Source organism: Tachyglossus aculeatus, chromosome 12, assembly GCF_015852505.1.
Source record: "Tachyglossus aculeatus isolate mTacAcu1 chromosome 12, mTacAcu1.pri, whole genome shotgun sequence".
Classification (NCBI taxonomy): domain Eukaryota; kingdom Metazoa; phylum Chordata; class Mammalia; order Monotremata; family Tachyglossidae; genus Tachyglossus; species Tachyglossus aculeatus.
The window spans coordinates 38,387,260-38,675,617 of record NC_052077.1 but is presented as its reverse complement, the minus strand read 5'-3'; the positions used below and the strand labels follow the sequence as shown (position 1 = coordinate 38,675,617).

Sequence of the window (288,358 nt, the reverse complement as noted above, 5' to 3'; positions counted from 1 at the left end):
TCCAGAACACTGTACTAAGGAATAGATTGAAAAGGCTACATAATAGTTCCATGTGTAGTTGAAATAGAAAATATGGGGTGGGGGCCCGAAGAAAGGAAGATGCGATTTATTTACTTAAAAACAAGTAGTTATCTCTATCAGGGTTTTACATTTTGGTGTCTTTCTTCTGAGGCTCTCTTTATAAAATATTTCAGGACTGTTACTACTCTAAGGTCAAAGAGACATGGAGAATAAAATTTGCCCTTGGAGAAGTGTGGCCATTTGATTGATGGGAAAGAGGCTAATCTTCGGATTAGAAAAATAACTCTTCCAACAGAGGGAACTCCTTGCTGACTAAATTAGAGGCCAGATGCTAATGACCAACTAATCTGATTTTAGGCAGTAGACACAAATCTTGCACTCTATTTAAAAAAAAAAAATGTTCTCGTTTATGACTCCACTCGCTACAACTACATTTTTATAGTTGGCAACCTCCTGCTCCAAGAAGACAGTAACATTGTGCAGATTTCTTCTGTGATTCATTCATTCATTCAATCGTATTTATTGAGCACTTACTGTGTGCAGAGCACTGTACTAAGCGCTTGGGAAGTACAAGTTGGCAACATATAGGTCCCTACCCAACAGTGGGCTCACAGTCTAGAAATCTGTGATGCGCATTTGAGAGAGAGAAAAGTGGTGGGTGAAAGAGAGAGGAGAAGGGCAAGAAAGGAAAGAGGAGGAAGAGGGAAAAGAAAGCAGAATGAGTTCCTGTAGTTAATTTTGACATGACACTACAAAGCCATAGACATTTCTTAGGATTCCTGTCCCCGTGTACCTACAGAAGCAGCGTGGCTCAGTGGAAAGAGCCCGGGCTTGGGAGTCAGAAGTCATGGGTTCTAATCCTGGCTCCGCCACTTGTCTGCTGTGTGACTTTGGGCAAGTCACTTGACTTCTCTGTGCCTCAGTTCCCTCATCTGTAAAACGGGGATGAAGACTCTGTGAGCCCCAAATGGGACAACTGGATTACCACGTATCTACCCCAGCGCTTAGAACAGTGTTTGGCACATAGTAAGTGCTTAACAACTATCATCATTATTATTATTACTGGATAAAAGTCATGACAAGGGGAAATGGTTATTATGCTCCAAGCTTCATATCGAAGCACACGGAGAATGGGATTGGGGTTTCATCATTCCCTCTTTTTCAGGGAGACCCCCCGGCGGACAGATCTGGGCTCCATCTGAGGAGAGTTGGAACAATGCAGGACATTTCTTGAGCCAACGAATACAAGAACAAAGCGCAAATTGCTCTCGGTGAAATAGGATTCGATCGAGTCTTTCGTCCTAGTAAACCGGCAGCTTGGAATTTGCACAAGTAGAGCTGTTCTCTGGGTACCGCTTGATGGAAAAAAATCTGGTTCACCCAAATACCTGGTGACTGTCAAATAAAACACCTCATTTAGCTTCCAGATTGAGGCAATTTAAAACCCTGGAGGGATTTAATTAATAAATCACTCTATGGCAGTCTAAATGTGAGGGAAAGAGTCTTAGTTTATGGCAGCAGCATAGTTTTTGTAAAAAAAAGCAGTACTGAGGGCATTATTTATCTATCTTTGAATCCCTTGGATGAAAGGGAGTTAGTAAAAGACATTAGACTGTAAACTCTTCCAGGACTCTCTTACTGCTGTTTTATTCTCCCATGTGCAAAACACTTTTGCACTGTGATCTGGTTTCAAAATAATAACAATTCTAATGATTGTGGCACTTATTACTATGTGTCAAGCACTGCTCTAAGCCCTGGGCTAGATACAAGTTAATCAAATCAAAGTCCCTATCATCATCATCTTCATCATCAATTGTATTTATTGAGCGCTTACTATGTGCAGAACACTGTACTAAGCGCTTGGGAAGTACAAATTGGCAACATATAGAGACAATCCCTACCCAACAGTGGGCTCACAGTCTAAAACAGGGCTCAAAATCTAAGTACCTGTTAATTACTTACTATGTGCCACACACTGTATTAAGCCCCGGGGTAGATAGAGCACAAACAAATTATACAGACCCATTCAGTCCCACAGAGAAGCAGCGTGGCTCAGTGGAAGGAGCCGGGCTTGGGAGTCAGAGGTCGTGGGTTCTAATCCCACCTCTGGCACTTGTCAGCTGTGTGACTTTGGGCAAATCACTTCACTTCTCTGGGCCTCAGTTCCCTCATCTGTAAAATGGGGATTAAGACTGTGAGCCCACACATGGGACAACCTGATTACCTTGTATCTCCCCCAGTGCTTAGAACAGTGCTTGGCACATAGTAAGTGCTTAACAAATGCCATCATCATTATTATTATTCATTCATTCAATCTTATTTATTATTAATAATAATAATAATAATGGTGGTATTTTTAAGCACTTACTATGTGCCAAGCACTGTTCTAAGCACTGGGGTAGATACAAGGTAATCAGGTTGTCCCACATGGGGCTCACAGTCTTAATCCCCATTTTACAGATGAGGGAACTGAGGCTCACAGAAGTTAAGTGACTTACCCAAGGTCACAAAACAGACAAGTGGCAGAGCCAGGATTAGAACCCACAACCTCTGATTATTCATTCATTCAATCTTATTTATTAATAATAATAACAATAATGGTGGTATTTTTTAGCACTTACTATGTGCCAAGCACTGTTCTAAGAACTGGGGTAGATACAAGATAATCAGGTTGTCCCACATGGGGCTCACAGTCTTAATCCCCATTTTACAGATGAGGGAACTGAGGCCCACAGAAGTGAAGTGACTTGCCCAAGGTCACAAAGCAGACAAGTGGCAGAGTTAGGATTAGAACTCACTACTTCTGACTCCCAAGCCCGGACTCTTTCCACTGAGCCACACTGCTTTGAGCGCTCACTGTGTGCAAAGCACTGTACTAAGCCTTTGGGAGAGTACAAACAGATACATTCCTGGCCCCAGTGAGCTCACGGTTCCACTAAGGATTCACAATCTAAAATAAGACGCAATCTACTTACAGCCTAAATAAGATGACGGGGGTCTCTCCTCAGAGCAATCCTCCCGTGGGAAATTATGAGTTCACTTCAAAAGCTGTCTAATTTTAGACTTTCCCAGAGCCTAAAATCGGTTAACCTCTTCAAAGGCATCCAGCCATCAAATACCCCCCGAGACCCCCCGTTGAAATCCCTGTGTAAAAATCAATGGCAGGATATGGAGCCAGTGAGGGGAGTGGGACACACTTCCTGAGGACCATAACCAGAAACGCCATGAGGCAAGTCAATCGGGAGTTTCTGGGCGCGAGACGGCCCGGAAGGCAGAGCGGCCTTGGCTGAAGAATACCTCAGAGGAACCGACGGTCACCTCCAATCCGTCACAGGCCGGCTTCACTTTGTTTTCGGTGACACTTGTGTACTCCGTCGAGGGAAGTGCCGATCAACAGGGAACGGCTTTTACCGCCTCTGAGGGACCGCTTCTCGAGTCCTGGTTCCGGATGAATTCTGGGACAGGAAAGGAGGAGACGGATCGTTCAAATGAAGCCCCACTGCCCTATCGGAGACTTTCGTCTCCCGCTAAAGTCACTGCCTTCAGCTGGTCTTCCAAAAGATGTGGATTTACCAAAACACACGGGGAGAATCAATCCATTCTCCAGAGAAGCAGCGTGGCTCAGTGGAAAGAGCACTGGCTTTGGAGTCAGAGGTCATGGGTTCACATCCCGGCTCCGCCACTTGTCAGCTGTGTGACTTTGGACAAGTCATTTCACTTCTCTGGGCCTCAGTGGCCTCATCTGTAAAATGGGGATTAAGGCTGTGAGCCCCATGTGGGACAACCTGTTCACCGTGTAACCTCTCCAGCGCTTAGAACAGTGCTTTGCACATAGTAAGCGCTTAATAAATGCTATAAAAAATCAATTAATAATGATAATCATTTTAAGTGCTTCCTCCGTGCTGGGCACTGTTCTAAGCAGTGGGCTAGAGAAAAGATAATCGGGTTGGACCCAGCCCCTGTCCCACATGGGGCTCACAGTCTTAATCCTTGTTTTACAGATGAGGGAACTGAGGCCCAGAGAAGTGAAGTGACTCGTCCAAGGTCACACGGCAGACAAGCGATGGAGCCGGGAACCTTCTGATTCCCAGGCCCAGGCTCTAGCCACTAGGCCATGCATTTGTTGAGTGCTTTCTGTGTGCAGAGCATTGTACTCTCCTAAGTGCTCTGCACACAATAAGCACTCAACAAATATGAATGAGCAAATGAATGACTACTAAAGAGAAGCAGCATGGCTCAGTGGAAAGAGCCCAGGCTTTGGAGTCAGTGGTCGTGGGTTCAAATCCCGGCTCCGCCAATTGTCAGCTGTGTGACCTTGGGCAAGTCACTTTGCTTCTCTGGGCCTCAGTTACCCTATCTGTAAAATGGGGGTTGACTGTGAGCCCCCCGTGGGACAACCTGATCACCTTGTATCCTCCAAGCGCTTCGAACAGTGCTTGCACATAGTAAGCTCTTAATAAATGCCATTATTATTATTATTATTATTATTATTACTAAGAGCCTGGCAGAGTATATTAGAACAGAGTTAGTAGACAGGAGGAGGAGGAAGAATATTCAGAGGAGAGCTCTAAGTAGTAGAATTAGTAATAGCAGTCGTGATGAAGTGCTTAGTACAGTGCTCTGCACACAGTAGGTGCTCAATAAATACAATTGAATGAAATGATGGTAGTTATTATTCTACCATTTCCCTTATCTGTACTAATAATAACTGTGGTATTTGTCAAGCTCTTACTACATGCCAGACACCGTACTAAGCGCTGAGGTGGATACAAGCAAATCAGGTTGGACACAGTCCCTGTCCCACGGGGGGCTCACAGTCTTAATCCCCATTTTACAGATGATGCAACTGAAGCCCAGAGAAGTGAGGTGACTCGCCCAGGGTAACACAGCTGACAAGTGGCGGAGCCAGGATTAGAACCCATGACCTTATGGCTCCCAGGCCCGGGCTTCACCCACTCTACGGCATGCTGCTATCTGCAGCCACCCCAAGACTCCACCATAGCCCGGATGCCTCTGTAGGGTTCACCCTCGGGGTTGAAGAGGGCAGAGAGAGAGGGCGGGGAGTAATCATTTTGATTATTTCCCTCATTCGGGTCAAGTGTTTGGACAGGGATTTCCAAGTCTTGGAACGGAAAACGTTAGATGTATACAAGCTGCAAATTCTTCTCCACCTCCCTCACAGGGAGGAAAAAGGGAAATGAGCTTTGGCACGGAGAGAAAGATTCTATACACACCGAGGAATCACGGTTGATTGTGATGGAACAGTGGAATAACAATAATGATAATCATAATGATGATCGCATTTATTAAGCGCTTACTATGTGCAAAGCACTATTCTAAGCAGTGGGGAGGATACAAGGTGATCAGGTTGTCCCACAGGGGGCTCACAGTCTTCTTCCCCATTTTACAGATGAGGTAACTGAGGCACAGAGAAGTTAAGTGACTTGTCCAACGTCACACAGCTGACAATTGGTGGAGGTGGGATTTGAACCCATGACCTCTGACTCCAAAGCCCGAGCTCTTTTCCACTGAGCCGTGCTGCTTCTCTAGAGAGGTCGGGCATCCTCTTTAAGATCCCTGTGGGCAGGGTTTGTGGGTATCGCAGCAGCATGACGTAATAGACACAGCACAGGCCTGAGAGTCGGAAGGTCATGAGTTCTAATCCCCGCTCCACCACTTATCCGCTGTGTGACCTTGGGTGAGTCACTTCACTGCTCTGTGCCTCAGTTACCTCATCAATAAAATGGGGATTGAGTCTGTGAGCCCCATCTGGGACAGGGATTGTGTCCAACCTGATTTGTTTGGATCCAGCCCAGTGCTTACAGTGCTTGGCACATAGTAAGCGCTTAACAAATACCACAATTATTATTATTATTATTATTATTATTATTATTATTATTACTACTCTTGTACTGTACTCTTCCAGTTTAGTACAGTGCTCTGCTCACAGTAAGCTTTCAAATCCTGCTGCCCATCAAAGGTTCCACCCGGACTGAACTGGCCAATTGAATTCTAGTTAGCGGAATTCAATTTAAAAAAAATCAAACTTCATTCTTCTGCTTCGGGAAAGAAAATGAGGCTGAAATTCCATGATTTTGGGAAAGCTTTTCTTAATCCCTCTCTGCTTGGATTTTGGCTCTAACTAGTTCCCAACCTGTCAAAAGATCTATTTTACATTATTGCGGGCTAAAACCGGAAGACGTCCTGTTGACAAGCATTATGAGAGCATTCATTCATTCAATCATATTTATTGAGCGCTTACTGTGTGCAGAGCACTGTATTAAGTGCTTGGGAAGTACAAGTTGGCAACATATAGAGACGGTTCCTACCCAACAACGGGCTCACAGTCTCTTCTTCTCAGTTTTCCCGGCCAATTTACAAACTCCAGAGGTTTGGATGGTTCAGTGAAACTGCAGAAAAGTATGCAGACTTTTCAGATTTTTATCAAAGCACTGTACTAAGCGCTTGGGAGAGTACAGTCTAACAGTAAAAGGACACAGTCCCTGCCCATAACGACCTTACAGTCTAGATATAAGATTATCAGTTTGGACCCAATCCCCATCCCGCATGGTGCTCACAGTTGAGGTAGGAAGGAGTAGGATTTAATCCCCATTTTATGGATTAGGAGACTGAAGCCCAGAGAAATGAAGTGACTTGCCCAAGGTCATCCAGCGGACGAGTGGCAGAGCAGGATTAACACCCAGTTCCTCTGGCTCCCAAGACCATGTTCTTTACACTAGGCTAAGAGAAAAGTCCACTTTCCCGAGCAGTGTCTCTCAAGAAAGTCATAGATTCTGACCAGGAAGCAGCATGGTGTATTAAATAGACCCTGGGCCTAGGATTCAGAAAGTCATGGGTTCAAATCCGGGCTCCTCCACCTGTCTGCTGTGTGGCCTTGGGCAAGTTACTTCACTTCTCTGGGCCTCAGTTGCCTCATCTGTAATACGGGGATTAAGGCTGTGAGCCCCACGTGGGACAGGGACTGTGTCCAACCCAATTTGCCTGTATCCACCTCAATGCTTAGTACAGTGTCTGGCACATAGTAAGTGATTGGCAAATACCACAATTATTATTACTATCATTGTATAATGGAGGGGGAAGGAATTGTGAGGCGGCACAGGGTCGGGGGGAAGCCGGCCCTACCACAGGGACATCATAATAATAATAATGGTAATTGATAAGTGCTTCCTATGTGCCAGGCACTGTACTAAGCGCCGGGCTGGTTACAAGCAAATTGGGTTGGACACAGTCCCCGTCCCACGTGGGGCTCACAGTCTCGAGCCCCCTTTACCAGATGAGGTTTCACTAAACCGTCCACTTTCGGATCGATCGCTGCCAAGTAGTCATGAGTGAAAAGCGACCGACCGAATCGCGGCTGTATTAGATTTAGGGAATTGTTGGCAGAGACGGATGGGTGGCTAGCCCGCACCAGGGTGTTGGTCTTAATCTTCCAAAGATTCATTCATTCATTCAATCGTATTTATTGAGCGCTTACTTTGTGCAGAGCACTGTACTAAGCACTTGGGAAGTGCAAGTTGGCAACATATAGAGACGGTCCCTACCCAACAGTGGGCTCACAGTCTAAAAGGGGGAGACAAAGAACTAAACAAAACATATTAACAGAATAAAATAAATAGAATAAAAATGTACAAGTAAAATAAATAAATAGAGTAATAAATCCTTACAAACATATATACATTTATACAGGTGCTGTGGGGAAGGGAAGGAGGTAAGGTGGGGGGGATGGAGGGGGGAGGAGGGGGAAAGGAAGGAGGGGGCTCAGTCTGGGAAGGCCTCCTGGAGGAAATCTATTTGGGTCTACGTAGAACTCGACAGCTGTGTGTTTTTTCACTTGTTGATGGTTGTTAACATTATTTTATTGGGGTTCTAAATGGTATCTAATGGTATCTATGTTCAAGTAGCCACCCGAGAAGGATTTAGCCCCATTTACCTTTAATTTGCCTATTTTTTTATATATTATTTTTTTAGCTGGACCAAAGAAGTCTTTTTAGACTGTGAATATTAATCCAGGATATTACTCTTCTAGACTGTGAGCCCGCTGTTGGGTAGGGACCATCTCTATATGTTGCCAACTTGTACTTTCCAAGAGCTTAGTACAGTGCTCTGCACACAGTAAGCACTCAATCAATACAATTGAATGAATGAATGAGGTAACTTAAGCGTAGAGAAGTTAGGTGACTTGCCCATGGTCACACAGCAGACCAGTGGAGGAGGCCGTCACCCTAAATGAGATGGGTCTCTCCCCAGCCTCAGCTGGCACACTGGCCAGAAACAACGCCTGGATTTGGATGGGGGAGTGATGAAGGCTATCCACAGGGACCTGAGAGGAAAACAAATGTGTTTACGTATTCAGACGTTTTATAGCCATGTGTCCTGGCTGAAGCAGCCTCCAGGCGATAAAAAGGCCATTATCCAAGACAGGGCCCTCCCTGATTTAATTTTCAGATCGATGTCAGGCCTTAGTCTCTATCAATCTCTGAAGGGTTTGCCCCACAGGACAGTTTATAAAAGGCCCGCCGTGTTTATTCTCAAGCCTTTATCTCCCTTTTTTCCCAAGGGGATTTAACCACCATTCTGCGACAGGGAGTTCATTTGTCTTCTAGAGATCAAACCGTCTCCCCCGGGCCTTCAGCGTGTACTTTGACTTGTCTTCTGGGTGTGGATTTCCAACTGAAGAGGGGCCCAATTTTAGCCTCCCACGATTTCACTCAGAGGGGCCAATTAAATTATTATGATGGTATATGATGGTATATATTAAGTACTGTGCTAGGCGCTGAGGTTGATATGAGATGATTGTATAGTATACAGTCCCTGTGACCCACGGGGCTCCACTCTCTGCGGGAAGATGGGTGTTTTATCTTCATTTTTCAGATGAGGAAACTGAGGCCAAGGGAGGTTAAGTGACTTGCCCAAGGTCACCCAGCAGGCCAGTGGCAGAACCGGGAATAGAACACAGGTCTCCAGACTCCCAGTGCCTGACTTTTCCCATCAGTGCCTGATTGGGTTTCCCCTATTGTCAGATTTAAGGGACTCAGAGGCTTTGTTCCTCCGGGGAAGTAAATATTCATGCCAACCGCTGGTGACATCCGTTCCTTACTCCCCTCCTGTTCCTGACCTAATTGAATCCAGAAGTGCCCAGCCCTTCGGAGAAAAGATACTGTATATCCTGAATCACTTAATAAGCATTTTCTGGCTCGAAGGCTCTCTTTTTCCTTTCAACTAGAAGTACAGGTGATTATTAGTTAGTACACTGAACCACGCCAAATGAATACTGATTTTTACCAGAGCTGAGACTCCCTTTCGTCTTTGCCAGCCGATGCTTTTGAATTTTCCTCCTTTCCCTCATCCAACGGAGCTCTTCCCCTCCCCCTGCCCCTCCTCTGCCCCAGCTCAGGCTAACCAAATGAAGGCACAGAGGCAGTGTGGTCTAGTGGAAAGAGCTCGGTTCTGCAAAGCAGAAACCAAAGTTCTTCTCCCAGGTCTTCCACTGGATGACTAGGTGACCTTGGGAAAGTCCCAATTTGTTTGTATCCACCCCAGCGCTTAATACAGTGCCTGGCACAGAGTAAGCACTTGGCAGATACCAGCACTATTATTATCATTATTATTATTTACCTCTCTGTGCCTCAGTGTCCTCATCTATAAATGGGGGAGACGTTATCTGTCCTGTTTCCCTCTTTGACTGTAGCCCCATGTAGAAGCAAAGCTAGGTCTGAGCTGCTTCTTTTATGTGTGTCCAAGCTTTTAACACAGTGTTAGAACGAAGAGCACCCTCACAAACCCAAGAAGGGGAAGTTGACTTGTTCGGTGAAAGCCTCCTTCCATGGATACACAATCTAGCATACCCCTTGCCCAGAAGAAAAAGAAAGAAAAAATCTAAGCTGCACCCAACTTTTACTTTACTTGACTCTACCTGATTCCTGAAAGAATGGCTAAAGAAGAGGGCAACAGGAATAGAAATTCTCATCCAGATTTGCTATAATAGTAGGAATCCTGCCCTTCTTCCCACCCTGTAACCTTCTGCTTCTAGGTGAATATCTATTGTGCATTTTTAAACCACAGGTTTGAGCCAAGCAGAAGACAATCAATTTTCAGTCTGGGGGACCCTGAATATAAAGATTAGGAATTGGCTTAGGCATGGAAACCATCAAGATGATACCTGTACTTCAAGCCGGATAAACCCCACGCTCCAGCTGCTGCAATAGATACGGCCTTTTCGTGTAGGACAGAGAGGATCAGGAATCTGTTATCCCACTTATCTTTGTGTGGGTGGCCCAGGCCGGCATATACCAAGCGAAGGCCCAAGAGGTTGTATGATTTTCCTTTTTTTCCGTTTGCTTTTATCAGTGGCTAACTGCTGTAAAGATCAGCCCCCTCCCCCTGCAGTGGATACAGAGCTCGAACCACAGGCCGTCAAATAATGAGACTCTTTGGGTTGAAATCCTAAGCCGAGCCATTGGGCTTGGAAATTTTCAAATCGGCATGCCCACTCTGGAGAATAGCTTCAAAAGGGATCTAATTCGGTTTTGGAAGGAACGGGCCAGAGATGTTCAGCCCTGAGCGATTCCGTATCAATATATCCCACAACCTGGTCGTGGGAAAGGACCATTTTTTTATGACGGCATTTCAGACCCTCACCCGAGGCCAAAACTAAAAGTGCAGATTCTGGTAGTTTCCCCCCCTAAATTGTATGAAAAACAGCCTTGCATTGTTTCCCCATTCCCCTTCACCGCTCTAATAGATGGGAAATCGCATGAATATCTCCCTCCACTGGCCTTTTCAATTTACAAGAATAGTATTTACCATTCAAAAGAATAGCAGGAAATGTCTAATAGACCGACCCCTTGGTCTCTTAGAAACCAGAAACACCCGGCTAATAGCAGAGGCCAGCCCAGGGTATTTCAACTCGACTAGTTTAAATGTGTAAAGTAAGTATGCAGAGGTGTCCTTATTAGCAATGGATTAAATTAGGTTTTCTAGAAACAAGAAACTAAGAACTGTTTATTCTCTATAAGTGGATGTTGGAGATAGTTGTCTGCTGTGGATTAAAGGAACAGCCTGTAAAGGAACTTTTTTTAACTTGGCCGAAACGAGGTTCTCACGGGTTATTTCAGGGAGCGGGAGCGGGGAATTATCCACACTGGAAATGGATCCACTTGGAGTTCGCACTTGAGGATCGTCAGCAAAAGAGATCGGGAAAATGCCCTGTCCCGAGGATGAAGGAGACCCAAATGGTTCCAGAGGCCGAAATCTGACCTAGCTTTCCTCCCTCTTCTCTCACCACCGAGAGGCCGGTTCTGGTAGCATAAGTAACACTACTTTCTTTCGTTTTCTTTTTTCTAAGGTATTTGCTAAGCGCTTACGATATACCAGCACTATACTAAGTACTGAGCTAGAGACACACTAATCATGTTGGACCCAATCCCTGTCCCACATGTGGCTCGCAGTCTTAATCCTCATTTTACAGATGAGGTGACTGAGGCACAAAGAAGTGAAGTGACTTACCGAAGGTCACCCAGCAGACAAGTGGCGGAGCTGGTATTCGAACCCAGGTCCTTCTGACTCTCAGTCCCCTGCTCTATCCACTAGACCATGCTGCTTCTTTTGTTTCCCCCACTAGAACGTAAGCACTTTGAGGTCAAGGATTGTGACCCCTAAGTCTATTGGACTTTCCTGAAATTCATTCAATCATTCAATCACATTTATTGAGCGCTTACTGTGTGCAGAGCACTGTACTAAGCGCTTGGGAAGTACAAGTTGGCAACATATAGAGACAGTCCCTTCCCAACATTGGGCTCACAGTCTAGAAGGGGGAGATGGACAACAAAACAAAACATGTGGACAGGTGTCAAGTCATCAGAATAAGTAGAAATCAAGCTAGATGCACATCATTAACAAAATTAACAAAATAAAATGCAGCGTGGCTCAGTGGAAAGAGCACAGGCTTTGGAGTCAGAGGTCATGGGTTGAAATCCCGGCTCCGCCACTTATCAGCTGTGTGACTTTGGACGAGTCACTTCACTTCTACCTCATCTGTAAAAGGGGGATTAAGATTGTGAGCCCCACGTGGGACAACCTGATGACCTTGTATCTCCCCCAGCACTTAGAACAGTACTTTGCACGTAGTAAGCGCTTAATAAATGCCATTATTATTATTATTATTAGCTCAGTGCTTTGCAAACAGAAGACACTCCATAAGTACCACTGATTTATTGATTGGTCAGTTATGCTGTTCATGGAGATTTAGGCCTCTCTCTTTCATTCAATCATATTTATTGAGCGCTTACTTTGTGCAGAGCGTTGTACTCTCATCTTCAGGGAGGACATTGATTGGAATTTAATTGCTCATCTTTGTTATATGGTAGGAAAACCAATAGGAGCAAAAGAAATGGTAAAGTGTATGTGTGTGTGTGTGTCTGTACATGTGTGTGCATCTGTGTGCATGCAAGTGTACAAAGGAGAAGCAGCATGGCTCAGTGGAAAGAGCCTGGGCTTTGGAGTCAGAGGTCCTGGGTTCAAATCCCAGCTCCGCCAATTGTCAGCTGGGTGACTTTGGGCAAGTCACTTCACTTCTCTGCGCCTCAGTTACCTCATCTGTAAAATGGGGAATAAGACTGTGAGCTCCCCGTGGGACAACCTGATCACCTTGTAACCTCCCCAGCGCTTAGAACAGTGCTTTGCACATAGTAAGCGCTTAATAAATGCCATTATTATTATTAGTAGTATTATTATAGAGTATGGGCCTGGGAGTTGGAAGGAGCTGGGTTCTAATCCCTGCTCCACCTCTTGTCTGCTTCGTGACCTTGGTCTAATCACTTCATTTCTCTGGGACATCAGTTACCTCATCAGTAAAATGGGGATTAAGACTGTGAGCCCCCCGTGGGACAACCTGATCACCTTGTAACCTCCCCAGCGCTTAGAACAGTGCTTTGCACATAGTAAGCACTTAATAAATGCCATTATTATTATTATTATTATAGAGTATGGGCCTGGGAGTTGGAAGGAGCTGGGTTCTAATCCCTGCTCCACCTCTTGTCAGCTTTGTAACCTTGGTCTAATCACTTCATTTCTCTGGGACCTCAGTTACCTCATCTGTAAAATAGGGATAAAGACTGTGAGCCCCATGAGGGACAGGGGCTGTGTCCAGTGCCAACGGCCCTCTATCAGCCCCTTCTTTCCAGAAGCCTGAGATTGTGGGCTGATGGTTTCACCCCACTATTTCCACACTGGAAAAGCAGGCTGGCTTAACAGGGCACCTGGCTCCACCCAAGACTTCAAGGTGTCCCTCAGCATAGGGTGACCATCCATCCAGTTTTAGACTGGACAGTCAGATTTTACACTGGACAATGCATCTTTCAGCTAGACATTTTACCAGGTTGGAAATGACATGAGATTGGATTATTTTTTCTTCATTTCACTGCCATCCTCCCCCCAACCCAGCCTCCAATCCTATTTCTGTGTCCACCAGTTTGGACCTGATTGCTAGAGCTTGTAAAACCCTGCGGGGGTGGGGGGACCCCAAAGACCCTAGAACAGGTGAGAGCCTCAGGGGTCACCCTGTAAAATGATCTAGGATCCTGCAGAATTGGGGTATTTCTACAAGGTGGTGGGTGACATCATCGTTGCTATCCAGCCTCACACATATGACGGCTTGTATGATGCCGCACAAGGGATTCTCAAGAACTGTTAGTTCAGTTTCACCATCCTGGGTATATGTTTGTACGTATTTATTACTCTATTTATTTTACTTGTACATATTTATTCTATTTATTTTATTTTGTTAATATATTTTGTTTTGTTGTCTGTCTCCCCCTTCTAGACTGTGAGCCCGCTGTTGGGTAGGGACCATCTCCATATGTTGCCGACTTGTACTTCCCAAGCACTTAGTACAGTGCTCTGCACACAGTAAGCGCTCAATAAATACGATTGAATGAATGAATGAATGAGTCCTGGGACATATTCTGCCAGTCTCCCGCACTGCTCTTACGTCCCTATCTGTAATGTATTTATTTATTTCTATTTATGTCTGCCTCCCCCTCTAGCCTGTAAGTTCACTGTGGGCAGGGAATGTGTCTGTTATATTGTTCTATCGCACGCTTCCGAGAGCTTGGTCCAGTGCTCTGCGCACAGTAAGCGCTCAATAAGTACGACTGACTGACCTCCGCCTATAAAACCGTGGCCAGTTCTGATTCCCTCCCTATTCCTCTCCATTTTCGTGTCTCGAGCTTGTCGAGTGAGATCCTCACCTCTGTTTTGGTGCCAAGTTTGAATCATTTGTTTCAGGCAAACTAGTTAACAAAGTGAGGCAAGAGAAATCAATCGATCAATGGAATTAAGGTCACTTCTTCTCCAAGAAGCCTTCCCCGATTAAGGCCTCTCTTTCCCACCTCTATCTCCCTTCTGCATCAGCTATGCATTTGAATCTGTGACCTTCCCAACCCCCCAGCACTTGCAGAGAAGCAGCGTGGCTCAGTGGAAAGAGCACGGGCTTTGGAGTCAAAGGTCGTGGGTTCAAATCCCGGCTCTGCCAATTGTCAGCTGTGTGACTTTGGGGAAGTCACTTAACTTCTCTGTCCCTCAGTTACCTCATCTGAAAAATGGGGGTTAAGACTGTGAGCCCTCTGTGGGACAACCTGTTCACCTTGTAACCTCCCCAGCGCTTAGAACAGTGCTTTGCATATAGTAAGCACTTAATAAATGCCATTACTATTATTATATCTTTCAATTATCTATTATTAATTATTTATTCAGTCATGTTAAGGTATGTCTTCCCCCTCTAGACTGTAAGCTTCTTATGGGCATGGAACGCATCTGCTAACTCTGTTCTACTCTCCCAACTGCTTAGTATAGTGGTCTGCTTGTAGTACACGCTCAATTAATATCATTGATTGGAATTTATTGAGTGCTTACTACGTGCAGAGCACTGTACTAAGCATGTGGGAGAGTACAATATGATAGAGTAGGAAGACACAATTCCTGCCCATAAGGAAAGAGAAACAAGAAGCAGAAAAAATCACTTGGATCATTCAAAGAAAGCTCCCTGCCAGACTGTATGCTCCTCATGGGCAGGGATCATTATCTACTAACTTTATCTGGCTTTCCCAAGCTCTCAGTACAGTGCTCTGCACACAGTAGGTGCTCAGTACATACTATTGATCGACTGATGGGTTGATTGATTTTGTAACTGGGCATTTTATTTGGCACCAATAGAACTGGAGAACTGTGGGATAAGGAATTCAAAATGCCAGTCTTGATTGGCAAAACAGCAGGGCCCTGGGAGTCAGAAGGTCATATCTTCTAATCCCGGTTCTATGACACGTCTGCTGTATGACCTTAGGCAAGTCACTTCACTTCTCTGTACCTCAGTTACCTCATCTGGAAAATGGGAATTGAGATCATGAGCCCAATGTGGGACAGGGACAGCATCCAACCCTATTTGTTTGCATCCACCCCAGTGCTTAGTACAATGCCAGGCACAGAGTAAGCGCTCAATAGTCCTCCTCGCTTCTTTCCATGAAACTGACACTCATTTTTATGCACGTGACCATACAATACTTCAGCTTAATTCATCTGTAGCCATCAGCAGGCTTTATACGGTGCTCATCGTTCAAAACGACTCTGTAAGCAACTTATTATTTATAAACAGATTTTTTATTTCTACAACATGATCTGTTAGGCAAACAATGACTTACCTTGTTCAGGGACACTGAGTTCCCCATAACTCAGCCGCTCTAGATGCTTTATGGAAATTCTTTCTTTGAGGCACTGAATAATGAAACCAGAGCAATTATGAAACTCGTCTTGTGCTTGAAGACTTTTCCAATGCTTTGTTACTTAATAAAATTCACAGCTGGGCTCAGAGAAGGTCATTCTTCATTAATGGGTTCTTTTCATGTGCTCCTAAGAATACAGTCATTTCTCAAGCAAAGCAGAAAATCTTGAGCTGGTGAGCCACTTATGTTATATGGCTCTGTGCAGGAAGGAAGAAAATTAAGGTAGCTCAGTCCCATATCCCAAAAGTCTCCTAACTTCCAATACACTGCAACATTCGCATTACAAATTGCTAAGTGTTGTCAGTCATGATTAGATTTAGGGTGAGACTTCCTTAGATTTTTTTGATCTGGTTAAAGTCTGGGAGAGGACAGACCTCTCCCATGTTTTCTGAGAGCTGTTTGTTCTATTGTTCGTTAAAAATACATTCACCAGGGTAAATTGTATAACAAAATTTAACACACAGTGTTCATTTTAGGGTCATCGCTAGTCAGACTTTTTTTTTTTTTAATTTACCGCTTAGGAAATTCCTCCATATTAGCTACACGTCAATATTTAAAGGTTTGAGGGCGGGGAGGGAATTTTTTGTTGACGTTACGGAATAATTCCTCTTCCTTCAAAGGTCCAGGGTCGGCAACTCCCCGCTCTGCCCTCCATCCCTGGGAGGAAGACGGGACCCTGAGGAGTGGGGTGGGAGGAAGTGGGGCCAAACTCACATGACTGCGGCCTGCTTCTCCTCCTCCGCCTCGTCGTCCTCCTGTCTCCGAGCCGTGGGGTCAGCAGGGCAGCATCTCACTCTTCTTCTCCACCACCGACCGCTTTGGTGACCAGTCCTACAGACCAGTGTCCCTGGTCAACCCAGAGGATGCTGAGAAAGTGGTGATTTTCACAGCGGGGCTGCAGCCCTGCCCAGAGCAGGGCTTTTAAACTGTGAGCCCACTGTTGGATAGGGACTCTCTCTATATGTTGCCAACTTGTACTTCCCAAGCGCTTAGTACAGTGCTCTGCACACAGTAAATGCTCAATAAATACGATTGATTGATTGTGCAGAGCCTGGAAACTGTCCTGTCAGGGGGAATTAGTGATGATGTAACAGGGAAGCAGTGTGGCCTAGTGGAAAGAGCTGGGAGCCAGAGGACCTAGTTCCAATCCCCGTTCAGCCACTTATTACTCTATTTATTTATTTATTTTACTTGTACATTTCTATTCTATTTATTTTATTTTGTTAATATGTTTTGTTTTGTTCTCTGTCTCCCCCTTCTAGGCTGTGAGCCCACTGTTGGGTAGGGACCGTCTCTATATGTTGCCAACTTGTACATCCCAAGTGCTTAGTACAGTGCTCTGCACACAGTAAGCGCTCAATAAATACGATTGATTGATTGATTGATAGACTGATTGTCTGTTGTGTGCCCTGGGGCCAGTCACTTCACTCCTCTGGGCCTTAGTTACCTCATCTGTACAATGGGGATTGAGACTGTGAGCCCCATGTGGGACAGAGACTGCGTCCAACCTGATTACCTTGTATCTGCCCCAGTGCTTAGAACCGAGCGTGGCTCAGTGGAAAGAGCATGGGTTTTAGAGTCAGAGGTCATGGGTTCAAATTCCGGCTCCTCCAATTGTCAGCTGTGTGACTCTGGGCAAGTCAATTCACTTCTCTGGGCCTCAGTTACCTCATCTGTCAAAATAGGGATTAAAACTGTGAGCCCCTCTTGGGACAAACTGATAACCTTGTAACCTCCCCAGTGCTTAGAACAATGCTTTGCACATAGTAAGCACTTAATAAATGTCATTATTATTATTATTAAATAAGTACAATTATTATTATTACTATTATTATTATTATTAATTCGCAATAATATATAGCAGCCTTTGTGACTCGATAATAGTCAATCACATTTATTGAGCACTTACTGTATGCAGAAAACTGTACTAAGCAGCATGCAGCATGGCTCAGTGGAAAGAGCACGGGCTTTGGAATCAGAGGTCATGGGTTCAAATCCCAACTCCGCCAATTGTCAGTGTGTGACTTTGGGCAGGTCACTTCACTGTGCCTCAGTTACCTCATCTGTAAAAATAGGGATTAAAACTGTGAGCCCCCCGTGGGACAAACTGATCACCTTGTAACCTCCCCAGCACTTAGAACAGTGCTTTGCACATAGCAAGCGCTTAATATCATTATTATTATTATTATTATTAAATAATAAATACAATTGTTTATTATTATTATTAATTAGCAATAATATATAACAGCCTTTGTGAGTTGATAATAGTCAATCACATTTACTGAGCACTTACTGTATGCAGAGCACTGTACTAAGCACTTATAGACAGACTTATATACTAAACTTGTATATTAATAGACTAATATATACTAATACTGTATTTATGACCCCCTCTCAGGGTCGCACCTGGAGATTTTCTAGTACTCTACCAGTTTCGACTCTGGGAGGGAGAGTCAAGCAGAGGTCTACCCATTCCATCCTGAGCTTGAGCAGTGGCTAGCGAGTGGAAGGTAATCAGCTTGAGAAGCAGTGTAGCTCAGTGGAAAGAGCCCGGGCTTTGGAGTCAGAGGTTGTGGGTTCGAATCCCAGCTCTGCCACATGTCTGCTGTGTGACTTTGGGCAAGTCACTTAACTTCTCAGCGCCTCAGTTACCTCATCTGTAAAATGGGGATGATGACTGTGAGCCCCGCACGGGACAACCTGATCACCTTGTATCCCCCCAGTGCTTAGAACAGTGCTTTGCACATAGTAAGTGCTTAAGAAATGCCATTATTATTATTATTATTATTATTATTAATTGCCCAAGGTCACATAGCAGTCTAATGACAGACCTGGGATTTAAACCGGATCCGGACTCCCAGTCCCATGCTCTTTCCTCTGGGTGACACAAATAAAAATAATAATGAGGTATTTTTTAAGCACTTACTATATGCCAAGCACTGTTCTAAGCCCTGGGGTACTTACAAGGTAATCAGTTTGTCCCCTTGTACCTGATTACCTTGTATCCAGGTTGTTCCACATAGGGCTCACAGTCTGAATCCCCATTTTACAGATGAGGCAACCGAGACACCGAGAAATTAAGTGATTTGCTTGTCACACAGCTGACAAGTGGCAGAGCCGGGATTAGAACCCACAACCTCTGAATTCCAAGCCCAGGCTCTTTGCACTACTGTTATCTTGTGCTTTCTCAAACACTTAGTACAGTGCTCGCCACAGAGTAGTGCTCAATAAATATGACTGGCTGACTCAAATAAATACATAATTCTTTTTTAATTCTTTTTTCATCGATCAGTGGTACTTACTGAGCTCTTATGATGTGCAGCGCACTGTATTAAGGACTTGGGACAGGACAGTAGCACAGCACTGGGAGTTGCAATTCCTTCCCACAAAGAATTTAGAAGTCCTTTAGTCTAGGAATTAGTCTAGGAATTTAGTTTAGGAATTAGTCTAGAAGAAGCTTACAGTCTGCAGTAAGTGCATATGACAGTGCTTGACACATAGTAATTATTTAATGAATACAATTTCTACTACCACTAATAATAATAGTGGTAATAATAGTGGCCTTGGACAAGTGTGGTAGTAATAATGATGGTGGTAATTTGTGTGATAATAATAATAATAATAGTGCAGAGAAGCAGTGTGGCTCAACGGAAAGAGCACGGGCTGGGGAGTTCATTCATTTATTCAATCGTATTTATTTAGCGCTTACTGTGTGCAGAGCACTGGACTAAGCACTTGGGAAGTACAAGTTGGCAACATATAGAGACGGTCCCTGCCCAACAGCGGGCTCACAGTCTAGAATCAGAGGTCATGCGTTCTAATCCCGGCTCCCGGCCCCACCACTTATCGGTTGTGTGACTTTGGGCAAGTCACTTAACTTCTCTGTGCCTCAGTTACCTCATCCGTAAAATGGGAATTAAGATTGTGAGCCCCACGTGGGACAACTTGATCACCCTTGTATCCCCCCAGCACTTAGAACAGTGCTTTGCACATAGTAAGTGCTTAACAAATACCATCATTATTATTATTGTTAAGCGCTTACTATGTGCCAGACACTGTACTAAGCGCTGGGGTAGATTCAAACAAATTGGGTTGGACACAATCCCTGTCCCACGCGGGGCTCACAGTCTCAATCCCCATTTTACAGATGCGGTAACTGAGAAGTGAAGTGATTTGCCTAAGGTCATACAGCAGGCAAATGGCAGAGACAGGATTAGAACTCATGACCTTCTGATTCCCAAGGCCATGCTCTGTCCAGTACTCCATACTACCAACAACTTCTTATACAGGTGGACCACATCCTTGACCAAACCCTGGGTATCCAGTCTAGGCAGGGGGCCTCAGCTGACTTCAGAGGAAGAGAAAGCAAGGAACCAGAACCCAAGATCACGTCTTCAGAAATGGCCCCGCAAGAGTTCCCACAATCAAGGGCTCAGAAGCAACGTGCGTGGCTCAGTGGAAAGAGCCCGGGTTTAGGAGTCAGAGGTCATGGGTTCAAATCCCCGCTCTGCTGCTTGTCAGCTGGGTGACTTTGGGCAATTCACTTCACTTCTCAGGGTCTCAGTTCCCTCATCTGTAAAATGAGGATTAAGACTGGGAACCCCATGTGGGACAACCTGATCACCTTGTATTCTCCCCAGTGATTAGAACAGTGCTTTGCACATAGTAAGTGCTTAACAAATGCCATCATTATTATTATCAAGGGCACAGAACTGAAACACACTGAGAAGCAGTGGGGACTAGTGGTTAGAGCACAGGCCTGTCTGTGAGTCAGAAGGATGTGGGTTCTCATCCTGGCTCTGCCACTTTTTTCTTTTTTATGGTATATATTAAGCTTACTATGTTCATTCAATCGTATTTATTGAGCATGTACTGCATGCAGAGCACTATACTAAGGACTTGGGAGAGGACAATGCAGCAATAAACAGACACTTTCCCTGCGCACAGTGAGTTTATATATCTGGCTCAGCTCTTCCTGCCTGTTGGTGAAAGAAAGCCAACTGAACAATATTGTCAGATTTGGGGAGAAAGGGTGAATCAAATTGCCCACCTGTTTTTAACAATAGATAATAGTACTTTGGGGTTCATTTCGTCAATTCAATTATATTTATTGAGCGTTTACTCCGTGCCAAGCACTGTACCAACGCTTGGGAGAGGACAATAGAACCATGAACAGACACATTCCCTGCCCACAGAGGAGCAGGAGGTCTCTATACCATGTTATTTTATCATCATCATCAATCGTATTTATTGAGCGCTCACTATATTTTGCATTGCCCGTCACACTAGGACAATTATTTTATTTCTATTAATCAATCAATCAATCAGTCATATTTATTTAGCGCTTACCGTGTGCAGAGCACTGTACTAAGCACTTGGGAAGTACAAGTTGGCAACATATAGAGACAGTCCCTACCCAACAGTGGGCTCACAGTCTAGAAGGGGGAGACAGAGAACAAAACCAAACATATTAACAAAATAAAATAATTAGAATAGATATATACAAGTAAAATAAATAAATAGAGTAATAAATATGTACAAACATATATACATATATACAGGTGCTGTGGGGAAGGGAAGGAGGTAAGACGGTAAGGAGGTAAGGTAAGTAATCCATTGATAATATGTATTGAGCACTTATTCTGGGCAGAGCACTGGAGTAAATACAAGCTAATCAATTTGGACGCAATCCATGTCCTAGAGAAGCAGCGTGGCTCAGTGGAAAGAGCTCGGGCTTTGGAGTCAGAGGTCATGGGTTCTAATCCCAGCCCTGCCAAATGTCAGCTGCGTGACTTGGGGCAAGTCGCTTCACTTCTCTGTGCTTCAGTTACGTCATCTGTAAAATGGGGATTAAGACCGTGAGCCCCGCGTGGGACAACCTGATCACCTTGTAACCTCCCCAGCGCTTAGAACAGTTCTTTACACATAGTAAGTGCTTAATAAATGCCATTATTATTATTATAACCTCTCCATCATCATCATCAATCATATTTATTGAGCGCTTACTATGTGCAGAGCACTGTACTAAGCACTTGGGAAGTACAAATTGGCAACAAATAGAGACAGTCCCTACCCGACAGTGGGCTCACAGTCTAAAAGGGGGAGACAGAGAACAAAACCAAACATACTAACAAAATAAAATAAATAGAATAGATATGTACAAATAAAATAAATAAATAAATAGAGTAAAAAATATGTACAAACATATATACATATATACAGGTGCTGTGGGGAAGGGAAGGAGGTAAGATGGGGGGGATGGAGAGGGGGACGAGGGGGAGAGGAGTGCTCTCCAGTGCTTAGAACAGTGCTTTACATATAGTAAGTGCTTAATAAGTACCATCATCATTATTATTATTATCACATGGGGCTCACAGTCTTAATCCCCATTTTACAGATGAGGTAACTGAGGCCCAGAGAAATGAAGTGACTTGTCCAAGGTCACATAGCAGACAGGCGGCAGAGCTGGGATCAGAACGCAGGTCCTTTGGATCCCCGGCCCTTGCTGTAGCCACTGGGCCACACTGCTTCCCAATTTACTGAGATTTCCCCTGTCCATAGGGCCTTGAAATAGCCAGTGTTCTAAAAATTGACAAAGATTGCTCACAGGAGACCAGTTTTTCTGGTCCTATTCAGGTTCAAGGCGATGTTGGAAAAATCAATTATTGGTTGGCTCTAATGTAAAACATACACTAAGTCTCAAGGACGAAGGACTGATAAGGACATTCTCTCCTTATGGGGTAATGGCCCCGCAACAGAATGGAGCCCGGTATTTTTTGATGCCAGCGAACAATGATTTCCCAAAGTCTCTGGAAAGCGAGGGATTGGAAAGTACCAGGCTCAGATGTGGTTGGTCTGACCTTGACCCTTAAGTGCTACATAAATACCCTTAAATCCACAATTCCCTTTCACTGGCTGACAAGCTGGTGATTAGGGAATCAAGTCAAACACTTATCATTTAAAACTGGCCAGGGAGCCCTGGTTCTCCAGTCTCAGGTGAGCATTTTGGCATTTGCACCTGGGGTTAAGTGTCACCTGAGTTACTGTCGGGTGCTTTCAGTGACAGCTAAAGACAGACGGAGAAGTAAGAACAGCTCAGCTCTTCCTGCCTGTTGGTGAAAGAAAGCCAATTGAACAATATTGTCACATTTGGGGAGGAAGGGTGAATCAAATTGCCCACCTGTTTTGAACAACAGATAATAGTACCTTGGGGTTCATTCCGTCAATTCAATCATATTTATTGAGCGCTTACTCTGTGCCAAGCACTGTACCAAAGCTTGGGAGAGGACAGTAGAACCATGAACAGACATATTCCCTGCCCACAGAGGAGCAGGAGGTCGCTATACCATTCATTCATTCGTTCATTCATTCATTCACTCATTCATTCAATCGTATTTATTGAGCGCTTACTGTGTGCAGAGCACTGTACTAATCGCTTGGGAAGTACAAGTTGGCAACATATAGAGACGGTCCCTACCCAACAGTGGGCTCACAGTCTAGAAGAAACTGTGAAATACCACGTTATTTTATCTAAATTTTTGCATTGCCCGTCACACTAGGACAATTATTTTATTTCTATTAATCCAACGATAATATTTATTGAGCACTTATTCTGGGCAGAGCACTGTACCAAGCGCTCGAGAGTGTCCAATAGAGTAAGTAAACACGATACCTGACCTCAAAGAATTTACTCATTAATCCTTCCCAACATGAAATACTTTTTTTTTTCTTCCATGTCCACTAAAGGGAACAACTCACAGTCTGAAGCAAGAGAAAGGAGAGAGAGAGGCGGTGGCATAGACAAGCGCTAATCTTAAAAGTAAACACCCACTCAACCAAATACTTAGAAACCACCCACCCACAGCTCAAACCCTGAGCAGGGTTAATCAGTCAAGTGATGTGAGCTCATTCTGACCCTAAGCAATCTTCCCAAGCATTCATTCATTCAATCGTATTTATTGAGCGCTTACTGTGTGCAGAGCACTGTACTAAGCGCTTGGGAAGTACAAGTTGGCAACATATAGAGACGGTCCCTACCCAACAGTGGGCTCACAGTCTAGAAGAAACTGTGAAATACCACGTTATTTTATCTAAATTTTTGCATTGCCCGTCACACTAGGACAATTATTTTATTTCTATTAATCCAACGATAATATTTATTGAGCACTTATTCTGGGCAGAGCACTGTACCAAGCGCTCGAGAGTGTCCAATAGAGTAAGTAAACACGATACCTGACCTCAAAGAATTTACTCATTAATCCTTCCCAACATGAAATACTTTTTTTTTTCTTCCATGTCCACTAAAGGGAACAACTCACAGTCTGAAGCAAGAGAAAGGAGAGAGAGAGGCGGTGGCATAGACAAGCGCTAATCTTAAAAGTAAACACCCACTCAACCAAATACTTAGAAACCACCCACCCACAGCTCAAACCCTGAGCAGGGTTAATCAGTCAAGTGATGTGAGCTCATTCTGACCCTAAGCAATCTTCCCAAGCATTCATTCATTCAATCGTATTTATTGAGCGCTTACTGTGTGCAGAGCACTGTACTAAGCGCTTGGGAAGTACAAGTTGGCAACATATATATTATATATATTATATACTATATATATATATATATACTATACTACATACTATACTACTATACTATACTATACTAGTATATACTAGTATACTTTTTGACCGTGAGCCCACTGTTGGGTAGGGACCGTCTCTATATGTTGCCAACTTGTACTTCCCAAGCGCTTAGTACAGTGCTCTGCACACAGTAAGCGCTCAATAAATACGATTGATTGATTGATAGTATACTATACTATACTATATTATACTATATATGTAATATCTATGCTCTATATTATATATATTATATATATATTATATATATAAGCAGACTAAACGGATTTTAAAGAATCCCACCAAGGCAGTGTAGCCTCCTGGAAAGAGCACGGGGCTGAAAATCAAGAGATCTGGATTCTAATTCTACCCCTTGCCTGCCGAGTGACCTTGGGTCAATCACTTAACAATAATAATAATAATGACGGTATTTGGTAAGCACTTACTACGTGCGAAGCACTATTCTATGAGCTAGGGGGGTTACAAGGTGATCAGTTTGCCCCACATGGGGCTGACAGTCTTCATCCCCATTTTACCGATGAGGTAACTGAGGCACAGAGAAGTGAAGTGCCTTGTCCAAGGTCACACAGCTGACAAGTGGTGGAGCCGGAATTAGAACCCATGACCTCCGACTCCCCAGCCCGGGCTCTTTCCACTGAGCCACGCTGCTTCACTTAACTTCTCTGGGGCTCCATTTCCTCCTCAGTAAAAGGGGGATTAAATATCCATTCTCCCTCCAGCTGAGTCTATGAGACCCACCCAGGAAAGGGACTGTCCACCTTGTACTTCCCAAGCACTTAGTCCAGTGCTCTGCACACAGTAAGCGCTCAATAAATACGATTGATTGATTGATTGTCTCTAATCGGGTTGGATTTTATGTAGCTCAGCATTCGGCACAGTGCCGGGCAGAGTGTAAGAGCTTAATTCATTCATTCAATTGTATTTATTGAGCGCTTACTGTGTGCAGAGCACTGGACTAAGCGCTTGGGAAGTACAAGTCGGCAACATATAGAGATGGTCTCTACCCAACAGTGGGTTTACAGTCTAGAAGATACCGCAATTATTATTCTTGGGTAAAACCCCATTCTCAGTGTCCGGTTTTCCCACCGGCCAACACAAATCACATTTGGGGTCATTCATTCTTTCATTCAGTGGTATTTATTGAGCGCTCACCGTATGCTGAGCACTGTACTAAGCGCTTGGGAAAGTACAGTACAATAATACACAGAACATTCCCTGCCCACAACGACTTTACCATCTAGAGGGGTAATTCTGGTATTTGTTGAGCGCTTCCTGTGTGCCAGGCACTGTACTAAGCACTGGGGTGGTTACAAGCAAATCGGGTTGCACATGAGGCTCACAATCCCCATTTTACAGATGAGGAAACTGGGGCCCAGAGAAGTGAAATGACTTGCCCAAGGTCAGACAGCAGACAAGTAGCGTGGTTCAGTGGAAAGAGCATGGGCTTTGGAGTCAGAGGTCATGGGTTCGAATCCCGACTCTGTCATATGTCTGCTGTGTGACCTTGGGCAAGTCACTTAACTTCTCTGAGCCTCAGTTACTTCATATGTAAAATGGGGATTAAGACTGAGCCCCACGTGGGACAACTTGATCACCTTGTATCCCCCCCAGCGCTTAGAACAGTGCTTTGCACATAGTAAGCTCTTAACAAATGCCATCATTATTATTATTATTAGGTAGAGGGGCCAGGATTAGAACCCTTCTAATCCCTTCTCCTTCCCGGGCTTCTCCTCTGCCTCCCACCTCATAACTGTGGGGGTCATTCTTTCAATCGTATTCATTGAGCGCTTACTGTGTGCAGAGCACTGTACTAAGCGCCTGGGAAGTACAAGTTGGCAACATATAGAGACGGTCCCTACCCAACAGTGGGCTCACAGTCTAGAAAGCGAGGGTCCCTCAAGGTTCAGTTCTGGGCCCCCTTCTATTCTCCATCTACACCCAATCAATCAATCAATCAATCGTATTTATTGAGCACTTACTGTGTGCAGAGCACTGTACTAAGCGCTTGGGAAGTACAAGTTGGCAACATATAGAGACGGTCCCTACCCAACATTGGGCTCACAGTCTAGGATGGCTTCAAGACAAGCAGCATGGCTCAGTGGAAAGAGCCTGGGCTTTGGAGTCAGAGGTCATGGGTTCAAACCCCATCTCCGTCAACTGTCAGCTGTGTGACTTTGGGCAAGTCACTTAACTTCTCTGTGCCTCAGTTACCTCATCTGTTAAATGGGGATTCAAACTGTGAGCCCCCCAAGGGACAACCTGATCACCTTGTAACCTCCCCAGCGCTTAGAACAGTGCTTTGCACATAGTAAGTGCTTAACAAATAACCATCATTATTATCGTTATTATTCAACTCCCACCTGTATGTGGATGACACCCAAACCTCCATCTCCAGCCCGGATCCCTTTTCCTTCTCTCCAATCTCGCATCTCCTCCTGCCTTCAAGACATCTCTACTTGGAGGGCCTCCCGTCACCTCAAACTTAACATGTCCAAAACAGAGCTCTTTATCTTCCCACCCAAACTCTGCCCTCCCTGTGACTTTCCCATCACCGTAGACGGCTCCACCATCCTTCTTGTCCCAAAAGCCTGTAACCTTGGCGTCATCCTTGACTCCCCTCTCTCATTCAACCGACATATTCAACGTCACCAAATCCTGTCAGTCCCAACCGCACAACATCGCTCAAATCCACTCTTTCCTCTCCATCCATATGGCTACCACGTTAATCCAATCCCTCATCCTCTCCCGCCTGGATGACTGCATCAGCCAGTTTATGTTGCCAGCTTGTACTTCCCAAGCGCTTAGTACAGTGCTCTGCACACGGTAAGCACTCAATAAATACGATTGAATGAATGAATGAATGAATGAAAGCCGAGAGCTGTGATTTCAACGAGCAGTGTTCGGCTGAAATCATACAAAATGAACTGCTTCTCCATCCTTTTGGGTTTTGACAGATAAGAAGTGGACGTTTGGGGGATGCGTTAATCAATCAATCAATCAATCGTATTTATTGAGCACTTACTGTGTGCAGAGCACTGTACTAAGCGCTTGGGAAGTACAAGTTGGCATCATATAGAGACAATCCACAATTTCAAGGCACACATTCTTTTTTCTTAATGATAATGGTGGGTTTGGGATTTGGGCGGTTGGGGGTGGCTTAGTGGATGAAGCACGGGCTTGGGTGTCGGAAGGACCTGAGTTCAAATGCTGGCTTTGCCACTTGTCTGCTGTGTGACTTCGGGCAAGCTACTTAACTTTTCTGTGCCTCAGTTACCACAGCTGTAAAATGGGGATTAAGACTGGGAGCTCCATGTGGGACAGAGGCTGTGTCTAACTTGATTACCTTGTATCTACCCTGGCACGTAGAACAGTTCTTGGCACATAGTAAGCACTTAACAACTTGTACTTCCCAAGCCCAACTTGTACTTCCCAAGTGCTTAGTACAGTGCTCTGCACACAGTAAGCGCTTAATAAATACGATTGAATGAATGAATGAATGAATGAATAACAAATGTCATTATCATTATTATTAACGGCGGAGGTGGGCATTAATATCAATAAGTTCTGCATAAATAAATAAGCGCTACGGGATGGAGGGTGGGGTGAATATCACTTTGTGAAAGAAGTGAGTTTTTAGGAGGCCTTTTAAAATCTGTTACCTATCTTGTATCCACCCCAGCACTCAGTACTAATAATAATAATGATGATGATGATGGTATTTGTTAAGCGCTTGCTATGTGCAAAACACTGTTCTAAGCGCTGGGGGGATACAAGGTGATCAGGTTGTCCCACGTGGGGCTCACAGTCTTCATCCCCATTTTACAGATGAGGTAACTGAGGCCCAGAGAAGTGAAGTGACTTGCCCAAAGTCACAGAGCTGACAATTGGCAGAGCTGGAATTTGAACCCATGACCTCTGACACCCAAGCCCAGGCCCTTTCCATTGAGCCACTCTGCTTCTCTGCTTCTCAGTACGGCACTTGACCTGTACTAAGCAGTTAACAAACACCACAATGATGATTATAATAATAACGATGGCATTTATTAAGTGCTTACGATGTGCAAAGCACTTTTCTAAGCGCTGGGGAGTTTACAAGGTGATCAGGTTGTCCCACGGGGGGCTCACAGTCTTAATCCCCATTTTACAGATGAGAGAACTGAGGCACAGAGAAGTGAAGTAACTTGCCCAAAGTCACACAGCTGACAATTGGCGGAGCTGGGGTTTGAACCCATGACCTCTGACTCCAAAGCCCGGGCTCTTTCCACTGAGCCACGCTGCTTCTCTAGGATTAATTATTTGTCATTAGGGAGGCCCAAGGGATGAGGGGCCATTTTGTCCTGTGAAGAACTAGCCAACGATGGCAAAAAGTAGCAAACCCTAGGCGGCTGATTATACAAGAGGGTGAGGAGAAACTATTTGCCAGGGTAAACCTGGATCACATTATTCTAAAATCCCTCTGATCGGAGCTGTGCAAGGTGAAGAGAAGCAGCATGGTTCAGTGGAAAGTGCCCTGGCTTTGGAGCCAGAGGTCATGGGTTCAAATCCTCGCTCCGCCGTCAGCTATGTGACTTTAAGCAAATCACCTCACTTCTATAATAAATAAGATTGAATGAATGAATAATCAGAGGTTGTGGGTTCTAATCCTGGCTCTGCCACTTGTCTGCTTTGTGACCTTGGGCAAGTCACTTCACTTCTGTGGGCCTCAATTACCTCATCTGTAAAATGGGGATTAAAACTGTGAGCCCCCCGTGGGACAACCTGATTACCTTGTAAGCTCCCCAGCACTTAGAACAGTGTTTTGCACCTAGTAAGCGCTTAACAAATACCATCGTTATTATTATTATTATCAACCCTCATGTCCATCTCAGCTCGGCCTCTGGGACTTCCTATCATGCATGGTTCCCTCAGCCCGTCTACAAGGCCCGATCTGTGGAAACGCGGAGAAAGGCTTGTGCGCCGTCAGAAAGGAAAGGGAGTGCTCGGAGAAGAGGAAGCCGGCGAAATCGCTCCAACTGGCCCCATAATTCAAGGAAATCATGCAATACGGGATGATGTGGACCCTGAACTTGCTGATTAAAAGCAGGTCTTTCTGGCCCCCGTGATATTTTTGAAGCACAGTCCGGACCGGGCTCTCGAGTCGTTCGCCGGCCCTCCGCTGTCGTCAGGCTGGCGAGCAGGTGACTCTCTCAAAGGCCGACGTTCATTGTGACTCAAGACTATTGTTTCCTCGAACTTTTCTCACCATCTCATCCCGCTCCACTTCCCTTGTTCTCATGAATGGAAAACACCGGTGGGAAAAATCGGTGTTTTCACATTTAGAGAAAGGAGGTTCCAACACCTCCGCTCTCTTTTCTTTGGCTTCTGCTGAAGCCGCGAATAAACGCTGCTCCGTCGGGGAGACGAAAGCCGCCCACCGGGTCACTCAGGGAAAATTCCCTGGATGCGAGATTGTAGGGGAAAAGGCCATGCTCCCTTCATTCCGGGGAAGCAGTGTGGCCCAGTGGAGAGAGGAAAGGCCTGGAGTCAGGGGATCAACCGATCGAGCAATCGTATTCCTTGAAGGCTGATGAGGTGAAGAGCACTGTACTAAGCGCTTGGGAAGTACAAGTTGGTAACATATAGAGATGGACCCTACCCGACAGCGGACTCACAGGCTAGAAACTGTGCGCATAGTAAGCACTTAATAAATGCCATTATTATTATTATCAAGCACAGGCCTGGGAATCAGAAGGACCTGGCTTGAAATCCCGTTTGTCTGCTGTGTGACCTTGGGTGAGTCACTTCACTTTTCTGTGCCTCAGTTTCCTCATTTGTAAAATGGGGATCAAGACTGGGAGCCCTAGCAGGGACAAGGACTGTTTCCAACCTGATTATCTTGTATCTACCCCAGCGCTTAGTACAGTGCCCAGTGCCAGGCACTGAGTAAGCGCTTAACAAATACCATTAAAAACAAAAACATTCTGCTCTCCTCACCCACCAGTCCCCTGCTCGCACTCTTTTCTTCTAGACTCCCCCTTCTAGACTGTGAGCCCACTGTTGGGTAGGGACTGTCTCTATACGTTGCCAACTTGTACTTCCCAAGTGCTTAGTACAGTGCTCTGCACACAGTAAGCATTCAATAAATACGATTGATTGATTGATTGATTGATTGATTTTCTTGACCTCTCCAGACCCAAACTCCCTCCTCTCTGCACTCCACTACCATCTTCCCACCTCAATCTCCCAGATCCTCCCTGTCCTCTACATCCAGAGAAGCAGCGTGGCTCAGTGGAAAGAGCCCGGGCTTTGGAGTCAGAGGTCATGGGTTCAAATCCTTACTCCACCAATTGTCAGCTCTGTGACTTTGGGCAAGTCACTTCACTTCTTGCCTCAGTTCCCTCATCCGTAAAATGGAGATTAAATCTGTGAGCCCCATGTGGGACAACCTGATCACCTTGTAACCTCCCCAGTGCTTAGAACAGTGCTTTGCACATAGGAAGTGCTTAATAAATGCTATCTTTATTATTATTATCCACCAGATCCCAGCCCACCCCACCTTTAAAGATTTCCTAAAATTCCATTACCTCCAACAAGCCCCCCCACCCCAGGTAATTATCAGGAACTCAAACCTCATCAATGAGAATAATAATAATATTATTATTATTATCAATAATAATAATAATAATAATAATAATATCCTACTTGCACTGTGAGTCCCAGGTGAAACCTGGTTAAAGTTATTCTACCCCAGTGCTTAGCCCAATGCCTGGAATATTCACAGTGCTTAGCAAATACAATTATTATTGCTATTATCATCAACATTCATTCATTCATTCATTCAATCATATTTATTGAGCACTTACTGTGTGCAGTGCACTGTACTAAGCGCTTGGGAAGTACAAGTCATCATCATTGTGTTGAGTAGGGACCGTCTCTATATGTTGCCAACTTGTACTTCCCAAGTGCTTAGTACAGTGCTCTGCACACAGTAAGCGCTCAATAAATCGATTGATTGATTGATTATTATCAACTCCACAGCCACCTGTTGCACTTAGATATTTATTTATATCCAGCCTCAGCACTTGGACGTTGATAATGATTCATTCACTCATTCAATAGTATTTATTGAGCGCTTACTGTGTGCAAAGCACTGTACTAAGCACTTGGGAAGTACAAGTTGACAACATATAGAGACAGTCCCCACCCAGCAGTGGGCTCACAGTCTTTTCTGTTTATCTTGTATCTACCCAATCGATCGACCAATCAATCATATTTATTGTTTCCTGTGTGCAGTGCACCGTACTAAAAGCTTGGGCGAGTACGATATAGCCAAGTCAGGATCTTGCTTGGCACATAGAAAAGGACTTAAATAATGCAATCGTTACTATTTGAAACAGAAGTCAAACACAGGTTCTCTGCTCAAGAGAAAGTTAATAATGATAACCACAATTGCAGTATTTGCAAAACACTAATTATGTGTTGAGCTCTGGGTAGATGAAAGATAATCAGATCGGTCATGGTTTACAACCTAATGGGACAATGAATGGAGTTTCTGAATTCTTACTGTATTCAGAGCACTGTACTAAACGCTTTGGAGAGAAGTTGGTAGGCACGTTTCCTGTTCACAAGCAGTTTACGATCTAGAGGAAGAGATGTTTTTGTGGCTCAGTGGAAAGAGCTCAGGCTAAGGAGTCAGAGGTCATGGGTTCAAATTCCGGCTCCGCCAATTGTCAGCTGTGTGACTTTGGGCGAGTCACTTAACTTCTCTGTGCCTCAGTTACCTCATCTGTAAAAATAGGGATGAAGACTGTGAGCCCCACGTGGGGCAATCTGATCACCTTGTATCCTCCCCAGTGCTTAGAACAGTGCTTTGCACACAGTAAGCGCTTAACAATGCCATCATTATTATTATTCATTCACTCAATCATATTTATTGAGCACTTACTGTGTGCAGAGCACTGGACTAAGCACTTGGGAAGTACAAGTTGGCAACGTAGAGAGACGGTCCCAATCCCACCTGGTGCCACTCAGGTGCCCATGATGATGCCCATAATAATAATCATAATGATGGCATTTCATTCATTCATTTCATTCAATCGTATTTATTGAGCACTTATTGTGTGCAGAGCACTGGACTAAGTGCTTGGGAAGTACAAGTTGGCAACATAGAGAGACAGTCCCAATCCCACCTGGTGCCATTCAGGTGCCCATGATGATGCCCATAATAATGATCATAATGATGGCATTTCATTCAATCGTATTTATTGAGCACTTACTGTGTGCAGATCACTGGACTAAGAGCTTGGGAAGTCCAAGTCGGCAACATAGAGAGACAGTCCCTACCCAACAACGGGTTCACAGTCTAGAAGGGGGAGATGGACAAAAGAACAAAACACGTTGACAGGTGTCAAAATCGTCAGAACAAATAGAATTAAAGCTCTATGCACATCATTAACAAAATAAACAGAATAGTAAATATGTACAAGTAAAATAAATAGAGTAATCCATCTGTACAAATATATATACAAGTGCTGTGGGGAGGGGAAGGAGGTAGGGCCGGGGGGATGGGAAGGAGGAAAGGAAAAAGAGGAAAAAAGAAGAAAAAACCTCCCCACACCCTCTCCTCATCCTCTTCTTCTTCCTCTAGTCTTCCCCCTCCCCTTCTCCCTGTCCTCTCCATCTTCCTTCTTCTCCTGCCCCCCACCACCTTCTCCTCACCCTCTTCCTCCTCCTCTTATAATAATAATGATAATAAAAGCATTTATTAAGCACTTACTATGTGCAAAGCACTGTTCTAAGCGCTGGGGAGGTTACAAGGTGAACAGGTTGTCCCACGTGGGGCTCACAGTCTTCATCCCCATTTTTCAGATGAGGTAGCTGAGGCCCAGAGAAGTGAAGTGACTTGCCCAAAGTCACACAGCTGACAAGTGGAGGAGCTGGGATTTGAACCCATGACCTCTGACTCCAAAGCCCAGGCTCTTTCCACTGAGCCACGCTGTTTCTCTTCCCCCTCCTCTCCTCCTTCTTCCTCCTTCACCTATCCACCACCTCCCTGTCCTCTCTTTCTTCCTCCTCCTCATTCCCCCTTTCCTTCCCTTCTCTTCCCCTCCCCCTCTCCCAGTCATTCATTCATTCATTCAATCCTATTTATTGAGCGCTTACTGGGTGCAGAGCACTGTACTAAGCGCTTGGGAAGTACAAGCAGAGAAGCAGCATGGCTCAGCGGAAAGAGCCCGGGCTTTGGAGTCAGACTTCATGGGTTCAAATCCCGGCTCCGCCAATTGTCAGCTGTGGGACTTTGAGCAGGTCACTTCACTTCTCTGGGCCTCAGTTACCTCATCTGGAAAATGGGGATTAAGACTGTGAGCCCCCCTTGGGACAACTTGATCACCTTGTAACCTCCACAGCTCTTAGAACAGTGTTTTGCACATAGTAAGTGCTTAATAAATGTTATCATCATCATTATTATTATTATTATTATTACTAAGCACTTGGGAAGCATAAGTAGAGAAGCAGTGTGGCTCAGCAGAAAGAGCCCGGGCTTTGGAGTCAGAGGTTGTGGATTCAAATCCCAGGTCTATCAATTGTCAGTTGTGTGACTTTGGGCAAGTCACTTCACTTCTCTGGGCCTCAGTTACCTCATTTGTAAAATGGGGACTGAGACTGTGAGCCCCACGTGGGACAACCTGATCACCTTGTATTCTCCCCAGCGCTTAGAACAGTGCTTTGCACGTAGTAAGCACTTAATAAATGCCATCATTATCATTATTATTATTATTATTGATAAGGAAAGGCTATTTTTGGGATTCATTCATTCATTCATTCAATCGTATTTATTGAGCGCTTACTGTGTGCAGAGCACTGTACTAAGCGCTTGGGAAGTACAGGTCGGCAACATATAGAGATGGTCCCTACCCAACAAATGGCTCACAGTCTGGAAGGGGGAGACAGACAACAAAACAAAACATATTAACAAAATAAAATAAATAGAATAAATGTGTACAAATAAACTAAAATAGAGTAATAAATACATACAAACATATTTACAGGGATGTGATGAGGAGGGATAAGAGTTCCTATCCAAGCATATTTTTTTTGATGGCACTTATTAAGCGCTTACTATGTGCAAAGCAGTGTTCTAAGCGCTGGGGAGTTTACAAGGTGATCAGGTTGTCCCACGGGGGGCTCACAGTCTTAATCCCCATTTTACAGCTGAGGGAACTGAGGCCCAGAGAAGTGAAGTGACTTGCCCAAAGTCACCCAGCTGACAATTGGTGGAGTCGGGATTCGAACCCATGACCTCTGACTCCAAAGCCCGGGCTCTTTCCACTGAGCCACGCTGCTTCTCTACCTGCATTAAGAAGGTAAGCAGCCTCCACCCCGGCCCCGTCAAGCCACAAGCAGGACTTTGGCAAACGTATAAACAGCACAGTGAAAAGAGCCCCAGCCTGGGATTCCGAGGACCTGAGTTCTAATCCCGGCTCCACCGCTACTTGTCTGTTGTGTGACCTTGAGCAAGTCACTTCACTTCTCTGTGCCTCAGTCGCTTCGTCTGCAAAACGGAGATTAGGACTGTGAGCCCCATGCGGGGCAGGGACTGTGTTCAACCCGATTGTCTTCTATCTACCTCAGTGCTCAGTACAGTGCCTGGCATGTGGTAAGCTCTTAAGAAATTCCATGAAAAAACGAAAAAGGCTGGAAGACAGAGCCCTTTTGCAGCCTCTTTGGGAAGGGAAGCACTGTCATCTGCTGGCGCCTGAGGAGAAATAACTGAAGCAGCCCGGTTTCATTTCAATTCAATTCTATATATTGAGCGCTTACTGTATACAGGGCACTGTACTAAGCGCTTGGGAGAGTACAATACAACAATAAACAGATACATTTCCTGCCCACAGCAAACTTACAGTCTACAGCCTTCCCAGACTGAGCCCCTTCCTTCCTCTCCCCCTCGTCCCCCTCTCCATCCCCCCATCTTACCTCCTTCCCTTCCCCACAGCACCTGTATATATGTATATATGTTTGTACATATTTATTATTCTATTTATTTATTTATTCTACTTGTACATATCTATTCTATTTATTTTATTTTGTTAGTATGTTTGGTTTTGTTCTCCGTCTCCCCCTTTTAGCCTGTGAGCCCACTGTTGGGTAGGGACTGTCTCTACATGTTGCCAATTTGTACTTCCCAAGCGCTTAGTCCAGTGCTCTGCACATAGTAAGCGCTCAATAAATACGATTGATGATGATGATGATGGAGGGGGTGGGAGACAGACATTTTCCCAGTACACCCTCCCACCCTCTATCGATTAACTTTATTTTTTTGAGTGCTTACTCTGTGCTGGGCGCTGTACTGGGTACTTGGAAGAGTACAATAGAGTAGGTAGACAGGATCCCTGCCCTCGAGGAGCTTACAACTAGGAGGGGAAACAAATATTAAAACAAATTACAGATCAGGGAAACAACAGTGTACAGAAGGATATCTACATAAGGGAATGGGGATGGGATTCAAAGTGCGTCAAGAAATCAATCAGTGGTACTTCTTCATTCATTCATTCATTCAATTGTATTTATTGAGCGCTTACTGTGTGCAGAGCACTGTACTAAGCGCTTGGGAAGTACAAGTCGGCAACAGATAGAGACGGTCCCTACCCAACAACGGGCTCACAGTCTAGAAGGGGGAGACACAACAAAACAAAACGTGTAGACGGGTGTCAAAACCGTCAGAACAAATAGAATTTTAGCTATAGGCACATCACTTCCCAAGCGCTTAGTACAGTGCTCTGCACACGGTAAGCGCTCAATAAATACGATTGATTGATCATCAACAAAACAAATAGAATAGTAAATATGTACATGTACTTATTGAGAGCTTCATGTTCGCAGAGCACTGTACTAAGCGCTTCAGAGAGGTGAATACAGTGCTCCGCACCAAGCTCTCAATAAATTAAATTGAATGAATGCAGGATAACAGAGTTGGTATATTTGTTTCCTGCCCATGGAGACACAAGTCAATTGGTGCCACCAAGGGGAGGATTTGTTCGTTCACTCAATTGTATTTATTGAGCGCTTACGGTGTGCAGAGCACTGTACTAAGCGCTTGGGAAGTACGAGTCGGCAACATAGAGAGACGGTCCCTACCCAACAACGGGCTCACAGTCTAGAAGGGGATGGGGAGGATGGGGTGGGGAGATGAGAGATTAATCAGGGAGGGCTTCCTGGAGAAATACGATTTTTAGTAAGGCTCTGAAGGTGGGGAGAGTCTTCTAGACTGTGAGCCCACTGTTGGGTAGGGACCATCTCTATATGTTGCCAACTTGTACTTCCCAAGCGCCTAGTACAGTGCTCTGCACACAGTAAGTGCTCAATAAATACGATTGATTGATCGATTGATTGATTGAGAAGCACCGTGGCCAAGTAGAGACAGCACAGGCCTGGGAGCCAGAAGGGGCTGGGTTCAAAACCCCGCTGCGCCAATTGTCAGCTGGGTGACTTCGGGCAAGTCACTTCACTTCTCTGGGCCTCAGTTACCTCATCTGTAAAACGGGGATGAAGACTGTGAGCCCCCAGTGGGACAACCTGATCACCTTGTAACCGCCCCCCCCCCCAGCACTTAGAACAGTGCTTTGCACATAGTAAGCACTTAATAATAATAATAAAAATAATGGCATTTATTAAGCACTTACTACATGCAAAGCACTGTTCTAAGCACTGGGGAGGTTACAAGGTGATCAGGTTGTCCCATGGGGGGCTCACAGTCTTAACCCCCATTTTCCAGATGAGGAACTGAGGCACAGAGACTTGTCCAAAGTCACCCAGCTGACAAGTGGCAGAGCCGGGATTCGAACCCATGACCTCTAACTCCAAAGCCCGGGCTCTTTCCACTGAGCCACAGGGGCCGGGCATGAATGCCATTATTATTATTATTATTATTATTATTATTATTATTATTATTATTATTATTATTATTATTATTATTATTATTCTGTACCTCAGTTTCCTCATCTGTAAAATGGGAATTGAGACTGGTGGCCCTGTGTGGGACGGGGACTGTGTCTATCCCAATTATCTTATACCTAGCCCAGTTCCTGGCACATATATTTATTATATATTCAATTTTGTATTTATTGAGCGCTTAATGTGTGCAGAGCACTGTATTAAGCGCTTGGGAAGTACAAGTTGGCAACATCTAGAGACGGTCCCTACCCAACAACGGGCTCACAGTCTAGAAGAGAAGCAGCGTGGCTCAGTGGAAAGAGCCCGGGCTTTGGAGTCAGAGGTCATGGGTTCAAATCCCTACTCCGCCACTTGTGAGCTGTGTGACTTTGGGCAAGTCACTTCACTTCTCTGTGCCTCAGTTCCCTCATCTGTAAAATGGGGATGAAGACTGGGAGCCCCACGTGGGACAACCTGATCACCTGCATCCCCCCAGCGCTTAGAACAGTCACATAGTAAGCGCTTAACAAATACCATTAAAAAAAAAAAATCTCCTAGATTCAGAAGTCTCCCCAGAAATACCATTTTTCTATCCGCCTACGCTTTCCTGTCATTTCCTTCATTCGTTCCTTCATGAAAAGCAGCGTGGCTCAGTGGAAAGAGCCCGGGCTTGGGAGCCAGAGGTCACGGGTTCTAATCCTGACCACTTGTCAGCTGTGTGACTTTGGGCAAGTCACTTTACTTCTCTGGGCCTCAGTTCCCTCGTCTGTCAAATGGGGGTGAAGGCTGGGAGCCCCATGTGGGACAACCCGATCACCTTGTATCCCACCCCAGAGGTTAGAACAGTGCTTCGCACATAGTAAGCGCTTAACAAACGTCATCATTATTATTATTATTAATTCAATCGTATTTATTGAGCGCTTACCGTGTGCAGGGCACCGTACTAAGCACTTGGGACAGTACAACATAATAGACATACTCCCTGCCCAACAAGTCTAATGGGTGCTTAAATGTCATAATAATAATAATAATAATAATAATAATAATAATGATGGCATTTATTAAGCGCTTACTATGTGCAGAGCACTGTTCTAAGCGCTGGGGAGGTTACAAGGTGATCAGGTTGTCCCACGTGGGGCTCACAGTCAGCCCCATTTTACAGATGAGGTAACTGAGGCACAGAGAAGTTAAGTGACTTGCCTGAAGTCACACAGCTGAGAAGGGGCGGAGCCGGGATTTGAACCCATGACCTCTGACTCCAAAGCCCGGGCTCTTTCCACTGAGTCACGCTGCTTCTCTAATAATGTAAAAAATAGTTAAAAAAATAGTGCCCGGGGCCCAGCAGTCAGCGGGTCATGGGTTCTAGCGCCAGATCCGCTACTTACCTGCAGTGTGACCTTCGTTAAGTCGTTTCTCTGCCTCAGTTCCCTCATCTGTAAAATGGGGATTGAGATTGTGAGCCCCACATGAGACAGGGACCATGTCCAACTTGATTTGCTTGTACGCACCCTGATGCTTAGAACAAGCAGCATGGCTCAGTGGAAGGAGCCCGGGCTTTGGAGTCAGAGCTCATGGGTTCAAATCCCGGCTCCGCCAATTGTCAGCTGGGTGACTTTGGGGAAGTCACTTCACTTCTCTGGGCCTCAATTCCCTCATCTGTCAAATGGGGATTAAGACTGTGAGCACACAGTTGGGTAGGGACCGCCTCTATATGTTGCCAACCTGTACTTCCCAAGCGCTTAGTACAGTGCTCTGCACTGTAAGTGCACAGTAAGCACTCAATAAATATGATTGAATGAATGAATAATAAATGCCATCATTATTATTATCATTATTAACAAATGCCATCTTTATGGTTATTACCATTATGAATAATGGTACACTTAACAAATACCAAAACTATTATTAAATAATAAGGACAGTGATAATATCCATCAGGCCAGGTGGGACTGATAATCCCATGTCCAGTGACCTCATCTGTCAAATGGGGATGAAGACTGTGGGACAACCTGATCACCTTGTAACCTCCCCAGCGCTTAGAACAGTGCTTTGCATATGGTAAGCGCTTAATAAATGCCATCATTATTATTAACAAATACCATTATTATGGTTATTACCATTATTAATAATGGTACACTTAACAAATATCAAAACTATTATTAAATAATAAGGACAGTGATAATATCCACCAGGCCACGGGGGACAGATAATCGCTTGTACACTTACCTCATCAGTCAAATGGGATGAAGACTGTGGGACAACCCGGTCACCTTGTAACCTCCCCAGCGCTTACAACAGGGCTTTGCACATAGTAAGCGCTTAATAAATGCCATCATTATTATTATTACTATTAACAAATACCATTATCATGGTTATTACCATTATTAATAATGGTACACTTAGATACCAAAATTATTATTAATTAATAAGGATTGCAATTATATCCATGAGGCCAGGGGTGACAGATAATCCCTTGTCCAGTTACCTCATCAGTCAAATGGGGATGAAGACCGTGGGACAACCTGATCACCTTGTAACCTCCCCAGCGCTTAGAACACGGCTTTGCACATAGTAAGCGCTTAATAAATGCCATCATTATTATTAACAAATATCATTACGATGGTTATTACCATTATTAAGGATGGTACACTTAGATACCAAAATTATTATGAATTAATTAATAAGGATAGTGATAATATCCATTAGGCCAGGGGGGACAGATAATCCCGTGTCCAGTTACCTCATCTGTCAAATGGGGATGAAGACTGTGGGACAACCTGATCACCTTGTAACCTCCCTAGCGTTTAGAACAGGGCTTTGCACATAGTAAGCGCTTAATAAATGCCATCATTATTACTATTATTAACAAATACCATTATCATGGTTATTACCATTATTAATAATGGCACACTTAACAGATACCAAAATTATTATTAATAAGGACAGTGATAATATTCATCAGGCAAGGGGGAACAGATAACCCCGTGTCCAGTTACCTCATCTGTCAAATGGGGATGAAGACTGTGGGACAACCTGATCACCTTGTAACCTCCCCAGCGCTTAGAACAGTGCTTTGCACATAGTAAGTGCTTAATAAAGTGCCTCAGTTACCTCATCTGTAAAATGGCGATTAAAACTGTGAGCCCCATGTGGGACACTCTCATCACCTTGTACCTCCCCAGCGCTTAGAACAGTGCTTTGCACATAGTAAGTGCTTAATAAAGTGCCTCAGTTACCTCATCTGTAAAATGGCGATTAAAACTGTGAGCCCCATGTGGGACACTCTCATCACCTCGTACCCCCCAGCACTTAGAACAGTGCTTTGCACATAGTAAGTGCTTAATAAAGTGCCTCAGTTACCTCATCTGTAAAACGGGGATTAAAACTGTGAGCCCCATGTGGGACACTGTCATCACCTTGTACCCCTGCAGCGCTTAGAACAGTGCTTTGCACATACTAAAAGTGCTTAATGAAGTGCCTCAGTTACCTCATCTGTAAAATGGGGATTAAAACTGTGAGCCCCATGTGGGACACTCTCATCACCTTGTACCCTCCAGCGCTTAGAACAGTGATTTGCACATACTAAGTGCTTAATAAAGTGCCTCAGTTACCTCATCTGTAAAATGGGGATTAAAACTGTGAGCCCCATGTGGGACACTCTCATCACCTTGTACCCTCCCCAGCGCTTAGAACAGTGCTTTGCACATAGTAAGTGCTTAACGAATACCATCATTATTATTATTATTATTATTAGAAGAGCCGCAACCTCCGCCAGCCCAGGAATGGCGAGGAGCAGGAAGCCGCTTGAGGCCGATCCCATTTGGCTCGCCATGGGACGTTGGGCAGAGCGGGACGTTGCGCAGAGCAGGCGGCGCACAGCTGAGGAAACGGCAAATGGGCAGGACGTTTCGACCGGTCCCCGAGGTCAGTCCGCAACTGGATGCAACAGAAAGGAGGAAAATCAGCATTGGCCATTTTGGGTGGCCGCGCTAACCAGGGCCAGTGAGAAATGACCGCAGCTTCCCCACCCCTCAGAAATGGAAAAAAGAATCCGCTAACGAACCCCATCAAATGCAGCGCGGCTCAATGGACGGAACTTGGTACAGCGAGTCCGAGGATCTGGGTTCTAATCCCTGCTTGGCCACACGTCTGACTGAGCCCCCTTTTTCCTCTCCTCCTTCCCCTCCCCACAGCACCTGTATATGTTTGGACAGATTTATTACTCTATTTATTTGACTTGGACATATTTACTATTCTATTTATTTTGTTAATGATCATCATCATCATCATCAATCGTATTTATTGAGCGCTTACTGTGTGCAGAGCACTGTACTAAGCGCTTGGGAAGTACAAATTGGCAACATATAGAGACAGTCCCTACCCAACAGTGGGCTCACAGTCTAAAAGGGGGAGACAGAGAACAAAACCAAACATACTAACAAAATAAAATAAATAGAATAGATATGTACAAGTAAAATAGAGTAATAAATATGTACAAACATATATACATATATACAGGTGCTGTGGGGAAGGGAAGGAAGTAAGTCAGAGGGGGATGGAGAGGGGGACGAGGGGGAGACGAAGGAAGGGGCTCAGTGTGGGAAGGCCTCCTGGAGGAGGTGAGCTCTCAGTAGGGCCTTGAAGGGAGGAAGAGAGCGAGCTTGGCGGATGGGCAGAGGAAGGCCATTCCAGGCCCGGGGGAAATGATGTGCATCTAGATTTACTTTGATTTATTCTGACGACTTGACACCTGTCTACATGTTTTGTTTCGTTGTCTGTCTCCCCCTTCTAGACTGTGAGCCCACTGTTGGGTAGGGACCGTCTCTATATGTTGCCAACTTGTACTTCCCAAGCACTTAGTACAGTGCTCTGCACACAGTAAGTGCTCAATAAATGATTGAATGAATGAATAGGGACCGTCTGTTTCCAACTTGTACTTCCCAAGCGTAGTACAGTGCTCTGCACACAGTAAGCGCTCAATAAATACGATTGAATGAATAGGGACCATTTCCAACTTGTACTTCCAAGCGCTTAGTACAGTGCTCTGCACACAGTAAGTGCTCAATACCATTGAATGAATGAATGAATAGGGACCGTGTTTCCAACTTGTACTTCCCGAGCGCTTAGTACAGTGCTTTGCACACAGAAAGCGGCTCGCTTCGGCAGCACATATATTAAAATTGGAACGATAAAGATTAGCATGGCCCCTGCGCGACGACGACACACAAATTCGTGACACGTTTTTCTATTCTATTTATTTTATTAATATGTTTTGTTTTGTTGTCTGTCTCCCCCTTCTAGACTGTGAGCCCGCTGTTGGGTAGGGACCGTCTCTATATGTCGCCAACTTGTACTTCCCAAGTGCTAAGTACAGTGCTCTGCACACAGTAAGCACTCAAGAAATGATTGAATGAATACAGTTGAATGAATGAATGTCTGCTGTGTGACCTTGGGCAAGTCACTTCACTGGGCCTCAAATACCTCATCTGTAAAACGGGGATTAAAACTATGAACCCCATATTGGACAGGAGTGCTCTGCACATAGTAAGCGCTCAATAAATACGACCGAATGACCAAGAGACAGGAACTGAGTTCAATGTCCAACTTGACCCTATCCTGACGCTTGGAACAGTGCTTGGCACAAAGTAAGCACTTAAGTAGCACCAAAATTATTAAATGCTTATTTGATTAAGAGACAGACAGAACTTCTGGGCGTATTCAGGCCCCTGGAAGTTGCACCTATCCTAAAATCCATGCTCTTCATACTTCATAAAGGATGGAAAATACAACTGCAAAAAATGAAAAAAAAAACGACAGGATTTTTTTTTTTGCTTTTATTTATAAGAAAGATGATAACAGTGGCCGAGTCGTTTTGGTTTCTTGTTTGGTTTTTTTTTGCAAAACTGATTTAAAGTCATTTTCCCATCATCTTGGACTTACTGTTTGCTTGTTTAAAAAAAAAAAAGCCGAAAAGCCCGATTTCAGTATTCTTCCCCGAGTTAACAAAACAAGGAGCCTGATTTGTTTGGCGGAGGCAACAGACATCAGGGCAGGGAGAAATGAGATAAAATTCATTAATATACAAGTATAAAAATATGTGGCTTGGAATTCAGAATAATAATTTAATAACTCTTGGTCGTTTCATAGGTTTCTGGGAATGGAACCGATACATATCCCGATCCTGTCACGAGAGGTAGAATTCCGGCGTTCGGTACGACGTTCCAAGAGAGGGTCAGCGTGACGTTCCTGTTACCTCTGGAAAAGGAAAGGGAGTCATTAGCAAAAGACACCCCTGCGGGAAAATGGGATTTCAAACACCAGAACCTCCGAATTCCCTGGATTGTATGTACTGAGCGCTTCCCGCGTGCAGAGCACTGAACTCAGCGCTTGGGAGAGTCGGAGACGACAATGAACAGACACGCACTCCCTAAGGACGCAGCTCCTTAACCCAGAAGGAACCACCAAGTTTCTCTCCCACCGTGAGAAGCACAGAGCCGCCGAGCGAAAGGGCAGAGAGCGCGGGCCTGGGTTCGAATCCAGACCTGCCGCTTGGCTGAGGTAATAATAATAATGATAACGACGGCATTTATTAAGCGCTTACTATGTGCAAAGCACTGTTCTAAGCACTGGGGAGGTTACAAGGTGATCAGGTTGTCCCACTGGGGGCTCACCGTCTTCATCCCCATTTTCCAGATGAGGGGACTGAGGCGCAGAAAAGTGAAGTGACTTGCCCAAAGTCACCCAGCTGACAAGAGGCGGAGCCGGGATTTGAACCCATGACCTCTGACTCCAAAGCCCGGGCTCTTTTCCACTGAGCCACGCTGCTTCCCCAAGGTGAAGTGTGAACTGGGCAGCCACTTGTCTTCCCTGGTCCTTGGTTTCCTTACCTGCTGTTGAACTGTGGCCCAACTGTACTATCATCTGTTGCCAACGGTACTTTCCTGACGCTCAGTATAGTGCTCTGCACACAGTAAGCGCTCAATAAATACGACTGAATGAACGAACCTGTAAAATGGGGATCCTACTCCCTCCTACTTTGTTTGTGAGCCCCATGCGGGATAGAAGGGCGGTGTCTGGCCTGTTTTCTACTGATATCTACTCCAGCACTTTGTGAAGTACTTGGCCCCCAGTAAGCCCAGCATAGTTCATTCCATGGTATTTACTGAGCGCTTCCTGTGTGCAGGGTACTGTACTAAGTAAGGATGATACTATGCAGTCGTCCACAAAGAGTTCCCCTTCCGTAGCCGCCCCAAAATGGTGGGAATGGTCCCCGGCCACAGCTGGGCTGCCCGTCCTATCCGGCAGACCCCGGGGCCAGGGGGTGTATGGATCGTCGGTAGCCACCTGGCTACCGCTCGACCACTCAGAGCAGCAGCGTGGCTCAGTGGAAAGAGCCCGGGCTTGGGAGTCAGAGGTCATGGGTTCGAATCCCGGCTCTGCCACTTGTCAGCTGTGTGATTTTGGGCAAGTCACGTCACTTCTCTATGCCTCAGTTCCCTCATGTGTCAAACGGGGATTAGGACTGTGAGCCCCATGTGGGACAACCTGATCACCTTGTAACCACCCCAGCGCTTACAGCAGTGCTTTGCTCACATTAGGTGCTTAATAAATGCCATTGTTATTATTATTATTACTGGCCCAGCTCCCTAGGGCTGAGAGCCTGTCAATCCAGGCCAGACGGACTCCAGAGGGCATCTCTGAGAAGCAGCGTGGCTCAGTGGAAAGAGCCCGGGCTTTGGAGTCAGAGGTCATGGGTTCGAATCCCGGCTCTGCCAATTGTCAGCTGTATGACTTTGGGCAAGTCACTTCACTTCTCTTTGCCTCAGTCACCTCATCTGTGAAACGGGGATGAAGACTGTGAGCCCCCCGTGGGACAACCTGATCACCTTGTTACCTCCCCAGCGCTTAGAACAGTGCTTTGCACATAGTAAGCACTTAATAAATGCCATTTTATTACTATTATCTCTCTGGATTGCCCAGGGTGGGCGGTAGCCTCCTGGTTCCAGCTGGGGTCCCAGCCCCGGGAGCCTGCGGGCCTCTACACGCTGCCAGGGGCCGAGGCAGAGTCTGCCGGGACGGGATGGGACGCAGCCAGCGCTGGCCCTCCGGGAACATCAAACAAGTCACTTAACTTCTCTGAGCTTAGTATAGTGCTCTGCACACAGTAAGCGCTCAATAAATATGATTGATTGATTGATTGAGGACTGTGAGCCCCACGTGGGACAACCTGATCACCTTGTATCCCCCCCAGCGCTTAGAACAGTGCTTTGCACATAGTAAGCGCTTAATAAATGCCATTATTATTATTATTATTGAGCCTCAGTGACCTCATCTGGCAAATGGGGATGAAGACCGTGAGCACCACGTGGGACAACCTGATCACCCTGTATCCCCCCAGTGCTTAGAACAGTGCTTTGCACATAGTAAGCGCTTATCAAATGCCATTATTATTATCATTCTTATCAAACGCCACCGCTGCGATGGGCTGGGCCGGGCCGGCCGGCCAACTCCTTCAGGGCAACGAACCCGCCTTCTAACTACTGGACTCTCCCCACCGTTCGGTAGAGACAGGGCTCCATACACCGTAAGCGCTCCATCGATACCATCGACTGCCCGACGGGTCAGGGCCGAGCGCTGCCCTCGGCCCACCATCTGGGAAGCCCCCTCCCATTTTGGGACAGTCTGGAAGGAGCAAACCTGGCCATGGACCTCATCGAGTAGCGCGCCCATCTTGTCATCACCGCCTCCGCCTCGCCGGCCTGTCCGTCTCTTCTCCCCCCGCCCCCCCGGCTAAACGTCGGCGAGAACGCTATCGGGCTCTGCTCACTTGAGACCGTTTCCGTCGTCAAAGAAGAAGTATTTTGACTTCATGTCCTTCAGCAGCAGCTTCGGATTGTCGCCTCTCAGAATGATCTTGTCCCAGAGCACGACCTGGTTCAGAGCCTACGATGACAGAAAAGTGAATCAGAAGGTTGATTTCACAGAGCACCCGGCTGCGACAAATGAAAACCATCATTGACACAAAGGAGCAAATTAAACAGGTACACAGCTCGCGTGATGTGCGTTATCAATCTTGTTCATCAATCCGTATCGAAGGAAATGACGCACTGAAACATTCCGGCGTGAAAATGAATAATAGGGGTCTCCTTGTAGACTAAGTTCCTCTGACAAGGGAGCGTGTCTACCAACTTGCTTATAATGTACTCTCCCAAGCGCTTAGTACGTGCTCTGCACCTCACAAGGGCTCAATAAATGCCACTGATTGGTTGATTTGGGGCTTCCCTCCCTTGGAGCAGGATTTTGTTGTTTGGGGGATTCTAAAACGTATTTTCAGTTTTTGAGTGTTACAAACTGCTTCTAAGTACAGGGCCAGTCCGCAATGCACACTGGTGTTCGACCATAAAGGACCGGTTACCTTGCCTGACAACTACATTCGGGAAACCGGATCCCCGCTCCCGTGCTAAACGAAGGCGAAAAGAAATTAGATTTACTAAGGACGGCAACCTCTGAATGAAGGAGCAACTGATCGGGAGCTTCACAAAGATACGTGACCTCCTCCGGAGAAAGAGCGAAAATTCCTCAATCAATCAATCAATCGTATTTATTGAGCGCTAACTGTGTGCAAAGCACTGTACTCCTCCAATGTTCCAATTTCCTAGACTGAACCCTCTGCCGTTTGCTCCATCATTTACGCAGCAGCTGAACCACCCACAAAAGACACTTCTCACCAAGTGCCTCAAAAAGCAGTTGAGGACAAACCGGAAGCTCGAGGCTGTCTCGGCTGCCAATTAACGGCAAGATGGAGCGACTATTTTTCTAGATTCCTCAACTCCCCGCTTTGATAACAGAACACATCCCTAATGCCAAGTCGACTTCCTGAGTTATGCTGGGAAACTGACGATTTTTCACTTAGACTCGATTCATCCCCAAATCAAGCCGCTAAAATGACCGCGCTTTGGGGGAGTGTGGCTTGCTGAGACAAATAGCCAACTCCGCACCCTGCTCAGAGAATTCACCTCGAACGAAGAAGCTTCTCGGGAAATGCTGATGTCGAAAAGGCAGAGGGAGAAGTGACCTAAACTTTGACCCTGGGAGGCGGGCAGAGGATCCTGGCCTTATCCCTCTCTCCTCCGCCCGCCTCCCCAGCTGACCTCTCGGCTGGAGGATGAAGGATGAGGATGAAGGAAGAGCCGGCAGCTTCTGGCTCAGAGACGGAAAACTGGGTTAAGAAAAAGGGATGGTGGAGCGGGGCGGGGGAGAGGTAAGGGGAGAGGTGTGGACATCTGTTTTGGATCCTTGCTGAGGACTTTTGAATTATCGAGACTAAGTTCGTCGTGGGCAGGGAATGTAGCTGTTTGTTGTTGCACCGTACTCTCCCCCACGTTCAAGGGAATGCTCTGCACATAAAAGGGGAAGCAAAAGTCAAAGATGGGGCGGAGGCTTTGTTGCTGATGTTTCCCTCCCCCTTCTTTCCCTCTCTTCCCATTCCCCTTCTTTCCTTCCTTCATTCATTCAATCGTATTTATTGAGCGCTTACTGTGTGCAGAGCACTGTACTAAGCGCGTGGGAAGTACAAGTTGGCAACATATAGAGACGGTCCCTACCCAACAGCGGGCTCACAGTCTAGAAGGGGGAGACAGACAACAAAACAAAACATATTAACAAAATAAAATAAATAGAATATGTACAAATAAAATAAGTAGAGTAATAAATGCGTACAAACATATATACATATACACAGTACCCAACAGCGGGCTCACAGTCTAGAAGGGGGAGACAGACAACAAAACAAAACATATTAACAAAATAAAATAAATAGAATATGCACAAATAAAATAAGTAGAGTAATAAATGCATACAAACATATATACATATACACAGGTGCTGTGGGGAGGGAAAGGAGGTAAGGCGGGGGGGGATGGGGAGGGGGAGAGGAAGGAGAGGGCTCAGTCTGGGAAGGCCTCCTGGAGGAGGAAGCTCCTCCCGCCCAAGCTCCTGCTGCCTCTGAACCCAGCTGGGAAGCCAGGAGCAGAGACGCTCGGCTCTCCTCTCCCCCCGAAGGGAAGGCATGGGCTAGTTCAATCAATCAATCAATCGTATTTATTGAGCGCTTACTGTGTGCACAGCACTGTACTAAGCGCTTGGGAAGTACCCAGGCCTGACCTCAACGAGGTCTTTCCGCCAGAAGCGGTGCGCTGAGGCTGTCGTGGGGCTGCTGCTTCCATCACTGCCCCGGCCCGGGCTGCCACCTTGTAGGGTGTGGACCTTCCCACCCTGCTCTGATGTAACCTCCTGCCGTTGTCTAGGTCTTTAGTACTGTGCTTGGCACAGGGCACTTAAACGGCGGAAACAAGAACCACCCACCTCCTTACTGCCACGGGCTGGGTCTGCTCCTCTAACCCACTCCTCGGAAAGCCCCCCGCGACAGCGGAGAACAGGGAAATCAATCAATCAATTGTATTTATTGAGCGCTTACTGCGTGCAGAGCACTGTACTAAGCGCTTGGGAAGTACAAGTTGGCAACATATAGAGACAGTCCCTACCCAACAGTGGGCTCACAGTCTAAAAGGGGGAGACAGAGAACAAAACCATACTAACAAAATAAAAGAAATAGAATAGACATGTACAAGTAAAATAAATAGAGTAATAAATATATATAAACATATACATATATACAGGTGCTGTGGGGAAGGGAAGGAGGTAAGATGGGGGGATGGAGAAGGGGACGAGGGGGAGCATCACCACGCTGGGATTTTTGCTTACGGTTTCTCAACTTAAAAGCGCTGCCTTAGTTCAAGGACGAACGAGAATGCCTCAGGAAGGGGGTAAGGAGGAAGGGAACGGAGCAACTTCAGAATCCAAAGGGAAGTTGGAGCTTCCCTGGCCAAGAAAACGATTCATATCGGAAGTGGATATTTGAGGATCCTTTAATCAGGGGGCAAGTGTGAGTGCAGAACCTCAAAGACGGGAGAGGGTGAGAATGACAGGTGAGCTCCCTGCATGGGGAAGAGGAGGGAGGAGAGAGCTGGGCTGAGCAGTCTCTAGACTGTAAGCTCACTGTGGGTAGGGAATGTGCCTGGAATATTGTTCTATTGTACTCTCCCAATACAGCACTCTGCACGCAGTAAGCTCTCAATAAATACAATCCACTGACTGTCTCCCTTCCTAAGGAGCAAGAGGGACAGGGAGACTAGGGCCCCAAAGAGATGAGCCCAAATCACGGCATCAATATCCTCAAGGTCCTCATTCATTCATTCAATCGTATTTATTGAGCGCTTACTGTGTGCAGAGCACTGTACTAAGTGCTTGGGAAGTACAAGTTGGCAACATATAGACAAGGTCCCTACCCAACAGTGGGCTCACAGTCTAGAAGGGGGAGACAGACAACAAACCAAAACATATTAACAAAATAAAATAATTAGAATAAATATGTACAAATAAAATAAATAGAGTAATAAATCCGTACAAACATATATACATATATACAGGTGCTGTGGGGAGGGGAAGGAGGTAAGGCAGGGGAAATGGGGAGAGGAAGGATGGGGCTCAGTCTGGGAAGGTCTCCTGGAGGAGGTGAGCTCTCAGTAGGGCCTCACAAAGCCGAGTCTACACCATCAGCTACAATCGGAGAATAACTCCTGTATATATGTATATATGTTTGTACATATTTATTACTCTATTTATTTATTTTACTTGTACATATCTATTCTATTTATTTTATTTTGTTAGTATGTTTGGTTTTGTTCTCTGCCTCCCCCTTTTAGACTGTGAGCCCAATGTTGGGTAGGGACTGTCTCTATATGTTGCCAATTTGTACTTCCCAAGCGCTTAGTACAGTGCTCTGCACATAGTAAGCGCTCAATACGACTGATGATGATGAACTCTTTCCCAGTGAATTGCTGAGGCAAGACTCTGAGGCAAGACTCAAATGTGCCCTCAAATCAAATCACAGCAAGAGCTACGGATCCCGCCCCCCCCCACAAAAAAAGTTTAGATATGCTAAACTTTCGGAAAGACTGGCCACGCTCTTTCTGCAGAGCCGGGATTTTTTGAAGCCTGACCTGACCTGTGCAACTGTGGTTCTCCCTCCCCTTTAGCACCTACTCTTTCTCCAACACCTGAAAAAAATCGATTTGCGGGGCTTTGTTGCATCATAACCTAAAACAGCGCGCAGGCGATCCTGCCCCAGATAAATTCCTAATGTAGGCAACGAAGCCATCCCTTGCTTTCGAACACCCCACCACCGGCGAAGTACACCTAGGACTGACTGTGGGGCTGGAGAGGCCAATGAACCATCCACAGCGCTGGCCACCCAAACGGTCGCACCTTTTAGCAATGTTGTGTTTGACGGGTGCGGCTCCGGTCCATGAGAAGCTTCTGCTCACAGAGCCGCTTCCTTCTCCAAGGCAGTGCATCCCACAGCTCGCTCCTCAGCATCAGACTCCCGGTTTCCCGCTGGGAAGCTGGGGGCCTGGGGCTGGGTTTTTAGGGGATCCTTAAAACGTTTCCCCTGCCCTCCTTGCTTCCATTTTCCCAATGTCAGCTCTAAAGTCATATCAGAACATTAAAATCCCAACAGAATGCCCTAGCCCAGGCCCGCGGCAAGTTTAAGGCCGCGATGAAGACAGGCAAGGAAAAGATGGACAGAACTCTTGGTTAAAAAAAAATTTTAGAGACCACTGAAGGCATCGACCTATCATCTCCATCAGACACAGCCAGCCTCATGATAGTTAATATCTGTCTCCCCGCCTAGGCTACGCTCGCTTGTGGCTAGGGACCAGGTCTACCAACTCAGTTGAATTGTACTCCTCCAAGCGCTGAAAGCAGTGCTCTGGACACAGTAAGTACTCAACAGATACCATTCTTCAAAAGCCGCTCTAAGCCCTCTTAAATCAACCCCCTCTGCTAATTAATTCCTCCCTGCTACCTTTACACCCTCCTCAGCATACATCAACTTCTAAAATCTAAGTTCTTTGTGGGCCTAGAAAGAATCACTTTTATTATCCTGTACTTCTTGAGCACCTAGTGGGTGCTCAGTTAATGGTTGTTACTACTACTACTACTACTACTACTACAACTACTACTACAACTACTACTACTACTACTACAACTACTACTACAACTACTACACCATTTACCCTCTAGCTCCTCTTTCCCCACTCAGGCTCCTATGCTGTATCCCTGTCCTTTTTCTTTGTAACTACATCATGTCCTGCCGCCTGCCCGCCGCTGTTAGATTGTAAACGCCTTGTGGGCAGGAAGCATGTGTCTTACTGCAGCTGTAACCTCCTAAAGGCTGAGTGCAGTGCTCTGCACACAGCACCCAAATACTATCATCCGCTTTTCTGGATAATAATAATAATAACGATGGCATTTATTAAGCGCTTACTATGTGCAAAGCACTGTTCTAAGCGCTGGGGAGGTTACAAGGTGATCAGGTTGTCCCACAGGGGGCTCAGTCTTAATCCCCATTTTACTGACGAGGGAATTGAGGCCCAGAGAAGTGAAGTGACTTGCCCAAAGTCACACAGCTGACAAGTGGCGGAGGCGGGACTTGAACCCATGACCTCTGACTCCAAAGCCCGGGCTCTTTCCACTGAGACACGCTGCTTCCCCGCAGTGGATGCCACTGCTAAGTGTGAGGCAGCAAATGGGATTTCCACCCAATTTCTACCGTTTAGGACAAGAATAGAAACCAGGCGGTAAGATTTACTATAACCATTGGAGGGTGATTTGACCGATTTGACTCCCGACAGCAGCGTGGCTCAGCGGAAAGAGCCCGGGCTTTGGAGTCAGAGGTCACGGGTTCAAATTCCGGCTCCAACAATTGTCAGCTGTGTGACTCTGGGCAAGTCACTTCACTTCTCTGTGCCTCAGTTACCTTATCCCTCATGGGGATTAAGACTGTGAGCCCCACGTGGGACAACCTGATCACCTTGCATCCCCCCAGCGCTTAGAACAGTGCTTTGCACATAGTAAGCGCTTAAGAAATACCATTATTATTATTATTATTATCTTCCAGAGGCTCAACCCCAGCCCCGTGTCTACTGGTTGCTGTACTGTAAATAAATTATGGTATTTGTTAAGTGCTATGTGCCAAGCACTGTTCAAAGCGCTCATTCTCCCAAGTGCATAGTACTCAATAAATACAGCTGAATGGTTAACCCCCACGTCACTTCCCGAGCAGCCGAGAGACCGATGACCACGTCCACGTCAGGCACACACCCTCCAGCCCGCAGTTCTTACCCCCTGCCCATTTCACGTGAAGCTTCACGGGGCTAGGAGGGTGGTTCCCTACTGCGACTGCCAAACATACTGAGCACTGCCCGTGCCCGCAAAGGAAGACTGAATGAACAGCTTTTACATCACACACCGGGGACTTGAAAGACATTTTTACTTACGTTGTTTTTCGTTGAATATTCTGCCGATAAGTACAGAAATAACTGCTTAACATTCCAATCAAATATCCCCTGCAGATGTGGGAAAATTAAGGAACCAACCCAGCGGATGAACAACCGACAGGGCACAGGCGGTTGACTGAGGGAACTCAAAAGAATTTTTCTGGGATAAAACACGGGTTGTAGAGATTCCATCTAAAGTGGAAGAGAAGCCAAGACTCCCAAAGGCCAGGCCAGGGTGCGGTGAGACGTGACAATCAATCAATCAATTGTATTTATTGAGCGCTTACTGTGTGCAGAGCACTGTACTAAGCGCTTGGGAAGTACAAGTGGCAACATATAGAGACAGCCCCTACCCAACAGTGGTCTCACAGTTTCAGGGTGACCTTCGGGACCTCCTGAACCTGGGGCAAAGGGCGTGCCCCTAGACCCCAGTGGAAAGATCCAGCCTACGGAAGGTGTAATTAAAGCAGGAACCTCTACCACTGAAACACAATTTATTTTACATCTATAGGTCTGAATAAGTCCCAGGCTCCAAGAGCTGTGTGTTGCATCTATTATCCAATTTATCCTCACAACAACAACCCTCTGAGGTCGGGGATGATTGAGTATTGTCAAGAAATTACGGCACAGAGGGCTCAACTTGCTCAAGTTCCCAAAGTCAGTGGCAGAACAGGAGCAGGTTTATTTTTACTAATTATTAACGATATTTAATAAGCACTGTGGAAGACACAAGATAATCAGAGGCAGTGTGGTTCTAATCCCGGCTCTGCCATTTGCCTACTATATGATCTTGGGCAAAGCCGCTTGGCTTCTCTGTGCCTCAACTAAAATCAATCACTAACACTATCAAGTGCTAACTGTGTGCTGAGCGCTGTTCTAAATTCTTGGGAAAGTACAATGAAAATACGTGCTTTCTCCTTCCCCCTTAGTCTCTGTCCCACGCCGGGCTCACAGCTAAGGGATCTGATTGTATTGGATCTACCTTCGTACTTAGCATGTGATCTAATGCTTAACAAATCCCACAATTATTTCTGTTTCAGTGATCTTGGTACATTTCAGGGGAGAGTTGAAATTAAGACCGAAGAGAATAGTCGTTTACGGCGCCTGTGACTTACAAAAATATGGAGGCTGGGGAGGGACCAGAAAGAAATGTATATATTTGATTACTTCTCTAGAAAATGATTTTGCCAAGTTTTAGTATTTCCATGGCACTGACGAATACAACCCACAAGAGGACTGAAACAGGCAACGGCCCGAGCTAGCCGATAAACCACCAAATTATAGGTGTTGCGTCTCGGACGGGCGGTCTCCAATTAAATGTGCCGTGGGGGTTTATTAGTGCAGGGAACCGTTTTGGAAGTGGCTGGCATTTTTTAGCTAGTGACTCTGCGAGTTCCGCATAGGTCTGACATTAAGGCTCGGTCCTAAATTATCCAATGTTATTGAAGACTTGAAGCCGGGGCACTCGATGCTCCTGCTTCTGTAACCTTTCTTCCTCAACAATACGGCGAGCATCTCGCATTTATATTAGACCTTTCTTCCAGGGGACTCAGAGGGCTCTCGTACCCAATAAGGGCCTAGTGGTAGGGGCGGGTCTGCTTTAGGAAAAACTCTTATCGTATTCCCCAGAGGAGGATTAAGTTTCCCTTTTAAGCCCAAGGGGGAATTTGGGGTTGGCGGGGGCAACGCGATGGAAAGAGGGTGTTTATCCATCATTGCTGTTACCACCCAACGAGGGTTCCCAGCATTAACAGCTAACAGCTCCCGGGCCCGGAGGCTGCTGGGGTGGTTTCAGTGCCCGTGGGGGGGCCCGGGGGGGCTTGGGGAGAGGCAGAGGGGCTACATCGCCTCCTCACCACGTTCTACGGTGGAAAGGATCTCTGAGTCCGGCCGCCTTGGATGGCCGGAGAGGCCCAGAACTGCCGTCAGGGCCGCATCCGGGCCCCGCCTGGCTCCCTCCCACAGGGTGGGTCTCCCGGGGTCGTCAGTCGCGTTCAAAACGCTGGGAGAAGGGAGTTCTGCCGGGTGCCAGTTTCAGTGGGTGACCGTCACCAACCGCCCCCCAGGACCGGGTGACCCCGACTTGACCCTTACGGAGGGAGATGGGCGAGGGGGGAATGACATGCTGGTCCACTGGCAGACTAGGACACACAGACTCCCAGAACAACAATCTCTTTCGCTGGTCCACAGGGTCTAAAACGCCGGGCTTCCTAACGCTTTTGGCTCACCTACCCCGCGGACCCAACTCGGCCCATCCTTGTATGGAAACCTGAACCCGGGAGATGCAACAGGAGGGGAACGTAAAGACCTCGAGGGCAATCTTCAACTCTTGTGTGCCTGAGCCAGGGCCATCAACATTAGGAGGATACAATCACAGGCTTTCCGGTTGGCCCCATATTCAGCTCGTTGTGGGTAGGGATGTGTCCATTTATTGGTGTATTCCATCATCATCAATCGTATTTATTGAGCGCTTACTGTGTGCAGAGCACTGTACTAAGCGCTTGCACATGCTCCCAAGCGCTTAGTACAGTGCTCTGCACACCGTAAGCGCTCAGTAAATACGACCCAATGAATGATGGTTTGAATGAACTGCCAGCTAGACGGCACCTTTCCCCACGCGGCCATTACGCGTTACCGAATCAAATCACCAGCGGATGGTGATTTTCACCCCGAATGACGATCGGGGATCCCCGTCGCCCCGATCCGGGAAAGCCCGCTCCAGACGATTTCCCACACTTAACGGCTCGGCACGGCGGACCTAAAGGTGAACTAATATTTCCACAAAGGATATCTGCAGTTACATCGAACGTAATGAATCCCAGATCGCTTCTTTCTCGAGGTCCGGTGAAATCTTCTACGTTTTTTCTAAAAGCAGAACGGAACAAAACACAGCAAAAAAACCCAGAGTTGAGACTCTTTTCACTAGTCACACCATAGCCACGCATAGTCTTAAATGGGGGCAAGTGAAGGGGTAAAACGCCCCCGCGGTGAATGGAGCCTTTGATCACGGGCCTGTTTCCGATCACCCCCACATTCCCACACGGCCAGAATCCAACATGGTTTGAATCCCACTACCACCGGAAGCGAGTAAAAATCCAAAAGTCTAAGGAAGGGGTGAGTTTCCCAAAAAGGAGGTCAGATCTTAGGAGTCCCACGAGCTATCGAGTGGTATTGAGAATCCTCTCGACTGACTCATTTCAACTACGGGACCCCTGCGGGAAACGATCGGCAGAGGAGGGCGGTGCGCTTTGGAGCTGCCCGAAACCATAGGAAAAGGGTGGGAACACCGGGATGGGCGAGAAAGATGGCAGACAGGAAGTGACCTTGAAAGGCAAGTCCAAAAAGGATCCTGAAAAAAGCACCAGAGACCTGGTCCGAAACAGCAAAGCATCATTCAGTGAAGGCTAAACCCGCTGGCTGAGGAAGGGGAATGAGAAAAACACATAAATAAGCAGAGGGTAGGAATCGCTCATTGCGGGCAAGGAGTGCATCTCCCAACTCTTGCTGAACTGTACTCTCCCAAGCGCTCAGTACAGTGCTCTGCACGGCGTAAGCGCTCGATAAATGATGATTTCAGGAGACATTTTCAACCTACTCGAAGGCAGGGAGTAAGGAGCTAGGGAATAACAAAAGGCCGCAATGATTAGGGGGAAGTAATTCCAAACCAGAGTCATTTCCAAGCCACAGTCCTCTAGACGGTGAGCCTGTTGTGGGCAGGGATTGTCTCTAGTGCGCTCTTCCAAGCGCTTAGTACAGTGCTCTGCACACAGTAAGTGCTCAGTAAATACAGTTGAATGAATTTTCCCAGTAAAGGGCAATGAAAGCAATGTGCAGTGGTACTGCAATTCCAGGCGGTTATTACTACTTAGCTTGCTGTGTTTCAGGGGGGCCCTGCTGGCTCTTTCTGACCATCCTAGAGGCTCATTTTAGTTAAGGAAAACTAGGATCTGAGCGGTTGCCCACCGCGGCCTCTGCCTCCTCCTGAACCTGCCCGGTTGGCTTCCCGAACGAGAGACACGTGCAGCTGCCTCTGCGTTTTGAAGGGGAGGAGAAAGGAGGGAAAGCCGGCGGGAGCCCGCATCTTTCTGGTGGGGAGATGGGAGGGAGCGGGATGAGGGCGCTCCCCATCAGCCCCCGCGGACCGGTGGGCGGGCCGACCTCGCGCTGTACTTGCCAAGCGCTTAGTCCAGTGCTCTGCACGCAGGAAGCGCTCGATAAATACGACTGAATGGATGAATCCGACCCAAACCGGGGCACAAACAGGCCAGGCTATGCCGTCACAGCTCTCCACCCCCCCCACCCCACCCCGCCCGAGTTCATCAGGGGGATGTAGTGAGCGCTTCCTCTGGGTGTATGGGGGCACTGGTCCGAGCGCTGTGGGGAGGGCAGGTGCCAAGCTGGGGGAGGGGACGGGGGTGGGGGGAGGAGGAGGAAGAGGAGGAGGAAGGGGGAGTGTCAGTGTCGGGGGAGTTTGATGTTGTGTTGGTTGCTCATTGGCTGCGTCCTGGGCAAGGCCGCCACAGGGACCCGAGGGGGTTGAGACAGGGAAAGAGAGGGGGACAGACAGAGAGAAACGGGGGAAGGTCCAGGGGGGCGGGAGGGCGGACGGACGGACAGACAGAAGCTGGGGGCGGGGGGAGATTTGGGGAAGGAGAGAGAGGGAGAAATTAGGGGGTTCGAGCAGGGAGCGAGAGAAAACGGGGGGAACTGAGAGGTTGGGGAGAGGAGAAGAAAATGGGAGGAAAAACTGGGGGGGTTGGAAGGGAGGGGAAGAAACTGGGGGGAGAAATTGGGGGGTTGGGATGTGGGGAGAGGCTGGGGGAGAGGGAGAGAAAATGGGGGAGAGGAGAAGAAATTGGGGGAGGAGAAATTGGGGGGAAGGGAAATGGGGGGAAGAAGCTGGGGGGTGGGGGAAGGAAGAAATAGGGGGAATGGGAAGAAATTGGGGGGGGGAGAAGTAGAAAGTGAGGGGGGTTCGAGGGGGATGCGGGAGAAAGTGGGGGCCTGGGGGGGAGAGGAAGGGAAAGAAATGGGGGGAAATGGGTTGAAGGGGAGGGGAAGGAAATGGGGGGGAGAAAGTGGGGGGTTGGGGGAGAGGAAGAAAACGGGGGGAAGGGGAAGAAACTGGGGGGAGTAGAAAGTGAGGGGGGTTCGAGGGGGGTGCGGGAGAATGTGGCGGTCTGAGGGGAGCGGAGGAAAATGGGGGGTTCGGGGGAGAGAGAAAATGGGGGGAAACGGGGGAAGGAGAAGAAAATGGAGGGTTCGGGGGGGGTGGAAACAAAGGGAGGGGAAGGAAATGGAGGGAAGGAGAAGAAATTGGGGAGGAGGAACAGAAAGTGGGAGGTCGAGGTGGGGGGGGTGGGGGACAAAGTGGGGGTGGAGGGGAGGGGCTCAGAGGCCGGGCTTGGGTGTCAGAAGTCAGGGGTTAAAATCCCAGCTCAGCCACTTGTCAGCTGTGTGAATTTGGGCACGTCACTTCACTTCTCGGGGCCTCAGTTCCCTCAGCTGTAAAATGGGGATGAAGACTATGAGCCCCACGTGGGACAACCTGGTCATCTTGGAACCTCCCCAGTGCTCAGAACAGGGCTTGGCACATAGTAAGTGCTTAAGAAATGCCATCCAAAAAAAAAAAAGAGGGGAGAGGAGGAAAGTGGGGGGTTCATTCAATCGTGTTTATTGAGCGCTTACTGTGTGCAGAGCACTGTACTAAGCGCTTGGGAGGTACAAGTTGGGAACATATAGAGACGGTCCCTCCCAGTTCGGGGGAGGGAGAAAATTGGGGGGAAATGGGGGGGGGGGTTGAAGGAAACGGGGGGAGAGGAAAAAATCGGGGGAGAAGTTGGGGGGCTGGGGAAAAATTGGGGGGGAGATATGGGGGGAGGGGAAGAAATGGGGAGAGAAGCTGAGGGGCTGGGGAAAAATTGGGGGGGGAGATATGGAGGAGGGGAGGAAACTGCGGGGGGAGAAAATGGGGGGCTGGGGAAAACTTGGGGGGGAGATATGGGGGGAGGAGAAGAAATTGGGGGGAGAAGTTGGGGGGCTGGGGGGAGGGGAAGAAATTGGGGGGTAGAAAATTGGGGCGGAGATATCTATTCCTTCATTCAATCGTATTTATTGAGCGCTTACTGTGTGCAGAGCACTGGGCTGAGCGCTCGGGGAGTCCACGTTGGCAACATCTAGAGACGGTCCCTACCCAACAGCGGGCTCCCAGTCTAAAAGGGGGAGACGGAGAACAAAACAAATTAACAAAATAAAATAAATAGAATAGATATGTACAAATAAAATAAATAAATAGAGATCGGGGGGGAGGGGGAGAAATTGGGGGGGGGGAGGGGAGGAGCTTGTCTCACAGCAGGATCCTGGAGACGTGCAGGCGGACGGGCACGCTGCGCTCCTTGAAGGCGGTGGTGAGGAAGCAGCCGAAGGTCAGCGCCGCCATCACGCTCAGGGAGAAGGCGAACAGGGAGTTGGCCCGGGACAGGACCGTGTTCATGGCGGAACAAGGCGGAGGGCGACCGACGGAGGGCGACCGACGGCGGGCGACCGACGGCGGGCGACCGACGGCGGGCGACCGACGGCGGGGCGACCGACGGCGGGCGACCGACGGAGGGACCGCGGCCACCGGGGGGACCAGGACGACCACGACGACGCCCGGCCGCCGCCTCACACGCCCCGCGCACGCGCGCGCGCGCCGCCGCCGCACCGGAAGCGGGGGGGGGGGGGCGAGCGCACCGGAAGCGAGGAGGCGCGCGCGCGCGGGCGCGCGGGCGGGCGGGCGGACCCTTCCCGGCCAATCAGCGGTGGAGACGGGGGGGAGGCCCCGCCCCCTGGACGGAGCCCCGCCCGCCGGTCCGCGGCCCGGCCAATCACCGGAGCCCGCCCCCGCCCCCGACCTCGCTGCCGGCCAATCACCGGACCCCCGCATCTGGGCTAAACCCCGCCCGTCTGCCCGAGGCCCAGCCAATCACCGGAGCCCGGCCCCTCCCCCGACCTCGCTGCCGGCCAATCAGCGGAGGCCGCGCCCCTTGGTTCAGCCCCGCCCACCGGCCCGCGGCCCAGCCAATCACCGGAGACCGCCCCCGCTCACGACGCCGCTGCCAACCAATCAACGGAGGCCGCGCCCCTTGGTTAAGCCCCGCCCATCGGTCCGCGGCCCAGCCAATCACCGGAGCCCCCGCCCCTGGCCTTAGTCCCCGCCCACCAAACTGTTGCCCGGCTCATTCGTTCGTTCGTTCATTCATTCATTCATTCATTCATTCATTCATTCATCCATCCATCCATCCATCATCATCATCATCATCATCATCATCATCGTCATCGTCATCGTCATCGTTATCATCGTCATCATCGTCATCATCATCATCATCATCATCATCAATCGCATTTATTGAGCCCTTACTATGTGCAGAGCACCGTACTAAGCGCTTGGGAAGTACAGATTGGCAACAAAACCAAACATACTAACAAAATAAAATAAATAGAATAGATATGGACAAGTAAAATAAATAAATAAATAAATAGAGTAATAAATCTGTACAAACGTATCTACATATATACAGGTGCCGTGGGGAAGGGAAGGAGGTAAGATGGGGGGATGGAGAGGGGGTCGAGGGGGAGAGGAAGGAAGGGGCATTCATTCATTCTTTCGATCAATCAATCAATCAGTCGTATTTATTGAGCGCTCACTGTGTGCGGAGCGTTGGACTAAGCGCTAGGGAGAGGACAAATCAGCAATAGAGAGACACAGTCCCTCCCCACACGGGCTCACATTCATTCATTCATTCACTCAATCGGATTTATTGAGCGCTCACTGTGTGCAGAGCACTGTACTAAGCGCTGGGGAAGTACAAGTCGGCAGCATCTAGAGATGGTCCCTACCCACCAGCGGGCTCACCGTCTACGAGGGGGAGACAGACGACAACACAAAACAAGTAGAAAGGCGACAATACCATCAAAATAGATCAATAATGATAATAATGGCATTTATTAAGTGCTTACTATGTGCAAAGCACTGTTCTAAGAGCTGGGGAGGTTCCAAGGTGATCAGGTTGTCCCACGGGGCGCTCACAGTCTTCATCCCCATTTGACAGATGAGGGAACCTGAGGCCTAGAGGAGTGACAGGACTTGCCCAAAGTCACACAGCGGACAATTGGCGGAGTCGGGATTTGAACCCATGACCTCTGACTCCCAAGCCCGGGCTCTTTCCACTGAGCCACGGTGCTTCTCTAATGCTATAGAATTATAGCTCTGATAATAATGACGATGGCCTCGTCCCCCTCTCCATCCCCCCCGTCTTACCTCCTTCCCTTCCCCACAGCACCTGTATATATGTATATATGTTTGTACATATTTATTACTCTATTTATTTATTTTACTTGTACATATCTATTCTATTTATTTTATTTTGTTAATATGTTTTGTTTTGTTCTCTGTCTCCCCCTTCTAGACTGTGAGCCTTACCGTTGGGTAGGGACCGTCTCTATATGTTGCCAATTTGTACTTCCCAAGCGCTTAGTATAGTGCTCTGCACACGGTAAGCACTCAATAAATACGATTGATTGGTTAAGCGCTTACTATGCGCAAAGCACTGTTCTAAGCTACGTGCACATCATCAATAAAATAGAGTAATAAATCTGTACAAATATATATAAAAGTGCTGTGGGGAGGGGAAGGCAGTGGGGGGGGGGATGGGGAGGAGGAGAAGAAAAAGGGGACAGTCTGGGAAGGCCTCCTGGAGGAGGTGAGCTCTCAGTAGGGCTTTGAAGGGAGGAAAAGGGCTAGCTTCCTGAATGTGTGGAGGGAGGGCATTCCGGGCCAGGGGGAGGAAGGGAGGGGCTCACAGTCTTAATCCCCATTTTACAGATGAGAGAACCGATGCTCAGAGACGTCGTGACTTGCCCAAAGTCACACAGCAGACATGTGGTGGAGCAGGGATTAGAACCCATGACCTCTGACTCCCAAGCCCGAGCTCTTTTTACTGAGCCATGCTGCTTCTCCTAATAATAATGATAATAATTAAAAATAGTATTAAGTAATGATCATTATAATTATGATCAGATAATTATAATGATTACAACTATAATAATAAAATAATTGCATTAATTACAATATAGTACTTATTAATAATAACCTTACTGATCAGGTTTAATCGTGATAATGATGGTATTTGTTAAGGGCTTACTACTTGCAAAGCACTGTTCTAAGCGTTTAGCTGGTGTTGGTGGGGAGAGTTGGATTTCTCGCTTTGCAAGTTGCTCTGCTTTCAATCGATCAATCAATCAATCAATCGACCAGTGACATTTATTGAGCCCTTCCTGTGAGCAGAGCCCTGCGTTAAGCACTTGGGAGAGCATAACACAACCAGATTGGTAGCCACATTCCCTGCCCCCAAGGAACTAACAATTCCAATCATCATGGAAGGATGCAAATATTATTTGCGCCTTGTTGCCAACTTGTACTTCCCAAGCGCTTAGTACAGTGCTCTCCACACAGTAAGCGCTCGATAAATACGATTGATTGATTGATTGATTTACTGAGTGCCTTCTGTCGGGGAGGAGGGAAGGAAGAGGATGGTAAGAAGGCGCCAGGATTTCAGTTTCCTACTTTTATTGCACTCCCTACATATCGCGGGCAAATCTGATTCCTAGAAGTAGCCAAGTAATCATAATCAATCGGATTTACCCAGATCGACTAATCACCTGGGCGTCAATCACACCTCTCTCCAAAGGTGGAACCTTAGACAACTGGGCGGAGGAAAACATTTTATGGCGCATAACGAGCCAACTGTCATTTATTCCAAATTTACCTCTTCCTTGCATCCTTACTAATTATGATATATATTAAGCACTTGCTCATGCTAGGAAAGATTCAAGATAATCTAATTGGACACGGTCCCTGCCCTCCATAGGGCTCACCATCTAAGAAATGGGGATAATAATAATAATAATAATAATAATAATAATAATAATGGTATTTGTTATGTTTGGTTTTGTTCTCTGTCTCCCCCTTGTAGACCGTGAGCCCACTGTTGGGTAGGGACTGTCTCTAGATGTTGCCAATTTGTACTTCCCAAGCGCTTAGTACAGTGCTCTGCACACAGTAAGCGCTTAATAAATACGATTGATTGATTGATTGATTGATTGATTGATTACTATGCCAAGCACTGCTCCTGCCATTAGACTCTCCGAAGTGCTTGGGACACTATTTTGCGCTTAGACTAGTGCTTTGCACATAGTAAATGCTTAATAAATGCCATTATGATTATTATTATTTGCACCTCGTAGGCGCTCAATAAATATCACAGATTGATTCATTTATTCATTCATTCATTCCATCGTATTTATTGAGCACTTACTGTGTGGAGAGCACTGTACTAAGCGCTTGGGAAGTACAAGTAGGCAACATCTAGAGACGGTCCCTACCCAACAACGGGATCACAGTCTAGAAGGGGGAGACAGACAACAAAACAAAACAAGTAGACAGGCAACAATACCATCAAAATAGATTAAATAATAATAATAAGCGGTAAGAGAGGTGGGAGTCAGAAGGTCATGGGTTCTAATCTCGCTCTACCTCTTCATTCATTCATTCAGTTGTATTTATTGAGCACTTACTGTGTGCACAGCACTGTACTAAGCCCTTGGAAAGTACAGTTTGGCAGCAGAGACAATCTCTACCCACCAACAGGTTCACAGTCTAGAAGGGGGAGACAGACAACAAAAAAAACCAAGTTGACAGGCGTCAATACCATCAAAATAGATTCATTCATTCATTCAATCATATTTATTGAGCGCTTACTGTGTGCAGAGCACTGTACTAGGCACTTGGGAAGTACAAGCTGGCAACATATAGAGACGGTCCCTACCCAACAGCGGGCTCACAGTCTAGATGAATAGAATTATAGATATATACACATCATTAATAAATGGAATGCTAGTAGTAGTAGTATAGAAGCACCACTACTGCTATTATTACTATTAATGTAATAATAATAGTACAATTTGGCAGCAGAGACACTAAATGGAATGCTAGTAGTAGTAGTATAGAAGCACTACTACTACTGCTATTACTATTAATGTAATAATAATAGTACAATTCGGCAGCAGATAGAGACAGTAAATGGAATGATAGTAGTAGTAGTATAGAAGCACTACTACTACTATTATTACTATTAATGTAATAATAATAGTACAATTTAGTAGCAGATTGAGACAATCTCTACCCACCTACAGGTTCACAGTCTAGAAGGGGGAGACAGACAACAAAACAAAACAAATCGACAGGTGTCAATATCATCAAAATAGATTAATAGAATTATAGATACATACACATCATTAATAAATGGAATGCTAGTAGTAATACTATAGAAGCACTACTACTACTATTATTACTATTAATGTAATAATAATAGTACAATTCGGCAGCAGATAGAGACAATCTCTACCCACCAACAGGTTCACAGTCTAGAAGGGGGAGACAGACAACAAAACAAAACAAATCGACAGGTGTCAATATCATCAAAATAGATTAATAGAATTATAGATACATGCACATCATTAATAAATGGAATGCTAGTAGTAATACTATAGAAGCACTACTACTAATATTATTACTATTAATGAAATAATAATAGTACAATTCGGCAGCAGATAAAGACAATCTCTACCCACCAACAGGTTCACAGTCTAGAAGGGGGAGACAGACAACAAAACAAAACAAGTAGACAGGCATCAATACCATCAAAATAGATGAATAGAATTATAGATATATACACATCATTAATAAATGGAATGCTAGTAGTAGTGTAGAAGCACTACTACTACTATTATTACTATTAATGTAATAATAATAGTACAATTCGGCAGCAGATAGAGACAATAAATGGAATGCTAGTAGTAGTAGTGTAGAAGCACTACTACTACTATTATTACTATTAATGTAATAATAATAGTACAATTCGGTAGCAGATAGAGACAATCTCTACCCACCAAAAGGTTCACAGTCTAGAAGGGGGAGACAGACAACAAAAAAAACCAAGTTGACAGGCGTCAATACCATCAAAATAGATGAATAGAATTATAGATATATACACATCATTAATAAATGGAATTCTAGTAGTAGTATAGAAGCACTACTACTACTATCATTACTATTAATATAATAATAATAGTACAATTCGGCAGCAGATAGAGAAAATCTCTAGCCACCAACAGGTTCACAGTCTAGAAAGGGGAGACAGACAACAAAACAAAACAAGTAGACAGGCGTCAATATCATCAAAATAGATAAATAGAATTATAGATATATACACATCATTAATAAATGGAATGCTAGTAGTAGTATAGAAGCACTACTACTACTATTATTACTATTAATGTAATAATAATAGTACAATTCAGCAGCAGATAGAGACAATCTCTACCCACCAACAGGTTCACAGTCTAGAAGGGGGAGACAGACAGCAAAACAAAACAAGTAGACAGGCGTCAATACCATCAAAATAGATGAATAGAATTATAGATATATACACATCATTAATAAATGGAATGCTAGTAGTAGTATAGAAGCACTACTACTACTATTATTACTATTAATGTAATAATAATAGTACAATTCGGCAGCAGATAGAGACAGTAAATGGAATGATAGTAGTAGTAGTATAGAAGCACTACTACTACTATTATTACTATTAATGTAATAATAATAGTACAATTCAGCAGCAGATTGAGACAATCTCTACCCACCAACAGGTTCACAGTCTAGAAAGCGGAGACAGACAACCAAACAAAACAAGTAGACAGGCGTCAATACCATCAAAATAGATAAATAGAATTAGAGATATATACACATCATTAATAAATGGAAAGCTAGTAGTAGTAGTATAGAACCACTACTACTACTGTTATTACTATTAATGTAATAATAATAGTACAATTCGGCAGCAGATAGAGACAATCTCTACCCACCAAGAGGTTCACAGTCTAGAAGGGGGAGACAGACAACAAAACAAAACAAGTAGACAGGCGTCAATACCATCAAAATAGATAAATAGAATTATAGATATATACACATCATTAATAAATGGAATGCTAGTAGTAGTATAGAAGCACTACTACTACTATTATTACTATTAATGTAATAATAATAGTACAATTCGGCAGCAGATAGAGACAGTAAATGGAATGCTAGTAGTAGTAGTATAGAAGCACTACTACTACTATTATTACTATTAATGTACTAATAATAGTACAATTCAGCAGCAGATTGAGACAATCTCTACCGACCAACAGGTTCACAGTCTAGAAGGGGGAAACAGACAACAAAACAAAACAAGTAGACAGGTGTCAATATCATCAAAATAGATTAAAGGAATTATAGATATATATACAACATTAATAAATGGAATGCTAGTAGTAGTATAGAAGTATAGAAGCACTACTACTACTGTTTTTACTATTAATGTAATAATAATAGTACAATTCGGCAGCAGATAGAGACAATCTCTACCCACCAACAGGTTCACAGTCTAGAAGGGGGAGACAGACAGCAAAACAAAACAAGTAGACAGGCATCAGTACCATCAAAATAGATAAATAGAATTATAGATATATGCACATCATTAATAAATGGAATGCTAGTAGTAGCATAGAAGCACTACTACTACTATTATTACTATTAATGTAATAATAATAGTACAATTCGGCAGCAGATAGAGACAATAAATGGAATGCTAGTAGTAGTAGTATAGAAGCACTACTACTACTATTATTACTATTAATGTACTAATAATAGTACAATTCAGCAGCAGATTGAGACAATCTCTACCGACCAACAGGTTCACAGTCTAGAAGGGGGAGACAGACAACAAAACAAAACAAGTAGACAGGTGTCAATATCATCAAAATAGATTAAAGGAATTATAGATATATATACAACATTAATAAATGGAATGCTAGTAGTAGTATAGAAGTATAGAAGCACTACTACTACTGTTTTTACTATTAATGTAATAATAATAGTACAATTCGGCAGCAGATAGAGACAATCTCTACCCACCAACAGGTTCACAGTCTAGAAGGGGGAGACAGACAGCAAAACAAAACAAGTAGACAGGCGTCAGTACCATCAAAATAGATAAATAGAATTATAGATATATGCACATCATTAATAAATGGAATGCTAGTAGTAGCATAGAAGCACTACTACTACTATTATTACTATTAATGTAATAATAATAGTACAATTCGGCAGCAGATAGAGACAATAAATGGAATGCTAGTAGTAGTAGTATAGAAGCACTACTACTACTATTATTACTATTAATGTAATAATAATAGTACAATTCGGCAGCAGATAGAGACAATCTCTACCCACCAACAGGTTTGCAGTCTAGAAGCGGGAGACAGACAGCAAAACAAAACAAGTAGACAGGTGTCAATACCATCAAAATAGATAAATAGAATTATAGATATATGCACATCATTAATAAATGGAATGCTAGTAGTAGCATAGAAGCACTACTACTACTATTATTACTATTAATGTAATAATAATAGTACAATTCGGCAGCAGATAGAGACAATAAATGGAATGCTAGTAGTAGTAGTATAGAAGCACTACTACTACTATTATTACTATTAATGTAATAATAATAGTACAATTCAGTAGCAGATAGAGACAATCTCTACCCACCAACAGGTTCACAGTCTAGAAGGGAGAGACAGACAACAAAACAAAACAAGTAGACAGGTGTCAATACCATCAAAATCGATAAATAGAATTATAGATATATACACGTCATTAATAAATGGAACGCTAGTAGTATAGAAGCACTACTACTGCTATTATTACTATTAATGTAATAATAATGGTTTTTGTTAATGCTAGTAGTAGTAGTACTCTGTACTACTACTACTATTACTGTTAATAATAATAATAATGGAATTTGTTAAGCGCTTACTATATGCCAAGCACTGTTCTAAGCACTGGGGTAGATACAAGGTAATCAGGTTGCCCCAGGTGGGGCTCATAGTCTTCATCCCCATTTTCCAGATGAGGTCACTGAGGCCCAGAGAAGCGAAGTGACTTGCCCAAAGTCACACAGCTGACAAGGGGTGGAGCAGGGATTAGAACCCATGACCTCAGACTCTCAAACCCGGGCTTTTTCCACTAAGTAGTAGTGTCAAGCAGTAATGAAGCAGCACGACATAGTGGATAGAGCCAAGGCTTGGGAGTCGGAAGGTCATGGGTTCTACTCCCGGCTCCACCGCTTGTATGCTGTGTGACCTTGGGCAAGTCACTTCATTCACTTCTCTGTGCCTCAGTTACCTCATCTGTAAAGTGGGGATTGAGACTGTGAGCCCCACCAGGGACAGGGACTGGTTCCAACATCAATTACTTAAATCCACCCCAGTGCTTAGTACAGTGCTTGGCACACAGTAAGTGCTTCACCCATACAAATGACAAGTAAACAGTAGTAGTAGAAATAGAAATAGTAGTAGTAATAATGATAGTAGTTAGTGGTATTCATTCATTCATTCATTCAATCGTATTAATTGAGCTCTTACTGTGTGCAGAGCACTGTACTAAGCGCTTGGGAAGTACAAGTTGGCAACATATAGAGACGGTCCCTACCCAACAGCGGGCTCTCAGTCTAGAAGGGGGAGACAGACAACAAAACAAAACATATTAACAAAATAAAATAAATAGAATAAATATGGACAAATATAATAAATACATAAATAGAGTAATACTTTCATCTCCCAGGCCCGGGCTCTTTCCACTCGGCCGGGCTGCTTCTCTAACTAGACTTCAGGGTTGAATTAAGAGTGAAATAATTGGCTCGGAAAGTCAAAGCGCTTTCACCGATGGCTCCTGACCGATGTGGAGGGAATTATTCACGCTAAAGGCATTTATTGGGGAAGAGGGAGCCGAGGGAAACTTTAGACACTGAGGCGTGACAGAAGCAACGATTATTTATTTCTGCTCGTAAATCAGCCAGGTGGAAGCAAATGTTGTGTGACTCAGAGAGCTCACCCTCCACCTGTCCCCCGAACCGGCTCTTCCCCGCAGAGCCAATATTCCCAGTTTGGATTCAACCGTCACCGTGGGCCAACTGCGGGCCGGGGAAAGAATCATCCCGGACCAATGTGGAAAGCTAATTCTCCAAGCACGTGGCTATCGTCACCGCGGAGTAAAGAAAGAGTCATTTTCTACACCCCAGGATAGACGTCTTCTCATTCCCATCTTCCTTTCCCATCTTGGGAGTATTTTCGCCCTTGGAAATATGACTTATTGCCTTTGGAACGCCTGTAGAAGCCCCGAGAAAGCTCGGCAGAGTTCGGCAGGATCCAAACTTAGCTTACGGGAAGAGTTAAAGGGGTGGATTGATTGTACTCTCTCAAGCGCTTAATTCAGTACTCTGCACGCAGTGGGCGCTTAGTAAATACCACTGATCGGTTGAACCATCCAACCTTCAAGTGCTTAGTACAGTGCTCTGTACCCAGTAGGTGCCCAATAAATACCATTGATTGATCGATAGATTCTGTAGCATGGCCCAGTGGAAAGAGCCCAGGCTTGGGAGCCAGAGGCCATGGGTTCTAATACCACCTCCGCCACTGTGTGACTTTGGACAAGTCACTTCACTTCTCTGTGCCTCAGTTACCACGTCTGTAAAATGGGGATGAAGACCGTGAGCCCCTCGTGGGACAACCTGACCACCTTGTAACCCACCTTCCCAGCTCTTAGAACAGTGCTTCGCACATAGTAAGCACTTAACAAATGCCATCACTATTACCATTATTATTATTATTATTATTCAGGATCAAGGGAAATGCTATTAAATTATGTAACCTGTTGAATGAGCCTGTTGTGGGCAGGGATTGTCTCTGTTTGTTGCTAAATTGTACTTTCCAAGAACTCAGTACAGTGCTCTGCATGCATTAAGCGCTCAATAAATGCGATTGAATGAATCAATGACTGGCTACATTTTCAACTGACATTCCCTTAAACATGTATTGTGTGTGTGTGTGTGTGTGTGTGTGTCTGGGTGTCTGTGTGACATTCATTTTCTACCACGATATTCTGATGGTGAAATCCAATCAGTTGTTTGGTTGTATAGTTATATTCATTTATTCATTCACTCAATCGTATTTATTGAGCGCTTACTGTGTGCAGAGCACTGTACTAAGCGCTTGGGAAGTACAAGTCGGCAACACGTAGAGACGGTCCCTACCCAACAGTGGGCTCACAGTCTATAAGTAAGTAAGCACTTAACGAAATACCATTAAAAAGAAATATCAGACACTGTTCCTGTTCAACATGGGGCTCACTGTCTAAGTAGGAGGGAGAACAGGTATTGACTCCCCATTTTGCAGTTGAGGAAACTGAGGCAAAGAAGTTAAGTGACTTGCCCAAAGTCACACAGCAGGCAGGTGACAGAGCCAGGATTAGAAACCGGGTCCTCTGGCTTCAGGGCCTATACTTTATTCACCAAACCATGCGGCTTGCTGCGTTATATAATTGTATATAGCTGTATATAGCTGTAGTTGTATAGCGCTCTCCCAAGCACTTAGAACAGTGTTTGGCATGTAGTAAGCACTCAGTAAGTACAATTGATTGATTTATGGTATGTATTGAACACCTACTGTATGCAGAGCATAGCATTAAGTAATAATAATAATTATTATTATGGTACTTGTTAAGTGCTTACTACATTCCAAGCACTGTTCTAAGCGCTGGGGTAGATACAAGGTAATCAGGTTGTCCCGTGTGGGACTCACAGTCTTCATCCCCATTTTACAGATGAGGTAGCTGCGGCAGAGAGAAGTTAAGTGGCTTGCCCAAATCACACAGCAGACACATGGCAGTGGCGGGATTAAAACCCACATCCTCTGACTCCCAAGCCCATCATCTTCTTCCCACTGAGCCACGCTGCTTCTCATCATCCAACAGAGTTAGGGGACACGATCCCTACCATCTAGGAGTTTACAATCTAGAATCAATCAATCAATTGTATTTATTGAGCGCTTACTGTGTGCAGAGCACTGTACTAAGCGCTTGGGAAGTACAAGTTGGCAACATATAGAGACGGTCCCTACCCAACAGTGGGCTCACAGTCTAGAAAGTGGGCTCATAGTCTAGAAAAGGCAGTTTAGAAGAGGCAGGCACGCCAATAAACGTCAGTAGGGACCCTCTCTGGCCAAAAAGATGACACCCTCTCCATTCCCATTCATTCATTCATTCATTCAGTCGTATTTATTGAGCGCTTACTGTGTGCAGAGCACTGTTCTAAGCGCTGCGGAGGTTATAAGCTGATCAGGTTGTCCCACGGAGGGGGCTCACAGTCTTGATCCCCATGTTGGGACGACATTATTTTTTTTGTATTTGCCCTTTTCCAGGAAGTTGGTGGGAACTAGGGAAGGGGCTGGGGGAAAGAGAGGGAGAGCAGTTGAAGAATCTGGGTGGATTTAAGGATTCAGGGGGGGATACTCTATTTATTTATTACTCTAGTTATTTTACTTGTGCATATCTATTCTATTTATTTCATTTGTTAATATGTTTTGTTTTGTTCTCTGTCTCCCCCTTCTAGACTATGAGCCCACTGTTGGGTAGGGACCATCTCTATAAGTTGCCAACTTGTACTTCCCAAGCGCTTAGTATAGTGCTCTGCACACAGTAAGTGCTCAATAAATAAATTGATTGATTGATTGATTTTCCAGATGAGGTAACTGAGGCCCAGAGAAGTGAAGTGACTTGCCCAAAGTCACACAGCTGACAATTGGCGGAGCCGGGATTTGAACTCATGACCTCTGACTCCAAAGCCCGGGCTCTTTCCACTGAACCAAGCTGCTTCGCCAACTCTCCAACTCTTCCCGCAGTTGGGTGTTGGTATCCGTTAAATTACGATCCCCATACGGCTTGATGACGGTTATAGAAAATGGAAATATAAAAAACGGTGAAGTCTACTAACGTGAAATTTGAGCTTCGGTCTCCATCAGATAGGAGGCAGCATGGTGGCCAGAGCACGGGCCCGGGTGTCAGAGGACCTGGGTTCTAATCCTGACTCCTCCACTTGTCTGCTATGGGACCGTGGGCAAGTCACTTTACTTCTCTGGGCCTCAGGTATTTCATCTGTAAAATGGGGATATTAGACAGTGAGCCCCACTGGGCTGTGTCCAACCCGATCGGCTTGATTCCACCCAAGCGCTTCTTCGTACGGTGCCTACCATATTAATTTATTCATTCATTCATTTAATCGTATTTATCGAGCACTCACTGTGTGCAGAGCACTGTACTATTTATTCATTCGTTCATTCAATCGTATTTATTGAGCACTTACTGTGTGCAGAGCACTGAACTAAGCGCTTGGCAAGTCCAAGTTGGCAACATATAGAGACGGTCCCTACCCAACAGTGGGCTCACAGGCTAGAAGGGGGAGACAGAGAACAAAACAAAACATATTAACAAAATAAAATAAATAGAATAAATATGTACAAATAAAATAAATAAATAAATAGAGTAATAAATACATACAAACGTATATACATATATACAGGTGCTGTGGGGAGGGGAAGGAGGTAAGGCGGGGGAGACGGAGAGGGTGAGGAGGGGGAGAGGAAGGAGGGGGTACTAAGCCCTTGAACACTGTACTAATTGTAAGCGCTTAATGAATACCCCAATTATTGCTATAATTAGGAAGATCTGAGTAGACTGAACTATCAAGATGCATGAAAAATCCTGGCTATCATCCAATCTGCAAGGGGAACAAACAGAGCATTTTCTGGAAGCCAGGTATTTAACTTTCAGTTTGAGATCACAGCTATTATTATTAATAATAATAATAATAATAATGGCATTTATTTAGCACTTACTATGTGCAAAGCACTGTTCTAAGTGCTGGGGAGGTTACAGGGTGATCAGGTTGTCCCACTGGGGGCTCACAGTCTTCATCCCCATTTTCCAGATGAGGTAACTGAGGCCCAGAGAAGTGAAGTGACTTGCCCAAAGTCACACAGCTGACAGTTGGCAGAGCCGGGATTTGAACCTATGACCTCTGACTCCAAAGCCCGAGCTCTTTCCACTGAGCCATGCTGCTTCTCTAATTAATGCATTATTATTATTATTATGCTTCTCTATTAATGCGTTTCTCATTCACTGACAGGTCGCTTCTTCCAGGCTTGAAGGTGTGGCTTTGGGAAGATCAATTGGAGAATGAATGAATGAATGAATAATAATAATAATAATAATAATAATAATGACATTTATTAAGCGCTTACTATGTGCAAAGCACTGTTCTAAGCACTGGAGAGGTTACAAGGAGATCAGGTTGTCCCACAATCTTAATCCCCCGTTTACAAAGGAGGGAACTGAGGCACAGAGAAGTGAAGTGACTTGCCCAAAGTCACACAACTGACAACTGGCGGAGCTGGGATTCGAACCCATGACCCCTGACTCCAAAGCCCATGCTCTTTCCACTGAGCCACGCTGCTTCTCTGAATGAATGAATAGCTAGCCATTCCACACCTTCCCATTAAGGTGTGGAACCTTTGATCTGTCAGGGGAGTGTGATATTTGCCAGTATCTGCTTATTCTTTATTGTTTAATTCCTTACCTTTGTTTTATCCTTTCTATCAATCAGTCAACAACAAGGGCCTGGCAGTCGCAGGACCTGGGTTCTAGTTCTGCTCCGCCACTCGCCTGCTGCGAGACCTTGGGTAAGCGCTTAGTACAGTGCTCTGCACATAGTAAGCGCTCAATAAATACGATTGATGATGATGATGATGATGATGATGACTCTAGACTGTGAGCCCACTGTTGGGTAGGGGCTGCCTCTATATGTTGCCAACTTGTACTTCCCAAGCGCTTAGTACAGTGCTCTGCACACAGTAAGTGCCCAATAAATGTGATTGATTGATTGATTGACTTAACTTCTCTGAGCCTCAGGTTCCTCATCCGTAAAATGGGAATTCAATACCTATTCGTCCTCCTACTTAGACTGTGAGCCCCATGTGGGGCCGGAGCTGTGTAGGATCTGTTTATCTCCTTTTTACCCTATTGCTTAGTTCAGGGTTTGGCACACAATAAGTCCTCAGTTCAATTCAATCATTTAAGTATTGAACGCTTACTGTGTGCAGAGCACTGTACTAAGTGCTTGGAAAGTTCAACTCAACAACAGAGACAATCCCTACCCGACAACGGGCTGATTATTTGTCAAGCACTTTTTTAGTTTTTAGTTTAGAGAAGCAGTGTGGCTCAGTGGAAAGAGCACAGGCTTTGGAGCCACAGGTCATGGGTTCAAATCCCGGCTCTGCCAATTGTCAGCTGTGTGACTTTGGGCAAGTCACTTCACTTCTCTGTGCCTCAGTTACCTCATCTGTAAAATGGGGATGAAGACTGTGGGACTGCGGGACAACCTGATCACCTTGTAACCTCCCCAGTGCTTAGAACAGTAAGCATTCATTCATTCATTCATTCATTCAATCGTATTTATTGAGCGCTTACTGTTTGCAGAGCACTGTACTAAGCGCTTGGGAAGTACAAGTTGGCGACATATAGAGACGGTCCCTACCCAACAGCGGGCTCACAGTCTAGAAGCACTTAATGAATGCCATAAAAAAGCACTTAGTGAGCACTGAGTATCATATTCAGCATTAAGGACAGCGTTTCCGAGATGCGCATTTTCTGCCCTAAATGAGATTGCAGCTGAATGTGTCCATGTGCAGCGTGGCTCAGTGGAAAGAGCCCGGGCTTTGGAGTCAGAGGTCATGGGTTCAAATCCCGGCTCCTCCAATTGTCAGCTGTGTGACTTTAGGCAAGTCACTTCACTTCTCTGGGCCTCAGTTCCCTCATCTGTAAAATGGGGATGAAGACTTTGAGCCCCCCATGGAACAACCTGATCACCTTGTAACCTTCCCAGCGCTTAGAACAGTGCTTTACACATAGTAAGCGCTTAATAAATGCTACCATTATTATTATTATTATTATTATTATTATTATTATTATGTGGGCCATAGTCTGAGAAGCAACGTGGCCTAGTGGTTAGAGAACAGTCCAGGGAATCAGAAGGACCTGGGTTCTGATCCTGACTCTGCCTCTTGTGTGTTGTGTGAACTTGGGCAAGTCATTTAACTTCTCAGTTCCCTCGTCTGTAAAATGGGGACGAAGAACGGGAGCCCCATGTGGGAAAGGGACCGACATGCTTTACCCTGATTCAACACCTGTCAGTATCCCCCACTTTCCACATAAAGCAGGGCTTAATCCAGAACGAGAAGAAAAATGACGACACGGACTCTGTTTTAGAAGTCGCTCTCATATTGTTCCTTGAAATGATCACTAATTCAGTTATTGAATTGAATGATAGAATTATTCTTTCAGAGTAAAAATGGAATTATGAAGTACCATGGCTCAGTGGAAAGAGCAAGGGCTTTGGAGTCAGAGGTCACGGGTTCAAATCCCGGCTCTGCCCACTGTCAGCTGTGTGACTTTGGCCAAGTCATGTAACTTCTCTGTGCCTCAGTTACCTCATCTGGAAAATGGGGATGAAAACTGTGAGCCTCCCATGGGACAACCTGATCATCTTGTAACCTCCCCAGTGCTTAGAACAGTGCTTTGCATATAGTAAGCGCTTAACAAATACCATCATCATTATTATTATTATTATCCCAGCTCTGCCACTTACCTATGTGACCTTGGGCAAGTCACTTTACTTCTCCGGGCCTCGGTTCCCTCTTCTGTAAAATGGGGATTGAGACTGTGAGCCCCATCTGGGACAGGGACTGGGTCCAACCGGATTAGCTTGTGTCTGTCCCAACACTTGGTACAGTGCCTGGCCTGTAGTAAGCGCTTAACGAATACCATAATTAGGGCTGTTATTATAACGATACGTAGGGGAGGATGGAGATGTCAAGTCAGGGTGTGTTTTGTGTTGGCAGTGGGGTGGTTGGGAGGAGGAGAAGACTTATTTTCGAGGATGGAAAGTCAGGAGGTTTGGAAACGGGGCATGTGACGCTCCTTCCCGGGCCCGGCCAATGGTCGCGGGGAAGTAACTTATATGGGCAGTATAAATGTTTGGAGTCCACTAGCATCTTGAGCAGCTGCTGTTTTCTTTCTCCGGGACCAGCTGTCCCGGGAAGAGTCTGTCTGGACCCAGGAGATCTCGTAGTCCCCGACCCCCGGCGGATCCCGCAGCCGCGATGTCGCTGGTGGAAGAGAATCGTCCCTTCGCTCAGCAGCTCTCCAACGTCTACTTCACCATCCTCTCGCTGTTCTGCTTCAAGCTCTTCGTGAAAATCAGCCTGGCCATCCTCAGTCACTTCTACATCGTCAAAGGGAATCGCAAGGAGGCCGCCCGCATCGCCGCCGAGTTTTACGGGGTGACCCAGGGCCAAGGTACGCGGGGCATCGTGCTCTTCCACTCTTCTAGCCCTTTCTGTCTCCCCCCTCGCCGTCTCCCCCTGAGGAGGGTCTGGGGCTCCCAGACCTGGCTGGGTTTGGGGCTGAGGCCAAAGGGAAGCAGAAAGGTCGTGGGTTCTAATCCCGGCTCCGTCTCACGTCTGCTGTGTGACCTTGGGGAAGTCACTTCACTCCTCTGCGCCTCGGTTACCTCATCTGGAAAATGGAGATCGAGACTGTGAGCCTCACGTGGGACAGGGATTGTGCCCAACTCGATTGTCTTCTATCCACCCCAGCGCTTAGTACAGTGCCCGTCACATAGTAAGTGCTTAACAGATACCACAATTATCTACATGGTTTTTTTTTGTTGTCTGTCCCACTGTTCTAGACGGTGAGCCCGTTGTTGGGTAGGGACCGCCTCTATATGTTGCCGACTTGGACTTCCCAAGCGCTTAGTACAGTGCTCTGCACATAGTAAGCGCTCGATAAATGAATGAATGAATGATTATTATTATTGTCACTCTAAGTCTGCTCTGCGGTCTGGTCTGTGGATATCCCAGTGCTTAGAACAGTGCTTTGCACATAGTAAGTGCTTAACAAATGCCATCGTTATTATTATATCCACAGCTGTTAGATCAGTCCCAAACCTCCATAAACAGGGACCTGATGAAGCCTTCTGGTTCTCTTCAGGCCTAAAATTAGACTTTTAATTGTCCGCCTTCTCAGCACAGTCGCTAGCAAATCGATGCATCGGTCCCAGAGGTGCATGTGGAATCACTGACAATCGAAGGGTAGGGGAAGGCGTCCCAAATCTCGTGAGCAATCAGTTGATCGAATAGATATGCGCCCCAGAGCCTCCGGAAACAGATGAACCCGTTCCGGTGGATGTCGGCCAGGCCTCTCTCGAGAGGGGTCCCCACACCCTGGCCAGCTGTCTAGACCGTAAGCTCGATGCGGGCAGGGAAAGTGTCAGATTGTTCTACTGTACCCTTCAAATGCTTAGTGTTGGGTGTCGCCCACTGTTGGGTAGGGACTGTCTCTATATGTTGCCAACTTGTACTTCCCAAGCGCTTAGTACAGTGCTCTGCACACAGTAAGCGCTCAATAAATACGATTGACTGATTAGTGTGGTGCTCAGAGCGTGGTAAGCGCTCAATAAAGAGGTGACACAGCCTAATAGAAAGAGCACGGTACTGGGAGCCAGAAGGCACCACTGGCCTGCTGCGTATCCTAGGGCAAGTCACTAATAATAATAATAATAATAATAATAATAATAATAATGGTATGTGTTAAGTGCTTACTATATGCAAAGCACTGTTGCAAGCACTGGGAGGATACAAGGTGATCAGGTTGTCCCACGTGGGGCTCACAGTCTTAATCCCCATTTTCCAGATGAGGTAAATGAGGCACAGAGAAGTGAAGTGGCTTGCCCAAGGTCACACAGCTGACAAGTGGCGGAGCTGGGATTCGAACCCATGACCTCTGACTCCCAAGCCCGAGCTTTTTCCACTGAGCCACGCTGCTTCTAACTTAACCTCTCTGGGCCTCAAGTTTCCTCCTCCGTAAAACGGGGGATAGGATATGTGCTCTCCCTCTGGCTCAGAGGTGGTGAGTCCTGTGTGTGACAAGGACTGCAGCCCATCTGATTAGCTTGTACCTACCCCAGCGCTTAGCACAGAGTAAGGGCTCATCAATCAATCAATCAATCGTATTTATTGAGCGCTTACTGTGTGCAAAGCACTGTACTAATCGCTTGAGTACTAAGTACTAAGTACTTAATGCTTAATACTTAGTACTTAAGTACTAAGGGCTCATTGTTTTCCTGTTTGAAATTTGGGGCGACACTTTGTCCTGCCAATGGGAGAACTGGATCCCTGAGCCCCAGTTGGGTAAAAAGACCAGCCAGAGTGGGCAGGGGGCAATAATCTGGATGACGATGGAGTGACCTGCAGCAAAGAACAGGCCTGGGAGACAGAAGGACCTGGGTTCTAATTGTGGCTCCGCCACATGCCTGCTGGGTGACTTTGGACAAGTCACTTAACGTCTCTGGGCCTCAGTTACCTCATCTGTAAAATGGGGATTAAGACTGTGAGCCCCATGTGGGACAGGGATGGTGTCCAACCTACCCAATGCTTAAAGCAGTGTTTGGCATCATCATCATCATCAATCATATTTATTGAGCGCTTACTATGTGCAGAGCACTGTACTAAGCGCTTGGGAAGTACAAATTGGCAACATATAGAGACAGTCCCTACCCAACAGTGGGCTCGCAGTCTAAAAGGGGGAGACATAATAAGTGCTTAACAAGAATCATAATTATTATTATTAGCATCTGCTAATAGCGTCGGCTAATTCGGTTGGATTGGACTGTCCCAAGCGCCTAATACAGTGTTCTGCACATAGTAAGAAGTACTCACTAAATGCCACGGATGGATTGATGGATTGGTCGGGCAGTGGGAGGGGGGGAGGTCCACGCAGGAGGCCGACGAGAACGTGGCAACCGGTTCACGGGGCCATGGAGGAATTTGACTGTCATCTGGGCCAAAAGCTCATGTGACCAGGGATACGGGTCCCGGGGTGGGGCCACAGGGTCGCCCCCGCAATGGAGGGGCTTTGGAGCCCCCTTCTAGACTGTTCTCCCCCCTTCTAGACTCTGAGCCCGTTGTTGGGTAGGGATTGTCTCTATCTGTGGCCGAATTGTACTTTCCAAGCGCTTAGTACAGTGTTCTGCACGCAGTAAGCGCTCAATAAATACAATTGAATGAATGAATGAATGAAGTGGAGAGCTCTGAGGGGACAGAGTGAGTTCAGTGTAGCTCTGGGCGGAGCTGGCCTCCGTGAGGCAAAGAGTTGGGGGACGGAGGACAGAGTTGGCCTTAAAGAGAAGCAGCGTGGCTCAGTGGAAAGAGCCCGGGCTTTGGAGTCAGAGGTCATGGGTTCAAATCCTGGCTCTGCCAATTGTCAGCTGCGTGACTTTGGGAAGTCACTCAACTTCTCTGGGCCTCATTTACCTCATAAATGCCATAAATTTAGACTTTTAGACACTTTTAGACTGTGAGCCCACTGTTGGGTAGGGACTGTCTCTATGTGTTGCCAATTTGTACTTCCCAAGCGCTTAGTACAGTGCTCTGCACATAGTAAGCGCTCAATAAATACGATTGATGATGATAAATAATACTGATGGCATTTATTAAGCACTTACTATGTGCAGAGCACTGTTCTAAGCTCTGGAGGTTACAGGGTGATCAGGTTGTCCCACGGGGGGCTCACAGTCTTAATCCCCATTTTACAGATGAGGTAACTGAGGCACAGAGAAGTGAAGTGACTTGCCCATAGTCACACAGCTGACAATTGGCGGAGCCGGGATTTGAACCCCTGTGGGACAATCTGATCACCTTGTAACCTCCCCAGCGCCTAGAACAGTGCTTTGCACATTGCTTAATAAACGCCATCATTATTATTTATTATTAAGAGTTAAAGAAGTGGGAGATGGAGGGCAGAGTTGGGCTTCGTGAGGTAAACTCATTCATTCAGTCGTATTTATTGAGCACTTACTGTGGGCGGAGCCCTGTACTAAGCGCTTGGAAAGTACACTATAGCAATAAAGAGAGATCATCCCTGCTCCCAACGGACTCACAGTCTGGGGGGAGAGAGACGTCGATACAAGTAAACAGGGATCGATATAAATAAATCAAATTATAGGTATGTACATATATACATAAGTGCTGTGGGGTGGGAAGAGGGGGGAAGAGTAAAGGGAGCGAATTGGGGTGACGTGGAAGGGAGGGGGAGCTGAGGAAAAGTGGGGAGCGGAGGGCGGAGGTAAATAAGTGGGAAACTGAGGGTGGAGCCAGGCCGTGGCAGGGGTCACTCACAGCGGTGGCCAGAGACTTAGCTCAATTAATCAATAGTATTTCTTGAGTGCTTACTGTGTGTGGAGCATGGTAATAATAATACTAATGGTAATAAGAGAAGGCAATTAGAGAAGCAGCGTGGCTCAGTGGAAAGAGCATGGGCTTTGGAGTCAGAGGTCATGGGTTTAAATCCTGGCTCTGTCACTTGTCAGCTGTGTGACTTTGGGCAAGTCACTTCACTTCTCTGGGCCTCAGTTACCTCATCTGTAAAATGGGGATGAAGACTGTGAGCCTCCCGTAGGACAGCCTGATCTCCTTGTAACTTCCCCAGTTCTTAGAACAGGGCTTTGCACATAGTAAGTGTTTAATAAATGCCATTATTATTATTATTAGTAGTAGTAGTAGTAGTAAAATTGTTAATTACTCTGTGCCGGACACTGAACTAAACACTGGAATAATAATAATAATAACGGTGTTTGTTAAGTGCTTACTATGTACTATGACAACCTAATCACCTGTAACCTCCCCGGCGCTTAGAACAGTGCTTTGCACATAGTAAGTGCTCAGCAAATACCATTATTATTATTGCCAGACGTTGAATTAAGCACTGGAATAATAGTAAAAATGATAATAATAATAATAATAGTGTTTGTTAAGCACTTACTATGTATCAGGCACTGAACTAAGCACTGGAGTGGATACAAGCAAATCAGATTGGACACAGGCCCACATGGGGCTCACAGTGTCAATCCCCATTTTCCAGATGAGGTAACGGAGGCCCAGAGAAGTGAAGTGATTTGCCCAAGGTCACACAGCAGACAAATGGCGAAGTTGGCTTTAAAACCCATGACCTTCTGACTCCCAAGCCCAAGCTCTAGCCACTGCACCATGACACGTTCTTTGCCCACAGCGAGCTTACAGTCTAGAGAGGGAGACAGGAATTTACTAATATAAATAAATACATTATGAGCGGGGTCAACTTTCCCAGACAGGTGGAATTCGCGTCCCCAGAGCGAAAAGCCGAAAGTGCAGTCAGAGGGATTCAGGTTCGATCCGCTCAGGGGCGTTAAGCTCTAGAATGACGGTCGGAGGGGTCCGCGGACTATCTTTCTCTGAAGGGCTTTTAAAATGGTTTTTTCAATGGTGGCCCTTCCAGAATCAATCAATCAATCGTATTTATTGAGTGCTTACTGTGTGCAGAGCACTGTACTAAGCGCTTGGGAAGTACAAGTTGGCAACATAGAGAGATGGTCCCTACCCAACAGCGGGCTCACAGTCTAGAATTACTCAATCAATGGTATATATTGAGAAGCAGCGTGGCTCAGTGGAAGGAGCCTGGGCTTTGGAGTCAGAGGTCAGGGGTTCAAATCCCAGCTCCGCCACTTGTCAGCTGTGTGACTTTGGGCAAGTCACATCACTTCTCTGGGCCTCAGTTACCTCATCTGTAAAATGGGGAATTAAGATTGTGAGCCCCATGTGGGACAACCTGATCACCTTGTAACCTCCCCAGAGCTTAGAACAGTGCTTTGCACATAGTAAGCACTTAATAAATGCCATCATTATTATATATTGAGCGCTTACTGTGTGGAGAGAACTGTTCTTAGCACTCAAGAGAGTAAGTTTATTGTGGGCAGGGACTGTGTCTGTTTATTGTTATATTGTACTCTCCCAAGCACTTAGTACAGTGCTCTGCACACTGTAAGCACTCAATAAATATGATTGAATGAATATGATACAACAGAGTTGGTAGACATGATCTCTGCCCTTAAGGAGCTTCCAGTTTAGAGGAGGAGCTTAATACAATGGGTAAATTCTCTTCGCTTCAGTTACCTTATCTGTAAAATGGCAATTCAGGTTTGAACCCATGTGGGACAGGGACTGTGTCCAACCCAGTTAGCTTGTAACAACCACAACAACAACAACAATAATGATAATAATAATAATAATAATAATAATAATAATGATAATATTTGTTAAATGCTTACTATGTGCCAAGCACTGTTCTAAGTGCTGGAGTAGATATGAGATATTCAGGTTGTTCCACGAGGGGCTCACAGTCTTAATCCCTATTTTACAGATGAGGGAACTGAGGCACAGAGAAGTGAAGTGACTTGCCCAAAGTCACACAGCTGACAAGTGGCAGAGCCGGGATTAGAACCCATGACCTATACTACCCCAGCTCTTAGAACAGAGCTTGGCACATAGTAAGAGCTTAACAAATACCACTCTTGTTATTATATTGTTGTTGTTATTATTATTATTAGACACAATCCCTACCCTCAAGGAGCTTCCAGTCTATCAGAGGAGGGAGAGGAGGTGGGAGGCTTTGAAGTTCAGCCCCAAGCGGAACCCAGAGGAGCAATCCAGGATTGGAGATGGACTGAAATCTCATCGAGGGCAGGGATCCCTCTCCCAGATGCTTCGTATAGTGCTCGGCCCCCAGTAGGAGCTCAGTATATCCCATTGCTTGCCTGCTTGGCCCAGCAGTGCAGGATGTTTGGAGAGTCGTGCAGTTTAATGGACAAAGTACAGGACAGAGAGTCAGACCTGCATTCTAATAATAATAATAATGGCATTTATTAAGCACTTACTATGTGCAAAGCACTGTTCTAAGCGCTGGGGAGGTTACAAGGTGATCAGGTTGTCCCACAGGGGGCTCACAGTCTTAATCCCCATTTTACAGATAAGTTAACTGAGGCACAGAGAAGTAAAGTGATTTGCCCAAAGTCACACAGCTGACAATTGGCAGAGCCAGGATTTGAACCCGTAATCTCTGATTCCAAAGCACGGGCTCTTTCCACTGAGCCACGCTGCTTCTCTCTCTGGTTTCGCCACGTGCATCCTATGTGACTTTGGGCTAGTCACTTAACTTCTCTACCCCTCAGTTGCCTCCTCTGTAAAATGGGAATTAAACACCTTCTCTCCCTCCCTGTTAGATTGCAAGCTTCATTGGGGATAGGGCTGAATCTGATCTGATTATCTCGTGTCCACCTTAGTGCTTAGTTCCGTGGTCGTCACAAATACCTCAGTTATTATTATTTCCCTTTATCAACATCCAAATCAATATTTCCTTCCCACTTGTCCAACTATATTTTATTTCATTTCTGTCTTGTCTTTTCATAGGGACTGTAGGACCTATATACAATACTCTCTCCCTTCCTCCTCCCCACCTCTCTCTTTCTCTGTCTCTGACCCTCTCTCTTCCCCACCTTTTTAAGTAAAAACCCCAATGCCAGTCAGATACTGCTGAGAAGTGAGAAGCTGCTGTGGCCCAGTGGAAAGGGCCTGGGCTTTGGAGTCAGAGGTCATGGGTTCAAATCCCAGCTCTGCAAACTGTCGGCTGTGTGACTTTGGGCGAGTCACTTAACTTCTCTGTGCCTCAGTTACCTCATCTGTAAAATGGGGATTAAAATTGTGAGCCCCGCGTGGGACAACCTGATCACCTTGTAACTTCCCCAGCGCTTGGAACAGTGCTTTGCACATAGTAAGCGCTTAACAAATACCAACATCTTTTAGACTGTGAGCCCACTGTTGGGTAGGGACTGTCTCTATGTGTTGCCAATTTGTACTTCCCAAGCGCTTAGTACAGTGCTCTGCACATAGTAAGTGCTCAATAAATACGATTGATTGATTGATAGATTGATACTCTATTCTACACTGAGGCCATTTAAACATTGTCCTCTCCACAAACAGGAACAGGGGGGAAGCATCATGGCCCAGTAGCAAGATCATAGCCCTGGGAGTTAGATGTCCTGGGTTTTTATCGCAGCTCCACCACTTACCTGCTGCGTGACCTTGGTCGAGTCACTTCACTTCTCTGCACCTCCGTGTCCTCCTCTGTAAAATGGGGATTAAATACCTTTTCTCCCTTAACTTTTCTGCTCCTCAGTTCCCTTATCTGCAAAATGAAGACTCGATATCTGTTCTCCCTCCTACCTAAACAGTAAGCCTCATGTGGGACCTGATGATCTTTGATCTACCCCAGCTTGACATAGAGTAAGGGCTTAACAGATCCAAACGATTCATTATTATAAATGGAACCACGTTCAGACTTCACTCTGGTTTCTTGACTTCTCTGAGTTTCACCACCACCTAGGCTTCTGGAGTGCTAATCGTGCTAGGAGACGTAGGCGATGGTTTTGGCCCAAATCAGCAGATAGCTCTTGATTGAGCCCACTGTTGGGTAGGGACTGTCTCTATATGTTGCCGATTTGTACTTCCCAAGCGCTTAGTACAGTGCTCTGCACATAGTAAGCGCTCAATAAATACGATTGATGATGATGATGATGATTGCCTGTCATTTATTGTCCATCCCAATTCAGCCAGAGTAGGAGATTCTCCCCCACTGCTCCTCTCCCCACCAAGCACTGTACTAAGCACTGGGCTAAAGGGAAGATCGTCAGATCAGAACCATTTATTGTTCCATATGGGGCTTCCAGTGACTCGTTGTGGGCAGGGATCATGTCTGTTTATTCTTCTATTGTACTCTCCCAAGCGCTTGGTACAGTGTTCTGCACACAGTAAGCACTCAGTAAATACAACTGACTGACTGACTGACTAAGGGAAATGAGGTAAGAGATGTTTTTCTCCAAGCCCTCTTTGTTACCCAGTAACAATTGATTATGACACTGATGTCAGCTATTTTTGGAGAGAGCGCTGAGCCTGAGTTCTCTCCCCCGGGCCCAGTCTAAAAAAGGGGGCAGTTCTATTTTATAAGAGCTATGTAAGTGCCCTGCCTCACCTTGGGTAGAAGAGCCAGTCTCTGGGAAACGAGAGGCATGCGAGATGGAATTCCCACTCCCCACCCTCTCTTCAGCACGCAGTTCTGGGAAGCAGAGTGGCTGAGTGGATCGAACCCCGGCCTGGAGTCAGAAGGACCTGGGTTCTAATCCCTGCTCTGCCACGTGTCTGCTGTGTGACCTCGGTCGAGTCACTTCACATCTCTGGCCTCAGTTACCTCACCTGTAAAATGGGGTTTAGGAGCCCTATGCGGGACAGGGGCTGTGTGTGTCCAACCCAGTTATCGTGTTTCTACTCCAGCTCTTAGTACAGTGCCTGGCACATAGTAAGCGCATAACGAATGCCATAATTATCCAGCACTTAGAACAGTGCTTGGCACCTAGTAAACGCTTAACAAATACCATCATCGTTGTGATGATGATTTTTACTGTTTGGCCAGGTACAACAGAAGTGAGACAAGTTTTCTATGCCCTCAAGGAGCTCACAGTTTATCGTTCTGCGTTATGAAACACTTCTAGATGTCTTTGGTCCTTCCCTAGTGACTTAAGAGGATCAGTCCATTGTGTTTATGGAGGGTTTATTGTGTGCAGAGCACTGTACTAAGCAGTTGGAAGGGGACAAAATCAAATCAATCTTATTTATTGAGCACTTACTATGCACAGAGTACCGTATTAAGCGGTTTGGGAGAGTATAATATATCAGAGTGGGTAGACAGGTTCCCTGCCTGCAATGCACTTACTGTGTAGAGGGGGATAGGAAAAATTAGTTTACCTACACTAATAAAACTTGAAAGATCAATTCTGGCAAACTATCAATTCCCCAAATAGCTTCCTTTAGCTAGTCTTATTTCTAGGTCTGCTTTCTCAGATGTCTTTAGGGCCTCAGGTCCAAAGTCCCGGAATTAAAATAAGCGTTCACCTCAAATGAGGAATTGCTTCACCTGAGCAGATGAAAAGACAACGCATAGAAAGAACTGCTATTTACCATGAGCCTTTACTGGCTTCGGAATCTGTTAAAGTATCTTGCTCTTAGGTGTGACCATAAATCTAGAAATTGTCTGTCAGCTTGTTGAATAAAAATAAGCTGTCCTTCAGACTGCTCCCAGGGCAGATCAGGTGAGGGTTCGGGTTTATGGTCTTCTTATGCAAGAGAAGCAGCGTGGCTCAGTGGAAAGAGCCCGGGCTTTGGAGTCAGAGGTCATGGGTTCAAATCCTGGCTCCACCAATTGTCAACTCTGTGACTTTGGGCAAGTCACTTCACTTCTCTGGGCCTCAGTGACCTCATCTGTAAAATGGGGATGAAGACTGTGAGCACCCCATGGGACAACCTGATCACCTTGTAACCTCCCCAGCAATTAGAACAGTGCTTTGCACATAGTAAGTGCTTAATAAATGCCATCATCATTATTATTATTATTCTGCAATAATCCATCTTGTGATCTCTGGGGATGGTCTGCCGCAAATTGAACATGGGAAGCTTTTATTTCTAGATGTCAAACTTGCACACATATGCACAGTAAAAGCTTTGCTGTCTAACATGCCCTCTAGACTGTAAGCTCCTTGTGGACAGGGAACGTATCTATCAACTCCATTATCGTGTACTCTCCTAAGTGTTTAGTACAGTGCTCTGCACACAATATATGCTCAATAAATACAATTGACTGATGGATTGATTGACTGGGAGTTGTAGGTGCCGGTTTATTTAGCACGCCAGATAGCCAAAGAGAACAGACTAGCCAAATATCTAGAAGCGGGATGGCTAGTGGAAGAGTAGGAGCCCAGGAATCAAAGGACCTAAGTCCCAGCTCCAGATCTTGCCTGCTGTGTGACTCTGGGCTAGTCACTTCACTTCTCCGGGCCTCAGTTTCCTCAGCTGTAAAACAGAGATTAACTGCCTGTTCTCCTTCCTAGTTGGTCCGTGATCCCCATGAGGGACAGGGAAGGTGCCCGCCCTGATTATATTTCATCAACCCCCACATTTAGTTCAGTGTCTAGCACATAGTAAGGACTGAACATATAATAATAATGATGGCATTTATTAAGCGCTTACTATGTGCAAAGCTCTGTTCTAAGCGCTGGGGAGGTTACAAGGTGATCAGTTGTCCCAAGGGGGCCTCACAGTCTTCAACCCCATTTTACAGATGAGGGAACTGAGGCCCAGAGAAGTTACGTGACTTGCCCAAAGTCACACAGCTGACAATTGGCAGAGCTGGAATTTGAACCCATGACCCCTGACTCAATCAATCAATTGTATTTATTGAGCACTTACTGTGTGCAGAACACTGTACTAAGCGCTTGGGAAGTACAAGTTGGCAACAGATAGAGACAGTCCCTACCCAACAGTGGGCTCACAGTCCAGAAGACTCCAAAGCCCATGCTCTATCCACTGAGCCACACTGCTTCTCTACTACAATGTTACCACAATATACGTATGCCACAGTGATTATTATTGATAGAGCTGTCCAACAGGAGGCTTGGTATAAGTCTCGGCAGAAGTCAGGGAATAGGGTATACTATGGGGAACAGGTGAGCATTGGCTAAATTACACTGGATGGGATTGCCGGCATCCCTCCCATATCTGATCGTACACCCCACCCTTGAAGGGGTTAATTTATGGCACGATCTTTTAGACTGTAAACTCCTGGTGGGCAGAGAATGTGCCTATGGACTCCATTTCATTGTACACTCCCAAGCACTTTGTAAAGTGTTCTGCACATGGCTAGTACTCAAAAAACCCTCCTTTCCTCTTCCCCCATTCCCTTCTGCGCTGCCTTCTCTTGCTCCCTTTATTCATCCTCCCAACCCCCCATCCATTCATTCATTTATTCATTCAATCATATTTACTGAGCACTTACTGTGTGCAGAGCAATGTACTAAGCACTTAGGAAAGTACAGTACAAAAATAAACACTGACATTCCCTGCCCACAAGTTTACAGGCTAGAGTGGGGAGAGAGACACAATCCCAGGATTCAGGTCCATAACTGTGGTGTATTTAGCTTTTTAGTGAGTCTGTCTCTCCGTCTGGACTGTAAGCTCGCTGTGGTCAGGGAAAGTGTCTGTTATATTGATTGTTCTAATGTACCCTCCCAAGCTCTCAATAAATACTGACTGTCTGACTGATTGACAGATCCCATTGACTAGTCGGTCGAATGATTCATGAGCTGTCTCCTCTGACTGGTTCTTGCAGACAGGATCTTTGATGGGGTGGTCTGCCAGTCTCCCGACTCGGTAAAATCACATTTAGGGAGGCAGAGGCGGATGCTGAGAGGGGTTTTGTCCATGTCCCTGCCCCTTGGGAGGACGGAGAGGAGTTGGAGGGGGTTCAGGAAGGGATAGTATTGATGGAGGAGTCAGAGATGCAGCAATAAGCAATTTGTGGGCAGGGACTGTGTCTCTTATATTGGCATATTGTACTTTCCCAAGTGTTTAGTACACGGTAAGCACTCAATAAATAGGATTGACTGACCGCAGAAGGGGTAAGAGCCAGGCTCACCAGAATACCCCCCTCTCTCTTCCGTGGCTCCACCTTCTTGTTGCTAAACCCGTGACTTTCCCAGTTTTAACCGCTTAATAATAATGATGATGATGGCATTTGTTAAGCACTTATTACGTGCAAAGTACTGTTCTAAGCGCTGGGGAGGATACAAGGTGATCAGGTTGTCCCATGCGGAGCTCACAGCCGTATTCCCCATTTTACAGATGAGGTAACTGAGGCACAGAGAAGTTAAGTGACTTGCCCAAGGTTACACAGCTGACAAGGATGAGGTGGGAGGATCTACTCCAGCAGCTTATCTGCTCAACTATGAGGACTTGGCCAAAAAAGAGGGTTGTCCTTCATGAGAATGGTCAGCCTCTAGGGAACTGCATCAAGCACATCAACTCCAAATCATTAAATTATAAAAGCTCTTGGAACAGGATGAAGGCATTCAGAAAGAGGAATGAATGGGACTTGACTTGATATAAATGGGCCCGTTGGCTTGGAGGACTTCCTGTTGGACTCGTTTGGTTAACAGGAATCAGCCTGGCCGAGTGGATAGAGCCCGAGCCTGAGAGTCACAAGGACCTGGGTGACCTTGGGCAAATCACTTCACTTCTGTGGGCCTCAGTTATCTCATCTGTAAAATGGGGATAAAAACTGTGAGCCCCACATGGGAGACGGACTGTGTCCAATCTGATTACCTCGTATCCACCCCAGCTCTTAGAAAAGAGCCCGGAACATAATAAGCATTTAACAAATACCACAAAAACAAAATCAGGAAGCCATCAGAGGAATTCAGGCCTTCTAGGGATAGAGGGGTCCGTGATTCATCTACTTTTAAGGATCCATTAATAGGCTGACAGAGACAGCCCGGCTTTCTGAGCACCTCTTCTCTTGGATGTTCTCCACGAGAGTGTAGGAATGAATGTCGGAAACCATCGTGCTATGGTGAATTGGCAACTGAAAAAAAAAACAAGAGGCACCTGTTGTGCGGAATTCAGCCCTCCGAGAGCAGGGCCAGTGGAGATTAAAATGGTCAGGGAACAGAATGAGGGGGATTGGGCGTGGAAAGGGAGAGAGTAAGGATTAAAGGGAGGATCATCCTCCTCACATTGAGTCCTGGTCGCTTGTGCCCACTGCATTTAATTCCCCCCAGCTGTTGTCTTTAGCGCGACGGAGCCCCGTGTACAGACTGCAACGTTATTTCAGTGGACAAGCTGCGGGCAGGGAGTAAAGGGGGCTAGCGTGAGTTGGGGGGATAAAGGGGAGAGGGAAAGAGAGAAAAGCTAAGCCTAAACACAGTCAACGTCCAGGCAGGGATGGTCACTCTTTATTGTTGTATAGGGTACTTTCCCAAGTGCTTAGTAAAGTGCTTTGCACTCAATAAGCTCTTAATAAATACGATCTAATGAGTGAATGAAGGTAAGATCCTAGGCTTGGGAGTCAGAGGGCCTGGATTCTAATATCAGCTCTGTCACATAAAAATAATAATAATGATGGCATTTATTAAGCGCTTACTATGTGCAAAGCACTGTTCTAAGCGCCGAGGAGGTTACAATGTGATCAGACTGTCCCACAGGGGCCTCACAGTGTTAATCCCCATTTTACAGATGAGAGAACTGAGGCCCAGAGAAGTGACGTGACTTGCCCAAAGTCACACAGCTGACAGTTGGCAGAGCTGGGATTTGAACCCATGACCTCTGACTCCAAGGCCCAGGCTCTTTCCACTGAGCCAAACTGCTTCTTCACCTGTCTTCTGTTTACCATGGGCAAGTCACTTAACACCTTTGTGCCTCAGTTACCTCATCTGTAAAATGGGGATTAAGATTGTGGCCCTATGGGTGTCCAACTTGATTAAATCCTATTTATCCCATGAGTCAATCGTATTTACTGAGCGCTTATTGTGCGTGGAGCGCTGTACTAAGCCCTTGGAAGAGGACAATATAACAATAAAACAGACACATCCCCTGCTCACAGTCAGCTTACAGTCTAGAGGTGGCACTTAGTAGTGATTAGTAGAGTGTCTGGCACATAGTAAGCACTAAACAAATACCAGTTTTTTTTAAGAAAAAAGGTAATACCAACCACACCTAGTCACCAGCCCCTCAGTCTGCTCAAAATTTGGGCCAGGTTTGAGCCTGGATGAAACAAGCAACTATTGGTGTTGCTCAGTGGTTAGATCTCCACTGGGGAATTCTTCGTAGTGGGTAACATTTATCTGGGATCGCTTACCATGCCGAATGCGCAATGATAATTCTAATAAATGAGGTATCTTTTAAGCTCTTACTGGGCGCCAAGCATTGTACTAAGCACTGGGGTAGATAAAAGCTAATCAGGAGAGACACGGTCCCTGTCCCACACGAGGCTCATAATCTAGCAGGGAGGGAAAACAACACTGATTATCATGGAGACATTCCAATGCTTAGGGCAGTTTTTGGAACAGAGTAAGTGCTCAACAAACACCACTATTATTATAATAATTATTATTATCTTTACGGTTATTAATCTTATTGCCATTGTCATTGAGAAGCAGAGTGGCTTAGTGGGAAGAGCACAGGCTTGGAAGCCAGAGGTCGTGGCTTCCACTTGTTAGCTGTGTGACTTTGGGCAAGTCGCTTAACTTCTCTGTGCTTCCGTTGCATCATCTGTAAATTGGGGATTAAGACTGTGAGCCCCCCGTGGGACAACCTGATCACCTTGTATCTACCTCAGCGCTTAGAACAGTGCTTGACACATAGTAAGCACTGAACAAATACCATTATTATCATTAGTATCCTCTCCATCCCCCCATCTTACCTCCTTCCCTTCCCCACAGCACCTGTATATATGTATATATGTTTGTACATACTTATTACTCTATTTATTTATTTATTTATTTTACTTGTACGTATCTATTCTATTTATTTTATTTTGTTAGTATGTTTGGTTTTGTCTCCCCATTTTAGACTGTGAGCCCACTGTTGGGTAGGGACTGTTCCTATATGTTGCCAATTTGTACTTCCCAAGCGCTTAGTACAGTGCTCTGCACACAGTAAGCGCTCAATAAATACGATTGATGATGATGATGATGATTTCTCTGGAAATTCGGTAAGGGGTAAAACACATCCGTGGTATTCCCCGGCTTCATCTCTTAGAACTAAGCCCCGGCCGGGGATGGAGAGGTGAACTTTGACCATTTAGAAGAGATTATTTATAGCACTGAATAGGGGAAAGAATCCTTCTCTCAAGAGGGTGTTTAATTTACCTGGCATAGTGTCCCACGAACCACTTTAAATACCCCAGTGGTCCCAAGGGCTCAAGGCCAATGATAGGGAACATAACTCTAATAGATTGGAGGATCCCAGCATCCCTGTGCTCGCCCCCTTCCCACTGTGCAATGGGGCGAATTTCCAGCATTCCAACTGCAATCGGATCACCAGAGGTTAATCTCCCCGGGAATTTTCTCAGCCACCAACACTGCCCTCGAGTCCAGTGGGCCTCCTGCCACGGTGGAGTTGGGGAGGGGAGGAGGATGGATGGGATGCCAACTCTCTTTCCACATGGTTTCTGGAGAAGCAGCATGGTGCGACGGAGAGCGCACAGGCCCGGGTTCTAATCCCAGCTCCGCGACTCGACTGCTGTGTGACCTTGGGCAAGTTGCTTCACCTCTCCGTGCCTCTGTTACCTCATCTGTAAATTGGGGATTGAGGCTGTGAGCCCCACGTGGGACAAGGACTAGGTCCAACCTGAATCAAAGGAATGAATGCGGAGGACTGGACTAAGCGCTGGGAAGAGTACAGTATAACAAAGCAGTGTGGCTCAGTGGAAAGGAGCCTGGGCTTTGGAGTCGGAGGTCATGGGTTCAAATCCCCCCATCTTACCTCCTTCCCCCCATCTTACCTCCTTCCCTTCCCCACAGCACCTGTTTAAATGTACATATGTTTGTACATATTTATTTATTTATTTTACTTGTACATATCTATTCTATTTATTTTATTTTGTTAGTATGTTTGGTTTTGTTCTCTGTCTCCCCCTTTTAGACTGTGAACCCACTGTTGGGTAGGAACTGTCTCTATATGTTGCCAACTTGTACTTCCCAAGCGCTTAGTACTGTGCTCTGCACACAGTAAGCGCTCAATAAATACGATTGATGATGATGATGATGATGATGGCAGAGCCAGGATTCACACCCATGACCTCTGACTCCCAAGCCCGTGCCCTATCCACTGAGCCACGCTGCTTCCCCCCACAGCACTTAGTACAGTGCCTGGCATATAGTAAGTGCTTAACACATACCAAAATTGTTATTATTATTATTGTTCTGCCCTTGCTCATTTTTCCTGGTTTGTCTGAGGTTGGGACACCACCACGGTGCTTGGCTGGATGGGAATCTTTCTTCTTGGTCGGGAAACCGCTTCTCAAACCATCGGTCTGATGGTCTGGACAAAACCCAGCCCAAGGCAACGGCAATAAGAAGAAGTGTGTGTGTGTTTTGTGTTTCTTTAGGGTATTTGTTAAGTGCTTAGTAGGTGCCAGGCTCTGCTCTAAGTCCTGGGGTAGATACAAGCTAATCAAGTTGAGCACATTTCATGACCTTCATGGGGTTCACAGATTTAACCCCCATTTTACAGATGGGGTAACAGAAGGCCCATGACTTACCCAAGGTCAAATAGCAGACAAGTGGCAAAGCCGGGATTAGAACCCCTTCTAGACTGTGAGCCCGTTGTTGGGTAGGGACCGTCTCTATATGTTGCCAACTTGTACTTCCCAAGCGCTTAATACAGTGCTCTGCACACAGTAAGCGCTCAATAAATACACATGAACCTTGCTCCTTCTGACTGCCAAGTCCGTGCTCTAGCCACTAGGCCACATTACTGTGTACTGAGCACCATACTAAACACTGGAGTAGACTCAAGCTAATCAGGTTGGACACAGTCTGTGTCCTACGCGGGGCTCACAGTCTAAGTAGGAGGGGGTGCTCATTTTTGATCCCCAATTTGCAGATGAGGAAACTGAGGCCCAGAGAACTGAAGAGACTTGCCCATGTCTGCACAGTACACAAGTGGCAGAGCTGGGGTTAGAACCAATAATAATAATAATAATGGCATTTATTAAGCGCTTACTATGTGCAAAGCACTGTTCTAAGCGGTGGGAGGGTTACAAGGTGATCAGGTTGTCCCACGGGGTGCTCACAGTTTTAATCCCCATTTTACAGATGAGGGAACTGAGGCCCAGAGAATAATAATAATAACGACATTTGTTAAGCGCTTACTATGTGCAAAGCACTGTTCTAAGCGCTGGGGAGGTTACAAGGTGATTGGGTTGTTCCACGGGGGGGGGCTCACAATCTTAATTCCCATTTTACAGATGAGGGAACTGAGGCACAGAGAAGTGAAGTGACTTGCCCACAGTCACATAGCTGACAATTGGCGGAGCTGGGATTTGAACCCATGACCTTTGACTCCAAAGCTCGTGCTCTTTCCACCGAGCCATGCTGCTTCTCTACAGCACGGAGCACTCAGGTCAGGGGTTCTCAGCCACTTGTCTGCTACGTGACCTTGGGCAAGTCACTTCATTTCTCCAGGCCTCAGTTACCTCATCTGTAAAAGGGGGATTGAGACTGGGAGCCCTTTGTGGGACAACCTGATTACCTTGTATCTGCTCCAGAGCTTAGTACAGTGTCCGGCACATAGTAAGCAGTTAGCAAATACCATTATTATTATTATTATTGTTATTAGGTCCTCCGACTCCCAGGCTGGGGCTCTTTCCATTAGGGCCAAACTGCTTCCCACCTGCTTTCCCGGTCCCAAGCTGTTCATAAACAAGACAGCTGGCAGTCGGACTCCAACCCAATCTAAAATAGGCTCCTTACTGGTTTCAAAACTGGAAAGGGCAGAGGTTAATCCCAATGCCTCCCTCATGTGGGGGTGGGATGGGGTGGGGAGATGGGAAGCGGAGGCGCTTAGAAGATGGATCGATCGATCAAGGCTGACAATTTTTGGGGGCTGCTCTTTTAGGAGCAATTTCATTTCGGCCCCACCAAATGCTGACAGCTTCAGGGTCGTGGCAGAACTTAAGGACATTCATGGGTAGAGGCGCAGTGTGGCCCAGTGGATAGCGCACGGGCCTGGGATCCAGAAGGTTGTGGATTCTAATCCCGCCTCCGTCCCGTGTCTTTGGTGTGACCAGGAGCAAGCCGCTTAACGTCTCTGGGCCTCCGTTCCCTCATCTGTAAAATGGTGATTAAGACTATGAGCCCCATGTGGGACAGGGACTGAGTCCAACTTGATTAATAATAATAATAATAATAGCATTTATTAAGCGCTTACTATGTGCAAAGCACTGTTCTAAGCGCTGGAGAGGTTACAAGTTAATCAGGTTGTCCCACCTGGGGCTCACAGTCTTAGCCCCCATTTTCCAGATGAGGGAACTGAGGCACAGAGAAGTAAGTGACTTGCCCAAAGTCACACAGCTGACAATTGGTGGAGCCGGGATTTGAACCCATGACCTCTGACTCCAAAGCCCATGCTCTTTCCACTGAGCCATGCTGCTTCTCAATTATAGCTTATAGCTTATAGCTCTGATTAGCTTATATCTACCCCAGTGCTTAGTACAGTGCCTGGCACATAATAAACAGCATGGCTCAGTGGAAAGAGCACGGGGTTTGGAGTCAGGGGTCAGGGGTTCGAATCCCAGCTCGGCCAATTGTCAGCTGTGTGACTTTGGGCAAGTCACTTAACTTCTCTATGCCTCAGTTCCCTCATCTGTAAAATGGGGATTAAGACTGTGAGCCCCCCGTGGGACAACCTTATCTCCTTGTAACTTTCCCAGCGCTTAGAAATGTGCTTTGCACATAGTAAGCACTTAATAAATGCCATTATTATTATTATTATTATTATTATTATTAACAGATGCCACAATTATTATTACTATTGTTATTACATAGTGAATGCTTAACTAGCACCATAATTATCACTGAGAAGCAGCGTGGCATAGTGGAAAGAGCCCTGGCCTGGGATTCAGTTGGAACCTGGTTTCAAATCTTAGCTCCCTCTTTTATAATAATAAATAATAATAATAGTGATGGCATTTATTAAGCACTTACTATATGCAAAGCACTGTTCTAAGCGCTGGGGAGGTTACAAGGTGGCCAGGTTGTCCCACGGGGGGCTCACAGTTTTAATCCCCATTTTACAGATGAGGTAACTGAGGTCCAGAGAAGTTAAGTGACTTGCCCAAAGTCACCCAGCTGACAATTGGCGGAGGTGGGATTTGAACCCATGACCTCTGACTACAAAGCCCGGGCTCTTTCCAATCAATCAATCGTATTTATTGAGCGCTTACTGTGTGCAGAGCACTCTGCTAAGCACTTGGGAAGTACAAGTTGGCAACATATAGAGACAGTCCCTACCCAACAGTGGGCTCACAATCTAAAAGGGGGAGACAGAGAACAAAACCAAACATACTAACAAAATAAAATAAATAGAATAGATATGTACAAGTAAAATAAATAAATAAATAGAGTAATAAATATGTACAAACATATATACATATATACACTGAGCCACGCTGTTTCTCTGCTGTGTGATCTTGGGCAAGCCACTTCTCCGTACCTCCGTTCCATCATCTGTAAAATGGGGATGAAGACTGTGAGCCCCATTTGAGACATGGACTGTGTCCAACCTGATTAGCTTGCATCAAAACACAGTGTATGTGTTTAGCAGATGCCATTAAAAAAAAAGACAGCTGGGTTCTCTTCCGTTCAAACTGAAAAAAAACCCACTTTGCACACTTTCTGCCTGTATCATGCAAATAGTTAAGTCTCCTGCCGCAGCTTCTTGATTTTAAAAATAGAAAATGCCAGGGTTTCTGTTCCTTCCCCCCCCTAACCGGCGCTCAACAGCCTAGCTTCTGGGTGAGGCTGAATAGATTTCTGTGTCAGGGCTGGTCTACAGTAAAGCACACAAGCTCCCTTTGTGAAAAGCCAAAGGGAAAGGAACAGGAGTCGGAGATTCCGGGCCCGATGCTTTTCCCGACTGGAGCACCTGCTCCGATGACGCTAGGCCCGGCCCGAGGGAAAACGACAGCCCAGTTATGTCCGCAGATATTTCCTTGAAGGGGTCCTGTCCGAAGAGAAGGTTAGAAAGGAGAGAGGAGACCCCGGCCAAAAGAAAAGCCAGCTGGGGTGTTCTGATTAGCCAAGGTGAGTGTCCACAGTCTCTTCTCCAGATTGTGGTGGCCCTCAAAGACGCTCCTCTGACCCTGTTTGGGCGAAGACTAACTTTAAGCCGGGGATGGGGCCGATTTCCAGAATGGAGATTCGGAAATGGGAACGTGCAGCACTGGGGGAAGGGTGAGTCAGATCTTGATTTCACCGGCAGCGAGGAAGATTAAGAAGCTGACCGACTTTGTCGATCTCCCCGTGTAAGAATGGCAGTAAATAGCATCTCCCTGTATGGCGTAGCCTTTATCTTTCCGGTCCAGTTGCAGGTTCTGGGTAAGTGCGGTGGGGAAAGATCACAGTGGGAGCTGAGGGATGGTCAGATTGTTTGCTAGAAATCACAGCGAGTTCAAGAGAAATCCCGGGCGGCTCTGTCGGGAGAAATCGGAACGCTAAGGAAGGGGAAGATTGGAGCGAAATTCGGCTGTGGCTAGGAAGTTTGTGTTCGGAGGTACTGCAAAGTGGAATGGCTCTGTAGTTTGTCACCCAGAAATGAGGCCAAAAAGAAATTCAAATCAGTTTGGACAGGGTTTGTTTCAGGAATAGGTTGATGGAATGTTTGATGGCGATCAAGTTTAAAATTGATCCTAGAGGAAAACTATGAACACTGAAAAGTACAAGAAAATATGCAAAACGTATCATCAAACCAGCTATTTTTTGAGCGTCTTAGACTGTGGATTCCACGGGGGCAGGGACTGTATCTGATCTGAAGATCTTGTATCTACCCCAGGACTTAGCTCAGTGCTTGTCACAAAATAGGCAGTAAATAAATATCATGGTTATTATCGTCCACTGTTGGGTAGGCACTGTCTCTATATGTTGCCAACTTGTACTTCCCAAGCGCTTAGTACAGTGCTCTGCACACAGTAAGTGCTCAATAAATACGATTGATTGATTGATTGATTGATTGATTATCACTCTGAAATCACAGTTTTGGAGCCGTCCTTTACATTGAATGTAATTTAAAAAAAAAAACAGGAAAGACTTTAAGGGGAGTATTATAAACAATCACAACATCCCAAGCGCTTAGTACAGTGCTCTGCACACAGTAAGTGCTCAATAAATGCGATTGCATGAGTGAACAAACATTCCCCATTCCAAGTGATATACAGGGCTTTCTCTTTTGGACAGAAACATTTGCCGTCTTTAAGAAAAATCACTTGAGGAGTAGAGTTTTCTCTCCTCCACCACCAAGCATTTTCTCTAATTTCTCAAGAGTCAGGTAGCTTATAGATAGGCAGGGAATGTTTCTGTTTATTGTTACACTGTACTCGGCCGAGCGTTTAGTACAGAGCTTTGCACACAGTAAGCACTCAATAAATACAATTGAATGAATGAAAGATAAATTGTGAATTAGTATGTAAATGCAACAATCACAAGTATTTATTGAGCGTTTCCCGCTAAGCACTTGGAAGAGTGTAGTAGAATTGGTAGCCATAAGCCCTTACAATGTAGTAGGGGAGATAGACATGTAAACAAAGGAAGACTGGAGAAAGAAATGAATAAAGAAAGAAACAGAGTATAAGGAGATGTACATAAAGGTGATGGAGGTGGGTTGAATATCACTGTATTCAGTGTTTACAGATCCAAGTACATAGGTGATGCAGAAGGGAAGGAGACTAGAGTGCGGAGATGAGAGGTTAATAATAATGATAATAATTGTGGCATTTGTTAAGCGCTTTCTGTGTGCTTTCTATGTACTAAGCGCTGGGGTGGATCCAAGCAAATCGGGTTGGACACAGTCCCTGTCCCGCTTGGGGCTCACAGTCTTAATCCCCATTTTACAGATGAGGGAACCGAGGCCCAGGAAAGTTAAGTCAGGGAAGGCTTCCTGGAAGAGATATGATTTTAGCAGGGCTTTGAAACAATCAATCAATCATATTTTTTGAGCGCTTACCGTGTGAAGAGGACTGTAAGCACTTGGAAGAGTACAATATAACTGTCAGTAGCAACGCTCCCTGACCACAATAATAGTGATAATAATAATGGTGATATCTGTTTATTCTGCGTCAGGCTAAACTGTGGTGTGGATACAAGCAAATCGGGCAGGAAGCAGTCCCTGTCCCGCATGGGACTCACAGTCTTCATCCCCGTTTTACAGATGAGGTAACTGAGGCACAGGGAAGTGAAATGTCTCGGCCAAGGCCACCCAACAGACAAGCGGTGGAGCCGGGATTAGAATTCATGACTTTTTGACTCTCAGGTTCATGCTCTAAGCACTACGCCATGCTGCTTTCCAAGCTTACACTCCAGAGAGATGGGGAGACAGGGGATAGTGGTAATATATATGTTTGTACATATTTATTACTCTATTAATTAATTTATTTATTTTATTTGTACATATCTATTCTATTTATTTTATTTTGTTAGTATGTTTGGTTTTGTTCTCTGTCTCCCCCTTTTAGACTGTGAGCCCACTGTTGGGTAGGGACCGTCTCTATATGTTGCCAACTTGTACTTCCCAAGCGCTTAGTACAGTGCTCTGCACACAGTAAGCGCTCAATAAATACGATTGATTGATTGATTGATAGTAGTATTTATTTAGCTTTTATTTCCTCTATTCCCTCTCCCTTCTTCATCACCTCCGCACTTGGCTCTGCCGCTTTAAGCGCTGGTTATTCACCCCACCTTCAGCCCCACGGCACTTACGTCCATATCTGGAATTTATTTTAAGATCTGTCTCCCCACCCGGACTGAAAACTCCTTATGGGCAGGGGGACATGTCTACCATTGTACTCTCTCCCAAGCACCGAATGCAGGGAGAAAATACACAGATGAGAATTAGACGCTGTCCCTGTCTCTTGTTCACTTACAATCGAAGATGGGAGGTTCTTTTATGAGAGAGGAGGAGGAAGTTACAGACCAGAGGTAGGATATGGACAAGGGTTCGGGAGTGGGAAAGATGAGATCGAAACCCAGTGAGGAGGTTGGTTTTAGAGGAGGTTGCAGTGGGACAGGATTTGCAGAATCAACAGAACGAAGCTGGGCCGTCCATCGATACTTTAAACCTTTGCGCAGATAAGATTCTGGTTTTATAAGACCTGCAGGTAAAGGAATACTCTATAGGTCATGTTAGAAATTCTCATTAATAATTATCAAATTGTTATTATTAGACAAAGGGTTCCACCCTCTTTCGGAGCAAAGGAGAGTTGAGAATTAGTACACTATGATTTTAAAATGATAACAACGATGCTATTTTCAAAGTACATCTTCATCATCATCAATAGTATTTATTGAGCGCTTACTGTGTGCAGAGCACTGTACTAAGCACTTGGGAAGTACAAGTTGGCAGCATCTAGAGACAGTCCCTACCCAACAGTGGGCTCACAGTCTAAAAGGGGGAGACAGAGAACAAAACCAAACGTACTAACAAAACAAAATAAATAGAATAGATATGTACAAGTGAAATAAATATGAGCTGAGCACCAGGGTAGACATAAGATTATTCATTATGACTCAGTCTCTGTCCCACATGTGGCTGGTAGTCAACGAGGGTGAGAGAACCAGTCTGAGGAAACTGAGGCACAGAGAATTTAAGTGATTTGCCCAGAAGAAAAGTGGCAGAGCTGGGCCTGGAACTCCCAGCTCCACCACTTGTCTGCTGTGTGATTTATTAATTATTACTCAATAAATTAATAATTAATAGTGCCAAATTGTTAATAGATTAATTTTTTTATTTTGTTAATATATTTTGCTTTGTTGTCTGTCTCCCCCTTCTAGACTGTGAGCCCGTTGTTGAGTAGGGACCATCTCTATATGTTGCCAATTTGGACTTCCCAAGCGCTTAGTACAGTGCTCTGCACACAGTAAGCGCTCAATAAATACGATTGAATGAAGTGAAGAAGGCACTTCACCTCTCTGGGCCTCAGTTCCTTCATCTGTAAAATGGGGATTGAGACTGTGAGCCCCACGTGGGACAGGGACTGTATCCAACCTGATTTGCTTGTATCCACTTCAGCGCTTAGTACAGTACCTGACACGTAGTGAGCCCTTAATAAATCCAGTAGTTATTATGATTATGATTGTTATTGTCTCCTGACTCCCAGCTCCATGCTCTCTCTACTCTGCTGCCTCTAGGCACAGAACCTCATAGTTCTAATAACTATTTCACGCTAATTCAATTTCCAGGTCTTTAAATATCATTTACCCAGTCGATTTTTATGTTCACTTACTTGATTCAATGCTTAAAGGGGATGCCGTTACAAACAATACCTCTCTGCAATAATTACTATGAGCAAATTCAACTTGTTTAAATGCATTTTGCGTCGCTCTCCATTTTCTCCCCAAAACAATTAAGAGCATTAAGTGAGTACTCCTAAACTGAAAACACAGATGTTCTTGAAAATCACAGACCACTCATGGAAAAACAATCAGTAAGGAGGAAATGTCTGATTCCTTTAATACAGGGATTCATTTATGAAAAATTCACCCAAGATGAATCTAATCATTCCCTTGAGAAGCAGCGTGACTCAATCAATCAATCGTATTTATTGAGCGCTTACTGTGTGCAGAGCACTGTACTAAGCGCTTGGGAAGTACAAGTTGGCAACATATAGAGACAGTCCCTACCCAACAGTGGGCTCACAGTCTAAAAGTGGAAAGATCCCGGGCTTTGGAGTCAGAGGTCACGAGTTCAAATCCCAGCCCTGCCAACTGTCAGCTGTGTGGCTTTGGGCAAATCACTTCACTTCTTTGGGCCTCAGTTACCTCATCTGTAAAATGGGGATTAAAACTGTGAGCCCCCCGTGGGACAACCTGATCACCTTGTAATCTCCCCAGCGCTTAGAACAGTGCTTTGCACATAGTAAGCACTTAGTAAATGCCATCATTATCATCAGCACGAGTTTCCTCAATACATTTCTCTTTTTGGTGCGAATGCAATGGGCTGGTTGAGGACTGTCCAAAATGAGAGACTTTAGCTTAAAAGAAAAGAAGTTGAGTTTCCTAATTCTCAGCTTTGCTAGGAGACAGCGTGGAATGCTCTGCTCAGACATCGTTGAGCAGAAATTGGGTTGTGGACATTATTGATCACAGTATGGTTGTCCTAACTTGATGAGCAAGACACTGTACCAAGCATAGTACAGTGCTCTGCACACAGTAAGAGCTCAATAAATACGATTGATTGATTGATTGGGAAACTGTACACAGGGGGAAGAGTTAACTGCCGTCCTGGCTTCCAAAGGGCCCCCAATCTAGAAATAACGGAAGAGGGAAGATAGATAAGTAGGGACTTTTATTATTGTTGGGAATGATAATATTATTACTATATCTGTTAGTGCTTAGAGTGACAAGCACTGTTTTAACAATAATGATGGTGGTATTTGTTAAGTGCTTACTATGTGCAAAGCACTGTTCTAAGTGCTGTGGAGGGGAATACAAGGTAATCGGGTTGTCCCACTTGGGGCTCACAGTCTTAATCCCCATTTTACAGTTGAGGTAACTGAGGCACAGAGAAGTTAAGTGGCTTGGCCAAGGTCACACAGCTGACAAGTGGCGGAGCTGGAATTCGAACCCATGACCTCTGATTCCCAGACTGAGCCCCTTCCTTCCTCTCCCCCTCGACCCCCCTCCATCCCCCCCATCTTACCTCCTTCCCTTCCCCTCAGCACCTGTATATATGTATATATGTTTGTACATATTTCTTACTCTATTTATTTATTTATTTATTTTACTTGTACATATCTATTCTATTTATTTTATTTTGTTAGTATGTTTGGTTTTTTTCTCTGTCTCCCCCTTTTAGACTGTGAGCCCACTGTTGGGTTGGGACCGTCTCTATATGTTGCCAACTTGGACTTCCCAAGCACTTAGTACAGTGCTCTGCACACAGTAAGCGATCAAGAAATATGATTGATTGATTGATTGATTGATTGATTCCCAAGCCCGCCCTCTTTCCACTGAGCCACGGTACAAGATCATCAGGTTGTCCCGCCTGGACCTATTGATTGATAGGTATAATAGAGTTCGATCTAACAGTCTCGGTCTCCCACACGGGTCTCACAGGCTACAGTGAGGGGAATTGACTTCAGACAACCTGAGAGAAACAATGTGGCTCCGAGGGAAGAGTCTGGGATTAGGAGTCAGGAGAACCAACTTGTACTTCCCAAGCGCTTAGTACAGTTCTCTGCACACAGTAAGCGCTCAATAAATACAATTGAATGAATGAATGAATGAACTGTGTTCTAATTCTGGCTGTGTGGCCTTGGACGAATCACTCAACTTCTCCATGCCTCAGTTTCCTCATCTAAGAACTAGGGATTAATAATAATAATGATGGCATTTGTTAAGCGCTTACTATGTACAAAGCACTGTTCTAAGCGCTGGGGGGGATACAAGGTAATCAGGTTGTCCCACGTGGGGCTCACAGTCTTAATCCCCATTTTACAGATGAGGGAACTGAGGCTCAGAGAAGTTAAGTGACTTGCCCAAGGTCACACAGCGGACGTGTGGTGGAGTCGGAATTAGAACCCATGACCTCTGACTCCCAAGCCTGTGTTCTTTCCACTGAGCCACGCTGCTTCTCTTCTGTGGGACAGAGACTGTGGGACAGTCAATCAATCAATCAATCATATTTAATGAGTGTTTACTGTGTTCAGAGCACTGTACTAATAATAATAATGGCATTTGTTAAGCGTTTACAATGTGCAAAGCACTGTTCTAAGCGTTTGGGGTGGATACAAGGTGATCAGGTTGCCCCACGCGGGGCTCACAGTCTTAATCCCCCTTTCACGGATGAGGTAGCTGAGGCTCAGAGAAGCGAAGTGACTTGCCCAAAGTCACACAGCTGACAAGTGGTGGAGCCGGGATTAGAACCCATGACCTCTGACTCCCAAGCCTGGGCTCTTTCCACTGAGCCACGCTGCTTCTCTAAGCACCTGGAAGAGTCCCTTCTAGGCTGTGAGCCTGTTGCTGGGTAGGGACCATCTTTATATGTTGCCGATTTGTACTTCCCAAGCACTTAGTACAGTGCTCTGAACACAGTAAGTGCTCAATAAATACAGTTGAATGAATGAATGAGAGTCCAGTATAACAGAGTTGGTAGACACACTCCATGCCCACGAGGAGCTTCCAGTCTAGAGGGGTGACATGGCCCTCGGAGTCAGAAGGTCATGGGTTCTAATTCCATCTAGGCCACTTTTCTGCTGTGTGACCTTGGGCAAGTCATTTCACTTCTCTGTGCCTCAGTTACCTCATCTGTAAAATGGGGATTAAGACTGTGAGCCCCCCGTGGTACAACCTGATCACCTTCAGCACATAGAACAGTGCTTTGCACATAGTAAGTGCTTAATAAATGCCATTATTATTATTATTATTATTATTATTATTATTATTATTATTATTATTATTCTCTGTAAAATGGGGATTGAGACTGTGAGCCCCACGTAGGACAGGGAAGGTGTCCAACACGATTTGCTTGTATCCACCCCAGTGCTTAATACAGTGTCTGGCACATAGTAAGCACTTAAAAAATACCATTACTATTAATGTTATTATTATAACATTATTATTATTAATAATAATTAATAATAATAATATTATTATTAATAATAATAATAATAACAACGATCTGGCCTGCTGGGTAACCTTGGGCAAGTCACTGCACTTCTCTAAGCCTCAGTTTTCTCACCTGTCAAATGGGAATTCAACACCTGTTACCTTTCTTCCCCTAGTCTGTAAGCTCATTATGGACAGGGAGTGTGTCTGTTACACTGTTATACTGTATTCTCTCAAGTGCTTAATCCAGAGCTCTGCGCAGAGTAAACACTGAATAAATACGATTGACGGACTGACTGACTCTCATTTAAGAATGCGAGCCCCACAGTAAGCGCTCAATAAATACGATTGAATGAATGAATGAATGACATTGACTGGGATTCATTCATTCATTCACTCAATCGTATTTATTGAGCGCTTACTGTGTGCAGAGCACTGGACTAAGAGCTTGGGAAGTACAAGTCGGCAACATATAGAGACGGTCCCTACTCAACAGTGGGCTCACAGTCTAGAAGGGGGAGACAGACAAAAAAAAACAAAACATAGACAGGTGTCAAAACCATCAGAATAAATAGAATTATAGCTACAGGATCTTGTGTCTACAGTTCCTGGAACACAGTAAGCGCCTAACAAACACCACAATTAGTCTAATAATAATAATAATAATAATAATAATGGCATTTATTAAGTGCTTACTACGTGCAAAGCACTATTCTAAGCACTGGGGAGGTTACAAGGTGATCAGGTTGTCCCACATGGAGCTCACAATCTCAATCCCTATTTTACAGATGAGGGAACTGAGACCCAGAGATGCGAAGTGACTTGCCCAAAGTCACACAGCTGACAAGTGGCAGAGCAGGGATTTGAACCCATGACCTCTGACTCCAAATCCCAGGCTCTTTCCACTGAGCCACGCTGCTCTTCCAATATCCAAACATAGTATATAGATAGATAGATAGATAGATAGATAGATAGGTAGATATAGATATAGATAGATAGATAGATAGATATAATATCTATATGATATATATGAGATATAGATATAGATAGATAGATAGATAGATAGATATATAGATATATATAATATCTATATGATATATATGATATACGATATATATGATATAGGATATATATGATATACAATATATATATGGTATATGATATATGATATATATCATATATATGTGTGTATATATATGATGGTATTTGTTAAGCGCTTACTATATGTAAAGCTCTGATATACGATATCTATATATGATATACGGTATATATGGTATATGATATATATCATATATATGTGTGTATATATATGATGGTATTTGTTAAGTGCTTACTATATGTAAAGCTCTGTTCTAAGCACTGGGAAGTTACACGGTGATCAGGTTGTCCCACAGGGGGCTCACAATTTTAATCCCCATTTTCCAGACGAGGGAACTGAGGCCCAGAGAAGTTAAGTGACTTCCCCAAAGTCACACAGCCGACAGTTGGCGGAGCCAGGCGCTTAACAGATACCGCCATTCTTCTCCTTATTATCAGTAGCATGATTATTATTATTCCAACGCACTGCGTCGAGAATAAACCAATGGTTTGCAGGGTTTCTTTTTCCCCGGGGGAGGCTGCTGAGAGGAGAGACGGTATTTCAGAGGTCCCGGTCTTGAGCACAGAGTGGTGGTGTTGTCCAGTGGAAGGAGAATCCTACCGGCATAGGCTGAAAAGATATGAGGAGTCGAGTTGCGGCTGGCTGGAAATGCCTTGGGGAGACGGTGATTTCGGTATGGTGTGGAGGGGAATTGTGTTGTCCTATATTTGATGCCTGATGGTGTAAATGCTCTCCTCTTAACGCGGGGGTGTTTCCAATTTCCATTTCCCATCAATTTTTGTTTTTTGTTTTTTCGGGTTTTTTTATGGCATTTATAAAGCACTTACTATGTGCAAAGCACTGTTCTAAGCGCTGGGGAGGTTACAAGGTGATCAGGTTGTCCCACAGGGGGCTCACAGTCTTAATCCCCATTTTACAGATGAGGTCACTGAGGCCCAGAGAAGTGAAGTGACTTGCCCAAAGTCACACAGCTGACAATTGGCTGAGCCGGGATTTGAACCCCTGACCTCTGACTCCAAAGCCCGGGCTCTTTCCACTGAGCCACGCTGCTTCTTGTGTTGAATTCCTACCTTATTTTTCGAGGGCATTCACCATTTCAAAGGGATAAACGTATAGTTTCCTTCATGTAGAAAGTTTTCAAGTGCTCAGGGAGGAGATTTATTTATTTATTTATTTATTTTACTCTATTTATTTTACTCTATTTATTTATTTATTTGTTTGTTTATTTGTTTGTTTTACTTGTACATATCTATTCTATTTATTTTATTTTGTTAGTATGTTTGGTTTTGTTCTCTGTCTCCCCGTTTTAGACTGTGAGCCCACTGTTGGGTAGGGACTGTCTCTATATGTTGCCAATTTGTACTTCCCAAGCGCTTAGGACAGTGCTCTGCACATAGTAAGCGCTCAATAAATACGATTGATGATGATGATGATGATGATCAATTATAGGCCCCGTCGATTTCTCCAATTAGCTGGGGTCTAACCTCAGAGGCAACCTGCTTCGCGCCGGGCAAGCAGAAGCTATTCGCCAATAGAGTCGATTTTGACTTTGATCTCCTAAATGCATCGTGTTGGACGTGTCTCGCTGCTGTGGAGTTGGATTGGCAACGAATATTGCTTATTTTTTAGCCCCTCGGTTAGAAGCAGTGTGGCCCAGTGGAAAGAGCAGGGGGTGGGGGTCAGAGGACCCGGGTTCTAATCTGCGTTTCGCCACTTCTCTGCTGCGGGACCTTGGGCGAGTCACCTAATAATAATAATAATAATGTCGGCATTTATTAAGTGCTTACTATGTGCAAAGCACTGTTCTAAGCGCTGGGGAGGTTACAAGGTGATCCGGTTGTCCCACAGGGGGCTCACAGTCTTCATCCCCATTTTACGGATGAGGTAACTGAGGCACAGAGAAGTTAAGTGACTTGCCCAAAGTCACGCAGCTGACAGTTGGTGGAGCCGGGACTTGAACCCATGACCTCTGACTCCAAAGCCCGGGCTCTTTCCATTGAGCCACGCTGCTTCTCTAACTTCTCGGTGCCTCGGTTACTTCATCTGTAAAATGGGGATTAAGACCGTGAGCTCTATGTGGGACAGGAACCGTATCCAAGCCGATTAGTTTGTACATACCTCAAAACTTATTAGTCAGGAACTCAGTCGTATGTATTGAGCACTTACTGTGTGCAGAGCACTGTACTAAGCGCTCGGGAGAGTACTAGATAACAATAGAACGGACACATTGCCTGCCCACATTGAGTTTCCAGGCTAGAGGATACAGTGTGTGACACATAGTAAGCATTCATTCATTCATTCAATCGTGTTTATTGAGCACTTACTGTGTGCAGAGCACTGTACTAAGCGCTTGGGAAGTACAAGTTGGCATCATATAGAGATGGTTCCTACCCAACAGCAGGCTCACAGTCTAGAAGACTGTACATGTAACAAATGCTTGAGAAGCAGCGTGGCTCAGTGGAAAGAGCATGGGCTTTGGAGTCAAAGGTCATGGGTTCTAATCCCGGCCCTGCCACTTGTCTGCTGTGTAACTTTGGGCAAGTCTAACTTCTCTGGGCCTCAGTTACCTCATCTGTAAAATGGGGCTGAAGACTGTGAGCCCCCCATGGGCCAACCTGATAAACTTGTAACCTCCCCAGCTCTTAGAACGGTGCTTTGCACATAGTAAGCGCTTAATAAGTACCATTATTATTATTAGTAGTAGTAGCAGTAGATAGATCTCTGGCCTGGGAGCCAGAAGGACCTGGGTTCTAATCCCCGCTCCATCACATGTCTGCTGTGTGACTTTGAGCAAGTCACTTCACTTTTCTCTGCCTCAGTTACCTCATCTGTAAAGGAGGATAAGAGCAGGAGCCCCACGTGGGATTGTGCCCAAACTGATTAACTTGTATGTACCCCAGTGTTTAGAGCAGTGCTTGGCACATAGTAGCTTTAACAAGAACCACTGCTATTATTATTAATAGCAATAAACATATACCACGAGGTAGTACATTCAGAGAACAGCGTGGTATTCTAGGCATCCTGGGGAGTTGATCTCGGCCTGCCCATTGCGAGGCCTATTCCTGGGGAACGAGGGTTTTTATCCTACGGAATTACTGGAAAGAAGAGCTCCACGGAAACCACTAGCTGTTGCCCGCTGATATTCTCAAAGGGGAGGAGGCAGGGAGGTTGCGGGCTGTGGTAGAAAATAGAAGTCGGAGTGAGATCCAGGGGTCATTCGACTCTCCGGGGCCCGGAATGACAGGCCTTATTCCAAAGAACACAAGAGAGCCCATTTTTGGCCATTACATTTCCTCCTGGCTGCTTCGGTGTTTATGTGGTGGCTCTCTGTCTTTTATTTTAGTATCTCTCTCCCCCGCCTGATTGTAGACTCCTCGTGTCGGGGATCATGTCTCCTAATTCTGTTGCACCCTGTCAGTCAGTCAATCCTATTTACTGAGTACTTACTGAGTGAAGAGCACTGCACTAAGCATTTAGGAGAGTGTGTCTGTTCATTCTTGGATTGTACACTCATTCATTCATTCATTCAATTGTATTTATTGAGCGCTTACTGTGCGCAGAGCACTGTACTAAGCGCTTGGGAAGTACAACCCGGCACTCCCAAGTGCTTAGTACAGTGCTCTGCACTGATTAAACATTAGCCAACACAATACAGTTCATAGACACAATCTCACCACACAGAGGCCTTACAATCTACTAATAAATAATAATGATGGCATTTATTAAGCGCTTACTATATGCAAAGCACTATTCTAAGCGCTGGGAGTGGCATGGGAGGGTGTGTCTGTTTATTCATCGTCATCATCATCATCATCAATCGTATTTATTGAGCGCTTACTGTGTGCAGAGCACTGTACTAAGCGCTTGGGAAGTACAAGTTGGCAACATATAGAGACAGTCCCTACCCAACAGTGGGCTCACAGTCTAAAAGGGGGAGGCAGAGAACAAAACCAAACATACTAACAAAATAAAATAAATAGAATAGACATGTACAAGTAAAATAAATAAATAAATAGAGTAATAAATATGGACAAACATATATACATATATACAGGTGCTGTGGGGAAGGGAAGGAGGTAAGATGGGGGGGATGGAGAGGGGGACGAGGGGGATTCTTGTATTCTCCCAAGCGCTTAATAGATTGCAAGGTCTTTGTGGGCAGAGATTGTGTCTATCGCCTCTATTGTGTTGGCTACTGTTTAATCTTCTGGAAGTTTGATTTATGGAGTCGCCCGTCTGGCGACCAGGGGCTAGCTCTAGGGAAGAGGGAGGTGAGGCTTTCTGTGACGCTCAGGAGGGTTACCACCCTTTTATAATTTAGCATCTAGAAGCATCCTGGCCTAGTGGGGAGAGCACGGGCCTGGGATTTCAAAGGACCTGGATTCTAATTCTCAGCCAGCTGCTTGCTGTACGAACCTGGGCGAGTCACTTCACTTCTCTGTGTCTCAGTTTCCTCAAGGGTTGGGGCTCACAGTCTTAATCCCTATTTTATAGAAGAGGGAACTGAGGCACAGAGTAGTGCAGTGACGTGCCCAAGGTCACCAAGCAGACAAATGGCAGAGCCGGGATTAGAACCCAGGACCTTTTGACTGCCAGGCCTGTGCTGCAGCCATTAGGCCCCACTGCTTCTCTTATCAATTTAAAGCCTGTGGCCTAAAGAGCCCGCTCTTCTAGACTGTGAGCCCGCTGTTGGGTAGGGACCATCTCTATATGTTGCCAACCTGTACTTCCCAAGCGCTTAGTACAGTGCTCTGCACACAGTAAGCGCTCAATAAATACGATTGAATGAATGAAGAAATTTCCAGAATCTTAAACTGTGATCCAATCCCATCTAAGGGTTTTTACATTTTGGCCTAGAGGATTGAGCACGGGACTGGCACTCAGAAGGTCATAGGCTCTATTCCTGACTCCGCAACTTGCCTGCTGTGTGACCTTGGGCAAGTCACTTCACTTCTCTGTCCCTCAGTTCCCTCATCTGTAAAACGGGAACGGAGACTGTGAGCCCCATTTGGGACAGGGACTGTGTCCAAACCGATTTGCCTGTAATAATAATAACGTTGGTATTTGTTAAGTGCTTACTATGTGCCAAGCACTGTTCTAAGCGCTGGGGTAGATACAAGGTAATCAGGTTGTCCCAAGTGGGGCTCACAGTCTTCATCCCCATTTTACCGATGAGGTAACTGCGGCCCAGAGAAGTTAAGTGATTTGCCCAAGGTCACACAACTGACAAGTGGCAGAGGCGGAATTAGAACCCACCACCTCTGACTCCCAAGCCTGGGCTCTTTCCACTAAGCCATGCTGTAACCACCCCAGCGCTCAGTAGCATGTCTGGCACATAGTAGGTGCTGACAAATACCATAATTATTATTATTAATAATAATATAATAATAATTTTGGTCTTTGTGAAGCACTTACTATGTGCCAAGCACTGGTCTAAGCGCTGGGAGATACAAGGTAATCAGGTTGTCCCACATTCATTCATTCAATCGTATTTACTGAGCGCTTACTGTGTGCAGAGCACTGTACTAAGCGCTTGGGAAGTACAAATTGGCAACATATAGAGACAATCCCTACCCAACAGTGGGCTCACAGTCTAGTGCCCACACGGAGCTCACAGTCTTAATCCCCATTTTCCAGATGAGGTAACGGAGGCACAGAGAAGTTAAATGACTTGCCCAAAGTCACACACCGGCTAAGTGGCAGAGTCGGGATTAGAACCCATGACCTCTGACTCCCAAGCCCGGGCTCATTCCACTGAGCCACGTATTATCATTATCATTAGGAGGCCTTCCCAGACTGAGCCCCTTCCTTCCTCTCCCCCTCACCCCCCTCTCCATCCCCCCCATCTTACCTCCTTCCCTTCCCCACAGCACCTGTTTATATGTATATATGTTTGTACATATTTATTACTCAATTTATTTATTTTACTTATACATATCTATTCTATTTATTTTATTTTGTTAGTATGTTTGGTTTTGTTCTCTGTCTCCCCCCTTTTAGACTGTGAGCCCGCTGCTGGGTAGGGACTGTCTCCATATGTTGCCAACTTGTACTTCCCAAGTGCTTAGTACAGTGTTCTGCACAGAGTAAGCGCTCAATAAATACGATTGATTGATTTTCCAGGTCACCCAGCAGACAAGTGTCACAGCCGGGATCAGAAGCCCAAAGCCCTGGCTACCAAGCTCGGGCTCTTTCCCCTCAGCCATGCCACTTCTCGGGATGTGACTTGTTTCTTTCTTTTTTTCTCCATTAGGTTCATGGGCTGATCGATCCCCTCTGCATGAGGCCGCCAGCCAAGGCCGACTTTTGGCTCTGAAGACTTTGCTCTCACAGGTAGGCGCTTCCTCCAGTCCGAAGGCCGGGGTTCATCATGCCCCAGGGCAATGTCACCCCAAGATTCCCCTGAACGCTGGAACCCTTACACCCTAACCCTTCCCATCATCATCATCATCATCATCAATCAATCGTATTTATTGAGCGCTTACTGTGTGCAGAGCACTGTACTAAGTGCTTGGGAAGTACAATTTGGCAACATATAGAGACAGTCCCTACCCAACAGTGGGCTCACAGTCTAAAAGGGGGAGACAGAGAACAAAACCAAACATACTAACCAAATAAAATAAATAGAATAGATACGTACAAGTAAAATAAGTAGATAAATAAATAGAATAATAAATATGTACAAACATATATACATATATACAGGTGCTGTGGGGAAGGGAAGGAGGTAAGATGGGGGGGATCTTCCCATGTCCAGATCTTACAGACGCTACCGCTACCTCCGATCCGTGGCTCAATTGATGTCCATCGCCTCAGTTAGATTGTAGGCTTCCTGAGAGTAGGGATAAAACTAATAAAAATAAAGATAATAGTAGTTGCCAAGTGCTTACTATATGCTAAGCGCCGTTTACAGAATCAATCCTCTTCCTGATCCTGGAACCATCCCCGTGGGCAGGATTATAATAATGGCATTTATTAAGCCCTGTTCTAAGCGCTGGGGAGGTTACAAGGTGATCAGGTTGTCCCACGGGGGGCTCACCGTCTTCATCCCCATTTTACAGATGAGGGAACAGAGGCCCAGAGAAGTGAAGTGACTTATCCAAAGTCACACAGCTGACAATTGGCAGAGCCGGGATTTGAACCCATGACCTCAGACTCCAAAGCCCGGGCTCTTTCCACTGAGCCACTTCTCTGTAGACCTCCCAAAGTCCAGAAGGGTGCTTGGCACATAGTAAGCGCTTAACAAATACCAACATTATTATTATTACAAATTAGCCACATCCCTAAATGCTTCTTTGGTCCCATTGGCCATCAACAGATGTGATACCAACTTGTACTTCCCAAGCGCTTAGTACAGTGCTCTGCACACAGTAAGCGCTCAATAAATACGATTAAATGAATGAATACTCAGAACTGAACAGTGATCCAGTGGTTTCAAGGGTCTGTACTTAAGCATGGGGTACCTAGAGGACAACGCTCCCCATCTAGACAGTCAACTCCTCGTGGGCAAGGAACATGTCTACCTATCCTGTTCTGTTGGACTCTCCCAATCGATTAGTACAGTGCTCTGCCCACAAATAATAGTAATAATAATAATAATAATAATAATAATAATGACATTTATTAAGCACTTAGTATGTGCAAAACACTGTTCTAAGCGCTGGGGAGGTTATAAGGTGATCAGGTTGTCCCACGTTGGGGCTCCCAGTCTTAATCCCCATTTAACAGATGAGGTAACTGAGGCCCAGAGAAGTGAAGTGACTTGCCCAAAGTCACATAACCGACAACTGGCAGAGCTGGGATTTGAACCCATGACCTCAGACTACAAAGCCCGGGCTCTTTCCACTGAGCCACGCTGCTTCTCTCAGTGTGGCTTAGTGAGACGCAGCGTGGCTTAGTATTGGTCTGGGAATCAGAAGGACCTAAGTGCTAATCCCTGCTTGGCCACATAACAATAATAATAATAATAATGGCATTTGTTAAGCGCTTACTCTGTGCCAAGCACTGTTCTAAGTGCTGGAATGTCTGCTGTGTGACATTTCGCAAGTCATTTCACTTTTCTGGGCCTCAGTTGCCTCATCTGTACTAGCTTGTACTTCCCGAGCGCTTAGTACAGTGCTCTGCACACAGTAAGCGCTCAATAAATACGATTGAATTGAATGAATGAGACTGTAAAGTGGGGATGAAGACTGTGAGCCCCACGTGGGACGGGGACTGTGTCCAACTTGATTGCCTTGTATCTACTCCAGTGCTTAGAAGAGTGCTCGGCACATAGTAAGGCGCTTAACAACTACCATAATTATTATTAGTAGTAAGCCCTCAATAGATTCCATTGATTGATTGGTTGAGTGAGTGATAGATTGGAACAGTCCAATACAGTAGAGTTGGTAGACATGATCGCTACTCGCGAGGACCTTTCAGTCTAGAGGAGGAGTTTACAGGTAGTAAAAATGGAAAAAAGCCCAAAATGGGGTGCCTTGACATTTTGAAAACCCTAAATTGCTCCGAAATGTCATATTCAATGAGTGGTTTTGAATAATCTCTTCACCTCTAAGCTTGTTGTGGACAGAGAACTTGTCCATTAATTGTTGCAATGTCCTCTCCCAAGCGCTTAGTCCAGTTCTCCACACACGGTAAGCGCTCAGTAAATACAGTTAAATAAATGAATTAAACGCTGCTCATATCCCCTCTAGGGCTACAATGTCAACACAGTGACGATCGACAATGTGACTCCATTGCACGAAGCCTGCTTGGGAGATCACATCGGTTGTGCGCGGATTCTTCTGGAAGCGGGAGCCAACGTAAGTCGCCTTGCCCTAAAACTCACGTTTTCAATCAGCACAGATTCAGGGAGAAGGGCTTCCCATGGTTGCGTTCTCTTCTTCTCTGTGACAGTGTCTCCAAAGCGTTTGTTAAACGTAAAAATGACCGGTTGTCTCCTTTTTCGTTTGCTCCGGGGCAGCCTTCGAACCACTGAGGGAATCTGGGCCCAGAGCCCTGGCCCAAAAAAGTCCTCGAGTGTCCAAAGCCAAAGTGAGATTTCCTCTTCCTGGAGGAAGATGAAAACTAGTTGTCTGCCAAGGGAGAATACTTGTAACGAAGGGACAAGAGCTAGAATCTTTTCCAACGGGGAAAGAGAGGGGAGAAAGAAGCTTCCTGGGTCTCGTGGGAGAAAAGGAAAATAAAATATAAGAGAGGAGACGATTACAGTCCTGTTCGTAAAGATATCTGGAAATCAAGTGGACCCTCGGGTATAATAATAATGATCATAATAACAATAATAACTATGGCTAAGTGCTACAATGTGAGAAGCCCTACCACTTGTCTGCTGTGAGACCCTGGCTGAGTCACTTCATATCTCCATGCCTCAGTTCTCTCATCTGCAAAATGGGGTTAAGACTCTGAGACCCATGTGGAGCAGGGACTCTGACCAATCTGATCATCTTGTATCTACCCCCAGCACGTAGTACAGTGCCTGGCACCTAATAAGCGCCAATTTGTACTTCCCAAGTGCTTAGTACAGTGCTCTGCACACAGTAAGCGTTCAAGAAATATGATTGAATGAATGAATGAACAAATGCCATATTTAAAAAAGGACCATTATCGCCCGGTTTATGGTTCTGAGTCCATGAGATAATAATAATAATAATAATGATAATAATAATAATAATAATACTGGCATTTGTAAAGTGCTTACTACGTGCCAAGCACTGTTCTAAGCGCTGAGCACTGTTCTAAGCACTGATCTCCTCGCGGGCTGGGGTCGCATCTACTTTACTGAGTTCTCCCAGGTGCTCAGTAAAATGCTCTCACACGGCAGGAGGTCATTAACCACCACTGAATGATTGAAAGGACTGAGAAGAAGAGAAAGTCTGTGCCTCAGTTCCCTCATCTGTAAAATGGGGATTAAGACTCTGAGCCCCACGTGGGACAGGGACTGTGTCCAACCCAATTAACTCATATCTACCTCATCACTTAAAACAGATTTATCACTCTTTATTTTACTTGTACATATTTACTATTCTATTAATTTTGTTAATGATGTGCATTTAGCTTTAATTCTATTTGTTCTGATGACTTGACACCTGTCTACATGTTTTGTTTTGTTGTCTGTCTCCCCCTTCTAGACTGTGAGCCCGTTGTTGGGTAGGGACCGTCTCTATATGTTGCCAACTTGTACTTCCCAAGCGCTTAGTACAGTGCTCTGCACACAGTAAGCGCTCAATAAATACGATTGAATGAATGAATGAATGAACAGTGCTTGGTGCGCAGTAAGCTCTTAGAGAAGCAGTGTGGCTCAATGGAAAAGAGCACGGGCTTCTTAGTCAGAGGTCATGGATTCCAATCCTGTCTCCGCCAGTTGTCAGCTGTGTGACCTTGGGCAAGTCATGTAGCATCTCTGTTCCTCAGTTATCTCACCTGTAAAATGGGGATTAAGACTGTGAGCCCCACGTGGGACAACCTGATCACCCTGAATAATAATGATAGTCTCCCCCTTCTAGACTGTGAGCCCGTTGTTGGGTAGGGACCATCTCTATATGTTGCCAACTTGTACTTCCCAAGCGCTTAGTGCAGTGCTCTGCACACAGTAAGTGCTCAATAAATACAATTGAATGAATGAATGAATGAATGATAGTATTTATTAAGTGCTTACTATGCACAAAGCACTGTTCTAAACACTGGGGAGGTTACAAGGTGATCAAGTTGTCACACAGGGGGGCTCACAGTCTTCATCCCCATTTTACAGATGCTTAGAACATAGTAAGCACTTTTAACCCATTGTTGGGCAGGGATTGTCTCTGTTGCTGAGTTGTACTTTCCAAGCGCTTAGTCCAGTGCCCTGCACACAGTAAGCACTCAATAAATGCGACTGAATGAATTGAATGAATGAATGAACAAATGCCATCATTATTATTAGCGAATACCACAATAATAATAATAATTTTAGTATTTGTTAATCTCTTACTACTTGGAAAACACTGTTCTAAGCCCTGGGGAGGATACAAGGTGATCAGGTTGTCCCATGTGGGGCTCACAATCTTAATCCCCATTTTCCAGATGAGGAAACTGAGGCCCAGAGAAGTGAAGTGACTTGCCCAAACCCACACAGCTGAAGTGGCGGATCCAGGATCTGAACCCATGACCTCTGACTCCCAAGCCCGGGCTCTTTCCATTCATTTGTTCAGTCAGTCGTATTTATTGAGCGCTTACTGTGTGCAGAGCACTGTACTAAGCGCTTGGGAAGTCCAAGTTGGCAACATATAGAGATGGTCCCTACCCAACAGTGGGCTCACAGTCTACTGAGCCATGGTGCTACTTCTCTAATGATCGTTATTATTAGGAAGGCCTGCTGGCTCTTCACCCGTGCGGGTCTTGTCGTAGGTGAACGCCACCACCATCGATGGGATGACCCCGTTGTTTAACGCCTGCTCGCGGGGCAGCGCTTCCTGCACGGAGCTTCTCCTGATGCACGGTGCCAAGCCTCAGCTGCAGTCGTGTCTCCCTTCGCCAGCTCACGAGGCTGCCAGGAAGGGTACGTAACCCACATCGGGATTCAAATGATTGTTATTATAATGGCATTTATTAAGCGCTTACTATGTGCGAAGCACTGTTCTAAGCACTGAGAGGGTACAAGGTGATCAGGTTGTCCCACAGGGGGCTCACAGGCTTCATCCCCGTTTTACAGATGAGGGAACTGAGGCCCGGGGAAGTGAAGTGACTTGCCCAAAGTCACACAGGTGACAATTGGCGGAGCTGGGATTTGAACCCATGACCTCTGACTCCAAAGCCCGGGCTCTTTCCAGTGAGCCATGCTGCTTCTCCTAAAGGGGAGGAGAAAGTTTGATTTATTTTACTTGTACCTATCTATTCTGTTTATTTTATTTTGTTAGTATGTTTGGTTTTGTTCTCTGTCTCCCCCTTTTAGACTGTGAGCCCACTGTTGGGTAGGGACTGTCTCTATATGTTGCCAATTTGTACTTCCCAAGCGCTTAGTACAGTGCTCTGCACATAGTAAGCGCTCAATAAATACGATTGATGAAGATGATGATTGGCGTCGATCCATCGACCATATTTATTGGGCACTTACTCTATAATAATAATAATAATGATAGCATTTACTAAGCGCTTACTATGTGCCAAGCACTGTTCTAAGCACTGGGGAGGTTACAAGGTGATCAGGTTGTCCCATGGGGGGGCTCACAGTCTTAATCCCCATTTTACAGATGAGGGAACTGAGGTTCAGAGAAGTTACGTGACTTGCCCAAAGTCACCCAGCTGACAATTGGAGGAGCCGGGATTTGAGCCCATGACCTCTGACTCCAAAGCCCGGGCTCTTTCCACTGAGCCACGCTGCTTCTCTAGTAGCAAATACTAGTAAATTCTATCGGTTGATGGATTTATATTAATGTCTTTCTCCCCCTCTAAACTCATCTGTGGGCAGGTAACATGTCTCTGTTATACTTTACTCTCCCAATCAATCAATCAATCAATCGTATTTATTGAGCGCTTACTGTGTGCAGAACACTGTACTAAGCACTTGGGAAGTACAAGTTGGCAACATATAGAGACAGTCCCTACCCAACAGTGGGCTCACAGTCTCGAAGTGCTTAGTACAGTGCTCCGCACACCGTAAGCACTCGGGAGATACCATTCGCGACGGTGATGTCGATGAGACGAGGAGACGGATCAACTGTGGCTCGGAGAAGCAGCGTGGCTCAGTGGAAAGAGCCCGGGCTTTGGAGTCAGAAGTCATGGGTTCAAATCCCGCCTCCGCCAATTGTCAGCTGGGTGACTTTGGGAAGGTCACTTCACTTCTCTGTGCCTCAGTTACCTCATCTGTAAAATCGGGATGAAGACTGTGAGCCCCCCCCGTGGGACAACCTTATCACCTTATAACCTCTCCAGCGCTTAGAACAGTGCTTTGCACATAGTAAGCGCTTAATAAATGCCATCATCATCATTATTATCATTATTATTATTATTATTATTATTAACTGTTCTGTGTTCCTCTTGGCAGGTCACTGGGAATGTCTAGAAGTCCTGATCTCATGGGGCATAGACATTGACCACGACATTCCACATCTGGGAACGCCTCTTCACGTAGCTTGCACGGCCCAACAATGCCACTGCGTTCGGAAACTACTCTACGCAGGTAAATGAGCGTCCACAGTTGTCTTCTCTTAGCGCTTAATAAATGCCATCATCATCATCATTATTATTATTATAATAAGGGAAGTGATTTCCCAAGGTCATACAGCAAGTTTTTTTGTCTGTCTCCCCCTTCTAGACTGTGAGCCCACTGTTGGGTAGGGACTTTCTCTATACGTTGCCAGCTTGGACTTCCCAAGCGCTTAGTACAGTGCTCTGCACACAGTAAGTGCTCAATAAATACGATTGATTGATTGATTCTCTTAGGCCGACCTCCGCTTGGATAATCTCATCTTCTCGACTCAGCCTAGAACATATTAGGCTCCGTCTCCAATATCCTGAAAACTCTTCCTCTTGAGCATTTCTCTGAGAGCACCATTTTGTCGCTAATATTTGTGAAGGGCTTAGTGTGTGTCAGACACTATCCTAAGCGCTGGGATTGATAAAAATTAATTAGGTTGGACGCAGCCCCGTCCCGTGTGGGGCTCACGGTCTGAGGCGGAGGGAGAACGGGTATAAAATCCTCATTTTACGATTGAGACACCCTGTTTTTGTTGCTAATATTTGCGAAGGGCTTAGTGTGTGTCGACACTGTCCTAAGCCCTGGGATTGATAAAAATTAATTAGGTTGGACGCAGCCCCTGTCCCGTGTGGGACTCATGGTCTGAGGCGGAGGGAGAATGGGTATAAAATCCTCATTTTATGACTGAGAGAGCTGAGGCGCAGATACAGAGAAGCAACGTGGCTCAGTGGAAAGAGCTCGGGCTTTGGAGTCAGAGGTCATGGGTTCAAATCCCGGCTCTGCCAATTGTCAGCTGTGTGACTTTGGACAAGTCACTTCACTTCTCTGTGCCTCAGTGACCTCATCTGTAAAATGGGGATTAAGACTGTGAGCCCCCTGTGGGACAATCTGATCACCTTGTAACCTCCCCAGTGCTTAGAACAGTGCTTTGTACATGGTAAGCACTTAATAAATGCCATCATCATCATCAATCGTATTTATTGAGCGCTTACTGTGTGCAGAGCACTGTACTAAGCGCTTGGGAAGTACAAATTGGCAACGTATAGAGACAGTCCCTACCCAACAGTGGGCTCACAGTCTAAAATCATTATTATTATTATTATTATTATTATTATTATTATTATAAGGGAAGTGATTTCCCAAGGTCATTCAGCAAGTTTTGTTGTCTGTCTCCCCCTTCTAGACTGTGAGCCCATTGTTGGGTAGGGATTGTCTCTATTTGTTGCTGAATTGCACTTTCCAAGCGCTTAGTACAGTGCTCAGCACACAGTAAGCACTCAATAAATACAATTGAATGAATGAATGGAGCAATTGGCGGAGTCAGTATTAGAACCCAGGTGGAATGTATTTCAGTTCACCTTCTTCATCAGAGTTAGCCGAGAAATTGCTAACTAACGTACTGCTTACAAAGAAACTCGGTGTTTGTTTAAACGGCCAGGCCTTGCTGGAAATATTTTTCATTCATTTTCAATGAAGTGATATGTTTGCCCGCCTACCTCTATGGGTGATAGAATTGTTTATTTTTAGATAAATAAAGAATCTCTCTGTTCAATCTTTTCAGCAAAATCTAGCCAATGCTGTGAGACTAGGAGGGAGTTATTTCGATATTAAATAATTCAGCCTAGTAGTAGAAGTAACACTAGTATTTATTAAGCACTCACTATGTGCAAAGCACTTGTTCCAAGCCCTGGGGGAAAGCACAGGTAAGACCTCCAGCGAATCAGTCTAAAAAGTGGGGAGTGTTTGAGAGTCGATATAACATGAAACACATTAACCCAGAAACACCATCAATCAATCAATCAATCAAACAGCTGTGTGACTTTGGGCAAGTCACTTAACTTCTCTGTGCCCCAGTGACCTCATCCGTAAAATGGGGATTAAGACTGTGAGCCCCATGTGGGACAACCTGATTAGCTTGTATCCCCCAGTGCTTAGAACGGTGCTTGGCACATAGTAAGCGCTTAACAAGTGCCATCATCATTATTATTATTATTATTATTAATCCATCAACCGACCAAGCCATGGTATTCATTGGGTGCTTACGAGGTGAACTGAAATACATTCCACCTGGGTTCTAATCCTGACTCTGCCCAATCCATCCATTCATTCATTCAGTCGTATTTATTGAGCGCTTACTGTGTGCAGAGTACTGTACTAAGCGCTTGGGAGAGTACACTACAACAGAATTAGTTAGACTTAGGCTTCATGAGCTCACAGTCTAGAGGGGGAGATGGACAGCGCTTTGCGCACAGTTTTTCTTCAGATGCCGTCGAGTTGCTTCCGACCCACAGTGACCCCGTGGTCACACCCTCTTCAGAACATCTCCCGTCAAAACGTCGCTCTGGTATGTTTATACGTACTGAGCACCCAATAAATACGACTGAATTGGATTGAATTGACGGACATTATTATTAATAACAAGAAAGACAAACCTGAAGGACTGAAGTCAGAATTCAAGCAGTCCAGCGGTAAGATCGGGGGATCGTTATAGGCTGCTGCAAGTCAGAACGTCGAAAAGTCATTTTCTGCCTCCGGGCATCTATTATACTTCCCTAGTGCTTAGTACAGTGCATTGCTTTCAGAATAATAATAATAATAATGACACCTGTCCACATGTTTTGTTTTGTTTTGTTGTCTTTCTCCTCCTTCTAGACTGTGAGCCCGTTGTTGGGTAGGGACTGTCTCTATATGTTGCCAACTTGTACTTCCCAAGCGCTTAGTGTACTAAGTGCTCTGCACACAGTAAGCGCTCAATAAATATGATTGAATGAATGAATGGATGGGATTTGTTAATCAATCAATCGTATTTATTGAGCGCTTACTGTGTGCAGAGCACTGTACTAAGCGCTTGTTAAGCACTTACTATAATAATAATAATAATGATAGCATTTATTAAGCGCTTACTATGTGCAAAGCACTGTTCTAAACTCTGGGAAGGTTACAAGGTGATGAGGTTGTCCCATGGGGGGTTCACAGTCTCCATCCCCATTTTCCAGATGAGGTAACTGAGGCCCAGAGAAGTGAAGTGACTCACCCAAGGTCACACAGCAGACAAGTGGCGGAGCCAGGGTTAGACCCCAGGTCCTTCTGGCTCCCAAGTCCGAGCTCTTGCCAATAGGCCGTGCTGCTTCTCTCGGACACACAATGATAATAATAATAATAATAATAATAATAATAGCATTTATTAAGCGCTTACTATGTGCAAAGCACTGTTCTAAGCGCTGGGGGGAATCCAAGGTGATCAGATGGTTCCACGGGGGGCTTACAGTCAATCCTCATTTTACAGATGAGGTAACTGAGGCACAGAGAAGTTAAGTGACTTGCCCAAAGTCACACAGCTGACAGTTGGCAGAGCCCGGATTTGAACCCATGACCCCTGTCTCCAAAGCCCATGATCTTTTCCCCTGAGCCACACTGCTTCAATAAGTACCATCGCGACTATGCAGTGAGTTGGGCAGTAATAATAAAATAATAATGGCATTTATTAAGCACTTACTATGTGCAGAGCCCTGTTCTAAGCGCTGGGGAGTTTACAAGGTGATCAGGTCGACCCACGGGGGGCTCACAGTCTTCATCCCCATTTTACGGATGAGGGAACTGAGGCACAGAGAAGTAGCAACCGCTTCCTGAGAAAAGGCCTTCTAGAGTGTGAGCCCGCTGTTGGGTAGGGACCGTCTCTATAGGTTGCCAACTTAAGCGCTTGGTACAGTGCTCGGCACACAGTAAGCGCTCAATAAATACGATTGAATGAATGAATGAATGAATGAATGAATGAAAAAAGTGGATAAAGAGGGGCCTGATTTTCCGCAGGTGGTCAGCGCTGGCAGACAGGGCCCAGGCTGGGGGCCTGTGCCCATTTTTGCTTCTCCGTCCGCAGGGGCCGATCCCCAGAAAGGAAGGTACTGGGACAGTCCGTTACACGCGGCTGCCCAGCAAGGCGGCCCCGAGATGGTCAGCTTGCTGCTCGAGTTTGGGGCCGACATCAACGCCAAGAACGCCGAGCTCCAGCGCCCCGTGGATGTTGCCGTTCCTGGCGGTTTGGTAGAAACAATCCTCCTGCAGCACGAAGGTATGTGACGGGTCCCAGAACTGCCCGGGTTTGAGAGCTTAATGGTACACGCCTTGATTTAGGCTGTGAGCCCCTTTAAATAATAATAATGATGGCATTTGTTAAGCACTTACTATGTGCAGAGCACTGTTCTAAGCGCTGGGGGGGATACAAGGTGATCAAGTTGTCCCATGTGGGGCTCACAGTCTTAATCCCCATTTTACAGACGAGCTAACTGAGGCTCAGAGAAGTGAAGTGACTTGCCCAAGGTCACACAGCAGACATGTGGCGGAGCTGGGATTCGAACCCATGACCTCTGACTCCAAAGCCCGGGCTCTTTTCCATTGAGCCACGCTGCTTCTCTAGACTGTGAGCCCACTGTTGGGTAGGGACTGTCTCTATATGTTGCCAACTTGGACTTCCCAAGCGCTTAGTACAGTGCTCCGCACACAGTAAGCGCTCAATAAATACGATTGATTGATTGATTTACCCGCCGGGTGAGAAACGGCGCGGCCTAGTAGATAGAGCCGGGGCCCGGGAGGGCTTTGGTTCTGATCCCGGCTCCGCCACGTGTCCGCTATGTGACCTCGGGCAAGTCGCCTCGCTTCTCTTCTCTAAGAAGCAGCGTGGCTCGGTGGAAAGAGCCCGGGCTTTGGAGTCAGAGGTCATGGGTTCAAATCCCGGCTCCGCCAATTGTCAGCTGTGTGACTTTGGGCAAGTCACTTCACTTCTCTGGGCCTCAGTTCCCTCATCTGTAAAATGGGGATGAAGACTGTGAGCCCCCCGTGGGACAACCTGATCACCTTGTAACATCCCCAGCGCTTAGAACAGTCCTTTGCACATAGTAGGTGCTTAATAAATGCTATTATTATTATTATTATTATTATTATTATGGCAAGTCACTTCACTTCTCTGGGCCTCAGTTCCCTCATCTGTAAAGTGGGGATGAATATAATAATGATAATGGCATTTATTAAGTGCTTACTATGTGCAAAGCACTGTTCTAAGCGCTGGGGAGGATACAAGGTGATCAGGTTGTCCGACATGGTGCTCACAGTCTTCATCCCCATTTTACAGATGAGGCAACTGAGGCACAGGGAAGTTAAGTGACTTGCCCAAAGTCACATAGCTGACAATTGGCAGAGCTGGGATTTGAACCCATGACCTCTGACTCCAAAGCCCATGCTCTTTTCCACTGAGCCACGCTGCTTCTCTAGCAGAAGAAGACTGTGAGCCCCCCATGGGACAACCTGATCACCTTGTAACCTCCCCAGTGCTTAGAACAGTGCTTTGCACATAGTAAGCGCTTAATAAATGCCATCATTATTATTATTATTATGGTGGAGTGAAGCAGCATGGCGGAGTGGATAGGGCATGGGCTTGGGAGTCAGAAGGTCATGGGTTCTAATCCCGGCTACTCCACTTGTCTGCTGTGTGACCTTGGACAAGTCACTTCAATTCTCTCGGGCTCAGTTATCTCATCTGGAAAATGGGGATTGAGTATGTGAGCCCCATGTGGGACGGGGACTGCATCCAGCCTGCCTTGCTTGTATTCATCCCAGCGCTTCGTAGAGTGCCTGGCACGTAGTAAGGGCTTAACAAATACCATCATTAACATTATTAATATTATTAATCAATACCCCTGAATGATAATAATAATAATAATAATAATGGTGGTATTTGTTAAGCACTTACAATGTGCCAAGCACTGTTCTAAGCGCTGGGGGAGATACAAGATAATGAGGTTGTCCCACGGGGGGCTCACAGTCTTAATCCCCATTTTACAGGTGAGGGAACTGAAGCACAGAGAAGTGAAGTGACTTGCCCAAGGTCACACAGCAGGCAAGCGGCAGAGCCGGGATTAGAACCCACACCTCCGATTCAGATTTTCATGAGAAGCAGCGTGGCTCAGTGGAAAGAGCCCGGGCTTTGGAGTCAGAGGTCGTGGGTTTGAATCCCGGCTCCGCCACATGCCCGCTGTGTGACCTTGGGCAAGTCACTTCACTTCTCCGAGCCTCAGTTGCCTCATCTGTAAAATGGGGATGAAGACTGTGAGCCCCACGTGGGACAACTTGGTCCCATTGTATTCCCCCCAGCGCTTAGAACAGTGCTTTGCACATAGTAAGCGCTTAACAAATGCCATCATTAGACTGTGAGCCCACTGTTGGGTAGGGACTGTCTCTATATGTTGCCAACTTGTACTTCCCAAGCGCTTAGTACAGTGCTCTGCACACAGTAAGTGCTCAATAAATATGATTGATTGATTGATTATTGTATTGTAAACTCCCTGAGGGTAGAGAACATGCATGTTGCTTCTGTCGCTCTCTCCCAAACTCTTAGTATGTTGCTATACACTCAGGGCGTGAAAAATAAATAGCCCTGAATGATTGATCAGATCTTCATTTAGCGCAGTGGGCAGAGTTCGGACCCGGGAATCCAAAGGTCATGGGTTCTAATACCGGCTCCTCTGCTGGGTGACCTTGGACAAGTCACTTCTCTGTGCCTCAGTTACCTCATCTGTAAAACGCAGCTTGAGACTGTAAGCCCCATGTGGGACAGGGACTGTGTCTAAACCAATTTTTGTTCGTATCCATCCCAGCGCTTAGTACAGTGCCTGGTATATGGAAAGCTCTTAACAATTATTGTTATTATGAGATTATTATTATCTCATTATTATTATAATTATTATATTATTATTATAATCTCACTATGATGAGATTGTAGGCTCCTTGAGGACAGGAGCAGGCATCTTGCTTCAGCTGTTCTCTCCCAGGCTTTGAGTCTCGGACTTCGCTCCCCATGGGCGGTCAAATGATACGACTGACTGACTGAAATTTCCCAACGTGACTCAGTCAGCCATTCCCCCGTTTCCGACCTTTATCATCATCAATCGTATTTATTGAGCGCTTACTGTGTGCAGAGCACTGTACTAAGCCTTGGGAAGTACAAGTTGGCAACATATAGAGACAGCCCCTACCCAACAGTGGGCGATGGGAAGATCTTTCCCATCATTGTCTCCCCCTTTTAGACTGTGAGCCCACTGTTGGGTAGGGACTGTCTCTATATGTTGCCAATTTGTACTTCCCAAGCGCTTAGTACAGTGCTCTGCACATAGTAAGCGCTCAATAAATACGATTGATGATGATCTTTCCTTATTTTAACCTGACTCCCTCCTGCTGCAGTTTCACCCGACTGATTCTTCCACCATTCGTTCGTTCATTCGATCGTTTTTATTGAGCACTTAGTGTGTGCAGAGCGCTGTACTAAGCTCTCGGGAGAGAACAATATAACAATAAGCAGTCACATTCCCTGCCCACAGAGAGCTTACGGCCTAGAGATAAGCCTGCACTCTAACGGTGCTTTGCGCATAGTAAGCGCTTAACAAACGTCATCATTATTATAGTGGTGATGAAAACTTGGTAACCAGCCCCAACCAACAGGCCCTCCGTGCCTCAACATTATAGAAAATGTTGTGAAACTAGGACATCTCTTTCCACATCGAGCATCTAAACGTTTCTTTCTGTTTGTAGCTACCCCCAGCTCTCTCTGCCAACTCTGCCGGATTCGCATCCGAAATTACCTAGGAAGAGCTCGGCTACATCTTGTTCCTCAACTGCAGCTCCCGAAACTACTGAAAGATTACCTACAGTACCGATGAGGAGGCCTGATCGTCTTTAAAAACTGGAAAAACCAACCCAAACAAATCCTGCGTATTTGATATCCGGAATGATGCGCTTTGCCGCTTGGGAAGGGGGTGTGAGAACACCCCGGCCTCCGGGAGGAATTCCCGAAAAGAGGTTTATCGTGATCTTTCCCCATTAGCTCCTGCCGTATTTCAATTCCTTTAAACCGAATTTGTACTTATTAATCCGTTTGAGTCCCTTATTGTATAATCTATCTTTCATCACTTAGTCTGCTGTTTCCCTTTGTTCCTGCGGAAAATTATAAGTTTCTGGTCCTCTTGACTGAATTCTGCTTTTCAAGGAGAAAATGTTGCCGATTTGTACTTTCCAAGTGCTTAGTACAGTGCTCTGCACACAGTAAGCGCTCTGTAAATACAAAGGTATGAATGAATGAAAAGGAAAGGCATTCAGAGTGGTCATGAGATGACGGAGTATTATCAAATCCAAACCTATACAGCAAACGTCTGGAAGTCAGAAGGACCTGGGTTCTAATTCTGACTCTGCCACTTGTCTGCTGGGTGACCTTGGACAAGTCACTTCACTTCTCTGCAAAATGGGATTGGGATTGGGATGTGGGAAATGTACTGTGTGGACTAGCTTGTATCTACCCCAGAGCTTAGTATAACGCCTGACACATAGTAAGTGCTTAAAAAATACCACAATTATTATTATCATTATTTCTATTATAATTACAAATATCATTTTAAAAAAATCACTACACTTCTCTGTGTCCAACCCGATTATCTTGTATCTGACCGCGAGCTTAGTACAGTGCCTGGCACACAGTACGCTCTTATCGAATACCACAATTATTATTATTTTTTATGGCATTTATTAAGTACTTACTATGTGCAAAGCACTGTTCTAAGCACTGGGGAGGTTACAAGGTGATCAGGTTGTCCCACGGGGGGCTCACAGTCTTAATCCCCATTTTACAGATGAGGGAACTGAGGCCCAGAGAAGTGAAGTGACTTGCCCAAAGTCACACAGCTGACAACTGGCAGAGGTGGAATTCGAACCCATGACCTCTGACTCCAAAGCCCAGGCTCTTTCCACTGAGCCATGCTGCTTCTCTTATATCTATATATGAGATATCTACATTTATATAGATATCTATATCTATCTATCTATCTCTCTATATATGATATTATATATATATATATATATATATTTATGTCTACCCCAGGGCTCAGTACAGTGCCTGACACATAGTAAGTGCTTAAAAAATATCACAATTATTATTATCATTATTACTGTTATTATTACAAATATCATTTTAAAAAATCACTACACTTTAATGTGTCCAACTCGATTATCTTGTATCTAACGGGGAGGTTAGTACAGTGCCTGGCACATAGTACGCGCTTATCGAATACCACAATTATTATTTTTGTGACTTGTAGGGACAGGGATCATTCATATTCATGTTTTTGAACAACGTGAGTTTGTAAGCTCGTTGTGGGCAGGGAATGTGTCCGTTTATTGCTGTATTGTATTCTTCCAAGCACTTAGTACAGTGCTCTACACACAGTAAGCGCTCAATAAATACGATGAAAAGGATGAATGAATAACCCCGCCTAGGCTTGTCGGCTCTCTTGTGATCGAGCCATTTTGGAAATGTGAATTTGAACAAGGTGGGTGTCGGTGAAGCCATTTTGTCAGTCTATTGTACTTATTGAGTGCTTGCTGTGTGCTGAGGACAGTACAATATCACAATATAACAGGCACATTCCCTGCCCACAGAAAGCTTACAGTCTAGAGGGGCAGACGGACGTGAATATAAATGACAGATATGGACATAAGTGGGGTGGGGATGGGAGGGGTGGATGAATAAAGGGAGCAGGTCAGGGTGATGCAGAAGGGAGTGGGAGAAGGGGAAAGGAGGGCTTAGCCCGGGAAGGCCTCGTGGAGGAGATGGGCCTTCAATAAGGCTTGGTTGGGAGACCAAACGGGAGCGGACATTGGCGCCAGGCCGGGCTGAGTCGGGAATGTTTGTACCCTCTCCCTCCCTCCGGCTGGAAGTGTGGAGGGCAAGAGAAGGCCCAACCGCTCCCCCAAAATTCCTCTCTATCTGCTGCTAGAGAAGCAGCGTGGCTCAGCGGAAAAAGCGCGGGCTTGGGAGTCGGAGGGCATGGGTTCCAATCCCGGCTCTGCCAGTTATCAGCTGTGTGACTTTCGGCAAGTCACTTAATCAATCAATCATATTTATTGAGCGCTTACTGTGTGCAGAGCACTGTACTGAGCACTTGGGACGTACAGGTTGGCAACATATAGAGACGGTCCCTACCTAACAGTGGGCTCACAGTCTAGAAGGGAACTTCTAGACTTCTCTGTGCCTCAGTTCCTTCATCTGTAAAATGGGGATGAAGACTGTGAGCCCACGGTGGGACAACCTCATCAATCATCAATCGTATTTATTGAGCGCTTACTGTGTGCAGAGCACTGTACTAAGTGCTTGGGAAGTACAAGCTGGCAACATATAGAGACAGTCCCTACCCAACAGTGGGCTCACAGTCTAGAAGGGGACTTCTAGACTTATCTGTGCCTCAGTTCCCTCATCTGTAAAATGGGGATGAAGACTGTGAGCCCCCCGTGGGACAACCTCATCAATCATCAATCATATTTATTGAGCGCTTACTGTGTGCAGAGCACTGTACTAAGTGCTTGGGAAGTACAAGCTGGCAACATATAGAGACAGTCCCTACCCAACAGTGAGCTCACAGTCTAAAAACCTGATCATGTTATAACCTCCCCAGTGGTTAGAACAGTGCTTTGCACATAGTAAGTGCTTAATAAATGCCATCATTATTATTATTATTATTATTATTATTATTATTATTATTATCTCTCCCAGGGCTCTGGGTGACCCTCTTCACAGATGAGAAATTAGCCACTGGCTGGAGGCATATAAATAATAATAATATTGGTATTTGTTAAGCGCTTACTATGTGCCAAGCACTGTCCTAAGCACTGGGAGAGATCCAAGGGTAACAGGTTGTCCCACTTGGGGCTCACAGTCTTCATCCCCATTTTCCAGCTGAGGTAACTGAGTCATAGAGAAGTTAAGTGACTTGTCCAAAGTCACTCAGCTGTATAAAGGGGAGAGGCCCCGGCTGGTCCAGAAGCGGACCCCCCCAAACCCCCCAAACCTTCAGCAGGTCTTCAGACAGACCTTCCCCTTGCCCAACTCCCAGCCGGTCTCCTCTAATGCCGATCTTCTCACTGTGCGTCATCTATCTCACCACCAACCTCTCGCCCACGTCCTGCCTCTGGCGTGAAACGCCCTCCTTCCTCGTATCCGACAGACAATTACCCTCTCTTGCTTTGTTGTCTGTCTCCCCCTTCTAGACTGTGAGCCCACTGTTGGGTAGGGACCGTCTCTATATGTTGCCAACTTGGACTTCCCAAGCGCTTAGCACAGTGCTCTGCATGCAGTAAGCGCTCAATAAATACAATTGATTGATTGATTGATTGATTCAAAGTCTTATTGAAGGCCCATCTCCTCCAAGAGGCCTTCCCTGATTAAGTCTTCCTTTCTTCCTCTCCCTCTCCCTTCTGCATCGCTCTAACTTGCTCTCTTCATTCACCAGCCCCCCAGCCCCAAAGCATTTTCCTTTTTCAATCGTATTTATTGAGCGCTTACTGTGTGCAGAGCACTGTACTAAGCACTTGGGAAGTACAATCAATCAATCAATCAATCAATCAATCAATCGTATTTATTGAACGCTTACTGTGTGCAGAGCACTGTACTAAGCGCTTGGGAAGTACAAGTTGGCAACATATAGAGACGGTCCCTACCCAACAGTGGGCTCACAGTCTAGAAGGGGGAGACGGACAACAAAGCAAAACATGTTAACAAAATAAAATAAATAGAATAAATATGTACAAATAAAATAGAGTAATAAATATGTACAAACATATATACAGGTGCTGTGGGGAGGGGAAGGAGGTAAGGCAGGGGGGATGGGGAGGTGGAGGGAGAGGGAGGACGGCCTCAGTCTGGGCATTTATGTCCATATCTGTAATTTATTTATTTCTATTAATGTCTGTTTACTCCTTTAGACTGTAAGCTTACATGCACAAGAAATGTGCCTGTTTGTTGTTATATTGTACTCTCCCAAGCACTTAGTACAGTGCTAGCGCTCGATCAATATGATTGAATGAATGAATGAATGAATGAATATTCATCCCCCGGGTTGGGTGATGGGGGATGAGGTGGGGGGGGGCAATAAGTTAGCACTGGGGGAAGGGGGGGATTGCTTCTAACACATTTGACTCCAAGGAGACCTTCCCCCCACTCATCCGCTGGTCAGTCAAGTGTATTTTGGTAGCGCTTACTGTGTGCGGAGCACTGTACTAAGCGCTTAGGAGAGTGCGAAATAGCGGTATAACAGACACATTCCCTGCCCACAGAGAGCTTACAATCCAGAGGGTCTAATGGTCAACCAATCAATAAATCAGGCATATTCACTAAGCACTTATTGTGTGCAGAGCACTGTACAAAGCGCTTGGGAGAATGCAATATCCCAGAGTTGGTAGACACATTCCCTGCCCTGCTCAATTCCCAAAACCCGATCTCCACCTTTTCCCAAAAACCCTGTTGTGTTCCTTTCAAAAGCCAAGTAGATGGAATAAAACTTTCGTGCGAACCCTTCTGCATCCAAATCACCTCTCCGTTCTTTCGAATTTCACTGGCTGGAATTTTTGTCTCATAGGAATTTCAAACCATTGCCCGCTGTCTCTCTCCAACACCAATCCTGGCTCCGCCAGCTGTCAGCTATGTGACTTTGGGCAAGTCGCTTCACTTCTCTTTGCCTCAGTTACCTCATCTGTAAAATGGGGATTAAAACTGTGAGCCCCCCATGGGACAACCTGATCACCTTGTAATCTCCCCAGTGATTAGAACAGTGCTTTGCACATAGTAAGCGCTTAACAAATACCATCATCATCATCATCATCATCAACACCCACCGCATATAAATGTTCAAATCTAGAAAAAAACAAAGAACCAGGGCAAATTCACACTGCAACTTGATAACTCTGGCCTCGACTCAGGGTTATAGGCTGTGTCCTCTCACGTATCAGGAAGCAGGCAAATGGTGATAAATTAAAAATAAACAGGGCACAATGCAGACACAGCTACAGAAGACACATGCCCGTGGAATGACAAAATGCAGTCACCCGGCTATATAAATAAATCTTGATAATTAAACTGTGAGAGAATCACTTGTTTTTTTTTAATATAAACTGTCAGCACAGTGTGTTATGATGGAATTAAAAGGACCTCATTCCGGACAACTGCAGCAGGTTCGTTTTTTCTCCCTTCCCCAGATCCAGGCCCAGCTCTCAGCACAAGGACCCAAGAAGGCTAAAATGCCAACTAGATGTTTTTTATAAATCGTATCCGTTAAGCACATACTATGTGCCAGGCACTGTACTAAGCGCTGGGGTAGATACAAGCCAACCAAACTGGACACAGTCCATGTCCCACGTGGGGCTCCCACTCTTAATCCCCACTTTCCCGATGAGGTAACGGAGGCCCAGAGAAGCGGAGCACCTTGCCCAAGGACACAAGGCAGATCCGAGGTGGAGCTGGGATTCAAACCCAGGTTCCCCGACTCCCAGCCTCATTCATTCATTCATTCATTCATTCAATCGTATTTATTGAGCACTTACTGTTTGCAGAGCACTGTACTAAGCACTTGGGAAGTACAAGTTGGCAACATCTAGAGACGGTCCCTATCCAACAGCGGGCTCACGGTCTAGAAGGGGGAGACACAGAACAAAAGAAAACATATTAACAAAATAAAATAAATAGAATAAATATGTACAAATAAAATAAATAAATAGAGAATAAAATAAATAAATAGAGAATAAAATAAATAGAGAAGCACTTACTACGTGCAAAGCACTGTTCTAAGCGCTGCGGGGATACAAGGTCATCAGATTGTCTCACGTGGGGCTCACACAGTCTTAATCCCCATTTTACAGATGAGGGAACTGAGGCACAGAGAAATTAAGTGACCTGCCTAAAGTCACACAGCTGCCAATCGGCAGAGCTGGGATTTGAATCCATGACCTCTGACTCCAAAGCCCGGGCTCTTTCCACTGAGCCACGCTGCCATATCATAAACCCTCTTTGCCCCTAACCTGGCAGTTTACACCATTTTTTTGCCCCCAGTAGCAATGCTTATCTCACAACACTTATGTACCTATCTTGAAATTATACATTACTTCCTTATTCATTCATTCATTCAGTCGCATTGATTGAGCGCTTACTGTGTGCAGAGCACTGTACTAAGCGCTTGGGAAGTACAAGTTAGCAACATAACTTGTAACACAACATAACTTATTCGTATTAATGTATGTCTCCCCCTCTTGACTAAGCTCGTCCTCCCTAAGACACACTGTCACCTGTTCTAAATAAAGACACAGGTGGGAAATAGTCAAGATTTGCTTCCAAGTCATGCCCCCGATGTCCAAGATGGGCCACCAAGGTGTGTGAAGATTGAGGAGTTTCTCCGATGATCAGACATAGAGCTGACTACCAGCTCAGATGAAGATTGTGGGGTGGGGGCAGAATCATGAGATTGGAGTGAAAGGAGGGGTCCCGAAGGGGAAATAATAATAATAATAATAATAATAATAATAATAATAATAATAATAATAATAATAATAATAGCATTTGTTTAGTGCTTACGATGTGCAAAGCACTGTTCTAAGTGCTGGGCATGATACAAGGTGATCAAGTTGTCCCACGTGGGGCTCACAGTCTTCATCCCCATTTTGCAGATGAAGGAACTGAGGCTTACAGAAGTTAAGTGACTTGCCCAAGGTCACGCAGCAGACATGTGGCAGGAAAAATAGACTGGGGCTGAGGCTGAGAGCGGATATCTACAGGCGCTAGGAATTTCCGTACAGGAGGACATGGGAATCCAAGCCTATTTTGGAAATACCCAGCAGGGCAGACCGTGGTGCCAATGAGGAGGGCTTGCCCTGCCTGCCGGGGAGAGATCCCCGGAGCCGGGCATTCGAAATCTGTGGCTCCGTCCCCACCATCGGGAGATGAAGAAGAGCTCAGTAGGGCTCTGGAATTTCGCTCCACAGCCCGGCAGACAGTTGCCACACCTAGATCTAGTCCCCAGGATGGTAGGTAGTCAGTCAGTCCTATTTATTGAGCACTTTCTGTGTGCAGAGCACTGTACTAAGCCCTTGAGAGGGGAAAATAGAACAACATAACAGACACTTTCCCTGCCCACAATGTGCTTACAGTCTAAGGGGATGCCTTCTCTACTTCCTCTATTTTCAAAAGACAGGGTAGACTAGGGAGATTGTAAGCTCCTGGTGGGCAGGGGTTGTGTATAGCAATGGACTCCACTGGACTTTCATTCATTCATTCATTCAGTCAGTCGTATTTATTGAGCGCTTCCTATGTGCAAAGCACTATACTAAGCACTTGGGAGAGTACAATATAACAAGAAACAGATGCATTCCCTGCCCACAGTGAGCTCACCATCTGGGGGGGGGGGGGAGGGACAGACATTAATATTCAATTAATAAAGAAACAAATAAATAGCAGATGATATATACATAAGTGCCGTGGGGCTGGGACGGGGAGATGAATGGAGGGAGCTAGTCAGGGTGATGCAGAAAGTGGTGGAAGAAGAGGAGAGGAGGGCCTAGAGAGGTCTGTGGGGAGAGAGAATTGGCTCAGCATCTCTCCGCCCCCACCAACCCTCGGTTTTGTTTTTTCGGCCGTGAGTCGATGAGGTTGAGACTAGATTTAGTTGAGAAGCCATGTGGCCTAATGGATAGAGCACGCGCCGTGGGGGAAAAACATGATGGGACAGGACAAATTGGATCAGGGTTTAAGTTTAGGGTGGGAGAACATCTTTAAATATCTGCCATCTTTCCTCCTCATATGGGTCCATTCTCTGGGTTTTGTAGGAGAACGTAGGGGGAGAAAGGGAAATAATGGGCTATGTATGCTGTTAATCAGCCTTCATAATAACATTAAAGAACTTGCCAGCTTCCAAGTGCTGGGTAAAGATAAATACTGATTACGGGACTGGTTAAGCGCTTGCTATGGGTCAAGCATGGTTCTAACTGCTGGAGCAGATATAGGATAATTTGATCGGACAGAATCGCCGTCCCTCAGGCTGACAGTCTAAATATTGCATCCCCATTTTACAGATCAGGAAACTGAGGCTCAGAGTTGAGGAACTTGCCCAAGGTCTCACAGCAGGCAAGTGGCAGGGTCAGGGTTAGAACCCAGGTCCCCCGTCTCCCAGGCCTGTGTTTTTTCCATTAGGCCCCGCTGCTCCTCAAAGAAGCAGTATGGCTCAGTGGAAACAGCTTGGACTTTGGCGTCAGAGTTCATGGGTTCAGATTCCTGCTCCACCAATTGTCTTTTGTGTGACTTTGGGCAAGTCACTCAACTTCTCTGTGCCTCAGTCACCTTATCTGTAAAATAGGGATTAAGACAGTGAGCCCCCCATTGGGCAACCTCATCACCTTGTAACCTCCCTAGTGCTTAGAACAGTGTTTTACACATAGTAAGTGCTTAATAAATGCCATCATTACTATTATTATCATTAAAGATGTTCATCTCTGACGCGGTCCCAAGTGGGGCTCAAAATCCATGTCTTGGAGGTGAAGAAACTGAGGCACAGGGTGGTTAAGCTGATTGCCCAAGGTCACAGAGCAGGACAGAAATACAGCCCGGACTAGAACCCAAGGCTACCTTCCTCCACTTCCATACTCTTTCCATGAGGCCCCGAAGAAACCTCGAACGATGTACCACAGATGGAGGCCGCAGCCAGAACCGCCCCAGTCCCGGTTCGTATGATCGGCTCCAGAATCCTCAGAGTCTCCCAGTGAGTTAAGGTGATGGACCCTGACGGTGACGGGGCTGCCTCTGTCCGTGACCCACACGGGGACTTGCCCTTTTCAAATGGTTGGGCCCAGTCGGTGGACGGAGAATGAGAGAGACCTCAGAGGGGAAGGTAAATTGGGAAGAGGGATGGGGAGGACCGAGGGGAAGAGAAAGAGAGAGGAGGGGTGGGAAGAAGAAAGGGGAAGAGGAATGGAAGAGGGATGGAAGAGAGATGGGGTGCCAGGGGAAAAGAAAGAGGGAGGAACTCTGAGGAGAAGAGGGGGGAAGACAAAGAGGGAGAAGGGATGGGAGCACAGAGGGGAAGAGAAAGGGGAGGAGTGGGGAGGAGGGGGAAGAAAAGAAGGGAGGAAGGATGGGGAGGGCAAGGGGAAAAAAGAGGAAGGGTGGGAAGGAGAAAGGGGAAGAGGAATGGGAAGGGCGGGGGAAGAGAAAGAGGGAGGAATGTTGGGGAGAAGGGAGGAGGAGAGAAAGGGGAGGAGGAGGGGGGAGAGGCGGAAAAAAAGGTCGGAGGAAGGATGGGAAGGACAGAGAGGAAGAGAAAGAAGGAGGAGAGATGAAGAGGAAAAGGGGGAAGAGGGATGGGGAGGACAGGGGAAGAGAAAGAGGGAGGAATGGTGGGAGAAGGGAGGGAAGAAAAGGAGGGAGGAAGGATGGGGAGGACAGAAGGAAAGAAAAAGGGGAGGAGGGATGGAGAGCAGAGGGGGATGAGAAAAGGGAGGAAAGATGGGGAGGGCAGAGGGGAAGAGGAAGGGGAGGAGGGATGAGGGATGGGGAGGATAGAGGGAGAGGGAATAAGAGAGGAGGGATGGGGAGGAGGGATGGGAAGAGGGATGGAGAGGATGGAGGGGCAGAGAAAGAAGGAGGAAGGACGGAGAGCAGGGGGAAGAAAAAGAGGGCAGAGGGATGGGGAGGACAGAGGGGAAGGGAAAGAGAGAGGAGGGATGGGGCGAGGGATGGATAGGCTGGAGGGGCAGAGAAAGAGGGAAGAAGGACGGGGAGCAGGGGGAAGAAAAGGGGAGGATGGATGGGGAGGAGAGGGGAAGGGAAAGAGGGAAGAGGGATGGGGAGGAGAGAGGGGAGGAGGGACGGGAAGAGGGATGGAGAGGCTGGAGGAGCAGAGAAAGGGGGAGGCGGGAGGGAGCCGGCGGTGCGCGCGCGCGCCTGCGCTTTGGCTGCCCGCCCTCCCTCCCTCCCTCCCTCCCTCCTCCGGCGGCGGAGGTTGTGGTCCTCCCGTTGCCATGGAGACCAAGGATGCCGCCGGGCTCCCGTCCCCGCCTTCCTCCGCTCCTCGTCCTCCTCCGGCTCGTCCCCCTCCTCCTCCTCCGGGGTCCGGGGGCGGGTCCGGGAAGCCCCCCGCTGCGGGGGGCGCGGGCCCCCGGAGGTACCCGCGGGGGCCCCGGAGGAGCCCCCTGGCCCGGCCCGTGCTGCGCTGGCTGCAGGGCCTCCAGCTCAGCTTCTGCCCGAGGCACGTGCACAGGTCGGTCAGCCTGCCCACCCGGATGACGATAGGCGCTTACCACGCCCCAAACACTGCTCCAAGCGCTGGGGGAGAGTCAAGGTCCCACCTGGGGCTCCCCGTCTTCATCCCCATTTTACAGATGAGGGAACTGAGGCCCAGAGAATAATCATAACCATAATCATTCCCTCACTCATTTATTCCATCGTATTTCTTCAGCGCTTACAGTGTGCAGAGCTCTGTACTAAGCGCTTGGGAAGTACAAGTTGGCGACAGAAGTATACTATGTTAATAATAATAATTAAATAATAATTATAGTTATTAATATCATTATGTCTACATGTTTTGTTTTGTAGTCCTTCTCCCCCTTCTAGACTGTGAGCCCGTTGTTGGGTAGGGACCGTCTCTCTATGTTTCCGACTTGTACTTCCCATGCGCTTAGTACAGTGCTCTGCACACAGTGAGCGCTCAATAAAGACGATTGAATGAATGAATGAATACTACTACTAATAATAACGATAATTTTGATATGGACAACCTGACTACCTTAAATCTACCCCAGCGCTTAAAACAGTGAGCCCATTGTTGTGTAGAGATTGCGTCCATCTGTTGCCGAATTGTACTTTCCAAGCGCTTAGTACAGTGCTCTGCTCACAGTAAGCGCTCAATAATAATAATGATGATGGCACTTGTTAAGCGCTTACTACGTGCGAAGCACTGTTCTAAGCGCTGCTCCATCAATACGATTGAATGAACGAACAATGCTTGGCACATAGTAAGCGCTTAGCAAATACCATCATTATCAAGCACTTTGTACAGCGCTCTGCACATAGTAAGCGCTCAGTAAATATGACTGAATGGATTTGTTGAGCGCTTACTATGTCCCAGTCACGCTACTAAGTGCTGGGGTAGATACGAGCAAACAGGTGGTCCCACGTGGGGCTCACAGTCTTCATCCCCATTTTACAGATGAGGGAACTGAGGCACACCGTGAGCCCGCTGTTGGGTAGGGACCGTCTCTATATGTTGCCAACTTGTACTTCCCAAGCGCTTAGTACAGTGTTCTGCACCTAGTAAGTGCTCAATAAATACGATTGAATGAATGAATAAAAATAATAATTACGGTATTTGTTAAGCATTTACTATGTGCCAGGCACTGTTCTAAGCACTGGGGTAGAAGCAGCGTGGCGTAGTGGAAAGATCACGGGCTTGGAAGTCAAAGGTCGTGGGTTCTAATCCCGGCTCTGACCCCGACCAGCTGTGTGACTTTGGACAAGTCACCTGACTTCTCTGTGCCTCAGAGAAGCATCATTATTATTATTATTATTATACAAAATAGTTCATTCATTCATTCAATCGTATTTATTGAGTGCTTACCGTGTGCAGAGCACTGTAGTAAGCGCTTGGGAAGTACAAGTCGGCAACATATAGAGACGGAGAAGCAGCCTGGCTCAGTGGAAAGAGCCCGGGCTCTGGAATCAGAGGTCATAGGTTCAAATCCCGGCTCCTCCAATTGTCAGCTGTGTGACTATGGGCAAGTCACTTCACTTCTCTGGGCCTCAGTTACCTCATCTGTAAAATGGGGATTAAGACTGTGAGCCCCCTGGGGAACAACCTGATCACCTTGTAACCTCCCCAGCGCTTAGAACAGTGCTTTGCACATAGTAAGCGCTTAATAAATGCCATCAAAAAAAAAAATGGGCTCACAGTCTAGAAGGACTAGTTGGGTTGGACTAAGGCCCTGTCCCACACAGGTCTCACGATCTTAATCCCCATTTTAAAGATGAGGGAACTGAGGCCCAGAGAAGTGACGTGACTTGCCCAAGGTCACACAGCAGACAAGTGGCAGAGCCGGGACGAGAACCCACATCCTCCGACTCCCAAGCCCAGGCTCTCGCCACTAGGCCACACTGCTTCTAACACCCCAGGACCACGGGCCGCCCCCCTACCCCCCCAAACCTCTAGTGGCTCAACGGAAAGAGCCCGGGCTTTGGAGTCAGAGGTCACGGGTTCAAATCCCGGCTCCACCCGTTGTCAGCTGTGTGACTTTGGGCAAATCACTTCACTTCTCTGTGCCTCAGTTACCTCATTAGTAAAATGGGGATTAAGACTGTGAGCCCCACGTGGGACAACCTGATCACCTTATATCTTCCCCAGCTGCTTTAAACATAGTAAGCGCTTAACAGATCTTCTTCTTCTTCTTCTTCTTCTTCTTCTTCTTCTTCTTCTTCTTCTTCTTCTTCTTCTTCTTCTTTTCTTCTTCTTCTTCTTCTTCTTCTTCTTTTCTTCTTCTTCTTCTTTTCTTCTTCTTCTTCTTCTTCTTCTTCTTCTTCTTCTTCTTCTTCTTCTTCTTCTTCCCGAGTGCTTAGTACAGTGCTCTGCACACTCTAAGCACTCAATAAATACGATTGAATGAATGAATTGGTGGAGCCGGAATTTGAACCCCTGACCTCTGACTCCAAAGCCAGTGCTCTTTCCACTGAGCCACACTGCTTCTCCATTAATAAATAATGATAATAATAATAATAATAATAATAATAATAATAATAATAATAATAATAATATTGTGGTATTTGTGAAGCGCTAAGTGCCAGGCTCCATCCTAAGTCCTGGAGTGGATCCAAGCAAATCGGATCCCTGTCCCACGTGGGGCTCACAGTCTCAATCGCCATTTTACAGATGAGGAAACTGAGGCAAAGAGACCTCTCCTCCTTGCCCACCTCCACCTTTTCCCCCTTCACAACCCTGCCCATCTCCATCTACTTATTCTGATGGTTTTGACACCTGTCTACATGTTTTGTTCTGTCTGTCTCCCCCTTCTAGACTGTGAGCCCGTTGTTGGGTAGGCACCGTCTCTGTATGTTGCAGACTCGTACTTCCCAAGTGCTTAGTACAGTGCTCTGCACACAGCAAGCGCTCAATAAATACGATTGAATGAATGAATTCCCCTTTCCGGCTCTCTGCCCCATCCCTAGCCCCGCCCTTTCCCTTAACTCTCTCCCCCTTCCCTCCCCCAGCCCCTGTCCCTCCCTTTTCCAGGCCCAGGACCTACCAGTAATAATAATAAAAATGATGGCATTTGTTAAGCGCTTACTCTGTGCCAGGAACTGTACTAAGCACTGGAGTGGATCCAAGCAAATCAGGTTGGACACGGTTCCTATCCCACGTGGGGCTCACGGTCTCGGTCCATTTTCCAGATGAGGTAACCGAGGCACAGAGTAGCAAAGCATCTTGCCCAAGGCCACACAGCAGACAAGTTCATCATCATCATCAATCGTATTTATTGAGCGCTTACTGTGTGCAGACCACTGTACTAAGCACTTGGGAAGTACAAGTTACATAGAGACGGTCCCTACCCAACAGTGGGCTCACAGTCTAGAAAGTGGGCTCACAGACAAGTGGAGGAGGTGGGATTAGAACCCATGACCTTCTGATTCCCAGGCCCGGGAATTATCCCCTAAACCATTCTGCTTCTCTAAGGACTACTGTCCTTCTCTCTCTTACAGCCCTTTCTCTTCTCTGGCCCTACCATCTCATCCTAAGCCCCAAGACACACGTCAGGGTACATACCATGGCACACACCAAGTCTGTCCTTTCTGGTTTGGCTCTCCAAATTTGTCCACAGCAAGTGGCTCCCATTTTGCTCTTCTGCCATGTCAACTGTGGACTAACAGTTCATTCATTCATTCAATCGTATTTATTGAGCACTTACTGTGTGCAGAACACTGTACCAAGCGCTTGGGAAGTACAATTCAGCAACGTATAGAGATGGTCCCTGCCTAACAACGGGCTCACAGTCTAGAAGGGGTGACGGACAACAAACCGAAACATGAATAAAGGGAGAAAATCAGTGAGTCGCAGAAGAGAGTGTGAAAAGCAGAAATGAGGACTTAGTGGAGGAGTCGTGCCTTCAAAAAGGCTTTGAAGGTGTGTTGACTATACACTTGGATCTGTGACTGTTGGAAATTTGATATTTGCCCAACCCTCAACCCCACAGGACTTATGTACATTAGCTATAAATAATAATTATAAATTATTTACATTAATGCCTGTCCCCCTCTAGACTATAAGCTTGTTGTGGGCAGGAAATGTGTCTATCAACTCAGTTATGCTGCACTCTCTCCGAAGCATTTAGTACAGTGCTCAATGAATACCACTGAACAGTTGCTTTATCTCCATACGTTACCATTCAGGGACTTTTCCAATGGCTTTCTGATCGCGGAAATATTAAATTTCTATTACCCGGAAGACCTCAGGATGAGTGGCTTTGAAAACGGGACCTCTTTACAGATCAAACTGTCCAACTGGGCCCAGCTGGAGAAGGTAAGCAATGGGTCCTTTGATCAATCAATCAGTCAGTGGTATTTCTTCAGAAATACAACATGTTGCTAGAGAAGCAGCGTGGCTCAGTGGAAAGAGCCCAGGCTTGGGAGTCAGAGGATGTGGGTTCTAATCCCGACTCCGCCACTTCTTTGCTGGGTGACCTCGGGCAAGCCACTTCACTTCTCTGTGCCTCAGTTACCTCATCTGTAAAATGAGGATTAAGACTGTAAGCCCCACGTGGAACAACCTGATTAGCTTGTTGGAACAGGGCTCGTCACATAGTAAGTGCTTAACAAATACCATAATTACTATTATTTCTTGAGCACTTACTAAATTCAGAGCCATGCGCTTGGGAGAGTACAGTACGAGGGAATTAGCGGACAAATTCCCTGCCATCGGTTACAAGTTCTCGGCCCTCTGCATTTGACTTTGCGTTTCTATTTGTTTGGGCCCCCTGGGTCAGGGATGAACAGTCAGGAATGGGGAGATGGGCAACCGTCGGGAAACTCTGTCCCCCGAGCGTCTTTGGAATAATAATAATAATAATAATAATAATAATAATAATAATAATAATAATAATGGTATTTGTCAAGTGCTTACTATGTGCAAAGCATTCATTCATTCAATCATATTTATTGAGCACTTACTGTGTGCAGAGCACTGTACTGAGCGCTTGGGAAGTACAAACTGGCAACATATAGAGACGGTCCCTACCCAACAAGGGGCTCACAGTCTAGAAGAGGGAGACAGACAACAAAACAAAACATGTGAACAGGTGTCAAGTCATCAGAATAAACAGAAGTAAAGCCAGATGCACATCATTAACAAAATAAAATAAATAGAATAGTAAATAGGTACAAGTAAAATAAATAGAGTAATAAATCTTTACAAACATATATACAGGTGCTGTGGGGAAGGGAAGGAAGGAGGGAGAAGGGGATGGGGAGGGAGAGAGGAAGGAGGGGGCACTGTTCTAAGTGCTGGGAAAGATAGAAGGTGATCAGGTTGTCCCACAGTCTTAATCCCCATTTTACAGATGAGGGAATTGAGGCCCAGAGAAGTTAAGTGACTTGCCCAAAGTCACACAGCTGAGAAGCGGCGGAGCCGGGATTTGAACCCATGACCTCTGACTCTCAGGCCTGGGCTCTTTCCACTGAGCCACGCTGCTTCTACTGTCCAGAGGAAACTGAGGCAAAGAGACCTCTCCTACTTGCCCAGGGGACGAGGTGAATGACCCTTTCCTGCCTTCGGCTTTTAATCTCTCGGCCCCGTGTCTTTCTATGTGCTTGGAGCCTCTGGGTCATGGAGAAACAGTCTGGAGTTGGGAAGTCGGGTCCCCCCGGGAAACCTTGCCCCCGGAGGGTCTCTGGGACCCCCCCAAAATGGTCCAAGAAATGGGGCGGGGGAGGAGGGAGAAGGAGGGCACGTTTGGGTTCCAGCATGGAGGCAGCAGGGAGGACAGGCCATGCCTTGTCCGTGACCCCTGGGACCCGAGCTTCCAAGACCGCTCACTGAGAGCTTTCCGTACCGAGGAAACCAACTCACGGAAAACCGCTCAAGAACGAAACTCGTTTAATGATCTCAGACGTTTCTCTCTGAAGTTTTTGGCAAGAAAACGCCTGAAACTCTCCAAAGAGCTCATCGACGGGACCCTCCACTGTAAACCGGGAGCGTCGGAAATCCTGATCCAGGACGTCTACACCCTGCTCACCAGCAAGAGGTGAGTTGTCTTTGGGGAGAATTCCCTCCAGCTCAGCTCCCTTCTCCAAGGTCCGTCCATCACCCCTCTTTTGCGGATCGGTTCCCAGAATCAAAACTCTGCAGGAAGACGAAGCGGACTTCACGGACCGGGCTTACCAGATGACGTTACCGCCAGTGGCCCAGGCTACAGCCTCAAAAGCCATCAAGAACAACATTAAATGGACCGAACTGCTAACCAATCCTAGCATGAGTGTCATCGCTCAGAAAACCAACGCCATTCTTAGTATGCACATGCTCCACAGGCAATTGGACAGAGAGCAGAATCCAAGTAAGTTTTTGATTTGGGGCCTGGAAGTAGTTTATCATCATCATCAATCGTATTTATTGAGCGCTTACTATGTGCAGAGCACTGTACTAAGCGCTTGGGAAGTACAAATTGGCAACATATAGAGACAGTCCCTACCCAACAGTGGGCTCACAGACAGCTGATCGGGCAAACTCAGCACCCAGTAAGCGCTCGATAAATCCTACTGACTGATGACGATGATGGCATTTGTTAAGCGTTTACTATGTGCAAAGCACTGTTCTAAGCGCTGAGTGAGCGCGTTGTTCAAATTCACGGGACGTACGGTAAAGTGGTTAAGGTTGTTTGGCGAGGGAGGTGGGTTGTGTGTAGGGAAACGGTTACGCTGGTCTCGGCTAAGTTGTGAGTTCGTTGTGGGCAGGCAATCTGTTGTACTGGACTACTGAGAGCTCACCTCCTCCAGGAGACCTTCCCAGACTGAGCCCCCATTTTCCTCTCCTCCTCCCCCTCGCCCCCGACCCATCCTCCTTCTCTTCCCCACAGCCCTGGAATATATGTTTGTACAGATTTATTACTCCATTTTACTTGTGCATATTTACTATTCTATTTATTTTGTTAATGATGTGCAATCCCGGCTCCACCAACTGTCAGCTGTGTGGCTTTGGGCAAGTCACTTCACTTCTCTGGGCCTCAGTTCCCTCATCTGTAAAATGGGGATTAAGATTGTGAGCCCCTCGTGGGACAACCTGATCACCTTGTACCCTCCACAGCGCTTAGAACAGTGCTTTGCACATAGTAAGCGCTAAAAATAAATGCCATTATTACTATTATTATTTGCTCTGCACACAAAGTGCTCAGTAAATACCGTTGATCGATTGCCACCCACAAAGCGCCATCTTTGTGGTAGACGCCACCTGATTAAAGATCTAGAGACCGGACTCTATTCCGGAGCCTGTGAGCAGGTTTGCTCAGTGGGTTTTGGGTCATCGCATAACCTCAAGGCTTCCTTTCATCCCCCCAGGAAGGTGTGACTGGGGGGAGGAGCACGGGACTGGGGGCCAGGACTCAATCAATCAATCAATCAATCATATTTATTGAGCGCTTACTGTGTGCAGAGCACTGTACTAAGCACTTGGGAAGTACAAGTTGGCAACATATAGGGACAGTCCCTACCCAACAGTGGGCTCACAGTCTAAAAGGGGGAGACAGAGAACAAAACCAAACATACTAACAAAATAAAATAAATAGAATAGATATGTACAAGTAAAATAAATAAATAAATAAATAAATAGAGTAATAAATATGTACAAACATATATACATATATACAGGTGCTGTGGGGAAGGGAAGGAGGTAAAATCTAATTCCAGCTCTGCCAATAGCTGAGGCTGGGTGACCTTGGGTAAGTCCCTTAACTTCTCTGGGCTTCAGTTTCCTCACCTGTAAAATGGGGGTAAGAGACCTGTTCTCCTTCCTTCTTAGGCCGGGAGCCCCAGGTATAGCAGGGACTGTATCCGGTCTGATTGTATTATATTTCTTCCAGTGCTTAGCACAAAGTAAGTGCTTAATAATGGTGATCAATCAATCGTATCTATTGAGTGCTTACTGTGTGCAGAGCACTGTACTAAGCGCTTGGGAAGTCTTTCTTCTTATTATTATCATTATTATTCTTGGTGGGGGGTGGACGGGGGTAATGAAACAATCCCCTCTCCTCCATCTTGACGGGGAAGAACATTTTTCTTCCTCCCCTCTCCTCCATCTTCAGGTAGAGAACAGAGAGACGGGAAGGTCCAGAATAATAATGATGACAGGGGTATTTGGTAAGCACTTACTCCGCATTAAGCACTGGGTTTGATACAGGATAATCAGGTCAGACACAATCCCTGACCCTTACTGGACTCACCTTCTAAGTAGGAGGGAGAACGGGTATTGAATCCCCATTCTACAGATGAGGAAAATGAGGCATAGAGAAGTCAAGGGACCGGACCAAGGTCACACAGCAGAAAAGCGACAGAGCTGGGATTAGAGCTCAGGTCCTCAGACCCCCAGGCCCGGGCTCTTTCCCCTAGGCTGCACCGATAGAAAAATTAAACAAAAATCTCCAGCTCGTTCGCTTCAGTCTCATCTCGAAAGTACCGACTGGGAGCGATCTAAATAAACTGCACTTTGTCCTTTGCAAAGAGCGATACGACATGAAGCCTACCTTGGGAGAACTGGCCGTCCGTCACGCCCCCGCGCAGTCCGAGACGTACATCGACAAAGACGTCAACGTCCCCAGGAAAAAATGTGCTCCGGCACCAAGTAAGCCTTCGTCCCACTCTTCTGCTCCAATGGGGGCTTGACTTGGTTTTGTATTTGCTGTTTTAGACGTTGAAAACTTCGTAGTGTACCTCAAACCTCTACGGTTCACTGCCATCAATTAAGGGATCTTGGGCAAGTCATTTAACTTCTCCGTGCCTCAGTTCCCTCATTTATAAGATGGGGATGAAGACTGCGAGCCCCAAGTAGGACTGGGACTGCGTCCAACCCAATTACCTTGTATAATATTAATAATAATAATGATAATTACGGTATTTATGGTAATACCCTATGGTAATTATGGAGAAGCCGCGTGGCTCAGTGGAAAGATGACGGACTTTGGAGTCAGAGGTTCAAATCCCGGCTCCGCCCATTGTCAGCTGTGTGACTTTGGGCAAGTCACTTCTCTGGGCCTCAGTTACCTCATCTGTAAAATGGGGATTAAGACTGTGAGCCCCCCGTGGGGCAACCTGATCACTTTGTAACCTCCCCAGCGCCTCGAACGGTGCTTGGCACATAGTAAGCGATTAATAAATGCCATTATTATTATTATTATTTGTTTAGTACTTACTATGCGTCAAGCACTGTTCTAAGCATCGGGGTAGATACAGAGTAGTCAAATTGGGGCTCAGTTTTAATCCCCATTTTACAGATGAGGTAACTGAGGCACAGAGAAGTTAAGTGGCTTGTCCAAGGTCATACAGCGCACAAGTGACAGGGCCAGGATTAGAGCCGATGACCTTCTCTATCCCCTATGCCATTCTGCTCTACCCCAGGGCTTAGTACAGTGCCTGGCACATAATTAGCGCTTAACAAATACCACTATTGTTATTACTAGTAGGAGTCGTAGTATTATCATCATGTGAACAATTATTATTATTATTATTATTTGCTCTGCACACAATAAGTGCTCAGTAAATATCGTTGATCGATTGCCACCCACAAAGTGCCAACTTCGTGGTAGACACCACCTGATTAAAGATCTAGAGACCGGACTCTATTCCGGAGCCTATGAGCAGATTTATGCCTTTAGGTCCATATCTATTAATCTCTAATTGCTCTCTCTCCCTCTAGACTGTAACCTTGTTTGGGCTAGGAACATCATCAATCGTATTTATTGAGCGCTTACTGTGTGCAGAGCACTGTACATGCCTACTAACTCTGTTGTACAGTGTGGGATTGTACTCTTGCAACCACTTAGTACAATGCAAATGCTCAATAAATGTGTTTGAGGAGGCAGCTGAGGGACAGGCAGCTGAGAGGGGCATAACATGTCGGCTTTTAATAATAATAATAATAAAATAATAAAATAATAATAATAGTGATATTTGTTAAGTGCTTACTATGTGCCAAGAACTGTTCTAAGCACTCGGGGGGGGATACAAGGTGATCAAGGTTGTCCCACATGGGACTCACAGCCTTAGTCCCCATTTTACAGATGAGGGAACTGAGGGTCAGAGACGTTGTGACTTGCCCAAGGTCACACAGCTGGCAAGTGGAGGAGCCGGGATTCAAACCCATGACCTCTGACTCCCAAGCCCGTGCTCTTTCCACTGAGCCACACTGCTTCTCTAAAAGCCCGCTTTTAACAAATTTGTTACCAATTCAGGCCTCCCGGGAGTCAAAGGCGAAGTGAAGTGCACAGAAATTAAAGTGAAGCAAGCAAAGAGATTTCCGAACCAACAGTTCCCCTGTTTTCCGACCGGAAGTCTGGAAAAGTGGCCCCCGCAGGGAAGCCGAGGAAAAACGTGGGGGGACTTCACGGAAGACGGAGAAAGTTTCTTTCCATAATTTGACCTTATCGAAGAGATGCCAAACAGCCTGGTTTGACTCTGTGGAAGCGTTGGTGGAAAATAAAGCATAAGACATAAGGCAGTGCTCCCATTTGACTCGGGATGGGAGGTGGGATACTGACCGATGGGAAGCGGAAACAGCGCGGGACCGAGTGGATAGAGGCCGGAGTCAGAAGGACCAGGGTTCTAATCCTGCCTCTGCCATTTGTCTGCAGCGTGACCTTGGGCAAGTCATTTGACTTCTCTGTGCCTCATTCTCTATAGAATGGGGATTAAGACCGCGAGCCTCACGTGGGACAGGGACTGCATCCAACCCAATTTGCTCTTATGCACCCCAGCTCTTCGAATGGTCCCCAGCACAAAGTAAGCACTTAACAAATAACACAATTATTATTATTATTATTATTATTATTATTATCATCATTGGAAAGTGCACAGGCCTGAGAGTCAGAAGACTCGTACTCTCATCCCAGTTCCATCACGGGCCTGCTGTGTGACTTTTGGCAAGTCCCTTAGCTCAGTTTCCTCAGCTGTAAAGTGATAATAATAATTACAATTTATACATATATAAATAAAATTATACAATGTTAATGATAAATATTATAAATTAAAATATTACAAATTAAAAATTATAAATTAAAATATTATAAATATAAATATATCAATAATTATATAATTATTTTATATGAATAAAATATATGTGTATGCCGTTTATACATATATAAATAAAATTATATATATATAATTTATATAACAATAATAATGGCATTTATTAAGTGCTTACTATGTGCAAAGCACTGTTGTAAGCGCTGGGGAGGTTACAAAGTGATCAGGTTGTCCCACGGGGGGCTCACAGCCTTAATTCCCATTTTACAGATGAGGTAATTGAGGCACAGAGAAGTGAAGTGACTTGCCCAAAGTCACACAGCTGACAATTGGCGGAGCCGGGATTTGAACCCATGAACTCTGACTCCACAGAGCCACACTGCTTCTCAATTATTATCACTATTATTCCTATAACTGCAATATTTGTTAAACACTTCTGACTCCCAATTAATCAATTAATCAATCAATGGTATTTATTGAGAGTTTACTGTGTGCAGAGCACTGTACTAGGTGCTCTGGAAAGTGCAATACCGCGCTCCCAATACCCCGTTGTTGGGGAGGGATTGTCTTTATCTGTTCCCGAATTGTACTTTCCAAGCGCTTAGTACAGTGCTCTGCACACAGTAAGCGCTCAATAAATACAATTGAATGAATGAATGAATGTTCTTTCCATGAGTCCACCCGCTTTCTCATTAGTTGTAGATTCTTACCAGAAACCAGACAAAAGACCAAACTGCCTTTTATTCATTCATTCATTCATTCAATCATATTTACTGAGCGCTTACTGTGTGCAGAGCACTGTACTAAGCGCTTGGAAAGTACAATTCAGCAATAAAGAGAGACTATCCTTGCCCACGACAGGCTTACAGTCTAGAAGGGGAGGAGACAGACATCAAAACAAGGAAACAGGCATCAATATATATATATATATATATATATATATATATATATATACATATCAAAACAGGGCTCGCATTCTAAGTAGGAGGGAGAACAGGTAACGAATCCCCATTTTACAGATGAGGAAACTGAGGGAACGAGGAGTGAAGCGGCTTGCCCAAGGTCCCAGAGCAAGCGAGCGGGGGAGCTGGGCCTAGAACCCAGAACCTCTGATTCCCAGCCCAGGCTCTTTCCACTAGGCCCGTTGCTTCGCCAAAACCCCTCCACATCCCAGGAAATGAAGAAGCCAGGAGAAGGACACCTAACCTCTCCCCTCCATTTCACAAAAAACTCTTTTTCAATTGCAAATCATTCTGCCTCAAACACACATACACAAACACACACAGCCCCATCCCATTTCTGCACAATTTGTGTCTGTTTATTGTTGCATTGAACTCTACCAAGCACTTAGTACAGTGCATTGCACACAGTCAGTGCTCAATCGTTGTGGGCAGGGAATGTGTCTGTTTATTGTTGGATTGTTCTCTCCCAAGTGGTTAGTACAGTGTTGAATCAATGAATGAGTAATGTGAATGAATGAATGAATGAATGAATGAATGAATTAATTAATTAATTAATTAATTTCTTCTGTGTGTTTGCACCATATCCATTCAAGTCACTTTCTGAAAAGGTGCAGTGACCAGGCTGAAAGCTTGACATTTGTCATCCTGGTAATGACTATTTTTGAGTTGGTCTACACTTGAAAATTACAGAAGAGTGGAAAATTAAAATTCCTCGATTCATTTGGAAGGCCAAACTCGCTAAAATCGGCCTTTTCCTCTCCATCCAAACTGCTCTCTTCTTAATAGCCTTCTCTGCTCTTGGGGGGCCTTGTCACAGGGTCTTTCTCGACTCTCCGCGGACATTTCCCAAAGGGACAGTTTGTAAGTTGAAATAGTGCTTTGATAATCGGCTTACGGCTAAAGAGCTTTACCTATTTTACAATAATTAAAAAGAAACTGAAGGAACAAAGTGCTTTCATTTACATAATTTATTCCAATTATCCTAACAAAAGTGTCATTTGCTTACAAGCATCAACTCAAAAGCGGTGGTTCATAAAAACTAAAATCAGGTTGTCTTAAAAGAGCTAGTCAGACCAGATCGATTTTTTTTTTCACATCCATCTTGACCTGACAAGGGCCTTGAGGGGATCAAACCATTGGACCCACTGAGTTTCACGGGAAGGTTTCCCTTGTCGGGGGCTGTTACCTCATCTTTTCTCATATATACTCTGATAAAATCCACACGTTCCTTAGTCACCTCACATTTAGTCAATGATAAGTACAAGGTTTTTTAAAAAATCATAACTGCGGTATTTGTTAAGCGCTGGGGTGGATACAAGCAAATCGGAGTGGACACACAGTCTCAAATCCCCATTTTCCAGATGAGGTAACTGAGGCCCAGAGAAGTGAAGTGACTTGCCCAAGGTCACACAGCTGGGATGAGAACCCATGACCTTCTGATTCCCAGGCCCGGGCTCTAGCCACTCTGCCCTGCTGTTTCTTAAAAAACACAACTGAAGGTTAAAAGGGATTCATGCACGCAGTTTCCCACACACGGCTTTAATTATTGACCGGTTAGCCCTAAATAATGCATATCTTGAATTTTGGTGTCTCTTAAATAGTACTTCAGATTAAAATATTGAAGCTATGTTGAAAACTTGGGTATGGATCGAAGTTTTAAGGGGCTGTTCGTTTGATGGGCCATCTACTACTGTGTAACTTCATTATATTTTTCCTAATCCCTCCCACACAGTCTTTTCCATTCCATGTCCACCCGCAGCCGTTGAACACATAAAAACGCTGATGTTCTTCCTTTAAATCATTTAAAGACGCTGGTTTATTTGTTAAGTGCCCCTCTTTTTACTTTTCTGTCCCATTTCCACAATGGGAACAACTTGGTCCCTCGGGATTTTCAACCACAGGGTTCAGACGGTACCGACTGTCCGGCTGCTTCTCTCTTCTCGGAAAAAGCATTTCGGGATGGAGAAAGAGGAGGCGGTGCTGTCAGAATGGGTTAAGTCGTATGCCTGTCCCTAAGGGCGAGAACGGATTCACTTTTGCCCACATCAGAGCGTCATTCAGAGAGATCGTTGATTTTCCGTCTTCCAGGAAGAACACCGGACCCTATGTAACGTGAATGGTTGGAGAGGGGATGTTTAGGGGGAAAAGGGAAAGAAATCAGATATCAATTCTATCCTCTGGGGGGAAAAAACACCTGAGAAAACAACACGCATCTTTGGAAGCAATATGGCCTAGCAGGAAGAGCACGAGCCTGAGAGTCGGAGGATCTGGGTTCTAATCCCGCTCTGCCGCTAGTCTGCTGTGTGACCTTGGGAAAGTCATTTTGCTTCTCTTGGCTTTAGTTCCCTCATCTACAAAGTAGGGATTCAATACTTGTTCTTCCTCCTACTTAAGACTGTGAGCCCCATGTGGGTCCTGATTGTTTTGAAGCTACCCCAGTGCTTAGTACAGTGCTTGGCACAGAGTAAGCACTTAACAAATACCACAATTATTATTGTTACGATTACTATTATTATATGCCCTCTTAAAGAAAAATTAAAAATTGGGGGAATTTTTTTTTCCAAAGCCTCTCCACCCCTCATCCACTAACCTAATAAGAATGATAATGGGAGGGATATTTACTGAGCATTTACTAAAACGCTGTTATGAGAGCTAGATAAGCATAAGTAGATTGGGCATATTACGGAGGAGAAACCTGGGACTCAGAGAAGTGAAGGGACTTTCCCAAGGCCACACAGCAGGCGAGTGACAGAGCCAGAGTTAGAACCCAGGTCTCCTGGCTCCACTCTTGTGCTCTTTCCATTAGGACACACTGCTTACCCATCTGTAATAATGATAATAATAATGATTGCATTTGATAAGCGCTTACGATGTGCCAAACACTGTTCTAAGTGCTGGGAGCAGCGTGACCTCTACCAAGACTGAAAGCTGCTTGTGGGCAGAGAATGTGTCTACCAACGTGTCTATTGTACTCTCCCAAGCACTTAGTACAGTGCCCTGCATATAGTAAGTGCTCAATAAATCTGATTAATTGACTGTGTGCGGGGATCGCATCTACCAACTCTGCTGCACTTTCCCAAGCGCTCAGTACATTGTTCTGTATTCAGTAAGCGCTCAGTAAACACCATTGATCGGCTGGTTGATTGAAATGATTACCCAGAGAAATCAGGCCAAGATATTTTGCCGTTTCCTGTAGTTTCCGAGGATGATTTTAGAAGGAAGAGCATACTACAAGGAGTTACCATCCCCATCCGCTTGGCATGAATAGATCACATAGATTTCAGAGGATTTCTTTTCCTCTCTAGAAAATCAGTATCCTTACGCTATTGATGCCTGTCTACTTGGCCGTATGACTTTGGGCAAGTCACTTAACTTCTCTGTGCCCCATCTGTAAAATGGGGATGAAGACTGTGAGCCCCACGTGGGACAAACTGATCACCTTGTAACCTCCCCAGCGCTTAGAAGAGTGCTTTGCACACAGTAAGCGCTTAACAAATACCATCATTGTTATTATTATTATTACTTGTTTTGTTTTCTGCCTCCCCCTTTCTAGACTGTGAGCCCATTGTTGGGTAGGGACTGTTGCCAAACTATACTTTCCAAGCGCTTAGTAGAGCGATCTGCACACAGTAGTTGCTCATTAAATACGACTGAATGAATTGAATGAATGACTGGTTTAACAGAGAACCAGAGCGGTTTACCAGAATGTCCCACGATACTCCGATGAGAATATCCTCTGGGAAAAACACAAAATAGCTGTTCGAGAAGAACTTTTTTCTCTGAGAGGAGAAGCCGGCCTGTTTGTTTAGTCCGATTTATTTTTCTTTTCTAAAGTCGCTTCCCTGCACTAGCAAACCGACGGGGCCGCACGGGGCCGTCTCAAAGCGACCCGAGGCCGTACCTGGATCCGAAGCCCCGTGAGACAAGAGATGTGGACGTCGGAGTGGCTGGGGAGGTTCGATCCGGTCACTTGGTCGGGTCCCAGGATCCCCCCGAGAGGTTCTTCCGTCATTCGACTCCGCAGCGTGGCATAAACCAGCCTCTGGGCCTCAGAAGGAGGCTCGGCCTCTGGGGATTGTTCCGTAGGCCTGCCGGGGGTTGGGAGGGGGATACAAGGCCGCAGATTTTTCGGATCGAGTACGGTGATCCGGTGGCGTGGCGGGGACTGGGCTAGCAGCTCTCCTCGGCTGCGGTGGATCGGTTGTTGCGGAGGCCCGGGCTGAGGGGAATTGGGTCTGGGGTGCCCAGTGAGCCCGACGCCAAGGCCCGGCCACGTTCCCACCCAACCCACAGCGCAGACGCGTCGGATCCAAATGGACCCCGCGCCTGACGGACAGAGGCTCCCTGGTTCCTCAGCAGCCTTCGAGCCAAAACACTCCTGGGAAAACACCTGAATATGCTCTGATTTGGCACTCAAACTTCATCCCCCGGGCCTGGAATGCCCCCAATCCCTCTGCCCATCCGCCAAGCTCGCTCTCTTCCTCCCTTCAAGGCCCTACTGAGAGCTCACCTCCTCCAGGAGGCCTTCCCAGACTGAGCCCCTTCCTTCCTCTCCCCCTCGTCCCCTTCTCCATCACCACATCTTACCTCCTTCCCTTCCCCCCAGCACCTGTATATATGTATATATGTTTGTACATATTTATTACTCTATTTATTTATCTTACTTGTACATATTTATTCTACTTATTTTGTTAGTATGTTTGGCTTTGTTCTCTGTCTCCCCCTTCTAGACTGTGAGCCCACTGTTGGGTAGGGACTGTCTCTATGTGTTGCCGACTTGTACTTCCCAAGCGCTTAGTACAGTGCTCTGCACACAGTAAGCGCTCAATAAATATGATTAACTGATTGACTGATTGTTCTTGGGCAAGGAATCCCCCTGCCCCTAGAAGTCCCAGACAGGGAATGGAAATCCTGGGTTCAGAGGGAGCAAAGACTGAATAGCCAACACCAGGAGCCTCATTCTCTGCTGTGAGGCGGGGGCTACCCAGAGCTCTCCCTCAGTGGCCACCCCTAGGAGCTTCATTCTCAGCCGTGTGGAGGTGGCTACCCAGAAATCTCTCTTTGTGGCCACCACGTCACCAAAACACTGGGGCCCAGCAAAATGATAATAATAATAATGATGGAGATGATAAAAAATAATGATATTGCTTAAGTGCTTACTTTGTGCTAAGCACTGTATTAGCACAATGGACACAAGATAATCAGGTCAGACTCAGTCCCTTTCCCCACGGGGCTCGCAGTCTAAGAGGGAAGGAGAACAGGTAATTGATCCCCATTTTTACAGATGAGGAAACTGAGGCACCGAGCTGTTATGTTACATGCTTCCTTGAGAAGCAGAGTGGCCAAGTGGAGTCAGGAGGACCTGGGTTCTCATCCCGGCTCCACCACCTGTCTGCCGTGTGACTTTGGGTGACTCACTTTGCTTCTCTGTGCCTCAGTTCCTTCGTCTGGAAAATGGGGATTAAGACTCACTTTTGGCTTCAAGGCTGTCCATCCCCTTGCCCCCTCCTACCTCACCTCCCTTCTCTCCTTCTCCAGCCCAGCCCGCACCCTCCGCTCCTCTGCCACTCATCTCCTCACTGGGCCTCATTCTCGCCCATCCCACCATCAACCCCCGGCCCACGTCCTTCCCCGGCCCGGAATGCCCTCCCTCCGCACATCCGCCAAACTAGCTCTCTTCCTCCCTTCAAAGCCCTACTGAGAGCTCACCTCCTCCAGGAGGCCTTCCCACACTCAGCCCCCTCCTTCCTCTCCCCCTCCTCTCCCTCTCTATCCCCCCCGCCTTACCTCCTTCCCCTCCCCACAGCACCTGTATATATGTTTCTACATATTTATTTCTCTATTGATTTTACTTGTACATATTTACTATTCTATTTATTTTATTCTGTTAATATGTTTTGTTTTGTTGTCTGTCTCCCCCTTCCAGACTGTGAGCCCGTTGCTGGGTAGGGACCATCTCTATATGTTGCCAACCTGTACTTCCGAAGCGCTTAGTACAGTTCTCTGCACACAGTAAGCGCTCAATAAATACGATTGAATGAATGATTGTGAGCCTCCTGTGGGACATGGACGGCTTTCAACGTGATTAGCTTGTCTCTACCCCAGGGCTCAGTAGAGTGTCCGGCACGTAGAAAGTGCTTAACAAACACCAAAAAACGGAGGAAACCAACAAGGCCACACAGCAGGCTGGTGGGCTTTCTACTAGAGAAGCAGCGTGGCTCAGTGGAAAGAGCCCGGGCTTTGGAGTCAGAGGTCATGGGTTCAAATCCCGGCTTCACCGATTGTCAGCTGTGTGACTTTGGGCAAGTCGCTTAACTTCTCTGTTCCTCTGTGACCTCATCTGTAAAATGGGGATTAAGACTGTGAACCCCCCCCCCCCCCGCCCCGTGGGACAAGCTGATCACCCTGTAACCTCTCCAGCGCTTAGAACAGTGCTTTGCACATAGTAAGTACTTAATAAATGCTATCATTATTATTATTATTATTATTATTATTATTATTATTATTCCTAGGCCATGCCGCTTCTCTCTGGATCCCAGGCCCCAGGCGGGCTTCGGCCTGATGTGGTACTCACCCGTCTGCCGAAGGAGTGCAGGCCCGCCACGCGTCCAGCTCGACTGAGAGCTTCTCCATGCTCAAAGGCACCGAAACCTCCCGGCGCTTCAAGATCTGGCTGAAAATCAGGGAAGATTCGCACATTTAAAATTGAAATAGCACCCTCCCTGACACAGTTGAAATGGCACCTCTGAGGTGTCTTCAGTTGGCTCTTTTCAGCGTTCCCGGCATGGAGATGTATTGGAGAGGGTTTGGGAAACCAAACAGAGCTGGGGAGGAGGGAAACTGTGGCTTGCCGGTCTGATAATAATAATAATGACGATAATAATAATAATCATAATAATAATAATGATATTAGTTAAGCGCTTACTATGTGCGAAGCACTGTTCTAAGAGCTGGGGAGGATACGTTGTGATTAGATTGCCCCACGTGGGGCTCCCAGTCTTCATCCCCATTTTAGAGATAAGGCAACTGAGGCCCAGAGAAGTGAAGTGATTTGCCCAAAGTCACACAGCTGACAAGCGGTGGAGCCGGAATTAGAACCCATGACCTCTGTCTCCCAAGCCCGGGCTCTTTCCACAGAGCCACGCTGCTTCTAAATCCGGCTGGGGCTAAAGGGGTTGAAGTGCCTGACTCTTGCCTCTCCATCGGTTGGTTCCCCGTTGGGACAGCAGACGGGGTGTCCCGTCTTAGAGAAACAGCGTGGCTCAGGGGAAAGAGCCCGGGCTTTGGAGTCAGAGGTCATGGGTTCAAATCCAGGCTCCGCCAATTGTCAGCTGTGTGACTTGGGGCAAGTCACTTCACTTCTCTGTGTCTCAGTTACCTCATCTGTAAAATGGGGAGGAAGACTGTGAGCCCCCGTGGGACAACCTGATCACCTTGTATCCTCCCCAGCGCTTAGAACAGTCCTTTGCACATAGTAAGTGCTTAATAAATGCCATTATTATTATTATAATCTCTCAGCATGGCTCAGTGGAAAAGAGCACAGGCTCTGGAGTCAGAGGTTATGGGTTCAAATCCCAGCTCCTCCAATTGTCAGCTGTGTGACTTTGGGCAAGTCACTTCACTTCTCTGTGCCTCAGTTACCTCATCTGTAAAATAGGGATTCAGACTGTGAGTCCTCCGTGGGACAACCTGATCCCCTTGTATCCTACCCAGCACTTAGAATAGTGCTTTGCGCATAGTAAGCACTTAATAAATGCCATCATTATTATTATTAGCCCCAAGAATCAAAGGGGACAGGAACCGACGGAGCCCCCTTTTTCCTCTCCTCGCCCCCATTCCCCCCACCCTACCTCCTTCCCCTCCCCACAGCACTTGTATATATTTCTACAGATTTATTACTCTATTTATGTTACTTGTACCTATTTACTATTCTATTGATTTTGTTAATGAGGTGCGTATAGCTATAATTCTATTTGTTCTGACGATTTTGACACCTGTCCACGTGTTTCGCTTTGTCGTCTGTCTCGCCCTTCTAGACCGCGAGGAACCACGTCTACATGTTGCCGACGTAGTTCCCAAGAGCTTAGTCCAGTGCTCTGCGCACAATAAGCGCTCAATAAATACGACTGAATGAAAGAATGAATGAGAGAGATAAGTACAGTGCTCTGTGCACAATAAGCGCTCAATAAATACGATTGAATGAAAGAATGAATGAGAGAGATAAGTACAGTGCTCTGTGCACAATAAGCGCTCAATAAATACGACTGAATGAAAGAATGAATGAGAGAGATAAGTACAGTGCTCTGCACACAGTAAGCGCTCAATAAATACGACTGATGATGGTAAGGGAGAGGGTCTTTACCTGGTGTACTCGAAGAGGGCCGGCACGATGGGCTGGTATCGTCTCCCGATGGCCAGGAGGGCCCCGATGTATCCGCACAAGACCAGCAGTTCGTTTCGCGCTCTGCGACGGAGCACACCACCCGCGTTGGGCTGGGGTCTTCAGACCACCCGGGGCCTCCCCACCCTCGTCCTCACCGCCGCGTTCAGTGCGGCCATACCCGGGGCCGACAGCTGCGACTAACTGCCCTCGTGGGGTGGAAGATTGAGGCTTCCAGCTAGAAGGTGTCGGTGATATCGCTCTGTCGTCCACCCCTACGCGCTTAGTACAGTGCTCAGAAGCAGCGTGGCTCAGTGGGAAAGCGCCCAGGCTAGGGAGTCTGGGGTCACGGGCTCTACGGGGGAGCATGGGCTGAATGGTTTTTGTCGCAAAATGATCAGGGCAGCGGAGGGAAGCGGGGTCTGGAGTGGGGAAAGACAGGAGGTAGGGAGGTCAGCAAGGAGGCTGACACAAAAAGATGGGATAGGATAAGAGGTTGGATTAATGTGGTAGCAGTTTAGATGGAGAGGAAAGGGCAGATTTTAGCAAGGTTGTGAAGATTGAACGACAGGATTTGGTGACAGATTGAATATATGGGATGAATGAGAGAGCTGTCGAGATTCAAAGCCCTACTGAAAGCTCACCTCCTCCAGGAGGCCTTCCCAAACTTAGCCCCCTTTTTCCTCTCCTCCTCCCCATCCCCCCCCGCCCTACCTCCTTCCCTTCCCCACTGCACCTGTATATATGTTTGTGCGGATTTATTACTCTATTTTACTTGTACATATTTACTATTCTATTTGTTAATGTTGTGCATCTAGCTTTACTTCTGTTTATTCTAATGACTTGACACCTGTCCACATGTTTTGTTTTGTTGTCTGTCTCCCCCTTCTAGCCTGTGAGCCCGTTGTTGGGTAGGGACCGTCTCTATCTGTTGCCAACTTGAACTTCCCAAGCGCTTAGTACAGTGCTCTGCACACAGTAAGTGCTCGATAAATACGATTGAATGGATGAATGAATGAATAATCCCAGCTTCACCGCTTGTCAGCTGGGTGACTTTGGGCAAGTCACTTCACTTCTCTGAGCCTCGGTTCCCTCATCTGTAAAACGGGGATTAAGACTGTGAGCCCCATGTGGGACAACCTGATCACCTTGTATCCCCCCCAGCGCTTAGAACAGGGCTTCGCGTGTAGTAGGCGCTTAACAAATGCCATCGTTATGTTGATAAGAGCTCAGTAAATACGATCGACTGGCTGAAGGAATTCTCCTCCTCTGCTCCGCCGCTCTTTGCTCCGCCTTGAGTGTTTCTTGCTTCCTGGTTAAGCGCTTACTATGTGTCGGACACTGTTCAAAGCACTGGGGTAGGTATAGGTTAATTAAGTCGGACACAGTCCCTGTCCTGCATGAGGCTCACATTCTGAAGTAGGAGGGGGAACAGGGATTGAATCCCCATTTGACAGCTGAGGAAACTGAGGCCCAGGGGAGTTAAGTGACTTACCCAAGGTCACCCATTGTACTTATTTATTTTATTTGTACTTATTTATTTTATTTGTACTTATTTATTTTATTTGTACATATTTATTCTATTTATTTTATTTTGTTAACATGTTTCGTTTTGTTCTCTGTCTCCCCCTTCTAGACTGTGAGCCCACTGTCGGGTAGGGACCGTCTCTATATGTTGCCAACTTGTACTTCCCAAGCGCTTAGTACAGTGCTCTGCACACAGTAAGTGCTCAATAAATACGATTGAATGGATGAATGAATGAAATGGCAGAGCAAACGGCAGAGCCGGGATTAGAACCCATTCATTCCTTCGATTGTATTTATTGAGCGCTTACTTTGTGCAGAGCACTGTACTAAGTGCTTGGGAAGTACAATTCGGCACAAACAGAGACAATCCCTGCCCACCCCGGGCTCATACTCCTGTCCTCTGATTCCCAGGGCTGTGCTCTTTCCATTAGGCCACGCTGCTCCTCATCAACAGCCATCTCTAAACTTCCTCAAGGACTCGGAAAGAAGCAACTACTTACTCGCTCCACTTGTGCAGGATCAATATTTCGGTGCGGATGTAGCTTAGGAGATCCAGGACCGGGCAGACGGTATCCAAAGTCCAGTCTGACCTACCCATTTGCTCTGGTCCACAAGAAGACAGAGAGAAAAGCTACCGTAAATAAATTCCTTTTCACAACTTACGAGATTCCGAAAAAAAAATGGAAAGACTGATTTGATCTTCAGAGTCATGTGGGTCCCACCTGGGCCACATCCTCCCGCCCTCTTCCCGGCAGATGCCATTTTCCCTCCTGGCTGAATCCTGGCTTTCATTCATTCATTCAATCGTATTTATTGAGTGCTTACTGTGTGCAAAGCACTGTACTAAACACTTGGTAAGTACAATTCGGAAGCAGATAGGGACAATCCCTACCCAACCACGGGCTCACGGTCTAGAAGGGGGAGATGGACAACAAAACAAGCCAGGTCGACAGGCATCAAAATAGATAAGTAGAATTATAGCTATATACTCATCATTAATAAAATAAATAGAATAATAAATCTGTACAAATATACACAAGTGCTGTGGGGCGGGGAAGGGGGTAGAGCAGAGGGAGGGAGTTGGGGCGATGGGGAGGGGAGGAGGAGCAGAGGAAAAGGGGGGCTCAGTGTGGGAAGGCCTCCTGGAGGAGGTGAGCTCTCAGTAGGGCTTTGAAGGGAGGAAGAGAGCTAGTTTGGCGGATGGGCAGAGGGAGGGCATTCCAGGCCCGGGGGAGGACGTGGGCTGGAGGTCGACGGTGGGACAGGTGAGAACGAGGTACGGGGAGGAGATTAGCGGCGGAGGAGCAGAGGGTGCGGGCTGGGCTGGAGAAGGAACGAAGTGTTGTGGGCAAGCCTGAGTCCGCACTTAGTACAGCGCTTTGCACACAGCAAGCTCTCAATAAATACGATTGAATGAATGAATGAATTTCCAACCAGGGCTGTCGTTTCGATAGGCAGCTGCAATAAAGTGGCAATGAAGCAGTGTGGCCTATCGGTTAGAGCCCAGGCCTGGGGGTCGGGACCTGGTTTCTAATCCCGGCTCCGCCACTTGTCTGCTGTGTGACCTTGGGCAAGTCACTTCACTTCTCTGGGCCTCGGTTACCTCTCGTGTCAAATGGGAATCCCCAGGCGGGACCCGAACTGCGCCCAAACTGATTAGATTGTATCTTCCCCAGCGCTTAGTATGGTGCCTGGAACATAGTAAGCACTTAAATACCATTTTAAAAAAAGTCCAAAGTCTCTGGCACTGGGCTGGATGGTCTGCAAAGGCATGGATTGCATTAAATACGATTGAATGAATCTGTTGCTTCTTCCGTATGTTGTTAAGCATCCAGCAAGTGCTCAAAAAGACAGTGAGCCCCATCTGGGATGGGGACTGTGTCCAACCCGACTATCTTGTATCTACCCCAGTGCTTAGTACAGTGCCTGGCACATAGAAAGCGCTTAACAAATACCATGAAAACAAACCAACAGAAAATCCAGATTTCGTTGCAACCCTCACCATCCCCATTGGGAGATTTTACCTTTAACAAACTGGATACCAATAGGCAGGGCTTTCTCAGGTTCTTGACTCAGCAGGTAATATTTTACGGTGTCCAATATATTGCCGTCGGCCTGGGCTGCTTCTGCTAACTGGGCGCACTCTTCTAATGTGGGGAGGTTACACTGCGGAATCATCCATTAGGGAGAAAATGAGAAAATGCGCATCACTGTGGATTCAGTGAGAAAGTAACAAAATTAATACTCTCCGCCCTAAAATACCATTGGTTGTCCTTTGAAAATGGAGACGCCTAAGTCAGTAGCGGCAGTTTATATAGGATCATTTCAATGTGATACATTTATCTGTCTTTCATTTTCAAATATGATTCTACTGATGATGGTGAAATAATGTTCCCTTGAATCCCTAGAGCGGTTTTAGTTTTCCCAATACACTCTGGCAACAATTAGCTCATTTTTAGCCTCATTCACTCATTCGTTCATTCAATCTAAATTACCGAGTGTTTACTGTTGGCAAAGCACCGTCTTAGCGCTTGGGAGAGTACAATATCACAACAAAATGGACACATTCGCTGCCCACAATGATAACCTCTCTGTGAGATAGGGAGGGGCAGGTAATATTGTCCACATTTTACAGATCAATCAATCAATCAATCGTATTTATTGAACGCTTACTGTGTGCAGAGCACTGTACTAAGTGCTTGGGAAGTACAAGTTGGCAACATATAGACACGGTCCCTACCCAACAGTGGGCTCACAGTCTAGAAGGGGAAGACAGAGAACAAAACAAAACATATCAACAAAATAAAATAAATAGAATAGGTATGTACAAGTAAAATAAATAGAGTAATAAATACGTACAAACTATATATATAGTTTATCATCATCATCATCAATCGTATTTATTGAGTGCTTACTATGTGCAGAGCACTGTACTAAGCACTTGGGAAGTACAAATTGGCAACATATAGAGACAGTCCCTACCCAACAGTGGGCTCACAGTCTAAAACGGGGAGACAGAGAACAAAACCAAACATACTAACCAAATAAAATAAATAGAATAGATATGTACAAGTAAAATAAATAAATAGATAAATAGAGTAATAAATATGTACAAACATATATACATATATACAGGTATATAGTTTATATGTATAAACTAGTATAAACTAGTATATATATATAGTTTCTTACATATATATATATGTAAGAAAACTGAGGCCCAGAGGTCACCCAGAAAACTAGGGGCAGACCTGGAACCCAGGTCTATTTTAATGCAGGCAAAATCCAATATACTCCCCTAAAACCTATCAATCAATCAATCTATCAGTGGCATTTATTGAGCACTTACCATGCGCAGAGCACTGTATGAAGTGTTTGGGAGAGTACAATAAGACAGAATTAGTAGACCTGTTCCCTGCCCCTAATGAGCTTTCCAGTCTACATGTATGCACTGCTCACAGGGCCTGGCTTTTCTCCCAAATCTGCCTTACAACCATGGCCCGCCATCTCCTCATTCATTCCTTCAACTGTACTTATTGTTATTATTATTATTTTATGGTATTTGTTAAGCGCTTACTATGTGTCAAGCACTGTTCTAAGCTCTGGGTTACATACAAGGTCATTTCTAGACTGTCTTTATCTGTCGCTGAACTGTACTTTCCAAGCGCTTAGTACAGTGCTCTGCACACAGTAAGTGCTCAATATATACGATTGAACGAATTAATCAGGTCATCCCACGTGGGGCTCACAGTCTTAATCCTCACTTTATTGAGCCCTTACTGTGTGCAGAGCGCTGTACTAAGCGCTTGGGAGAGTACAATATAACAACAGAACAGACACATTCCCTGCTCACAACAAGCTTACAGTCTAGACGGGGAGACAGCCATTAATAGAAATAAAATGACAGATCTGGACATAACAGTTGTGGGTCTGGGGGGTGGAGGGGGACAAATAAAGGGAACAAGTCAGGGCAAAGCAGAAGGGAGTGGGAGAAGAGGAAAGGAGAGCTTGTAATAATAATAATAATAATGGCATTTATTAAGCGCTTACTATGTGCAAAGCACTGTTCTAAGCGCTGGGGAGGTTACAAAGTGATCAGGTTGTCCCACAGGGTGCTCACAGTCTTCATCCCCATTTTTTTTACAGATGAGGTAACTGAGGCCCAGAGAAGTAAAGTGACTTGCCCAAAGTCACACAGCTGACAATTGGCGGAGCTGGGATTCATTCATTCATTCATTCAATCGTATTTATTGAGTGCTTACTGTGTGCAGAGCACTGTTCTAAGCGCTTGGGAAGTACAAGTTGGCAACATATAGGGATTTGAACCCATGACCTCTGACTCCAAAGGTGCTATATGTTGCCAACTTGTACTTCCCAAGCGCTTAGTACAGTGCTCTGCACACAGTAAGCACTCAATAAATACGATTGATTGATATACCTCCAATGTGGCTTTCCTCTAGACTGTAAGCTCATTGTGGGCAGGGAGTGTGTCCGTTCTATTGTTCTAGTGTACTCTCCCAAGCTCTCATTCTAGGGCTTTGCACGCAGAAAGCGCTCAAGAAATATGATTAATTGACTGACTGTCCCTCTCGGGATGGCACCTGGAGAGTTTTCCGTCCTCTACCTGTCTCTGCTGCGGGAGGGAGAGTCAAGCAGAGGCCTACCCATTCCCTTCCTAGCTTGGGCAGTGGTGGGCAAGCGGGAGGTCATCTTCTAATCAATCAATCAATCAATCAATTGTATTTATTGAGCGCTTACTGTGTGCAGAGCACTATACTAAGCACTTGGGAAGTCCAAGTTGGCAACATATAGAGACAGTCTAGAAGGGGGAGACAGAGAACAAAACCAAACATACTAACAAAATAAAATAAATAGAATTTATAGAATTTTCTAGACAGTGAGCCTGTTGTTGGGTAGGGACCGTCTCTCTATGTTGCCAACTTCGACTTCCCAAGCGCTTAGTACAGTGCTCTGCCCACAGTAAGCGCTCAATAAATACAATTGAATGAATGCTACAAGTCAAAACTCCCCCGTGCTGGGCAGCAACGGCCTGGGAGGGAGTGGAGGGCGGAAACTCAAGTTGACTGCGTGGAAGAAGGCAATGGTATCCCAATTCTGGATTTTGACCGAGGAAACTCTCTGGATCCGCTACCAGAACGAAGGCAGATGGGGAGGTGGGGCCCGCTGGGAGAGATGCGTCCGCGGAGCCGCTCCGGGTCGGAGATGACTCCACGGCGTAAGACGAGACAGGGCCTGACTGGCTGACGGTCCCTCTCCTTACCTTTCGTCGCAGGGCGTTGATCTCCTGGGTGCAGCCGGGGTAGAAGGCACAGAGCTTTACCAGCTGTAGGTGGTTATCGGCCATCATGAGGAGAAGATCCGCAGCAAGGTCCCTGAGCAGACAGACCACAGGAGGTCGGAAGGTCGGAAGGCCCAGGGGGAAGGAAGACCCTAAGGTGATGGTGATCCTTTTGACATCCCTCCCCATCCCCCTGCCCTATCTCCTTCCCCTCCCCACAACACCTGTATATATGTTTGTACAGATTTATTACTCTATTTTACTTGGACGTTTTTACTATTCTATTTATTTTGTTAATGGTGAGCCCACTGTTGGGTAGGGACTGTCTCTATATGTTGCCAATTTGTACTTCCATCTTCCCATCTCCCCCTCGTCCCCCTCTCCATCCCCCCATCTTACCTCCTTCCCTTCCCCACAGCACCTGTATATATGTATATATGGTTGTACATATTTATTACTCTATTTATTTATTTATTTTACTTGAACATTTCTATCCTATTTATTTTATTTTGTTGGTATGTTTGGTTCTGTTCTCTGTCTCCCCCTTTTAGACTGTGAGCCCACTGTTGGGTAGGGACTGTCTCTATGTGCTGCCAATTTGTACTTCCCAAGCGCTTAGTACAGTGCTCTGCACATAGTAAGCGCTCAATAAATGTGACTGATTGATTGATTGATTCCCAAGCGCTTAGTACAGTGCTCTGCACATAGTAAGCGCTCAATAAATACGATTGATGATGATCTAGCTTTACTTCTATTTATTCTGACCTGACACCTGTCCACATGTTTTGTTTTGTCGTCTGTCTCCCCCTTCTAGACTGTGAGCCCGTTGTTGGGTAGGGACCGTCTCTAGATGTTGCCAACTTGTACTTCCCAAGCGCTTAGTACAGTGCTCTGCCCACAATAAGCGCTCAATTAATATGATTGAATGAATGAATGAATTCTTCGGAGCGGCAGGCACAGAACTGTCCAAGCCAAGTGGCTACACCACGGGACTGGGAGGTCAGGAGGCCTGGGTTCAACTCCCAGCTCCACTACTTGCCTGCTGTGTGACCTTGGGAAAGTTACTTCACTCTTTGGGGGGCCTCAGTTTCCTTGAGAAGCAGCATGGCTCAGTGGACAGAGCATGGCCTTTGGAGTCAGGGGTCTTGGGTTTGAATCCCGGCTCTGCCCCCATGTCTGCTGGGTGACCTTGGGCAAATCACTTCACTTCTCAGAGCCTCAGTTACCTCATCTGTAAAATGGGGATGAAGACTGTGAGCCCCCCGTGGGACAACCTTATCTCCTTGTAATTTTCCCAGCTCTTAGAACAGCGCTTCCCCGGGCCTGGAATGCCCCCAATCCCTCTGCCCATCCGCCAAGCTAGCTCTCTTCCTCCCTTCAAGGCCCTGCTGAGAGCTCACCTCCTCCAGGAGGCCTTCCCAGACTGAGCCCCTTCTTTCCTCTCCCCCTCGTCCCCCTCTCCATCCCCCCGTCTTACCTCCTTCCCTTCCCCACAGCACCTGTATATATGTATATATGGTTGTACATATTTATTACTCTATTTATTTATTTATTTATTTTACTTGTACATTTCTATCCTACTTATTTTATTTTGTTGGTATGTTTGGTTCTGTTCTCTGTCTCCCCCTTTTAGACTGTGAGCCCACTGTTGGGTAGGGACTGTCTCTATGTGATGCCAATTTGTACTTCCCAAGCGCTTAGTACAGTGCTCTGCACATAGTAAGCGCTCAATAAATACGATTGATTGATTGATTGATTGCTTTGCACATAGTAAGCGCCTAAGAAATGCTATTATTATTATTATCTATAGAGGGGGAATTAAATACCCATTCTCCCTTAGACTCCAAGCCACTTGAAGGGGAGAGACTGTGGATGATCTGTGTGTCAGCAAAAATACCAGTATTATTATCATTATTATTATTATTATTATTATTATTATTAATTATGATGGGTCTCATCTCTAGAGGAAGGGGCTACTCAGTGAACAAACTCTCTTAACGGCAGTAGCCTCTGCTTCACTGCCACTCCAACACTTTGGCCGTCACATGGAATATTCTCGAAGCCAGAGGGACTTGGGCCCTGGCCAGCTGACTTCTGTTCTCCAAGATAAAACCTGACCATATTCTGTTAATAATAATAATAATAATAATAATAATAATAATAATAATAATAATAATGATAGAATTTATTAAGCACTTACTAAGCACAAAGCACTGTTCTAAGCCGCTGGGGAGGTTACAAGGTGATCAGATTGTCCCACGAGGGGGCTCACAGTCTTCATCCCCATTTTACAGATGAGGTAACTGAGGCACAGAGACGTTGTGACTTGCCCAAAGTCACACAGCTGACAGTTGGTGGAGCCGGGACTTGAACCCATGACCTCTGACTCCAAAGCCCGGGCTCTTTCCACTGAGCCACGCTGCTTCTCACTAAGCCATCCTGCTTCTCAGAGGAATCCGGCTGTACTCAGGGGCCTGACCAGAGCCGTGCGTTAGAAAGAAATAATTAGGAAGGGCGAGGAGACAACTCTTCAAATCATCATCATCATCATCATCAATCGTATTTATTGAGCGCTTACTGTGTGCAGAGCACTGTACTAAGCGCTTGGGAAGTACAAGTTGGCAACATATAGAGAACAGTCCCAAACCAACAGCTTTCCGCTCCCCGGAGCAGGGTGTGCTCCCGGGCAGATCTACGGTGTTCCTGCCGCTCTTGACTTCTCCGACTCGCTGCTGACCTAAACGTGGGATGGCGTTCTGGGAAAATCAGGAGTGCTCTTTGACTCGTGCAGAACCGCCTACGCGACAACGCGCCATTTCAACTCTACAAAAACTACAAGATACCTGTATCCAACAGAAGGAAAGCTAAGGAGGAGATAGGAAAACCATCATGAAGACAAAGAGCTAGTTAATTTTCTTCATCGTTGCCATCGCTTTCATCCTCATCACCATCACTGTGATTCTCACCACCGTGATGACCGCTATAATAATAATAACGATGGCATTTATTAAGCACTTACTATGTGCAAAGGACTGTTCTAAGCGCTGGAGAGGCTACAAGGTGATGAGGCTGTCCCACGAGGGGTTCACAGTCTTCATATCCATTTTACAGGTGAGGTAACTGAGGCCCAGAGAAGTGAAGTGACTTGCCCAAAGTCACACAGCTGACAAGTGGTGGAGCCGGGATTTGAACCCACGACCTTGGACTCCAAAGCCCGGGCTCTTTCCACTGAGCCACGCTGCTTCTCTAATGCTATTATCATTGTCCTCCTCCCCATCGCTAAGCTCCTCACAGTCCTCATCACCAACACGGCCCTCGCCACCAGTTTGACCCTTATGGTCCATCATCCCCATCATCTCCACCAGTATCACCGCTGGTCACCCCCAGCACGATTATGATCTCATCAGCATGGCCTAGTGACAAGAGCCCGGGCTAGGGCGTCAGAGGTCATGGGTTCTAATCTCGCCTCTGCCACTTGTCTGCTGTGCCACCTCGGGCAAGTCACTTCACTTCTCTGGGCCTCAGTTCCCTCATCTGGAAAACGGGGATTGAGACTGTGAGCCCCAAGTGGGACAACCTGATGAGCCTGTATCTGCCCCAGTCCTTAGAACAGTGCTTGGCACATAGTAAGTGCTTAACAAATACCATCACCATTATAATTCCAGACTTCTAGACTGTGAGCCCGTTGTTGGGTAGGGACCATCTCTATCTGTTGCCAACTTGTACTTCCCAAACAGTTAGTACAGTGCTCTGCACACAGTAACCGCTCAATAAATAAGATTGAATGAATGAATGAATCCCCATCATCTCTGCCATTAACATCATTAATCATTGAGAAGTAGCGTGGCTCAGCAGAAAGAGCCCGGGCTTGGGAGTCAGAGGTCATGGGTTCAAATCCCGGCTCTGCCACTTGTCAGCTGGGTGAGTTTGGGCAAGTCACTTCACTTCTCTGGGCCTCAGCTGCCTCATCTGTCAAATGGGGATTAAGACTGAGCCCCATGTGGGACAACTTGATTACCTTGGATCTCCCCCAGCGCTTAGAACAGTGCTTGGCACAGAGTAAGAGCTTAACAAATACCACAATTATTATTATTAATATCACCAGGAACACCATCATCCCCACTATCACCAGACTCTCACAGCGTGGCACAGTGGAAAGGGCCCGGGCTTTGGAGTCAGAGGTCATGGGTTCAAATCCCGCTCCACCAACTGTCAGCTGTGTGACTTCGGGCAAGTCACTTCACTTCTCTGTGCCTCAGTGACCCCAAATGGGGATTAAAACTGTGAGCCCCACGTGGGACAACCTGATCCCCTTGTAACCTCCCCAGCGCTTAGAACAGTGTCAGCTGGGTGACTCGGGGCAAGTCACTTCACTTCTCTGGGCCTCAGTTCCCTCATCTGTAAAATGGGGATGAAGACTGAGAGCCCCTCGTGGGACAACCTGATTACCTTGTATCTACCCCAGCGCTTAGAACAGGGCTTCACACATAGTAGGCGCTTAACAAATACCAACATTATTACTATTATTATTTGCACATAGTAGGCGCTTAACAAACATACCATCATTATGAATTATTATTATTATCACGATCCTCATCGCCGCTCTCATCACTCGCGCCACGGCCGTCGTTGTGGAGCATGACTATGTGAGGGGAGGGGGGTTTTCTTTGGATCCATTAGCAGGAAACCATCATCCAACGTGCCTGGCCCATCTGGCCTGGAGACCTTTCCCCAGGACACTGAGGTTCCTTCTCAGGAGTAGTGGCGGAGCTCGGAGAGTACAGAGTCCCACGGGTGGGATGGGTGGGGTGTGGATAGGACAGGATACCCCTCCCAGGCTGACGGGACAGGGAGAGGCCGGCACGGGAAAGGCCTGCTCCTCCTCAGACCATACCAGCTGGACTCCTGGGAATAGGCTGGTCGCCTGCCTTCCCTGTCTGGGGAAGCCCACTGTTCTCGCAGACTTGGTGTGCTGTCGCGGGGGCCCCCAGATTCGCTCCTACTAGTTTAGCCTCTGGGCCTCGGTGGAGTCGGAGCCCCAGGTCTCCTCTCAATCCGAGAAGGCCCCGGTGAAACCATGGCATCATCATCATCATCAATCGTATTTATTGAGCGCTTACTATGTGCAGAGCCCTGTACTAAGTGCTTGGGAAGTACAAATTGGCAACATATAGAGACAGTCCCTACCCAACAGTGGGTTCACAGTCTAAAAGGGGGAGACAGAGAACAAAACCAAACATACTAACAAAATAAAATGAATAGGATAGATATGTACAAGTAAAATAAATAAATAAATAGAGTAATAAATATGTACAAACATATATCCATATATACAGGTGCTGTGGGGAAGGGAAGGAGGTAAGATGGGGGGGATGGAGAGGGGGACGAGGGGGAGAGGAAGGAAGGGGCTCAGTCTGGGAAGGCCTCCTGGAGGAGGTGAGCTCTCAGCAGGGCCTTGAAGGGAGGAAGAGAGCTAGCTTGGTGGATGGGCAGAGGGATTGGGGGTATTCCAGGCCCGGGGGATGCGTGGGCCGGGGGTCGATGGCGGGACAGGCGAGAACGAGGTACGGTGCAACCGTGCCAGGAACCTTTCCCCAGAAAATGGGCACCTGCCAGGGATTTCTATTTATATAACAATAATAATAATGGCATTTATTAAGCGCTTACTACGTGCAAAGCACTGTTGATGATGATGGTATTTATTAAGCACTTACTATGTGCAAAGCACTGTTCTAAGCACTGGGGAGGTTACAAGGTGATCAGGGTGTCCCACATGGGGCTCACAGTCTTCATCCCCATTTTCCAGATGAGGGAACTGAGGCCCAGAGAAGCGAAGTGACTTGCCCCAAGTCACACAGCTGACAAGCGGCGGAGGTGGGATTTGAACCCATGACCTCTGACTCCAAAGCCCGGGCTCTTTCCTCTGAGCCACGCTGCTTGACTCGGTTCCAACCACTTTCCATCTCTCCCCTCACTTTCTAGGAAGCTTCAAAATCCCCCACCCTACTAGCGGGCAGCCTGAGGAAAGAGGGATTTGGGCAGCTGAGCGAGGGACTACGGCTGCCAGATCAGACCTTGCTGCTCCGGCCAGCAACCGATGGCCCTGCGCGTGACACGATGGTCAGGCTTCTCTTGGGAATGGGCCGGTCGGCTTCCCGTCACCTCTTGACCGCTCAACTCTCCCTGACTAGCAGCCTTCTCTCCCAACTCTAACGGAAGGTCCTGATTTTCTTTCTCTTCATTACCTCTCGATGGCTTTATTGAGCGGCGAGAAGCAGGGTGACCTAGGGGCAGGAAAACGGGCTTGGGAGCCAGGAGTCTTGGGATCTAATTCCAGCTCCATCTCTTGCTTGCTTGCCTCCTACCTCACCTCGCTTCTCTCCTTCTCCAGCCCGGCCCGCATCCTCTGCTCCTCTGCCGCTAATCTCCTCACTGTGCGCCATTCTCGCCTGTCCCACCGTCAACCCCCGGCCCGCATCCTTCCCCTGGCCTGGAATTCCCTCCCTCCACCCATCCGCCAAGCTAGCTCTCTTCCTCCCTTCAAAGCCCTACTAAGAGCTCACCTCCTCCAGGAGGCCTTCCCAGACTGAGCCCCCTTTTTCCTCTCCTCCTCCCCATCCCCCCGGCCCTACCTCCTTCCCCTCCCCACAGCACCTGTATATATGTTTGTACAGATTTATTACTCTATTTATTTTACTTGTACATATTCACTATTCCATTTATTTTGTTAATGATGTGCATTTGGCTATAATTCTATTTGTTCTAATGATTTTAACACCTGTCTGCAGGTTTTGTTTTGTCCTCCATCTCCCCCTTCTAGACTGCGAGTCCGTGGTTGGGTAGGGACCGTCTCTCTATGTTGCCGACTTGTTCTTCCCAAGCGCTTAGTACAGTGCTCTGCACACAGTAAGCGCTCAATAAATACGAGTGAATGAATGAATGAATGATTGACCTTATGCAAGTCATTTTACTCCTGCAAACCTCAGATTTCTCACCGGTAAAATGGGGGACTCTCTTTCCCTTAGACTGTGAGCTCTGTGTGGAATGGGGGACTGTGTCTAATCGGATCAGAATTTTGCCAGAGCTTAGCAAAGTGCTTCACCACACAGTAAGCGCTTCACAAACATTAGGATTATTATTGATATTAATGAGAATGTAGAGTCATTCGTGAACTCTTCAGAGAAGCAGCATGGCGTGGGGGATGGAGATCGGGCCCAGGAGTCAGAAGGTCCTGGGTTCCAATTCCAGCTCCACCACTCGTCTGCTGGGTGGCCTTGGGTGAGTCGCTTCACTTCTCTGGGCCTCAGTTACCTCATCTGGAAACTGGGGATTGAGACTGTGAGCCCCGTAGGGGACAGGGACTGTGTCCAACCGGACCTGCTTGTATCCACCCCAGCGTTTCGTAGAGTGTCTGGCACATAATAAGCACTTAACGGAGACCAAAATAACTACTATTATTGTTAGAGTTAGAAATGCGTACCAGGTCGGGGCCATCATACATTTCCTGGCCAACAGTTCCAGAGCGTATCGGGTGGGCCGGGCAGCGCTCTCGCCCAAGACGGTGCCCACGCAGACGGCTAGCTCCAGCTCGTTTCCACGGATCAGGGTGGCCATGGCGAGCTGGCCGAGGAGAAAAATCGAGACGTAAGTACCCCCTAACGCGTTGAGGGAATCTCCGATGAACTCGCTATTCCCGGGAACCCGGTTTCCCAAAGACTGGCAAGGGATCTCAACTTTCCAACAGCCCATCCCATTTATGGAGCACTGACCGTGTTCAGAGCACTACACTAACCGTTTGGGACAGTCCAACAGAACCGAGTTGGTAGACAAGTTCCCTGCCCACAACGAGCTTAGAGACTAGAGCGGGAGACAGACTCATCGTGGGAAGGGAATGTGTCTGTTTCTTGTTATATTCTACTTTCCCAAATGCTTAGTACTTAGTAGTCTTCACACTTTAGGCGCTCAATAAATACAACTGACTGACTAAATGAATGAATGAACATTAAGAAGAATGAATAATTAGTGGGGCTAAGGGAAGGGTGAAGCAGAAGGGAGTCGGAGACAAGGAAATGAAGGCCTAGTCGGGGAAAGCCTACGTTTTAAGCGGTGCTTCTCGGTAGCTCCCTCTGAGATCCGCAAGGAGGGGAACTGAGGGAGGTAAAGTTGGCCCCCCAATCAATCAATCAATCGTATTTATTGAGCGCTTACTGTGTGCAGAGCACTGTACTAAGCGCTTGGGAAGTACAGGTTGGCAACGTATAGAGACAGTCCCTACCCAACAGTGGGCTCACAGTCTAAAAGGGGGATGACAAAGATGGGGCCAGGGGCAGTGAGGTGTTGAATGCCAAATTTGGCTGGTTTCTTCCCCTAAGAGCATGAGGCCCAGCAAACAGAGCCCACGACAGGAGCCACTGAGTTCTCTCCGTGGCTCTGCCACTTACCCGTCGCGTGACCTTGGGAAGTCGCTTCACTGCTGCCTGTTTCCTCGTCTATAAGCGGGGATAAAATCCCTCCTGTCCCTTCCTCGGACTGTGAGCCCCACGTGGGATAGGTACAATGTCCCCCTCTCCATCCCCCACCCCATCTTACCTCCTTCCCTTCCCCACAACACCTGTATATATGTATATATGTTTGTACATATTTATTACTCTATTTATTTATTTATTTATTTTACTTGTACATATCTATTCTATTTATTTTATTTTGTTAGTATGTTTGGTTTTGTTCTCTGTCTCCCCATTTAGACTGTGAGCCCACTGTTGGGTAGGGACTGTCTCTATATATTGCCAATTTGTACTTCCCAAGCGCCTAGTACAGTGCTCTGCACATAGTAAGCGCTCAATAAATATGATTGATGATGATGATAATGAATGTCCCATCTGATTATCTTGTGTCGACCCCAGGGTTGTTAGTCATTTAATAATATCTTCCCAGAGTAAGCACTTAATAAAAAATGTGATTATTGTCCACCTAATTCGGGCTTCGGTCTTCCTGTGTTAGATCAACCAAAAGCATAACACTCCATCTTTATCAGAGTGCAGTGACTGCCAACAGCAGCATTTTCACTCTATTACTAAACCCACTATGATGGATGAGAGATTTCACCTCTGTCTAAGGAAAGATAATGAGCAATTCATTCATTCATTCAATCGTATTTACTGAGCACTTACTATGCGCAGAGCACTGCACTAAGCGCTTGGGAAGTACAAGTTGGTAACAATCATGATTCAATGCCAAGAATAGTATTCCTTTTTAAATCTTCTTTCTCTCATGTTAATGAATCAAATGAGAAGAGCATCTCTAAATGCTACTAATCAAAAATATACAAGGAAAAACCTGACCCCGTATATCCAAAAGCCTTGGTCAGTGATGGATTTCTAATAATAATAGTAATGATAATTGTGGTATTTGTTAAGTGCTTACTACGTGCCAGGGACTGTACTAAGTTCTGGGTGGATACAAGCAAATCAGGCTGGATGCAGGCCCTGTCCCACGAGGCTTTCATAGTCTCAATCCCCATTTTACCGATGAGGTAACTGAGGCCCAGAGAAGTGAAGTGACTTGTCCAAGATCATACAGCAGACAAGTGGTGAGTCAATCAAACAACGTGATTTATTGAGCGCTTAATCTATCTGATCCAATAAAGTCCCAGAGCTGCTAGTGCTGATGCCATTCCTCAATCATATATTGGGCGCTTATTCCACGCAGAGCACTGTATTAAACGTTTGGGAGAGTACCATAGAGTTAGTAATGTTCGCCCCTCCCAGCTCCCAACACTTATGTGCACATCTTTCATTTTATTCATTTGTATCGATGGCTGTCTCCCCTCCTCTAGACTGTAAGCTCCTTTTGGGCCGGGAATGTCACTGTTTATTGTTGTTTATTGTTGTACTTTCCCCCTTCTAGACTGTGAGCCTGTTGTTGGGTAGGGACCGTCTCTATATGTTGCCGACTTGTACTTCCCAAGCGCTTAGTACAGTGCTCTGCACACAGTAAGCGCTCAATAAATACGATTGAATGAATGAATGAATACAGTGCTCCGCACACAGTAAGGGCTCAATAAATACGACTGAATGAATGGATGATAATGATGGCATCGGTTAAGCGCTTACTATGTGCCAGGCACTGTTCTAAGTGCCGCAGTAGATGACAAGCTGCTAATCAAGTTGGGCACTGTCCCTGTCCCACGTGGGGCTCACAGTCGTAGTCCCCATTTCACAGACGAGGCCCACCCAGAGAAGTGAAGTGACTTGACCAAGGACACACAGCAGACAGGGGAAGGAGCCGGGAGAGAACCCAGATCTTTCCGACTCCCAGGACTGGACTCTAGCCACCAGGCCACACTGCTTTTCCCACGATCCCCCAGACCGAGCGCCCCGGGTGGGATGGGGACCGTGTCCGATCTGATGCTCTCGGTGCCAGCCCGGCGGTTCATTCATTCAATCGCATTTATTGAGCGCTTACTGTGTGCAGAGCACTGTATTAAGCGCTTGGGAAGTACACGTTGGCAACATAGTGGCACGGCGCTGGGCCAATACCGCCGTGACAAGGAAGGAGACAGAGGGAACGGTTACCTGGACGTTGTCCACGGCTAAGTGGCAGCAGGCTGCCAAGATGGCTCGGCCGTCCTGGAAGTACCACTCAGCCAGCTCCGTGCTCACCTTGTGCAGCAGCCTAGAGTCGAGAGAATAATAATAATAGTAATAATAATAAGAATAATAATAATAATAATGGCGGCATTTATTAAGCACTTACTATGTGCAAATCAATCAATCATAATAATAATAATAATAATAGCATTTATTAACCGCTTACTATGTGCAAATCAATCAATCAATCAATTGTATTTATTGAGCGCTTACTGTGTGCAGAGCACTGTACTAAGTGCTGGGGAAGTACAGGTTGGCAACATATAGAGACGGTCCCTACCCAACAGCGGGCTTACAGTCTAGAAACACTGTTCTCAGCCCTGGGGAGGTTACAAGGTGATCAGGTTGTCCCACGGGGGGCTCACAGTCTTCATCCCCATTTTACAGATGAGGGAACTGAGGCACAGAGAAGTTAAGTGACTTGCCCAAAGTCACACAGCTGACAACTGGCAGAGAGAACCAACATGGCGATGAAGGCTGGGGGAACCGGAACAGCGCCGTGGCCTTCCTCCCCTGCCCTCCCCAGGCTGGGCTTCCCCGGTCGGGACCTCACGGGGAGGCTGTGAGTTGACCCCCCCTTTTTGGGAGATTTCCTCCCTAGTAAAGGATGGTAGCATCTTTTCCCCCACTGGAGACAAGGCCCGTGGACAATCTCTGCCATTTTTTCTCTCTTTGGCCCTGAGGGCTTGGCTGCTATTTATTCATTCGTTCGTTCGTTCAATGGTAAATCAATATGGAGTGCTTGCTGTATACGATTGAAGGAATAATCTCTAGACCTCTCCGTATCTAGATCGGCAGCGATCTAGAAACACTCAGATCGATACATCTAGATCGATAGGGATGCAGAGTTACTTAGATGCATATATCTAGATCTACATAATAATGATAATAATAGTGGCGGTATTTGTTTAGCGCTTACTATGTGCCGAGACGATTCTGAGCACTGGGGTCGATAGAAGCTAATCAGGTTGGACCCAATCCGTGTCCCACCCGGGGCTCACAGTCTTAATCCCCATTTTCCAGATGAGGTTAATGAAGCACAGAGAAGCAAAGCAACTGGCCCAAGGTCACACAGCAGACAAGTGGCAGAGCTGGGTTTAGAATCCAGGTCCTTCTGACTCCCAAGCCTGTGCTCTATCTACTAAGCAATAATAATAACAATAATAATAATAATAATAATAATAATAATAATAATGGCATTTATGAAGCGCTTACTATGTGCAGAGCACTGTTCTAAGCGCTGAGGAGGTTACAAGGTGATCAGGTTGTCCCACGTGGGGCTTGCAGTCTTAATCCCCATTTTACAGCTGAGGTAACTGAGGCACAGAGAAGTTAAGTAACTTGCCTAAAGTCACACAGCTGACAATTGGAGGAAGCGGGATTTGAACCCATGACCTCTGACTCCAAAGCCCGGGCTCTTTCCACTGAGCCACGCTGCTTCTTTATGGCATCTGCCTATCCAGTGCTCAATAATGCTTGACACACAAACACTGAACAAATCCTGGTATTCAGCCCACTGTTGGGTAGGGACCGTCTCTATATGTTGCCAACTTGTACTGGGGAGGTTCCAAGGTGATCAGGTTGTCCCATGGGGGGCTCACAGTCTTCATCCCCATTTTACAGATGAGAGAACTGAGGCCCGGAGAAGTGAAGTGACTCGCCCAAAGTCACACAGCTGCACACAGTAAGCGCTCAATAAATACGACTGATTGATTGATTGGATCTCAATAGTAAATGGGCATCTTCAGACCACCTAGAATTTGTGTTTCCACTGAGCATTTGGGGCAGAAACCTGACGAGAGACTTTGAGAATATTCCTCCTACAACGCACATCTGTCAGGAGAGAACCCAGTGCGATGGCGAAAGGAGCAGTGGACTGCGCCATGTAGGATGGCCACTGATTGTTCTTTCTCCTCAACGCGATGTTCGTGAGGAACGCAAATCCCACCCCATTCCAGGAGCAATGATTCCACGTGGGCATTACAAGAGTTGGCGTCTCTCCTCCTCCTGCTCCGGTGGTTTTCCCCTTCCCCGGGCACCCGAACGACCTCCACTCCCCCAAATCACGAGTCCCGACAAGCCCAGGATGGGGAAGGGGGTCTCTCCTGCTCGATGAATCCCAGCCCCACGCATGCATTCACCCATCCACCGACCCACCCACTCCCACTCACTCTCCCACTCACTCTCACTCACTCAGTGTAATGATCCCCGGTGCTCCCGGCGGAATTGGAAGAGCCGTTCGGGGCCGGCACGTGCAGAGCCTGCATATTTCCCTCACACGCCGCCTGGAAAGAAAGGGGTCACCGAGTCAACGGAAAAGCCATCAGTTGGAGAAGGAGGCGTGGAATAAAGTGGCCCCTGCCTAACACCTTCACACTCTCCCCCCCTCCACCCCGCCTATCCCACCCTCTGCTTCAAACCGAATAAAAATAATAATAATAATAATAATAAGGATGGCATTTATTAAGCGCTTACTATCTGCAAAGCACTGTTCTAAACTCTGGGGAGGTTCCAAGGTGATCAGGTGGTTCCACCGGGGGCTCACAGTCTTCATCCCCATTCTACAGATGAGGGAACTGAGGCCCGGAGAAGTGAAGTCACTTGCCCAAAGATTGCCGGGATTTGAACACATGACCACCGACTCCAAAGCCCGGGCTCTTTCCACTGAGCCACGCTGCTGCTCAAGGGAAAGCAGTGTGAAAGAAAATGGGTTTGGCAGTCAGAAGACCTGGGTTCTAATCCTGGCCCTGCCACTTGCCTGTTGTACGACCTAAGCCAAGTCACTTAACTTCTCTGTGCCCCAGCCTCCTCATCTTATCCCCGGCGCCCAACCTCCTTCCCCTCCCCACAGCACCTGTGTATATGTTTGTACAGATTCATCACTCTATTTATTTGACTTGTACAGATTTACTATTCTATTTATTTTATTTCGTTCCTATGTGCTGTTTTGTTCTCTGTCTCTCCCCTCTAGGCTGTGAGCCCGCTGTTGGGTAGGGACCGTCTCTCTATATTGCCAACTGGTACTTCCCAGTGCTCTGCACACAGTAAGCGCTCAATAAATACGATTGAATGAATGAACAAACACCATCCTCATTATTACTATTATTTGGTATTGGCTGGCTCCGTTTCAGCGGCCGATTTTGGCTCCGACCCCTGGGCCTTCCCACCTGGACGACGAGCAGAGCCTCCTTCAGCTGACCTCTGGAGGTGAAGAAGCTGACCAGTTTGTCGACATCTCCCGTGGCTATGCAGTAGGGGATGACGTCGTCGTTTTCCTCCTCTATGAGCTGGTCGGCTCGCCTAATCAGAGAAAACCAATGCCGACGGGGCTCTCCGCTGAGCGGCCGCCTTCGAACCGGACCTCCACGGCCCCTGGCCGGTGCCACTAAGGGGGCCGGGAATAAGGGCGTGTTCATCCGGCACCCGTTCCGACACGTGCGTGGCGTTGGAAGAAACGGTCACTCAGTCGATCGGATTTATTGAGCGCTTCCTGTGTGCAGAGCACTGTACTAAGTGCTCGGGAAAGGACGGTACTAAGTGCTCGGGAAAGGACAGTATGTGCACTCCAAGGCAATTGTACTTATTGAGGGCTTCCCTTGTATAGAGGACTGTACTAAGTGCTTGGGAAAGGATAGTACATGCACTCCAATGCAATCTTACTTATTGAGGGCTTCCCGTGTAGAGAGGACCGTAAGAAGTGCTCGGGAAAGGACGGTACTAAATGCTCGGAAAAGGACAGTACATGCACTCCAATGCAATCGTACTTATTGAGGGCTTCCCGTGTAGAGAGGACCGTAAGAAGTGCTCGGGAAAGGACGGTACTAAATGCTCGGAAAAGGACAGTACATGCACTCCAATGCAATCTTACTTACTGAGGGCTTAACATGTATAGAGCACCGTGCTAAGTGCTCGGGACAGGACAGTACGTGCACTCCAATGCAATCGTACTTATTGAGGGCTTCCCGAGTATAGAGGACTGTACTAAGGGAAAGGACAGTACTAAGTGCTCGGGACAGGACAGTACATGCGCTCCAATGCAGTCGTACTTATTGAGGGCTTCCCGTGTAGAGAGGACCGTACTAAGTGCTCGGGAAAGGACGGTACTAAATGCTCGGAAAAGGACAGTACATGCACTCCAATGCAATCTTACTTACTGAGGGCTTAATGTGTATAGAGCACCGTGCTAAGTGCTCGGGACAGGACAGTACATGCACTCCAATGCAATCGTACTCATTGAGGGCTTCCCTTGTATAGAGGACCGTACTAAGTGCTTGGGAAAGGATGGTACATGCACTCCAATGCAATCGTACTTATTGAGGGCTTCCCGTGTAGAGAGGACCGTAAGAAGTGCTCGGGAAAGGACGGTACTAAATGCTCGGAAAAGGACAGTACATGCACTCCAATGCAATCTTACTTACTGAGGGCTTAACATGTATAGAGCACCGTGCTAAGTGCTCGGGACAGGACAGTACGTGCACTCCAATGCAATCGTACTTATTGAGGGCTTCCCGAGTATAGAGGACTGTACTAAGGGAAAGGACAGTACTAAGTGCTCGGGACAGGACAGTACATGCGCTCCAATGCAGTCGTACTTATTGAGGGCTTCCCGTGTAGAGAGGACCGTACTAAGTGCTCGGGAAAGGACGGTACTAAATGCTCGGAAAAGGACAGTACATGCACTCCAATGCAATCTTACTTACTGAGGGCTTAATGTGTATAGAGCACCGTGCTAAGTGCTCGGGACAGGACAGTACATGCACTCCAATGCAATCGTACTCATTGAGGGCTTCCCTTGTATAGAGGACCGTACTAAGTGCTCGGTAAAGGACGGTACATGCACTCCAATGCAATCGTACTTATTGAGGGCTTCCCGTGTAGAGAGGACCGTACTAAGTGCTCGGGAAAGGACGGTACTAAATGCTCGGAAAAGGACAGTACATGCACTCCAATGCAATCTTACTTACTGAGGGCTTAACATGTATAGAGCACCGTGCTAAGTGCTCGGGACAGGACAGTACGTGCACTCCAATGCAATCGTACTTATTGAGGGCTTCCCGAGTATAGAGGACTGTACTAAGGGAAAGGACAGTACTAAGTGCTCGGGACAGGACAGTACATGCGCTCCAATGCAGTCGTACTTATTGAGGGCTTCCCGTGTATAGAGCACCGTACTAAGCGCTTGGGAAAGGACGGTACTAAGTGCTCGGGAAAGGACACTATATGCACTCCAATGCAATCGTACTTATTGAGGGCTTCCCGTGTATAGAGGACTGTACTAAGAGCTCGGGAAAGGATGGTACTAAGTGCTCGGGAAAGGACAGTACAGGCACTCCAATGCAATCGTACTTATTGAGGGCTTCCCGTGTATAAAGCACCATGCTGAGCGCTCGGGAAAGGACGGTACTAAGTGCTCGGGAAAGGATGGTACATGCGCTCCAATGCAATCGTACTTATTGAGGGCTTCCTGTGTATAGAGAACCATACTAAGCGCTCGGGAAAGGACGGTACTAAGCACTCGGGAAAGGACAGTACATGCGCTCCAATGCAATCGTACTTATTGTGGGCTTCCTGTGTATAGAGCACCGTACTAAGCACTCGGGAAAGGATGGTACTAAGTGCTTGGGAAAGGACAGTACATGCACTCCAATGCAATCGTACTTATTGAGGGCTTCCTGTGTACACAGCATCGTACTAAGCGCTCGGGAAAGGATGGTACTAAGTGCTCGGGAAAGGACAGTACATGCACTCCAGTGCAATTTTACTTATTGGGGGCTTCCTGTGTATACAGCACCATACTAAGCGCTAGGGAAAGGACAGTACATGCGCTCCAATGCAATCGTACTTATTGAGAGCTTCCCGTGTATAGAACATCGTACTAAGAGCTCGGGATAGGACGGTACTAAGTGCTCGGGAAAGGACAGTACATGCACTCCAATGCAATCGTACTTATTGAGGGCTTCCTGTGTACGAAGCATTGTACTAAGAGCTCAGGAAGGACAGTACTAAGTGCTTGGGAAAGGATAGTATGTGCACTCCAATGCAATCGTACTTACTGAGGGCTTCCTGTATATAGATCACTGTACTAAGCGCTCGGGAAAGGACGGTACTAAGTGCTCGGGAAAGGAAAGTACATGCACTCCAATGCAATCGCACTTATTGAGGGCTTCCTGTGTACACAGCATTGTACTAAGTGCTCGGGAAAGGACAGTACTAAGTGCTTGGCAAAGGATAGTACGTGCACTCCAATGCAATCGTACTTATTGAGGGCTTCCTGTATATAGATCACTGTACTAAGCACTCGGAAAAGGACAGTATATGCACTTCAATGCAATCGTACTTATTGAGGGCTTCCTGTGTATAGAGCACTGTACCAAGCGCTCGGGAGAGGACAGTACACGCACTGCAACGCAATCGTACTTATTAAGGGCTTCCTGTGTATACAGCACTGTACTAAGCACTCGGGAGAGGACAGTACACACACTGCAATGCAATCGTACTTATTGAGGGCTTCCTGTGTGCAGAGCAATGTACTAAGTGCTCGGGAGAGGACAATATAACAATAAGCAGATGTATTCCCTGCCCACAGCGATCTTACAGTCCAGACGGTGTGTATGTGTGTGTGCTGCCCGACATCGGTGAGTGATTACAGCAACGTTGGGAGCCCCTGAGTAGAAGGGGCCCAAGATGAGGATTAGGACACAGGCAAGGCAGCTGGGAGGTCGAATCCCGATTTCGCATTCCCTGTTCACCCACGGCCCACCTCGTCCTCTAAACTGTAAGCTCGCTGTGGGCGGCGGATGTGTCTATTAATCGTTCTACTGTACCCTCCAGAGCGCTTAGCACAGTGCTCTGCACACAGTAAGCGCTCAGTAAATAGGATTGAATGAATCTGGCAGTTGGAGAGAGGGAAGAGGAGGCGGTGCAGCCTTAGACGTCAGGAGGGCTAAATGCGGGGTCCCCGACTTCACGGCCCGGCCGCCGTGTTGGGGGCTGACGCCCACGGAACCACAGGGCCCGACACCTCGGACGTTTGTACGACTGATGGCATCCCCATACATTCCGTCGGTCGTATTTATTGAGCGCTCACTCTGCATAGAGCACTGGACCAAACGCTTGGGAAGATACGAAAGAACGACAAACAGACACATTCCTGCCCGTGAGAGCTGCTCACGGTCTAGAGGGGACATAGATGGGATCTACTCTCGTTCCCGTTACAGAAGCAGCGGGGCCTAGTGGGAAGAGCATTTATTTATTTTATTTGTACATATTTATTCTATTCATTTTATTTTGTTAATATGCTTTGTTTTGTTGTCCGTCTCCCCCTTGTAGACTGTGAGCCTGCTGTTGGGTAGGGACCGTCTCTATATGTTGCCAACTTGTAATAATAATAATAATGATAGCACTTATTAAGCACTTACTATGTGCAAAGCACTGTTCTAAGCGCTGGGGAGGTTATAAGGTGATGAGGATGTCCCACTTGGGGCTCACAGTCTTAATCCCCATTTTACAGATGAGGGAACTGAGGCCCAGAGAAGTGAAGTGACTTGCCCAAAGTCACACAGCTGACAAGTGGCGGAGCTGGGTTTTGAACCCATGACCTCTGACTCCAAAGCCCGGGCTCTTTCCACTGAGCCATGCTGCTTCTTCCTAAGCGCTTAGTACAGTGCTCTGCACACAGTAAGCGCTCAATACATACGATTGAATGAATGAATGAAAGAGCATGGGCTTGGGAGAAAGAGGACCTGAGTTCTAATCCTGGCTCTGCCAACTGTAAAGGCAGCAAGAAAGGTAGGTCGCGCTAGCTGGATAGTCATTCATTCATTCATTCATTCAATCGTATTTATTGAGCGCTTACTGTGTGCAGAGCACTGTACTAAGCACTTGGGAAGTGCAAGTCGGCAACACATAGAGACGGTCCCTACCCAACAGCGGGCTCATAGTCTAGAAGGGGGAGACAGAGAACGAAACCAAACATATTAATAAAATAAAATAAATAGAATAAATATGTACAAATAAAATAAATTGAGTAATAAATCCATACAAACATATATACATATATACAGGTGCTGTGGGGAGGGGAAGGAGGTAAGGCGGTGGGGAAGGGGAGGGGGAGAGATGTTTGTTAACAGCATCATGTCTTCACCCCCAAAGGAGAAACGATAACGTTTAGCCTTACCTCTGCATTAATTTCTTCCAGTATTTCATAGAGACTCCTGGGGCCACAGAGAGGGCTCGATCCCACTGGGGTGGAATGATAATAATAATAGCAATTAATAATTGTGGTACCTTTTAAGCGCTTATTTTGTGCCAGGCACTGTACTAAGGGCTGGGCTGGATACAAGAGAGAGATATACGAGAGAAGCAGCGTGGCTCAGTGGAAAGAGCCCGGGCTTCGGAGTCAGAGGTCATGGGTTCAAAACCCGGCTCCACCAATTGTCAGCTCTGTGACTTTGGGCAAGTCACTTCACTTCTCTGGGCCTCAGTTACCTCATCTGTAAAATGGGGATGAAGACTGTGAGCCCGCTGTGGGACAACCTGATCACCTTGCAACCTCTCTGGCGCTTAGAACAGTGCTTTGCACATAATACGCGCTTAACAAATGCCATCATTATTATTATTATTATTATACAAGCAAATCGGGGTTGACTCAGTCCCTGTCCCATGTGGGTGTCACATTCTTAATCCCCATTTTACAGATGAGGTCACTTAGGCCCAGAGAAGTGAAGTGACTTGTCCAAAGCCACACAGCAGGCAAGAGGTAGAGCGAGATTAGAACCCATAATAATAATAATAATGATGGTATTTGTTAAGTGCTTACTATGTGTAAAGCACTGTTCTAAGTGCTGGGGGGGGGAATACAAGGTGATCAGGTTGTCCCACATGGAGCTCACAGTCTTAACCGAGGCACAGAGAAGTTAAATGACTTGCCCAAAGTCACACAGCCAACAAGTGGCAGAGCCAGGATTTGAACCCACGACCTCCAACTCCCAAGCCCAGGCTCTTTCCACTGAGCCACGCATGACCTTCTGCCTCCGAGGCCTGGGTTCTAGTCACTACTCCCTGCTGCTTCGGCCGATTAATAGTATGTACTGGCTTTGGGGATAGAGCCCAGGCCTGGTAGCTCTTAGTACAGTGCTCTGCACACAGTAAGCGCTCAATAAATACAATTGAATGAATGAATGAATGGTAGGCAGAAGGACCTGGTTCTAATCCGGGCTCCGCCACGTCTGCTGTGTGATCTTGGGCAAGTCACTTCACTTCTCCGGTCCTCAGTTCCCTCATCAAGAAAATGGGGATTGAGAGTGTGAGCCCCACACGGGACACGGACTGGGTCCAACCTGCTTAACTTGAATCTACCCCACGTTTAGAACAATGCTTGACATGTAGTAAGCACTTAATGAGCATCATGATACATGTACTGAGCACTTTCCATAGGCAGAGCAATATACTCGCCGCTCGGCATCACAGTAAGATACCTGAAGATACGGTGGTTTGGCCATTTCATTCACTCATTCATTCAGTTTGTTCATTCATTCGTATTGATTGAGCACTTACTGTGTGCAGAGCACTGTACTAAGGGCTTGGGAGAGTGCAATAGAACAAGAAACAGACACATTCCCTGCCCACAGTGAGCTTGCATTCTAGAGGAGGAGATAGACATGAATAGAAATAAATAAATAAATGCCAGATATGGACATAAGTGGTGTGGGGCTGGGATGGGGGGATGATTAAAAGGAGCAAATCAGGGAGATGCAGAAGGGAGTGGGACAAGAGGAAATAATAGCTTAGTCAGGGAAGGCCCCTTGGAGGAGATGGGCCTTCAATAAAACTTTGAAGGGGGAGAGAGTAATAATAATAATAACAATAATAATAACAATAATAATAATAATAATAATGACATTTATTAGGTGCTTACTATGTGCAGAGCATTCATTCATTTTCATTCAATCGTATTTATTGAGCACTTACTGTGTGCAGAGCACTGTTCTAAGTGCTGGGGAGGTTACCAGATGATCACGCTGTCCCACGTGGGGCTCACAGTCTTCATCCCCCTTTTGCAGATGAGGAAACTGAGGCCCAGAGAATAATAATAATATTGGTATTTGTTAAGCGCTTACTATGTGCCAAGCACTGTTCTAAGCGCCGGTGAGGTTACAAGGTGATCAGGTTGTCCCACAGGGGGCTCACACAATTTTAAGCCCCATTTTACAGATGAGGTAACTGAGGCCCAGAGAAGTGAAGTGACTTGCCCAGAGTCACCCAGCTGACAACTGGCGGAGCCGAGATTTGAACCCATGACCTCTGACTCCAAAGCCCGGGCTCTTTCCACTGAGCCACGCTGCTTCTCTCCTAATCCAGCATGTCACACTGTAAGCACTTAAAACCATTTTATTTTTTTTAAATAAAGGAGATTACAATTTGCTATTTACAGACATTTGTTTAGTGTTTGCAATATGCAGTCAGAAAGGAAGCCCTGGGGGAATTTTGTGCAATCTTGTGCCCGCATTTCTGCCTGTCCTGGGCACCTGGGGGTAATCTCGGGGCTGGGCAGGGCAGGCCGGTGGGGCCAGCCATTCTGTTTCCCTGATGCCTCTAGAGAAGCAGCGTGACTCAGTGGAAAGAGCCCGGGCTTTGGAGTCAGAGGTCATGGGTTCAAATCCCGGCTCTGCCAATTGTCAGCTGTGTGACTTTGGGCGAGTCCCTTAACTTCTCTGGGCCTCGGTTACCTCATCTGCAAAATGGGGATTAAGACTGTGAGCCCCCCGTGGGACAACCTTGTAACCTCCCCAGTGCTTAGAACAGTGCTTTGCACATAATAAGTGCTTAATAAATGCCATTATTATTATTATTATTATTATGAACGAGGCTCAAAGAGCAGGAGAAGCAGCGTGGCCTGGTAGAAAAATCCGGGCCTGGGCTTCAGAAGGTCACGGGTTCTCATCCCGGCTCCTCCACTTGTCTGCTGTGTCACCTTGGGTGAGTAACTGAGTCTGTGCCTCAGTTCCTTCAGCTGTAAATTTAAAATTGTGAGCCCTGGGTGGAATGTGGGCTGTGTCCAGTCTGATTAGTTTGAACCTACCCCAGTGGTTAATACAGCGCCGGGCTCATCGTGAGCACTTAATACAATTAAAAAAAAAAAAGCCGCAGAGGTGTGGGTCTCAGCTGGAGAAGGGTTGTGGCTTCCAGCAGGCATGAAGGGAGGGGGCGAGGGAAGGTTTTTCATCTGAAAAATAGGGATGAAGACTGTGAGCCCCACATGGGACAACCTTGTATCCTCCCCAGCGCTTAGAACAGTGCTTTGCACATAGTAAGCGCTTAACAAATGCCATCGTCATTATTATTATTATTAAGGTTGTTTATGCCTGAGGGGCCATCATCATTATTATTATTAAGGCTGTTTATGCCTGAGGGTCCCCAAGGGGGATCTTGCTAAACCTCTACTGGTCTCTGAACAGGGCTTCGAGCTCATTATTTCTTTGGAAATCAGCCTTCCCTGCAGCAGGGGAGAAAAGAAGAAAGGCAAGACATGAAAATACACCCTAATCTGAATTTCCCTACGGATGTTGAGAGATGCTGAAGGCTCCAGTGAGAGCTCACCTGCTTACACTATTTTTTTTTAATATGGTATTTGTTAAGCACTTTACTACGCCCCAGGCACTGTACTAAGTGCTGGAGTTGATGTGTGCTAATCAGGTTGGACACAGTCCGAGTCTGCCATGGGGCTCACGGTCTTAATCACATTTTACAGTTGAGGCAACTGAGGGACAGAGAAGTGGAATGACTTGTCCAGGGTCACGCGGCAAATTCATTCATTCATTCAATTGTATTTATTGAGCGCTTGCTGTGTGCAGAGCACCGTAATAAGCGCTTGGGAGGTACAAGTCAGCAACATAGAGAGACGGTCCCTACCCAACAACGGGCTCGCAGTCTAGAAGGGGGAGACAGACAACGAAACAATACACGTGGACGGGTGTGACGTCATCAGAATAAATAGAAGTAAAGCTAGATGCACATCATTAACAAAATAAATAGAATAGTAAATATGTAATCGGATTAGAACCTAGGTCCTTCTGACTCAGGCCCGAGCTCTATCCATGAGGCTACGCTACATGTTTACCTGTCTCCATGTTTGGTTTTGTTGTCTGTCTCCCCCTTCTAGACTGTGAGCCCGCTGTTGGGTAGGGACCGTCCCTATATGTTGCCAACTTGGACTTCCCAAGTGCTTAGTCCAGTGCTCTGCACACAGTAAGCGCTCAATAAATACGACTGAATGAATGAATGCTGCTTCTTCCCTGCCCACAGCGAGGTCACAGTCTAGAGAAAGGTTCCGGAGACACGTGCCACCTTTCCAGCCCCCACCTGCCTCCCGTGGCTTCCCCTTCCCTGCTTTGGGTCCGGAGAGCGAGACCCTGCCGGGAAAGGACCGGGGACAGGAATTTCATCTTGGGGGTAAGAACTGGGGTCTGGATCCCCACTTCCACATCTCCCTCCTCATATCTTCTAGACTGTGAGCCCGCTGTTGGGTAGGGACCGTCTCTATATGTTGCCAATTTGTACTTCCCAAGCGCTTAGTCCAGTGCTCTGCACACAGTAAGCGCTCAATAAATACGATTGAATGAATGGGAGGAAGAAGGAGCTGCGTTCCTATCCCCCTTCCACCACTTGTCTGCTGTGTGATGTCAGGCAAGTCACTTCACTATGCTTCAGTTCCCTCATCTGTAATAATAATAATAATGATGGCATTTATTAAGTGCTTACTCTGTGCAAAGCACCGTCCTAAACGCCGGGGAGCTTACAAGGTGATCAAGTTGTCCCACGGGGGGCTCACAGTCTTCATCCCCATTTTCCAGATGAGGGAACTGAGGCCCAGAGGAGTGAAGTGACTTGCCCAAAGTCACACAGCTGACGATTGGCGGAGCCGGGATTTGAACCCATGACCTCTGGCTCCAAAGCCCGGGCTCTTTCCACTGAGCTAGAGTTCTTCCTTTTATGGGAGGGTTGTAGACCAGGAATAGGCAGGGTAAAGAAGTCAGAGTCAAGAAATCCTGCTTTACTCTTGGGGTTTCAAACTCAGCTCCCTTTTGAATATGGCAGTGTTCTCTTTATAACGCACACTGCTTTACACCCGGGGTTTTGAACTCAGCTCTCCTTTCAGTATACAGGCCAGTGTTCATTCACTCAGATGTATTTACTGAGCGCTTACTGTGTACAGAGCACTGTGCTAAGTGTGGGGGAATGTACAATACAACAATAAACAGTGACATTCCCTCCCCACGATGAGCTCACCTCCCAACACATACACACACATACTTCTTTGCATCCGGGGTTTTAAACTCAGCTCTCCTTTGACTATGTTGGTAGAGAAGCAGCGTGGCTCAGTGGAAAGAGCCTGGGCTTTGGAGTCAGAGGTCATGGGTTCACACACACACACACACACACACACACACACACACACACACGCAACTTTACACCTGGGATTTTGAAAACAGCTCTCCCTTGAATAAGTCAATTGGTATTTCAATCAATCAATCAATCAATCGTATTTATTGAGCACTTACTCTGTGCAGAGCACTCTACTAAGCACTGGGGAAGTACCTTCATAATCCCCCCCACTCTCCCCACCACACACACACACACACACACACACCTTTTCACCTGGGGTTTTGAACTCAGCGCTCCTTCAAATAGAGGAGCAGCATAGCTCAGTGGAAAGAGCGCGGGCTTTGGAGTCAGAGGTCATGGGTTCAAATCCCGGCTCTGCCAATTGTCAGCTGTGTGACTTTGGGCAAGTCACTTCACTTCTCTGGGCCTCAGTTCCCTCATCTGTAAAATGGGGATTAAGACTGTGAGCCCACCCCGTGGGACAACTGGATCACTTTGTAACCTCCCCAGTGCTTAGAACAATGCTTTGCACATAGTAAGCACTTAATAAATGCCATTATTATTATTATTATTATTATTATATGTTGGTTGATATTCCTTTTCTAACCCCCTAGCTGCACACAAACATACACCGAGCTTTCCACGTGGGCTTCTGAAAACAGCTCTCCTTGGAATAAATCAGTAGGTAATTTCTTTATAACCCTTTTCCCACTACCACCACCAAACACACGGACACACACTCTTGAGGAAAGAGGAGCCCTCTCAGAGCCACCCCTCAAGCACCATACACACCCACACACTCTCATCATCATCAATCGTATTTATTGAGCACTTACTGTGTGCAGAGCGCTGTACTAAGCGCTTGGGAAGTACAAGTTGGTAACATATAGAGACAGTCCCTACCCAACAGTGGGCTCACGGTCTAAAAGCCCACTCTCCTCCCTCCCGGCTGTGCCCACCCCATGGGATGCTGAGAACAGTGCTTTGCACATAGTAAGCTCTTAATAAATGCCATCATTATTATTATGCAGAGAGGGGGAAAGGTGTGCAGCCTCCCGCTGGCCTCCGTCCCGCCCTTCTCGTCCTCCTGGTTCTAGTCCCAGTCCTGACTATGGCCAGCGAGCCCGCGCCGAGCCCGTTGTTGGGTAGGGACCGTCTCTATGTGTTGCCAACTTTTACTCTCATTCATTCAATCGTATTTACTGAGCGCTTACTGTGTGCAGAGCACTGGACTAAGCGCTTGGGAAGTCCAAGTCGGCAACATCTAGAGACGGTCCCTACCCAACAGCGGGCTCACAGTCTGGAAGGGGGAGACGGACAACAATACAAAACATGTGGACAGGTGTCCAGTTGACAGAACAAATAGAATTAAAGCAAGATGCACATTATTAACAAAATCAATATTCATGCATTCAATCGCATTTATTGAGTGCTTACTGTGTGCAGAGCACTGTACTAAGCGCTTGGGAAGTACAAATTGGCAACATCTAGAGACAGTCCCTACCCAACAGTGGGCTCACAGTCTAGAATCAATCACTCAATCAATCAATCGTTTTTATTGAGCGCTTACTGTGTGCAGAGCACTGGACTAAGCGCTTGGGAAGTACAAGTTGGCAACATATAGAGACAGTCCCTACCCAACAGTGGGCTCACAGTCTAGAAGAGTAATAAACATGTACAAGTAAAATCGATAGAGTAATAAATCTGTACAAGCATATATACAGGTGCTGTGGGGAGCGGAAGGAGGTAGAGCGGGGGGATGGGGAGGAGGAGAGGAAAAAGGGGGCTCAGTCTGGGAAGGCCTCTTGGAGGAGGTGAGCTCTCAGTAGGACTGTGAGCCCACTGTTGGGTAGGGACCATCTCTATATGTTACCAACTTGTACTTCCCAAGCGCTTAGTCCAGGGCTCTGCACACAGTAAGCGCTCAATAAATATGATCGATTGATTGATTGACTGTGAGCCCACTGTTGGGTAGGGACCGTCTCTATATGTTACCAACTTGTACTTCCCAAGCGCTTAGTCCAGGGCTCTGCACACATTAAGTGCTCAATAAATACGATTGATTGATTGATTGACTGTGAGCCCACTGTTGGGTAGGGACCATCTCTATATGTTGTCAACTTGTACTTCCCAAGCGCTTAGTCCAGGGCTCTGCACACAGTAAGCGCTCAATAAATATGATCGATTGATTGATTGACTGTGAGCCCACTGTTGGGTAGGGACCATCTCTATATGTTGCCAACTTGTACTTCCCAAGCGCTTAGTCCAGGGCTCTGCACACAGTAAGCGCTCAATAAATACGATCGATTGATTGATTGACTGTGAGCCCACTGTTGGGTAGGGACCGTCTCTGTATGTTGCCAACTTGTACTTCCCAAGCGCTTAGTCCAGGGCTCTGCACACAGTAAGCGCTCAATAAATCCGATCGAATGAAAGGGAGTAGGGCTTTGACCCAAGCGTTAAGTCCAGTGCTCCGCACAGAGTAAGCACTCCATCAATCCGACGGAATGACTGAATCCGTACCTGTCCCAGCTCCACCATGAGCTCACAGTATCTCTGGATCTGGCCCAGGCGCAGGTGGATGCGGGCGGCCTCCCTCAGGCGGTCCTCCTTGCTGGGGGCCCCGATCCCTCCGCCGAACTTGGACATCTTCACCGTCGTTAGTTCCTGGGCCTTGGACTGAGGATGGAAAAGCGTTGGCTGGATGGGGGGCCCGGCACCGGTTTGAGGGGTCGCTACTGGCCGCCTGCGACGACACCCGCTCTTCCGGGCGGAGCCAACTACTCTAGGATGAACGCTGAGGTCTTTTTTGAAATCTTGCCCCTGCCTAGGGTTATTTTTTTCTTCATTTTGAATGGTATTTGTTAAGCGCCTACTCTGTGTCAGGCACTGTACTTAGTCCTGGGGTAGAAGCAGCGTGGCCCCGTGGTCCCCCTCTCCATCCCCCCCATCTTACCTCCTTCCCTTCCCCACAGCACCTGTATATATGTAAATATGGTTGTACATATTTATTACTCTATTTATTCATTTATTTATTTTCCTTGTACGTTTCTATCCTATTCATTTTATTTTGTTGGTATGTTTGGTTTCGTTCTCTGTCTCCCCCTTTTAGACTGTGAGCCCACTCTTGGGTAGGGACCGTCTCTATGTGTTGCCAATTTGTACTTCCCAAGCGCTTAGTACAGTGCTCTGCACATAGTAAGCGCTCAATAAATATGATTGATTGATTGATTGATTGATTTTATTTTGTTAGTATGTTTGGTTTTGTTCTCTGTCTCCCCCTTCTCTAGACTGTGAGCCCGCTGTTGGGTAGGGACTGTCTCTATATGTTGCCGACTTGTACTTTCCAAGTGCTTAGTACAGTGCTCTGCACACAGTAAGCGCTCAATAAATACGATTGATTGATTGATTGATTGATTTGGAGACAGAGGTCATAGGTTCGAATCCCAGCTCCGCCACTTGTCAGCTGTGTGACTTGGGGCAAGTCACTTCACTTCTCTGGGCCTCAGTTCCCTCATCTGGAAAATGGGGATTAAGACTGTGAGCCCCACATGGGACAACCTGATCACCTTGTAACCTCCCCAGCGCTTAGAACAGTGCTTTGCATATAGTAAGCGCTTAACAAAAAATGCCATTATTATCATTATTATTATTATTCTCTGTGCCTCAGTTACCTCATCTGTAAAATGGGGATTAAGCCTGTGAGCCCTCCATGGGACAACATGATTACCTTGTGACCTCCCCGGCGCTTAGAACAGTGCTTGACACACAGTAAGCACTTAATAAATTCCATTATTATTATCATCTATGGATGGTATTTTCTTCAAATACATTCGATAGAAAGTTGCCCTTCACAAGCAGCTTGGCCTAGTGGAAAGTTCCTGGGCCTGGGAATCAGAAGACTTGGGTTCTAATTTCGGCTCTGCCACATAGTTGCTGTGCGACCTTGGACAAGTCACTTCTCTGGGCCTCAGTTACGTCTTCTGTAAAATGGGGTTAAGACTGTGAGCCTCGTGTCGGAACAGGGCCTGTGTCCAACCCAATTACCTTGTGTCTACTCCAGAGCTTAGAACAGGGCTTAACACATAATAATAATAATAATAATAATAATAATAATAATAATAATAATAATAATAATAATAATAATAGCATTTATTAAGCACTTACTATGTGCAAAGCACTGTTCTAAGAGCTGGGGAGGTTACAAGGTGATCAGGTTGTCCCACGGGGGGCTCACAGTCTTCATCCCCATTTGACAGATGAGGGAACTGAGGCCCAGAGAATAACAACAATAATAATGGTATTTGTTAAGTGCTTACTATGTGCAAAGCACTGTTCTAAGTGCTGGGGAGGTTACAAAGTGATCAGGTTGTCCCACTGGGGGCTCACAGTCTTCATCCCCATTTGACAGATGAGGGAACTGAGGCCCAGAGAATAATAACAGTAATAATGGTATTTGTTAAGTGCTTACTATGTGCAAAGCACTGTTCTAAGTGCTGGGGAGGTTCCAAGGTGATCAGGTTGTCCCACGGGGGGCTCACAGTCTTCATCCCCATTTGACAGATGAGGGAACTGAGGCCCAGAGAATAACAACAATAATAATGGTATTTGTTAAGCGCTCACTATGTGCAAAGCACTGTTCTAAGCGCTGGGGAGGTTCCAAGGTGATCAGGTTGTCCCACGGGGGGGCTCACAGTCTTCATCCCCATTTTGCAGATGAGGGAACTGAGGCCCAGGGAAGTGGAGCGACTTGCCCAAAGTCACACAGCTGATAAGTGGCGGAGCCGGGATTCGAACCCGTGACCTGGGACTCCAAAGCCCGGGCTCTTCCCGCTGAGCCACGCCGCTTCTCTAATAGCACATAGGAGGCACATAAGAATACCACAGTCATTATCGTGCGGGTGGTCCCTGGAGCGGGCCTTGCTTTTACCGTTCTAAATCCGACCAGATGCTTCACGTGCATGATTCCTTTGGCATAGTGGTGAGGAAGGAGGCTGTCGTCTTGGCCTTGAATTATTGCCACGAGGTCCCACAGGTTTTGACTCCCTCCTGGGGGCTAAATGTTGAAACACAAACAGCGGAATTGCCATTAAAGCCACGAACAGCTGGGGTGAATTTCAAGCGCTTAAACTGAAGCAGCATGGCCTAGTGGCTACAGCAGGGGCTTTGGAGTCTTCTGGTCATGGGTTCTAATTCTGGCTCCGCCCCTTGTCTGCCGTGTGACCTTGGGCAACATTTCCCTTCTCTGTGCCTCAGTTCCCACATCTGGAAAATGGGGATCGAGTCTGTGAGCCCCACGTGGGACAGGGACTGTGTCCAACCCCATTTGCTTGTATTCCTTGCTCCCAGCGCTTAGCACACAGTAAGCACTTATCAAATTTATTTTTTATCCTTCCCTTCCTGTATATATGTTTGTACAGATTTAGTACTCTATTTATTTATTTATTTTACTTGTACATACCTATTCTATTTATTTTATTTTGTTAATATGTTTTGTTGTCTGTCTCCCCCTTCTAGACTGTGAGCCCACTGTTGGGTAGGGACCGTCTCTATATGTTGCCGACTTGTACTTCCCAAGCGCTTAGTACAGTGCTCTGCACACAGTAAGCGCTCAATAAATTCGATTGATTGATTGATTGATTGACTGATTATTAAGTGCCGTCGAGCCGTTTCCAATTCATAGCCACTCCCCGGATACACTGGCTCCAGAATGTCCGGTCCTCTGTCATAACCCAGCGTGGCTCGGTGGAAATAGCCCGGGCTTTGGAGTCGGAGATCATGGGTTCAAATCCCGGCTCAGCTATTTGTCAGCTGTGTGACTTTGGGCAAGTCACTTCACTTCTCTGGGCCTCAGTTCCCTCATCTGTAAAATGGGGATGAAGACTGTGAGCCCCCCGTGGGACAACCTGATCACCTTGCAACCTCCCCAGCTCTTAAAACAGTGCCTTGCACATAGTAAGAGCTTAATAAATGCCATCATTATTATTATTACTATTATAACCCGCAACCTTTCTACCAGTTCTTCCATTCTCACTGTTACAGCCTCTAACCACCTAGCTGCTGGTCTGCCACTTCCACATTTTCCCTGGACTTTTCCTAGCATTAGTATCTTCTCCGGAGAATCAGCCCTTCTGATTACGTGTCCAAAATTACCATTATCATTATTGTAATAAAAATCAATCAATCGTATTTATTGAGCGCTTACTATGTGCATGAGGGGCAGACGAGGGAAATGAGTTACTATTGCTCCAAGCTAATTGCCCCGTCTAGACTGTGAGTCCCTTTTAGACTGTGAGCCCACTGTTGGGTAGGGACCGCCTCTATATGTTGCCAACTTGGACTTCCCAAGCGCTTAGTACAGTGCTCTGCACACAGCAAGTGCTCAATAAATACGATTGAATGAATATCAGACGGATGATCGCTCTCCCCCGCTTCAAAACCTTATTGAAGGCCCAACTCCTCCAAGAAGCCTTCCCAAACTAAGCCCTCCTTCTCCTCTTCTCCCACTCCCTTCTGCGCCGCTCTGACTTGCTCCTTCATTCATCCTCCCTCCCAGTACCATAGCAAATATGTCTATAGCTGTAATTTCTTCTTCTTTCTTTATCTATTTATTGATTCATTTAATCACTGTCTCTATATCTTGCCAGCTTGTACTTCCCAAGCGCTTAGTACAGTGCTCTGCACACAGTAAGCGCTCAATAAATACAATTGATTGATTGATTAACGTCCGCCTCCCGCTCGTTGTACTGCTATATTGTACTCTCCCAAGGGCTCGGTTCGGTGCTTTGCACGCGGTCTCGATCTGTTGCCAACTTTTACTTCCCAAGCGCTTAGTCCAGTGCTCTGCACACCGTAAGCGCTCAATCAATACGCTCAATCAATCCTGTATATATGTCTATATGTTTGTACATATTTATTACTCTATTTATTTATTTATTTATTTTACTTGTACATATCTATCCTATTTATTTTATTTGGTTAGTATGTCTGGTTTTGTTCTCTGTCTCCCCCTTTTAGACTGTGAGCCCACTGTTGGGTAGGGACTGTCTCTATATGTTGCCGATTTGTACTTCCCAAGCGCTTAGTCCAGTGCTCTGCACATAGTAAGCGCTCAATAAATACGATTGATGATGATGATGATGTTGGGTAGGGACTGTCTCTAGATGTTGCCAATCTGTACTTCCCAAGCGCTTAGTCCAGTGCTCTGCACATAGTAAGCGCTCAATAAATATGATTGATGATGATGATGATGTTGGGTAGGGACTGTCTCTACATGTTGCCAATCTGTACTTCCCAAGCGCTTAGTCCAGTGCTCTGCACATAGTAAGCGCTCAATAAATACGATTGATGATGATGATGATGTTGGGTAGGGACTGTCTCTATATGTTGCCAATCTGTACTTCCCAAGCGCTTAGTACAGTGCTCTGCACATAGAAAGCGCTCAATAAATACGATTGATGATGGTGATGATGTTGGGTAGGGACTGTCTCTACATGTTGCCAAACTGTACTTCCCAAGCACTTAGTCCAGTGCTCTGCACATAGTAAGCGCTCAATAAATACGATTGATGATGGTGATGATGTTGGGTAGGGACTGTCTCTATATGTTGCCAATTTGTACTTCCCAAGTGCTTAGTACAGTGCTCTGCACATAGTAAGCGCTCAATAAATACGATTGATGATGATGATGATTGAATGATTGAATGAATGAATGAATGAAAGGTGAGAAGGCCGTTTAGCTAAGGCTTGGGCAGGCGCGCCGCGTGGGCCCTGCGGCGTACTTACTGAGAGGCATTCTGAAAACCAGCGTAGTTTGTTCCCCCGAAGGCCGCCCGTCAGTTTGTCTACCTGTTGTTTAATGTCTCTGGACACTTTGCCGCAGAGCAGAGCGGGGGTCCCGGGTTCCAGCGCCCGATCTGGGGAGCGCACAAAGACACAGGCAGGCCCGCGCGCCGGCCCGCGCCGCAGGAGGAGCAGGCCTGGGCCTCCCGAAAGGCTCTTCCCGCCCGCCCCCGCCACCACTTAACTTCTCCATGCCTCTGTGACCTCATCTGTAAAATGGGGATTAAGGCTGTGAGCCCCAAGTGGGACCACCTGATCACCTTGTATCCCCTCCAGCGCTTAGAACAGGGCTTTGCACATAGTAAGGGCTTAGCAAACACCACCATTACAGCAGCGTGGCTCAGTGGAAAGAGCCTGGGCTTTGGAGTCGGAGGTCAGGGGTTCAAATTGTCAGCTGTGTGACTTTGGGCAAGCCAGTTCACTTCTCTGGGCCTCAGTGACCTCATCTGGAAAATGGGGATTAAGATTGTGAGCCCCATGTGGGACAACCTGATCACCTTGTATCCCCCCAGCGCTTAGAACAGTGCTTTGCACATAGTAAGTGCTTAACAGATACCATCATTAGTATTATTATTACTGACTGTGAGCCCCACGTGGGACAACCTGATCACCTTGTATCCCCCCAGCGCTTAGAACAGTGCTTTGCACATAGTAAGTGCTTAACAAATACCATCATTATTATTATTATTATTATTATTGACCGTGAGCCCCACGTGGGACACCCTGATCACCTTGTATCCCCCCAGAACTTAGAACAGTGCTTTGCACATAGTAAGCACTTAACAGATACTATTATTATTATTATTATTATTATTATTATTATTATTATTATTATTGACTGTGAGCCCCACGTGGGACAACCTGATCACCTTGTATCCCCCCAGAGCTTAGAACAGTGTTTTGCACATAGTAAGCGCTTGATACCATCATTGTTATTATTCTTATTCTTATTCTTATTCTTCTTATTATTATTATTGACTGTGAGCCCCACGTGGGACAACCTGATCATCTTGTATCCCCCCAGCACTTAGAACAGTACTTTGCACATAGTAAGTGCTTAACAGATACCATCATCATTTTTATTATTATTATTATTATTGACTGTGAGCCCCACGTGGGACAACCTGATCACCTTGTATCCCCCCAGAGCTTAGAACAGTGCTTTGCACATAGTAAGCGCTTAACAGATACCATCATCATTTTTATTATTATTATTATTATTGACTGTGAGCCCCACGTGGGACAACCTGATCACCTTGTATCCCCCCAGAGCTTAGAACAGTGCTTTGCACATAGTAAGCGCTTAACAAATACCATCATTATTACTATTATTATTATTATTATTACCTGTGTTGCCGACGACCTCGTCCCAAGGCCGTTCGGCCAGGATGTTGATTTGAAGAGGGGCGATCAGGGGCGCCAAGGACCACAGTCTCACGGTGGAGTCCCGGGAGCAAGAGGCCAGGGTGAAGGGGCGACTCGGATGGCACGTTAACCCTGACGGAGACAGAAACCGCCGGTGTCTTGGGTGCCAAGCCGACCTTCCAAAGGGAATTCGGGGCTTGGGGACGGCTGGGAATCAATCAATCAATCAATCGTATTTATTGAGCGCTTACTGTGCGCAGAGCACTGTACTTGGGAAGTACAAGTTGGCAACATAGAGAGACGGTCCCTACCCAACAGCGGGCTCACAGTCTAGAAGGGGGAGACAGAGAAGAAAACCAAACATATTAACAAAATAAAATAAATAGAATAGATATGTACAAGTAAAATAAATAGAGTAATAAATCCATACAAACATATATACATATATACAGGTGCTGTGGGAAGGGAAGGAGGTAAGGTGAGGGGGGATGGAGAGGAGGAGGAGAGCTCTCAGTAGTAGCGTGTGGCCTAGCGGCTAGAGCACAGGCCTGCCATATATATGTTTGTACATATTTATCCTATTTATTTTATTTTGTTAATACGTTCTGTTGCCTGTCTCCCCCTTCTAGACTGTGAGCCCGCTGTTATAATAATAATAATAGCATTTATTAAGTGCTTATTATGTGCAAAGCACTGTTCTAAGTGCTGGGGAGGTTACAAGGTGATCAGGTTGTCCCACGGGGGGCTCACAGTCTTCATCCCCATTTTATCCTATTTATTTTATTTTGTTAATATATTTTGTTGTCTGTCTCCCCCTTCTAGACTGTGAGCCCGCTGTTATAATAATGATAATAATAATAGCATTTATTAAGCGCTTATTATGTGCAAAGCACTGTTCTAAGCACTGGGGAGGTTACAAGGTGATCAGGTTGTCCCACGGGGGGCTCACAGTCTTCATCCCCATTTTATCCTATTTATTTTATTTTGTTAATACATTTTGTTGTCCTTCTCCCCCTTCTAGACTGTGAGCCCGCTGTTATAATAATGACAATAATAATAGCATTTATTAAGTGCTTACTATGTGCAAAGCACTGTTCTAAGCGCTAGGGAGGATACAAGGTGATCAGGTTGTCCCACGGGGGGCTCACAGTCTTCATCCTGGAGAAGCAGCGTGGCTCAGTGGAAAGAGCCCGGGCTTGGGAGTCGGAGGTCATGGGTTCGAATCCCAACTCTGCCAATTGTCAGCTGTGTGACTCTGGGCAAGTCACTTCACTTCTCTGTGCTTCAGTTCCCTCATCTGTAAAATGGGGATGAAGACTGTGAGCCCCACGTGGGACAACTTGATCACCTTGTATTCCCCCCAGCGCTTAGAACAGTGCTCTGCATATAGTAAGTGCTTAACAAATGCCATTATTATTATTATTATTATTATTATTATTATTATTATTATTACTGTGGCATTTGTTAAGTGGTTACTACGTGCCAAGCCCCATAACTAAGCACCGGGCTGGATACGAGATCATCTCAGGTCCCACATGGAGTTCACAGTCTAAGTAGGAGAACAGATATTGAGCTCCCATTGTGCAAATGAGGGAATGAAAACGCAGAAAAATGAAGTGACTTGCCCAAGGTCCCACTGCAGACAAGTGGCAGAGTCAGGATTAGAACCCATAACCTTCTGACTCCCAAGCCTGTTCTCTTTCCACTAGGCAACACTGCTTCTCAGGGCCATACTGCCTCTCAATATTTACCAAACACATAGCAACGGGCAACATTAGGCTCCCTATTAATCAATCAGTGGTATTTATTGAGCACTTACTGTGTGCAGAGCACTGTCCTAAGCGCTTGGGAGAAGCAGCGTGGCTCAGTGGAAAAAGCCCGGGCTTTGGAGTCAGAGGTCATGGGTTCAAATCCCGGCTCCGCCAACTGGCAGCTGTGTGACTCTGGGCAAGTCACTTCACTTCTCTGTGCCTCAGTTCCCTCATCTGTCAAATGGGGATGAAGGCTGTGAGCCCCCCCGGGGGACAACCTCATCACCTTGGAACCTCCCGTGCTTTGCACATACTAAGTGCTTAACAAATGCCATTATTATTATTATTATTATTCTCTGTGCCTCAGTACCCTCATCTGCAAAACGGGGATGAAGACTGTGAGCTCCCCGTGGGACCACCTCATCACCTTGGAACCTCCCCAGCGCTTAGAACAGTGCTTCGCACATACTAACAAATGCCATCATTATTATTATTATTATTCTCTGTGCCTCAGTTCCCTCATCTGCAAAATGGGGATGAAGATTGTGAGCCCCCCGTGGAACAACCTCATCACCTTGGAACCTCCCCAGCGCTTAAAACAGTGCTTCGCACGTGGTAAGCGCTCAATAAATGCCACCATTATTATGCCAATACAACAGAATTAGCACCTGGTAGCTATGCCAGCACTCAGTCCCGGGCACACGGTAGGCGCTCAGTAAGTACCGTTAAGCCAAAAAGGTCCGGAGGAGCAAATACCGTAGACATCCGCCCCGTGGTCATAAACGGTGTCCAGGCAGGTCCCTTCCCGGGTGTCCCAGACCCGGATGGTGTAATCCCAGCTTCCAGATAGGAGGAGGTAAGGGATCTCGGAGTTCCAGAGCAAGCCCCGCACCGGGGCCGTGTGCCCCGTGAGCACGTTGATACAGGCGCCCTGCGTGTAATCCCATATGCGAACCGTTCTGAAAAGACAACGGGACGTTGAAGCCCAGCCCAGTTTCCCCACAGACGTGTACAAGCTTAACATGGTAGAACTGTTAATAATAATAATCATAATAATAGTAATAATAATGATGATGGAATTTGTTTAGCGCTTACTATGTGCCGAGCACCGTTCAAATCTCCCCGCGGACTTGGGTGATGATTCTCCATCAGGCCGTAGAGGGAATAATAATAATAATCATGATGATGGTATTTGTTAAGCACTTATTATGTGCAAAGCACTGCTCTAAGCGCTGGAGGGATACAAGGTGATCAGGTTGTCCCACCTGGGGTTCACAGTCTTCATCCCCATTTGACAGCTGAGGGAACTGAGGCCCGGAGAAGTGACGTGACTCGCCCAAAGCCACACAGCTGACAACTGGCAGAGCCGGGATTTGAACCCGTGATCTCTGATTCCAAAGCTTGGGCTCTTTCCACCGAGCCCCGCTGTGAATGAGAAGCGGTGAGGCCTAGTGGGTAGAGCCCGGGCCTGGGAGTTGGAAAGACCGGGGTTCCAATCCCGGCTCTGCCACTTCATTCATTCATTCAATCGTATTTATTGAACGTTCACGGTGTGCAGATCACTGTACTAAGCGCTTGGAAAGTACAATCCAGCAGTAGAGATGATCCCTGCCCACACAGGGCTTACAGTCTGCTGGGTGACCTTGGGTCAGTCACTTCACGTCTCTCGGCCTCAGTTATCTCACCTGTTAAATGGGGATTGAGACCGTGAGCCCCACGTGGGACAGGGGCTGTGTCCAACCTGATTAGCTTCTTTCTACTTGAGAAGCAGCGTGGCTCAGTGGAAAGAGCCCGGGCTTGGGAGTCAGAAGTTGTGGGTTCTAGTCCCGGCTCCACCACTTGTCAGCTGTGGGACTCTGGGCAAGTCACTTCGCTTCTCTGGGCCTCAGTTCCCTCAACTGTAAAATGGGGATGAAGGCTGTGAGCCCCAGGTGGGAATACCCGATTAGCTTGTATCCCCCCAGTGCTTTGAACCGTGCTTTGCACAAAGTAAGCGCTTAACAAATGCCATCATCATCATTATCATCATCTACTTTGGTACCTAGTACAGTACAAGCGCTTAGTACAGTGCTCTGCACACAGTAAGCGCTCAATAAATATGATTGAATGAATGAATGAATACAGTGCCTGGCATATAGTAAGCACTCAACAAATACCATAAAAACAATAAAGGACTGTGAGCCCGTTGTTGGGTAGGGACCGTCTCTATATATGGCCGACTTGTACCTCCCAAGCGCTTAGTACGGTGCTCTGCACACAGTAAGCGCTCAATAAATACGATGGAATGAATGAATGAATAAAGAATATCCTCCCTTCATCCCTCTTGCCCATCTACTCTGCCCATCGGTCCCTCAATCAGTCAGTCATGGCTCACTGTGGGCGGGGAACGTGTCTACCCACGCTGCCGCACTGCGCTCCCCCAAGTGCTCAGTACAGAGTAAGCACTCAGTAAGCACCATGAATCAATTGTGCTGAGCACTATACTAAGCGCTTGGGCACTCGGGAAGGAGAATACAACACAGTCGCTATTCACGATCCCTGCCCTCGAAGGTTTTACATTCAAGAGGGTGAGCCCACTGTTGGGTACGGACCGTCTCTAGATGTTGCCAACTTGTACTTCCCAAGCGCTTAGTACAGTGCTCTGCACACAGTAAGCGCTCAATAAATACAATTTAATGAAAGAGGGGGAGGCCATCACTAAAACAATCTGCAGACAGGAGGCAGAAGTGATGGCTAAATAGATGTCTGAGTGTTGGATGAATAGGGAGCTTAAGTCTCGCCCTCCTTTTCTTCCTCTTTCCCTCCTTACCCAATCATCATCATCATCAATCGTATTTATTGAGCGCTTACTGTGTGCAGAGCACTGTACTAAGCGCTTGGGAAGTACAACCAATCCACCGTATTTGTCGAGCATTTACTTCATGCACGGCACTGTTTTAAGTGCTTGGGATACAACAATAGAGTGGTGACATGATTCCTGCCCTCAACGAGCTCACCGTCTAGTGCAGTAGCAGGCATTACGATAAATTGATAATAACAATTAATAATTATGGTATTTGTTAAGTGCCTACTCTGTGCCAAGTACTGTTCTAAGCACTGGGGTACATACGAGGTAATCAGGTTGGGCGCAGTCCCTATTCCACACGGGGCTCACAGTCTTAAACCCCATTTTACAGAGGCGGTAACTGAGGCGCAGGGAAGTGAAGTGACTCACCCAAGGTCACACAGCAGACAAGTGGCAGAGCCGGGATTGGAAGGCAGGTCCTTTGGACTCCCAAGCCCGGGCTCTATCCACGCTGCTTCAGGTAGGAGAAGCTATAGAAGATAAGGATGTGGATATAGGCGCCGTCGGGGTTGGGGCGAAGAGGGAGGGTGAAGTCAAAGCGCTTAAGGGAATGGATTCAAGAGTGTGGGTGATCGTTATTATTATTATTATTAGGGGAAACGAAGCTAGGATGAGGAGAGGAGAGATTAATAATAACAACGATGGTGTTTATTAAGTGCTTACTATGTGCAAAGCACTGTTCTAAGCGTTGGGGAGGTTTCAAGGTGATCCAGTTGTCCCACGGGGGGCTCACAGTCTTCATCCCCATTTTACAGATGAGGTAACTGAGGCACAGAGAAGGGACGTGACTTGCCCCAAGTCATATAGCTGACAATTGGTGGAGCCGGGATTTGAACCCATGACCTCTGACTCCAGAGCCCGGGCTCTTTTCCACTGAGCCATGCTGAGAGATTTTAATAATAATAATAATGATGATAATAATAATAATAATAATAATAATAATGGCATTCATTAAGCACTTAGTATGTGCATAGCACTGTTCTAAGCACTGGGGAGGTTACAAGGTGATCAGGTTGTCCCAAGGGGGGCTCACAGTCTTCACCCCAATTTTACAGATGAGGTCACTGAGGCCCAGAGAAGTGAAGTGACTTGCCCAAAGTCACACAGCTGACAATTGGCGGAGCTGGGATTTGAACCCATGACCTCTGACTCCAAAACCCATATATATATATATATATATATATATATATATATATATATATAATGGCATTTATTAAGCGCTTACTATGTGCAAAGCACTGTTCTAAGCGCTGGGGAGGTTACAAGGTGATCAGGCCGCCACACTGGGGGCTCACAGTCTTAATCTCCATTTTATAGATGAGGCAACTGAGGCCCAGAGAAGTGAATTGACTTGCCCAAAGTCACACAGCTGACAATTGGCAGAGCTGGGATTTGATCCCATGACCTCTGACTCCAAAGCCCGGGCTCTTTTCCACTGAGCCACGCTGAGAGATTAGTCAGGGAAGGCTTCCTGGAGGTGTGCTTTGACACGGAACACTACTGTGAGAGTAGGCCTCTCTTCCCTCCTCCTCATTCATTCATTCAATCGTATTTATTGAGCGCTTACTGTGTGCAGAGCACTGTACTAAGCGCTTGGGAAGTACAAGTTGGCAACAAGCTGCCAATTGTCAGCTGTGTGACTCTGGGCAAGTCACTTCACTTCTCTGGGCCTCAGTTCCCTCATCTGGAAAATGGGGATGAAGACTGGGAGCCCCACGGGGGACAACCTGATCACCTTATATCCTCCCCAGCGCTTAGAACAGTGCTTTGCGCATAGTAAGCGCTTAACAAACGCCATCATTATTATCAACTTTCCTTCTGGTTGGGCTATTAATACCGAGTATTCCCCCTTTTAGACTGTGAGCCCACTGTTAGGTAGGGACTGTCTCTATATGTTGCCAACTTGTACTTCCCAAGCGCTTAGTACAGTGCTCTGCACACAGTAAGCGCTCAATAAATACGATTGATTGATTGATTGATTGATTGATTGATTAGATTTTTAAGGCTCTTTAGCATTTCAAAAGGCATGAAAATACTAAATGAATACTAAAGGAATACTAAAATTTCTTCTTTACAGCAGAGGGAAGTGAAGCAAGATAGCCTAGGCATGGTATATCTAAGGTAGTAGCGTTCTTCAAGATTACTTTTTAATATCTCTGCTGGCCTTACTGCTCCCGTTAATTTGCTAATCATGGGAAAAATACAGATTATGTAGATTTATTGTTCTAAACACAGTACAGCTAAGCGAGCAGCGTACTTCAAGATTACTATTTAATGTCTCCGCTGGCCTTACTGGAGATGGTAAAAAAAAAAATACACATTATATAAATTTATAGATCTAGACACAGTAGAGAGTAGCGTACTTAAGATCATCATTTAATGTCTCCACTGGTCTTACTGTTACTGCTAATTGGCTAACCATGGTGGAAGTACAGATTCCGTAGATTTATAGTTCCTTGTGGCACTTCTCGTAAATATTCAATAATTATATTCATTGAACAAGAAGATTATTTTCTGAATGGGAAACATACGTCATCTCAACGACAGGGGAAAAGGGAAGAATTTGGCCAATGTGCTAGAGAGAGAAAATGGAAACTTTTCCTCAAGAAATCAGTCAATCGGCAGTTTATACTGAGTGCCTACTGAGGGCGGAGAGTACAGTGTAGCGGAGGTGGTAGACGTGATAATCTATGATAATAAAATAAGGCGATAATGATTGTTTTTAGTTTTTCTGCTGTTTAATTATTTACTATCCTTTTAAAAAGCACAATGATAAAAAAGATCTCTGGCAGAACGAGCTCTGTGCCGCTCTGGACTATAAGCAATTTGAGAGGAGGGATTGTGTCTCCCAACCCCTTGTGGGCAGGGAACGTGTCTACCAACTCTGTTCTACTGTAATAGTAACGATAAACAATTGTGGTATTTGTTAAGCGCTTACTATGTGCCAGGCACTGTACTAAGCGCTGGGGCAGATACAAGATAGGTTGAACACAGTTCTCTGTCCCACATAAGGCTCCCAGTCTTAATCCCCATTTCCCAGATAGTAATAATAATGGCATTTATTAAGCACTTACTATGTGCAAAGCACTGTTCGAAGCTCTGGGGGGGATACAAGGTGATCAGGTTGTCCCACGCGGGGCTCACAGTCTTAATCCCCATTGTGCAGATGAGGTAACTGAGGCCCAGAGAATAATCATAATAATAATGGTACTTGTTAAGCGCTTACTATGTGCAAAGCACTGTTCTAAGCGCTGGAGGGATACAAGGTGATCAGGTTGCCCCATGTGGGGCTCACAGGCTTCATCCCCATTTTACAGATGAGGGAACTGAGGCCCAGAGAAGTGAAGTGACTTGCCCAAAGTCACACAGCGGACAATTGGCGGAGCCGGGATTTGAACCCATGGCCTCTTGACTCCAAAGCCCGGGCTCTTTCCACTGAGCCACGCTGTTTCTCATGAGCTGCTTCTCAGATGAGGGAACCGAGGCCCAGAGACGAAGTGACGTGCCCAAGGTCACCCAGCAGACAAGTGGCAGAGCCGGGATTAGAACCCAGGTCCTTCTGTGCTCTATCCACTAGGCAACAACTAGGCATCCCCCCCATGCCTTACCTCCTTCCCTTCCCCACGGCACCTGTATATATATTTGTACAGATTTATTACTCTATTTACTTTACTTGTACATATTTATTCTATTTATTTTATTTTGTTAATATGTTTTGTTTTGTTGTCCGTCTCCCCCGTCTAGACTGTGAGCCCGCTGTTGGGTAGGAACCATCTCTATATGTTGCCAACTTGGACTTCCCAAGCACTTAGTCCAGTGCTCTGCACACAGTAAGTGATCAATAAATATGATTGATGATGATATGTTGCCAACTTGGACTTCCCAAGCTCTTAGTCCAGTGCTCTGCACACAGTAAGCGCTCACTCAATACGATTGAATGAATGAATGAATGAACCTATGACCTCCTGACTCCCAGTCGCGGGCTGTAGCCACTAGGCCAGGCTGCTTCTGCACTGATTGATGAATTGGCTCAGCCTTTATTCACTCGATCGTATTTATTGGGCGCTTCCTGGGTGCAGAGCAATGTAGTAAGCGCTTGGGAAGTGCAGGTTGGCAACAGCACGAAACTCAGGATTGAAAGTCTCCAGTCCGAGGCTACGTACCCGTCGTCGGAGCCGCTGCAGAGAATCCCTTCCCGCAGCGGAGACCACCTTACGTGAAACACCTTGGCCATGTGCCCGCTGAACACCTTCAGGGGCTCCGCAGAGCTGGTGGCTAGGTAGTACACGCGCACGTTTTTGTCTTCACAGCCGGTGGCCAGCATGTCTCTGAAAAATTCAGCCGGTCAGAGACTGCAGTTGCCGGGACGGGGATCCGTTCATCTTATTCATTCTCAAAAATCGTCCTCAAAAATCTCCAGTGGCTACCAATCAATCTGCGCATCAGGCAGAAACTCCTCACCCTGGGCTTCAAGGCTGTCCATCCCCTCGCCCCCTCCTACCTCACCTCCCTTCTGTCCTTCTCCAGCCCAGCCCGCACCCTCCGCTCCTCCGCCGCTGATCAATCAATCAATCAATCAATCAATCGTATTTATTGAGCGCTTACTATGTGCAGAGCACTGTACTAAGTGCTTGGGAAGTACAAATTGGCATCACATAGAAACAGTCCCTACCCTACAGTGGGCTCACAGTCTAAAAGGGGGAGACAGAGAACAGAACCAAACATACCAACAAAATAAAATAAGTAGGATAGAAATGTACAAGTAAAATAAATAAATAAATAAATAGAGTAATAAATATGTACAACCATATATCCATATATACAGGTGCTGTGGGGAAGGGAAGGAGGTAAGACGGGGGGATGGAGAGGGGGACGAGGGGGAGAGAAAAGAAGGGGCTCAGTCTGGGAAGGCCTCCTGGAGGAGGTGAGCTCTCAGCAGGGCCTTGAAGGGAGGAAGAGAGCTAGCTTGGCGGATGGGCAGAGGGAGGGCATTCCAGGCCCGGGGGATGACGTGGGCCGGGGGTCGATGGCGGGACAGGCGAGAGCGAGGTACAGTGAGGAGATTAGCAGTGGAGGAGCGGAGGGTGCGGGCTGGGCTGGAGAAGGAGAGAAGGGAGGTGAGGTAGGAGGGGGCGAGGGGATGGATGGACAGCCTTGAAGCCCAGGGTGAGGAGTTTCTGCCTGATGCGCAGATTGATCGGTAGCCATTGGAGGTTTTTGAGGAGGGGAGTAATATGTCCAGGGCGTTTCTGGACAAAGATAATCCGGGCAGCAGCATGAAGTATGGATTGAAGTGGAGAGAGACACGAGGATGGGAGATCAGAGAGAAGGCTAGTGCAGTAGTCCAGACGGGATAGGATGAGAGCTTGAATGAGCAGGGTAGCGGTTTGGATGGAGAGGAAAGGGCAGATCTTGGCAATGTTGCGGAGCTGAGACCGGCAGGTTTTGGTGACGGCTTGGATGTGAGGGGTGAATGAGAGAGCGGAGTCGAGGATGACACCAAGGTTGCGGGCTTGTGAGACGGGAAGGATGGTAGTGCCGTCAACAGAGATGGGAAAGTCAGGGAGAGGACAAGGTTTGGGAGGGAAGACAAGGAGCTCAGTCTTCGACATGTTGAGCTTTAGGTGGCGGGCGGACATCCAGATGGAGATGTCCTGAAGGCAGGAGGAGATGCGAGCCTGGAGGGAGGGGGAGAGAGCAGGGGCAGAGATGGAGATCTGGGGGTCATCAGCATAGAGATGATAGTTGAAGCCGTGGGAGCGAATGAGGTCACCAAGGGAGTGAGTGTAGATTGAGAACAGAAGGGGACCAAGCACTGAACCTTGGGGAACCCCCACAGTAAGAGGATGGGAGGGGGAGGAGGAGCCTGCAAAAGAGACTGAGAAAGAACGACCGGAGAGATAAGAGGAGAACCAGGAGAGGACGGAGTCTGTGAAGCCAAGGTCAGATAACGTGTTGAGGAGAAGGGGGTGGGCCACAGTGTCAAAGGCAGCTGAGAGGTCGAGGAGGATTAGGACCGAGTATGAGCCGTTGGATTTGGCAAGCAGGAGGTCATTGGTGACCTTTGAGAGGGCAGTTTCCGTGGAATGAAGGGGACGGAAGCCAGACTGGAGGGGGTCGAGGAGAGAGTTAGTGTTGAGGAATTCTAGGCAGCGCGTGTAGACAACTCGTTCAAGGAGTTTGGAAAGGAATGGTAGGAGGGATATGGGACGATAACTAGAAGGTGAGGTGGGGTCAAGAGAGGGGTTTTTTAGGATGGGAGAGACATGGGCATGTTTGAAGGCAGAGGGGAAGGAACCAGTGGAGAGTGAGCGGTTGAAGATGGAAGTTAAGGAGGGGAGAAGGGATGGAGCGAGAGATTTCATAAGATGAGAGGGAATGGGGTCAGAAGCACAGGTGGCCGGAGTAGCACTTGAGAGGAGGGAGGAGAGTTCCTCTGAGGATACCGCTGGGAAGGATGGGAGAGTAGCAGAGAGTGTTGAGAGCCGGGGGGTTGGAGAAAGGGGGGAAGAGACTTTGGGGAGGTCGGACCTGATGGATTTAATTTTGTTGATGAAGTAGGAGGCCAGATCGTTGGGGGTGAGGGAAGGAGGAGGGGGAGGAACCGGGGGCCTGAGAAGGGAGTTGAATGATCTCCTCCCCGTACCTCATTCTCGCCTGTCCCGCCATCGACCCCCGGCCCACGTCCTCCCCTGGGCCCGGAATGCCCTCCCTCTGCCCATCCGCCAAGCTCGCTCTCTTCCTCCCTTCAAGGCCCTACTGAGAGCTCACCTCCTCCAGGAGGCCTTCCCACACTCAGCCCCTTCCTTCCTCTCCCCCTCGTCCCCCTCTCCATCCCCCCATTTTACCTCCTTCCCTTCCCCACAGCACCTGTATATATGTATATATGTTTGTACATATTTATTACTCTATTTATTTTACTTGTACCTATCTATTCTATTTATTTTATTTTGTTCATATGTTTGGTTTTGTTCTCTGTCTCCCCCTTTTAGACCGTGAGCCCACTGTTGGGTAGGGACTGTCTCTATATGTGGCCAATTTGTACTTCCCAAGCGCTTAGTACAGTGCTCTGCACATAGTAAGCGCTCAATAAATACGATTGATGATGATGATGATGATGATTTATTGAGCGCTTTCTGCTTGCAGGCCACTGAACTGAGCGCTTGCTTGTAGACTCCAATCATTCAATCATGTTTATCGAGTGTTTACCATGCGCAGAGCACTGTACTAAGCGTCTGGGAGAGTACAGAACTTGGCACATAGTAAGCGCTTAACAAATGCCATCATTATTATTATTATTATCAACTTTCCCTTCTGTTTGGGGTATTAATACCCCAATAACAATAAACAGACACGTTCTCAGCCCATAACAAGCTTTGTCCAGAGGAGCTTATAGTCTATAATAATGCTGGCACTTGTTAAGCGCTTACTATGTGCAAAGCACTGTTCTAAGCGCTTGGGGGGGATACAGAGTGATCAGGTTGTCCCATGTGGGGTTCACAGTCTTAATCCCCATTTTACAGATGAGGTAACTGAGGCTCAGAGAAGTTAAGTGACTTGCCCAAGGTCACACAGCAGACGTGTGGCGGAGTCGGGATTCGAACCCATGACCTCTGACTCCAAAGCCTGCGCTCTTTCCACTGAGGCACGCTGCTTCTCGTATTCATTCATTCATTCAATCGTATTTATTGAGCGCTTACTGTGTGCAGAGCACCATACTAAGCACTTGGGAAGTACAAGTTGGCAACATATAGAGACAGTCCCTATCCAACAGTGGGCTCACAGTCTAGAAGTAGGAGGAATAGTATTTGTTAAGGACTTACTATGTGCAGAGCACTGTACTAAGCACTGCAAGAGAATACTCCCGTGGGTATTTCATTCATTCATTCATTCATTCAATCGTATTTATTGAGCGCTTACTGTGTGCAGAGCACCGTACTAAGCGCTTGGGAAGTACAAGTTGGCAACATATAGAGACAGTCTCTACCCAACAGTGGGCTCACATCTAGAAGTAGGAGGAATATTTATAAAATATAAAATAAAATATAAAATATAAAATATTTATTTTATTTGTACATATCTATTCTATTTATTTTATTCTGTTAGTATGTTTGGTTTTGTTCTCTGTCTCCCCCTTTTAGACTGTGAGCCCACTGTTGGGTAGGGACTGTCTCTATATGTTGCCAATTTGTACTTCCCAAGTGCTTAGTACAGTGCTCTGCACATAGTAAGCGCTCAGTAAATACGATTGATGATGACAATGATGAATAGTATTTGTTAAGGACTTACTATGTGCAGAGCACTGTACTAAGCACTGCGAGAGAATACTCCGGTGGGTATTTCATTCATTCATTCATTCAATCGTACTGATTGAGCGCTTACTGTGTGCAGAGCACTGTACTAAACGTTTGGGAAGTACAAGTCGGCAACGTATAGAGACGGTCCCTACCCAACAACGGGCTCACAGCCTAGAAGGGGGAGACAGACAACAAAGCAAAACATGTAGACAGGAGTCGAAACAGTATTTGACACTGTTACTGTCCCTTTGTAATAAATGATGGCATTTGTTAAGCGCTTACTATGTGCAAAGCACTGTTCTAAGCGCCTCTGTAGTGCCTGTCCCTGATTTCTCTTTCGCCTTCCAGTCCGTTATGGGCAGGGAATGTCTGCTAATTCTGATGTACTGCACTTTCCCAAATGCTTAGTACAGTGCTCTGCACAGAGTAAATGCTCAATAAATAGCACTGACTGATTGATCGATTGTTTCCCGTTATTGCTCCTCTTCTTATGAGAGGCAATGAATGGAAATGGATAACGCACAGTTCCAAAGAGAAATAAATATGAATCGATAACAACATTATCCACTGAATATCTGTCACGCTGGTTAGAAAAAAACTAAGGTACTGGAACTTTATTCAATAATAATAATAATAATAATAATAATAATAATAATAATAATGTCATTTATTAAGTACGTACTGTGTGATAGCTCTGGGGTGGATACAGGCAAATCAGGCTGGACACAGTCCCTGTCCCACGTACGGCTCACAGTCTCAATCCCCATTTTCCAGATGAGGTAACTGAGGCACAGAGAAGTAAAGTGACTTGCTCAGGGTCACACAGCGGACGAGTGGTGGAGCTGGGGTTTAGCAAGCAGTATTGCCATGAAAACCCAGATGGAAAATTTAGGGGATCCGATCACTAACGCCTTTCCATTTATCAATGCTGGGGATATTGGGGTCGCTGAAGAAGGCTTCTACACTGTGAGCTCGTTGTTAGGTAGGAACCGTCTCTATATGTTGCCGACTTGTACTTCCCAAGCGCTTAGTACAGTGCTCTGCACACAGTAAGCGCTCAATAAATACGATAGAATGAATGAATGAATGAATGAATGAATGAATGAATGAAGAAGGCCAGATTCAGGGAATGATGATGCTAGAAGCAGCATGGTTTAGTGGCAGGAGCCCGGGCTTAGGAATCAGAGGTCATGGGTTCGAATCCCAGCCCCGCCGCTTGTCAGCTGTGTGACTTTGGGCAAGTCACTTCACTTCTCTGGGCCTCAGTTCCTTCATCTGTAAAATGAGGATTAAAACCGTGAGCCCCATGTGGGACAACCTGATCACCTGGTATCCTCCCCAGCGCTCAGAACAGTGCTTTGCACAAAGTAAGCACTCAACAAATGCCATTATTATTAGTAGTAGTATTAGTATTATTTGATTCACACTCTTTTGGTTGACATTATGACCAAGTGTTTCCACTGGAAGGGAAAGGAGCTTCAAACCCTCCTACCAATGTTAACAAAAGCAAAACATGAAAACAAAATCCGGACTTACTTGTTGTTTTGACTCCAGTCACAACCGAAAACTGCAGCCGGATGTTTATATTTATGGATAATTTTGCCATCAATTGTTCGGATAATACTGAAATTAAAAGCAATATGTTAATAGGGGAAAAAAAAGAAATATTTAGAATAAAGGATTCTACGGGTCAAAGGCAAGATTTCTACAATTATACTCCTCAGAGCCGATGCCTTATCCTCAAAGAACCAGGGACGCTGACTAATATTCTAGGAATAATATTAACAATTTTGTGTTTTTCCATCATTCAGTATCAACTGTGATATGGAATGATGAATGACCTCAATTTTCTAGAAGAGAATAGTTTTTTTTTAATCCAAAAGAGAAGCATTTGTGCTTAGGGCCGATCGGGATTTGAATCGAGCCGTTTTTCGAACATCATTTACTAATTAAAGCATGGTTCCATAGGGGTGGAACAGCATTGACGGTTCTACTGCCCAGCAGAAGAAAACATTGTTTTAAAGTGAAATTCTCACAGTATTGCAAACACAAACTTTAGATTCCGTGTCTCCTCTCTTCCCACGGGTGTTATTTACCAAAGGACAAATCCACGGCAGGTTTGATTTGGCACTATTCAGATTATCGGCCAGAGGCATCGACTCCGGGTTCCAGAATGACCCTGGGATGAACTGACGGTATCTTCTGGATTCTTTTACCAAGCCTCAGTTTCCCCTGTAAATTCCCCTCACTTTCTTCCGGCAAACCCTTTGGCTTGGAGAAGCAGCGTGGAATGACCGGAAAGAGCCGGGGATGGGAAATCCCAGACGGGAGACCCGAGTTCTATTTCCAGCTCTGGCACCCGGAGCAAATCACCTAGCTTCTCTGGGCCGCAGTTTTCTCATCTGTAAAATGGGGATGAAGCGCCTGCTTCCGAGATCCATGATTCGGGTCCGGGATTATGTCTTTGACTGTGTCGTCTTGCATCTGGCCCGGCACTTAGAACATAGTAAGTCCTCGATAGACACCACCGTAATACTAGTATTTTCAACGGCGCTGATATTTACCAGATTGATTGAATTAATAGTGCAGCAATACTGCATTAATGTTTATTATTTTTAGCTCGGCTTTCCTTGGGGCAAGAATGTCTTGGGCTCGCTTTGGAACCGAAGTGAATAGAAGATGCAAATGTGAACTATGAAATGGAGCTGGGACCGGTAAACGAAGAGGCCAGTGGTTATCAATCAATCGTATTTATTGAGCGCTTACTGTGTGCAGAGCACTGTACTAAGCGCTTGAGAAGTACAAGTTGGCAACACATAGAGACGGTCCCTACCCAACAGTGGGCTCATGCGTTATATGACCAGACGTGTCTTCAGTGTTTCAGCTAAATTTATTAAGCTCATTATAATTATTACTACTACTACTACTAATAATAATAATAATGATGGCATTTGTTAAGCGCTTACTATGTGCAGAGCACTGTTCTAGACTGTGAGCCCGCTGATGGGTAGGGACTGTCTCTATGTGTTGCTGACTTGTACTTCCCAAGCGCTTAGTGGACTGTCTCTATGTGTTGCTGACTTGTACTTCCCAAGCGCTTAGTACAGTGCTCTGCACACAGTAAGCACTCAATAAATATGATTGATTGATTGATTGATTGATTCTAAGTGCTGGGGGGGGGGATACAAGGTGATCAAGTTGTCCCACGTGGGGCTCACAGTCTTAATCCCCATTTTACAGATGAGGTAACTGAGGCTCAGAGAAGTTAAGTGACTTGCCCAAGGTCACACAGCAGACATGTGGTGGAGTCGGAATTTGAACCCATGACCTCTGACTCCAAAGCCCGTGCTCTTTCCATTGAGCTACGCTGCCTTATTACTATTGCTGTTGTTGCTGTTGTTACCTCCTTCCCTTCTCCACAGCACCTGTATATATGTATATATGTTTGTACACATTTATTACTCTATTTATTTATTTATTTTCCTTGTACATATCTATTCTACTTATTTTATTTTGTTAATATGTTTGGTTTTGTTCTCTGTCTCCCCCTTCTAGACTGTGAGCCCACTGTTGGGTAGGGACCGTCTCTATACGTTGCCAACTTGTACTTCCCAAGCGCTTAGTACAGTGCTCGGCACACAGTAAGCGCTCAATAAATACGATTGATTGATTGCTTTGGTATTTGTTCGGCACTTCCCTATGTGTCAAACCCCGTTCTAAGCACCGGGGTAGATAAAAGTTAAGCAGGATGAACACCGTTCTTGTCCCACACGGAGCTTGCCGCGTAAGTAGGAGGGAGAACAAACTGAATCCCTCTTTTTCAGCTGAGGAAGCACAGAGAGGTAAAGTGACTTGTCTCAGGTCACACAAAGGGCGAGAGTCAGAGCCGGTTGTCAGGAGTCAGGGCCTCTGACTCGGAGGCCCGCGCTCTTTCCGCTAGGCCACGCGGCTCCCCCCACCGAGGCCCTGGAAAGATGGAATCCGGGCCGACGATTTCCAGAACTTCTGCCGTTGATTCGGCACATTCTGGGCCAGGGAACGGGTCCAAGCCGCGAGCGCTACTCACCAGAATCCGTCCCCACTGCAGGTGGCTATTCTTTTGGAATCTTTATGACTCCAGGAAATGCAGAAAATTCCATTCTTTCCGTGCTTCAAAAAATGTAAAATACCTATCAATAAGAAATAATTCACCCCTTTTTTTCTTATATATTTACTTCCCTGGGGCTTTTCTTTTCTCCCCCCGACAACAGATCGTTCCCCATTCCTTCCAACCGGAACATCGACCGTGTAGCAAGATTTCCGGAATGGCCACATGTCCCGGGGGCGGGGCTTTTTTTTTCTCCCCCCGACAACAGATCGTTCCCCATTCCTTCCAACCGGAACATCGACCGTGTGGCGAGATTTCTGGAACGGCCACATGTCCCGGGGGCTTCGGTGTCAACAATTAGGTTCCACCTGTGGAGTCTTTCTTCCGGCCACGGTGTTGGACGGTAGCAATGATCCTGTCTGGGTGTGTGGCCATCTCCCCTTCTAGAGTTTTCCGGTGACAAGGAGGACCCAGAGAATCTAAAGTAGGTAGTTGACTAGGCCAGAAACATGTGGATTTCTGGGCCCCTACTGACAATCCACCATACTGCTTTGAAAGAACCCTCACTAACACCGTGGTCTAGTGGAAAGAGCCCCAGCCTGGGGTCTAATCCCGACCTGAGTTCTAATCCCGCCTCTGACACTTATCTGCTGTGTGACTTTGGGCTCAGACACTTCTCTGAGCCTCAGTTACCTCATCTGGAAAGTGGGGATTCAAACCCGGTTCTCCCTCCTACTTACACCATGTGGGAACTGATGATCTTTTCTCTACCCCAACACTCAGTACAGCGCTTGGCACAGAGTAAGAGCTTAACAAGTACCATTATCATTATTATTATTTCTTTCCATCTTTAAGGTCTCCTTATTCTCTGTCTCCTCCCGATCGTAGAATCTGGCAATGGCTCCTTAAGCGAACAGAACTCATCTAACAACCAAGCCCTGCCTTTCCCTATGTCTTTCCCATTACTGTAGACAACGCCACTACCCTGCCTGTCTCACAAGCCCGTAACCTTGGCATTATCCTCGACTCGTCTGTCTCTTTCAGCCCACATATTCATCAAATCTGGTCAGTTCAATCTTCACAACGTGGCTACAATCCGCCATTTCCTCTCCATTCAAACAGCCACTACACTGATCCAAGCACTCATCATTTAATAATAATAATAATGGCATTTATTAAGCGCTTACTACGTGTAAAGCACTGTTCTAAGTGCTGGGGAGGTTACAAGGTGATCGGTTTGTCCCACATGGGGCTCACAGATTTACAGATGAGGGAACTGAGGCCCAGAGAAGTGAAGTGACTTGCCCAAAGTCACACAGCTGGCAATTGGCAGAGCCGGGATTTGAACCCATGACCTCTGACTTCAAAGCCCGTGCTCTTTCCACCGAGGCACGCTGTTTCTCCATCATTTCCCACTTCGACTACTGCGTCGGCCTCCTCGCTGAGCTCCCTGCCTCCTGTCTCTCCCCTCTGAAGTCCTTACTTCACTCTGCTGCCCAGATCATTGTTCTACTCAAAAAAGAAAAGTTCAGTCAACGTTTCCCCACTTCTCAAGAACCTCCAAATCAAACAGAAATTCCTCATCGTCGGCTTTAAAACACTCAATGAGTTTGCCTCCTTCCACCTCCCTGATTTCCTGCCACAAGCTAGCCCACTCGATTCCTCTAGTGCCAACCTCCTCAATTCTCCTTGACTTCATCTGTCTCACTGCCGGCCCCTCGTCCACGTTCCGTCAATCAATCAATCAATCAAATCGTATTTATTGAGCACTTACTGTGTGCAGAGCGCTGTACTAAGCGCTTGGGAAGTACAAGTTGGCAACATATAGAGACGGTCCCGACCCAACAGTGGGCTCACAGTCTAAAAGGGGGAGACAGACAACAAAACCAAACATACTAACAAAATAAAATAAATAGAATAGAAATAAAATAAATAGAATAGGAATAAAATAAGTAGAATAGAAATAAAATAAATAGAATAGAATAAAATAAATAGAATAGAAATAAAATAAATAGAATAGTCAGGTCTCCGGCCTGAAACGCCCACCCGCTTCATATCTGGCAGACCGTCGCTCTCCCCAACTTCAAAGCATTTATTCAAATCCCATCTCCTCCAAGACACCTTCTCCAACTAAGCCCTCATTTCCCCTACTTCCTCTCCCTTCTGGGTCCCCTATGCACTTGGGTTTGAACCCTTTAATAATAATAATAATGATGGCATTTGTTAAGCGCTTACTATGTGCGAAGCACTGTTCTCAGAGCTGGGGGGATACAAGGTGATCAGGTTGTCCCACGTGGGGCTCACAGTCTTAATCCCCATTTTACAGATGAGGGGACTGAGGCTCAGAGAAGTGAAGTGACTTGCCCAAAGTCACCCAGCTGACAAGTGGCGGAGCCGGGATTAGAACCCAGGACCTCTGGCTCCCAAGTCTGGGCTTGTTCATTCATTCATTCATTCATTCATTCATTCATTCAATCGTATTTATTAAGCGCTTACTGTGTGCGGGGCACTGTACTAAGCGCTTGGGAAGTACAAATCGGCAACATATAGAGACGGTCCCTACCCAACCACTGAACCACGCTGCTTCTCTAGTTCTTCTCTTTAATATCTTCTTTAATTCTTTAATATCTTTAATTCTTTCATTAAGAATTAATAATCTTTAATATCTTCTTTAATCTTCTAAAGCTTCTCTTTAATATCAAGTGCTTCTCTAAGCACTTGATATTCACCCCACCTTCAACCCCAAACCACTTATATAAATATCCGTGACTTAGTGGACAGAGCTCCGGCCCGGGACTCAGAAGGACCTGGGTTCTAATCCCCGCTCTGCCACATGCCTGCTGTGTGACCTTGGGCAAGTTACGTCACTTCTCTGGCCCTCATTTCCCTCATCTGTAAAATGGGGAGTAAGAGTGTGAGCCCCATATGGGACAGGGACTGGGCCCAACCTGATTAACTTGTATCTACCCCAGCGCTTAGAACGGTGCTTGGCACATAATAAGCACCTGGCAAATACCATAATAATAATAATATTTCTAATGTCCATTTGTATTTATTCTTTTTTTTTTGTTTTTTGGTATTTGTTAAGCGCTTACTATGTGCAAAGCACTGTTCTAAGCGCTGGGGGGATACAAGGTGATCACAATCTCAATCCCCATTTTCCAGATGAGGTAACTGAGGCCCAGAGAGGTGAACTGACTCGCCCAAAGTCACCCAGCCGACAAGTGGCGGAGCTGGGATTCGAACCCATGACCTCTGACTCCCAAGCCCAGGCTCTTTCCACTGAGCCACGCTGCTTCCCTAATAAGAAATAGTATTCATTTATTATGTAATGCTATCATTATGTTGTTATTATTTATTAGTCAGTACAGTGCTCTGCACACAGTAAGCGCTCAATAAATAGGACTGAATGAATGAATTTGATACGTTTTCAAACGCATTTACATTAATGTCTGTCGTCCCCTCTAGACAGTAAGCTTGCTGTGGCAGGGAACGTGCCTGTCAATTCTGTTGTATTGTGCTCTCCCAAGTGCTAAGTAAAGTGCTCTGCACATGGTAAGTGCTCAATACACAGTGCTCTGCACAGAGTAAGCGCTCAATAAATACGATTGATGATTAATTGGCTGATATGACACCTGACTTTGCTCCCCTCTAGACTGTAAGCTCACCGTCTACGGGGAACTTGCCTACCCACTCTATGATGTACTTTCCCAAGCGCTTAGTACATTGCTCTGCACACATAACCGCTCAATGAATACGATTGATTGATTGGGGCTTCAGAAGCGATGGTTTGGAGTCTGTGGTGCCGAAGGACATTGTGAATTTACCAGTGGGATTTTGGGAGAAAGTCACCCTTGTGTTTTGGGAGAAATGATTAATTACAGATTGGCTCTAAACTATCTACATAATAATAATGATGATTGCATTTATTAAGTGCTTACTATGTGCAAAGCAATGTTCTAAGCGCTGGGGAGGTTACAAGATGATCAGGTGGTCCCAAGGGGGGCTCACAGTCTTAATCCCCATTTTACAAACAAGGTAAACTGAGGCATCGAGAAGTGAAGTGACTTGTCCAAAGTCACACAGCTGACAATTGGTGGAGCAGGGATTTGAACCCCTGACCTATTCTCTAAAAGCTGTCATTATGCTACCTGTAGGCTATATTCTCAGGTCACAAATCACTGAAATGGTTGTAAGGTGAACACGATTTTTTTTTTCTTAACCTTGTCCTAGGAAAAGCCACCGTTTCACTCAAATGATGAGAAACAAATCTCACCTCAGCGAAGCGTGTGATCATTTTGCCCTTCTGAATATCCCAAATGAAAGCTCCGTTTCTGGAAGTCGCTCCAGCAATGCAGTTCAAATCCCCTGGAGAAACGATAGATAACGTATCTTATCGGACACAAAGCCATCATTACTTGAAAAATCGTGTGTGTCGGACCCACCAACCAATCAATCATCAAATTTTTTATCGAACGCTTACCGTGTGCAGAGCACTGCACTGAGTGTGTGGAAAAGGGCAAACCAATAATGTTGATAGGCTTGTTCCCAGCAACTCACAGGGAGTTGCTTTACTAATGGACCCACACAGAATTCTCCAGACCTCCCACAAACATCCCCTCTGCCCTGAGATAACACTTAGAATTTAGAAAATTGTTTGGTTTTGTTTTTACATGGTATTTTTTAAGCTCTTGCTATGTGCCAAGTACTGTTCTAAGCCTGGGGTAGATACAAGGTAAACAGGTTGGACGGTTTCTGTCCCACGTGGGGCTCACAGTCTTAATCCCCATTTAACAGATGGGGGAACGGAGGTCCTGAGGAGTAAAGCGACTTGCCAAAATAAATAAAAACGCACAGCGCTAATCGGGTCGGAAAGTCGGTGTCTTTGGTAAGAATAATATGAGGCTGACATATTCCATCACGTTATTCGTTTCACATTTCCATCATGTTATAAAAGTCACACAGCAGACAAGTGACACAGCCGGGATTAGAATCAATCAATCATCATCATCATCATCAATCGTATTTATTGAGCGCTTACTATGTGCAGAGCACTGTACTAAGCACTTGGGAAGTACAAATTGGCAACATATAGAGACAGTCCCTACCCAACAGTGGGCTCACAGTCTAAAAGGGGATTATCAATCGTATTTATTGAGTGCTTACTGTGTGCAGAGCACTGGACTAAGCGCTTGGGAAGTACAAGTCGGCAACACATAGAGACAGTCCCTACCCAACAGCGGGCTCACAGTCTAGAAGGGGGAGACAGAGAACAAAACCAAACACTAACAAAATAAAATAAATAGAATAGATAAGGGGGAGACAGAGAACGAAACCAAACACTAACAAAATAAAATAAATAGAATAGATACGTACAAGTAAGATAAATAAATAGAGTAATAAATATGTACAAACATATATCCATATATACAGGTGTTGTGGGGAAGGGAAGGAGGTAAGATGGTCCTTCTGACTCTCAGGCCTGTGCTCTATCCACTAGAGAAGCACCGTGGCTCAATGGAAAGAGCCCGGGCTTTGGAGTCAGAGGTCATGGGTTCGAATCCCGCCTCCACCACATGTCTGCTGTGTGATCTTGGGCAAGTCACTTCACTTCTCTGAGCCTCAGTTCCCTCATCTGTAAAAATGGGGATTAAGACTGTGAGCCCCGCGTGGGACAACCTGATCACCTTGTATCCCCCCCAGCGCTTAGAACAGTGCTTTGCACATAGTAAGCACTTAAATGCCATTATTATTATTATTAGGCCATGCTGCTTCAGAATTCCTCGGATTCAGAATTCCCCCATGACACTAACTCAGACAAGGAAGAAAAACATTTCAAGGGTGAAACCATTAGAAATGTACCAATCCACACTCCTCACCTGGAGCCCAGGAGAGAGAGTAAATTACCCCTTCATTTCCAGGAGAGGTGGAGACCGCCGTTAGGGTATTTATATCCCAGACTTTGATTGTTCCATCAAACGAAGCCGTCGCTAGAAGGTTAGGGTTATCGGGTTTGAATTTGCAGTCGAAGATAGTTTCAACGTGTCCCTAGATGGATAGAAAAGAAAGTTTACAATAGGTCAAACGTCACGCCTTCACCGGAAATAATTAGGAGGCTTATATTTTGGGCAAGTCAGCGATGGGACTGCTGAAGTTACCCGGCAAAAATAACTGCGATGAAATTTACAGAAAAGGAAAAGGGTATGAGATTTGGAATGTGGAAGCCACTGGATTTTCTCACCTGTACTAGGGGTTTTGTTTATTGCTCCCCTCTAGGATTGGACTCAAAAATACCCCAAAAAGAAATAAAATTTGTTAACTAACTGGTAAAATCCCATTAGTCAATGGTGTTTAGCATTTATGTGCATATTTCTTGTACTATCTAATGCTATTAATTGATGATATCAGTAATAAATAGTAAAATGGGAAAAAAACAAATCAACCAATCAATGGTATTTGGGGCACTTTTATGGTCTGAAGATCACTGTACTAAGCACCTGGGAGTTGGAAGACATATTCCCTGCCCACAAGGAGTTTGGAGGATCATCATCATCAATCGTATTTATTGAGCGCTTACTGTGTGCAGAGCACTGTACTAAGCGCTTAGTACTAAGCGCTTTACAAGGATAAAGCTTGTAATGACGTACAAACATTTATTGGGGGGGGAATAGAGTGGCAAATTCCATAATTAAAAGAGTAAAAAAGTTCTGCTAGTAATTTCTTCTCTTTGGGGATATCTGTGTCCCCCTGGTACTTCGGGACATTTTCTGCAAAGACTTATTTTAGCCAAAGTGGAACCAAAGTTTCCCTCCGATATTTCTGATTTAATGTTTTTCTTCAAATTTTGTCCTTGGCATTGACTGAAAATCCTTTCTGTCATCTGATGATAATCGTGATTGTGGCATTTGATAAGTGCTTACTTTGTGGACAACACTCAACTAAGCATCGGGGTGGATACAAGATAATCAGGCCGCCCACAGTCCCTGTCTCACACGGGGCTCATGTCTATGGAGGAGAGAGAACAGGGGTTGAATCCCCATTTTATAGAGGAGAAAACTGAGGCTCAAAGAAGTTCAGTGACTTGTCCAAGGTCACACAGCAGGCAAGGGGCAGACGCAGGATTAGAACCCAGGTCCTCTGACTCCCAGGCCTCTTTCCACTAGGCCATATCTGTCCTGTTCTAGGCACAGAGTTTAGAGGTGAAGATTATGGAAATTCTTAGCAGTGTGCTTCAGTTGTGCCAGTCAATCTTATTTATTGAGCGCTTGAGTGCACTTGCAGAGCACTGAACTAAGCTCTTGGGAGAGTCCAATGGGACTATATAAGAGACATATTCCCTGTCCACAGCAAGCTTACAGTCTAGAAGGGGAGAAAGAGATTCATGTGGTTGCCAAATCCAATGGCTCCCACTCCGTCCTAATCCTCCTCAACCTCTCAGCTGCCCTTGACACTATCGACCATCCCCTTCTCCTCAGCACGCTATCCAACCTTGGCTTCACTGATTCCGTCCTCTCCCGGTTCTCCTCGTCTCTTCGGTCGTTCATTCTCAGTCTCTTTTGCAGGCTCCTCCTCCCCTTCCCATCCCCTTACCGTAGGGGTCAGTTCTTGGTCCCCTTCTATTCTCCATCTACACTCACTCCCTTGGTGACCTCATTCGCTCCCACTGCTTCAACTATCATCTCTACACGGATGACACCCAAATCTACATCTCCTCCGCAGTTCTCTTTCCCTCCCTCCAGGCTCGCATCTCCTCCTGCCTTCAGGACATCTCCACCTGGATGTCCTCCCACCACCTAAAACTCATCATGCCCAAGACTAAGCTCCTTATCTTCCCTCCCAAACCCTGTCCTCTCCCTGACTTTCCCATCATTGTGGACGGCACTACCGTCCTTGCGGTCTCACAAACCTGCAACCTTGGTGTCATCCTCGACTCCGCTCTCTCATTCACCCCACATATCCAATCCATCACCAAAACCTGCCAGCCTCACCTTCACAACATTGCCAAGATCCACCTTTTCCTCTCTATCCAAACCGCTACCACGTTAACACAATCATTCATCCTATCCCGACTGGATTACTGCATCAGCATCCTTTCTGACCTCCCAACCTCCTGTCTCTTCGGTCTATACTTCACTCTGCTGCCCAGATCATCTTTCCACAGAAATGTTCTGGGCATGTCAAGCTCCCCCTCCCCCTCCGCCAAAGATCTCCAGTGGTTGCCTATCAACCTCTGAATCAAGGAAAAAACTCCTCACTATTGGCTTCGAACCTCTCCATCACCTTGTCACCTCCCTTCTCTCTTTCTCCATCCCAGCCCATACACTCCGCTCCTCTGGGGCTGCTAACCTTTTCACTGGGCCCCTTTCTCGCTGTCCCACCGTCGACCCCTGGCCCCTTTCCTACTCTGACCCGGAATGTCCTCCCTCCTCAAATCCCACAATCACACTTGCCCCCTTCAAAGCCCTACTGAAGGCTCACCTCCTCCAGGAGGCCTTCCCAGACTAAGCCCCCCTTTTCCTCATCTCCCCCTCCCCATCACCCCGACTCGCTCCCTTTGTTCTATCCCCCCTCCCCGCCCCACGGCACCTGTGTATATATGTACATATCTATAATTCTACTTATTTATATTAATACCTGTTTACTTGTTTAATGTTTATATATACCTATAATTCTATTTATTTATATTGATGCTATTGATGCCTGTTTACTTGTTTTGATGTCTGCCTCCTCCCTTCTAGACTGTGAGCCTGTTGCGGGCAGGGATTGTCTCTCTTTATTGCTGAATTGTACTTTCCAAGCGCTTAGTAATAATGATAATAATGATAATGATGGTATTTGTTAAGCCCTTACTATGCGCAAAGCACTCTTCTAAGTACAGTTCTCTGCACACTGTAAGGGCTCAATAAATATGACTGAATGAATTAATGACAGGGACTGACCAATTCGATTTGCTTGCATCCACCTCAGCGCTTAGTACAGTGCCTCACACATAGTAAGCACTTAACAAATACTATCATCATCATCATCATTATTATTACCCTCCCAAGCAGTTAATACAGTGTACCATGTGAAGTAAACACTGAATAAATACCAACTGATTTATTCCCTCACTTCTCTGCTGAGATATGGAGAAAACAGGTGATTTTCACATGCCATAAATCATTTGCCAAGCCAAATTTACATTCACTTTTGATTGTAAGCAAGTCATGAGCAGGGAATGCATCTACCAAATCTGGTGTCCAGTAGTCCAGTGCTCTGCACACAGTAAGTGCTCAATAAATACCATTGATGAGGATTCACATCATGAGCGCAGATGAATACACAAAACACAAATGTTTTGGTTTTTCCATTTTCATCCAATAATTGCAAGAATGTGTAGCAGGAGAAATCAAATAACTAGCAATTACTTTGAAAGCAAATTTAGGTTCCTTGAAGGAATGTATTTTGTCTATCTGCTTCTGTATTGTACTCTTCTCTTTTAACAGTGATCTGCACTTTCCATAAATACTAAGAAAACCTTATTTTTCAGCTTGATTCTTCCATACTTTGAAGAGTTGAGAGTTTTTTAATGGTATTTATTAAGTGCTCATTATGTGTCAAACACTTTTTTGAGTGCTGGGGTTGGTATAAACTAATTAGGTCAGACACAGTCCCTGTCCCGCATGGGGTTTACAGTCCACATAGGAGAGAGAGTTCACATACTTGAGTTCCTGTACGGCAGAAGTGCTAAAAACAGCAAAAAGAATACGTGGCCAGTAGATTCTCTATAGTACTAGATTTGTCCCCTTTCAATTTGCTTTTTTCTTTTCAGTTTAAAATGATGATTATTCAGGGGCAAACTGCCACGTTTGATGTACACATTTATTATTCTATTTTAATAATGATGTGCATATATCTCTAATTCTATTTATTTATATTGATGCTACTGATGCCTTTCCGCTTGTTTTGTTTGGTTTTGTTGTCTGTCTCCCGCTTCTAGACTGTGAGCCCGTTGGGTAGGGATTGTCTCTATGTGTTGCCAAATTGTACTTTCCACGCGCTTAGAATAGTGCTCCGCACACAGTAAGCGCTCGATAAATACGATTGAATGAATGAATGAATATCCTAACACGACATTACGAAAATATCAAAGTCACACTGCCTACACCACGAAACAATACAGCCGCTCGGAGGAGAATGGACGAACGAGGCCTACCAAATCCCGAAGAAAATCCCATTTTTTGGCTCCCATGTCATAAAGCCCGACGCCGCCATCCATGAAACAACAGACCGCGTGTCCGGGAGGAAGAGAAAACGCCTGGTTCTGTGTCAGAGGAGGAGGAGGAGGAGGTGCAGCTTCACTGGTCGATGACGTGTATTGGCTTTTGTTTGGAGACTGCGTCGAAACTAATTTTAAGAGTTAAGGACGCGGGGGTCAATATTTTTGCCGACACCTTTTCACGAGCTGACAGCACGCATCATGTCTGTAACAACTTTCCTTAGTGTGACCAAATAAAGCTGTTGGGTTTCTGTCTCCGGTACAGTCGGAATCAGAGACAGTTCGGGGAAGATGAGGATGTACACCCTCACTGAAAGAACGCTTTAAAGGCATTTGGCGAGAAACGGGGCGGAGTGGAAATAGGAGGAGACCCACCCGCCTGCTGGATGGAGAGCTGAAGTTGGGAAAGTGGAAGCTGTTGGGATAGAGGAAGGGAAAACTGGGAATGGGCTGCTAAGGACAGACCTGCATGGCCAGCTCCCAACAAGAAAGGAGTCTTAAAGCTAAGGTTTTGCCCGGAAAGAGGGGCGAGGGAGCGAGAGAGCAAACAGAGGCAGGCGCTGCAAGTATTGAAGGCGACAACACACAGGGGACAAATTTTTTGTTTGACTAACGCGGTCAGGCCCATGGATCCCACATTGGCCTTTTCAGTCACACAGGGACTTGAACTTCACTGTCAGTGTGGTCTTCTTGTAAACAGAGGGCCTCTGTTAGGTACTGGACCTCTGGTCATGAAAAGACATATATATATATATCTCACAACCAGAAGATGTTGCAATCTAATGGGAGGTCAGAAAACATGCATCTTGCTTCTGCTGAGCTCTCCTGAGTGCTTAGTACAGTGCTTTGCACTCTGTGATAACTATGCAGCCTCTCTTCAACAAAGATGCATAATCCTCAATCATGATATATATACAGACTGAGCCCCCTTTTTCCTCTCCTCCTCCCCATCCCCCCAGCCCTACTTCCTTCCCCTCCCCACAACACCTGTATATATGTCTGTACAGATTTATCACTCTATTTATTTTACTTGTACATATTTACCATTCTATTCATTTTGTTAATGATGTGCATTTAGCTTTAAATCTATTTGTTCTGACGACTTGACACCTGTCTCCATGTTTTGTTTTGTTGTCCGTCTCCCCCTTCTAGACTGTGAGCCCGTTGTTGGGTAGGGGCCATCTTTCAGCCTGTTTTATTTAAGTCACCAACGTGGGTGGGAAAATGCACTATCCCCACGTGCCAACGGGTTTGGCCCATGCCCTGACTGACGCTGTACTGGGAGCTCTGGCCTGCCACTGGTGGGCCTGGTTGTCCTGACTGGGAGCTAGTCACGAGCTGCGGCTCGCTTCCTTCTGCCTCTTCGATCCATCAGCCCGCCTCATCTTCAGTGCAACAACAGCTGGAAGGTGTTTGTGTGCAGCCCGTAACAGGTAAGTAAATAATAACATTAATGAGAGCGGTAGTGGGAAAGCACTTACTATGTGCCCCGCACGGTACTAAGCACTGGGGCAGAAAGACGATAACCAGGTCCCACGTGGGGCTCACCCTCTAAGTTGGAGGGAAAACAGGTGTTGAATCCCCGTTTTGCTGAGGAGGGAACTGAGGCCCAGAGAAGTGAAGTGACTTCCCCAAGGTCACAGAGCAGACAAGTGATGGAGCCGGGATTAGAACCCACGACCTTTTGACGCCCAGGCTCGTGCTGCTAGTACAACATGGGACTAAGCGCTTCGGAGAGGTCAGCGGCAGCGAGACATTTATTCCCTGACTTCAAGGAGCTTACAACCTAATGAAGGCGGGCCCGGGAAGCTGGCTAACCAACCTCGGAAGCGGGAGGAAGGAAAAGGACAGAGCCGACAGGAGCACAAATTTTTCCCGAGCTGAGCAAATCACTGGATGTTCAAATGATATCTAGACATATGCGACTGCCTGGGCGGGGGGGACTAGAGTCTCGCCCTAGAGACAAGTAATTAAAACTCTGCCCTTTATGAACAACTGCCATCTGTCATACCGCTCAAAGGAAGTATGTAAAAGTGGAAGAAAAATGGACTTACATTTTTTCCTTGGAGGAGAATTAAGTACATGTAAACCATGAAAGCCTGTTTTCTTCAGCTTAAAGTTGTCTATGGGGGTTGTTCGTGAGACGTTCCACATTCGCAACACGCCAACCTGCGAATCTGGGAAGATTGGAAAGGTTTTGCTCTTTATCATCGTCATCATCGTCACTGTTATTTACTGACCACCTAGACAACCTCTAGCTTATAGACTCGTTGTAATCGGGGCATCTATCTACCAACTCTTGAATTGGACTCTCCCAAGAGCTTAGTACAGAGCTCTTCTCACAGTAAGCGCTAAATGAATACCATTGATTGATTTCCTACTGTGAGCAGGGAGCACTGTATGAAGCAGTATGAGGCAGCATGGCTCGGTGGAAAGAGCCCGGGCTTTGGAGTCAGAGGTCATGGGTTCAAATCCCGGCTCCGCCAATTGTCAGCTGTGTGACTTTGGGCAAGTCACTTCACTTCTCTGTGCCTCAGTTACCTCATCTGTAAAATGGGGATTAAAAATGTGAGCCCCGCGTGGGACAACCTGATCACCTTGTAACCTCTCCAGCTCTTAGAACAGTGCTTTGCACATAGTAAGCGCTTAATACCATTATTATTATTATTATTATTATTATTATTATTACTGGGTTGGATACGGTAAATAGGATTGGACACAGTCCAACGTGGGGCTCACGGTCTCAATGCCCATTTTCCAGATGAGGGAACTGAGGGCCAGAGAAGTGAAGTGACTTGCCCAAGGTCATGCAGCTGACAGGTTTTGGTTGCGTACGGCGGGGGTGGGGTGAGTGCCTGACCTCCGGTGATGAACATCCCGGGAGCGCTGGGGACCCAGGCCAGGCACTGCACGGAGGAGGAGGAGGAAGAGGAGGAGAAGGAGGCCGTTGCAGAGGCGGCGCCGGGGAAGCAGAAGGTGGTGATGCAGGACAGCGAGGCAGAGTCGAGCAGGCGGAGGGCGTGGTGAAGGTTGGCCACGAGCAGGTAGTCTGTGGACAGCGGGTCCCACTCCAGCGCCGTCACCGGGTCCTCCTCGTCCGTCCCTTCCAGAGACTCCGGCCGCAGGACGTGCTTCTGGCTCTTGGAGCCTGCCGGAAAGGGAATGAAGGAGAATAAGGAGAAGAAGAAGGAGGAGAAGGAGGAGAAGGAGGAGGAGGAGGAGGAGAGGAGAAGGGAAGAAGGAGAAGAGGAAGAAGGAGAAGAAGAGGGAGAAGGAGAAGAAGGAGAAGAAGATGAAGGAGATGAAGGAGAAGGAGGAGAAGGAGAAGGAGGAGGAGGAGAAGGAGGAGGAGAAGAAGGAGAAGAAGGAGAAGAAGGAGAAGAAGATGAAGGAGATGAAGGAGGAGAAGGAGGAGGAGAAGAAGGAGGAGGAGAAGAAGGAGAGAAGGAGAAGGAGGAGGAGAAGGGAGAAGGGAGAAGGGAGAAGGGAGAAGGAGAAGGAGGAGGAGAAGGAGGAGAGAAGGAGAAGAAGGAGAAGAAGGAGAAGAAGGAGAGAAGGGAGAAGGGAGAAGGGAGAAGAAGAAGAAAAGAAGAAGGAGAAGAAGAAAAGAAGGAGAAGAAGAGAAGAAGGAGAAGAAGAGAAGAAGGAGAAGAAGAAGAAGAAGGAGAAGGAGAAGAAGAAGAAGAAGGAGAAGAAGAAGAAGAAGAGGAAGAAGAGGAAGAAGAGGAAGAAGAGGAAGAGGAAGAAGGAGAGAAGGAGAGAAGGAGAGAAGGGAGAAGGGAGAAAGGAGAAAGGAGAACGGAGAAGGAGAAGGAGAAGAAAAGAAGAAGAAGAAGAAAAGAAGAAGAAGAAGAAAAGAAGAAGAAGAGGAAGAAGAAGAAGAAGAAGAAGAAGAAGAAGAAGAAGAAGGAAGAAGAAAGAAGAAAGAAGAAAGAAGAAGAAGAAGAAGAAGAAGAAGAAAAAGAGTATTTGTTAAGCACAAACTTTGTCCCAGGCACTGTACTAAGCGCTGGCATGGATACAAGCAAATCGAGGTGGACACAGCCCCTGTCCCAAACGGGGCCCACAGCCTCAATCCCCATTTTCCAGATGAGGTAACTGGGGCCCAGAGAAGCCAAGTGACTTGCCTACGGGCACACAGCGGACAAGCGGCAGAGCCGGGATTAGAACCCCTGACCTTCTGTCTCCCAGGCCCGGGCTCCATCCACTAGGCCGTGCTGCTTCTCATTCATTCGTTCATTCGCTCATATTTATCGAGCGCTTACTGTGTGCAGAACACTGGGCTCAGCCCTTGGGAGAGGACATGAAGTGTGCCGTTGGCATTGGGCCAACCACCGGGTTAAATGTAATGCCCTTTGACGTGGCGTTTCCTGGGTTCGCAGGTGAGCCAGACAGATGGGCTCAGAATGAAGCCCCAAATGTGGACTGGCCCTCAGGGGTCCGGGAGAAGACATCTGTCTTCTCAGAGCAGCTTAAGTACAAAGGGATAGGATTTAATCCCCATTTTACAGATTAGGTCACTGAGGCACAGAGAAGTGAAGTGACCTGCTCAAGGTCACAAGGCAGGCATGTGGCAGAGTCGGCATTAGAACCCATGACCTCTGACTCCCAGTTCTGTGCTCTGTCCACTAGACAACACCGCTTCCATGGTATTTAGAAGGCACTCAAAACATATCATTACAACTGAATATCATCCTATGTGTAGCTCTGAACTGTTCCGCTTAATGACCGTCCAGGAAGGTGCAGTGTGGCTTAGTGGAAAGAGCCCTGGTTTCGGATTCAGAGGTCGTGGGTTCGAATCCCGGCTCCGTCACTTGTCAGCTGTGTGACTTTGGGCAAGTCACTTAAATTCTCTGTACCTCAGTTACCTCATCTGGAAAATGGGGATTAAGACTGTGAGCCCCACGTAGGACAACCCTACCTTGTATCCTCCCCAGTGCTTAGAACAGTGCTTGGCACATAGTAAGCGCTTAACAAATACCAACATTATTATTACTATTTAAAAAAAGATCTTCCCCACTCCCTTGGTTATAAAATAGGAGTTTTGCTGGCTAATTTAAAAAACTGGCCCGAATCGTGTATTCCTGAGCAGGAAGAGGCACATTAGAGCTGGTTGGCAAAGAGACCACAACCACATTTTAGGCTACAAAACCAAGGTGTGTGAAATCTCCGTTTTGTTATGGTATTTGTTAAGCGCTTACTCTGACAGGCGCTAAACAGAGCGCTGGGCGAAACACAAGATAGTTGGGTTGGACACAGTCCCTTTCCCACCTGGGGCTCACAATCTTCATCCCCATTTCACAGATGAGGTAAGTGAGGCCCAGAGAAGCGAAGTGACTGGCCCAAGGTCACACAGCAGATGAGTGGCGGGGCCGGGATTAGAACCCAGGTCCTCCGACTCTGAGTTCCAAGCCACGCTGCTTCCCCCGCTCCTCGTTTTCTTTCCTTTGCGACTTCGGCTTTTACCTGGCTGAAAAATGGAGAGACTGCCGTCTGTGTGACCAAACACCACTTTTCCTTTCTTCGTGGGATGCCAGCGGAACAGGCAGATGTCGGCCAGGAAGCCGTAGGCTTCTCTGTGGGCCACCGCCGTCCCGCCGTCCGGCCCCGACACCGTCCAGATGTAGAGCGGGCCTCGCGGCGAGGCGAAGGCCACGGCATCGCCCTCGTTCCAGCACCAGCCCAGAGACGTGGGCACCCCTGGGACACAGCCGAGACACTCCCGTCAGGGAACGCGCCGCCACAACGACGACAACAATCACAATGGCAAACACGGCGGAGCAGGCGGGGGCGGCTTCGGGGTTGGACATGCACGGACGCTCTCTTCGTTGTCGCAATAATAACACTGCTAATGGTGGCGTTTGTTCATTCAATCAATCAATCAATCAATCGTATTTATTGAGCGCTTACTGTGTGCAGAGCACTGTACTAAGCACTTGGGAAGTACAAGTTGGCAACATATAGAGACGGTCCCTACCCAACACTGGGCTCACAGTCTAAAAGGGGGAGACGGAGAACAAAACCAAACGTGCTAACAAAATAAAATAAATAGAATAGATATGTACAAGTAAATAAATAGAGTAATAAATATGTACAAACATATATACATATACACAGGGGCTGCGGGGAAGGGAAGGAGGTAAGATGGGGGGACGGAGAGGGGGACGAGGGGGAGAGGAAGGAGGGGGCTCAGTGTGGGAAGGCCTCCTGGAGGAGGTGAGCTCTCAGTAGGGCCTTGAAGGGAGGAAGAGAGCGAGCTTGGCGGATGGGCAGAGGGAGGGCATTCCAGGCCCTCATTCATTCATCTAATCATATTTATTAAGCGCTTACTGTGTGCAGAACACTGTACTAAGTGCTTGGGAAAGAACAATATTCATTCATTCATTCATTCAATCGTATTTATTGAGCGCTTATTGTGTGCAGAGCACTGTACTAAGCACTTGGGAAGTACAAGTTGGCAACATATAGAGATGGCCCCGACCCAACAGTGGGCTCACAGTCTAGGAGAGGGAGACAAAACATATTAACAAAATAAAATAAATAGAATAAATATGTACAAATAAATAAGCCACAAACGGTGACGTTCCCCGTCCACGATGAGCTCACAGTCTTGAGGGGGGCAGACAGACAACAGTACAAAGAAATAATTTGACAGATCTATACATAAATGCCGTGGGGCTGGCGGGGGAGCAGGGAAGCGCTTAGTACAATGGTCTGCACACAGTAAGCGCTCAATAAATACGATTGAGTGAATGAGAGCAAAGGGAGCAAGTCAGGGTGATGCAGAAGGGAGAGGGAGATGAGGAAAATGTGTTATGAGCTTACGATGTGTCAAGCACTGCTCTAAGCGCTGAGGTAGATATAAGATAATCAGGTTGGACCCAGTCCCTGTCCCATGTGGGGCTCACAGTTTTGATCTCCATTTGACAGATGAGGGAACTGAGGCCCAGAGAAGTGAAGTGACTTGCCCGAGGTCACCCAGCAGACATGGAGCGGGGATTTGAACCCAGGTCCTTCTGATTCCCAGGCCCGGGGTCTTCCACTAGGGCAAGCTGCTGCTCAGCCCAAGGTGACACAGCAGACGCGTGGCAGGGCCGGGATTGTACTTCCCCAGCGCTTAGTACAGTGCTCTGCACACAGTAAGCGCTCAATAAATACGATTGAATGATTGGAGCCCAGGTCCTTCTGACTTCTAGGCCCGGGGTCCAGCCACTAGGCCACACTCCCCGTCAGGGACGGCCTGGTATTTGCCCGCCCTGGAAGGGCAGGGTTTTGAATAATAATAATGATAATCAATAATGATGGTCTTTGTTAAGTGCTTACCATGTGCCAACCACTGTTCTAAGCACTGGGGTAGATACAAGGTCATCACGTTGTCCCACAGGGGGCTCACAGTCTTAATCCCCATTTACAGATGAGGGAACTGAGGCACAGAGATGTTAAGTGACTGGCCCAAAGTCACCCGTGGCTCAGTGGAAAGAGCCTGGGCTTTGGAGTCGGAGGTCATGAGTTCAAATCCCGGCTCCGCCAATTGTCAGCTGTGTGACTTTGGGCTGGTCACTTAACTTCTCTGGGCCTCAGTTCCCTCATCTGTAAAATGGGGATTAAGACTGTGAGCCCCCCGTGGGACAACCTGATCACCTTGTATCCTCCCCAGCGCTTAGAACAGTGCTCTGCACATAGTAAGCGCTTAATAAATGCCATCATCATTATCACACGACTGATAAGTGGTGGAGCCGGGATTAGAACCCACGACCTCTGACTCCCGAGCCCGGGCTCTAAGGGTTTGGGAGCCACACATCTTCAACGTAATAATGATAGTGGAGGCATTCCTCAGGTTGTCTCTGGTCTCTGTCACAGGGATTTGGGGATTGGGGGAACGCTCAATAACTAGATTGAATAAATTACTTAACACCCACTACATGGAACACGCTGTCCTAAGCATTCATTCATTCAATCGTATTTATTGAGCGCTTACTGTGTGCAGAGCACTGTACTAAGCGCTTGGGAAGTACAAGTCGTCTGCACACAGTAAGCGCCCAATAAACACGCCCGATGGCTAAAAGAAAGAGACAGTCATTCCTTCATTCGATCGTATTTATTGAGCGCTTACTGCGTGCAGAGCACTGTACTAGGTGCTTGGGAGTGTACAATATAACAACAGACACGTTCCCTGCCCACAACGAGCTGACGGTCTAGAGGGATTCTAGGGAGATTCCCTGGCTCCGTCCCCGGGGGCCATGGAGGAAAAGTCGGTTCTCACCCGGAGTTCGAGAAGGTTCTCTTGAGGGCCGGCCAGTTGTTGGGAATTTCGCTCCAGATCAGGAGATTTTTTTGTGCCTTGCCTGCCACAATCCATCCGTTGGTCAGTGGTATTTAGTGAGCGCTTACTATGTGCAGAGCACTGCACTAAGCGCTCTTTTAGACTGTGAGCCCACTGTTGGGTAGGGACTGTCTCTATATGTTGCCAACTTGTACTTCCCAAGCGCTTAGTACAGTGCTCTGCACACAGTAAGCGCTCAATAAATACGACTGATTGATTGATTGGGAGAGTCCAATACAACAGAATCAGTGGCCACGTCCCCTGCCCATAATGAGTCTGGGTGCTTAAGAGAAGCAGCGTGGCTCAGTGGAAAGAGCACGGGCTTTGGAGTCGGGGGTCGTGGGTTCGAATCCCGGCTCTGCCAATTAGCTGTGTGACTTTGGGCAAGTCACTTCACTTCTCTGTGCCTCGGTTCCCTCATCTGTGAAATAGGGATGAAGACTGTGAGCCCCCCGTGGGACAACCTGATCTCCTTGTAACCTCCCCAGTGCTTAGAACAGGGCTTTGCACATAGTAAGCACTTAACAAATACCATCATTATTATTAGAGAAGCAGCGTGGCTCAGTGGAAAGAGCATGGGCTTTGGAGTCAGAGGTCGTGGGTTCGAATCCCGGCTCTGCCACATGTCTGCTGTGTGACCTTGGGCAAGTCACTTCACTTCTCAGAACCTCAGTTACCTCATCTGTAAAATGGGGATGATGACTATGAGCCCCACGCAGGACAACCTGATCACCTTGTATCCCCCAGTGCTTAGAACAGTGCTTTGCACATAGTAAGCACTTAACAAATGCCATTATTATTATTATTATTAACAGAATCAGTCGACACATCCCCTGCCCATAATGAGTCTGGGTACTCACACTAGCCACCACAATTTCCTATAGATGGATTGAAAGCCTTGACTATTTAAGCGTGTTTTCATTCGGCTTGCCATTTTCTTTATCCCCATCTAATTCCGTGCCTCTTTCCTGCCTTGTGACCTCGGGCGAGTCACTTCTCTGTGCCTCAGTTTCCTCCTTCCTAAAATGGGGACTCGATACCCATTCTCCTCACCTTAGACTTTGAGCTCCCCATGGGACAGGGGCCGGGTCCATCCTGATGATTTTCTCTCTACCCTTGTGCTTAGTATAGTGCTTGACACATAGTGAGCGCTTAATGACCACCTCGATCGTATAGCTTTAATTCTGTTTGTTCTGATTATTGTGACACCTGCCTACATGTTTTGTTTTGTTGTCTTTCTCCCTATAAGAATAATAATAATAATAATAATGGCATTTATTAAGTGCTTACTATGTGCAAAGCACTGTTCTAAGCACTGGGGAGGTTACAAGGAGATCAGGTTGTCCCACAGGGGGGCTCACAGTCTTCATCCCCATTTTCCAGATGAGGGAACCGAGGCCCAGAGAAGTGAAGTGACTTGCCCAAAGTCACACAGCTGACAAGTGGCAGAGCCGGGGTTCGAACCCATGACCCCTGACTCCAAAGCCCGGGCTCTTTCCACTGAGCCACGCTGCTTCTCTGTTCTAGACTGTGAGCCCGTTGTGGGGTAGGGACCATCTCTATGTGTTGCCAACTTGTCCTTCCCAAGCGCTTAGTACAGTGCTCCGCACGCAGTCAGCGCTCAATAAAGACGATTGAATGAATGAATCGTTACCGTGAACAGGGAATTGATCCCAATCTCCCCACCCAAATTTGATTAACAGTCATTTCTTTCTGAACCCCATCCCCGCCGAATTCGCTGCGGTCATCCTTCACCGAGGATGGAGACTTTTCGTTCCGGCGGATTGACCCGCGGGGTGAGGATACCTTTGGTGTTGTCGAGTTTGGCCACCACTTTTTGTTCAGCCACATTCCAAACGATGACTAGGTTGTCAGCGCTGGCACTGGCGATGGTGTCTGGGCTGTGAGGGCACCAAGAGATGGCCGTGATGGTCTTCTTGTGCTCAGACATGATCGCCCGGAGCTTGAATTCGTTATATCGATGATCCAGCTGAAACACGGAGGACGCAGATGAACCCCACACACCGCTACAAATGATTTAGGGCGCTTTTCTTCGGTTTGTGCGTCATTAGTGGGGTATAATTATACAAAGAGAGAGTCGTGATGATTGAAAGATTATCGTTTGCAAAACTATCGTCGTGACTGCGAACGTTTGATACCACACTGACAGCATGTTTGAGGAACCAGACCGTTTCTCCAATCCAACACTCAAGTGTATTTATCAAACACTTACTGTGTGCAGAGCACTGTATTAAGCGCTTGGGAGAGTGCAATATAACAGATTTCCAAGACAGGTTCCCTGCCCACAAACAGCTAACAGTCTAGAGGACTGTAAGTATCCTTATACTCTATTATTTCCCCCCTCTGTAATGTATTTCAGTGTCTACCTCACCCTTCTAGACTGTAATCTCGTTATGGGAGCATGTCTTCCGACTCCGCTGTAGTACTCTCCCGGGGGCTTACTGCAATGCCCTGCACCCAATAAGTGATCAATAAATACCAGTGTCCAACTGATTGATTGTTACAGGGATGAGATTTTCTACGGGGAGCTTACAACAATAACAATAATGATAGTGATGATAATAATAATAATGACTGAGCCCCCTTTTTCCTCTTCTCCTCCCCACCCCCCCCCGCCCTACCTCCTTCCCCTCCCCACAGCACTTGTATATATATTTGTACAGATTTATTACTCTATTTATTTTACTTCCCCCTTTAAGACTGTGAGCCCACTGTTGGGTAGGGACTGTCTCTATATGTTGCCAACTTGTACTTCCCAAGCACTTAGTACAGTGCTCTGCACACAGTAAGCGCTCAATAAATACGATTGATGATGATGATGATGATCTACTATTCTATTTATTTTGTTAATGATGTGCATCTAGCTTTAATTCTATTTGTTCTGCTGACTTTGACACCTGTCTACATGTTTTCTTTTGTTGTCTGTCTCCCCCTTCTAGATTGAATGAATAATGATGATGACATTTATTTATTTTATTTGTACATATTGATTCTATTTATTTTATTTTGTTCATATGTTCTGTCTTCTTGTCTGTCTCCCCCTTCTAGACTGTGAGCCCACTACTGGGTAGGGACTGTCTTTATATGTTGCCAACCTGTACTTCCCAAGTGCTTAGTACAGTGCTCTGCACACAGTAAGTGCTCAATACATACGATTGATTGATTTAGTACAGTGCTCTGCACACAGTAAGCGCTCAATAAATACGATTGAATGAATGAATGAATGAATGAATGAATGGCATTTGTTAAGCATTTACTCGGTGCCAAGCACTGTTCCAAGCGCTGGGGTAGATATAAGGTAATGAATCAATCAATCATATTTATTGAGCACTTACTGTGTGCAGAGCACTGTACTAAGCGCTTGGAAAGTACAAGCTGGAAATCAGGTTGTCCCACTTTGGTAATAATTGTGGTATTTGTTAGGCGCTTACTGTGTGCCAGACACTGAACTCAGAGCTGGGATAGATCCAAGCTAATCGGGTCGGACACAGCCCCTGTCCCCCATGGGGCTCACAGTCTTCATCCCCATTTTAGAGATGAGGGAACTGAGGTGCAGAGAAGTGAAGCGACTTGCCCGAGGTCACACAGCAGTCAAGTGGCAGAGCCAGATCCCGATCCTTCTGACTCCTACGCGGATGGTCCATCCGCCTTGGCTCAATGGAAAGAGCCCGGGCTTGGGAGTCAGAGGTCATGGGTTCAAATCCCGGCTCCACCAATTGTCAGCTGTGTGGCCTTGGGCAAGTCACTTAACTTCTCTGCGCCTCAGCTACCTCATCTGTAAAATGGGGATGAAGACTGTGAGCCCCACCTGGGACAACCTGATCACCTTGTATCCCCCTCCAGCACTTAGAACAGTGCTTTGCCCGTAGTAAGCGCTTAATAAATGCCATTATTATTTTTAGAGAAGCAGCGTGGCTCAGTGGAAAGAGCCCGGGCTTTGGAGTCAGAGGTCATGGGTTCGAATCCCGGCTCCACCACAAGTCTGCTGTGTGACCTTGGGCAAGTCACTTAACTTCTCTGAGCCTCAGTTACCTCATCTGTAAAAATGGGGATTAAGACTGTGAGCCCCATGTGGGACAACTTGATCACATTATATCCCCCCAGCGCTTAGAACAGTGCTTTGCGCAGAGTAAGCGCTTAATAAATGCCATCGTTATTATTCTTATCTGGGGAGCCGCCCTGAGGGTTACCTGTGAACCCTCCCGATCAAAACCCTTTGGAAAGCCACGGGGGATAATCACGCGGGACGAGCCACGATCCAAGATCTTTCCCGGAGGATTTCAGACTCGGGAGTCCCAAACTGCACAAATTGGCCTCTCGGGGGCAAAGGCCACCTGACTGAACTCACTGACATCATCATCATCATCATCATCAATCGTATTTATTGAGCGCTTACTGTGTGCAGAGCACTGTACTAAGCGCTTGGGAAGTACAAATTGGCAACATATAGAGACAGTCCCTACCCAACAGTGGGCTCACAGTCTAAAAGGGGGAGACAGAGAACAAAACCAAGGATACTAACAAAATAAAATAAATAGAATAGATATGTACAAGTAAAATAAATAAACAAATAAATAGAGTAATAAATATGTACAAACATATATACATATATACAGGTGCTGTGGGGAAGGGAAGGAGGTAAGATGGGGGGGACGGAGAGGGGGACGAGGGGGAGAGGAAGGAAGGGGCTCAGTCTGGGAAGGCCTCCTGGAGGAGGTGAGCTCTCAGCAGGGATGTTTTGGGGAGTGTGGCCTAAGGGGAAGTCGGAGGCAGGAGACCTGAGCTCTAATCCTGGTTCTGCCGCTTGCCTGCTGTGGGGCCTTGGGCAAGTGGTTTAGCTTCTCTGGGCTTCAGTTTCCTCCTCCGTAAAATGGGAATTCAACTCCCGTTCTCCTTCCCCTTAGACTCTGAGTAGGACGTGGACCGTGTCCAACATGATTATCTTGCATCTACCCCAGTGATTGGTAACAATAATCTTGGCATTTGTTAAGCGCTTACTGTGTGCAAAGCACTGTTCTAAGCACTGCGGGGGATTCAAGGTGATCATGGGGCTCACAGTCTTCATCCCCATTTAACAGATGAGGTCACTGAGGTGCTGAGAAGTGAAGTGAGACTTGCCCAAGCTCACACAGCAGACAAGTGGTGGAGCCAGAATTCGAACCCATGACCTCTGACTCCAAAGCCCGGGCTCTTTCCAGTGAGCCACGCTGCTTCTCTGGTACAGAGCTTGGTGCATAGTCAGGGCTTTACAGATACAGTACTAATATTAAAAATAATAATAATAATCATAATGAGAAGTAGAAGGAGTTAATGAGTGATGGCCTTTACTGAACACAAAGTGTCAAGCACTGAGTCAGATTAGGGCACGAAAGGATGGAGTAATTCTATTTATGGAAGCAATGAACAAGAGATAATAACAGTGATCATAATAGGATTTGTTCAATGCTTACTCTGCGCCGAGCACTTTTCTAAGCACTGGGTAGATGCAACTTAATCAGGTCAGACACAGTCCCCGTCCCGCACGGGGCCCACAGTTCAAGAAGCAGTATGGCTTAATGAAAAGAGGCCGGGCTTGGGAGTCAGAGGACGTGGGTTCTAATCCCGGCTCCACCAATTGTCTGCTGTGTGACCTTGGGCAAATCACTTAACCTCTCTGGGCCTCAGTTACCTCACCTGGAAAATGTGACACTGTGAGCCCCGAGTGGGACAACCTAATTACGTTGCATCTACCCCAGGGCTTGGAACAGTGCTTGGCACGTAGTAAGCATTTAACAGATACAATGATTAATAATAATAATAATAACAATAATAATAATAATAATAATAATAATAATAACAACAGTGCTTGGCACAGAGTAAGTGCTTAACAAATGCAATTATTATCAGCATTGTTATTTAAGCAGGAGGGAGAACAGGGAATGAGGCCCAGAGAAGCAAAGTATCTTTCCCCAGGTCACCCAGAGGGCAATTGGCTGAGCAGGATTAGAACCCAGACCCGTCCTCTTTCCACTCGGCACCATGAGAAAAACACTCACATCGAAGTCTTAAGCTCTGCCTTCTGAGTTGCTGGATGGACGATTTCTGGCTATGAGAAACCTAGTGTACTTCTGCAAATTCAGTTATGGAAACAGTAAGAACATCCAGCGCTTAGAACAGTGCTTGGCACATAGAAGCAGCGTGGCTCAGTGGAAAGAGCACGGGCTTTGGAGTCAGAGGTCATGGGTTCAAATCCCAGCTCCGCCAATTGTCGGCTGTGTGACTTTGGGCAAGTCACTTCATTTCGCTATGCCTCAGTTCCCTCATCTGCAAAATTGTACTTCCCAAGCGCTTAGTACAGTGCTCTGCACACAGTAAGCACTGAATAAATACGATTGATGATGGTGAAGACTGTGAGCCCTCCGTGGGACAACCTGATCTCCTTGTAACCTCCCCAGAGCTTAGAGCAGTGCTTTGCACATAGTAAGTGCTTAATAAATGCCATTATTAGTAGTAGTAGTAAGTGTTTAACAAATACCATCATCATTATTACTGTTATTTCCTAATGACAGACTCCAAAGGAAAGAGCTCGCAACTGGAAGCGGAGATGAAGAGCCTTCTAACCCCCCCGAACGTCACCCAGTTGGGGATCCCTCTTGTTACCTGGTAAATGTAAATCGCCAGAGTGGCACAGTAGGCAAATCTGTCTCCGCTCGCGGCACAGACGTCTTTGTTCCAGGGCTGGCATCCTGCGGCCAACAGACCCACTTGCTTCACCAGGGACATCTTCGCCTGGACGAGGAAGGAGTTGGAGAAGTCACCCGGATCACTCCCTACCCCCTGAGACTCACCCATCTCTCTGCGGCCGGGACGCAACGGTGATTTCTTTGCAAAGTGATGGGAGATCGGCCTAGGACCTGTTGAGCGATTCGTCTTCGTTTGGTTCCAGAATGGTTGGCGCAATTGTAACCGCCAGGAGCCAAGCCGACGGGGGCCGAGGGTTCGGATCGTTGTGGGAGAGGGATGTATCTTCCCAGACCGACCCCTCCTTTTCCTTAGCTCCCCCTTCCCACCCCCCATCGCCCTGACTCGCCCCCTTTGCTCTACCCCTCCTCCCTACCTCACAGCACTTGTGTACATATGTACATATCTACAATTCTATTCATTTATATTAACGCCTGTTTCCTTGTTCTGATGTGTAAATATATCTATAATTCTATTTATTTATAGTGATGCTATCGATGCCTGCTTACTTGTCCGTCTCCCCCATTCTGGGCTCTGAGCCCGGTGCGGGCAGGGATTGTCTCTCTTTGTTGCTGAATTATATTTTCCAACCGCTTAATTCAGTGCTCTGCACAGAGTAAGCGCTCAATAAAGACGATTGAATGAATGAATGAACATATCTGAGTTGAACCGTCCTCTCCCAACTGCTTAATACAGTGCTCTGCACACCGTAAGTGCTCAATAAATACGCCCGATGATGACGACAATTCCAAAATGATGGCCACTGTCCACAAATTTAAGGACGACAAAATGCTGAGCACGGTGTTTGTAATAGTCATGTTTGAGCGGTAACTATGATATTCAACTGTGTATTGAACAGTATACTAAACACTTGGGAGAAATCAATAAAAGTAGAAGACGTGATCTCTGCTCGCAAGGAGCAGAATCAATCGCTGGGATTTGCTCGCAAGGAGCTGAATCGATTGATGGGATTTTTTGAGTGCTTCCTCTGTGCAGAACACTGTACTAAGCACTTGGGAGAGGACAATGCGACAGGAGCAGTAGACAAGTTCGCTGCTCATAAGTAGCTTACAGCATAGTGGATAAATCACAGGCCCGGTAGTTCGGAAGGTTGTGGGTTCTAATTCCGGCTCCGCCACCTGTCTGCTGTGTGACCTTGGGCAAGTCACTTAACTTCTCTGGGCCTCAGTGACCTCATCTGTAAAATGGGGATTAAGACTGTGAGCCCCTCGCGGGACAACCTGATTATCTTGTATCTACCCCAGTACTTAGAACAGTGCCTGGCACATAGTAGGCATTTAGCAAATACCATCATTATTATTATTATTATTACTATTAGGGGGAGTTTATAATCTGAAAGGGGAGAGAGCTGATATAAACAAATGACAGGCAATAGATACAGGTGAAATTGTGATCTCCTTGAGGTTGGGGATGGTGTCTACCGATTTTAGTGTATCGTATCCTTCCAGGTGCTTAAAACGGTAAGCACTCAATGAATACCACGGACTGAGAAAGATTTAATAGGCCAAAGGAAATGAACAACTAAAATAGCAAATAACGAGGTCAAAGTAGCTGAGAACGGTGGCTTATAAATGGGGAATGTTGAGGGAGGTTAATCAGGGAGGGCCTCCTAGAGGAAATGACATTTTGGCAGTGGTTCTTTTTAGTAAGGTTTGTGCAAGGAAGTAGAAGGAAAAGGGCTCAAAGGAAGTGGTTGGTTACTTATAGTATTTATTACGTGCTTATCAAAAGCCAAGCCCTGGGCCAAGCATAAAAGAACATCAGATCAGAACCCACGATTAATAATCCCAGTGGCAGCCTAAAGGAATCGGCATAAAATGGAGGAGAAAGAGACAGGGAAGAAGGAGTAGGAAAAAGCAATGCGGAATCAATCAATCCAGTAATTTTATTTGAATATCTGCAGTTTGCAGCACCTGAGAGCACGTAAGGAGTGTACCGTCTAACAGAGAAGTCAAACGAAACAATTGACAAACAGGAGGAAGAAGTGCTTGTACAGGAAAGTCTCTCCCAAGTGCTACAAGAGGTTGTGAGTGAATAAATGCTGACATGGTACTAGAGCTCTTAGATTAGGGTTGGGAAGAAAGAAGAAACATCATCTGGGGAAATCCTACTGCTCGAGGATTATCTGGAGTAAATTAAGTAAACATTCACCTATGCCCTCTGGCATAAAGTCAGACGAGGTCACAGTTAGCCCCTGAATGCAGTGTGGCTCAGTAGAAAGAGCCCGGGCTTTGGAGTCAGAGGTCATGGGTTCAAATCCCAGCTCTGCCACTTGTCAGCTGTGTGACTTCGGGCAAGTCACTCAACTTCTCTGGGCCTCAATTACCTCATCTGGAAAATGGGGATTAAGACTGTGAGCCCCCCGTGGGACAATCTGATCACCTTGTAACCTCCCCAGTGCTTAGAACAGTGCTTTGCCATAGTAAGCGCTTAACAAATGCCATCATTATTATTATTATCTATACCATGGCACAGCCACAAACAGGGGTGCGAAGAGGCAACCACACCACAGATGTAAATTGGTAGACAGTTTCAGCGACTCGGCCATGATTGTTGTTTCAAGAAAAATAACAGAATCTGGCTAAGAGCCCTGTTACCAGTTCATTAGCATCGCAAAGGCAACTAATCGACATTACCTAAAACTCACTGTTTACCAGGGAGTGTCTTTAAGCGATTGCAAAGTGGTTCCCTGTGAGCTGCTAATGACAAGTGGCAGAGAACCAAGGGCCAAAAATGAGGGCTCTGTATAAATCTTCAAAGATTTTCTCATCTCCCATGACTCCTGGTATTTCATCAGATGTGACAGAAGCCAATTATTTTCAAATGCAGCACAACCCCATCTCCCCACTGAAACAACTATGTACCCAATATATATTTTTTTTGTTTTGATAACCCGGTGGATTGCAGGAACGCAATTACCATCGTGCAGGCGGAAGGCCTGTACTGGGACTCCAAAGATGGGGAACAGATAAGTTACACGCCTGACAACCTTTGTGAACATTAACTAGAGTTATGAACGGTCTTACGCATGGTTTGCTTCTTTGCGTTTTTTTTTTTATCCTCTTATCTTTTCCGCGGAAGGTAAAGTGGTTTGCCCAAGGTAGTAAAAATAATCAAAGGCAGAGTTGAGACTAGAATTCATAGTCACAGAGTTCTAGTCTGGTGTTTATATCATGACACAATGGATAAACGTCTCATGGCATAATGGATAGAGTATGGGCCTGATAATTGGAAGGTCATGGGTTCTAATCCCGGCTCTGCCATTTGTCTGCTGTGTGACCTTGGGCAAGTCACTTCACTTCTTTGGGCCTCAGTTACCTCATCTATAAAATAGGGATTGAGACTGTGAGCCCCATGGGGGACAGGGACTGTGTCCAACCCAATTTGCTTATATGCACCCCAAATACCGCAATTATCACTATTATGTGCCAGAGTACAAATAAGGGCAAGAATACGATTAAAATGAAATTAATAACCTTGGGAGTTAAGGCAAAGCAATGAATCCATGGTCTATCGTACCTTCCCAAGCACTTAGTAGAGTGTTCTGCGCCCAGTAAGGGCTCAAAATATACCACTGTTTGATTGACTGATGGAAAGAGTCAGGAGACCCAAGCTCTCTAATTCCTGTTCTGTCACTGGCCTGCTCTGTGACCTTGGACAAGTTATGTAACCTCTCTCAGCCTCAGTTTCCTCATCTAAAAATAGGGATAAGATAACTGCTCTCCTTCTGTCTGAGATCGTGAGCCCTAAATTGGATGGGGACTGCGTCCAGTCTGATGATCTAATATCTATTCTAGCTATTGGAACAGTGTTTTGGCACTTAGTAAGCACTTAATATAATTATGGATAATTAAAAAATTCAAAACATTGCTATTTGACCCATGTAATCTTCTCAGTTGAAAACAAACACTCACTGACAGTGGATGGGAAACCGTTTATATACACAGACAGCTAGCAGATAGAGCATGGACCTGGGAATCAGAAGGAGCTGGGTTCGAATCCCTGCTCCACCATTTGTCTTCCGTGTGACCTTGGGCAGTCACTTCGCTTCACTCTACCTCAGGTACCTCACATGTAAAATGGGGATTGAGACTCTGAGGCCTATGTGGGACAACCTGATTACCTTGTATCTACCCCAGCGCTTAGAACAGTAGTTGGCACATAGTAAGCGCTTAACAAATACCACAATTATTATGATTATTAAACGTATTAACTGTCTACTGTTTTATTGAGATGAATGCCTTGGCAATTTTACCACCCTCCAACTGAGATGACTAGTATTTGTTTTCAACATTTTTCATTAAAAGCTCGTTTTCTTTGTGCTTAAATTCACGAAATAAATCACACTTTCAAAAGGTAAAAAGGCATTTTCAACTGAGCTCATTAACATGAATGGTACTGGAAATCTGTTGACTCTTGATTAGGAGGCCTTCCCAGACTGAGCCCCTTCCTTCCTCTCCCCCTCCTCCCCCTCCCAATCCCCCCCGCCTTACCTCCTTCCCCTCCCCACAGCACCTGTATAGATGTATATATGTTTGTACGGATTTATTACTCTATTTATTTATTTATTTTATTTGTACATATTTATTCTATTTATTTTATTTTGTTAATATGTTTTGTTTTGTTCTCTGTCTCCCCCTTCTAGACTGTGAGCCCAATGTTGGGTAGGGACCGTCTCTATACGTTGCCAACTTGTACTTCCCAAACGCTTAGTATAGTGCTCTGCACACAGCAAGCGCTCAATAAATACAATTGAATGAATGAATGAATGGTTATTTCATAAGTTTCCGTGGAGATGCATTTATAAAGCAAAACTATTTTATTGTACTCTGGGGCACATTTGATCTGAAATCTATTAAGTCTTTCAACTCAATAAATCAAGTCCCTTGGCAAACTAAAAATCAGGTATCTTTTCCAAGCCATACATCACAACAGAGAACCAAGATTGATCATTTCATATGGAACAAAATGGCAGGAAGTTAAGAAATTCCGCATTTTCAACTATATGGACTCCAGCGCGGCAAAGCAATCAACACCAAACTCCAGTACTGTTCGGCTAAATATCCCTTCGGTATTTAAAATTGAACTGATGGCTGTACTGTGAACTGTACATTCAAACAGAACGCTCTATTCCAAAATTCAGTACAAATGTATACAGCTGTTATTGGATGTCTAGTTCCCTCGGAGATAGGTTAAAAAAGAAAACAAATTTCCTTTTCATTATGGTCAGCTCAAACGGAAACCCAACAGGTCTTCTGGTAGACTAAAAATAGACAGGATCATTAAACTGAAAATCCATCTACCACAGAGACATGTCGATAAAAAAATACATTCTGAAACAACATGGACGAGTTTGTTGTCTATCGCTCTTTGTATATTATAGATATGTATGCATATATATATATGCATATATGCATGTATCTACACAGATATGTATGCAAATACATACACACACACACACACACACACACACACACATATATATATATATATATATATGTACATATTCAAACACTATCCTGGACAGAGACGGCACGTGACTATTCTTTTCCATACCTTAGCATAGATGTCATTTTTCGTGAACCACTTGAGAATTTCCATGTCCATTCCAAAGCTTCGCCGCTTAAAATAAAAAAAAATCCGATCTCCTGTGCTGGCAGGAGAATGAATCCACTTGCTTTACTTGATAAGACCGAATAATGCAGGCTGACTCAAGAGTGCAAAGGAAAGCCTGAGGGTTGTGCTACACACACACACAAACACACACAGTGTCAAGTGTCAGTCGCTTGGCAACTCCAGCTCTGGAAGAGCTATCGTTTCCTTTCTTTTTCCCCCTTAAACTCTCTTTCACCCTACACCTCACACTGTACGCATTTTTCCACACTTGTTCAAATTTCACAATCAATCCCACCAAATATGGAATAAAAGTCCAGCCGCGTGACCAAGGGGACTGATTCAACCGCGTTTCTTTCCTGATGGAAACCTGTGGAAATCAAATCTGGGTCCTTATCTATATGCCTTTGTATCTTTTTAAGAATCTGCATATTGAGGTGCTTTGGGGGGAACTTTGGAAGCAGGGATCTGTTTTAAATTACTGGCCTGGGCTCTAAATAATAATGATTGTGGTATTCGTTAAGAACTTACTATGTGCCACACACTGTACTAAGCACTGGGGTGGAACTTCATATTTGTTTGGAATTGGCTTGAGCACCCAAATGACTAAAAATGGTCCTCTGAAAATCAAATTTTTGCCAACAGACAACATTCATATGAATTGCCAGCAAGTCCATTTGGTAAATTGACCGTTTAAAACTTAGTTCATATTTTCATCATACCCCAACTGTCAAGATTCCTTGAAACTACCTTTTTTAAGTGAAAATCTACAAGTCCTCTACCCACTGGTGACAAACCTCCTCTGTGAGAAAAATTCGAGGTGAAAAAGAAAGCCATGTAAAAATGGGCACCTCCCATCTGCATATTAAGCAGGTACACACTTGAATTGAAGTGGCTATTTAAAAATAAGCCCGATACTCTAACCTAAAGCCTGTGTTTCCAGCAGAAACAAAAAAATCCTGATACAGAGATACAAAGCGTGAAGGCGACGGCTTCATTTTCATGTCAAAAAAGACTTTGAGATGGAGTAAATCATTATTATCCCTAACAAATTTGCAATAATCAGGATCACTGGCATTTCCATCTGTGATCCTCAGCATTACTTTGCCGTTTTAAGAAACAAAATTTCCAAGGAATACGTAGGAGGAGGGATACAGTGGAGGAGAAATGTGGCAGAGTGGAAAGAGCCCGGGACTGGGAGTCAGAGGACCTGGGTTCTAATCCTGTCTCGGCCACTTGTCTGCCAAGGTGCCTTGGGCCACTCAATGACACCATCCGATTTAGACTGTGAGCCCCAAGTGGGACAGGGACTGTGTCCAAACTGATTATCTTGTATCTTCCCCAGGGATTACCACAGTGCTTGGCACATTGTAAACGCCTAACAAATACCATAAAGAAGTAAATGCTTATAAAAACACAACAATAGTAATAATAATAATGGCATTTGTTAAGCGCTTACCATGTGCAAAGCACTGTTCTAAGCGCTGGGGAGGATCCAAGGTTGTCCCAAGTGGGGCTCACAGTCTTCATCCCCATTTTACAGGTGAGGTACCTGAGGCACAGAGAAGTGAAGTGACTTGCCCAGAGTCACACAGGTGACAAGTGGCAGAGCCGGGTTTTGAAACCACGACCTCTGACTCCCAAGCCCGGGCTCTATCCACTGAGCCACACCGCTTCTCATAATAACAGTAATAATAATAACAACAATAATAACAATCCCACGCGCTTGACCAAAGCAAAAAGTACATTCAAGTTCTGCCACAGGTAACTGGAGGCACTTACAGCCCGAGACTGTAAGCTCATTTGGGGCAGGGAATGTGTCTGAAATTGTGGTGTCATACTCTCCCAAGCGCATAGTCCAGCGCTCAGCACACAGTAAGCGCTCAATGAATACGGTTGATTGATTGATTAAGTAGATTGATTGATTTTTAGACTGTGAGCCCACTGTTGGGTAGGGACTGTCTCTATATGTTGCCAATTTGTACTTCCCAAGCGCTTAGTACAGTGCTCTGCACATAGTAAGCGCTCAATAAATACGATTGATGATGAAGTATACCAGCATGCTTAGAGAAGCAGCGTGGCTCAGTGGAAAGAGCCCGGGCTTTGGAGTCAGAGGTCATGGGTTCAAATCCCAGCTCCTCCAATTGTCATCTGTGTGACTTCGGGCAAGTCACTTCACTGGGCCTCAGTTACCTCATTTGTAAAATGGGGATTAAGACTGTGAGGCCCCACGAGGGACAACCTGGTCACCTTGTAGCCTCCCCAGTGCTTAGAACAGTGCTTTGCACATAGTAAGCGTTTAATAAATGCCATCACTATTATTATTATTAGACCCTGCTGGACATCATTTTAGCCCTTGGAGGAAATCAACTTTGAAATGGGAAAGCTTCAAGTCATGTTAAACTGCCCCATCTCTGTCCCTCTGGCTTGTTTACATTTGCACTGTAGTGATAACACTCACAGGAGTATATATATGTAAATATATATATATATACACACACACACACATATATAGTCATATACTGTCTCTCTCTCTCATTTGATTTCACAATTGAAAGAACCAGGACTAAGCAGGCCCTAAAGAGGAGAGCAGCAAAATTAAATATTGCTGAAATCAGTGGAAACCGCTTAAGAAGTCCAACCTACTGAGAGCTCACCTCCTCCGAGAGGCCTTCCCAGACTCAGCCCCCTTTTTCCTCTCCTCCTCCCCGCCCTACCTCCTTCCCCTCCCCGCAGCACCTGTAAATATGTTTCTACAGATTTATTACTCTATTTATTTTACTTTTACATATTTACTATTCTATATATTTTGTTAATGATGTGCATTTAGCATTGATTCTACTTTGTTCTGATGACTTGACACCTGTCCACATGTTTTGATTTGCTGTCCCTTATAGACTGTGAGCCCGTTGTTGGGTAGGGACATTCTCTATATGTTCATTCATTCATTCATTCAATCGTATTTATTGAGAACTTGCTGTGTGCAGAGCACTGTACTAAGCGCTTGTACTTCCCAAGCGCTTAGTACAGTGCTCTGTACACAGTAGGTGCTCAATAAATACGATTGAATGAATGACTGAACCAATCACTAGTATTTATTGGGAGCTTGCTGTGTGCAGGGCACTGTACTAAGCACTTGGGAGAGCGCTCTACAAAAGAGTTGGAAGGCATGTTCCCTGCCCACAAGGGACTCCCAGCCTCACACCTTCGTTTCTGGTACTTCCCAAGCGCTTAGTACAGTGCTCTGCACACAGTAAGCGCTCAATAAATACGATTGATTGATTGATTGATTGGGATTGGTGGAAGAGTTTGAGGTGTGAGGCACGCGGGGAAGGTGGAGAGATTTGGTACGTTTTTCCCCGTCTATTATGCCCTGGGAAATGGGATGAAAAGACATGAATTCTGATGATCATTTTCTGCCTTTCTGGACTTCCTCCAAATAAAAACTCCTTCCCCCACTGACAAAGAAATCTGCCCCAAAATACGGAGAAAATGTCACAAAGACATTGAGCAACTGTTTGAAACAGACTATTGAATCCTGTAGTTGAAAAGATGTGCCTGTCTGTACCTTTTTCTTTTAATATCTCAATGATAATAACTCAATTAGCTGAGAGCATTCTATTTTCCAGACAGCACGTCCAGGTTGGCATAGTAACTATCCTGCTGCTTTTAGAATAATGATATTAATGGCCCATAAAATCACATATATATATATTTTTTTTTTTGCTGGGAGGGGTGGCGCTTGGAGATGTGCTTGGGAGAATAACTGTATTTTCATCCACAGGAATGGCACATTGTCTAATTCTTTTGTTTCATTCCATTTTATTTAACGTAAATAATACCCTGGAATCCATTCATACTGGCACACGCGAATCTGCTTCCACAAACTTTCAGTTTTTTCCTTTGGAAAACCACATGCGAATTTGAAACACCCACCCCAAATAAACACTGTGGCATCTGAAATTTCAAGTTTGGAAAACGTGCCCGCTCTCCAGACTACACACGGCCCGGACCAGGGCCATTATCCCAAAAGATTTGATTTTTACCTCAGCTGTGAAACCTATCAAGTGAACAGTTCCTCTTTATTCTCAGAATGCTGCAGTGAAAAGAAAGATGGTCGTGACAGAAATGGCAGAGGAACAGCTGTGTAGCATAACAAATCACAGAAAGGCATAACTGAAACATCAAATATATCTTACTCTCTCGTGTCCTTCATACCAATCACCTTGTTCAAACCAGGATGAAATACAAGTGGCCCAAGTAGTGGTATATTGTTTTTGGTTTTTTTCTGGGGGGACGGGTGTTGTGTTTGGTTTTTTTTGTTGGTTTTTTTTTTTAGTTTTAAATCAAGGCAATTGTATGCTTGGCAGATAATAACGCCAGCACCTGAGCATAAGAATAATAAGCTCAAATCAACAAGTCATAGGAAGAGCAGCTTGAGTTCTGCAAAACAATTTCAACATAAGATGCTGAAAACTCTTGAATACTTTCACTTGAAACTAGAATACAGGCCGGGTATCAAACTGAAAGAGGTACCCTCCATTAAAATAAGAGAAAGGTAGTTTCTTTCATATTTCCGGGCACAACATCAAACCTAGAAACTCACCCAACCGTAGAGAAGCAGCGTGGCTCAGTGGAAAGAGCCCGGGCTTGGAAGTCAGAGGCCGTGGGTTCTAATCCCGCCTCCGCCACTTGTCAGCTGTGTGACTTCACTTCTCTGTGCCTCAGTTCCCTCATCTGGAAAATGGGGATTAAGATTGTGAGCCCCATGTGGGACAACCTGACCACCTTGCATCCCCCAGCGCTTAGAACAGTGCTTTGCATATAGTAAGTGCTTAACAAATACCATCATCATCATTATTATTATTATTATTAATGATAATACTGGTACTTGTTAAGTGCTTGCTATGTGTCAGGCACTATTCTAGTTCACCAGGTTGGACAAAGTCCGTGTCCCACATGGGGCTCACACTCTTAATTCCCATTTTTAGATGAGGTAACTGTGGCACAGAGAAGTTAAGTGACTTGCCCAAGGTCACGCTGGAGATATGTGGCATCGACCCCCGGCCCACGTCATCCCCCAGGCCCGGAATGCCCTCCCTCTGCCCATCCGCCAAGCTAGCTCTCTTCCTCCCTTCAAGGCCCTGCTGAGAGCTCACCTCCTCCAGGAGGCCTTCCCACACTGAGCCCCTTCCTTCCTCTCCCCCTCGTCCCCCTCTCCATCCCCCCATCTTACCTCCTTCCCTTCCCCACAGCACCTGTATATGTTTGTACATATTTATTACTCTATTTATTTATTTTACTTGTACATATCTATTCTATTTATTTTATTTTGTTAGTATGTTTGGTTTTGTTCTCTCTCTCCCCCTTTTAGACTGTGAGCCCACTGTTGGGTAGGGACTGCCTCTATATGTTGCCAATTTGTACTTCCCAAGCTCTTAGTACAGTGCTGTGCACATAGTAAGCGCTCAAAAAATACGATTGATGATGATGATGATGTGGCAGAGCCAGGACCCCTGGTCCCTCTGAATTCCAGGCCGGGGCTCTTTCCGCGAAGCCACTGTGCTTCTGAACTGAACCATCCGAAATGATGTTCACTTTCTCTTTGCCTTTGCAGTTTTCCTTGGTGGACTGTGACAGCCCACTGTTGGGTAGGGACTGTCTCTATGTGTTGCCAATTTGTACTTCCCAAGCGCTTAGTACAGTGCTCTGCACATAGTAAGCGCTCAATAAATACGATTGATGATGATGATGATGATATGCACCTGCCCCTGCCACCTCGCCTCTTCAATTTTCCATTGCTTCACACTTGCCTTCTTCCCCTTTCCCAAGTCACACATGGACATTCTCACCAAACTTGACTAGTGCCTGTGGGAGTGCGTCCACTTCGCTCTCTCCTACCTCAGCGTTGCAGGGAGGTTGGTGGGAAACAGAGAGACTAGCACAGCTCTGTTTTCAATCAATCATCAATCAATCAATCGTATTTATTGAGCGCTTACTATGTGCAGAGCACTGTACTAAGCGCTTGGGAAGTACAAATTGGCAACACATAGAGACAGTCCCTACCCAACAGTGGGCTCACAGTCTAAAAGGGGGAGACAGAGAACAGAACCAAACATACCAACAAAATAAAATAAATAGGATAGAAATGTACAAGTAAAATAAATAAATAAATAAATAAATAGAGTAATAAATATGTACAAACATATATACATATATACAGCCCTCCCTCCATTCTCCTTGCTGCATGTGGTATTTCTATTTATCCCCTTTTTATTTATTTTATTTTATTTTTATCTATTTATTTATTTATCCCCTTTTAGACTGTGAGCCCACTGTTGGGTAGGGACCGTCTCTATATGTTGCCAACTTGTGCTTCCCAAGCGCTCAGTACAGTGCTCTGCACACAGTAAGCGCTCAATAAATACGATTGATGATGATGATTGATGATATGATATATATTTATATAATATGCATATTATATGTAATATATAAATATGTATTTATTTATTTCTGTTTATTCTGATGACTTGACATCTGTCCATATGTTTTGTTTTGTTGTCTGTCTCCCCCTTCTAGACTGTGAGCTCGTGTTGGGCAGGGACCATATCTATCTGTTCCCAACTTGTACTTCCCAAGCGCTTAGTACAGTGCTCTGTACACAGTAAGCGCTCAATAAATACGATTGATGATGATGATTGATATGATATATATTTATATAATATGTATATTATATGTAATATATAAATATGTGTTTATTTATTTCTGTTTATTCTGATGACTTGACACCTGTCCATATGTTTTGTTTTGTTGTCTGTCTCCCCCTTCTAGACTGTGAGCTCGTGTTGGGCAGGGACCATATCTATCTGTTCCCAACTTGTACTTCCCAAGCGCTTAGTACAGTGCTCTGCACACAGTAAGCGCTCAATAAATGATTGAATGAATGAATGAATGAAATGAACCATCTGATCAGAACTGAAACTAGGACCATTATCGCAATAGATCTTAGTTTTACATCAGCTTTCATCATCATCATCAATCGTATTTATTGAGCGCTTACTGTGTGCAGAGCACTGTACTAAGCACTTGGGAAGTACAAGTTGGCAACATATAGAGACAGTCCCTACCCAACAGTGGGCTCACAGTCTAAAAGGGGGAGACAGAGAACAAAACCAAACATACTAACAAAATAAAATAAATAGAATAGATATGTACAAGTAAAATAAATAGAGTAATAAATATGTATAAACATATATACAAATATACAGGTGGTATATATGTATGTATACATATATACAGCATTGAAACCTAAGAAAGAAGCAGCGTAGCTCAGTGGAGAGAACCCGGGCTTTGGAGTCAGAGATCATAGGTTCGAATCCCGGCTCCGTCACATGTCTGCTGTGTGACCTTGGGTCACTAAACTTCTCTGAGCCTCAGTTACCTCATCTGTAAAATGGGGATTAAGACTGTGAGCCCCACATGGGACAACCTCATTACCTTGTTTCCCCTCCCCAGTGCTTAAAACAGTGCTTTGCACATAGTAAGCGCTTAACAAATGCCATTATTATTATTATTAGTAGTAGTAGTAGTAGTAGTAGTAGTATTTCCTCTTTATTCTAAGAATCCCGCAGTGACCAGACCGTAAGGTCATTATGGGCAGGAAATGTGTCTGTTTATGATTGTATTGCACTGTCCCAAGTGCTCAGTTCTGTGCCCACCACATAGTAAGCCCTTAATACTATGATGAAATGAATGAAAGAATGAAAAACTATGTTGTGATAATAAATGGCATTGAGAAACGGCCGGGAAAAGATGTGAAGGCCCCTGAGTCTTCTTTGCGAGGTCTCAAGAGAACTGCTTAATTCAGAATGGGGAAGAAGTAGGGGGGAGAAAGAGAGGAAATGAGTACTTTCTTTAAATTGGCTGACCATTACCACCATTTTTTCAGTTGTACTTGTTAAGCGCTCGCTATGTCCCAGACACTGTTGTAATCGCTACAGTAAATACAAAGTAATCAGGGTAATCAAAGTAATCAGGAGCCAAAAAATGAATGACTCATCCCCACCTCACCTCATCAGCCCCTTTACCCCTTAGAATCGATTGCCTCATTCATTCAATCGTATTTATTGAGCACTTACTGTGTGCACAGCACTGTACTAAGCGCCTGGGAAGTACAAGTCGGCAACTTATAGAGACGGTCCCTCCCCAACAACGGGCTCACAGTCTAGAAGGGGGAGACAGACATCAAAACAAAACATGTAGATGGGTGGTTATATCCACATGTACACAATACATAACATTTTTATGGAAAATCAAATGCGCCTTTTCTGTTTATCTTAGAACAGCTGGTAATATAATGATGGCTATATTGTGAGAGAATCGTGTCCTCTTTAATTTGGGGGAGGAAAGCCCTTCTAGCTGATTACACTATATTTTTCTCTGTGCTCCTTACAGTGCTCTGCACCCAGTAAGCGCTCAATAAATACGATTGAATGAATGCTCTTTAGGAATGGTAAATAAAGCAACCACGCAAAACAATGAAAAACATTTCACCATTTTTCTGGACAATCTAAGCAGACAGGTGCAGCTGAGATAAAGACGCTGAGCTTCTCCTGAGAAGGAATGTGTCTGCAGTTATGGTGTACTCTCCCAAGCGCTTAGTACAGTGCTTTGCACAGAGTAAGCGCTCAGTGGATATGACTGAATGAATGAATAAAGTTTATCGCCTTCCACGATATTTACTGCATGCCTATTTTGTTCAGAGAGCTGAGCAAGGAAATGGAAAGGTTGTGGACGGCGAGATAAATTGCGGTTTTACTCTGACTTCACAGACGCTTAGTACAGTGCATTGAAGCCAGTAGGCACTCATTAGATGAGAAGCAGTGTGGCCGAGTGGAAAACGCACCGGCCTGGGAGCCGGAGGACCTGAGTTCTGATCCTGCCTCTACCAGCTGCCTGCTGGGTGACCTTGGACAAGTCACTTCAGTAGGCACTCATTAAATGGGAAGCAGCGTGGCTTAGTGGCAACGCTTAGTACAGTGCTCTGCACACAGTAAGCGCTCAATAAATACAACTGAATGAATGAACAGCACGAGCTTGGGAGGCAGAGGACGTGGGTTCTAATCCCGGCTCCGCCACTTGTCTGGTGTGTGACCTTGGGCAAGCCACTCAACTTCTCTGTGCCTCAGTGACCTCATCTATAAAATGGGAATGAAGGCTATGAGCGCCACGTGGGACAAACTGATTACCTTGTAACTACCCCAGCGCTTAGAACAGTGCTGGGCACATAGTAAGCGCTTAACAAATACCTTAATAATAACTTCAGTTAATAATAATAATAATGGCATTTATTAACAAATACCTTAATAATAACTTCAGTTAATAATAATAATAATAATGGCATTTATTAACAAATACCTTAATAATAACTTCAGTTAATAATAATAATAATGGCATTTATTAAGCGCTTACTATGTGCAAAGCACTGTTCTAAGCTATGGGGAAGATACAAGGTAATCAGGTTGTCCCACATGGGGCTTCAGTTCTCAGGGCCTCAGTTTCCTCATCTGTGAAATGGGGATTCTCTACCTTTTCTCCCTCCCACTCAGACTGTGAGCCCTGTGTAGGTCAGGGCTTTGTCTGACCTGATTTTCTTGTATCGACCAAGTGCTTGACACTTGGTGAATGCTTAACAAAAATAATTATAATAATACTAACAGTAATAATGGTAACAATAACCGTAAATACCACTGCCCTTAATCCATGTCTTTGAAAAAGCTTGCAGTCCAAAGGGGGAGGTGGACAGAGAATAGACTGCATACACACAATTAGAAAATATCGGAAATTTTTTGAACAACAACCTTGGAAGAAAAATGAAAGTATATACAAAAATACATTCATGCAGTGTAATAAAACCACTGAGACACACTCATTTTTATGAGATCGCTGTGGATAAAGAAGCTTTTTTCTCATAAAACCCATGACTGTAAAATGGGGATTAAGACTGGGATCAGAGACAACCTGATCTCCTGGTAACCTCCCCAACGCTTAGAACAGTGCTTTGCACATAGTAAGCGCTTAATAAATGCCGTTATTATTATTATTATCACCGCTTTCACATACTGTTGGACCAAAGAGTTTCAAAACGGCTGCCAGGAGACATCTGTTTGCAGATGTAAGTCGTGGCATTTTAGAAAGAATATTCAGGTGACGCCCGAAAACCCAAAAGGTTTCAAACCACTGCCCCAGGTTAACTGCAGAATTCTCGGTTCCCTTAAAAATAATATTTTGGAAAAGAAAAAAGAAGTAGTAAGAGGGATGTGGACAGTCATCAAACTACCAAACCTATTAGGCCCCTCCAAATGGCTAACAGGGATTGGGAAAAGACCTAAGAGGACGGCAAAATCATAGATGCCATTTTGGAAAATTACTAACCAACTCTCTATTTGCCCAGAGGAAGAAATAAGCTCGATGTGGGCAGGGAATGGGTGTATTATACTGTACTCTCCCATGCACTTAGTACAGTGCTTTGCACACAGTAAGCGCTCAATAAATGTGATTCATTCAATCGCATTTATTGAGCGCTTACTGTGTGCAGGGCATTCATTCATTCAATCGTATTTATAGAGCGCTTACTGTGAGCAGAGCACTGTACTAAGCGCTTGGGAAGTACAAGTTGGCAACATATAGAGACAGTCCCTACCCAACAGCGGGAGGGCACTGAGCGAATAATATCGACTGGGTGAAGAAGGCAGACCCCGTTTGTCTTTCTACCTTCAGGATGGTCAGATGGAGGTGATGAGAGGGCGATAATAATAATAATAATAATAATAATAATAATAATAATGGTATTTCTTAAGCGCTTACTATGTGCAAAACACGGTTCTAAGCGCTGGGGGAATACAAGGTGATCAATACAACTGAATGAGCGACCCCATCTGCATCTCCACTAGAATAGTTCACTAGAATCAATCAATCATTCAATCGTATTTATAGAGCGCTTACTGTGAGCAGAGCACTGTACTAAGCGCTTGGGAAGTACAAATTGGCAATACATAGAGACAGTCCCTACCCAACAGTGGGCTCACAGTCTAAAAGGGGGAGACAGAGAACAAAACCAAACATACCAACAAAATAAAATAAATAGGATAGAAATGTACAAGCAAAATAAATAAATAAATAAAGAGTAATAAATATGTACAGAACACAACTAGAACACAAACTCCTTGTAGGCAGGTACCGTCCTACCAACTCTGTATACACTGTATGCTCCCAAAGGCTTATTTGCACACAGTAAGCACTCAATAAATACCTTTGGTTGAACTTGCAGATGGTCCTCGTCATTATCATCATCACCTTACAGCCTAAAGGGTCAACCGTACCACTTAAAAACCACTGCATCTTCACTTCCACTTTTTCTTCTTCCTCCTCTCTGGAAATTCTTTTCGAAACTGCCTTCCCCTCTCCATCGTAAGCTCCTGGAGGGCAGAGATCTGTATATATGTATACCTATACACCTGTATATAATGTATATATGTTTGTATGTATTTCTTACTCTATTTATTTATTCATTTTATTTGTACATATTTATTCTATTCGTTTTATTTTGTTAATATGTTTTGTTTTGTTCTCTGTCTCCCCCTCCTACGCTGTGAGCCCACTGTTGGGTAGGGACCGTCCCTATATGTTGCCAACTTGTACTTCCCAAGCGCTTAGTACAGTGCTCTGCACACAGTAAGTGCTCAATAAATACGATTGAATGAATGAATGAATGAATGAATGAATGAATGAAAGAGATCACGTGTACCAACTCTGCTGTTCTCTCCCAAGGGCTTAATGCAGCACCCCGGCTACGGTAGACGGCGGCGCTCAATAAAGAGTCTTTGATGACAGTGACAAGTCATCAAGGCAGTCTAGAGAAAGCAGTTTTATTTAAGCATTTCAAAATGCTCAGAGAGGTCAGGTCAACACCAACACACACTCCAAAACTCACTAGCCACCAATCGATCGTATTTTTTGAGTGCTTATTATGTGCCAGGCACTGCACTAAGCACTTTTTTATGGTACTTGTTAAGCGCTGGCTCAGTGGAAAGAACCCGGGCTTGAGAGTCAGAAGTCTTAGGTTCTAATCCCGGCTCCACCGCTTGCCTGCTGTGTGACTCTGGGCAAGTCACTTAACTTCTCTGTGCCTCAGTTACCTTATCTGTAAAATGGGGAATACGACTGTGAGCCCCACATGGGACAACCTGATCACCCTGTATCCTCCACAGTGCTTAGAACAGTACTTTGCACACAGCAAGCGCTTAACAAATACCATTATTATTATTACTACTATTATGTTTGTATGTATTTATTACTCTATTTCATTTGTACATATTTATTCTATTTATTTTAGTTTGTTAATATGTTTTGTTGTCTGTCTCCCCCTTCTAGACTGTGAGCCCGCTGTTGGGTAGGGACCGTCTCTATATGTTGCCAACTTGTACTTCCCAAGCGCCTAGTACAGTGCTCCGCACACAGTAAGCGCTCAATCAATACGACTGAGTGAATGAATGTGTCAGGCACTGTTCTAGGCTCTAGAGAAGATGCCTGCTAATTAGTTTGGACCCATTTCATTCCCACATGGGGCTCACAGTCTTAATCCCCATTTTACAGCTGGGGGAACTCGGGCACAGACAAGTTAACTGACTTGCCCAAGGTCACACAGTAGATAAGTGGTGGAGCCAGAATCGGAACCCAGGTCCTTCGGACTCCCAAACCTGTGCTCTACCACGCGTTCCCTGCCCACAGTCTAACACGCTATAGATATTTGGGAACTCCTCTACTTGAGGGTGTAACTTTCAGTCTTTGCAAGCACTACAGAGTCTTAGTGAACATCCGATTTTCCCCATTTATAACAGCACGTCCCCTGGACTCAAAAAATAATGACCCAAAGCTCTCTGTCTTCTGAATATTAATTTCTAGATAAGACGTCGACCCATGGGCTCCGAAGAACTTCCATCGCCGCCGCCGATTTACGTCACACTGTACTTCGCAAATGTGAAATTCCTAATTTGCACCTTGACATACAAAACTAAGCAGAGCCAAATCTCATCGGACGGAAGGCTCGGGATTGGATGTGAGGGCTTTGAGAGAAAAATCCTGCTGACGGGTATTTGAGGGGAGAGGCAAATGCCATCTTTAAAAGAACTGCGAGTTCTGTCTTCCTCGTTGGTAAATCCACATTCATTCCCACTGAAACCTTCCTTGGATCACTGCGGGATCGGAATATGTTACTGAAAACCAGACGGGGCGTCCCCGGAGCCAACGAACGGCCTCATTCTCACTCACTGACTGGCCTTGGATAACTAAGTCATTTATTCCCACGGGCTTAAACTCCCACGTCTAGGCAGATGATTCCCCAATCCACCTCTCCAGCGGTGACCTCTCTCCTTTTCTGTCATCTAGCATTTCCTCCTGCTTGGAGGAGAGCTCCGACTGAATGCACCGCCGACACCTCAAACGGAACGTATCCCAAGCGTAACTCCTCAGCTTTCCACCCAAACCTTGTCCTTCTATTTATATTATTTTGTTTTCTATTTATTTTATTTTGTTTTCTATTTATTTTATTTTGTTTTCTATTTATTTTATTTTGTTTTATATTTATTTTATTTTGCTTTCTATTTATTTTATTTTGTTTTCTATTTTATTTTGTTTCCTATTTATTTTATTTTGTTAGTATGTTTGGTTTTGTTCTCTGTCTCCCCCTTTTAGACTGTGAGCCCACTGTTGGGTAGGGACCGTCTCTCTATGTTGCCGACTTGTACTTCCCAAGCGCTTAGTACAGTGTTCCGCACACAGTAAGCGCTCAATAAATACGATTGATTGATTGATTGTCCTCTCCGAGATTTCCCCAACACTGTAGACAACACCACCATCATCTGTGTCTCGCGAACCCCTAGCCACACATTCAATGTCATCAAATCCTGTCAGTTCTACCTTCGCATCTCTAGAATCCACCCCTCGTTCTCCAGTCAAACCGCTATACTCTGATCCATTTACTCAATCGTATTTATTGAGCGCTTACTGTGTGCAGAGCACTGTACTAAGCGCTTGGGAAGTACAAGTTGGCAACATATAGAGACGGTCCCTACCCAACAGAGGGCTCACAGTCTAGAACATTTATCATATCCTGCCTCAATTATTCCGTCAGCCTCCTTGCTGACTTTTCCACCTCCAGTCATCACTTCACTTGGCTGCCCAGATCACTTTTCTAAAAAAATCTTGAGTCGTCACCTCCCCATTCATAAGCCTCCAGTGTGAGCTCGCTGTGGGCAGGGAATGTGTCTGTCTGTTGGTGTATCAGACTCTCCCAAGCGCTTAGTACAGTGCTTTGCACGCGGTAAACACTTAATAAATACGATGGAATTAACAAATGGTTTCCCAGCTCCCTCCGCATCAAGCAGAAACTCCTTTCTATGGGTAGAGAAGCAGCGTGGCTCAGTGGAAAGAGGCCGGGCTTTGGAGTCAGAGGTCATGGGTGCAGGTCCCGGCTCCCCAAATTGTCAGCTGTGTGACTTTGGGCAAGTCACTTCACTTCTCTGTGCTTCAGTTACCTCATCTGTAAAATGGGGATTAATCAATCAATCAATCAATCAATCGTATTTATTGAGCGCTTACTATGTGCAGAGCACTGTACTAAGCGCTTGGGAAGTACAAATTGGCAACACATAGAGACAGTCCCTACCCAACAGTGGGCTCACAGTCTGAAAGGGGGAGACAGAGAACAGAACCAAACATACCAACAAAATAAAATAAATAGGATAGAAATGTACAAGTAAAATAAATAAATAAATAAATAAATAAATAGAGTAATAAATATGTACAACCATATATACATATATACAGGTGCTGTGGGGAAGGGAAGGAGGTAAGATGGGGGGATGGAGAGGGGGACGAGGGGGTGAGGAGTTTCTGCCTGATTAAGACTGTGAGCGCCCTGTGGGACAACCCGATCACCTTGTAACCTCTCCAGCTCTTAGAACAGTGCTTCGCACATAGGAAGTGCTTAATAAATGCCATCATTACTATTATTATTATTTTAGGGCTCTCAATCACCTTGCCCTCTCCTACGGAAGCTTGCCCATCTACGACAACCCGGCCCTCAAATTTTGCTCCCCTCCTCACCGTACCTTGATCTCGTCTGTCTCGCCGCCAAGCCTTTAGCTCGGGCCTGGGATTTGTAGGTCTCTCTCCAGTCTCACTTCTCCTCCTGCCTTCAACACATCTCTAGCTGGATGTCCTCCCATCACCTCTAACTTAACACGTCCGAAACCGAGCTCCTTATCTTCCCAACCAAACCCCGTCCTCCCGGTGACTTTCCCATCATCATCACCATCAACCGTATTTATTGAGCGCTTACTATGTGCAGAGCACTGTACTAAGCGCTTGGGAAGTACAAATTGGCAACTTATAGAGACAGTCCCTACCCAACAGTGGGCTCACAGTCTAAAAGACTGGAAAGTCCCATCACTGTGGACGGCGCCGCCCCCCTTCCTGCCTCACAAGCCCCAAACCTTGGGGACGTTATCCTCGACTCTCCTCTCTCATTCATTCATTCACTCAATCGTATTTATTGAGCATTTATTGAGTTTTTTAAAAGCTCACACTTTTAGACTGTGAGCCCACTGTTGGGTAGGGACTGTCTCTATACGTTGCCAATTTGTACTTCCCAAGCGCTTAGTACAGTGCTCTGCACATAGTAAGCGCTCAATAAATACGATTGATGATGATGATGATTGAGCGCTTACTGTGTGCAGAGCACTGTACTAAGCGCTTGGGAAGTACAAGTTGGCAACCCACACATTTGGTACATATTCACTCTTGTACATATTTACTATTCCATTATTATTTAGTATTTACACATTTACTATTCTATTTATTTTATTAATATGTTTTGTCTTGTTGTCTGTTTCCCCCTTCTAGACTGTGAGCCCGCTGTTGGGTAGGGACCGTCTCTCTATGTTGCCGACTTGTACTTCCCAAGCGCTTAGTGCAGTGCTCTGCACACAGTAAGCGCTCAATAAATACGATTGAATGAATGAATAGACATTCAATCCATCACTAAATCATCATCATCATCAATCGTATTTATTGAGCGCTTACTGTGTGCAGAGCACTGTACTAAGCGCTTGGGAAGTGCAAGTTGGCAACCTATCGAGACGGTCTCTGCCCAACAGTGGGCTCACAGTCTAAAAGGGGGAGACAGGGAACAAAACCAAACATACTAACAAAATAAAATAAATAGAATAGATGTGTGCAAGTAAAATAAATAAATAAATAAATAAGTGGAGTAATAAATATGTACAAACAAATCCTGTCTGTCCCATCTTCACCACATCGCTAAAATCCGCCCTGTCTTCTCCGTCCAAACTGCTACCACGTTAATACAATCACTCATCCTCTCCCGCCCGGATTCCTGCATCGGCCTCGTCGCTGACCTCCCTGCCTCCTGTCTCTCCCCACTCCAGTCTATACTATATAGAGAAGCGGCGTGGCTCAGTGGAAAGAACCCGGGCTTTGGGGTCAGAGGTCATGGGTTCGAATCCCGGCTCCCCCACACGTCTGCTGTGTGACCTTGGTCAAGTCACTTCTCTGAGCCTCGGTTCCCTCATCTGGAAAACGGGGATGAAGACTGTGAGCCCCTCGTGGGACAACCTGATCACCTTGTATTCCCCCCTCCATCATCATCATCATCATCATCAATCGTATTTATTGAGCACTTACTATGTGCAGAGCACTGTACTAAGCGCTTGGGAAGTACAAATTGGCAACATCTAGAGACGGTCCCTACCCAACAGTGGGCTCACAGTCTAAAAGGGGGGAGACAGAGAACAAAACCAAACATACTAACAAAATAAAATAAATAGAATAGATATGTACAAGTAAAACAATTAAATAGAGTAATAAATATGTACAAACATATATACATATATACAGGTGCTTAGAACAGTGCTCTGCACATAGTAAGCACTTAACAAATGCCATTATTATTATCATTATTATTATCATTATTATTATTATTATTATTATTATTATTTCTTCACTCTGCTGCCTGGATCCTTTTTCTACAAAAACGTTCAGGACATATCACCCCGCTCCTCAAAAAACTCCAGGGGTTGCCCATCCACCTCCGTATCGAACAAAAACTCCTCATCGTCGGCTTGAAAGCGGTCCACCACCTCGCCCTCTCCTACCTAATAATAATAATAATAATAATAATGGCATTTATTAAGCGCTTACTACGTGCAAAGCCCTGTTCTACCTCACCTCGTTTCTGGCCTTCTGCAACCCAACCTTCCCACTTTGCTCCTCTAGTGCTAACCTCCTCACCGGGCCTCCATCTCAACTGTCTGGCCGCCAACCCCTCGCCCATCATCATCATCATCAATCGTATTTATTGAGCTCTTACTATGTGCAGAGCACTGTACTAAGCGCTGGGGAAGTACAAATTGGCAACATATAGAGACAGTCCCTACCCAATAGTGGGCTCACAGTCTAAAAGGGGGAGACAGAGAACAAAACCAAACATACTAACAAAATAAAATAAATAGAATAGATATGTACAAGTAAAATAGAGTAATAAATATGTACAAACATATATACATATATACAGGTGCTTAGAACAGTGCTCTGCACATAGTAAGAGCTTAACAAATGCTATTATTATTATTATTATTATTATTATTATTATTATTATTATTACTTCACTCTGCTGCCTGGATCCTTTTTCTACAAAAACGTTCAGGACATGTCACCCCGCTCCTCAAAAAACTCCAGGGGTTGCCCATCCACCTCCGTATCGAACAAAAGCTCCTCATCGTCGGCTTGAAAGCGGTCCACCACCTCGCCCTCTCCTACCTAATAATAATAATAATAATGATGGCATTTATTAAGCGCTTACTACGTGCAAAGCCCTGTTCTACCTCACCTCTTTTCTGGCCTTCTGCAACCCAACCTTCGCCCTTTGCTCCTCTATGCTAACCTCCTCACCGGGCCTCCATCTCAACTGTCTGGCCGCCAACCCCTCGCCCACATCCTGCCTCCGGCCTGGAATGCCTGCACTCAGTAAGCGCTCAATAAATACGATTGATTGATTGATTGATTGAATGCCCTCCCTCCTCAAATCTCACAGATTATTCCTCTCCCCTCCTTCAAAGCCTTCCTGAAGGCCCACCTCCTCCAAGAGGCCTTCTCAGACTAAGCCCCACTTTTCCTCATCTCCCGCTCCCTTCCGCGTCGCCCTCGAAACTGTGAGTTCCTTGTGGGCAGGGATATGGTTTATCCACTCTACCGTCCCGTCTCTCCCAGTACGGTGCACAGTAAATACCGTGGATGGACCGGTTGCCGTCTGCACTTCCTGAGGGTTGGGAAACTGTTTCAGTAACACACCTGACAGAGATGGAGAAAGAAAGGAGAATTTAAACGTGTAACCCTTCTCTTTCTTGCAGTGACTCTGGGGAGCCAATCAACACTTCTGAGAGCCCCCGACATAAACCATTCTAGGCACCTGGGGAATCACACACACACAAAAAAAAAATAGATAAAGACACAAGCCCTACTCTCACGGGGATTAAAACACCACTCTAGGAACTTGGGGATTACACACACACAAAAAAAAAAACTAAACACACAAGCCCTACTCTCATGGGGATTACACCAAAATGGGATATGGGGACCATTTTGTCCTCTGATTCCAACTGGAAAATAACAAAAGCCAGTTCATGAATGTTTTATTGATCCTAAATTCATTCATTCGTTCAATCGTATTTATTGGGCGCTTACTGTGTGCAGATCACTGTACTAAGCGCTGGGGAAGTACAAGTTGGCAACATATAGGGACGGTCCCTACCCAACAGCGGGCTCACAGTCTAGAAGGGGGAGACAGAGAACAAAACAAAACATATGAACAAAATAAAGTAAATAGAATATGTACAAGTAAAATAAATAAATAAATAAATAAATAAATACATAAATAAATAAATAAATAAATAGAGTAATAATGACTCAAACACATATATATATGAAATAGTATAAAATAATTGGCCACCGTGCTGCTTTTTTGAGAAACCTCAAAACGGTTCTGCGTAGAATTTGAAGATCTGTCCCTCTACCCTTTAAGATCCTTATGGGCAGGGAATGTGTCTACCTACTTTTTTATGACATTTGTTAACTGCTTCCTATGTGCCAGGCACTGTACTAAGCGCTGGGGGAGGTACTGGTTTATTAGGTTGGACACAGTCCCTGTCCCACGCGGGGCTCACAGTCTTATTCCCTGTTTTCCAGGTGAGGGAACTGAGGTCCAGAGAAGTGAGGTGACTTGCCCAAGGTCACACAGCAGACAACGGACGACTTGACACCTGTCTACACGTTTTGTTTTGTCGTCCGTCTCCCCATTTTAGACTGTGAGCCCGTTATTGGGTAGGGACCGTCTCTATATGTTGCCAACTTGTACCTGCCAAGCGCTTAGTACAGTGTTCTGCTTACAGTAAGAGCTCAATAAATACGATTGATTGAATGAATGAATGAATGAATGAAGTGGCGGAGGCGGGATTAGAATCCAGGTCCTTGTGATTCCCAGGCCCGTGCCCTGCTTCTCAACTCTGTTGTACTGTGCTCTCCCAAGCGCTTAGGACAGTGCCCTGCACACGGTAAGGGCTCGACTGACTGCCTCTCTTCTTCCTCACTAAATCCCTCTGATACTAAGGACCTTTCACAGAACGATGAACAAACGGGTAAATGACAGTTTAATGATTAAACAAGCATTTTCAACGCGCCAACTGAACACACAGATGCCGCAGAAACATCTTAAAATCATCACTCTACACAAGTAGCACATTAACTATACACACAGCCCCATATGCACGCACCACATGGTCATATTTATACACATACACACACACACAAAACACACACGGATACCAAAATGCAAAGTACAAAAAGCAATTGTATCGCTCTCAGGCTTTGGGTTCTGGGGTTGCTTTTAAGCCTGGCGGGAAGAGGGGGTAGATGGCAGTGGGGTTTCTGAGGTAAAGTGACTCTTTAAACCGTTTTCCCCTTGATCTTGTAATAATAGTAATAATAATAATGGAATTTGTTAAGCGCTTACTATGTGCCAAGAACTGTTCATTCATTCACTCATTCAATTGCATTTCTTGAGCGTTTACTGTGTGCACAGCACTGTAGTAAGCGCTTGGGAAGTACAAGTCGGCAACACATAGGGACGGTCCCTACCCAACAACGGGCTCACATTCATTCATTCATTCCATCGTATTTATTGAGCACTTACTGTGTGCAGAGCACTGTACTAAGTGCTTGGGAAGCACAAGTCGGCAACACATAGAGACGGTCCCTACCCAACAACGGGCTCACATTAATTAATTCATTTATTCCATTGTATTTATTGAGCGCTTACTGTGTGCAGAGCACTGTAGTAAGCGCTTGGGATGTACAAGTCGGCAACACATAGAGACGGTCCCTACCCAACAACGGGCTCACATTAATTAATTCATTCATTCCATTGTATTTATTGAGCGCTTAGTGTGTGCAAAGCACTGTACTAAGCGCTTGGGAAGTACAAGTTGGCAACACATAGAGACGGTCCCTACCCAACAGCGGGCTCACATTCATTCATTCATTCATCCTATCGTATTTCTTGAGCGCTTACTGTGTGCAGAGCACTGTACTAAGCGCTTGGGAAGTACAAGTCGGCAACATCTAGAGACGGTCCCTACCCAACAACGGGCTCACAGTCTAGAAGGGGGAGACAGACGACAAAACAAAACATGTGGACAGGTGTCAAAATCATCAGAACAAATAGAATTAAAGCCACATGCAAATCATTAAGAAAATAAATAGAATAGTAAATATGTACAAGTAAGATAAATAGAGGAATAAATCTGTACAAACAAATATACAAGTGCTGTAGGGAGGGGGAGGAGGTGGGGGGCGGATGGGAAGGAGGAGAGGACAAAGGGGGCTCAGTCTGGCGCTAGGGGAGATACAAATTAATCAGGTGGGACACAGTCCCTGTCCCCCCTGGGGCTCACAGTCTTAATCCCCATTTTACAGATGAGGTAGCTGAGGCACAGTGAAGTTAAAGTGAGTCAATCAATCAATCAATCAATCAATCGTATTTATTGAGCGCTTACTATGTGCAGAGCACTGTACTAAGCGCTTGGGAAGTACAAATTGGCAACACATAGAGACAGTCTCTACCCAACAGTGGGCTCACAGTCTAAAAGGGGGAGACAGAGAACAGAACCAAACATACCAACAAAATAAAATAAATAGGATAGAAATGTACAAGTAAAATAAATAGAGTAATAAATATGTACAACCATATATCCATATATACAGGTGCCGTGGGGAAGGGAAGGAGGTAAGATGGGGGGATGGAGAGGGGGACGAGGGGGAGAGGAAGGAAGGGGCTCAGTCTGGGAAGGCCTCCTGGAGGAGGTGAGCTCTCAGCAGGGCCTTGAAGGGAGGAAGAGAGCTAGCTTGGCGGAGGGGCAGAGGGATTGGGGGCATTCCAGGCCCGGGGGATGATGTGGAGTCGCCCAAGGCCACACAGCAGACTAATGGCGGAGGCGGGATTAGAACCCATGACCTTCTGATTCCCAGGCCTGGGCTCTAGCCACTCACGCCAGGCTTGGGGTTCGTTTCCCTGTCGCCTGTTGACATTTTTAGGGGACTGACTCCCTCCGGGCCTCCGAGCCTCTTCTCTTCTGTTCTGTTCCCCCTTACCGCTGCTGCCACACCAGGACTCCTGGGCTGTGGCCTAGAGAATAGCAGGTCTACCGCCTCTGCTAAGTCGGACTCTCCCAAGCGCTTAGTACAGTGCTCAGCACGCAGTAAGCGCTCAATACACAGGATTGATTGCCAACATTAATAACTGGGAAGGAGGGGGGGATTTGGGGAGGGGGAGAAGGACTAGGGGAGACAGAGGTGCAGACGGCTGACCTTCCATGGGCCCCCCTCCCCAGGACCGGCCTGGACCGGACCTTCATTCATTCATTCATTCATCCATTCAATCATCCATTCAATCGTATTTATTGAGCGCTTACTATGTGTAATAATAATAATAATAATAATGGTATTTGCTAGGCGCTTACTATGTGCAAATCACTATTCTAAGCACTGGGGAGAATGCAAGGTGATCAGGTTGTCCCACACGTGGCTCACAGCCTTAATCCCCATTTTCCAGATGAGGTAACAGGCCCAGAGAAGTGAAGTGACTTGCCCAAAGTCACCCAGCTGACAATTGGCGGAGCCGGGACTTGAACCCACGACCTCCGACTCCAAAGCCCGGGCTCTTTCCACTGAGCGGTTCTGCTTCTCTTAATGATGGTATTTGTTAAGCGTTAATACCATCATAATAATGACGGCATTTGTTAAGCGCTCCGGGCCTCTTCTCTTCTGTTCCCCCTTACTGCTGCTGCTAATAATAATAATGATCATAATGGCATTTATTAAGCGCTATGTGCAAAGCACTGTTCTAAGCGCTGGGGAGGTTACAAGGGGATCAGGTTGTCCCACGGGGGGCTCACACAATTTTAATCCCCATTTTCCAGATGAGGTAACTGAGGCCCAGAGAAGTGACAGTTTCTAGACTGTGAGCCCGCTGTTGGGTAGGGACCGTCTCTCTATGTTGCCGACTTGTACTTCCCAAGCGCTTAGTACAGTGCACTGCACACGGTAAGCGCTCAATAAATACGTTTGAATGAATGAAATGACTCGCCCAAGGTCACCCAGCTGAGAGTTGGCGGAGCTGGGATTTGAACCCATGACCTCTGACTCCAAAGCCCGGGCTCTTCCCACTGAGCCACGCTGCTTCTCCAAAGCATTCACTCATTCAATTGTATTTATTGAGCGCTAACTGCGTGCAGAGCACTGTACTAAGCGCTTGGGAGGGCCCAGGTTGGCAACGTATAGAGACGGTCCCTACCCAACGGCGGGCTCACAGTCTAGAAGCACTGTACTAAACGCTTGGGAAGTCCAAGTCGGCAACATAGAGAGACGGTCCCTACCCAGCAGCGGGCTCACAGTCTAGAAGCACTGTACTAAGCGCCTGGGAAGTCCAAGTCGGCAACATATAGAGACAGTCCCTACCCAACAGCGGGCTCACAGTCCAGAAGCACTGTACTAAGCGCTTGAAAAGTAGAATTCAGCAACTGGTAGGGCCAGTCCCTTCCCCCCCAGGGGGTCTCCCCGTCTCGAAGCGAGGAAAGGGGCCTCATTCATTCATTCAGTCTTATTTATTGAGCGCTTACTGTGTGCAGAGCACTGGACTAAACGCTTGGGAAGTCCAAGTCGGCAACATAGAGAGACGGTCCCTACCCAGCGGCGAGCTCACAGTCTAGAAGCACTGTACTAAGCGCTTGGGAATTCCAAGTCGGCAACATAGAGAGACGGTCCCTACCCAACAGCAGGCTCACAGTCTAGAAGCACTGTACTAAACGCTTGGGAAGTCCAAGTCGGCAACATAGAGAGACGGTCCCTACCCAACAGTGGGCTCACAGTCTGGAAGCACTGTACTAAACGCTTGGGAAGTCCAAGTCGGCAACATATAGAGACGGTCCCTACCCAGCGGCGAGCTCACAGTCTAGAAGCACTGTACTAAACGCTTGGGAAGTCCAAGTCGGCAACATAGAGAGACGGTCCCTACCCAACAGTGGGCTCACAGTCTGGAAGCACTGTACTAAACGCTTGGGAAGTCCAAGTCGGCAACATATAGAGGCGGTCCCTACCCAACAGCAGGCTCACAGTCTAGAAGCACTGTACTAAACGCTTGGGAAGTCCAAGTCGGCAACATAGAGAGACGGTCCCTACCCAACAGTGGGCTCACAGTCTGGAAGCACTGTACTAAACGCTTGGGAAGTCCAAGTCGGCAACCTAGAGAGACGGTCCCTACCCAGCAGCGGGCTCACAGTGTAGAAGCACTGTACTAAACGCTTGGAAAGGGGAATTCAGCAACCGATAGGGCCAGTCCGTTCCCCATCAGGGCCTCTCCCCAGTTTAGGAGGCCTTCCCACACTGAGCCCCCTCCTTCCCCTCCCCACAGCACCTGCATATATGTACAGATGTTTGGACGGATTTATTACTCGATTTATTGATTTATTTTATTTGTCTATATTTATCCTACTCATTTTATTTTGTTAACATGTTTGGTTTTGTCGTCCGTCTCCCCCTTCTAGACTGTGAGCCCGCTGTTGGGTCGGGACCGTCTCTAGATGTTGCCGACTTGCACTTCCCAAGCGCTTAGTCCAGTGCTCTGCACACAGTAAGCGCTCAATAAATGATTGAATGAATGGATGATATGTTGCCAACTCGTAGCTCCCAAGCGCTTAGTCCAGTGCTCTGCCCACAGTAAGCGCTCAATAAAGACGATTGAATGAATGAATGAATGATATGTTGCCAACTAGTAGTTCCCAAGCGGTTAGTCCAGTGCTCTGCGCACAGTAAGCGCTCAATAAACACGACTGAATGAATATGCTGCCAAGTTGTAGTTCCCAAGCGGTTAGTCCAGTGCTCTGCGCACAGTAAGCGCTCAATAAAGACGATTGAATGAATATGTTGCCAAGTTGTAGTTCCCAAGCGCTTAGTCCAGTGCTCTGCGCACAGTAAGCGCTCAATAAACACGACTGAATGAATGAATTATATACTGCCAACTTGTAGTTCCCAAGCGCTTAGTCCAGTGCTCTGCGCACAGTAAGCGCTCAATAAAGACGACTGAATGAATGAATTATATACTGCCAACTTGTAGTTCCCAAGCGCTTAGTCCAGTGCTCTGCGCACAGTAAGCGCTCAATAAAGACGACTGAATGAATGAATTATATACTGCCAACTTGTAGTTCCCAAGCGCTTAGTCCAGTGCTCTGCGCACAGTAAGCGCTCAATAAAGACGACTGAATGAATGAATTATATACTGCCAACTTGTAGTTCCCAAGCGCTTAGTCCAGTGCTCTGCGCACAGTAAGCGCTCAATAAAGACGACTGAATGAATGATATGTTGCCAAGTTGTAGTTCCCAAGCGCTCAGTCCAGTGCTCTGCGCACAGTAAGCGCTCAATAAAGACGACTGAATGAATGATGTTGCCAACTTGTAGTTCCCAAGCGCTTAGTCCAGTGCTCTGTGCACAGTAAGCGCTCAATAAAGACGATTGAATGAATGATATGTTGCCAAGTTGTAGTTCCCAAGCGCTTAGTCCAGTGCTCTGCCCACAGTAAGCGCTCAATAAAGACGATTGAATGAATGAATGAATGATATGTTGCCAACTAGTAGTTCCCAAGCGCTCAGTCCAGTGCTCTGCGCACAGTAAGCGCTCAATAAAGACGACTGAATGAATGATATGTTGCCAACTTGTAGTTCCCAAGCGCTTAGTCCAGTGCTCTGCGCACAGTAAGTGCTCAATAAAGACGATTGAATGAATATGTTGCCAACTCGTAGTTCCCAAGCGCTTAGTCCAGTGCTCTGCGCACAGTAAGCGCTCAATAAAGACGACTGAATGAATGATATGTCGCCAACTCGTACTTCCCAAGCGCTTAGTCCAGTGCTCTGCGCACAGTAAGCGCTCAATAAAGACGATTGACTGAATGAATAAATATGTTGCCAACTTGTACTTCCCAAGCGGTCAGTTCAGTCCAGTGCTCTGCACACAGTAAGCGCTCAATAAAGACGAATGAATGAATGAATGAATGAATGAATGAATGATACGTTGCCAACTTGTAGTTCCCAAGCGCTTAGTCCAGTGCTCTGCGCACGGTAAGCGCTCAATAAATAGGACTGAAGAGGAGGTGATGGAGGGAGGGAGGGAGGGCCGCCGGCAGAGTTGAGCCCCCCGACCCCCGCGCATCCCTACCTGCCCCGGGAGGGTCGGTCGGTCGGTCGGTCGATGGGGAGGATCGATGGGGGGGAGGATCGATCGATCAGTCGATCGATCGTGAGGCGGGGGCGGCGGCGGCGGCGGCGTCGCTGGCCAGCGGGAGGTGCTGAAAGCCCCGAGGGGCGGGGGGAGGGGCGGGGCCGGGGGAGGGGGCGCGTCACGTGACGGGGGCGGGGCGGGGCGGGGCGCGGGGAGCCTCACGTGACGAGGGACGCCCCGGGAGGGGCGGGGAGGGGCGGGTCACGGGGCGGGGCGCGCGACGGGGACGGGGCGGAGCCGAGGGGCCGCGTCGCGCGCCTAGGGGGCGGGTCCCGGAGGGGGACACGTGACAGGGGCGGGAAGGCGGGAAAGCGGGGCACGTGACAGGGGACGCGAGGGGAGGGGCCTGGAGGGGCGGGGCACGTTAAGGGGGCGGGGGCGGAGTCGAGGGGGCGGGTCAAGCGACGGGGACACGCGGGGAGGGGGCGGGGCGGGTAGCGTGAGAGGGGCGGGGCGTGGCGAGGGAAGCGTCACGTGACGAGAACGGGGCACGTGGCGGGGATGGGGCGGGTCACGTGGCAGGGCCGGAGCCGGGGCGGGGCACGTGACGGGGGACACGAGGGTGAGGGGGCGGGGCGGGGCGGGTCGCGTGACAGGGGCGGGGCGTGGGAAGGGGTCACGCGACGAGAACGGGGCACGTGGCGGGGGCGGGGCGGGGAGCGCGTCACGCGACAGGGGCCTCGCGGTGACGGGCGGGATGGGGCGGGTCACGGGACGGGGACGGGGGCGGAGTCGAGGGGGCGGGGCACGTGACGGGGGAAGCGGGGCACGTGACAGGGGAGCAGCGGGGTGGGGCGGGTCTCGTGATGAGGGCGGGGCAGTGGGCGGGTCACGTGACGGGGGTTTGGGGGGGCGAGGGCACGTTGATGAGAGGGGGCCGTGGGCGGGGCGCAGGATGAGGTGGGGGGCGGTGAGGGACGGGTCACGTGACGGGGGTGTGGGGCGTGGCGAGGGCACGTGATGGGGTGGGTCGCGTGGCGGGGGTGGTGCCATGTCACGTGATAGGGGCGGGGCCCTTGGTTTCCATGCCTGCCTCCCCCCTCCCTTGTAATAATAGGAACAGTCATAACAATGATAATAGTAATGGCATTCATTAAGCGCTCACTATGTTCTAAACACTGTTCTAAGCGCTGGGAAGGTTACAAGGTGATCATGTTGACCCACGGGGGGCTCCCAGTCTTAACCCCCATTTTACAGATGAGGGAACTGAGGCAGAGGGAAGGGACAGGACTCGCCCAAAGTCACACAGCTGACAGTCGACGGAGGCGGGATTTGAACCCATGACCTCTGACGCCAAAGCCCGGGCTCTTTCCACTGAGCCACGCTGCTTTTCTGTTCATTCATTGCATTCATTCATTCATTCGATCGTACTTATTGAGCGCTGACTGTGTGCAGAGCACTGGGCTAAGCCCTTGGGAAGTCCAAGTCGGACACAAATAGAGACGGTCCCTCCCCAACAAGGGGCTCACAGTCCATTCATTCCATCATATTTATTGAGCGCCCACTGTACGCGCAGCACTAAACTAAGCGCTTGGAAAGTCCAAGTCGGCAACAGAGACAATGATCGCGTACTTGTGAAGCGCTTACTATGTGCCAACCACTGTACTAAGCGCTGGGGCGGGGGGGGTAAAGGCAGAAACAGAAGCAAAGTGGCTCAGTGGAAAGAGCCCGGGTTTTGGAGTCAGAGGTCGTGGGTTCAAATTCCAGTTCCACCCATTGCCGGCTGTGTGACTTTGGGCAAGCCACTTCACTTCTCTAGGCCTCAGTTCCCTCATCTGTCAAATGGGGATGAAGACTGTGAGCCCCATGTGGGACAATCTGATCACCTTGTATCCCCCCCAGCGCTTAGAACAGGGTTTGGCACGTAGTAAGCGCTTAAACAAATGCCCTCATCATTACTATTATTATTAGTCTCTGGGCCTCAGTTCGCTCATCTGTCAAATGGGGATGGAGACTGTGAGCCCCCCGTGGGACAACCTGATCACCTTGTAGCCTCTCCAGCGCTTAGAACAGCGCTTCGCACTTAGTAAGCGCTTAACAAATACCATTATTATTGTTATTGCTCTCTGGGCCTCAGTTCCCTCATCTGCAAAAATGGGGATGAAGACTGTGAGCCCCCCCATGGGACAACCTGATCACCTTGAAGCCTCTCCAGCGCTTAGAACAGCGCTTCGCACTTAGTAAGCGCTTAACAAATACCATTATTATTGTTATTATTCTCTGGGCCTCAGTTCCCTCATCTGTCAAATGGGGATGGAAACTGTGAGCCCCCCCGTGGGACAACCTGAGCACCTTGTAACCTCTCCAGCGCTTAGAACAGTGCCTTGCACATAGTAAGCGTTTAATAAATGTCATTATTATTATTATTATTATTATTATTATTATTATCATTGTTGTTATTATGTGCCTCAGCACTTAGAACAGTGCTTGGCACAAGTGCCATCATTATTAACGGGCGGGAAAAAACCTCGGGGGAGGGCGCGAGGCGGCAGCGCTGGCCCCTGATTGGTCCGCAGGGCGGGAGGCCGCAGCGCCGGCCTCTGATTGGTGGGCGGCGGGTGAGTGGGGGCATGCCGGCCTCTGATTGGTGGGTGGGGGGGTCGGGGGGCATGCCGGCCTCTGATTGGCGGGCAGGGCTCGAGGCGGCCGTTCAGGCCTCTGATTGGCGGGCGGGGCACGAGGAAACGCCGGCCTCTGATTGGCGGGCGGGGCGCGAGGCGGCCGTTCAGGCCTCTGATTGGTGGGCGGGGCACGAGGAAACGCCGGCCTCTGATTGGCGGGCGGGGCGCGGGGCGGCCGTTCCGGCCTCTGATTGGCGCGTCGGGAGGGAGGCGGAGAGAGAGAGAAAGCGCGGTGGTTCCCCGGCAACGGGTAAAGGCCGTTGCCCTGGGCAACGCGCGGCGCCCAGAGGGATGGAGAAGAGGGCGGGGGGCTAAGCGCGGAGAGCCCCAGAGGAGCTCGATGCGGGGGAACCGAGCAGCCTAACGGGCAATCGTCATCAGCATCCCATCATTCCCCCTCTCCTCCGCTCTCCTTGTTCTAACCCCCTCCCCACACCGCTTCTGCAGCGTGGCTCGGTAGAAAGAGCCCGGGCTTTGGAGTCAGAGATCACGGGTTCGAATCCTGCATCTGCCACATGTCTGCTGTGTGACCTTGGGCAAGTCACTTCACTTCTCTGAGCCTCAGCGACCTCATCTGTAAAATGGGGATTAAGACTGTGAGCCCCACGTGGGACAACCTGATCACCTTGTATCCCCCCAGTGCTTTGCACATAGTAAGCGCTTAACAAATGCTATCATTATTATTATTCTTATTCTGTATATAATAATAATGACTGTATTTGTTAAGCGTTTACTATGTGCCCAGTTCTGTTCTAAGCACTGGGGTAGATACAAGGTAATGAGATTGTCACAGTCTTCATCCCCATTTTCCAGATGAGGTCACAGAGACACCGAGAAGTGAAGTGACTTGCCCAAAGTCACACAGCAGACAAATGGCACAGCCGGGATTAGAACCATCGTCCTCTGACTCCCAAACCCGGGCTCTTTCCACCAAGCCGCACTGCTGTACATCGTTATATTAATCATCCTCATCATCAATTGTATTTATTGAGCGCTTACTGTGTGCAGAGCACTGTACTAAACGCTTGGGAAGTACAAATTGGCAACATATAGGGACAGTCCCTACCGAACAGTGGGCTCACAGTCTAAAAGGGGGAGACAGGGAACAAAACCAAACATACTAACAAAATGATAATGATGTGTAGAGAAGCAGCGTGGCTTAGTGGAAAGAGCCCGGGTTTAGCAGTCAGAGGCTGTGGATTCAAATTCTGCCTCCTCCGCCTGTCAGCTGTGTGACTTTGGGCAAGTCACTTCGCTTCTTTGTGCCTCAGTTACCTCATCTGTAAAATGGGGATTAAAGACTGTGAGCTCCGTATGGGACAACCCTATTACCTCGTATCTCCCTCAACACATAGAACAGTGCTTGGCACATAGTAACCCCAACTTGTACTTCCCAAGCGCTTTGTACAGTGCTCTGCACACAGTAAGCGCTCAATAAATACGATTGAATAGTAACCGCTTAACAAATACCATCCTTATTGTTATTATCTATAATTCCATTTACTCATATTAATGCCTATTAACTTGTTTTGATGTCTGTCTTCCCCCCTTCTAGACTGTGAACCCATTGTAGGCAGGGATTGTCTCTCTCTGATGCTGAATTGTACTTCCCAACTGCTTAGGACAGTGCCCTGCACACAGTAAGTGCTCAATAAATATGAGTGAATGAATGGATGAATCATCATCATAATAATTGTGGTATTTGTAAAGCGTTTAATATGTGCCAGGCATTGTACTAAGCGCAGGGGGTCGATACAAGCAAATCAGGTTGGACGCAGTCCCTGTCCCACGTGAGGCTCGTAATCTCAATCCCCATTTTTCAGGTGAGTTAGGGGTCAGTCATCACCATCATCATAATAACGATAAATAATTATAACTGTGGTGTTTGTGAAACGCTTACTATGCGCCAGTCACTGTACTAAGCTTTGAGGTGGATATAAGCAAATCAGGTTGGACGCAGTCCCAGGCCCACATGGGGCTCACGGTCTCAATCACCATTGGAAAGATGATGAGGGATGTGAAGGGCAGAGAAGTGAAGTGACTTGCCCAAGGTCACACAGCAAGCAACTGGCGGAGCGGGGATTAGAACCCAGGTCCTCCAACTCCCAGGCCCGGACCTTTCCACTTGGGTCATCCTGCTTCTCTAAGAAAAGCAATATTTTTTTCCCAGCAAATGGCTGATATTTATGAAAGGGATAATCTGACTACAAAGCGGCAGTAAAACTAAGTTGGTGGCGGGTATTGGGTGCACATTTTCAATTTAATTCAGATTGGAAGGGTTTAGAAATCTGAAAGAAGTACTGAGGGAGGGGAAGCAGTGTAGGATTGACTAAGCATTTGAAGCTTAGCTTAAAATAGCACGGAGAATTGTAAACTAGAAGGATCTAACAGCTATAGAGATATTAGCAGAGCATTATATTCTATTAATCCTCCTCTGCCTTTCCCAATTCATCATCATCCATCCTACCCAGCTCCCTCTCCAAGGCAATTTCCTCAATGGCTATTAGAATTACAAAATCCAGGGGGAAACTGTTGAAGTCTCTTTCGATTTATGCCATTGAAATGTTGAGTTAAGAAACGTGGAAGAGAGTTAAGAAACGTGGAGAACTCTCCACCTGCCACTAAGCAGGTTGAAGAATTTCTTCATGTTCCTTATTTAAAGGATTTAGCGTGCTGACATCAATCCTCGTTTTAACGTCACTCAGAGGCCTAACGTTTTCAGGAAGTTCCTTGTGGCTTGTGGTCAAGAGCCCGGGCTCGGGAGTCAGAGGACGACGGTTCTAATCCCGGCCCCGCCACTTGTCTGCTGTGTGACCTTGGACAAGTCACTTCACTTCTCTGGGCCTCGGTTACCTCGTCTGTAAAATGGGGATTAAGATGGTGAGCCTTAGGTGGGACAGGGACTGTTTCCAACCCTAACGGCTTGTGCTTCCCACAGTGCTTACTATAGGGACTGGCACACGGTAGGCCACAATTATTATTATCAATCAATCAATCAATCAATCAATCGTATTTATTGAGCGCTTATTGTGTGCAGAGCACTGTACTAAGCGCTTGGGAAGTCCAAGTTGGCAACATATAGAGACAGTCCCTCCCCAACAGTGGGCTCACAGTCTAAAAGGGGGAGACAGAGAACAAAACCGAACATACTAACAGATAATTATTACTATTATCTGGCATCCGCAAGGACTAAAGGGGTCACCCTCTGTCTCAGTCTCCCACAGAACCTGTTCAGGAGTCAAGACTGACCGTCATCATCATCATTAGTGGTATTTAATGGTGGTATTTAATTAGTGGTATTAGTGGTATTTCCCCCTTTTAGACTGTGAGCCCACTGTTGGGTAGGGACTGTCTCTATACGTTGCCAACTTGGACTTCCCAAACGCTTAGTACAGTGCTCTGCACACAGTAAGCGCTCAATAAATACGATTGATTGATAATAATAATTGTGGCACTTATTAAGTGCCTACTGTGTGCCAGTCCTTGTAGTAAGCACTGTATTTAATTAGTGGTATTAGTGGTATTTCCCCCTTTTAGACTGTGAGCCCACTGTTGGGTAGGGACTGTCTCTATACGTTGCCAACTTGGACTTCCCAAACGCTTAGTACAGTGCTCTGCACACAGTAAGCGCTCAATAAATACGATTGATTGATAATAATAATTGTGGCACTTATTAAGTGCCTACTGTGTGCCAGTCCTTGTAGTAAGCACTGTATTTAATTAGTGGTATTAGTGGTATTTCCCCCTTTTAGATTGTGAGCCCACTGTTGGGTAGGGACTGTCGCTATATGTTGCCAACTTGTACTTCCCAAGCGCTTAGTACAGTGCTCTGCACACAGTAAGCGCTCAATAAATACGATTGATTGATAATAATAATTGTGGCACTTATTAAGTGCCTACTGTGTGCCAGTCCTTGTAGTAAGCACTGTATTTAATTAGTGGTATTAGTGGTATTTCCCCCTTTTAGATTGTGAGCCCACTGTTGGGTAGGGACTGTCGCTATATGTTGCCAACTTGTACTTCCCAAGCGCTTAGTACAGTGCTCTGCACACAGTAAGCGCTCAATAAATACGATTGATTGATAATAATAATTGTGGCACTTATTAAGTGCCTACTGTGTGCCAGTCATTGTAGTAAGCACTGTATTTAATTAGTGGTATTAGTGGTATTTCCCCCTTTTAGATTGTGAGCCCACTGTTGGGTAGGGACTGTCGCTATATATTGCCAACTTGTACTTCCCAAGCGCTTAGTACAGTGCTCTGCACACAGTAAGCGCTCAATAAATACTATTGATTGATTGATTGAGGGTTTACTGTGTACAGGGCACTGTACTAAGTGCCTGGAAGAGTACAACCGAATTGGTAGAGATGTTCTTTCCCTGTCCACAGACTGAGACATTCCCGTGGAGGGGGGGGGCATGGAATTTTGGAATTTTTGAGCTCCAAATCTAGCCTACTACCTTTCAAATGAGCAAACTGATAGAGAACTAAACCCTTCCCAAATCAGATCTCCTCCAAGAAGCCTTCCTTGACTATAAGCCCTCTTTTCACCCTCTCTCCTGTATCGACTCTGCACCCGCCCTTGAGCACTTTGATATTTCCCGCAGCCCACAACGCTCGGGAGCACATCCTCACTATTTCCCCAATCTGGAAATAATCTTACTGTCTGTCTCCCGCTGTAGTCTGGAAGCTGCTTGTGGATAGAGAAGTGCTTAGTACGGTGCTCTGCACACAGTAAATTCAATAAAATCAACCATTTCCTCATCTGTAAAATGGAGATTAGGACTAAGAGCCCCATGTGGAACATGGATTGGGTCCAACCTGATTAACTTGTATCTGTGCCACTCCTTCTAGACTGTGAGCCAGTTGTATATATGTATATATGTTTGTACATATTTATTACTCTATTTATTTTGCTTGTACATATCTATTCTATTTATTTTATTTTCTAAATATGTTTGGTTTTGTTCTCTGTCTCCCCCTTCTAGACTTTGAGCCCGCTGTTGGGTAGGGACCGTCTCTATATGTTGCCAACTTGTACTTCCCAAGCGCTTAGTACAGTGCTCTGTACACAGTAAGCACTCAATCAATACGATTGATTGAGTGATTGATCAATCATCTCTACTGAGCACTTACTGCAGGCAGAGCACTGTACTAAGCACTTGGGAAAGTACAGTTTAACAGAGATGGTAGACGCTCTCCCTGCTTACCACGAGTTTATAGTCTAAAGGGGGAGAGAGTAATATAACTTGTTATGAGCAGGGAATGTGTTTACTGTTATATTGTACTCTCCCAAGCGCCTAGTGCAGTGCTCTGTACTCAGTAAAGACTCGGCAAATATCAATCAATCAATCAATCAATCGTATTTATTGAGTGCTTACTGTGTGCAGAGCACTGTACTAAGCACTTGGGAAGTACAAGTTGGCAACGTATAGAGACAGTCCCTACCCAACAGCGGGCTCACAGTCTAAAAGGGGGAGACAGAGAACAAAACCAAACATCCTAACAAAATAAAATAAATAGAATAGATATGTACAAGTAAAATAAATAAATAAATAAACAAATATGATTGAATGACCAGGGATTGTGTCTGTTTACTGTTACATTGTGCTCTCCCAAGCACTTATTACAGTGCTCCACACTCAGTAAAGGCTCAATAAATAATAATAATAATAATAATAATAATAGCATTTAAGTGCTTTCTATGTGCCAAGCACTGTTCTATGCGCTGGGGAGGGATACAAGATGATTAGGTTGTCCCACGTGGGGCTCACAGTCTTAATCCCCATTTTCCAGATGAGGGAACTGAGGCCCAGAGAAATGGAGTGACTTTCCCAAAGTCACACAGCTGATCAGTGGATGAAGCAGCGTGGATCAGTGGAAAGAGCGCGGGCTTGGGAGTCACAGGCCATGGGTTCGAGTCCCGCCTCCCCCACATGTCTGCTGTGTGACCTTGGGCAAGTCACTTCACTTCTCTGTGCCTCAGTTCCCTCATCTGTAAAATGGGGATTAAGACTGTGAGCCCCACATGGGACAACCTCATCTCCTTGTATTCCCCCAGCGCTTAGAACAGTGCTTTGCACATAGTAAGCGCTTAACAAATACCAACATTATTATTATTATTATCAGTGGTGGAGCCAGGATTAGAACCCACAACCTCTGACTCCGAAGCCCGGGCTCTCTCTCCTAAGCCACGCTGCTTCTCCTACGATTGAAGGACCGATTGAAATAAAGAAATGATGGATTTTTACTTAAGTGCTGTGGGGTTGAGGGAGGGGTAAATCAAGGGAGCAAATCCAAGGGAAGCAGCGTGGCTGAGTGGAAAGAGCCCGGGCTTGGGAGTCAGAGGTCATGGGTTCGAATCCCGGCTCTGCCGCTGGTCAGCTATGTGACCTTGGGCAAGCCGCTTAACTTCTCTGTGCCTCAGTTACCTCATCTGCAAAACGGAGATAAAGACTGTGAGGCCCCTAAGGGGCAACCTGATCACCTTATAACCTCAACAGTGCTCTGCACATAGTAAGCGCTTAATAAATGCCATTATTATTATTAAATCCCTGGGAGAGGGAGAAGGGAAATTGGGAGTTTAATCCAGGAAGGCCTCTTGGAGGAGATAAATATTTATTTATTTATTTTACTTATTTATTTATTTATTTTACTATTTATTTATTTATTTTACTTGTACATATCTATTCTATTTATTTTATTTTGTTAGTCTGTTTGGTTTTGTTCTCTGTCTCCCCCTTTTAGACTGTGAGCCCACTGGTGGGTAGGGACTGTCTCTAGATGTTGCCAATTTGTACTTCCCAAGCGCTTAGTACAGTGCTCTGCACATAGTAAGCGCTCAATAAATATGATTGATGATGATGATGATGTGCCTTCAATTGGGCTTTGAAGGCGGGAAGAGTAATCGACTGTCGGATATGAAGAAAGGAGGGTATTCCAGGCCGGAGGATGTGGGCGAGAGGTCTTGGGTGAGATGGATGAGATCGTGGGATGGTGAGTAGGCTGGCATTCCAGGAGCAAAATGGGCAGGCTGGGTTGGAGTAGGAGAGCAAAATACACTGTTTTTCTTCCAGACTCCAGAAAGGAGAGAGGAGCTGAGGGAACAACTTAGAGATCAATCAATCGATCAATCAGTCGTATTTATTGAGCACTTACTATGTGCAGAGCACTGGACTAAGCGCTTGGGAAGTACAAATTGGCAACACATAGAGACAGTCCCTACCCAACAGTGGGCTCACAGTCTAAAAGGGGGAGACAGAGAACAAAACCAAACATACCAACAAAAAATAAATAGGATAGAAATGTACAAGTAAAATTAATAAATAAATAAATAGAGTAATAAATATGTAGAGATATTCCTGTTGATTGTTATATTGTACTCTTCCTAGAGCTTAGTACAGTGCTGTGCACACTGTAAGCGCTCAATAAGTACGATTGAATGAATGAATGAATGAATGGGCCTCAGTTCCCTCACCTGTAAAATGGGGATGGAGACTGTGAGCCCCACATGGGACAGGGACTGGGTCCCACCCGATTTGCTTGTATCCACCCCAGGGCTTAGTACAGTGCCTAGCACATAGCGCTTAACCACGCTTAACCTAGAGCTTAACAAATACCACAATTATTATTATTATGATTATTATTATTATTATTATTATTAAATAATAAGCTTTGCCCTAGGGGCCTGAAAATGGTTAATTCTGCTTCTGAAAGAGGCCTCGCTAGCAATCAGGTGGTTCCTTAGGTATAGAGGAAATCTGGCTCACGGCCTTAAAATGTGCACCTCCCCCTCCCCATCCCCCCTGCCTTACGTCAGTCAATCGATCAATCAACCAATTGTATTTATTGAGCGCTTACTGTGTGCAGAGCACTGGACTAAGCGCTTGGGAAGTACAAGTTGGCAACATATAGAGACGGTCCCTACCCAACAGTGGGCTCACAGTCTAGAAGAGGGAAACAGAGAACAAAACCAAACATATTAGCAAAGTAAAATAAATAGGATCTGTACAAGTAAAATAAATAGAGTAATATTAATTATATTAAGATATTATATAAGGTATTATATAAGGTATTATATAAGGTATTATATTATAAGGTATTAAGGTATTATAAATAATACCTCCTTCCCCTCCCTACAGTACCTGTATATATATTTGTACTTCCCAAGCGCTTAGTACAGTGCTCTGCACATAGTAAGCGCTCAATAAATACGATTGATGATGATGATGATGATATATATATATACATATATACAGCCCCTATATATATGTATATATATGCTTGTACATATTTATTACCCTATTTTACTTGTACATATTTATTCTATTTACTTTATTTTGTTAATATGTTTTGTTTTGTTGTCTGTCTCCCCCTTCTAGACTGTGAGCCCGCTGCTGGGTAGGGACCGTCTCTCTATGTTGCCAACTTGTACTTCCCAAGCGCTTAGTCCAGTGCTCTGCACACAGTAAGCGCTCAATAAATTCGATTGAAGGAATGAATGAATGCATGAACAGTATCTCATTGAATCACTGTGGATATGTGATGAAATCTCTGATGGAACACCTTTCAGAATCGGTACTATCAATCAGTCGATCAATCGTATTTATTGAGCGCTTACTGTGTGGAGAGCACTGTACTAAGCGCTTGGGAAGGACAGGTTGGCAACATATAGAGACAGTCCCTACCCAACAGTGGGCTCACAGTCTAAAAGGGGGAGACAGAGAACAAAACCAAACAAACAAAATAAAATAAATAGAATAGATATCATCATCATCAATCGTATTTATTGAGCGCTTACTATGTGGAGAGCACTGTACTAAGCGCTTGGGAAGTACAAGTTGGCAACATATAGAGACGGTCCCTACCCAACAGTGGGCTCACGGTCTAAAAGGGGGAGACAGAGAACAAAACCAAACAGACTAACAAAATAAAATAAATAGAATAGATATGTACAAGTAAAATAAATAAATAGAGTAATAAATATGTACAAACATATGTACATATATACAGGTACTATTCACTTGTATCCAAGGAGCCTCTCTTCTGAAGATCCAACCTCCCATCCCAGTCCTTTAATTTGAATGTGAAATCTATAGCTCCGGTCACACGCAGCAAGGGTTCGGGGATTTTAGTGATCAAATACAAAATAGATCAATCAATCAATCCATCAATCGTATTTATTGAGCGCTTACTATGTGCAGAGCACTGTACTAAGCGCTTGGGAAGTACAAATTGGCAACACGTAGAGACAGTCCCTACCCAACAGTGGGCTCACAGTCTAAAATAGATGACTTCGTGGGATTAGAGAGCAGGGAGATACGCTTCCTTCGAGGAAATGAGAAACGTCTCTGCTGATTTGGGACTACAAGTTAAGGGCTTTGAAAACCTGGGGTCCGCTGGGCCCCTTAAGAGTCTCCCCCCCCCCCCAATCATCAATCGTATTTATTGAGCGCTTACTGTGTGCAGAGCACTGGACTAAGCGCTTGGGATAGTACAAGTTGGCAACATATAGAGACGGTCGCTACCCAACAGTGGGCTCCCAGTCTAGAAGTGCTTGCTATGTGCCAAGCACTGTTCAGGTTACAAGGTGATCAGGTTGTCCCACAGGGGGCTCACAGTTTTAATCCCCATTTTACAGATGAGGTAACTGAGGCCCAGAGAAGCGAAGTGACTTGCCCAAAGTCACGCAGCTGACAAGTGGCGGAGCCGGGATTAGAACCCATGACCTTTTAGACTTTTAGTCCCCTTTTAGACTGTGAGCCCACTGTTGGGTAGGGACCGTCTCTATCTGTTGCCACCTTGTACTTCCCAAGCGCTTAGTCCAGTGCTCTGCACACAGTAAGCGCTCAATAAATACGATTGATTGATTGATTGACCTCTGACTCCCAAACCCGGGCTCTTTCCACTGAACCACGCAGCTGCTCTGCACATAGTAAGCGCTCAATAAATGCGATTGATGATGATGCTTCCTACCCACCGTCCCTCCTCTCCAAATGCGGCTGTCACAGCGAGGTCGACGCACGGGTTTTCCCCGATCCCACTAACCGGCGTGTGTGTCATCGAAGAAAAACGAAAAGAGCGAAAAGGACCACTTGCGAAATGATTCGAGCGTTTAAAAGCCGGGCACCCATCGGGAGAGTTAGGAAACTGAGGACTGAAGTGGTTCAACTTGAAAGCGAACATGGGTGCAGACATAGGGATCCGTTGGAGAGCAGGCGAAGAAAGGACAATTTCTTCTAAAATAGTTCAGCGTCACGTCCTTAGCGAGGAGATTTCGGTGGGGGAACGATACCACTCTGAAATCTCTCCCCAGAGGAACTGAACAAATGAGTGAAAATGAAATTGAAGGATTATTTAAGGACGCTGCTTAACCTCTCGGACGATAACACCCAAGGAGACGAATGTGAAACGTAGAAAGCGAGCTGGGCCGTCACCCTACTGCCTAAAAAAAAAATAATTACATTTTCCTGGGAAGCAGGGCAGCGGTAGGAAGGATTGTGGCCGGGCATTCGTGCTATCAAATGGCAATATTTTTGGCTCTTATCATTTTGATGATGATGATTACATATCTATTCTATTTATTTTGTTTTGTTAGTATGTTTGGTTTTGTTCTCTGTCTCCCCCTTTTAGACTGTGAGCCCAAGGTTGGGTAGGGACTGTCTCTATATGTTGCCAATTTGTACTTCCCAAGCGCTTAGTACAGTTCTCTGCACATAGTAAGCGCTCAATAAATACGATTGATGATGATGATGATTATTATATGCTACAATAATGTAGTGATAGTAATTGTGGAGCGCTTACACTATGCCAAACATCAGATCACCTTGTAACCTCCCCAGTGCTTAGAACAGTGTTTTGCACATAGTAAGCACTTAATAAATGCCGTTATTACGATTCATTCAATCGTATTTATTGAGCGCTTACTGTGTGCAGAGCACTGTACTAAGCGCTTCTCCCACTTCCCTCTGAGTCACCCTGACTCTTCATTCATTCCCCCGTCCTAGATCCACATCACTTATGGCCATATCTGCCTTTTATTTATTTCTACTCACGTCTCTCTCCCGCTCTAGACTGTAAGCTCATTATGGGGAGGAAATGTGTCTGCTTAGAGAAGCAGCGTGGCTCAGTGGAAAGAGCCCAGGCTTTGGAGTCAGAGGTCCTGAGTTCAAATCCCCACTCCGCCAATTGTCAGCTGTGTGACTTTGGGCAAGTCACTTCACTTCTCTGGGCCTCAGTTCCCACATCTGTAAAATGGGGATTAAGACCGTGAGCTCCCCGTGGGACAACCTGATCACCTTGTAACCTCCCCAGCGCTTAGAACAGTGCTTTGCACATAGTAAGCGCTTAATAAATGCCATCATTATTATTATTATTGTCATTCATTCATTCATTCAATCGTATTTATTGGGCACTTACTATGTGCAGAGCACTGTACTAAGCACTGTGGAAGTATAATTCAGCAATAGAGACAATCTCTACCCAACAACAGGCTCACAGTCGTTACTGTACTCGACCAAGCCCTTAATAATAATAATGATAATAATAATAATAATAATAATAGTAATGGCATTTATTAAGCACTTACTATGTGCAAAGCACTGTTCTAAGCGCTGGGGAGGTTACAAGGTGATCAGGTTGTTCCACGGGGGGCTCACAGTCTTAATCCCCATTTTACAGATGAGGCAACTGAGGCTCAGAGAAGTGAAGCGACTTGCCCAAAGTCACCCAGCTGACAAGTGGTGGAGCCGGGATTTGAACCCATGACCTCTGACTCCAAAGCCCGGGCTCTTTCCACCGGGCCACACTGCTTAGTACAGTGCTGTGCACAAATTAGGCGCTCAATGAATATGATTGAATGAATGAATTAATGAATGCGGGGGCATTACCACTTGTCTACAGTGTAACCTAGGGCAAGTCACTTCACTTCTCTGTGCCTCAGTTTTATCATCTGTAAAATGGGGGTAAAATTCTTCTTTTCTCTCACTTGTATGTACCCAGTGCTTGGCACACCGTATATGCTTAATAAATAGCATCATTATAAGCGTGATTATCATTGTTACTAAGCGTATCTATGGTCTTTACCAACACTTGCCTAAATAGAGTGCTCCTTATTATTATTGTTATTATGGTATTTGTTAAGTGCCCACTATCTGCCAAGCACTGTGCCGAGCTCTGGGGTAGATATAAGATAATTAGGTCGGATGCAGTCCTTGTCTCATGAGAAGCAGCGTGGCTCAGTGGAAAGAGCCCGGGCTTTGGAGTCAGAGATCATGGGTTCAAATCCTACCTCTGCCACTTGTCAGCTGGGTGACTTTGGGCAAGTCACTTCACTTCTCCGGGCCTCAGTTCCCTCATCTGCAAAAATGGGGGTGAAGACTGTGAGCCCCCCGTGGGACAACCTGATCACCTTGTAACCTCCCCAGCGCTTAGAGCGCTTAGAACAGTGCTTGGCACATAGTAAGTGCTTAATAAATCCCATTATTATTATTATTATTATTATTATTATTATTATATGAGATAATCAGTTCGGATGCAGTCCTGGGCTCGTGAGAAGCAGTGTGGCTCAGTGGAAAGAGCCCGGGCTTTGGAGTCAGAGGTCACGGGTTCAAATCCTGACTCCCACCACTTGTCAGCTGTGTGACTTTGGGCAAGTCGCTTCACTTCTCCGGGCCTCAGTTCCCTCATCTGCAAAAATGGGGGTGAAGACTGTGAGCCCCCCGTGGGACAACCTGATCACCTTGTAACCTCCCCAGCGCTTAGAGCGCTTAGAACAGTGCTTGGCACATAGTAAGTGCTTAATAAATCCCATTATTATTATTATTATTATTATTATTATTATATGAGATAATCAGTTCGGATGCAGTCCTGGGCTCATGAGAAGCAGTGTGGCTCAGTGGAAAGAGCCCGGGCTTTGGAGTCAGAGGTCACGGGTTCAAATCCTGACTCCCACCACTTGTCAGCTGTGTGACTTTGGGCAAGTCGCTTCACTTCTCCGGGCCTCAGTTCCCTCATCAGCAAAAATGGGGATGAAGACTGTGAGCCCCCCGTGGGACAACCTGATCACCTTGTAACCGCCCCAGTGCTCAGAACAGTGCTTGGCACATAGTAAGCGCTTAACAAATGCCATCATAATTATTACGTGGGGCTCACAGTCTAAGTAGGAGGAAGAGCAGGCATTGAATCCCCATTTTACAGAAGAGGAAACTGAGGCTCAGAGAAGTTAAGTCCCTTGCCCCAGGTCACACAAGCAGACAAGTGGCAGAGTGGAATTAGAACCCAGATCCTCCCAGGCCTGTGCTCTTTCACCTGGGTCGCATTGTTCAGCACACAGTAAGAGTTGGAGAAGCAGCATGGCCTAGTGGCTGGAGCAGTCAGAAGGTCATGGGTTCAAATCCCGACTCCGCCAATTGTCAGCTGTGTGACTTTGGGCGTCACCTCACTTTTCTTGGAGAAGCAGCGTGGCTCAGTGGAAAGACCCCGGGTTTTGGAGTCAGAGGTCATGGGTTCAAATCCCCGCTCTGCCAGTTGTCAGCTGTGTGACTTTGGGCAAGTTACTTCACTTCTCTGGGCCTCAGTTACCTCATCTGTAAAACGGGGATTAAGACTATGAGCCCCCTGTGGGACAACCTGATCACCTTGTAACCTCCCCAGCGCTTAGAACAGTGCTTTGCACATAGTAAGCGCTTAATAAATGCCATTATATTATTATTATTAGTAGTAGTAGTAGTAGTAGTAGTAGTAGTATTATTATTTTCTGCTCCACAGTTCCCTCATCTGTAAAATGGGGATTAAGAGTGTGAGCCCTATGTAGGCAGGGACTGTGTTCAACCCGATTTGCTTGTATCCACCCCAGCGCTTAGTACAGTGTCTGGCACATAGTAAGCACTTAACAAATACCATTATTAATATTACTAAGTGCTTAACGAATAGCCCTATAATCAAGAGTTCAGTAAACATCATTGATTTCATTGACTGATTGATTAATTAGCCAGCTCCGGGCAAACCGGGATCAAAACCTGGAGTTTCCAGGTTTTTCCAGCTCCCCAGAGTCGTGCTTTTGATCCCGGATCCAGAACAGCGCTGCATCTCCGACCTGAGGAGTGCCGCCGATTGCTGCACAGATTTCAGGAATTCAGGGAATGTCACAAGTTGTTTTGGCATCTCTCTTGGAATGGGGAAGTTTTCCGGGTTGCACTTTCCCCGCTCAAGTTTGGGAAACTGGAGAAAACTCCATGTTTCGTGGCCGCCTGAGATTATTCCCTCTGAGGATATTCCCTCAAGCGCTTAGTACAGTGCTCTGCACATAGTAAGCGCTCAATAAATACGATTGATGATGATCCGTATCATCCCGGAAAGTGAAAGGAAGAAGTTCTCTGTTTTATCCATATTGGGCCAAACCAAACCAACAGAGTGTTCTCACCAGGCAAGCCCCAGATTCATTTAATCATACTTATTGAGCGCTTACGCTATTCAGCTTGTACTTCCCAAGCGTTTAGTACAGTGCTCTGCACACAGTAAGCGCTCATTAAAAACGATTGATTGATTGATTGATTGATTACGGAGAAGCAGCGTGGCTCAGTGGAAAGAGCCCGGGCTTTGGAGCCAGAGCTCATGGGTTCAAATCCCGGCTCCGCCAAATGTCAGCTGGGTGACTTTGGGCAGGTCACTTAACTTCTCTGTGCCTCAGTTCCCTCCTCTGGAAAATGGGGATTAAAACTGCGAGCCCCCCGTGGGACGATCTGATCACCTTGTATCCTTCCCAGTGCTTAGAACAGTGCTTTGCATATAGTAAGCGCTTAACAAATACCATCATTATTGTCATTATTATTACCGCGTGCAGAGCACTGTACTAAGCACTTGGGTGGGTATGATACAACGAGCAGACACATTCCCTGCCTACAATGAGCTTACAGTCTAGAGGATGTGTCCATTTACCTCCATCCGTCAGACTGTGAGCCCACTGTTGGGTAGGGACCGTCTCTATATGTTGCCAACTTGTATTTCCCAAGCGCTTAGTACAGTGCTCTGCACACAGTAAGGGCTCAATAAATACAATTGAATGAAGGAATGAATGAACTAGTCAATGGTATTTATTGAGACTTTGCTGTGTACAGAGCACTGATCTGTATATATGAATA

General features: G+C 46.1%; 4 protein-coding genes and 1 pseudogene across 7 annotated transcripts; 3 read left to right on the top strand and 2 right to left on the bottom strand.

Annotated features, from left to right (window-relative positions):
• The first annotated feature begins 42,512 nt into the window (after positions 1 to 42,512).
• LOC119935945 lies at positions 42,513 to 42,612 on the top strand (annotated as a pseudogene).
• A 569-nt stretch (positions 42,613 to 43,181) lies between these two features.
• Positions 43,182 to 59,306, bottom strand: SPCS3 (signal peptidase complex subunit 3). Its single transcript, XM_038755333.1, has 5 exons — positions 59,112 to 59,306; positions 55,553 to 55,626; positions 52,762 to 52,838; positions 46,188 to 46,303; positions 43,182 to 43,615 (listed from the first exon to the last, which is right to left on the bottom strand). The coding sequence occupies exons 1-5, from the start codon at positions 59,252 to 59,254 to the stop codon at positions 43,483 to 43,485; spliced, it is 543 nt and encodes a 180-aa protein (XP_038611261.1). The 5' UTR covers positions 59,255 to 59,306; the 3' UTR covers positions 43,182 to 43,482.
• A 16,602-nt stretch (positions 59,307 to 75,908) lies between these two features.
• Positions 75,909 to 126,200, top strand: ASB5 (ankyrin repeat and SOCS box containing 5). Of its 3 annotated transcripts, none has more exons than XM_038755219.1 (7): positions 75,909 to 76,150; positions 111,272 to 111,351; positions 113,712 to 113,819; positions 116,401 to 116,551; positions 118,037 to 118,171; positions 122,067 to 122,258; positions 125,768 to 126,200. In XM_038755219.1, exons 1-7 carry the CDS (start codon positions 75,955 to 75,957, stop codon positions 125,893 to 125,895), a joined length of 990 nt encoding a protein of 329 aa, XP_038611147.1. In that variant the 5' UTR covers positions 75,909 to 75,954; the 3' UTR covers positions 125,896 to 126,200. The 3 variants fall into 3 exon arrangements, with proteins under 3 accessions (XP_038611147.1, XP_038611148.1, XP_038611149.1); XM_038755220.1 differs by lacking the exon at positions 75,909 to 76,150 and adding an exon at positions 96,180 to 96,407; XM_038755221.1 differs by lacking the exon at positions 75,909 to 76,150 and adding an exon at positions 96,585 to 96,701.
• Positions 126,201 to 136,054: 9,854 nt separating this feature from the next.
• On the top strand, positions 136,055 to 146,760 carry SPATA4 (spermatogenesis associated 4). Its single transcript, XM_038755061.1, has 6 exons — positions 136,055 to 136,293; positions 140,466 to 140,595; positions 142,197 to 142,315; positions 142,404 to 142,624; positions 144,781 to 144,900; positions 146,507 to 146,760. The coding sequence occupies exons 1-6, from the start codon at positions 136,055 to 136,057 to the stop codon at positions 146,686 to 146,688; spliced, it is 1,011 nt and encodes a 336-aa protein (XP_038610989.1). The 3' UTR covers positions 146,689 to 146,760.
• Positions 146,761 to 149,662: 2,902 nt separating this feature from the next.
• On the bottom strand, positions 149,663 to 263,043 carry WDR17 (WD repeat domain 17). Of its 2 annotated transcripts, none has more exons than XM_038755275.1 (29): positions 263,006 to 263,043; positions 238,924 to 239,052; positions 234,070 to 234,253; positions 229,407 to 229,640; positions 226,801 to 227,088; positions 225,995 to 226,117; positions 223,878 to 224,068; positions 219,562 to 219,730; positions 217,959 to 218,050; positions 213,662 to 213,744; positions 211,132 to 211,218; positions 205,462 to 205,626; positions 199,210 to 199,412; positions 196,685 to 196,834; positions 195,281 to 195,411; positions 192,427 to 192,552; positions 190,020 to 190,175; positions 182,290 to 182,354; positions 177,281 to 177,413; positions 176,307 to 176,398; positions 174,039 to 174,138; positions 170,945 to 171,084; positions 163,447 to 163,558; positions 160,190 to 160,331; positions 158,666 to 158,768; positions 156,621 to 156,722; positions 154,833 to 154,931; positions 152,160 to 152,346; positions 149,663 to 150,361 (listed from the first exon to the last, which is right to left on the bottom strand). In XM_038755275.1, exons 2-29 carry the CDS (start codon positions 239,044 to 239,046, stop codon positions 150,242 to 150,244), a joined length of 3,900 nt encoding a protein of 1,299 aa, XP_038611203.1. In that variant the 5' UTR covers positions 239,047 to 239,052; positions 263,006 to 263,043; the 3' UTR covers positions 149,663 to 150,241. The 2 variants fall into 2 exon arrangements, with proteins under 2 accessions (XP_038611203.1, XP_038611202.1); XM_038755274.1 differs by lacking the exon at positions 263,006 to 263,043 and adding an exon at positions 244,582 to 244,678.
• Between the last annotated feature and the right edge of the window lie 25,315 nt (positions 263,044 to 288,358).

Coding starts and splice junctions, on each gene's coding strand:
- SPCS3 (XM_038755333.1), bottom strand. CDS start 59,254: ATGAACACGGTCCTGTCCCGGGCCAACTCCCTGTTCGCCTTCTCCCTG. Junction 52,839..55,552: donor TACGTTCGATGTAACTGCAG/ATATCCTTTGTG, acceptor TAATTTTCCCAC/ATCTGCAGGGGATATTTGAT. Junction 43,616..46,187: donor GACGACGGAAACGGTCTCAA/GTGAGCAGAGCC, acceptor TTCCTTTTCCAG/AGGTAACAGGAACGTCACGC.
- ASB5 (XM_038755219.1), top strand. CDS start 75,955: ATGTCGCTGGTGGAAGAGAATCGTCCCTTCGCTCAGCAGCTCTCCAAC. Junction 111,352..113,711: donor TGAAGACTTTGCTCTCACAG/GTAGGCGCTTCC, acceptor TATCCCCTCTAG/GGCTACAATGTCAACACAGT. Junction 116,552..118,036: donor TCACGAGGCTGCCAGGAAGG/GTACGTAACCCA, acceptor TCCTCTTGGCAG/GTCACTGGGAATGTCTAGAA.
- SPATA4 (XM_038755061.1), top strand. CDS start 136,055: ATGGAGACCAAGGATGCCGCCGGGCTCCCGTCCCCGCCTTCCTCCGCT. Junction 136,294..140,465: donor TGCCCGAGGCACGTGCACAG/GTCGGTCAGCCT, acceptor GTTACCATTCAG/GGACTTTTCCAATGGCTTTC. Junction 144,901..146,506: donor AAAATGTGCTCCGGCACCAA/GTAAGCCTTCGT, acceptor TTACCAATTCAG/GCCTCCCGGGAGTCAAAGGC.
- WDR17 (XM_038755274.1), bottom strand. CDS start 244,632: ATGGACATGGAAATTCTCAAGTGGTTCACGAAAAATGACATCTATGCT. Junction 224,069..225,994: donor TTCTCCTCCAAGGAAAAAAT/GTAAGTCCATTT, acceptor TCTTAAAATTAG/TTTCGACGCAGTCTCCAAAC. Junction 171,085..174,038: donor TAGCCGTGGACAACGTCCAG/GTAACCGTTCCC, acceptor CTCCTCGGCCAG/CTCGCCATGGCCACCCTGAT.